Source organism: Myotis nattereri (assembly GCF_964212035.1).
Source record: "Myotis nattereri genome assembly, chromosome: 16".
Taxonomy (NCBI): Eukaryota; Metazoa; Chordata; class Mammalia; order Chiroptera; family Vespertilionidae; genus Myotis; species Myotis nattereri.
Genome location: NC_138091.1, coordinates 41,905,292 through 42,127,377, shown reverse-complemented (window position 1 = coordinate 42,127,377; position 222,086 = coordinate 41,905,292). Strand labels below are relative to the sequence as shown.

Sequence of the window (222,086 nt, the reverse complement as noted above, 5' to 3'; positions counted from 1 at the left end):
TTTAAGTAAGAAACTTGAAATCATCAGTTCGTACCACGTAAACTTCAGGGGTTTAACACCATGAAGTACCTTACAGGTGAAAAAGGGGTGCTATTGGGCTGCCATCCACTGGTGATGGGCTGCTGCTGGGTTATAAAGTTTCAAAACAAGTTCATTTGTGTTCTTATATGGCTCATTACAGGAAAATTAGAAAGTAAGGCAAAATTTTTTCATCTACCACCTAAGACATTGTTAACATATTCTCGGTTCTAAGACAGTGGTTCTCAACCTTGGCTGCACATTAGAATCACCTGGGAATCTTTTTAAAATCCTGATTTCTGGGCCTCATCCTCCAGAAATTCTGTTTCTTTGTTATGGGGTGGGGCCACAACATTAGTAACAAAGAAACAGAATTTCCGGAGGATGAGGCCCAGAAATCAGGATTTTAAAAAGATTCCCAGGTGATTCTAATGTGCAGCCAAGGTTGAGAACCACTGTTCTAAGATGATACTTCCTATCTCTTTTGTTATGTTTTATTGTTTAAGGTATTACAAATAGTAGTATATATGTCTCCCCCCCCCCATTGGCTTCCCCCCAGCTTCCTTTCTCTTGCATTGCTGAAAATGCAGTGCACTTCACAATGTCAGAAGAAACTTATCAACTCATTCCTTCATATCTAGCCCACAAGGTGCACTCTATAATCTGTTAGATGGTATATATAAAAGGTATGAGGCTGGGTGATCTCTGAGATTACTTCCAACCTCAATAATTAGTTCTGTCTTCTCTGTCTTATTCTGCAATGCCTTGCTTCAGAGTCACCTCTGAAGTCATCCTTAACAATTAAAATGGAAAGTAGTTCCCGTAATTTTATATCATACTAGAGGCCCAATGCATGAAATTAGGGCAAGAATAGGCCTGCCTTCCCCTGGCTGGCAGCACTGGCTTCCCTCGCAGCCATGGCTTCATCCGGAATGATGTCCAGTCTAATTAGCATATTATAGTTGTGGCATGTATGACTTGTAATATAGTTACTTGTTTAGGTTTATCTTTAGTGGCCTAATGGGGATTTTGAGACTCTAAGGCAAGGATTATGGCTTACACATTTTTGTATTATTCCCTATGACCCAGCCATTGAGATAAGACTGAAGGTAGAAGTTTGAAAGTCATCAGTTTAATAACTTGAGTTGCCTGAGCCACAGTAAAAAGTGATCCAGGACTGACTGGGTTTTGAAGAAAGCTTGAAGTCAGGTTTGGAGAGAGAACAGGAGACCAGTAAGAGACATGGGAGGGGAGGGGAAGGGAAGGGAACCTCATTCCAGCTTGAGAAGCAGCGGGCTCTCCCCCAGGTTTCTCCAGAGCAGATTTGGGCAACTGGGGCCACGGCTGGTCAGATCGTGGCCTCTCTGTCCCATTTTCCTTTATTTTTTTTCTTTCTTTTTTTTTTTTAAAAAAATATTTTTATTGATTTCAGAGAGGAAGAGAGAGGGAGAGATAGAAACATCAATGATGAGAGAGAATCATTGATGGGCTGCCTCCTGCTTGTCCCCTACTGGGGATCAAGCCCGCAACCTGGGCATGTGTCCTTGACCAGAATCGAACCTGGGACCCTTGAGTCCGCAGGCTGATGCTCTATCCACTGAGCAAACTGGTGAGGGCTCTCTCTTTTTATTTTTATAAATATTATTGAAAGTATTACATATGTCCCTCCCCCCTTTTTCCCCCATTGACCCCCTCCAGTCCACTCTTGACCCCCTTCCTTTAATTTTCAATTTTGTTGAAAAGTCTGAAGTGGAACAAAGTTTATTTCTGAACTGGTGAGGTGAAGGTAAGGCATATTTCTAGTGACTTAAGTAACCTCTTCTCCCTTTCCCCCCCGACTAATCATTCTGATGCTAATTCCAGCAGGTAGTCTGCAGTGGAGGGACTAACAAATGGTTTCTTTTTCTAATCTGGTCCCTTTTATTCTGGTCTCTGGCTTGAAGTAGTTGCTTATGCTTTAAGAAGGTGTGTGTACTGCTTTAAAGAGAATATTCTGAGATGGCCTCTGAGGTGTGATTTAAGCTGAAATTTGAAGAACAAGGTGCCTGCAGAGAGTGCTCAGATAGAAGGAACAATAAGTGCTAAAGTTGAGGTTGACAAGAGCTTCGGATGTTTAGGAACTGCTAGAAGAAAGGTGGCTGAAGCGAAGTCAGGATGGAGCAGTGGGCAGGAGCCACTTCATGCAGGGCCTTGTAGCCATTGTAGGGACTGGAATCTGCTCTTGGCACAATGGGGAAGCTGTTGGAGGATGTTAAGCTGTCAGGGATTTAAGCTGATGTTAGGTGGCAACAGTGGAAGCATGAAGACAGTTGTATTAAGAGATGGTTGCAATATGTAGGCAGGAGATGGTAGTGACTGAAGTGATTTCAGGACTGATAGGTCTTGCTGACGTATTGGATGTGAGGGAAAGAGAAACGTAAGAATGACTTCTAGGTGGATGATAAACAATGGGAAAGGAAAAACCAAGAGTTCTGTTTTGCCATTTTGTCTTGCTAATGCAACACCGAAGAGCAGAAGGCAGTTGGATAATGAGCCTGGAATTCAGAGGAGAGGACTGGGCTAGAGCTAGACATTTAGTTATTACCTTGTCATGAACTCCATGGAGATGGGGGATGAGATCTATGGCCACAGTAGATATTTTGGCCTCTGATAGGAAGGAAGAAGACAGTAGTACAATTGAAGGTGAGTTTGCACATTTAGCAGGGAGGTGAGGGTGAGGGAAGATGTGTCCTAAACACATAAGGAAGTACGACATAAGGAAGTACGTAAAATAGCTGAGTTCCCTTTAGAGGTGTGTGCTTGTGCATTTAGGGTGCAGCCAGCCAGGTGTCCATTGTGTGACTTGTGTTGAGTGACTTGGCTGAAGACATAGAAGGTGGATAGTTGGGTACAACCAGGGTGTTAATCAGGTCTGTATAGAGCAGTGGTTCTCAACCTTCCGGCCCTTTAAATACAGTTCCTCATGTTGTGACCCAACCATAAAATTATTTTCGTTGCTACTTCATAACTGTAATGTTGCTACTGTTATGAATCGTCATGTAAATATCTGATATGCAGGATGGTCTTAGGCGACCCCTGTGAAAGGGTCATTCGACCGCCAAAGGCGTCATGACCCACAGGTTGAGAACCACTGGTATAGAGGGAGAAGGGATTTCAGCTGATGGTATTTGCAAGGGAGTAGTCACAGTGATAGATCCTTTATCCCTACAGATGGATGCTGTCATCAAACACTTCCGTTTTTGTTCAGATTAGCCATTCTGAAAGTGTCTTGCTGTCATCCCCCCTGTACTGGCTACAGGAAAGATAGGCAGCCATGTAAATCTAGGAGTCAGTATGTGAAAGTGTGCAAAAATATAGGATCCTTACTAGTGCCGGAGCCGGCGCAGGTGTGGTATGGGAAGCTCAGCACAAATGTCCCAGCGCTTAGAGATGCCCGGGATCTTGGAGCTCATGTGAAACAGTCCAGCCTCCCAGTTGAATTATCTCTAGCTTCAGCCACAGACGGCCCCTGCTTGAGCACTTTGGTTGATGAGGAGCTTACTGTTTTGAGAAACAACATGTGATAGCTGTATTGTGCCCATTTGTCCTCCAAGCAGCTGCTCATTTCTAGAACCGCATGCAAGTACTTGCCCTTTAGGATGTTTCCTTTGTCTCGCAGCTCTTGGGTGAGGGCCAGAGGAGTTGCTACACTGTCTTCAGTTAAATGGCTTATTTTTCGCCAACTATTCCAGCCTATTAAGAGCTTTTTACAAATCTTGATTCTAAAATATACTAGTTATCCTTCCCAATGCTGTGTTAGTTCCAATTTTTATAAACTGTCTTCCAAAGGGATATCATGAAAGACTTTAATAAGCTCCAGATGTTTGTCTATGACAACCATCCAGTAACCCTGTTAAAAAAGGAAATCAAGTTGTTTGAGAATCACTTATTTTTAATGAAGTCATGTGGGCACCTGGTGGTCATCATGTTTAGCTGACTAGTCAACATGTTCAATGAGCCCTTCTTGAATTTTGTTGTTAACACTTACTTGTCTGACTTGAAAATTGGAACTTGGGCTGAGCTCAAGTCTGGCAATCTGTAATGTTTTCTCAAAGAATATTGGCAGTGATTCCTCAAGTTTTTCCAGTATAATTTGCTGAACCAGATTACTTGAATTAATTCAGAGCAGCTCAGTTTGATCAACCAGAGGCTCAGATTCATATCCTAGGTTGGTGGTGGCTCAGGTGCTCTTGCCATTCAGGGGACAATCTGTGGAAACTAGAGGCCCGATGCACGAAACTCATGCAAGGGCCTTGGCCCTGGCCCCACCCACTGCGGCTGGGGGGCCTCTGCTGCCTCTGCCTCGGCCCCTGCCCGCTACAGCTTTGTCGAGAAGGAAGGCCATCTGGTCTAATTAGCATATGATGCTTTTCTTATTATAGATGATTTCTTAGAGGAGTGTTTGGCTGGCATGAGGGACAGTGGCCCTGTCTGGGGCATTGTAGCTTAGTGGTTAGGAGCATGGCTGGATTCAGACAGGTGTGAGTTATGTCAGATTTCATCTCTGCCACTAATTAGCCATATGACTTTGCAACTTAGCTAACTTTGCCTAGCATCAGTTTCCTCATCTGTAAAATGAGTGTCTCATTTGAGTACAGTGGGGCCTTGACTTACGAGTTTTTTGAGACACGAGCCATCTCTCGGCCGATTTTTTGCTTTGAGTTGTGAGCTAAAATTCGGGTTATGAGCCAGCTTCAGATACCCCACCGCTAGTTGGCGCAGCAAACGTCACAGTAAATGCCACAACATCAGCCCAGCATCACGTGTCTCACTTGTTCACTTTTTGAGTTACGAGATCCATCACGGAACGAATTAAACTCGTAAGTCAAGGCCCCACTGTCTTAAATGAAGCCTTTAATGAGATGCTTGGCCTTGAGTAACCATCTCCTCCAAATGTCATTATTCTTTGAAGAATTTGCTGGGTGGAGCTAATGAGCACACTGGGGAACATAGAAAGTAATTTGTTTGGCCTCCTGAGCCCAGGTAGAAGCACTGGGTACAGACACCTGGCCCCAGAGCCCTCTTTGTTTCAGAAGGAGATGCTGGGCTCTCTTTGAAAACCAGAGTTGAGTATTTCGATCTTTGAACTAGTGAGAACAAGAGAGCATGCCCTTCCTTTGCGTCTAGACAAGACTTAGGTGAATTATATAGAAGATGGCAGATTTATGAGGCAGGCAGTATAGAATGAGACACCTGGCTCCTTCCTGACTGAGAGTGGGCTCCAAGGAGCCTCAAGCTGCTATTCTGATATGAAATAGAGCGGGGTGTGGGGTTCTAGGAGGGAGAAAGGGGAGGGGGTGGACCTGTTCTTAGAACAACAGGGCAAGATATAAGACCACAAGGCCTTGGCGATTTCCTCAGCCTGTATCTCATCCCCACTCTCGGGGCTATGGCTTCCCTGAAAGCTGACCTCTCTACAGCTTTTGGGGGTGGGGCTCCGGCCTGAGGCCAAGAGGGCAGGTAACCAGAGCTGAGATTCTTTCCATTGCCATTCTTGGGCTGGGACTGCATTCAGCAGATGGTGGCAGGAATACAGGTGAGTGCCCTGGGTTTCTGAGGCCTGAGGCCTTGACAAGTTCAGTGGCTAGATTAGGCCAGGATCTAGCCAGGGCTCTACTCTGCAGGCAGGAGAAGGCATTTCTACTGGGACTGTATGGGAAATAAGGGAGGTGAAGTGTGAAATTGGAGTGAAAAAGGGACCCAAAGGATTAAAAAGTCCATCTTCCCTGATAGCTTTTCATTCTGGTAGGAATAAGGGAATGATAGTGGCTGGGGGTAGGGGATCAGGATGCTGGGGTTTCCAGCTGAGATGACTTGCCAGAACCTAGGTAGGAGGTAAAATCAGAGGGGATGGAGGGGAGATTCCTGGAGACCACATTGGGGCCCGGAAAGTGAAAAGACCCCTGATGGTGTCTGCTTTTATTTTTCCCTCCTAGCTCCCATGCTTGCCCAGGGTTCTGGGTGGAGGAGTGAAGCATAAAGGTCTCAGCATCCATGAGCACCTGAGGCCATCCTCACCCCAGCCGCTCGTGGGGCAAGGACAGGGCAGGTGTGGCCATTCCTCCCATGGCTACAATAGCAGCATCAGCCTTGCTTGGGAATCTGGTGGCAGCATACCCAGTACCATGCACCTGGCTAGCCACGGAGTGGTGGACTGTGGAGGCCTCCACCTGCTCAGTCTCCCTCCCAGGCTTCCTGACAGCCTGGCTCTTGGAATTGAGCCACAATAATCCAGCCACCTGCCAGGCGGCTCCTTCCAGGGCCTGTGGGGACTGCAAGTGCTGCTGCTTTCTCACAATGTCCTATGGGATCTGGCTGGTAGAGCACTGGGTGGCCTGGGTTTTTCTGGAGCAGCTGGATGTCAGCTACAACCAGCTGGCCCACCTGTCCATGGACTTCTCAGCCACCCTGGGCTCTGCTCCGCCTACACCTCTCACAACCTGCTCCCCAACGTGGACCCCTGCAGCCTGTGGGGCCTGGGAAACCTGGAACAGCTTGACCTGAGCCACAGCCTGGCCACAGTTTGGGGGCCACTTCTGCTTACACTGGCTCTTGCTCACTGGGAACCAGCTACAGCAAGTTGGGGATGTGGCCCTGGCCACCATGCCAGGCCTGGAGGTCCTCTGGCTGGGAATGACATCAGCAAGCTAGAGGCTGAGGCCTTTGCAGCTCTGTGCATGCTGGGCCTCCTTTCTCTAGCAGGTGACTCAGCACTTCGAATTTAAGGTGATGGCAGGCATCCGGACAGCATGCACACAGCTGCTGCTGGCCAATAATCTCTGCAGCAGGCTTTCCAGAAGCTGGACCATCTGTGGCACTTGTATGTGGCCAACCTGGGCAACGTGACTTGTGCTGGACCTGGGAGGCTGGTAGGGGGCATAGCTGAGTAGTGTGGAGGCCTGGCTTTGCTTATCTGAGACAGTTACTGTGCTGGGTATCATAGGCACCATGCTAGTCACCATGGTGCTGTGGGCATGGCCGAGGGCAAGTGCAGGAGGGGGTGCCCCAGAGGAACAGGGAAGCCCTCTGGAGAGGAAGGGTGTGCTCTAGAGGGAAGCGGAGGCAGCTGTATTGGGGAGGGCAGATGGACTGAGGAGAAGGAATGTTCCTCAGGAGTCTTATGAGCTGTTGTCTGTCCAGGCAGGGGTGGAGAGAGGAAGGACAAATGGCTATGTTCATCTCAGGTCTTAGAACCCCACTACTCACTTATTTACCACTTCTGACCTAGCACAAATGCCAGCATCTTTCCTAGCCCTATAAAGAGGGACTTGGCCTCTAGCCTTCAGTACCCCTCTGGGGAGAAAGCAATAAAAGATAGAGACTGAACACCAGAGGGGATTGGGATGGGATGGGATGGGATGGGATGGGGTGGGAATGGGATGGGATGGGGTGGGTACCAGGGAAAACCTTCATTAATCCTATTCTCCTTCATACATGTCCCTGCCGTCTGTTTTGGGGGACTTAATTGGAAGGTGTGGTCTGGGGTAGGGGATTGTTCCAGGTGCAGGCTCCTAAAACTATTCATGGACATGTATGATCCCATTTCCAGTCCTCAATACCTTAGCTCCTTCCCAAGGTTGTATATCTTGTCCCATTTGAATCAGGGATGGGTGAGGAGATTAGGAAATAAAGTCAATTGGAAAGATTATTCTGTACTATGTGCTTGTGTTATGGTGATGAAAACTTTCTCATGTAGTTGCCACTGGTGGGCAGGGAAGGTAGGCAAAATGACTTTTTTGTTGTTAATCCTCACCCGAGGATATTTTATTCATTGATTTTTAGATAGAGTGGAAGGGGGGTGGAGGAGACAGAGACACCCATTGGTTGCCTCCCGCTCTTGCCCCAACTAAAGTCTGCAACTGAGGTACATGCCCTTGACCGGAATCTAACCTGCTACCACTCCAACCACTGAGCAACCCAGCTAGAGCCAAAATGACCTTTAATCCAGGCTTTTTCTCATTCCTCTTACCTGGAGACCCTACCTCCCCACCCTCTGCCCCACCATACACCTACATAATTCCATTCCCTAGGATTTTTTTGTTTCTGTTTTTTTGTTTTGTTTTGTTTTTGCATGGATATATCACTCTCTCACATTCTAACATACCCAGACTTTATCCTAGTGACTATGTAAAAAGTTAAATATGAAAAAGTGTTTGTAGTCTAGCTTTTACTGGCTGAGCAGAAGTTTTTATTTTTTTAATAGAATTTTATTGATTTCAGAGTGGAAGGGAGAAGGAGAGAGAGAGAGAAACATCAATGATGAGAGAGAATAATTGATCGGCAACCTCCTGCACGCCCTGCACTGGGGACTGAGCCCACAACCCAGGCATGTGCCCTGATCAGACTTGAACTGTGACCTCCTGGTTCATAGGGCGACCCTCAGCCACTGAGCCACGCCTGCTGGGCTGATGGGAAATTTTTAATTCACATGGTCAGAATGCTGTTTGGACGTGAGACCCCTTTTCCCCCAAGGGAACTAGAAACAGACCTGAATTAAATGGCCTAGTGGGAGTGCTTATAGAACCTTAACTTCATTATTGGAAGATAAATTTATATTGTAGGGTGGTGGGTGGGGTGCAGGAAGCTATGTGGGGGCAGCTTTGTGGGGGCAATCCCAGAATGCCCAGAACTTTTGCCCATTTATTTATCCAACACATAATTACTAAGTACCTACGATGAATAGGATAGTGGCAACATCTTTAGTTCACTTTATTCAGCACATACGTCCTGAATGAATCTTGTATACTAGGGCCTGCGAATATAGTAGTAAACAGACACCAGACACTGTCCTTGGCCTGGAGCTCACAAACTAGTGTTACTCTAATCATTAACAGAAGAATGACAGATACATAATTGCCTGTGTGCCAAGTGATTCAAAGGAAGGGTGCCTGATGGTTATGAAAATAAAATAGGAAGCTGAGAACAAATGAGACCAAAGGAGAAGTGGGGGAGACCAGTTGGAAACCTGCTGCAGTTAAACCTACAAAAGATGGTAGTTTGGGCTAGATTGGGAGTGTGGCAATTGAAGAATATGGACTGATAGTGAGATGTCCCATATATACACCTCAGATCTCTTCTCTTAGGGGATGTAAGAAGGGCAGACCAAGACCATCCTTCTCTACAGGTAACTTTGGAGAACCCGTTTGAATTTAAACAAAAGCAGGATTTCCTCAGGCTTGCGTATGCACAGCATTTACTGAACCCCTATTATGTGCTAGCACCAACACGGTCACATTTAAACCTCACAGCAACCCTAAAGTAGAAGTCATTTCTATCTCAGAGCAATCTTGGGAAGTACAGCCAGTATCCCCTAAGTAACAGGGTTGGAGTTAGGATCTTCTAGCTGCATTCCAAGACTAGTTCGCTTCATTAAGTTTATGACTCAAGGCTTCCCACTGTTCCTTCCTTTAGTCTAGTTTTCAATTTTGCATCTACAGAGAGGGGGCCGTAAGCCTCCATGGGCAGAGGGAAAGGCTGAACTCTGTTGCTAGAAATCTCCTTCGGTCCAGAACTACAGGACGCGAGCCTTGTTTCCCAACGGAAGAGGTAAAAACAAACCCCGCGAGACCGGAAGTTGCGTGTCACACCCCCGCGCCGGCCTCCCAGACCCGGTTGAGGCCGCGGCGGACTGCCCTTCCCCAAGATGGCGTCGAAGGTGGGTTCGCGACGGTGGCTACTGCAGCTGCTCATGCAGTTGGGCTCGGTGTTGCTCACACGCTGCCCCTTCTGGGGCTGCTTCAGCCAGCTCATGCTGTACGCCGAGAGGGCCGAGGCGCGCCGGTGAGCGGGCCCCCGCGGTGGGAGGCTGCGGTGAGGTGGGGAAGGAGTTGGGCCTGGGGCTGGGAGGACCTGGGATCTCAGACTGTTAGGGGCTCTGGTCCGGAGCACGGTGGACATCGAGCGTAGTGCGGGGGTCACGGCCATGAGCGGGGTCTCCGGTTTGGAGGAGCAGTGGAGCTGGCGGGAAGTCAGGGGGGCTCCAGGCTCTTCTCCCCTCTTCATTCTGACCTCTTTGCCCCTCCCGGCTTGCAGGAAGCCCGACATACCAGTGCCCTACCTGTACTTCGACATGGGGGCGGCCGTGCTGTGCGCCAGCTTCATGTCCTTCGGGGTGAAGCGGCGCTGGTTCGCGCTGGGGGCCGCCCTGCAGCTGGCCGTCAGCACCTACGCCGCCTACGTCGGGGGCTACGTCCACTACGGGGACTGGCTGAAGGTGAGCGGCCGGCCTGCGGAGTACTTGGCTGGGGTGATGGCGAGCCTTGGGCGTGCGGGGGTTTTACAGACTGCAATGGACGGAGCTGAGAGACCCCACACACCTTCCTTCCAGAGTGTGGGAGCTGAGGTCCACGGATGGGAAACAGACTTACCCCAAGTCACACCACAGTTACCAGCGCAGGCGGAGCCAGGACCTAGGTCACCTGGTTTCCGGGACCCTAAACCGTTAGTTTAGAAATCCCGGACTCAGAGGGCTAAAGGAACCTTGGAGGTGTCGGATCCAAAGATGTAATTTTGTGAAATTTAAGTAATCCTAGTGCAGCACATAAGCCTGTAAATGCCAGAACCCCTCCAGGCATTGTGGGCTTGGAGAGAGGCCTGGACAGAGGCACTGCCCTTAAGGAAGGCTGTCTGTCCAGGCGGAGAGGCAGCTGTGTGAGCGGCTACAGGAAAGTGAGATCAATGGGTTTTTTATGGAACAGACTATGCTAAATAGCAGAAAGAACATGGGGATTCCGGGCTGCAGGCCTGGGGGTGGGAAGGGGACAACACTTGGTAACTGGGTTCTGCCACTTCCTGTAGGATCTTGAACAATTTAATTAACCCCTTTGGGCACTCTGATAAAAAGAATTATGTTTCTGCCGTACCTGCTCACCACACTTGGAAATGGTAAGAGGGCTCATCACATGGAAGGGAAGGTATAGAGAGGAAGTTCTGTGCTCTGTGCAGTCAGGAAATATGTGGCAGTTGCAGTTCCTGACGGGTCCCCTTGCCTTGGCCTAGGTCCGTATGTACTCACGCACAGTTGCCATCATTGGCGGATTCCTTGTGCTGGCTAGCGGTGCTGGGGAGCTCTACCGTCGGAAACCCCGCAGCCGTTCCCTCCAGTCCACGGGCCAGGTCTTCCTGGGCATCTACCTCATCTGTGTGGTAGGTTTTGGGACTGTTGGCTGGAGGTGCTTGACTGGGAGTAAAATGTGAGCCCATGCTTGGCAGAACTCAGGGAGTTGGGCCTGTAGATCCTGATGGCCATGCCTCAGAGGCCCTCCAAGGGCCTGAGACCTGGCCAGTATTCTTCCAATATTATAGCCACCAGGGGGAGAAAAGGTTGAATTGGCCATTCACTCCCAAGCCTGAGAGGCAGGAGAACAAGATGGATTGTTCCTCTCATAGAGGACTGGGAGAGGAGGCAAAGGAGAGGTTTGGTGGGTTCAGGCAGCAGCTGGGACTGTGCCACTTAGAACTGATGGGGATTGAATTAAAAGAAAAAAGCCTGGGTCAGCTGGCTGGGTTGGAGTGCTGTCCTGTACACCAAAAAGGTGCAGGTTCAATTCCCAGTCAGGCACTTACCTAGGTTGTGGGTTTGATCCCTGTCGAGGCATGTATGGGAGGCAACCAATTGATGTTTTCTCTCAGATCGATGTTTCTCTCCCTTCCTCTCTCTCTCAAATCAGTAAATAAATCCTCAGCTGAGGATTTAAAACAAAAGAACTGATGGGGGATGCCTAGTTAGCCAATTATGGTTATCCCTAGGGGAGGCCAGTGTGGATGGGGACATGAACAGGCCCCAGGCTCCTTGCTCTCATCTTAGTTACTGGGCACCATATTCCGGTGCAGAGCTCTGGATTCAGAGGTAAGAGCCCCGGCTATCTTCTACGCTCCCCGAGAGAGGAAAGACATAGACCTTCATTTCATGTAGCTCCCTAGTCTGATGGGGAGATGTAGGTCCCACTTTCAGAGAGCCCCAAGTCTGAGAGAGGAGTCAGAAGCCCACCTTGCAGAGGCTGACTTGCAGGTGCCATCTCGGGTGGGCTTCCGGCAGGCTCCTCAGCTTGTTACAGTCTTAAAAGATGGTCTGTCTCTAGGCCTACTCACTGCAGCACAGCAAGGAGGACCGGCTGGCGTATCTGAACCATCTACCAGGAGGGGAGCTCATGATCCAGCTGTTCTTCCTGCTGTACGGCATCCTGGCCCTCGCCTTCCTGTCTGGCTACTACGTGACCCTGGCTGCCCAGATCCTGGCTGTCCTGCTGCCCCCGGTCATGCTGCTCATTGACGGCAATGTTGCCTACTGGCACAACACACGGCGTGTGGAGTTCTGGAACCAGATGAAGCTCCTTGGAGAGAGTGTGGGCATCTTTGGGGCCGCTGTCATCCTAGCCACTGATGGCTGAGTTGCACTGGGAGAAGCTGAAATGGGTGCAGGGAACCACTGAGGGTCACCCTACCTTTCTTGCTGGCCCGGTTATGTTTATTTATGCTTTTTGGTCTGTTTGTTTGGTTCTTTGCTCTGTGTGTATGTGGTTGTGTTGGTAAGAGACAGGTCTGTTCCCCAATTCCTGGGCTCAGCCCTTGATGGGGGAGCCCTGATGATGATGCCTTACAGGGTTTTTCTCCCTTTGTTAGGAGGAGAGCTGAGGCCAGAGAAGAGAGTAAGGCAGCACTAGGGTAGGGGTTCTGGGTGTGGGAGACAGGAAGGAAGAACTAAGAAGAGAGCAAAAGTGAAAAATTCCTTTTGAACTGGCAGATGCAGCGAGGCTGTGCAAACGAGCATGCACGCTGACAAGTGGATCAGGCCCTGGAGGAGCAGAGGGGCTGGTCGCCACAGAAGTCACATGGGTTCTCAGGATGTGCCAGGGGCAGAAATAACACTAGTTTGAGAGCAGAGCAGGCCACAGTCTACTCCGGTGTGAAGGGGTGGGGTGTGAAGGGGTGGGGTGTGAAGGGGTGGGGTGTGAAGGGGTGGGGTGTGAAGGGGTGGGGCAGGCAGCGGCCAACTTCCCGCCTCCTGCCTTCTGTTTCCAGCTCCATGGATGGCCTGGTGGGGGTGAGTGCCCTCCCAAACACCAGACCACACAGTCCTCCAAAAATAAACATTTTATACAGACATTTGGCTTTGCTTCTCTGTTCTCCCCATGGGACACTTTGCCATTGGCTGGGATTGATCTTGGGTTTCTTGAAAGAACATATCTGGTTAAGCTCCATCAAGGTCCTGCTGTAATCTTGCTCCTATTCTGAGAGTTCCCACAGTCCTTTGGCTCTCTTCAAGGATCTCCTCATCCTCCCTGTAGTATGTTCTTTTGACCTATCACCTCAATCCTTATTGTAGCTTATTTTTCCTCCCCATTTGATGTCAGCTGTTTTTGAATAAATCCTTAGAGCAACCTTGAGGGGGAGAACTAACATTAAGTGTCCACTATGAGGCCAAGGGGAATGGAGACTCCAGAAGGTAAGCAGCTTGCCTCAAGCCACAGGGCAAACCCAGCCACGGAGCCGGATTGCAGGTCAGGCCGTGTAATGCCGTCGCCCAGATTATACTGAACATCACCCTTCTGAGGGAGACGGGCTGCTCTTGGGGTTTGGTTCTCACAGTCCCTGCTGTGCTATGGTGGCCTCTTAATGGGCCCTCTCCCTACTCATCCATGCACCTCCTGGCACAAGATAGTCCCAGCAACCAGTGTGGTACCTGGAACATCATGGGGGTCAAAAATATTCAATGAAACCTCCAGCTTTGGGCTACTGCCTGTCTGCTCCCACAAAGATGGGGACACAGCCTCTAGGGGGCTGCAGGGGTTCTGTGTCCTGCCTGAAAGGGAGCTGGGACTGCTGTCGGTCTGGTCTGTGGAATGGAGGATGTTCCCCAACTTAGGAATAGGGGAGCCCCTTGGGGTTGCATTGAGGGACATGGTGGCAGCATTCATCGTGGGGGCCCTCCATCTCATTTAGCTACTCTCTCTACAAGTCCCCTGGTTCCCCAGCCCACAAGATCTTGCTCCCAGAGAGTCACTGCTCCTTTCAAGTGTGAGCTAACTCTCAGACAAGTATTTTCATTTTAATCAAGGCCTCCTGAAAAGTTGCAACCCCCAAAGGAATGAAAATGAGTGGTAGAAGATCGACGAGGGAGCCTCAAAACAGCACAGAAGCCACAGAAACTAACCTGCTCTAAAGTTTAGCCCTGAGTAGAGCCCGGGAAGGCAACCCCTCCTCTCCCCCCCAGACCCCTGGACGGAAAATCGAAGGCCATCTGCTGGTGGCTGTGGAGCGAGTGGAGGCCTTGGATGGACTTCCTGTGCTTGTCCCCTTTCGCCTCCCGCCTCGGGCAGAGTCCAGGAGGGGCTGCTTCCTCCTCCAGATCACCCGCCAACAAACCTGGTCCCGCCTGTGGCTGCCGGGAGTCACCTCCAGCAGACAGGGCTTTCGGTCCACCCTGGCTGTCCCAGGGCCTGCAGGGCTGGTGGTGAGGGTCAGCTGCCTGGGTCAGACGCTGGCTTGCAAAAGGAGTCCGGCAGCCCCTTGGCGTGGTTGACCAGCTCATAGGAGTCTCGGATATCAGCCAGGCCAAACCAGAAGAAGATCCACTGCTTGTTGGAAAAGCTGCCGTCGCTGTGCTTGAAGTACCTGGTGGTGGTGGTGGTGGGAGCTTTTAGCGCCAGGCCAGTGCTCATTTCTCACTGGTTCATTCACTGAGGACCTCCTACATACCAGACACCCTGCTGGGACCTGCGGTCTGTCACCTGATTTTATCCTCAGCAGCTAAGAGCCTGGAGGTGGTGTGCTTTCACAGGGAAGCAGCCAAGGCTCAGAGGAGCGGGGTAGCTTGCCAGTCTCACAGCAGGGGCGAGCATGAGGACACCCCTTGCTCTCTCCACACTGCCTTGGCTGTGCAGCCAGGGAAGAGGTTCTGTTCACCACTTGGTGCCCACAGAGCAGAGTAATGGGGAGTGAGGGGAGAGTTGCTGAAGGAAAGAGAGGAGTGGGGTTCTGCTGGGCCTGAGGTCCGAGCGGGCAATTGGGCCTGGAGTAGAGCCTGAATGATCAGAATTTCTCAGGACCCTGGGAGAGATGGGGGTGGGGGAGGGGCTGTCGCTTGCTTCCAGGATCCACTGTTGCAGCGCGGGGGGATGGGGGGATGGGGTGGGGGTGGGAAGGGGGGTTGTTCTGTGTCGACTGCCTGGGAGGAAATCTCAGGCTCCCTGTGTGGTCCTGGAGAGCGGGCCACAGTGGGCGGGGCCTTTCCCTGGGGAAGGACAGCTAGTGAAAGAAGGGGGCGCCTCGCCTTCCTGCCTGGTGGACCGGGTGTGGCTGGCGAGGGCTGGTGAGGGAGGGGGATGGTGCCCAGCTCCGGGCTGGGAGGGGCAGAACCTACCAGGGATTGATGGGGTTCGTCACTCTGGAGCGCCAGAAAAGCGTCTGCAGGTCCCGCCGCAGACACTCCCACAGCATCTGGCCGGAGCCTTGGCCCTGGCGGCTGGAGTTCACCACGAACTTGTCCAGATACGGGGTGCCCCCCAGTACGGGCTCCGTGGTCAGGATGGCGGCAGCGTTGTACCTGGCGCGGCGGGGAAAGTCAGGCTGGGACTTCTCCTTGGTCCGAAGGGCCGGGCTGTGTCCCGGGGCCTCTGCCCTCTGCGCCCCCAGGCTCACCCCTCGGAGAAGTAGACAGAGTGCAGCCGCGGGCGCAGCGAGGCCAGGTAGTCCTCGCGGAGCTTCTTGCCGAAGCTGGTGTTGACCAGGTTCACCAGGCGGCCCTGGTCCAGGCTGTCCAGGCTGCGCACTCGCAGCAACCGCTCCACGTTCTTGAAGAGGGTCCCGGACCCTGGGGTGGGACGAAGGAGGCGGGGTTAGTTCAGCCCGAGAGCGAGGTCTCCTCCGCTCCGTTGGGGCAGCCTGGGGGGCTCCAGATAGGACGGGGGCTGATGGGACAATCACCCGCTTCGGGAGATCGCCCCGGCGAAATGGGTTCAGTGGTCTGCATAGATTTGAAGGCGATTTTCTCCCAGGGAAATGCATTCCCCAGGCAGATTGTCCCTGCAGTCCAGCCCACGGCCTGGAGTCCCACCTACTTCACCTAGTCCCGCCCCCTCCCCGCCCACCCTCCTAGTCCGGTCCATTCCCCTTCGTGTTGCCCTCCAAGCTCCGCCCTCTACGGAGTTGCCACACTCTCCCAAGCCACGCCCACCTCTCTAGTTCCACTCAACCTCCCGCTCCCGCCAAGTTCCGCCAGAGCTGAGAGCCTTTGAGGAGTCCCCCTGCGGCCTGCTCCCCACCCCGGGGGCATGCACTCACTCCCTGGGCCCCGCCCTCTCTTGCTCGTCCCCGCCCCCTTGCTGCTGCCTTTACCCTTGTTGCTGAAGAGCTCGGTGAGCAGCGTGCTGGCAGCAGTGATGGCGGCCGAGGAGTGGTGGGGCAGGCGGCTGAGCACCTCCACGATGAGCCGAATCTGCTGCCGCTCCTTGGTGCTCACCCACTCCGCATTGGTCACCAGGTCCAGGTCAGCGGGCAGATTCACGTTACTCAGGACCTGCGTCGGGGCTAGGAATTGAGCCTCTGACCGCAGCCGGCCATGGACCACCCCGCCCCAGGGACCTCTTCTTGCTGACCCCCTTACCCTCACCACCTCCCAGAATCCTTGGCCAGAGAGGGCTCAAATCTGAAGGAAAGAGAGGAGTGGGGGGTTCTGTTGGGCCTGAGGTCCGAATGGGCAAGGCCTGGGCGCCAGACTCTGGGAAGAGCTCAAGCCGAGCTGAGCCCCTCCCGGACCCTCCATTCTCGGCTTGAGGGGGCTCAGCGAGGCCAGCAGCCGTGGGTGAAGCCTGAAGGAAGGGGACGCACCTTGTGGCTGCTGTCCCGCAGGCCGCCCGTGTTGTTGAGGAAGATGATTTTGGTGGGCTGCAGCGCCTTGGCCAGGGCGGCCGTCACCTCCAGCGAGTCCAGGAGCACGGAGCGGCGCGCGGCTGTCTCCCCAATGGGGCACAGGATGGGGATGCTGCCCGACTCCAGGCACCACTGCAGCAGGTCGGTCTCCACCGAGATGGTGCCCCCATAGCTGTGGGCCAGACGTGGTGTTCAAGAAGGCCTCCTCCAGGCCCGCTGGGCTGGGGCCGAGCAGACGGGCCATGTGATCTGAGCGCTAAGGGGCAGGCGGGGCTGGCACTGACCTAGCGTGAGGGGCTGGCTCAGCCGCGCTCAGCACCGACCCGCCACCAAAAAAAGGCACAGCTGTAGCCGCGTTTTGCCGGAGCGCGTCCACCAGCACCTTGCAACTCTGAGCAAGCTGTGCCTTGGCCTCCCAGAAGGAAAGGCAGCCAGAGGGCGCTGTGGGAGCCGGCAGCCCCAGCACCACCAGCGGCTTCATGTCCATGCGCTGCAGGAAGGCCAGTGCGAAGGCCAGGCTGGATACGCCCTGCTGGCACCTGAGCACCTCCTCGTCCACCTGCGGGGGAGCGGGCGGTCAGAGAGCCGCACTGGCCGGACTCCTGCCGCACCCGCTGGGCCCCGCGGCCTGGCCTTCAGGGCCCCCGAGGAGTCCCCCCCGCCCCCGCCCCTGCCCAGGCCATTTCTGGCTACCGGGGCCCACCTGCTCCGCCCTTTGCCCCGCCGGGTCTTGCCATCCCCTTATCTCACTCTAGTGCTCCTCCCTGCGACCTTGGACTCTAGGACACCGGGGGGAGGGGTGACGGAAGTGACTCCCGCCCAGGTTCCCCACTTGCCATGGAACCCCTAACTGTGCCCATGGTGGGGGGCCTTCTCCAGCGCATCACCCTTGGCGGTTCCGCTCTCGGACTGGGCGCCAGACTCTGGGAAGAGCTCAAAGCCTCGCCCGGTCCTGGGGCCCCCTTCCCGGTTCCGCCGTGCAGAGCCTGCCGCCGGTCCTGCCCGCCCGCCGACGCGTCGCCGCTCAGCCCAGGTCCCGCCGTGACTCGGCCCGCGGCGGCTCCTCTCACCTCGATCACAGCGAAGGGCTTGTCGGCGGAGGAGGGGCGGCCGGTCTGGAACTGGGAGAGCCAGTGACGCGCCTCGCCGGGGCTGGCCCCGCACTGGTTCAGGAAGGCGTGGATGTCCCGCTGCACCTGGGAGCGGCCGCCGGGGGGCCCGGGAGGCTCCGGGGGTTCCGGGGGTGCCGGAGGCGGCCTCCCCGACGGCTCCTCGGCCGCAGGTGAGGGCGCCTCGTCCTCGGCACCCGCCGTCTCCTCCAGGGCGGTGCTGAGCAGGCGCCCCGGGCTGGCGGCCCTCGCTGCCCGCCGCCGCGTGCTGCTCAGCCTGCGGGCGCCCCCCGGGCCTCGGGGACCGCGCAGCCGCCCGGCCGCCGCCGTGGCCCGCGCCGCCCAAGCCCACCGCATCATCGCCGCGGCACCCGCTCCGGCTCGCCCCCCACGAGCGGCCGTCTGTCCCGAGCTTCGTGCTCGGGGGGACTCTTAACCGGCCGCGGGGCGGGCGGGGCTGGCAGTGGGCTCGGAGTCGCCTCTGGGTCAGACCTCGGGTCGGTGGGCGGGCCCACAGGCTCCCCCGCCCCGGGGGGGGGGGGGTCGGACGGAACCCTTTCGCCAGGGTCACGTGACCGAGATAAGGGTGGCGGCGGCTTTGATCTGCGGCCAAGGCGGGTTTCAGGAAGGGCTCCGCGGACCCGGGGTGACTTCGGGGGTCCTGCGGGGTCTTGGACGATTTCAGGGGAGTCTGACTAAGGCCAGAGGGGAGAGCAGGTGGCAGGGACTCCTCCCCCGACAGAAGGAGGGCACCGAGGTGGGGGAGCCAGTCCTGCTGGGGGTCGGGAGGGCGCTGTCCTGTTGTCCCGGCTCAAAGCCGTTTGGAATCATGAAGTTACCAGGGTTATTCGCACACCAGCCACTGAGTACGACCTTGAATATTTTTGTCATATCCTCAAATCACTCCTTTTTTTAAAAAAATATATTTTATTGATTTTTTACAGAGAGGAAGGGAGAGGGATAGAGAGTTAGAAACATCGATGAGAGAGAAACATCGATCAGCTGCCTCCTGCACACCCCCTACTGGGGATGTGCCCGCAACCCAGGTACATGCCCTTGACCCAAATTGAACCTGGGACCCTTCAGTCCACAGGCCGACGCTCTATCCACTGAGCCAAACCAGTTAGGGCCAGAATAAAGTTTTGTTTTTTTTTTAATATTTTTTATTGACTTTAGAGAGGAGAGAGATAGAAACATCTTGAACCCTGACCTCCTGGTTCATAGGTCAACACTCAACCACTGAGCCACACTGGCCAGGCCAGAAGAAAGTCTTAAGAATAAAGTAAGAACAAAACAATGTTATTAAATTCCAGCTAGAAAGTGTTACCTACTCTCCTGGTAACCCAGCATGGGTATTATTATTATCATCCCCATTTTACAGATGGGGAATCCGAGGCACAGAAGTATGTGAGGGCCAAGGTCACGCCGCTCATAGCGGTGGAGCTGGTCTTTGAAGCAAAGCAGTTCTGCTCCCCGTCCATGCTCTGAAGCAGGAATCAGAAAGGGTTTGCAGACTTCCACAGGATGTGATTCACTGTTCCTATGGCTGCACCCTTGTGCTGCTCAAAGCACCTGGTGTACTTCCTGTTGTCCACATCCCACACCGGGGACACGCTGGTCCATGGAGTCCCCCCTCTGTTGTTGTAGAGGAGGAAAGGCACCTGTAGAGGGGTGGTGTCTCGGCCAGGGTCACACAGCGTCAGCGTCATGGCCAGGTCCTAGGCATCCTACGTCCTCCCCGTCCCCCCCCTGGCCCCCTCCCGCCTGCTCGTTCCTTCTCGGTGCTGGGAGACCGGCCTCCCGGGCTCCGCCTGAATGGGGATCAATGGCCTGGGCTGTGGTCTCTCCTGAGTGTCCCAGAGGATGCTGGGAGAGTACACCGACCCCTTCTGGGGATTCCCCACCAACACACACGGGCATGCGTGCGCGCACATGCACTCACAGGCAGGCCTTTGGCGGGGGGCTGACCTTTGTGGCCTCCTCCATTAACGTTTCCATTTTCCTACTTAGAAATCCTTGGCCCCTTAAGGAAGTGAGGCAGTGGTATGGAGGGTCTGTACCCCTACCCTGTAGGGCCACCTCCAGGGCCTTCTTTTTCTTCCTGCTTCACTGCTGCTCCTCCCTCCACCCCAACACACACACACACACACACACACACACACACACACATTCCCTGAATCCACCAGATGAGGGGGTCCTAGCCCCGGGAGCACAATCATTTTCCTCCTCTTTGCCCTCTGAGCCCCCAACCTCAGATGTGCCCCCTCCTGGGCTTTCTGTGGGAGCCCCTAAACAGAATGTCCATCCACATTCCCCGCCCCCCACCCCCCAGGATTCCTCCTCAGTCCCTCCCCTTTGCTTCTCTGGGTCTCTTTCCCTGCACTGGCTTTTCTCTGCTCTTTCCCACCTAAATGTACGCCCCTTCCAGTCCTTCTCCCCAGCTGTGGCTGAGTCCTGCCTCCTGCCAACTCGGGGGTCCCAGTGAGGGCTAGGATGGTCTCTTCCTTCAAACTGGGGCTCCCTGAGGGCAGGGTTGATGTCGCCCTTGCGGGGGGGGCGGGCTTCTCGAGGGCCACCCATTTCACTAGCCAATAACATCAGCCCATTTCCCCAGGACATGGGGCAGACACTGACTGGAGAGCTACTTCCCACTCTGGGCTTCAGCCCAGAGGGCTGTGGCCCTAGGCAGCCAATGGGTCACAGGGATACCCCAAGTAGATGATTAACTGCAGGCCCAGCAGGTGACCCTGGGTCCACTGTGTCCCCACTGCCTCTCCCTGGAGAAGGCCAGGAGCCTGGTTGGGGTACCGGCCCTGCTTTCTGGAGGAGATGAGCATCGATAGGTGTATGAGGTCGACACCCAACCCTGACCACACCCCTCTGACCTGAAGGCCTATAGGGTCATTGTTGGGCTGTAGTTCCACTCTATTTTTCTTTTTTCCTCTCTGACGCTGGCTGTTGTTTTGTTTTTCAGAGCAAAGCCTGTTGTCAATGTGCCCAAAATCGGGTTTCTGGCTTTTCACCAGGTTGCCTCCAGGCCTTGGGCGTTGGAGATGCTGGGAGCAGACACAGCCTTCCAACACCTCCAGACACCTGCCCTCAGTAGGGACCTCGGCTCTGGGCACAGGAGCTGGCGGGAAGGGCCCAGGTTTCCCTTTTATCAGAGCCTTCTTGGCTGCCACTCAGTCTGGGTGCGCATGGGGGTGACAGGAATCTGGGCAGGTGAGGGGCCAGGTTGACAACTGAGAGTCCCAATCACAGCATCTGAGGGGAGACACAGCCACAGGTACAGAGAACACAAATGTAGAGACCCACACCATCTACCGAGAGGCACACAGAGACACAGGTGTGTGGACACACAGGTGTACAGAGATACACAGACTGCATGCCACCTATAGTCACACAGACTCGGGCACATAGAGATGTGTGTGTAGATACACCGCTGTGCAGGCACAGGTTCTCTCAGACACAAGCTTGCATGCAGAGTTGTGCATGTCTACACAGGCTTTCTCAGCCACTGTGTCATACGTAGGAACACTCGCACATACATGGAAAGATACTGAGAACACACACATGTACACCCAGCTGTAGTCATTGACAACTACAGGAACACTTAGATCTGGGGACGTGACTGTATACTTGTGTAAACACACACACATACACACACACACACACACCATACAGCGTTAGAAGCAGACACATCCCCCCTGAGACCATACCCATCTGTCCACGTACAGAGGCACCGGCCACATGCATGCACATGCCAGACACCTCTCTGGCACATGAGCTGTGCTCAGTAAGTACGTATTGAGTGAATGAATGAGGAGAGGACACACCAGTAGGAAGAAGTGGAGCCTGCGGGAAGGGGAGCTTGGCTCTGGTTTGCAGGGTCTGTAGACTCTGTGTTTGCGGGGTTGGCCCTGGGACTGGCCAGGCGGCCCTTCCATCGGAGAGGAGGTGGAGGCTGGTGGGCACTGTCTCAGAGCGGCACCTGGAAGGTGCGAAAGGGGCGTGTACGGAGGTCTTCTCACTCAACCGCAGTTTGAGCCAGGTGCTCCGAGGATCCGTCCTATTTTCCTGGCGGAAGTCAACAGCGCTGCCACTTCCCAGGCTGCCACGGTTTGGGCGAGGCACTCGGCTTCTCTGAGCATTTAACTCCCCAGTTTTCTCACCTGTGAAATGGGGGAAAGAATAAAACTTCATCTCACTGCCTTGTGGTGAGAAGGAGAAGTTCTCTGTGGGCATGCAGTCAGCACGTTCAGACTGTGGGGAACTTTATAGGACAAATGACCTGGTTTCTTCAACAAACATATTGCAAAGAAAAAAAATAACAGGAGTGGGAAAGATGAATATGTATCTATTTAAGAATGTGCTTTTAGTGTGGCTCAGTGGTTGAGCATTGACCTGTGAACCAGGAGGTCAGGGTTTGATTCCTGGTCAGGGCACATGCCTGGGTTGAGGGCTCAATCCCCAGTATGGGGCTTGCATGAGGCAGCCAATCAATGATTCTCTCTCATCATTGATGTTTCTCTCTCTCTCCCCCTCTCCCTTCCTCTCTAAAAATCAATAATAAAAATAGATTTAAAAAAATCCTCACTTGAGGATATTTTTTCCATTGATTTTTACAGAGAGTGGAAGAGAGAGGGAAAGTCAGAGAAACACATTGATTGGTTGCCTCCGACACGAACCCTGACCAGGGCCTGGCCAGGGAGGAGCCTGCAACCAAGGTCTGTACCCTTAACTGAAATCGAACCTGGAACCCTTCAGTCCCCAGGTCTATGCTCTATCCACTGAGCCAAACTGTTTAGGGCCCTCTCCACTTTTATATATGCTTCAACATCTTCAAAATAAAAACGATTCAAAGAATTGCCGTATGTGAAAGTTCCCAGTCTGGCATCATGCAAAGTTAGCTTGCTTCTTCGAGGTATAGTTTTCCTCCAAGTCATAAGCCTGTGAAATACTAGATATTGCACAGATACATAGTACAAGGTAGAGGAGGGAGCCCTCTGACTCACCGATTTAAGATGTTCAGTTCCAAGCGTGCTATGAGCCTCTTGTCCAGCAGGGGGCTCCCTACACTCTGCTTCTCTATCTGGCTACTGGCCTGGGGGTTGTTAAAAGGAAGAGATTTTCAGAAGTGTAAGAGAGCCCTAGCCAATTTGGCTCAGTGGATAAAGTCAATGGGTCATGGGTTCAATTCCCATCAAGGGCACATGCCTGGGTTGCGAGCTTGGTCCCCAATAGGGGGGTGTGCATGAGGCAGCCGATCAATGATTCTCTCATATTGATGTTTCTATCTATCTCTCCCTCTCTCTTCCTCTCTGAAATAAATAAAAATATATTTTAAAAAAAGAAGTGTAAGAGAGATATTGCTGAGAGATTAGCATCTCAATAGAGACCTCTCAGAGATATTTAGGAGAAAAGAGACATAAATAGGTAGGTACGTAGGTCGATAAAAGAATTTGTCCAGCCCTGGCCCAGTGGTTGGAGCCTCATCCCATACACCAAAAGGTTGTGGGTTTGATCCCCGGTCAGAGTGCATACCTAAATTTTGAGATCAACCTCCAGGTGGGGCAGGTCTGGGAGGCGACCAACCAATGTACCTCTATCACATCGATATTTCTCTCTCCCTTCCTCTCTCTTTAAAAATCAGTAAACATATCTTCGGGTGAGGATTAAAAAAAAAAAAAGAATTAGTCCACAATCCTATGGTAGGAAGGTCTTCCTTCAGGTCACAATCTCTGGAGATTTGGGGTTCTTAGCAAAGGCTACTATCTTGAAGGTAATAATAGCAAACTCTTCCTCGAGTACTGTTCCAAGCACGTGATATATATTAACTTATTTAATTCTCACAATCATACCATGAAATAGGCATTGCCATTATCACAGCTATCCGAGGAGTCTGGTCTTAGCCAAGTGGCGATAAGGAGCTGTTAGGGCATAGGCAGAGCTTCCTCGCGGCCCCTGAGTGTGGGCATGAGCTGCCACAGAGCCCACAAGGGGTGTCAGAGGGATGCAGAAAAGGAGGCCCACCAGGCATCACCCAGAATCTACAGGTGGAGATGTTTCAGGCAGGAAGGGGCAGCCCAAATGTAGACACCTCAAAGCCTGAGGCAAGGCCATTGGCTTCACTCATCAGTGACTCTTTTGAGTCAGTGGGCTGGTGGGGTGCTGGGGTGGGGAAGCCAGGCGGCAGAGGGTCGGGGAGGGGCCTGGGATGAGACCATCGCATGGAACTCCTGGGGAAATTGTGGCCAGAGAAAGAAGCAAAGCCTGTGACTCAACGTGTGGCCCATGGCACCACCTAAGACCTGGTTAGATATTCAGAATCTGGGGCCCACCTTCGGCCTACTGAATGGGAACCTGCATTTTAACTAGACCCCAGGGTGTATTAAGTACAAAAAATAGTGGAGCAGAGATGTGGGCTGGTCCCTAGAGATGAAAGAGGTGGTATTCAACATGGGATGTCCCTGGTGAGTTTGAGGGCAAGGAGGAGGTGGGAAGGGAGAGGTGACGATACCGCAGTGGAGCTGACGAAGGGGTGTTGTGTGTGAATTAGATAGTGGTGAGGTCGTGTAGAGCTCGGTGGTAGTTCCTGTCCCATGGCTGTCAGCTCTCTGAGGGCTATCCGTCTGTGTGCGCCCCAGAGGAGAGGAGCGTGTGGAGGTGTTGCACGTGTGTGTGTGTGTGTGTGTGTGTGTGTGTGTGTGAGGGTGAGGTCTGGGGCAATGTTCGTGTGTGTGTCTTGTGTGTTTCTGTGTGTTTTTACATGTTAAACGCGAACGGTCAGCTACCGGAAAGTTCATATGGTTAATCCTATGATGTGCATATCCCAAGGTAAGATTACTGTGTAGGTAGGGGATTGGGAGTATCAGGGCTCAGGAAGCTGTCACAGTTTGATGAATAGTCAGCCTCTTGGACGAAGGGAACTCAGGTCTAGATCCTAAACTACCTGTTCTGTCTTCAGTGGGTAGAAGACGGAGATTCCATCCGGCATCCGGCAGGTTGTAGTTTCACACTATTGCCACAAGGGGGCAATGTCGGCCTGGCCACGCGGTACCAGGCCCGGGCGAGTCCTCAAGGCAGGAGTGGTCAGCCAGCAGCGCTGAGATCCACACCAGCCAGGCTCTTTATTTTTTTATCTTTACAATCTTACCAGGTAAAACATGGTATCATGTTTTGTCCTTTTTGGTTACATGTGATGCTGACTATTTGTTCTTACGCTGTCTTTCCTCTTTTGGAGTTGTCCATGTCCATTTATCTTTTGGGGATCCTAATAATATTTTACTTAAAGATTTGTATAATCATTTTACATCTAAAAGATCATTGCTGTCATATGGATTTTTTCTTTTAGCCTGCTGACTCTTTCATTAAAAAAAACAACCAACAACAAACATACTATTGGGCCCGGCTGGTGTGGCTCAGTGGTTGAGCGCCGACCTATAAACCGAGGTCACAGTTTGATTCCCCGTCAGGGCACATGCCCAGGTTGTGGGCTCCATCCCCAGTGTGGGGTGTGCAGGAGGCAGCCAATCAATGATTCTCTCTCACCATTGATGTTTCTCTCTCCCTCTCCCTTCCTCTCTGAAATGAATAAAAATATATTTAAAAATACTTATTGGGAAATGCAAATCAAAACAACAGTGAAATGCCAGCTCCCACTCATTAGGATGGCTACTATCAAAACCCCCAGAAAATAACAAGTGTGGGTGCGGATGAGGAGAAATTGGAACCATGTGCACTGTTGGTGGGGAGGTAAACTGGTAGGGCTATGAGAATAACATGGCAGTTCCTCAAAAAATGAAGATGGTAAATTTTATGTGATGTGTATTTTAACTACAATTTTTACCAAAAGCTATGTAATTGGAAAACATAGCAGATACCCACCAAAAAAAAAGTTACTGAGTTCCACTCGGTATAAAGTATCTCTGCGCTGGGCATGGAGATCATAAAAATGCTAAGATGTCAAGGGGCCCATGGACCATGAAGGTGGAAATAGAAACCAACATTCACGGCACAATTTCATCTTTGCTTTGTTAGGGATTCGAGCAGCGGTGCAGGGAGCCCTCAGGGGCAGCAGGCAGCTCAGAGTCTTGAGGCAGGCGTGGGGGCAGTCACGGAGAATTCCTCGTGGATCTGCGTCTCGGACAAATTAGGAGAGGCGGGTCAGCTCCTATTTTCAGTTTTGTGCTTGTGACCAGCACACACATTTAACGCTTACGCAGGAAGACTGTTGACGTTTCTCTTTGTGGTTGATTGCCTCCAGTGTTTGCACATTCATAAAGGTGCCTGACCATTTTATTCCTTCTTGGTTTTCTATGAGTCCATTTATTTTTACATTTAAGTCTTTAATCTGCCCAGAAATTATTTTGGTGATTGGTAGGGAGATGAGGGACCCTGGTGGGAGGGTGGAGAAGCATAAAGGGAGGGCTGGGCCCAACTGGCGTGGCTCAGTGGTGAGTGTCAACCTATGAACCAGGAGGCCACGGTTTGATTCCCGGTCAGGGCATATACCTGGGTTGTGGGCTCGGTCCCCAGGGTGGGGCGTGTAGGAGGCAGCTGATCAATGATTCTCTCTCATCATTGATGCTTATATCGTTCTCTCCCTTTCTCTCTGAAATCAATAATAATAATAAAAAAGAATCCCTCTTTAAAAGAAAGAAAGGCTGCCGAACCGGTTTGGCTCAGTGGATAGAGCGTCGGCCTGCGGACTCAAGGGTCCCGGGTTCGATTCCGGTCAAGGGCATGTACCTTGGTTGCAGGCACGTCCCCACTGGGGGGCATGCAGGAGGCAGCTGATCGATCTCTCTCATCGATGTTTCTGACTTTCTATCCCTCTCCCTTCTTCTCTGTAAAAAATCAATAAAATATATTTAAAAAATAATAAAAGAAAGAAAGGAAGGAAGGAAGAAGGAAAGAAAGGAAGGAAGAAAGGGAGGATTGGGCAGCTGCCCTCTTTCTCGACTTGATGGCTCTGGGCTCCCGTGTTCGCCCTCTGTCCTCCCTGTGGTTGTTGTGGTGACGGGTGAGCTGGGTATGTGGCTGAGACCTGGGTGATTGGAGGTGATGATCCAGTAAGACCATGTTGGCCTTGAAGAATGGGGGATGCAGACCGTAGTAAGGACTTTCAACATGGAATTAAACAGGGTGGGATGGAGGTATATGTGCCATCTTTCCCTGCTCACCCCCTGCTACCCAAGCTTGCTCTCTCTCTCTCTCTCTCTCTCTCTCGCTCGCTCTCGCTCTCTCCTCTTGCTTTCCCCTCCGTGTGAAACATTTTATTTATTGTTTGTTCACTTGTTTTGGGCTGTGTCCTTGCTAGACAATAAGCTCCTGGCGTGCAAACACCTGTCCGTCTGTCTCCCTGTCCTATTCCCAGTGCCTGAAGCAGGGGCTGGCACAGAGCAGGTGCTCAAGGAATACTGGGCTGATTGAATAAGAGGAGAGCGGCCTCTTTGCGCTGGCCCCATGGGGTGTGCGCACTTGGGAAGCTAGGAGGAGCTGCTGCTCCCATGCCTGTGGGTGGATTGCTGGGTGAGGGGCTGGGGGTCTGGACCCCCAGTCTAGAGCGGACCCTTCATGGTCTGATCTTAGGGTCTGCATTCCACCCGGGGCAGGGAGGTCGAGGGGCTGGGAGTCTCACACACAGATGCCCTCGGTGGCTGAAGCTGGGGCTGGGCCTGTGTCTGGGTTCAAAGCACAGGGCTGGGGGCGGTGGGCACGCTGAGTCATGGAGGCACTGCTCCTGCTGAAGTTTCCTGTCTCAGGGGCTCAGAGACATTCATTACAGCCAGGAGGAGAAGTAATTAATCCAGAGAGCAGCGAGGGGTGGGGAGGGCTGATTTTCTCAGGAGGCTCCTGTGCAATGAATAAGGGCAGGGAGGGGCGAGCTCTGCCCCGTCTGGGGTATCGGTAATAGAGACGTGGCTCAGGGCCGCAGTCACCCACCTCTGTGCTGGCCGCAGAGGAGGAGTGGACACGGGCCGGAGCAATGTGCTGGCAACGGGCTCCACGAGGCAGCCTGAGCTAGAGGAAGGCGCTCCGGCCGGAGCCAGACGCCCCAGCTGGAGCCCTGGCGTTGCCATTCACCTGCTGTGGAACCTGGGGCAGGCTGCTCTCTGAGCCGCAGTTTCCTTATCAGCAGGATGGAGCTAAGGACTCGGACCTCGTAGGATGGCTCTGGAGAGGACATGTGAAATGCTTAGCAATGGGCCTGCCACGAAGCACACACATGCAGAGCTGGGATTGAAAAAGAAGCTGGTGCCGCTGGGCACGAGACCCACATGGGAGTGGGCGACTGGGCAGAGGGGCAGAAACAGGGGGCCCCTGACAACGGCCCAGGGTGCCGAGTCCAGGGACAGGCCTGGAGCCTCAGGGACGGGGCGATGGACACCTACTCTGGCCGGCTCTCCGTGATCTGTGGTCCGTACAGCGACTCTGCAGGGGTAAAGTTCCCCATGCACAGGTGAGGAGACCGAGGCCGGGAGAGCAAGGTGTCTTGTTGAGAGCCAGTCGGCTGTAGAGCTGGGATTCCAGTTTCGGCTCGTCTCCTGTCACAGTCCTCACATGATCCTTGCCTTCCGGCTGCAAGACTGTGGAAACCGGGGTGCACCAGACACAGAAATCCCGTGACCCAGTCCTGGGGTGAATGATGGGGGACGATGGGCAAAATGCCATCCCTCCTGAACATACACTTGGGCAGGTGTCTTCAGGAGAGAAAGACCCAGACACTCACCTCTCTTTATGGGCCAAGGGGGTGTCCCCACTCTGGTGCCTAATCCTGGAGAATCTTAAATCTGCTCCTCCCAGCCACTGGGCCTGGCCGCTGCCTTTTCCCTGCTGAGGCCCCAGCCCCTCAGGCCCTCATCCCTGGCCAGAAGCTGGAACCGGGCCTTGGAGCTGGGGCAGGGGGTGGTGGCAGTGGTGACTGTAGTCCTGGGGCCTTATGACAAGATGGGGGAGAGGAGGCAGGGAGCTGGCGAACTGAACAACCCTGCCTCACAGAGAGAAGGCAGGAGAGATGGGCATGGCAGCAGGTGGAGATTGGGCGAGACACCCATGGCCTCTGGGGTGAAGGTTCCTGGGGGCCGGCCAACCGGAGGGCAGCTTTCAGGAAGTCTGGGGGCCCCCTGAGGGAGCAAGTGGGGTGTCCTATCCCTGAGCAAATTTTAAAAACATGGTTCCCTGGCCTGGGCTAGATTGCCAAAAAGGTGGAGGGAACACTGCTTTACAGATGATACTTTTTTAAAATTCTCATTTCTTGTTTGTTTTTAATTTTCTCAATGAAAACTTTTCTGAGTATAGAAAGTAATAAATACTCATTGTAAACTATAAAAGTTACAGAGAAGTAGCCCCAGCTGGTATGGCTCGGTGGATAGAGCGTCGGCCTGAGGACTGATGAATCCTGGCTTCAATTCCGGGCAAGGGCACATGTCTGGGTTGCAGGCTCCATCCCCAGTAGGGGGCGTGCAGGAGGCAGCCCATCAATGAATCTCTCTCATTATGGATATTTCTATCTCTCTCTCCCTCTCCCTTCTCTGAAAGCAATAAAAATATATTGTAAAAAATTAAAAATAAAAATTGCAGAGAAGTATAAAGAAAAAAACCACCTGTAAAGCCATTCCAAGAGATATTCATAAATATTTCGTGTCATTTAACATTTTTCTAAAACATGATTTTGAATGCCCACGAAAATAGTCCACCTTCATCTATACTATCATTTGCCTGTAGTTGGGCATTTTGAATATCTGTGTCGTGTCCCTCTTTGTGTGGTGCCGTTGTTGATCGCTGCTCAGATGGGTATCCTTGCGTTTACCTCTGGGTATGTTCACTGGCTTCACTCGCAGAAATGGAACCCCGGGACAGGAGGGAAGCCAGCGTCCGGCCTGTCCGATGGGGACTAACAGTGCCCTCCCTGAGCTGTGGGGAAATGGTTGGGAAAATGAAATCAAATGACAGCCCTGCTTCTCAGGCTGCCCTGAGCCCCAGTGACGCCTGGGCCAGGTTGGGTGTTAGCAGCAGTAGCAGGGGTGGTGGTCCGTTCAGGAACTCCGGGGGCCGCCTGCTCCCACCTGCTGGGAGTCCGGGTCCAGGCTGTGCCCCTGGTCTGGCCGGGGTGGCTCAGGGGTTGAGCATCCACCTGTGAACCAGGAGGCCACGGTTCGATTCCGGTCAGGGCACATGCCCCGGTTCGGGCTCCATCCCCAGTGTGGGGTGTGCAGGAGGCAGCCCATCAGGGATTCTCATCATTGATGTTTCTCTCTCCCCCTCCCTTCCTCTCTGAAATCAATACAAATATATTAAACCCCCAAGAGACGTGGGTCCCTGACTGTGTAGCTGATCCCAGGGTCGGGGTGGGGGTGGGGGCAGGACAGACAGGGGGGGCCCTGGGCTGTACGGCCCTGGGGGCGCCCGGCGGAGGGGCCCACTGAGCAGCTGGCAGCAGAGGGAGGCGCTGGCGAGGGTCCCGGTCTCCCCTGGGTGGGGCCCCTATCAGCGACCCCGTCCTCTCTCCGGATCCGCAGGGCGACGGGAGGCGGGGGCGGGGGGGGGGGTCCCCGCTGCTCCCTCGGGGCCTTATCAGCGGCCGGATCCGGCGGCGGCGCTAATGGAGCTGCGGCCGCGGGCGCCCTGTTTGCGGAGAGAGCGCCCGCCCCGCGCCCGCTGCTCGGTACACAGACGGCGCTTCGCTGCGCAAACACCGCCGCCGCCCGCCGCGGCCCCGGCCCCCTGGGGTGGGGGGTTGGGGGGGGGGCGGGCGACAGTGACGGTCGCCGGACAGAGCGGAGCGTGCGGGCTGAGGGGTGCGGGGGGCGCGGGGGTGAACGAGCCCGTGGGTGTGGTCAGGCCGGGGGTGCGGGGTGTGGAGTGGGTGCGGGGGGCGCGGGGGGCCCGCGGGTGTGGTCAGGCCGGGAGCTGTGGCCATGCCCGCGCGGGGGTCAGGGTGGAGGCTGGGGTCACGGGCAGCCTCTAGGTGCCTGGGGGTGAGAGTTCGGTGCCCGAGCTGTGGAGGGAGGGGGCAGCGGGGGCACGAGTGGGGCCCGAGGGACCATCCCTGTGGGGTGGCCCCTGGCACAGCCCTCCCAGTGGCCCCGCGGTGCCCCCCGCAGCCAGGCCCTGCTCCTCACAGGGCCCTCCCGCTGCTCCCTAACAGACCGCACCCTGGTCCCCGGCAGGCAGCGAGGCCTCTGGGTCCGGGGGAGGGGTCAGCGGACAGGAGCAGGCCCCAGAGGGGGGCTCCCTCAGGCGGGGGCCCTGGCGGGAGAGCCGGGAAGGGAACCCCCTCACGGCCTCCTTCAACCAGGGCTGTCAGTTCTGCCCCCAAACTCCTCGTTGGCCCCCCCTTCTTTGCTGCCAGGTGCCTGCAGGCCTGCACCATGCTGCTGGAGGCGACGAACTTGGGGTCACCACCCTCATCAGAACAGGCTTCAGGCCCGGGTCCTCCAGTTGGGGACACCCCACTATGTGCTGTAAGAGGTGAAAAGTCCTGGTGCGAGGGGTGTCAGGTGAGGCCCCAAGACCCCAGTTTCTGTGCATCTGGCCAGGGCCTTGGTCTCCCCGGGAGGCACCAGGAGGGTAGGAGTTGGGGTGTTTTTTGACGTCTCCTCTCTCCGCAGTCACCCTCACCCCCTCGTGATGGCTGACACAGACTGTCACTACTAATGGCTTCTGTGGCGTCCTCAGAACTAATGAAGCTGCTGACAATTCAGTAAATGAGTCGGCACCACTTTATCCCTCTCCCCACGCCAGCCCCTCCACCAGGGGCACGGAGCAGGCCACAGGCTGCGGGGTGGCTCACGGGCTCTGGGGACATGGAATGGGGCAGGGGATGGAGCCTGTCACTGGAGCTGGGCAAGGGAGTGGGGGGAGAGACGGGGGAGGCACAGGGTGAAGGAGGAGAGGAAAATATGTAGAGAGGGAGTTGGTGAGAAAGGTGGAGAAAGGCGGGCAGAGATTGGGAGCGAGGGAAGGGATACCTGGGGGTAGGGGGCGAAGTTAGGGCCCCCCTCTGCACCAGACCCTGGGTAGGAAGCCCCAGGCTGAGGAGACTACAGTTTGGATGGAGAGGGAGACAGATCTATCCATTATTTTCATTGTCAAAAGCAGCCTATGACACAAGCTTTATTGTTCCCCTTTTACAGTCAGGCTCAGAGAGGTCAGGCAACTTTCCCAAGGTCACACAGCTGAGAAAGGCACGTGAAATGCAAACCCAGAGCAGCGTGACTCTGGAATCCAGGCTCTTTCCCACTATCCCTGGTCCACGAATACGTGGAAAGGGTTTATCTGATTTGCCCTGTTCATGGAATTACTTGGTTGGGGGTGGAGGTGCCACAGCCTCCTTGTGTCTGGACGATGGACTTCAAGAAGGCCTCTGGCAAAACCTCTCCTGATGTCCTGTGGACACAAGGTGATGTGTAGGGAAATGGCTCAACGGCTGGAAGGGTTCCTAATTAGATGGGGCAGATTCTAATGACGGTCGATGGCAGAGCCGAGTGAGCCCGTCAGTGCGAGGCAGTGACGTTGGACTGTGGGGCTGTCTGTCTTTGGTTCTGTTCTGTTAACATTTTTTTTAATTACCTGTCACATATGTCTGCTGTAGAAATATACAAACTATAGGTCAGCAAAAAGGAAGAAAAAACCAGCCTAAATCTCACAAACAACACTCACTGAACCGTCTTTTCCACTTGCTGTAACTTTGAAATTTTCATAATAAAATGTTGGGGATAGATATCCCACCACAAAAGGTAAATCCACTGTTCACATTTACCTGCCCATCTCTTTAAAACATTTTTATTGAGGTGACATTGGTTAATAAAATTATATACTAGTAGGTCTCAAGTGTGCAATTCTATCTGCCAATCTCTTTATTGCAAATAATAGCAATGAAAGGTAGCATTTTATTGGGCACTTACAATGAGCTGAGCACTTACAATGAGCTGGCAATGGTGCTGAGCATCTTACAGGCATCATATCATTAAATCCTCATAACCCTTTGCAAAGACTTTTATGGTCTACTTTTCACATGACAGAGCTGAGGCTCAGAGATGAAGTAACTGGCTCCGGCCACAGACGCTGGGTGAGCGGCTAACGCCGAGTTTGAACCAGGATTTGTCTGACTCCAGAGCTGAACTCTGAGCAGCTATGGGACCCTGTGCTCCCTAAAGTGAGCCTAGACACCCCCCCCCCAATCAGCCCCACCCACTCCACCCCTCCAGGGATGACCAGGACTCTTCACGCTGCTTCCCTGTTGCTTGGCTCACACCATCTGGGGCCATGACCTAGGATGTGACCTAGCAGAAGACATAGATCCCAGTAAAGTTTGAGATTCTCTGTGGGAATCAATGGAAAAAAATATCCTCAGGTGAGGATTAAATGAAAGAAGAAAAAGAAAAAAGCAAGCCAAACCACAGTATACAGTATATCCCATTTTATGTTATTTTTAAAAAATATATGTTTATTGATTTTAAAGAGAAAGGGAGAGGGAGAGAGAGATAGAAACATCAGTGATGAGAGAGAATCATTGATAGGCTGCCTCCTGCACACCCCCTACTGTGGACCGAGCCTGCAACCCGGGCATGTGCCCTTGGCCAGAATCGAACCTGGGACCTTTCATGTCTCTCACAGGCCGACACTCTATCCACTGAGCTAACTGGCTAGGGCTGTACACTTGTCTTTATCCTGTGACCCCAGGGGTCTTGGGTGTTCTTTTCCTAGTCTCCGCCCTCACTCCATCCTCAACACTGCCCATGGCCATCACCCTGTCCTGAAGGTGGGCAGGGGGAGAGGGGCCACTGTCACTTTCATTTCGCCCACCTGCAGTAAGCACTTGGTGCCTCCCGAAGCAGGGCTCCAGGACAAGTCCTGGGAACGTATGACGATGAGGGAGAACCAACCATCACTGTTCCGGACATGGCCACACTGTTTAGAAATCGCATCCGATTGTCACAACGTCCGGAGAGGACCCAGAAGATGAAATCTGTTGTTTGCAAAGGAGAGAGATGAAAGCTATAGGTTCAGTTGACATTGTGAAGTGCCTGTCATCTCTTAGGCAGTGACAAAGCTGTTTACAAAACTATAAATGGCCTCAGCACTTGAGTCAATCCCCAGATCCACCATCTGTCTGTGGGGGCTGGGGCCTGACCAGGACAGTGGCCAGAACAGGTCCCACCCGGCTATAGTCCTGTGGGAGCTCAGACCCTTCCAACTGCGGTTGGAGCTAGCGCCCCCTGGTGGTACGCTGCCGCCTCTGCTGAACCCAGGACCAGAGAAAGGCAGGAACTGGCGGAGACAGAACCATCTCCATATTTGCTTTGTGGAAAGTAAGTGCAGGTGAAACATATTGTTCTTGTTGCCGGAAATCAGAATCGAGAGGAACAAGCAGAACCGATGGTTCCTGGCTACCTTGAGGAAAATCAAAGCTCAGTTCCTGTGGCATCACCTCCACTCCTCACTCCTCCTACCCCAACCTCCTCTCCTAACGCACACTTTCCATGTCTTGATCTGGGAAGCAGACCTTCAGGGTGAGAGGTCCTTTGCTTCTTCTCAGACTCTGTCTGCCATTCAGGCAGGGCCAGCTGCTGCTCCTTGGCCTGGGGTGGAGAAGGGACACAGAGCAGGGGAGACTTGCAGGCCTTGGGGCTGGGAATCTAGGCCGGAACGTGAGTCCTAGACAGCTGTGTGATTTTGGACAAGTGTCTTCACGTCTGTGAGCCTCATGGTTCTCAGCCCAAAAGTGGGCAATTATAGCAAAACGTTGACAGCCCCACTTACAAAAAGAGAGTCCAGGTGTTGGAGTTAGACTTTACTTCAAACCCTGAATCTACCACTGAGCAGTTATGTCAGACTTAATGGCTCTGAGCCTTAGTTTCTGAATCTGTAAAATGGGTTGCTGTAGGGACTCAGTGAGGTGATTAAACTGGGAGCACTCTGGAAAATGCAAGGCTCTACAAATGATGTTGCTTTTTATCACTCAGCCCCCTGGAATGCAGCTCTGAGGTGGCTCCAGAAACTGACACCCCAGTTCTCCTGAACCCAGGCACATCAGTTCTAATTTGCATCCTACACTCCAGCCAGAGAGTGGTTTCTCCATACCTGGCCCCCACTCCTTGTCATATTCCTAGCTACCTGAGGCACCTCCCCCATTCCCACCTTGTTCTAAGAACAGACTGGGAAGGGAGTCCCGAGTCTCACCCCTCACCCCTGGTCTCAGAGCCCCAGCCTCAATCTTCTGCCCTGAAAGAATTCTATTGATGCTTGGGGCTAATCCTTGGGAAGGGGTGCTACCACCAGGACCTCATTCACCCTGAGGTCCCAGAACCCCGTCCTCCTTGGACCAAGCCTGCTCTTGGTGCCCAATGGCAGATGGGGGCCCACAGGAGACTCACTGTAGTTCCCTTCTACCCTTTACACTGCTAAGGCTGGCCCTCACGGCACTGCCCTGACCCGCCCTGTCCCTGGCCCCAGTGAGCTGGCTGGCGTTGCAGGTACCAGGGTGACCACGGGGAGGAGGTGAGAGGGCTGGAAAGGGAAAGGGGTTGACAGAAGGCGGGGACTTTGGGGGCTGAGGACTATAAAGGGGCCAGGAGGAGAGCAGGGGACGCATCCAGCCGAAGGCAGGCACCTGCTTGGTCCAGGACTCGCTTGCTCAGGACTCAGGGTAAGTGGGCTCAGCCTGCCCCAAGGTCTGGGGGACTCCCTGGGTCTAGGGCCTGGGATGGGGGGGAGAATTGATGGTTTGCAGGATGGGGGGCCTCTGGAGGCTGAGGTCCTGTGTGGGTCTGGTTCTGCATCTGGACAAACCTCGCACCCTGGAAGAGCAGTCCATGACTGGATGCAAATGTGTGTGGGAAGTGGTTGGTGGTGGCTGTGAACACAAATGTGTGAGTGCCTTTGAGCTTGTGAGTGATTGGGATCCGTGTGTGTGTGTGTGTGTGTGTGTGTGTGTGTATGACCGTGACCTTCTGTATCTGCATGTCTCTCCCTGGCGGATGGGTGGTGGGGGTTCGGGAGGTACTGAACCGCAGGAGCACACTCCCCCAACCCCTTCCCTCCAGCCCCTACCCCACATCTGCCAACTCAGAGCCATCAGGCCCTGGACTTCATGCGTCCTGTGCCTCCTGCCCCTTGTCCCACCTTCTCTGCTCCCTTTTTCTACTTTGCTGAGGTCCTGGCTGAGCTCTGGCTGCTGCACTGCTACGGGAGGAGCTGTCTACACTTGCTGAGGCAGTGCCTAGGCCCTAGGCCAGGGGTGGTCAGGTCCCAGGGGCTCTTTGCTTCGCCCTCTTGTCCCCAGGCTTGGAGAAGCAGGTGATGGGCGAGGGGCTGGGTGGGTTCTGCCTCCAATGCCCTCCCACTCCTTGCTCCTCAGATGGCTGCTGCACGCCGCTGCCTCTCCCTGCTGTTCCTGTCCACGTGTGTGGCTCTGTTGCTGCAGCCGCCGCTGGGTGCCTCAGGGGACACGCTGGAGCCAGTGTACCCAGGGGACAACGCCACACCGGAGCAGTTGGCCCAGTATGCAGCTGAGCTCCGCAGATACATCAACATGCTGACCAGGCCCAGGTGTGTACAGAGGGAGGGGGAGAGGTCCCGGCTCCTGCCCCTTCCACGTTCTTGGGAAAGCAGAACCACTCTACTGGCCAGGCCTCGGCCCGTGTGCCCCTGGAGGATGGTACCCAAGGGCGGGCAGGAGGCAGGTGGGCTGGCACCTGGGCACAGTGCTGGCTTGCCCCAGCTGCCTCTCCCCTCCCAGATACGGGAAAAGAGATCAAGAAGAAATGCCACGGAACTTCTTGGAGTGGGGAGCCCCCAACAAAGTTGCCCCCAGGTAGGTTTGATTCCCAGCCCTTTGTGCCAGCTCCCTGGGGCTGAAATGGGGGTGGAGGTGAGTTGGGGGTTTGGGGGGAGAACAGGGGCCCAGGGCTTGCCTGAGGCCTCCTGAGGTCTGAGGACTGCCCACTCCCCCTGCCTTGTGTGGCCCTCTCCCCACAGGGAGCGCAGCCAGATGGACGTGTAAGCCACCCCCGCCTCCTCCGCCTCCAAGGGCAGTGCCGGCCCTGGTCTCTCCTCCACACCCGTGGCTCTGGCCAAAGCTTGCTCCCCACTCCCACAGGCTGAATAAAGCAAATCTAAGACATTGCCTCTCTCTGTGTGTCTCTGTGGACCCTGGTGCATCAGGAGTAGCCAAAGGCAGGAGAGAAAGGGGGAGGGGATGGAGGGGAAGGGAAAGAAGGGTGTTAGGAATGGACAGACCATCTATGGGGCCATCAGAGCCATTGAGCTCAGCTCCACTTCACGGAGGGGCAAGTGTGGCCCAGAGGGAGGCAGCGACCCCCCAGGGTCACTCAGCGAGTCAGGGAAGTGGTGCTGGAGCCTGAATCTTCCATTTCAGCACCTATAGGCTCTCCTGATCATTGGCCCAATAACAGGCCTGTGCCCAAATGGATCGCCTCCCATTCTTCCCTATAGTTTAGTGTCCTTGGCATGGGGGCAGCGAGACAGCCCAGCCCAGAGGAATGACTGGAGCAAAGACAGCCACTGGCTGCAGGATGGCACCAGAGCTGCCCTCCTCTGGCTGGTCACTGTGCATGGTCCGCTGGAGCACGTAAGGGGTAGGAGGCTCAGCAGCAGCCTGGCCACGAGGGGGACTGTGAAGGGGAGGGGTCTGGAGATGGTTTCATGTGCAGATCGTGGGGAAAAGGAGCCTACTGTGTGCCAGGGCTACTGAACCTCACAGCACGTCTGCGAGGATGGTCACTGTTATCCTCACCCTACAGAGGGGAAAGCAAGGCCGAGAGAAGGGCCGCAGTTTGTCCGAGGTCCTGCCGCAGACGGCATTCTAACAGAGGGTCTAGCACCAGCGTGAGAGTCAGAGAGCCCGTGTTCAAACAGGAAATCTGCCACTTGCTGTCTGTGTGCTTTTGGGCAGGGATATAACCTCTCTGAGCCTCAGATTCTGCATCTGTAAAATGGACAGAATGACAGGGTTGTAGTGAGTATGCCATGAAATGATGCAGGTGAAACATTTAGCTGGGCCCTTGATCCGGGCCGGGAGGATGGACTGCGAGGCACACCCTGAGTTGGACAAACACACACACACACACACACACACACAGACACACACACACAGACACACACAGAGACACACACACAGACACACACACACACACTCAGGAGGGTTGCACAGAGCCGTTGGTCAGCGCCCTAACCTCACTGACCTCTCCCATAGCTCCTTGCTCACCCTACTTCAGCCTCTCCTGGCAGTTCCTTTAAAATGCCAGTTCCTTTAAACCAGAGGTCCTCAAACTACCGCCCGCGGTCCACACGCAAATACAAATAATGTATTTGTTCCCATTTTGTTTTTTTACTTCAAAATAAGATATGTGCAGTGTGCATAGGAATTTGTTCATAGTTTTTTTTAAACTATAGTCCGGCCCTACAGCGATCTGAGGGACAGCCCCCTGTTTAAAAAGTTTGAGGACCCCTGCTTTAAACTCTCCAGATTTCCTCATGGCCAACTGCCTTGCCTCCTTTGGACATCAGCTCAAAATTCAGCTTCCATGGAGTCCTATTCTGACAACCTTATTTTTTTAAAAAATATATATATTTTTTTATTTTTTACAGAGAAGAAGGGAGAGGGGGTAGGATAGAGAGTTAGAAACATTGACGTTTTCATCAATTCAGCTGGGGATGTGCCTGCAACCAAGGTGCATGCCCTTGACTGGAATCGAACCTGGGACCTTTCAATCCTTCGGCTGATGCTCTATCCACTGAGCCAAACCAGTCAGGGCTACAAGGACTTTTATGATCTACTTTTCACATGACAGAGCTGAGGCTCAGAGATGAAATAACTGGCTCTGGCCACAGAGGCTGGGTGAGCGGCTAACGCCGAGTTTGAACCAGGATTTGTCTGACTCCAGAGCTGAACTCTGAGCAGCTATGGGACCCTGTGCTCCCTAAAGTGAGCCTAGACCCTCCCCCCCAATTAGCTCCACCCACTTCACCCCTTCAGGGATGACCAGGACTCTTCACGCTGCTTCCCTGCTGCTTGGCTCACACCATCTGGGGTCCATGATCTAGGATGTTACCTAGCAGAAGACATACGTCCCAGTAAAGTTTGAGATTCTCTGTGGGAATCAATGGGAAAAAATATCCTCAGGTGAGGATTAAACGAAAGAAGAAAAAGAAAAAAGCAAGCCAAACCACAGTATATACAGTATATCCCATTTTATGTTATTTTATGTTTTGAATATATTTTTATTGATTTTAAAGAGAAAGGGAGAGGGAGAGAGAGATAGAAACATCAGTGATGAGAGAGAATCATTGATAGGCTGCCTCCTGCACGCCCCCTACTGTGGACCGAGCCTGCAACCCGGGCATGTGCCCTTGGCCAGAATCAAACCTGGGACCTTTCAGTCCACAGGCCGACACTCTACCCACTGAGCCAAATGGCTAGGGATGTACACTTGTCTTTATCCTGTGACCCCAGGGGTCTTGGGTGTTCCTTTCCTAGTCTCCGCCCTCACTCCATCCTCAACACTGCCCAATGGCCATCACCCTGTCCTGAAGGTGGGCAGGGGGAGAGGGACCACTGTCACTTTCATTTCGTCCACCTGCAGGTAAGCACGTGGTGTCTCTCTAAGCAGGGCTCCAGGACAAGTCCTGGGAACTTATGAAGATGAGGGAGAACCAACCATCACTGTTCCGGACATGGCCATACTGTTTAGAAATCGCATCCGGGAGATTCACAGATGGCAGAGTAAGGTACAGACCTGTGCATGCTGCCTCCCACAACAACATCGAAACTACCAACTATCCGACAAACAGCTGTCATTCAGAACCATGGGAAGGCTGGCCCAGTGAAAGCTCTACAACTGGAAGGAAAGAAAAAAGAGCATTGAGACTGAGTAGGAGCTGCAGAGGCGCTAAGAACAGGTGCAGAGTCGCGCGCCAGGTGGGCTGCAACTGGATGTGCGTTTTTTTTTTCAATCGGAAGGGGTTACAGACTCCCGAATCCACTGAGCTTATTTGGGGCGGGATTCTGAGGTCCCAGACCCCTATGGGGAGAGGGGGGACTGCCTTGCAGCAGGACTGAGAGCGAGGGTGGCTTTCTCACGGAGGTGCTCGCTGGCAATCGGGGACACTTGAGGACATGGAAATGCAGAGTTGCGGAGAGGCAAGGAGTCGCGGAGATGCCATTGCCCCTTTCTCCGCCCTGGGGACTCCCAGAGACCCCTCCCTACTCAATTTACATCCCCGCCCAAAGTGTACCGGTGGCACAAAAGGAACCACCTGCGCTTTTGCAGCCCAACCCAACAAATTGCAGATTTCAACTCCTCGCATGCATAAATGGACACACTCAAGAAGCAGAATCAGTTTCGGAAGAAGCTGGAGCCGCACCTGGCTGGGCCGGTAACGTGGAACCGCTGTACCAGCAGGTCCACCAGATCCAGTCTCACATTGGATGCTGGGAGACGGCAGACAAGCAGAACCAATATTTCCTGGCTACCTTGAGGAAAATCAAAGCTCAGTTCCTGTGGCATCACCTCCACTCCTCACTCCTCCCACCCCAACCTCCTCTCCTAACACACACTTTCCATGTCTTGATCTGGGAAGCAGACCTTCAGGGGTGAGAGGTCCTTTGCTTCTTCTCAGGCTCTGCCTGCCATTCAGGCAGGGCCAGCTGCTGCTCCTTGGCCTGGGGTGGGGAAGGCACACAGAGCAGGGGAGACTTGCAGGCCCCTGGGGCGGAGAATCTAGGCCAGAACTTGAGTCCTAGACAGCTGTGTGATTTTGGGCAAATGTTTTCACCTCTGTGAGCCACATGGTTCTCAGCCCCCAAAATGGGCAATTATCGCAAAACTAGTGGCCTGGTGCATGAAATTCATGCACATTGAAAAGGAATTAATGCCGAAACCGGTTTGGCTCAGTGGATAGAGCGTCGGCCTGCGGACTGAAGGGTCCCAGGTTCGATTCCGGTCAGGGGCATGTGCCTGGGTTGCGGGCGCATCCCCAGTGGGGAGTGTACAGGAGGCAGCTGGTCGATGTTTCTCTCTCATCGATGTTTCTGACACTCCATCTCTCTCCTTTCCTCTCTGTAAAAAAAACTCAATAAAATATATTAAAAAAAAAAAAAAAAAAAAAAAGAAAAGGAATTAATTAGCGGAAATATTTTAATATTGCTATTTGCCCTTTCTCTGTTATAAAAGTGTGAGAGATAAAAGGAAATGAATACAATGTATATAAAAATGATACATAATTTTATTAATAAAGAAGCAATAAAATGATATAACCACAACAAACTCATGATATAAAAACAACACTGATGCAAATAATGACTGATAAAGTGGTTAAACTTATTCTAATATCTCCCTGTATATCACATTAAGAGTAAAAACACTTTCAGAGTGCTTGACTAATTTCCCTTGGGATAAAGTATTTATAACTTTAACTTTAACATCACAGGCTCTTTGAACTTGAGAGAAAGCAAGAGCTGTGTGACAAATGGCTGATTCTGGATGATTCTGTGGGGGTGGGACTTCCTCCTCCCTGCTGTCAGTTTCCAAAACTGTCATGAGGAAGCTGGGATGACAGAGGAGCCACACTGTCCCAGCCGCCTGGGTCAAAGGCGGGAGGGCTGGTTGGGGGCGTGGCCAGTGGCCGATCACTGTGGTGGTGCCCGCCAGCCCCAGATTTCCCCTGGAAGGGTGGTTGGGGCCCTGGCTGGTGGCGGATCGCCGCGGTCCCGCCTGCCAGCCCTGGGTTGGGTCCCATACTGGACACCTGTCACCCGGGTCACAGATAGCAGGCCAAAATTGTGGCAGGGCAGGTGGGATGGCGCTGTCCTGCCCTGCCTGCAGTATGCGAATCAGCCAGCATCTTTGTTGGCGGTTAACCGCCATCTTAGTTGGCAGTTAATTTGCATATCGCCCTGTTTAGCCAATGGGAAGCGTAGTGGAGGTACGGTTAATTTCAATCTTTGTCTTTTATTAGACAGGACGTTGACAGCCACACTTAGAAAAAGAGAGTCCAGGTGTTGGAGTTAGACTTTACTTCAAACCCTGAATCTACCCTGAGCAGTTATGTCAGACTTAATGGCTCTGAGCCTTAGTTTCTGAATCTGTAAAATGGGTTGTTGTAGGTGTTATAATGTATCCCACGAATCCCACAAAGGACACCCCAAGTCAAGAATTTGCATTAAGGAGTCATTTATTCAAATGCCGGCCAATCTCGCAGCCCCGAGTGACTACTGTACCGAGCTTATAAAGGTAAAAACCACATCCTGCTAGACGTTGGAATGTGGAGCTAACTTGTGAAAGCAGTTTGGACGGAAGCAGAATTGAGCAAAGTTAATCATCTCTAAAGGTCATCTACAATCTCAGTTCCTGGAGCCACTGAACCAATGGGAAGCAATCTTTGGTGGTTCTGGTCCTCAGGCACAGAAGATAACCTTTGTGATTTGGGCTGGCAACATAATGGGGTGATTTATGTGAGTTTCTAGGTCTCAATCTGGAAACTGAGGTAGCTACCCTATTGTTAAGGCAAGCAGGTATGTACAGAAGCCAAGATAGCAGGGTTAAACATAAACAGCAGTTTTATACCAAAAAGACGGAGGTTACTGTTTCAGAGGGACTCAGTGAGGTGATTAAACTGGGAGCACTCTGGAAAATGCAAGGCTTTACAAATGATGGTGATTTTTATCACTCATCCCCCTGGAATGCAGCTCTGAGGTGGCTCCAGAAACTGACACCCCCAGTTCTCTTGAACCCAGGCACATCGTTCTAATTTGCATCCTACACTCCAGCCAGAGAGTGGTTTCTCCTTACCCGGGCCCCACTCCTTGTCATATTTCCTAGCTACCTGAGGCACCTCCCCCATTCCCACCTTGTTCTAAGAACAGACTGGGAAGGGAGTCCCGAGTCTCACCCCTCACCCCTGGTCTCAGAGACCCAGCCTCAATCTTCTGCCCTGAAAGAATTCTATTGATGCTTGGGGCTAATCCTTGGGTATGGGTGCTGCCACCAGGACCTTGCATTCACCCTGAGGTCCCAGAACCCCGTCCTCCTTGGACCAAGCCTGCTCTTGGTGCCCAATGGCAGATGGGGGCCCACAGGAGACTCACTGTAGTTCCCTTCTACCCGTTACACTGCTGAGGCTGGCCCTCACAGCACTGCCTGTCCCGCCCTGTCCCTGGCCCCAGTGAGCTGGCTGGCGTTGCAGGTACCAGGGTGACCACGGGGAGGAGGGTGTGAGGGCTGGGGAGGGAGAGGGGTTGACAGAAGGCGGGGACTCTGGGGGCTGAGGACTATAAAGGGGCCAGGAGGAGAGCAGGGGACGCATCCAGCCGGAGGCAGGCACCTGCTTGGTCCAGGACTCGCTTGCTCAGGACTCAGGGTAAGTGGGCTCAGCCTGCCCCAAGGTCTGGGGGACTCCCTGGGTCTAGGGCCTGGGATGGGGGGAAGAATTGATGGTTTGCAGGATGGGGGGCCTCGGGAGGCCTGAGGTCCTGTGTGAGTCTGCCTCTACATCTGGACGAACCTCGCACCCTGGAAGAGCAGTCCGTGACCTAATTGCAAATGTGTGTGGGGAGTGGTTGGTGGTGGCTGTGAACACAAATGTGTGAGTGCCTTTGAGCTTGTGAGTGATTGGGATCCGTGTGTGTATGTGTGTGTGTGTGTGTGTGTGTGTATGACCGTGACTTTCTGTATCTGCATGTCTCGCCCTGGTGGATGGGTGGTGGGGGTTCGGGAGGTACTGAACCGCAGGAGCACACTCCCCCAACCCCTTCCCTCCAGCCCCTACCCCACATCTGCCAACTCAGAGCCATCAGGCCCTGGACTTCATGCGTCCTGTGCCTCCTGCCCCTTGTCCCACCTTCTCTGCTCCCTTTTTCTACTTTGCTGAGGTCCTGGCTGAGCTCTGGCTGCTGCACTGCTACGGGAGGAGCTGTCTACACTTGCTGAGGCAGTGCCTAGGCCCTAGGCCAGGGGTGGTCAGGTCCCAGGGGCTCTTTGCTTCGCCCTCTTGTCCCCAGGCTTGGAGAAGCAGGTGATGGGCGAGGGGCTGGGTGGGTTCTGCCTCCAATGCCCTCCCACTCCTTGCTCCTCAGATGGCTGCTGCACGCCGCTGCCTCTCCCTGCTGTTCCTGTCCACGTGTGTGGCTCTGTTGCTGCAGCCGCCGCTGGGTGCCTCAGGGGACACGATGGAGCCAGTGTTCCCAGGGGAGGAAGCCACACCAGAGGAGGTGGCCCAGTATGCAGCTGAGCTCCGCAGACACATCAACAAGCTGACCAGGCCCAGGTGTGTACAGAGGGAGGGGGAGCGGTCCCGGCTCCTGCCCCTTCCACGTTCTTGGGAAAGCTGAACCACTCTACTGACCAGGCCTCGGCCCGTGTGCCCCTGGAGGATGGTACCCAAGGGCGGGCAGGAGGCAGGTGGGCTGGCACCTGGGCACAGTGCTGGCTAGCCCCAGCTGCCTCTCCCCTCCCAGAGAGGAGAAAAGAGACCAAGAAGAAACGCCGCGGAACTTCTTGGAGTGGGGAGCCCCCAACAAAGTTGCCCCCAGGTAGGTTTGATTCCCAGCCCTTTGTGCCAGCTCCCTGGGGCTGAAATGGGGGTGGAGGTGAGTTGGGGGTTTGGGGGGAGAACAGGGGCCCAGGGCTTGCCTGAGGCCTCCTGAGGTCTGAGGACTGCCCACTCCCCTGCCATGTGCGGGCCTCTCCCCACAGGGAGCGCAGCCAGATGGACGTGTAAGCCACCCCCGCCTCCTCCGCCTCCAAGGGCAGTGCCGGCCCAGGTCTCTCCTCCACACCCGTGGCTCTGGCCAAAGCTTGCTCCCCACTCCCACAGGCTGAATAAAGCAAATCAAAGACATTGCCTCTCTCTGCGTGTCTCTGTGGACCCTGGTGCATCAGGAGTAGCCAAAGGCAGGAGAGAAAGGGGGAGGGGACGGAGGGGAAGGGAAAGAAGGGTGTTAGGAATGGACAGACCATCTATGGGGCCATCAGAGCCATTGAGCTCAGCTCCACTTCACGGAGGGGCAAGTGTGGCCCAGAGGGAGGCAGCGACCCCCCAGGGTCACTCAGCGAGTCAGGGAAGTGGTGCTGGAGCCTGAATCTTCCATTTCAGCACCTACAGACTCTCCTGATCATTGGCCCAATAACAGGCCTGTGCCCAAATGGATCGCCTCCCATTCTTCCCTATAGTTTAGTGTCCTTGGCATGGGGGCAGCGAGACAGCCCAGCCCAGAGGAATGACTGGAGCAAAGACAGCCACTGGCTGCAGGATGGCTCCAGAGCTGCCCTCCTCTGGCCGGTTACTGTGCATGGTCCGCTGGAGCACGTAAGGGGTAGGAGGCTCAGCAGCAGCCTGGCCACGAGGGGGACTGTGAAGGGGAGGGGTCTGGAGATGGTGTCATGTGCAGATCGTGGGGAAAAGGAGCCTACTGTGTGCCAGGGCTACTGAACCTCACAGCACGTCTGCGAGGATGGTCACTGTTATCCTCACCCTACAGAGGGGAAAGCAAGCCGAGAGAAGTGCCGCAGGTTGTCCGAGGTCCTGCCGCAGACGGCATTCTAATAGAGGGTCTAGCACCAGCGTTAGAGTCAGAGAGTCCGTGTTCACACAGGAAATCTGCCACTTGCTGTCTGTGTGCTTTTGGGCAGGGATATAACCTCTCTGAGCCTCAGATTCTGCATCTGTAAAATGGACAGAATGACAGGCTTGTAGTGAGCATGCCATGAAATGATGCAGGTGAAACATTAACTGGGCCCTTGACCCAGGTAGACGGGAGCTTGCAAGGGGCAGACTTGTGATGTAGCCACTGGCCAACCGGCTGTTTCCATGAATAAGTGGAAAGACCACAGCGAGATAACAAGCTCTTCAGACGTGGAAGGAGTGAGGAGAGGCCCATTTCAGGGGCTCTGGGAGGCAGGCTCTGGGGGACTATAAGAAATATCCTTGAAGAAGCAGAAATTTGGAGAGAACTTGTCCTGAGAGGTTGTGAACTCCTGGGTGCACCATTCAGGAAGGGGGGGGGGAGGCTGGAGAGGAGGGAATGGGAGGGGGGCCATGGGGAATTGAGGTTCCAGGGAGTGGGCTAACCTGTGGATTCCACACTGCAGCTCTGGGAGGGCCCAGAAGGAATCCTGCACCTGTTGTGTGTGTGTGTGTGTGTGTGTGTGTGTGTGTGACTGGGCTTGTCTCTCCCCCTTTCCTGGGCTAGGAGCACCTGTCGATAAGGGAGAGTCATGGGGGTAGGGGTGGGAGGGAGAAACGAGAGAATTAGAACTTTCCTGGTTCCTGGAATGGCTTCTCCTGCTCCCCTCACATGCTCAGCCTGCAGGGATGGGGGCCTGTGGGCTTGGTGGATGAGGGGACGCACCTTCCTGGGCTCAGCTCCTCACACTGACCCACAGCCATGGCACCACATCATGTTTCCCCTCCAGTCTGGCTGTGTCTGGTGCGTGCAAAGGACCTGAAAGTAGAACCAGGCCCCAAGAGGCAAAGGGCTGGAGAGGAAGCAGCTGCCAGGCAAATGCATGTCTCAGGCTGATTCTTAAGTCCAAGGGCGTGTCTGGGAGTGGGGCTGGTCCCAGCAGATCAGAATTTGGATTTGGATGATGGAGCCTGAAGACCTGCCCCAGAATGTTCTTTGCAGCTGAGAGGATGGGTTCTGTGTAGGGAGAGGTGTAGACACTTCCCAGCATCAAGAATTAGGGCCCTGCCCAGGACACACCTGTGAGTTGGATCTGCCCCTGCCCAGGCCTCTCTGATGGCCACCAGCTTCTGGAGGAGAGCCCCACTCTCTCACCAGCTTCCCAGGAACAGGCCTGGCTGGGCTCCCAGCCCTTCCCCTGCTCTGCTTGCTGCCAGCGGGGCTGGCAGGGTTCAGGAGGCAAAGGCAGGACCTTATGCTCTACACCAGCGGTTCTCAACCTGTGGGTCGTGACCCCTTTGGGGGTCAAACAACCCTTTCACAGGGGTTGCCTAAGACCATCAGAAAATGCATATATAATTACATAGTTTTTGTGATTGATCACTTTGCTTTAATTATGTTCAATTTGTAACAATGAAATTGGGGGGCACCACCACATGAGGAACTGTATTAAAGGGTCGCGGCGTTAGGAGGGTTGAGAACCACTGCCGTACACACTAAGGGGCTGCAGCTTGTCCGTGTACCATCACTGAGGTCCAGGGCCCGTCATGGAGATGGCGCCGCCCTGCTGTGTAGAAACTTGGGGTGGGGGCCTGGCTGAAGCCCCCCTTTGAGCTTGCTGGAATGGGCTTCAGTCGCTCTGCTCTGCCTCTCCTGGCCGTGGGGTGTGTGTGTGCGGTGGATGGGCTGCAGGAGCCGGCAGGGAAGCCCCTAAAGCCGAGGCCTTTTCCCAGCAGGAGCTCCAGGCTCCCCTCCCCCTTGCAGGACAGGAGGGTCCCTTCCCGTCCCGGGCTCACATTCCTCACGAAGCAACAGACATTCCATTTCTCTTTATTGTTCTCACTGGGGGTGGGGTGGGAGGAGTTAGGGCCCCTCTCATAAAAAATGTGAAGGAGATCGGTGGGCCCCGCGAGGAGACTTGAGTCGGGCATCTGGAGGGGAAAGCCCAGCCTGGAGAAGGAGGTCCCTGTGGCCCTGGTACCCCTGCTCCCCAGGTCTTCCTCTCGCTCCCGCCCAACCTGCCCCCAGTTCCCAGGCCCCTGACTGGTTGGTGCCGGCTGTGCCCGGCTCTCCTACCTGCGACCCTGGGAGCAGCGCGGTGGTCAGGGTTTCGTGGCGCCGCGCGGTGCGGGGTTAGTGGGATTCCGCGGGTTGGCGGGGTTCGGTGGAGGGAGGCTCGTGGTGTTTGCTGGTGGGGGTTTCCTGGCGTTCACTGGGGGGGCTTTTGTGCTGTTGTCGGCTTTCTTAGGGTGTTTAATATCCTTAGATTTCACGCTGGAAAACACGTCTTTGCAGAAGTCGTGGGGCTGCGATGCGCGGGGGTGAGGGGTGGGGGCAGGTGGCGTCCGGCCCCTCCCCACTCCCTCCCTCCCTCGGGCTCTCAGCCCGCTCACCTGCTGTTGAAGAGCTTCTCTATGTACTTGCCCACGTGGCCGAAGGTGCTCAGCCAATAGGCGGCCCGGGGCCCGCGGGGCGGCTGCGCATGCGGCTGCGGCTCCTCCCCCAGCGCGCCCTCCGGCGGCTGCAGCAGCACCGCCAGGCACAGCAGGGCCAGGGCGCACGCGCAGCGCAGAGTCGGCGTCTGGAGGGGGCGGGGCAGACAGAGCCGCGGCGGTCACGTGAGCCCACCCCTCCGACACCGCGCGTGCGGGTGAGCTGGGCGCTCAGGTCCAGGGACGGGTCTGCGTGGGGTAAGGGGGGCGGTGGGGGGAGGGTACACACGTTCACGAGCGCCCTTAGGGGCATCCAGGTGCCCAGGCCCAATGGTGCCCCTAGACTTGAACAGTGACGCGCACAAAGTACCAGGGGAACCGGGGCGGGAGGATGGACTGCGAGGCACGCCCTGAGATGGACACACACGCACACACACACACGCACACATACAGGGGCACGCGCAGGCGCGCGCGCGCGCGCACACACACACACACACACACGCACACACACACGAGGTTGGCACAGAGCCGTTGGTCAGCGCCCTAACCTCACTGACCTCTCCCATAGCTCCTTGCTCACCCTACTTCAGCCTCTCCTGCCTTCTGGCAGTTCCTTTAAAATGCCTCTTCCTTTAAACTCTCCAGATTTCCTCATGGCCAATTGCCTTGCCTCCTTCGGGCATCAGCTCAAAATTCAGCTTCCAGAAGGTCCTACTCTGACACCCTTATTTTTAAAAAAATATATTTTATTGATTTTTTGACAGAGAGGAAGAGAGAGGGATAGAGAAATTAGAAACATTGATGAGAGAGAAACATCGATCAGGTGCCTCCTGCACACTCCCCACTGGGGATGTGCCTGCAACTAAGGTACATGCCCTTGACCAGAATCGATCCTGGGACCCTTCAGTCCGCAGGCCTACACTCCATCCACTGAGCCAAACTGGTTAGGGCTGATACCTTTATTTTTTTTAAGTGTTTTTTTTTAATTTTATTTAGAGAGAGCGAGGAAGGGAGAGGGATATATAGAGAGAAACATTGATGAGAGAGGAACATCATCCATGGGCTGCCTACTGCTCACCCCCTACTGGGGATGGAGCCTGCAACCCTGGCATGTGCCCTGACTGGGAATCAGCGACCTCTTGGTTCCTGGGTCGATGCTCAACCACTGAGCCACATCAGCCGGGTGAGCCTGAACCCCTATTTTAAAAATTGCAACCTACTCATTCATCTTGCTCTACTTTCCCCTACCCCGCTCCGTTCACCTTCTAACTTACTATATTCTGTGCTTTAAATTCTCTTTGTCCCTCCTAAATGCCCCCTAACCCCAACGCATGTAAGCACCATTATAGCTGGGCTCTTTGCCTGTTTTATTCACTGACGTATTACAAGAACCTAGAACAGTGCCTGACAGTAGTGCTAAATCATACACGTTAAATGAATAATTACTAATACAGTTACATATACCTCCACGCACACCCCCAGCCAAGCACAGAAAAGTTTGTGCCGGCACACACAGCAACTCACATATCATGATGCCCATAAACATGATACAACCTCCCCACCCCCTCCCTGGAGCCCCTGGGACAATTCTCTCTTGACCAGAAAATCCCCTCATCCCCACCACCCAGAGCAGGGACAGAAAACCTGGCAGCTGTCCTGGCCATGGGACTGGCAGAGGAGGCTGCCCTGGTCTCAATCCTTCATGCCCTGGGGAGGGGCATTTGGTGCCAGTGTCCATCCCCACAGTCATGGAGAAGACAGCTGACAGGGCCCACCAGACATTACCATGGTGCTGAGCAGGTGCAGAGCAGCACAGCAAAGGGTCTCTGGCCAGGACGTCCGAGGCCCTTTATATTTCTTCAGGTCTATGTCCCTTTCCCTGTAAGGTCCCACCCCCAGCTTGACCTCCTTATCCTGCCCCTATGTTATAACCTGGGAGTTGGGAACAGGGAGACGGTGGGGGTGGAAGCACATGGACTGCTAGCTGTCCTGACCTGCACAGTCCCTGCCAGGGGCTCAGAGGTGTGGGTGGCAGAGGTGGAGGCACTGGGGAGTAGGGTAACTTTTGGCTTCAAGTCTACGGATACTAAGGAGGAACCGACACAGGTTAAGAGGGGGCTGTGCTTCTCCCAGGGGCCTTCTCTCAGCATTGGGAGGGCGGCTATGCTGAGAGACCAGACCTTCCCATCCAGCTTGATCTAGGGTGCCTCCTTTCCCTGTTGAGCTGCTGTGAGGCCTCAGCACCCTCATTCCTGGCCTCTAGGCCCGCTAGTATGGGGAGGGGGGGTGAAGATTTTCTTGGCCTGCCTCACACTTTCAGAGCCCCTGATGGTTGACCTGCAGAGCCTTCTAAAGGGTGGGGGGTCTTGCTGCTTTTCTGGGACAAGGTTATGAAATGGGGACTGCTACTTTTTCTTGCCCATCCCACCCGCAGAAGGGGCACAGTAGGAAGAGTAGGGTCTTCTGGGAAGGAATCCTGACTTCACCATTTTCTGACTGTGTGACCTTGACTAAGGGCCATTATATCTCTGAGCCTCTGTGTCCTCATCTGTGAAATGGAGCCGATTGCGCCTGTAGCACGCGCTGCTGTGAGGACTGAGTCGATAATGTAGCTGAAGCCCTTGGGCAGTTCCTGGCGCCTCCTAGGTGATTAACATGTGTGAGCTTCTCCACTATTGGGTGCACTCTTTCCCCCCATCTCTAGGGAAAGGAGTGAGAAACTCAACGTCAATGCCATTGAAGTTAATGGGATGGCTCCGTAGCCAAGTGAGACCATTACTGCATTTCCATGGAGCCAAGAATCTCCAGAAAAAGAAATGAGATTCCTATGATAAAATTCCACAGTATAAGGTGGAAGGAGAGATCTAGGGGCCAGTGTACCCCAAATCCCAACAAACAGGCTGAAATTTATTCCAGTTAGGCACGAGTCCAAGGCTGATGCCTGCGTTCCCGGAAGAGTTCAAATGATGTGCTCCTCTTGCAGCGTTGGCCGTGAGAACCCAAACTTCGGAGCTTGGCATTTAAAGTCCTTAACAATTTGTCCTCAGCCACGGAAAACCACCCCAGAAACCTCTTAAGTCAACTTCATAGAAGTATAATTTACACACGATGAAAGCTGCCAATTTTAAGTATACAGTTGGATAAGTTTGACAAATAAGTACCCACCCCACAGTCAAGGTACGGAACAGCTCGCCCCAGCAAGTTCCCTCCTGCCCTTTTCCAGTTCAGCTGGCCCCAGGCAACTGCTGCTCTGATCTCTGTGGATTCCTTTAGAACGTCATATAAATAGCATCAAACAGTATGTTCTTTTTCTGCCTGACTTCTTTCACTCAGCACAATGCCTCTGACATTTCTCTGTGTTCTTAGGCGTATTGGCCACTTGTGCCCTTTCGTTGCTGAATTGTAGCGTTCCTTCGTGGGGACAGACACAATTTGTCACACCCCGGTTCTCCAGGTTTGTTCCCACCCATTCTCTTTAGCTGCATCTCCGGCTGTTGTTCCTCCCTCACTGGACCTGTCCGAGCCTCCACCCGTTTCACTCAGTGGTCTCCTGAGCAGCCCTGCACTTTCACAACCCCCAGCCTTTGCTCGTGCTGCCGCTTCTGTGTCGGATGGGCTGCTTCTGCGCCTCTGCCCGGCAAAATCCCACGGTTCTGGCAATTCCCCTTCTGTGAAGCCTCCCTGGTTCCCTCCCTGCCTGGCCCTGGGTTCCTGCGCCTCTTGTCAACTGCACCATATTTGATAACCAAGTCTCGGACAATGGAACCATCACCCGCAATGCTTCCTAGAGCCCATGCACTTGTGGCTTGCTCACTGATGTGAGCGTGGGGAGATGCCAAGAGAGAAAGGAATGCTGGGATAGCACCTCCATCTACTACTACAGCTTTGGTCTGTTCTCTTGCCCCAGAAGCAATGTTAGTGAGGGCCCAAGCAGATTCAAACTGGGTGGGACTGCAACCAATTCTGTCCATGAAGGACATGACTTTTGTAGTCAACCCAGCCCAGGTTATGCTGCCTGTGGGTGGCTGTTTTCCCCTAGAAAGCAGTTTCCTGGTGGTTTGAGTAGTTCGGAGCTGGCTTTCCAAACGGTTGCTGTGGATGCCTTTGACAGTGTCCTCGGCAGACCAATTTCCCGTGCCCCGCGTGTTGTGGTTTGTCTGCAGGGGAGAGGTAGCATCATCAGGAAAGGAGCTCACATTTCTCCTTTTCAGCATCTGGCCATCCTTCTTAGCTTTCCCAGCTCCACATTAACCTCTACGCGGTGATACCTCCTTCTGTGCTCTTTCTCCGGGTTCTTGAGTCTGTTCAGGCGGGCATCTGGTGAATGAGCATTGTTGTTGGTGGACATGGTTATGAGACTCAGGGAGAAAGCTACGCAGCCGGCTCCGGCATCCTCAGGGGACAGTGCAGGGCACACCAGCTGTAGTTAGGCTGCTCTGAAGACGTCCACCGTGGATTACCCTGAAGATGGTGTTAAGGCCACCCTCCATTTAAAAAAACATATATATTTTATTGGTTTTTTACAGAGAGGAAAGGAGAGGGATAGAGAGTTAGAAACATCGATGAGAGAGAAACATTGATCAGCTGCCTCCTGCACACCCCCTTCTGGGGATGTGACTGCAACCAAGGTACATGCCCTTGACCAGTATCGAACCTGGGACCCTTGAGTCTGCAGGCCGACGCTCTATCCACTAAGCCAAACCGGTTAGGGTGAGACCACCCTCAATTTTGACATAAATTGCAAGTTTGGGGGTTCCATAAGATTACCATTTGAGTTGATAATTTGCTAGAAGGACTCACAGAACAAACTGCAAGCTGTTAGGTTCATGATTATTGTTTGTTACAGCTAAATGATACGGCTTAAAGTCAGCCAGAGGGACGGGCACAGGTGGCAGAATCTGGGAAAGTTTCTAACATGAAGCTTCCAGTTGTCCTCTGCCATGGATTATGGATAGCACTGCTTTCCCAGCAACGATATGTAACAATATGCACGGTATTGCCACCCAGGGAAGCCCACCTGAACACTGGTGTTCGGAGTGTTTATGGGCTCCTCACGTGGGCATGGTTGACTGCCCGTATGGCTGATCTGTCTCCATCCAGCCCCTCCAGAGGTTGAGGTGATACCATGTGACCCTCCCACTCCACATCACACTGTTAAACTACCTGGGGTGACCCAAGGTCCCCTAGCAAACAGAAACACTCCTGGTAGGTATGACATTCCACAGGCTTAGCGATCCTCAGAAGACAAGGGACATCTCTCTGGACAAGGTTAAGTTCTTTACGCCACACATTCCTTTATAGCTGAATATTCCAGTGTCTGGATATACCACATTTTATTTATTCATTCTTTAGTTGTTAGATGTTTGCATTGTTTCCACTTTTTGGCTATTATGAATACTCCTGTGGTCATTTGTGTACTCGTTTTTGTGTGGACATAGGCTTTCATTTCTCTAGGAGTGGGATTGCTTGGGTCATATGATAGCTCTCTGTTTAACCTTCTGAGGACTGCCAGACTGTTTCCCACAGGGGCTACTCCATCTGCTCCCTGCACTCTTACGGAGCGAGGCCTCTCCTCAGCCAGACCAGAGCGAGAACCAGTTATCTGACCCTCACTTTCTCTGGACAACAAAATGCCAATAATTTCCAGACCATCATTTCTTTCCCCATCCTAAACTGAAGATGATATTTTTTGCATTCTTATTTTTTTATAAATACGTATTTATTGATTTCAGAGAGGAAGGGAGAGGGAGAGAGAGAGATAGAAACATCAATGTTGAGAGAGAATCATTGATTGGCTACCTCTTGCCCATACACACCCCCTACTGGGGATCAAGCCCACAACCCCGACTGGGAATCGAACCGTGATCTCCTAGTTCACAGGTGGACACTCAACCACTGAGCCACACCGGCCGGGCGGGGCCACCATGCTTGTAGGCCTCCTCTTTTCCCTTGTTCTGAGGGGCACATTCATCTCCCCCTGCCCTGGGTTCCCTCAGCTCTACCTGCTTCCCTGAGTGCCTTGCACGTCCACAGCTCCCTCAGGGGTCCTCTCAGCAGTCCTCACCTGTGCAGCACACCTGCCCAGTCTAATACCCGAGGGCCACGGGCCACATCTCCTGCTGGTGACCCCTTACACACACCTTTTCCCAGCCCTGGCTGTACATTGGCATCACTGGGAGCTTCCCAAACTACTGTCATGTGGCCCCGCCCCCAGAGTCTGCACCACGTGTTAACTGAGCACCCACTCGATGGCAGGCAGGCGCTGTGCCGGGTGCTGGAGTGACAGGGGTAGTGAGGTACAGCCACTGTCCTCAACCTCACAGTAGTGGGAATGGGTATTTATTGAGTGGGATAATCAATATTTTAAGAAATACCTACCAAGAGGCCACCTCTTGTAAATTCCTGTTGGGAAGAAGAGCTTTTTATCTCCTATATGAGCAGAGCGGGAAGTTGTTACCTTGATCGAGTTGGAAGGGAATTTAGTAACTGAGTCCCAATGGCCCAACCCCCCATGTTACGGATGAGAAAACCAAGGACAAATGACTAAGTTTTCTGTGCTGGAGGAGGAAGGTGGTGTCTGAGAGCCAGAGGCTCTTGTATTAGGGTATCCCTGCCAGCTGCTCTTGGGATGGCGGGAGAGGGCAAGTTGTGAGTTCGCCAGTTGTGTGCAGGGCTTCTGGCTGAGCGGTGCTCTCCTGCTATTGGGAGAGTTTTTCCGTCTTTATCCTCTAGATCAGCAGTCTGATGTGGTACAAGGCAGGCTGATGTGTGACTGGCTGGGGGTGATGATGGTGGTGGTGGTGGTTGTGGTAGGGAGGGTGGAGGGGTTTCAGGCTGTCAGGAGGCTGTGAAAAGAACAAGAGGCCAGGACACTTGATTCTCCAGGGAGGGTTTGATTTGGTCCTGGAGGGGAGGCAGAGCTACCTGTTGAGGCTGGGATTAAGGGGGGGGGGGGGAGGTGCGTCTTTTCCTTTAGAAAAGTGGTTTCCAAAGTGGGATACACCTAGAAAATCCTTTGGAGTGTAGTAAGAAAATATTGGAACTTCTATTTATAGTTTTAAATAATCAATTTAAAATTCTTTTTTGGTGTGTGAATTTTTAAAATACACATATTAGTTCAACAGCACAGATATAATACTAGAGGCCCAGTGCATGAAATTAGTGCACTCTGGGAGTGGGTGGGGGGGTGGTGGTCCCACAGCCCAGCCTGCACCCTCTATCGCAGTCTGGGAGCCTTTGGGGGATGTCCAACTGATGGCTTAGGCCCGCTTCCTGTGGGGAGCTGGCCTAAGCTGGCAGTCGGACATCCTTAGCTCTGCCATGGAGGCTCCGGCCACCTCCACTGAGCTTGCCAGTTGTGTGCAGGGCTTCTGGCTGAGCGGTGCTCCCTGTGGGAGCGCACTGATCACCAGGGGAGAGCTCCTGCATTGAACATCTTCCCCGGTGGTCAGTGTGTGTCATAGCAACCAGTTGTTCCACCATTGGGTTGATTTGCATGTAAGCCTTTTATTATATAGGACATAAACATAAAAACAAATATGCATTGAGGGTTTCAAACTTCAAAAAAAAATTTTTTTTAATTTTTTTACTGAGAAGTGCAGCCAATATAAAAGGTTACCGGAACAAGACTGCAGGTGTGGGGGAGAGGAGTCCTAGGGGGTGGGTGTAGAAAAGATAGACTCAAGATAGCTGTTGGCGGCCCCTGCTGGCCGTTACCAAAAGTGCAGCATTACTCAGTACAGCTCCAGATCTACTGAAATTCAGAATACCCACCCTGAGTTTTATTCCTCTCTGTGCCCTGACTCCCAAAGCTCTGAGGAAGCAGAGACACTGCCTTCATCCTTGTAACCTCTGGGATGAGGCAGGGAGGAAGGCAGAGCTAATTACAGACCCCAGAGGGGGTGGACTCATCCCTCCACTTCCTTATCCCCACCCCACCCCACCCCACCCCACCACCACCGGAGTGGCAGCCCCTAACTGCCATGCATTGTGGACCCCTCAAACCGGCTTCACTTCCCAGATACTCTATCCCCCACCAGTAGCACCCTCATTCCTTTGGGCCCAGCTTAGAACATTTACTGCACCTCTGTTATATCACTCAGTGATACCACCAGAAAGTGTTGGGTGTCTGACACACCCCTCTGGGTGGTGAGCTCTACCCAGGCTGTGAGCTCCAAGAAACCAGGAGTCACTGAAACGGGCACTGAAGCTGCTATCTGACTCAGTATCCCTGAAGCTGACGCTTGGTCTGGAACAGAATAGGAGTATCTGCATCCAGAAATGCGCCCCCCCCCCCCCCCGCCGGCCCCGCAACCTCACAGGACTCCAAAAGTGCAACATGACTCAATACAGCTTTGATTCCGTGAGAATCAAATAACTTATAAGGTCCTGAACAAATGGGAGGGGCCAGCCTTTTACACGAAGTCCTTAACAGAGAGATACTGTTGACTGGCTAATGGGGGAAGCAGCTAGTAAGAATAATGAGTTGGGCTCCCCCTTCCTAGTGGGCCAGAATCTGGGCTCTCACTTGGACTTAGGGACCCTGAATGGAATTGAAGCTGGGGGTTGCTGTGTAGCAACAGTTACTTGATTGAGAAGTAATTAATGTTTTGGGGGGATTCGGGATCCTTCCACTTCCCAACCAAATGCAAATGGCAGAGTGACTCCTTGCCCAGAGATTGTCAGGTGAGAGTGGAGGGTAGCCTTCGTAACGGGAAGGGAACTTCTTTTTGAGTTGAATTAGGAGGATCTTCTGGCTTGAAGACGGGGAGAGTTAGAAGCAGTGTCTCCAGGGAGCCTGTTTGGTTTGAGACAGAAGCCTGCAGTCACTGGCTCCTTTCTCCTCCCTCAGTGAAGGCAGAGAGGGCTTTGGGTAGCGTGTGGCCTGGTGCTACGGCTTTTGCCTGTACACCTGTACACCTGTGCCCTCGGAGTTTCCAGGGACCCAGGGACCAGTCAGTCTTCTGCTTCTGGGATGAATTCCCAAGTCAAACCCATTTCTGAGATTTCTAAGCAAGTTTTCAGGGTAAGTTCCTTAGCAGCGCAGTAAGTACGTAAGAGGGATAACTCCTGCATATTCCAGAGGGCAAGTGGAGGGGATGGGGAGACACCCAGGCCAGGCCAGTGCCGCGGCTGGTCCCAAAGGCTCGATGCACTGAGCAAAGGGTGGGCAATGGGAGCTTCTAGCATTCCTAGGCCTTACAGTGTCTTCCACTAGAAGGTCTGGGGTGGAGCCAGAGGCTGGCGAAGGCGGGCAAGTAGGTTTAACCCTTTATTTACTTCTTGAGATGGGTCTCTGAGGAAGGGTAGCGAGTTACTAATTTCTGTATTCCGTAGACAGGGGTATGGACCAGGTCTCTGATCCAGGCTTAATATAGGGTCCTGAATCCCTTCACGAAGACGCCCCCCCCCCCCGCTTCTTTTTTGCAAATTGTTCCAGAGAGTCGGGCATCCAGGTATCCATCATTCGAGTCTTTAAAAACTGCCCCTGAGCCCGAGGCCCTGGTGGTGGGGGGTGGATCTCCTGCTCTTTGGCGGCCTCCCTAAACTCCCCCTGTTCCCTTTCCCGATTGGAAAGGAGGATCACGAGGAAAAGCGAGGCGCGCTCGGAACTCGAACACGGATCTAAACTGCGGGAAACGGGCGGAGTGGTCGTTCATTCATCATCGCCCTTTTAAGGGATCTCTCGGCGACGGGGACCCTGGTGGCGCAAATCCCAGCTCGTGCTCCCCTGAGTGGGCAGGATGCGGGGCGTCGTGGGCTGTGCGACGTCTCTCCTACCGCCACCTCCCGGCCTGCCCACTAGCTGCTCAGAAAGACCGCTTTCCCCGGGGCTGCCCCGCGCCCCCTCCTTCCCCCTCCCGGCCCCGCCCCCTCCCGCAGAGGAGGCCCTGCCGCTTTAAGAGCCGGGGTAGCGACTGACAGCAATAAGCGCGTAGCGCCGGGCTGCGCTGGAGCCGCGGAGCTAGGGGCTCCCCCGCGCGCAGGTAGGCGACCCCCGACCCCGGGCCAGCACCCACCTCTGTGTCCTCCACATCCAGGCGCGGCACTTGGGGTCCTCTTCTCCGAGTCCAGTCTCCCCGGGGCCCGTCCCCCAGGCTCGCCTCCTCCCTCGCCACCTCCCGTCCCCCCTTCCTTCTCGGGTGCCCCCCAGAGACCAAACCCCACTGCCCATTGTCACTGGTCCCGGCCCCTGCGGCAAAGGCTCCAACGTGACCTCGGGCACAGAGCTGGCGAGCTGTGCGGGGGCCGGGGGCTGTGCGGGTTCGGGGGACCTCGGAGCCTGGCATTACGTAAGAACTGCGCTGCTAGCGCTTCCGGGGGTGCGGACGCGAGACAGAGGTTGCGGGGGTTTCCGCGGCTCCCCGGCCCCCCTTGGGAGGCTCACACCTCAATCTTCCCTGGGAGTAGGGTCTAGGGAAGGGGCGCGTTCCTGCTTCCTCCTCCCAGGTTGTGGGGGGCTTGGGTCGGGTCGGGGGCCAGGGTTAGAGCCTGGAGATTGGGGAGGCGATCGGTGTTCGGAACCAGGAGCCAGGGTCGGAGAGTTCGGTCACCTAAGGGGGGCGGAATGAGGACGGGGCTGGGGACAGCCATTCAATGACCTCATCCCTAGGTCTCCCGCGGGCGCGCGAGCAAAGAGCCTTCTTTGATGGCTCGAAACACGCCCCCCTGCCCCCAGGTCCTAGCGCCCCGCGGGTTAGGGCCGGCCCGGGGGGGGGGGGGCGGGGGCGCTCCGGCTGTGGCTGCGCGCAGTCCGCCGGCCTCCAGCACCCCATCCCTCAGGCTGTCCACCCCCACCCCCCGCGACCTGTGGGTCTTCAAAGCGCCTTTGTCAGACCTTCTCCCCCACGTCTCTTTGTACGTGTGTCGATGGAGGGGTGGGTGTGAGGTTGGAGAAAACCTCCCCTTTCACCGCGGGCCCGCACCCCCAGCCCACTCCGGGTCAGGTGGGTAGCCTGGAGGTGGGGGTGAGAGGGCACCCGGGCCCTGGCTTTTGGAAGCCGCGGTGCGAGTTCCCAGATGCCCGGGCCCCGGGCCTTGGCCCTGAGCCAGCCCGGCTCGCCTGGCACTGCCGTTCTCCGTGGGCACGGCCGGACCCCGCCCTCTCGGGGACCGGGGTGGGGGTGGGCAAGGCGAGCCGCTGCCGTGGGAACCGACTCCTCGGGGAGAAAACGCAGGCAGCCGGGCCAGGCTTCTGGAGCCAGAATCCCCCTGCCTCTTCCCACCCTCCCGCCTCTACCCAAGGCGGACCACCGGAGTCCTCCGTCCGCACCCCTGTCCGGAGAGCAGCGCCAGCCGCCAGAAGGTGCCAGGCTCCCGGTCGTTCGGAAGAGAGCCCTTCCCGCTGCTCTCTAGGAACAGGGACAGCGGGGCCTGGCGCTGGGGGCGCCGGCCGGCACCCTGGATCCTGAGCATTTCTCCCAGCCTGATGCCAGCCTGACAGGAGGTGCCCTTCCTCTCCCCGAAAGCTGCCTTCTTCCACATCTTCAGGGGCAGATCCGGGAGGAAGGGGAGTCGTCCTGCCATCTTTGTAATTTCTGTTATCTGCGCCCAGGCTTGGGAGGGGAAGGGGAGAGGATATTATTAAAATCAGGGCGTGGTGTCTCTGGGAAGAATCCTTTCTTTGGGAGGGAGGTGAAGTTGTGGCTCCCCTACTCCCGGGGCCCAGCACACATTCAGGCCTAAAGTGGGCACTGCCAGGAACTTCCTCCACGCCCCACCCCTGCTGTGAGCCACTGCCTTTTGTTGTCATGGCAACTGGGAATTAGCGTTTTCTTCAGCAGCACAGACCCAGGAAGGCAAAGGGAGGGAGGGTGATGGGTTGCCCCGCCTCAATCCTTCCCACCCCTTTCCCTGAAAAATGGGAGACCCAACGCCACCTTGGGGAGGTTCTGGAATGGGAACTAGGGCTGTAAACTCTACACCTGGTTCTGCCCAAAGCCCCCTGCTCTCCTAGTCCCAACTCTGGGCTAGGAAGGGGAGAAGGGGGGAAGGGGAACCCAGAGAGGCCTTAGGGAGGTATGACATCATTTCTATCAGACAGACTGACAACATCTGTGGAGCATCTATCTACACTGGGCTAGGCCTAAGATCCAGAGGCAAAATAAAACAGATGTGGTTTTTGACTTCATGGAGCTTACTGTCTGGGGACACCCATCTTTCCTGCATTTGACTCAAATTCTGTATTCTTACCCAACCCCTCTAAAAAAAATAAATAAATAAAGACATCCAGGACAGCCTCCTGACTTGTGTGGCTTCAGTTGGTTGGAGCATGGTCCTGTATACCTAAAGGTTGCAGGTTCAATTCCCAGTCAGGGCACATACTAGGTTTTGGATTCAGGGCTCTCTCTCTCTCCCTCCCCCTCTCTCTCCCCCTCTCTCTAAAATCAATAAACATGTCCTTGGGTGAGGATTTAAAAAAATAAAAAGGACAGATGGTGGGCATAAACGCTTAATTTTTTTGTTGAGTCATAAAGCCTGGATTTTCATTGTAGCTCTCTTTATTAGCTTTGTGACCTTGGGCAAATCAATTGATCTCTCTGATCCTCTGTCACCTCCTCCTCGAAGAACTGGGCACGAAATATCTGCTCTTCCTGCCTCCCAGGACTCTGGGACCATTCCGTTTACCTTGTTGGCTAATTGTGAGTGGGAGTTCCTTCCAGATTCCTTTCTCATCCTCCTTTTTCCATCCTCTAGGAGAGGCATTTCGGAACCTTTGCCGACCTCACCATGCCGGTTGCCGCCACCAACTCTGAGACTGGTAAGAAAGGGAGAGGAAGTCAGTTAATATTAATGGTTCAGAGGGTGCCAGGCAGGGTGGGGAGCAGCTACCAGGCACTCCCACAGGTCCCTGTAGGAACACCACTATCTACCCAGCCATCCATTCAGGCAACTCGGTGGCCCTCCCACACCTGCCCCAGGGTAGCGCTGGAGACAGAGCTTAACACACTTCCTCGGAGAGCAGGGGTATGAATGCTCCAAAGATAACGCACACTCACTGTTGCTGGAGGACTATGGCATGGGACCTGGCTGGTGAGAAAGTGACCCCTAGGAGCTGGGCCTTGGAGGATGGCTGAGGTAGAGGGACAACAGCAGCCCAGCCTGGGGATGAGAAGTCCATGATGCGGTGCCCACCAGATAGGTGGAGTAGACCAGCTAGAGATGTGTGTGTGTGTGTGTGTGTGTGTGCAGGGGCGTAGGAGGCTATGCAGGGAGGATGCCGGGTCAGGAAGCCTCAACTTGGTTCTGTAGGAGTTTTAAAGGGCAAGGGAATGGGCCACCCAGACGAGCTAGGAAGCCTCAGGAGCAAGCTGCTGCTTAACCTCCCAGAGCCCGGTTTCTGTTCCGTAAAGAGGTTGGTGGGAGCCTCCAAGGCCATGTCAGAGAATGAGAGTTACCGTTAGGAACAGTCACTCACGATGCTATGCTCCAAATTATTACCTCATTGACCTGTAACCTTGAGTCATCCCTCCCTTTTGGGACCTAGGTTTCCCCATCTGTAAGATGAGGTGATGGGATAAGGTCATTGATCCTGGATCCTTTTGAGAACCTGATGACAGCCATGGGCTTCATTATAGACAAACTAGAGGCCCAGTGCACGAATTCATGCATGGGTGGGGTCTGGCGGGCCACCCTAGTGGGGGCCCGTCGGGCCAGGCCGGTGGGGGGAGGGGCTGCAGGCAGTTGGTGGCCAGCTCCGCCCCCATTGGGGTGTTAGGGGCCGATTAGGCTGGGAGGGGGGGGGGGGCAATCAGGGCCTGAATCAGGCTGGTTGGCTGCCAAAGTGGGTTTCATAGCCACCGGTTGTTCTGGTTGTTCCGCCGTTCCGGTTGCTGGGCTTTATATATAGAGATCTTCTCTTCACAAAATCTGTATTCCACTCTGGGGTTCATGGCCGCTTTAGGGACCACCAGGCGAAGTTCCCTGTGCTAGAGGCTAAAGGCCCTACAACTCTAACCTGCTCTGAGTTGTCTGTCTTTCTCATGGCCTAGGTGCCTCCCTCCCAAGTAGCCCTTGCTGGAGGCCCTGCAGCTGCCTCTGCAAGATGTCCCAGGCTCCTAATGGTGTTAAAATGACTGTTGCTCTCCTCTGAGAAACTGAACCAGGAAAGTGAAGACTGTTGTGAGGGGCCAGAACCTAAACTGTGGCACCATTGTCCCCCAGGAAAGGCCTCTTCTTCCTGCTGTGGAGGGACTGCACCAATGTCCCCAGCTTCTGCAGCCTTGGAAGGCTCAGTGCCTCTACTTCCTGTCCAGCCTGCTGGGTCCCCTGGCCCCGCCCCTCCTGCTCTGGCATGCTTGGGCCCCACTGTAAGCTGCTTATGGGTTAATTAAGCCCATCCCTGAGCCTGTGATTAAAGGCCTCTCAATCTGGGGCTGCCCAGTAAACCCATTAATAGTGCCTGGCAGGGGTGTAGAGGGAGGAGAAGGTTCACCAATTTAGCTCCCTTGCTGCAGGCCAGGTGATGGGGGCATCGGTGGGGTGAGGGGGGGTCAGGGCAGGGAGGGGAGCCCAGGGGTGTGGCTATGGGGCTTATTTCCTCTGAGGACTCCTGGGGCCCCTGCTTCCCTGGGCTGCTCCTGCCTTCCCAAACCTAAAGGACAGGAGTCAGCTGCTGCACCTCCCGAAGCCTGTTTCATCTTCTGTGAAGAGGTGATGCAGGACTTAGAGGCTATGAGGCTCTTAGCCCTTCCTGCAGGCAGCCCTCTGTGCCCAGGAGTAGCTTCTGCCCTAAAAAATCTAACGGTGGGTTCTGCCCCTCCTCACTTGGTGGCCATTACACTTCCTCCAGGCCTGAGAGACAACTGTGCCCCAGCCTCTGAGGTCAGGTTTACCCTCCCACTTGCCTCTTCCTTGCGGGAGAGATCCCAGCCTTGGGCTCTGCAGAGAGTGAAGCTGGCAAGGTCCTCCTCCCACCCTTCCCCTTGGTCAAGATGGTCATTGTCATTGTGGAGGGGGCGTGGGATGGGTGTATTCCTCTCGCAGAGAGACCCCCAGCTGTACTCCCAGGAAGGTGGAGTGGCCCTTTTCCTGAGGATTAGGGGTGGGCTGAGAGATATGTAGGTGATAGCATGGGCTGAGAGTGGAGAGAACTTGCCCCTGGAGTCTCCAGACTGGCAGCCTGGGCCTGTCTTTTCCTTTTACCTGATTCCTTTCTTTCTTTGACTCCAGAGGGGATGTAGGCTGAATTCAGATGGAGCTGTCCCTTTAAATCTTTCTTGCATCCCAGGGTTAACGTCCTGGTGTGTAAGCCCTCCTGTTGCCATGGCAACCAGGGGTGCAATGCAAGCTGGTGCCACTCCTCCGGGAATGGAGAGCTGGTGGCAGGAGCAGCACCTGGTGGCCTCATGGGTACAGGGTTTGAGAGTAATGGAGGAGCTGGGCTGGGGTAAATGCCAACTCTCTCCCTTCTACCGCCCTTGTTTGTCCCTGCTGCAAGAATGCTCCCTCACTTCTCCGTTCCACAATTCCAAGACGCCCGACTTGCCCACCAGGTAGTCACCTCTTATCCAAGGGGAGGAATTAATGGGAGATGGGGGACCTGGAGAAGCTACAGCTGAGATGTGGGGTCAGAAGGGCTTAAGGTACCCTTCCCAGGCACAGTGGTGCCACCTCTCATTCCCCTCCTTTTTCTCCCTGCCACCCCTCACCCCCAGTGGCTGAGTTAGGCGGGGGACTGAGTCGCTCTGGGGGTGAGGGGGTGGGAGAGGGGCTTCCTTTGCTTCGAAGGGGTTATTGTAAAGGGAACTGGGCCTGGAGAGGGGACACAGAGTAGAGGTCGGAGGGCACGGGGAGGAGGCGGCGTGGGTGTGTATTAGAGGACAGACCTTCAGAAGCGAGGGCGGGAACAAGGTGGGGCCGAGTCCCCACCCGCCTTGAGTGTCCTGCAGCCGGGCAGCGAGGGGAAGGTCTCTGAGCGCCGCCCCAGATCTGAAGGGGCAGCACCCCCGGCCCCTCTCTCAGCCCCCTCCTCCCCCCTCCCACTGGCTGGTACTGAACCGAGGGGGCTCCAGCCAGCGGCCGGACTGGGACTCTCTTTCCCACCGCCCCCGCCTTTGACCAATCAGCAAGGCGGTCAGGGCGGCTGGACCTTTCTATTGGCTGATCCTGCAGAAGGCGCTCCCGGAGTCCCGCCTCCTCCAGCGCTGCCAGCCCCTGGCGGGGAAGGCGGCCCGAAGCCGGAGTGCAGGCTGCTCCTGGCGTCCGGGGCCGGCTGGGGGGCCGCTACGGCGGGCAGCCCAGGCAGCGGGGCCTCCTTGGGGGTTACATCCCGGGGATCCTCTGAGGAAGCCGACCTCCGAAGGAAAGGTAGGAAGGAGGGTGCGGAGGCCGCGGGGAAAGCTGGCCCCACAGGGTCTGTAGGCACCTGGAGAGGGTGTCCCAGGTACGGGCTTCCGGGAGCCTGAGGGTCGGGCGGCACAGCCCCTCGGAGAGCGGGCCTAGGCAGAGGGCGCCAGCTCCCTGACTCCGTCCTTCCTCGGGGTTGGCAGGCTGGGCAGTCTGTGTGTGAGGACAGCTAAGGCGGGTGGACCCCGAGGTACCCTGCAGAGTGGGAAGGGTCCATGCCCTGGCATCTTTCTGAGCCCCCGAGGGGTCTTACAGGTCTCTGACCAATGGCAAGCCCAGGCCTGGGCAGGAGGGGTCTGAAGGACAGACTAGGATGTTGTTTCTGGAAAAGGTGGGGTGAAGAGGGTGGGAGTCCAGGAGCCCCTGAACCATGTCTGCCAGCTCCAGTTTCAGTGCCTCCTCCTCCCCATTCCCATTCCTTCCTGGAGGAGGAGGCATTGGCAAGAGCAGTAAGGGGTGCCAGGGGCGGTCTCCACCCTTCCTCCTCCATGGCTTGGGGGCTGTTATGCAGATGTAAGTGTGGGTGGCAGGGTGGCAGGTTAATGATACCCCCTGCCCATCTCTGGCCCCCAGCTGGGCACACTCTGCTTCTCCTTTCCTCCCCCAGAACCTGCCACAGCTGGCAGCTCCCTCCTCTCCTGGGGTTGATGGCAACACCTACCTCAGGTCTCAGCGATACTGCTGGGGCCCAGCATCAGGGGCCTCATGTCCTTGGTTATGTCCCTTCCCCGGCTGAGGGTTTGCGGATCCCGGGGACGACTTAGTCTGACTTCTGGCCTTGGGCGCCCACAGCCATTCCAGGCCTGTTTTCCCAGCTCCTGCCAATGTCCTGGGCCTCAGCTTTGGCTTCCTAGGATCTATATTAATTTCTGAATGATTATAGATCATTATCAAAGCTGAGGGGCTTATAGACACCATCTAATCCAACCCACCTGTTATATAGGAGGGAAAGATGGAGACCAGTGAGAAACAGTGAGTTATGCAAAATCACACTGAATTCGTGGCACGGCTTGCACTAGCTAACGTGTGGGCCCTGGCTTCCTGCATGGCTGCCTGTTGTCAGGAACATGACCCAGCACTGTCTCTCTCTCTCATTCCTGAGCCCTTCAGGGGCAGGTGGCTGAGTCTGGGGGCTTCAGCCCATTCAGAGTTGGAGTGAGGAGCCTGTGATTCCCTGGTGCAGGGCAGAACCTAGAACCTGACACCTGCTGCCCTCTCCCCTCTCCTCCCACATTAGAGTCTACTTCCTCCTGCCTGGGGCCTCCCACCTGCCCAGGCTGGCATTACCTAGGGCCTGCAGAACAGGCCACGGCCACTCCCCGCTAGGGCCCTACCCCAGGCATTCCCGTGCCTGGCAGAGAGGGAGGTGCTGCTGGGGCGGGGCTGCCTTCTGTGGGGTGTGAGGTGGGGTGGTTGTGGTGTGTTTTGGTCTCTGGTGCCTAGCTGGTACCTGTGTGTCTCACTGCCTACCCCTTCCCCGCAGCCATGCAGCAAGTCCTGGACAACTTGGGATCCCTCCCCAATGCCACGGGGGCTGCAGAACTGGACCTGATCTTCCTGCGAGGCATTATGGAAAGTCCCATAGTAAGATCCCTGGCCAAGGTATAGTGCTCCAGGAGGCAGGTACCAGGGCACTGTGTCTGGGGAGGCACAGCGGGGGATGGGGTGTTGGACATACAGGGCCCTGGGAATGGGGCATGTGGCACAAGAGACCCCTGGAGGGGGGTACACATGACCATCCATGCCCAGATGGTAGCTGGGGGACTGTAGGTCGGGGAGCGGTGCCAGGCCTGGCTGCTGAGTGTGGGGCATGCCCATGTGGAAGCTTGTGTGGTGTCTGCCGGCTTGTGGACTGTGTTGGGAGGGGGAGAGCATGCCTGTGTGGGATCTCCAGAGTTCATCCTGCCTGTCCCTCTGTCATTGGGCATTCTGTGCAGACATTTTTACAAGGTCACCTGCCATGCATCAGGCGGGTAAAAGACTCACTAAACGGGGGAGTTATTAAACAGTTGGTAACAGCAGTGACAGGGCAGATGCAGTCGGCATTTGGGAGCATAAAGGACAGTTGCCTAACGCAGCCCGGGCTAGGCAGGGGAGGCTTCCTGGAGGAAGGGCCACTTGAGCTGAGTCTTGATGAATGAGGAGGGAGGGGAGGGCATCCTGGGCCATGGGAAGAGCTGAAGCTGAAGCAAAGGTGAGAAGAGTCAGGAGTGAGTGTACAGGGGACTGGCGTGAGGCTGGAGCTTCAGGTGTGAGACGGGGTGGGAGCTTCGGTGATGCTGGCAGGTGGTGGAGGGCACTGGGGGCTGGGCCCGGGTGCTTGGACATTGTCCTGTGATGTCCTGTGAGTCACATGGATGGAGTCTTCCATGGGCTTTAAGCAGGAGGGTGATGATGGAATATGGCCATTTTAGGAGCATCCCTCTGGCAGCCACATGGAGTTGGAGAGACTGAGGCGGGGGGTGGCTCTGAACCACACCTCTGGTAACAACAGGGCTTGAGGGACGGGAGGGTGAAGAAATATTTAGGAAGAAAATTGGCAGTGCTTGGTGTTGGGGATGGGAGGTGAGGGGGGGAGGGTAGCAAGGCACCCTGGATTCTGCAGAGGGAAAGTGTGGGGCCGGTGCTGCCTTCAGCTGAGAGAAGCAGCGTGGACGAGGGGAGGGGCAGGTGAAGAAGGAGCCCCTCTTCCGAGGAGGAGGAGGGAAGGCGAGAAAGGTGCCAATGCTGTGCTGGAGGCAAACTGGGCTTTGCATGGAATCATGTGTAATTGCTCAGATTTTCCAGTGGAGGTGGGGCAGTCATCTGCTGGGAATTCGGGATCGGGGGTTGAGCAGGAAAATAGGAGGAATTTGGAAGTAAAGGTTCAACTAATCACTAAAGGGGAGGAGAGCGGGAACTCAGCAAAGCCAGGGAGCAGGATTGACTTGAGGTTGATGATGTCATAATCCTGAATTGCATAGCTTGCCTATATATGTATTTAGATGTAAATGCCCCTTTATATGTGTTTTTATTTTATTTTTTAACGTTTTTGTGTGCTTTTTTTCTTAATCCTCACTCAAGGATATTTTTTTCTATTGCTTTTTAAAGAGAGTGGAAGGCAGGGAGAGAAGGGTAGGGGAAGAGAGAGAGTGAGAGAGAGAGAGACATCAATGTGAGAAAGACTCATCAAATGGTTGCCTCCTGCATGTGCCCTGACCAGTGTATATATTCATTGGTTTCCACACTGAAGGGCAGGGACGTTGTGGCCTATTTGCCTCTATTCAGGACAGTGCCGCATGAGGATGTGCACGTCCTCACACCCCTCTGCTTCTGCCTGTGAGAGTTCCTCTAGGGCGGGCCCTTGGCAATGGAATTGCTGGTATGCAATTGTGAACGTTCCAAAGCTGATTTCAGAATTGGATTTATTAGACCTCATCAGCTCTGGGTCACGTTAGCTATGGCTTTGACAGTGAGACTGCCAGTGACATAAGGAAAGTCACTCGGGTTGACAGAAGCTCAGGGTTAGAAGGTCCTCTAGCCAGTCCCCTCCAAAGCATGACCCCCTCAGTCGCCTTCTTCTCTGGGGCTTTGTCTAACCTATTTGATGGGCTCTCCAATGATGGGCTTGCTGGCTGGCTGGCCCTGTCATCCACTTAATCATTCAGTCACTCAGTCATCCATCATCTATTCAACAAATACTATTGTGTGCTCACCATGTACCAGGGCTATGGCAATGAACTGTCAGCTTGTTCTTCTCTGGATGGAGCCCGAGTCTGTCATCTCCTCCTGGGACCTCACAGTGCAGCCTGACAGAGAGGTTGCCAACGGACTGTGTCAGGCTGTAAATAAACGCCCTTCTCCTGCCGGAGCTCAGGAAAATCCTTCCCATCTCCTCCGGTGCGACCCTTTGCGATGTAACTTTCCCACTTCTCACATCAAAGGGCTGTCTCTACTCTCCAATCTGGGCTTGACCATGTGACTTGCTTTGGATAACGGGACCTACTTCTGACTCCTTGTTACCGATTTTAATGATTATGTATGTAGCAGTACATTTCTAATCTAATAGACAAAGTGCTTTTATCAAAGATCCAGCTGTAAAGGCTTGGTTCTCCCGGCAACGTGGCCCAGAAACCCATAGGAATGGAGTCGAGTGGAATTGCGTGTGGTAGCTATTAACCTTTTTATCTTACCCTCATGGAGCTGGGCTTGCCTCCTCTCTCTGGGGATCCAGACAGTGTGGGAGAGGCCAGGCTGGTTAGGTCTGGGACCAGGGAGGGGCAGGGCCTGAGGGACTAACCCAGAGAAGTAAAGGCGCTGGAGGGAAGTCAAATCTGGCAGGAAGGTGATAAACCTAGGGGTCTGGCTGCGGACAGCAGGTGGCTGGCAGGTGGTTGGCATCTGGGAGGCCTGACATGGGTCCAGCAGCAGGTGTTTCAACGGCGGCCAAGGCTAAGGTGAAGAGTCCAATGTAGGCGACGCTCAGAAGTCCAGGCAAACGGTTACCAGTAGGGGCATCTGCCAGCTGGGAGGCCGCCACATGAGGTGCAGGAAAAAGCACACAGAGTTTGGAGTCGGAAGAGTCACTGGTCGGCTGTGGCTTTAGGACACCTGACAGCCTGTCTGAGCTTCAGTTACTTGTTCTGAGAAGTGAGGATAATGATGCTGATCTGTCAGAGGCATGGTGTGGTTAGATGAGGGAGGTCATGGATGTGGAGATGCCTATTTAAAAATATATATATATATATTTTATTGATTTTTTATAGAGAGGAAGGGAGAGAGATAGGAGTTAGAAACATCAATGAGAGAGAAATATCGATCAGCTGCCTCCTGCACATCCCCCACTGGGTATGTGCCCACAACCAAGGTACATGCCCTTGACCGGAATCGAACCTGGGACCCTTGAGTCCCCAGGCCGACGCTCTATCCACTGAGCCAAACCGGTTAGGGCATGGAGGTGCTTTTTAAATCATAAAGAGTTGTTACAATGTAGTCTTAGCCAGAGTTCACAGGGAGGACCCTACTCCTGTGGTCAGGCCAGGGTGAGAGAGATGGCAAAGCAAGACACGGCCCCAGAAGAATGAGGGTCCACAGGGGTCACTGACCAGCAGACATGACAAGCAGAGGCTACAGTGGTGAGGAGCCTAGTGTATCAGTTAACCTCTGCTGTGTAACAAACAATCCCAATGCATAGTGCCCTAAAACGATCGTTATTTATTTCTCATGGTTTTGGGGGTCAGTGGGGTGGCTTTTCTGGTATGGGCTTGCTGACTTGGGGCTGGGTGCTCTGGGATGGCCTCACATGCCTGCTGAGTCAGCTGGAAGGCTGTGGCATCTGGGATGGCAAGGTCTCTCATCCTCTGGGAGGTGGCGCCGGGTTCTTCATATGGTAGTCTCAGCCGCAAATGGGGACAAGCTCCAAATCCCAAGCACTTTCCAAGCTTCTGCTTGTATCACACTTGCTAATGTCCCATTGGCCAAAGCCAATCACATGGTCACATCCAGATTGAAGAGCGAGTGATGTTTCTGTCTGGCACACCAGTCTCTGGGACTTTCAGTTTTTGAACTACTTAATTATGACCCTAGGCGTCTTCTGGCAACATCAGAGAGGTTGGAGTGGGACCGCGGACGGAATAACTTTCAAAGAACTGGCAGTGTGGTATTCGCAGTTGGCTTATGGTTCTGGAGCAAGAGCTGGCATATCTGGGTTCAAGCACAGGCACTCGGTGGTAATGCTTTGGAAAGTCTCTCATCCAGTGTCAGTGGGAGGGCAGAGCAGCCCAAGCCCCATAAAGGGGAGTTGTCAGACCACATATGTATTTACTGCTTGACCCAGCAAGGCTTCTAGGTGTTTACATGGAAGAGCTTCTCCACAGCATTAGAACAGCTATGCCAGCATTAGTCACTGCAGCTTTTTTTTGTTACTAGAGGCCCGGTGCATGACATTCGTGCACATGGATGGGGAGTTCCCTTGGCCTGGCCTGTGCCCTCTCACAGTCCAGGACCCCTTGGAGGATGTCTGACTGCTGGCTTAGGCCTGCTCCCCCTGTGGGAGCGCCGCTCAGCCAGAAGCCAGGCTCACTGCTCCTTAGTGCTGCCTCGGAGGCGGGAGAGGCTCCCACCACCACCGCTGTCCTTGCCACCCGTGAGTTCAACTTCTGGCTGAGCGGTGCTCCCCTTGTGGGAGAGTGTCTGCCCCCTGGTGGTCAGTGCGTGTCATAGCAACTGGTCATTCCATTCGGTCGATTTGCATATTAGCCTTTTATTATGTAGCAGTGATCGCCAACCTTTTGGACCTCACAGACCACCAGTGGTCCGTGGACCACCGGTTGGTGACCACTGTTATATAGAATAGTAAAACATTGGAACAACCTAAATACCCGGGGAGACTGATTGAATAAATTATGATACTCCAAACATACAATGAGTCAAGTGCAGTAATTAAAATAATAATAATAATAATAATAATAGTAATAATAATAATAAAGGAAAATCTCCATATTGTAGCATAGAGTGATTTCCAGGGCATATTAAGTTAAAAAACCAGCCGAGGCCGGTTTGGCTCGGTGGATAGAGCGTCGGCCTTGTGGACTGAGGGGTCCCGGGTTTGATTCCAGTCAAGGGCATGTGCCTGGGTTGCGGGCATATCCCCAGTGGGAGATGTGCAGGAGGCAGCTGATCGATGTTTCTCTCTCATCGATGTTTCTAACTCTCTATCTCTCTCCCTTTCTCTCTGTAAAAAAAATCAATAAAATATATTAAAAAAACAAAAAAAACAAAAACAAACAAACAAACAAAAAAACCAAAACACAAACCAAACCTACTAAACAAACAAAAAACCCAAGAGGTCAAAGAGTGTATATAGTGTTCTCCCTTTTATGTAAGGGTCTAAAATCAGGATTTGGGGATGGGGAGATACCTGAGGGAAAATGGGGGGCACTGTTTGGTACCAGGGCTCTTGGGGAAGCATCAGGTCTCACCTGTTCCACCTTCACCCCCAGGCCCATGAGAGGCTGGAGGAGACGAAGCTGGAGGCTGTTCGGGACAACAACCTGGAGCTGGTGCAGGAGATCCTACGGGACCTGGCGCAGCTGGCCGAACAGAGCAGCACAGCCGCTGAGCTGGCCCGCATTCTCCAGGAGCCTCACTTTCAGGTTTCCTCCAGGCTGGGGTGCAACTGGGGCAGGCCATTGGGGGAGGGGCTGGCAGGAAGTTGGAGGTGGAATGGAAAGGGACTGCAGGGCACTGGCCCATGGTCCCTTCTCTTCCCACCACCTCCCCAGTCCCTCCTGGAGACGCACGACTCTGTTGCCTCAAAGACCTATGAGACACCGCCCCCCAGTCCCGGCCTGGATCCCACGTTCAGCAACCAGCCGGTGCCTCCTGATGCTGTGCGCATGGTGGGCATCCGCAAGACCGCTGGAGAACATCTGGTGAGGGTGCTGGGCAGGGCCAGATGTGCAGTCTGGATCGGGAGATTGAGAGTAACTAGTAGTTAGGATCAGCTCTGCCCAGGGATCTGCCCATGCAGACCCAGGGGCTCGCAGACCTTGCATATGAGCTGCATACATACACGTGCCAGAACCCTCTTCGTTCTGCCCACTTTCCCGCCTTTAGTGCTCCCGTAAGTGAAGAATTTGGGCAGAGGATGGAAGAGGGGAAGTCTGTGAGGGCTATGTGGGGGGGTGGGATGGGAACAGGGGGTCCTGGAGATCCAAATGGGGGTACTGGAATCTTCCAATCTCCATTAGAGGATTCTGACGTGGAGCAGTGGGGCTCATCTTACCCTCTCTCCATCTCCCAGGGCGTGACATTCCGCGTGGAGGGTGGCGAGCTGGTGATCGCACGCATCCTGCACGGGGGGATGGTGGCTCAGCAAGGCCTGTTACATGTGGGTGACATCATCAAAGAGGTGAATGGGCAGCCCGTGGGCAGCGATCCCCGTGCGCTGCAGGAGCTCCTGCGCAGCGCCAGCGGCAGCGTCATCCTCAAGATCCTGCCCAGCTACCAGGAGCCCCATCTGCCCCGCCAGGTGAATCCCTCCACCCAGGTCCCCATCCAGCACCAGGCCTGAGGGGTAGCTGAACCTCCCTATCAGGGTCACAGGCCTGGGGTGGGAGCAACTCTTCAACCAGCGTTGAAAAGCAAGCTAGCGGCAGGATCTGCGGCTGGGGAGGCAAGTGGCCAGGACACCTGCAGGCATCTGCGTGTCGTGCACACACTCGCATTTGCCCTCGTCTTGGGCACCGCGTGCATGTGCAAGGGACGTGTGTGCACTCAAGGCCTGTGGTACCCAAGTGTACCAGCGAGTGCCTGGTGTGCGGCTGCATGCTTGCCTGTGTGTCTGTGTGGGTGCGCAGCGTCGGATTGCCAGGTGTCCTGTACAGCGGCCTCTCTGTTGGTGGATTGTGGAGGTCTGGCTGCTTTGCCCACTTCTATTGGCTCTCTAGCGTCTGCCAGAGCCCCTACCTCCAAGGGGAGGAGGTGAGCGGATGGAGGGATCCTGCATCAGGTGATAGAGTCTCTATCCTTTACCAGGTGACCCTGCCTCCTCAGTAGGTGGGGCCAGGGCCCCAGATCTGAGCACATTTCCCATCCTTCTGATTGAGACCTTTTGTTCTAGATGCAAAGGGAGGCTGGTACCAGAGAGGCGGGCCAGGCAGGCCTGGGGGCATCATGCCTTTATTAAAGGGGCAGTACCAGGGCCTCTCTCATCTTTGTGAGGGAAGGGGGGAAGAGGGTGGACTGTATGACACCCCCCCTCTCCACGAGGGGTTGGGGATGGTGGGGTGGGAGATGGGAGAGGGCCCATCCCCTCAGCCTTCCCTGTTTCTTCCCTTGACCCTTCCCTGATCCCTGGTCCAGGTATTTGTGAAATGCCACTTTGACTATGACCCGGCCCGAGACAGCCTCATCCCCTGCAAGGAAGCGGGCCTGCGCTTCAACGCCGGGGACTTACTCCAGATTGTAAACCAGGATGATGCTAACTGGTGGCAGGTGAGCCTTGGGTGCCCCTGTCGTCTCTCTGGGTATGGTGTGGGGTAGGTCAGGGCTCAGGAGGTGTCCTCTCACTCAGAGCTTTGCCCATGTCTATTCTAGGCATGCCACGTGGAAGGAGGCAGTGCTGGGCTCATCCCCAGCCAGCTGCTGGAGGAGAAGCGCAAAGCCTTCGTTAAACGGGATCTGGAGCTGACGCCCAACTCAGGTATGACCCCTGGTCCTCCTCTGGGATCTGACTGCATCCCAGCCTGGCCTCACTCACCCATCTCTCTATGGCCAGGGACCCTGTGCGGCAGCCTTTCGGGAAAAAAAAAGAAACGAATGATGTATTTGACTACCAAGAATGCAGGTGGGTGTTGTAGGCGCCCTCCCCCTGTCCTCCTCTGACATGGCACATCCCCTCTCTGCCCCCACCACTGACTTGTGCATATGCTCCCCTGGTTCTGATGCTGCCAGGCTTGTCCCTCGACCCTGCCCAGCTTCTTCCTGCTGCCCCTGACCCCTGAGAACCCTGCCCCACCCCTTTTCACCTGATGAACAGCCTGCTGAGCAGCACCATCTCCCTGTGTCCAGAGTTTGACCGCCATGAGCTGCTCATCTATGAGGAGGTGGCCCGCATGCCTCCTTTCCGCCGGAAAACCCTGGTGCTGATCGGGGCTCAGGGTGTGGGTCGGCGCAGCCTGAAGAACAAGCTCATCATGTGGGATCCAGACCGCTATGGCACCACGGTGCCCTGTGAGTGGGAGCTGGGCCTGCTGGGTGGGGGTCAGGAAGTGGGACTGCCCTGGAGGCCAGCACTGGGTCCACTGAATGGGCATATGCATGGGCACCACGTTAAGTAACACTTTGCGTGTGAGGTGTGGGGCGAGCGCCCTCTATGGGCTGGTGGGGGAACTGCAGGCTGGGATGTTTTGGGGAGCTGTCCCTTGAGCCTGTGGCCAGACGGGCTGACCTGGCCTTGCCTTTCCTTTTCTCACGTTTCACTTGCTAAAAGCCCAGCTGGGCACTGATGTGAAGCAGGGATCTGAGCTGAGTGTGGCCTTACGAAAGACAGGGCTTCTCGGTGACAGAACCCGTTGGGGTGAAAGCGCCTGCTTCCTGGGGGCAAGAACCAGGTCAGCTTGGCCTTGCTTATGGCTCCACATTGCCCTCTCTGGGCCGCAGCTCCCCCTCTGTGAGCACTGGGCCGGTTTCTCTCCATGTGGATGTCTAAAGCCTGTGTGTGCCAGTGGAGAGGGTGAGGGCACGGAGTGTGGGAAGGCAGCAGGACTGAGCATGTGAGGGCAGCATGCCCTCCCCCCCCCCCAGGGCTGTGGGATGCAAGTAGAACAGGGGCATGTGTGTCTGCAGCAGTGCCCATTCGGCCCCTCCTTCCTTGTAGACACATCCAGGCGGCCCAAAGACTCAGAGCGGGAAGGCCAGGGTTACAGCTTTGTGTCCCGAGCGGAGATGGAGGCTGACATCCGTGCTGGGCGCTACCTGGAACATGGCGAATACGAGGGCAACCTGTATGGCACACGTATCGACTCCATCCGGGGTGTGGTCGCTGCCGGCAAGGTGTGCGTGCTGGATGTCAACCCCCAGGTACTGCTGGCCTGCTTTTCCCAGTCTGCCCAGTATCCCCCCTGGGTCCTCTGATTCCCCCAGTGCTCCTCCCTATATTTCCAGGCACTTATCTCCCAAGCGCCCCCTCAGCTACTGCTGGGGACCAAGCCCCCTTAGACCCTCTCTCTCAGCCTCCAAGATCCCCAGCTCCTCTAGTCTCCTCCGGTTACCCCATCCCCAGCTACTTGCCAGCTGTTCACCTAGCATCCACCTCCAGGACGGATGTCCCATTCATTCCCATCTTCACCCCCATCACCCCACATGTACCTTTCTCTCCTGCAGGCAGTGAAGGTGCTGAGAACAGCGGAGTTTGTCCCTTACGTGGTGTTCATCGAGGCCCCTGATTATGAGACCCTTCGGGCCATGAACCGGGCTGCACTGGAAAGTGGGGTGTCTACTAAGCAGCTCACGGTGAGGGGCTCTGAGGTGCGGTGGGAGGGGGCAGATCAGCGTTGATGAGGAGAAGGGGTGTTGAGGGAGGGGAGAGGCACCCACCCCAGGTATCAGTGAAGGAGGACTCGAAGTTCCCACCTATAGGTGTGGAAACGGAAGCCTGAGCAAGGAGGTGAAGTGCCCAGATTCCCAAAGGCTCAGGGACACAGCCAGCCAGCGGGGCAGGAGCTTCTGCCAGGCTCACTGCTCGATCCACTCTGTGGGGACAGTGCTGCCCACTGGGAGCCCAGAGGGCCAGCGGGGTATCTGTGGGCAGAGGCAGGGGGACTCTGGGCTATTTACAACTTGGGAAAGGCTGAAGGGAGGGAGGAAAACAGGCTGGAGGGCTGGCTAGCGGGATGAGTTCGCCTTAGGGAGGCGGCGGTGCTGGGAGGAGAGGGTTCAAATCAGGTATTGCAGGACTCCAGGGCACCCCCCTCTTGGAGCAGCCTGTTCCTAGAGGTATAGGGTTTGCAGAGCTCCGTGCGCAGGTGTCCCTCTGCTGGCCATACCTGGTACTGCCGCTCTCAGGGCCCTCATGGCAGCATTGCCAAGGCCTTGGAGAGGCTGCTGGGGCGGGGCTGCCCTCCGCTGCATGCCACCCTGGCCACAAACACCGAGGACTGGTGCTGCTGGGACACGCTGGGCCAGCCCAGCGCTCCCATCTCCGCTTATTTAAGTCAGCGTTCAAGTCCCCTCTCACCCTGCCTGACCAGCTTGGACTGGGTCTGGGGTGGGGGTTGCCTCGGGCGGGCACTGATGGGTTTCACCAGTACCAGGTCTGACACGTGCCTCTCGGGCTGCCTGATCGGACTGGAGGGAGCACTGTCTTGGGAGTCAGGCAGGCTCTGTGTAGCTGGCTGACGGTGTGAACTCGTTGTACCTCCGTTCTCTCTGTTGTAAATGGGGAATAATGAGTCCTGCTTTGCAGAGCCGTAGTGAAAATTTGGCGAGTTGTTAAGATGTTAGTGCCAAGTTTGGCTCTTACTAAGGGCTATTTCCTTCCTTCCTTTTACCTGTGTGTCTGTCCATGGTTGCAGGCGAGCGCCTTGGGACATGTAGGGAGGGGCTCCAAGCCAGGCAGTCTGTGCCCACCATGGTTGGCCTTGGGGGAGGGGACTAGGCGGGGCAGGCTGTAGATCCCTCTGACGATGGGGGTGAGTGGGGGACACTGACCGGCGGGAGGTCCCTTGTGTTGGCAGGAGGCGGACCTGAGACGGACGGTGGAGGAGAGCAGCCGCATCCAGAGGGGCTATGGGCACTACTTTGACCTCAGCCTGGTCAACTGCAACCTGGAGAGGACCTTCCGCGAGCTCCAGGCCGCCATGGAGAAGCTGCGGACGGAGCCCCAGTGGGTGCCTGTCAGCTGGGTGTACTGAGCCTGCTCGACTGGACCTTGTCCCCTCTGGGCTGTGACCCAGAGACCTGAATCCATCCCTTTCCCAACCATGACCCTCAACCACAGTCCTGAGCTCCAGTCCCTGGGGCTCTGGCTCCCTGGGAAGCAGCTCCTCGCAGGTCCCGAGACTGGCTTCGGCGCAGAGGCACGCACTGCCAGGGAGGTGGGTGTTCGTGGGGTACCTCTGTGCCCAGGTGCTGCCCCCTCCTGATGCCCATTAGCCACCAGATGTTCCCCTGGAGGGCCACGCTGTGCCCAGGAGTGTGTCAGAGTCACCGCTCAAGGCTCAGACCAGAGAAGAGAAGATGCTTTGACCCACGTGGTCAGTAGGTGCACTGCCCCTGCCACCCCTCTCCAGTCACCCTCTCTCCTCTGGACTGGCCACCCCACCCTGTTCCCGAGCTCCTCCCACCTCTCACCCCTCTGTCCTAGGAGCAGGCCTTAGGCTTTTTCTATGTGGCCAGGGGAGTGCAAGGCCCCCTGGCAGCCAGGCAGGCCTGGCAGTGGGGCCAACCTGGTGCCATCCGGAAGGCTGCAGGAGCCAAAGCATGAGCCAGTTGTCACAGCCGGGAGCAGTGCAGCTCTCTGCTCCCGGGAACGAGGCAGAGTCCCGTGAATGGACCCTGCCCGGTATCTCCCTCACCCACAGCTTTTCACTGCCGAAGTCTCTCCACGGACTTCTCCAATGTGCCCGCAGGTCAGCTCTGCGCCCTGCAGGGCCAGGCCGGCAGGGGGCAGCAGGCACAGCCCAGGCCAGGGGGGTTGGAGGCTGAGCCCTGTCCCCAGGAGCCTGCTACTACTGACCGAAGAGCTCCAAGCTCTCCAGGGCCCATGGGGAGGACACGCCTGGGCTCCCTGTTCACAACCATTGTCCATGTGGTCTTTGCTCTGGCCAGGTCCACGTGGTCCACTAGTGTCAGGACTGATGGGGGGTGGGGGGGCTCAGGAAGGATGCGGAGGGAAGCTGTGAGCACTTTGCTCTGATAGGCTCCTCATTGCCCAGCGCCAGGGGGTGCCATCCATACTGTTTCTGTGCAGGTTACGTCCACATGCGACCCCCCTGGTCTGGGTTCTGCCACTGGCATGTGTGTGTCGGGCTTGGTTTTTGGAGAAGAGACACTTTGGAGGTCACTCTTTGGGTCCCCTTTTCAGGGTTTCCCAGCAGCTCCCCTGTCTTATGAGGCACTTATCCCAGATTCTAGAGCCTTGACCCGCCCAGATGTCTTCCTCCAGCTCTTATTGTCCCCTGACCCTAAATGCCACTCTCCTGTCCTTGGTGAGGGCAATTGTGTAAAATAGGAGACTCCCTTTTTTTTTTTTAGAGAAAGTGAGAGAGAGAGAGAGAGAGAGAGAGAGAGAGAGAGAGAGAGAGAGAGAGACATTGATTGGTTGTCTTCCCATGTGCCCCAACTGGTGAGTGAACCTGGAACCTGGGTGTGTGCCCTGACCGGGAATCGAACCCACAACCTTTTGGTGTACGGGTCGATGCTGCAACCACCTGAGTCATACTAGCCAGGGTGAGAATCCCTTTTGAGAAAAGAATGCTGTCCTCAACTTCCCCAGGCATCTCATCCCTCATCCTTCTCTGTGATCCTTCCTGGGGTGAGCCTGTCCTTGCTAGGGGGTCCCCTAGCCCAGTGATGGCGAACCTATGACACGCGTGTCAGAGGTGACACGCGAACTCATTTTTTTGGTTGATTTTTCTTTGTTAAATGGCATTTAAATATATAAAATAAATATCAAAAATATAAGTCTTTGTTTTACTATGGTTGCAAATATCAAAAAATTTCTGTATGTGACATGGCACCAGAGTTAAGTTAGGGTTTTTCAAAATGCTGACACGCCAAACTCAAAAGGTTCGCCATCACTGCCTCAGCCCCTGTGCCCCCCAGTCCTTCTGAATGTCAGTCATGTTCGCTGCAGCGTCAGCCCAAGCTGGCCCTGAACCACTGTGTGCCCATTTCCTAGGGAAGGGGAGGGAGAAGAAACAGAATATTTATTACAAAGTTAGAAATATATTTATTATATTAGGGATCTCATTGCATTTGCATAAGATATGCAAATGAGATGTCAGGGTCAAGTCTGCTCCCATCTCATTTGCATAGCTCCACATCCACTATGCAGTCATCTTTATACTCCTCTTTTCCCTTTATTCAGCCTTCTTTTTATCCTTAATTCAACTCTTACATCACCCTCACCCTCAGCCCAAGGGGACTGGGAGTGGGAGGAAAATGGGGTGTCCTTTGCCAGGTCCCACCTCACCTGGTTAACCTCTGACCAAAAGATGGGGTGGGGGGGGGAGCTGGGCACATTGCTGGGGGGTTGGCAGGTGGCCCTTTAGGGTGAATCTCCAGTGTTGATGCTCTCTGGCACCTTCACCTCTAGTGATCCCCAGGGGGCAGGGCTGGGCCCCTCTCCTGTCCCCATCCCTCTCTGAACAGCGTGCTACCTCCCCTGCATAAGCCCCACTCCATGGAACAGGTGTGTGCACCCACGAGTTAGCTCTGACTCTGTCCTCCCTCCTCCCACTGTGGACGCTTGTATTTGAGGGGCCTCAGGATAATGAGGCCCCTGCCCCCCACAGTCTGAACCCATTTCCCCTTCCCCCTCCCCTCCCTCAGCCATCCAGTTCCTGAGCTTTCTGTCTGACTGGTTTTCTTTCTTTTCCGTTGATTAAATGTGAAAGCAAAGGCATCTGGGCTGTTTGTCCTTTTTTAAATTTTTTTATTTAATTTTTTAATTGATTTCAGAGAGGGAGAGAGAGATAGAAACATCAATGATGAGAGAGAATCATGGATCGGCTGCCTCCTGCACCCCCCACACTGGGGATCGAGCCTGCAACCCGGGCATGTGCCCTTGGCCAGGATAGAACCTGAGACCCTTCAGTCCACAGGCCGATATTCTACCCACTGAGCCAAACTGGCTAGGGCAGCGGTTCTCAACCTGTGGGTCGCGACCCCTTTGGGGGTCGAACGACCCTTTCACAGGGGTCGCCTAAGACCATCGGAAAACACATATATAATTACATATTGTTTTTGTGATTAATCACGATGCTCTAATTATGTTCAATTTGTAACAATGGAATTGGGGGTCACCACAACATGAAGACCTGTATTAAAGGGTCGCGGCATTAGGAAGGTTGAGAACCACTGGGCTAGGGCATGGGCTGTTTGTCTTTGGTTGGGGTCGGCAGATGGCTTCTGGAGAGGGCGAAAGCAGGGACCATGGCACAGATGGTTCTGGAACGGATTCTGAGTGACATGTCTTGTGTTCTGTGCTGTCTTCTGAAATTTCCAGTCCCGCCATTCCACACTCCTCCTCCCCCAAGATGCTCTTTCTACCACCTCCCTCTCCCCCAAGATGCTCTTTCTACCACCTCCCCCTCCCCCAAGATGCTCTTTCTACCACCTCCCCCTCCCCCAAGATGCTCTTTCTACCACCTCCCCCTCCCCCAAGATGCTCTTTCTACCACCTCCCCCTCCCCCAAGATGCTCTTTCTACCACCTCCCCCTCCCCCAAGATGCTCTTTCTAAATGATTGCATCCAGTAGCCTGGGAGCGTTCTCAGGGCCAGGGAACTGGGACTCCATGGCTAATCCACTCAACATCACCTAGAACTGGCTCTGTGGTCTTCAGCAGGTCCCTCTACTTCTCTGGGCGTCAGCAAGCTTTTTTTGGGGGAGGGAGGGGTATAGATTGGTAAACCTATGTGGTCCCATCAAGATGGGCAGATCTGCTGCTTTTGCACCAGGCTTATAGGCCCCACTCAGGTCACTGTGGCACCCCTCCCAGCGGCCAGTGCTGGGTGCCTGCCATATTTTCAAAGTTTTGTAGGTGAAGAGCACCTCACTCTTACTTCACAGGTGCCCCAAAGCACCTCTGAGGGTATAAGGAGGGTACAATGCGGAAGTTCATGAGGAGGCCCCTAGAGGGTCCTGCCAGCTGCTTCAGCTGGTTCACGCCCTGGTCCTTCAGAACATCCTGGGCCTGGGCCTGACCAGCAGTCCTGGCTGTTAGATAGACATGCGCAGAGCAAGGACGACAGGCCAGGTACAGAAACTCAGGGCAGAAAGCTCTGGAGGCCTGGCAAGGGGCAAAACGGACAAACAAAAACCTTGTCCCCAGGGTACCCTCTCCTCCCCTAGCATATCGCTGTCTATGGTTTAGACCCCTGACCGTTTCCTCCCGAAAGATAACGTCTAGGCCTCAGTTATAGTTCAGCTCCAGGCCCAGAAAAGCAGCAAAACTAGACAAGTGACACCTTGGCTGCCTCAGGACCAGCTGCCCTGACACCGACCAATCAGTGGAGACCATGACCCTGAAGGAGCACAGCTGGCAAGCTGATGAATATTCTTTGGAGAACCTCCCCTGAGACCTCCCTAAGATTTCCAGGAGAGAGAGAGAGAGATAGAGATAGAGAGAGAGAGAGAGAGAGAGAGAGAGAAGAGAGAGAGAGAGAGATATGCTCAGGACAAAGGACCCAAGATGCATACCCGTGCCATTCCCTTCCCCCTCGCCTTCCCTAACAGGGACATATCTCCTAACCTCTAAGGCAGGGGTCACCAACCTTTCGGACCTCACAGACCACCAGAGGTCTGGCGACCCCTGCTGTAAGGGACCGCATGACACTTACAACCGGGAGAGCAATGGGCAGCGGCAGCTCCTCCCGGGCTCACCCCCTGAGCCTGTCTCCAAGGCCCCCTTGTCCCTGACTTCTCAGTGAGCCAGAGCAGCCCTGCCGAGGCTCTCCTGTGGCTTCTCCTATGCCCTTCCTGGTTTCACTGTCCTATGTGTATTTTTGCTGCCATCATGGACCCAGTACCCTTTGGCTCAGTGCTGTGTAGCCCTTCCCTTTGGATATCTCCATCACCCCCACCCCCCCGCGCCCCCCCGCCCCCCCCCCCCCCCCGTCCTCTTTTCCTTAAATAAATTCATTTTTTCTTTGTCCTCCATCTGAGAGGGCTTACTTAGCCTGCCCGGGCCTCACCAACTTTAACCTTTCACTAGCAATCATCAGCAGTTTTAGCTGAATACGGCTTGGTCTTTTTGTGAAACTTTTAGCAAATGACAAGCTACACATTACACAAACCTTATAAATTCCAGGGCTAGATCAAGGCAAAGTTATAAACGACATAAAAGATTACTCTAGGCTAGACTACCTGCTGGGCTCCATATGCCGGCTAGGTTAGGGGCAGCTCCTCCGGCCACACCCACAGGGACAGGGTTGGGGGGGGTGCGGGGGGAGGGGGCGGGGGTGCAGAGGCTGTGAGAAATGCTGATGGTGAGGCCCTGTGGGAGCGAAGTTGGTGCTGCCATTTCAGGAAGCTGTGTTAAACAGCCACAAAGAAAACCGAACTTCCGTGGCTGAATGCCTTTTTTTTTTTCCTGAACAGGTTTTATCACACGGGGATGGGGCTCAGTCCTTCTTGGCTGCTGTCTTCCTCGTGGCTGCGAGGACATTGCTCAGCTCCTCTCTCTTCCTCTTGGTGTGGATGTGTGTCCCCACCCTTTTCTTGACAAATTGCAGGGCCCCCTTGTCCTTAGAGACCTGGAGCCTTTTTGAAAAGAAAGGGGGTATTGGGCCATATTGCAGCCAGAGAAGGGCCAGGTCCTGGGCATGAGGCCTGAGCCGCCAACAACATGATTCGGGCGGGAAGGCAACGTGTCCCCCATCCTGGAGCCCACGAGCGTTTTTCTGTATTTTGTTTTGGGGAAGAAAGATGCAGTTTGTTTGGACAGAATTTGCATTGGCTACAGAAGGGGGCTGAGATAAGGGGAAGCAGGGACAGTTCTGTGATAGGAGCACCTTCCCGGGAAGGAAGAAATCTTCGCTTCTTTTGATTGGTTTCGGGCAGCAGTCCAGAACGTTCGTTCGTTCATACGCAGGATGCCGGGATGTCTGGGGTCAGCTGGTCGGTGCCCGGAGGTTGACCCAAAGCTCCAAAAACATTCAGGAATGTCAGCAGTCTTTTGTCAGTTGGCCCGCAGCTATTAACTGGTTAATTAATTCACCACTACTAGTATAATAATTCACTGGTTAGTTATTCCTGTCTCTCTTGCTCACTCTCCTGCCGGCTGTAATTTAATTTGGAACATCTCAGCTTTGTTCTTTTGTCAGCTGTTTAGCGATAGGTATTAGCAACTTCAAAAATATTTATGCCCTATGACCCGGCACTTTCACATACGCAAATCCTTCTTAAGGAAATCTCCAAGTGCAGATAAAGCCTTGCACAAAGCACAGTGGAAAATGGTTATCTAGTGGAAGAGAACAATGAAATTAAAGCGCCCTGACATGGCGAAATATGACACAGCTGATAAACTATTTATGGAGAAATGCTTATCTGCAATAATAGCGAAGTGGGAAAAGCAGGATATGAAGTTGTATAGGCAACATGATTTGTAAAAGAACACCAGCAAATGATGCGGAGAAGAAAGACTGAAAGGAAACACAACGAAATGCAGTGATGAGGGTCTCTGGGCAGCGGTGAGAAGATGAATGACTTATTTTCTTCTTTTTCCCTCCAAGTTCTGTATACGGGGCAAGACTTCCCCTCTCCACCCCCTAGCCCCCGCCCCCAATTTCACTGTAAAAAAAAGAAGAAAGAAAAATAATAGTAGCTCTGGGGCCAGACTCAGGGTCACCTTGAGGTTCCCCGTAGGTTCCTGCCCTAAACCCTTCCTCTTCCCTTTTAGAGACCCACCTGACCAGTGGTTTTCTGCCCCTCACCCCAGCCCCTCACCAGCACCCACAGGCAATTAACTCTTTCTCGACCAGGAAGGAGCCACACTTGTCTCCATCCTTCCTCCAAAGCCTGGAATGAATGCCTGGCTGGGTGGGGAGATCAGAGAGGCGACTCCCTGCCACCCACTGTGTACCTGCCCTGGGCTGACTCAGGCAGGAAAGCCTCCCGCTGGGTCATGGTTCGTGGGCAGAGCATCCCGATGGGGCGGGTGGAAGACCCCACATCCCAAACGTAAGTGCTGAGCGTTCAGGGTGCCCAGGGTTCTCCACCTGAGATCACCGGGTCCTTGTTAGAAATCCCGGGTCCTGGGCCCAGCCCCAGGGCTGGCTCGGAAGGATGGGATGGAGCCCAGGAATCACCTTTCGGCAGCTTCCTGAGGCCGGGGATGCCGTGGTTCACAGCTGCACGTGGAGAAATCAGAACTGGTCTAACGGGCAACAGGCCCGCTCCTCCCTCCAGCTTCTGCAGGAGCCAGTGGTGCTGAGTCTGAGGATGGAGGGAAGGGAGGAGCCGGCGGGGTCTGCAGGGGGCGGAGGGAAGCCTGCTGCTGGGTCCAGGCCCAGGGGATTGCCTGCTCCAGGTACACACAGACCAGGTCTTCTGAGCCCAGCCTGGCCCTGGCGAGGGCCAGGGGATGTGACCGTGCTGGGGAGGTCCCGTCCCCGCTGGAACTGCGGGGCCCCGCGGCAGGCTGGCACAGGCGTCCAGGGCCCGGCTGGGCAGGCAGGAGAGCCCGGGAGCCTGCAGAGGCCACGGCCCAAAGCTTATTGCCATTCGTGTAAATCCAGCCACTCCAGGTCACGGTTCGCGGCAGGCCTGGCCCGGAGGGCGTCCAGTGGCTAGACTGGGATGAATACGGAGGATCTGAGCTCCTCCTCGGACATGTGAAGGGGAGGCCCTGGGTTCGCCTCACCCGCCGGGTCCTGGAAGGAGGCCTCCTCTTTCTTCAAAGTCTGCAAAGACAGCGGTGGGGTTGGAAGCAGAGCGCAGTTAGGGCTGGGGGTGGGGGTAGGGGGTGGGGGAGGGATGGATCTGCGCCGCTTCTGGTCCACCCCAGAGCCTCTCCCACAGCTCCAGGCCTCTGTCCATCTGCGGGGTCACAGGAACTAGCAACTTCTCCCCAGAATCTCCAGGCTTTGACTCAGCCCTCCCAGCCCTCCCTCCCCAGCCCTCCCTCCACCCCCTGAGGGAGCCCAGGCCAGGCTCTGGCTTTAGATGCTGGAATCCTGCCAGCCCCCAGCTCTTTAAGCCAGTGGTCGCCAACCGGTGGTCCGTGAGGTCCGAAAGGTTGGTGGCCGCTGGTTTACGCTGTGATTCCCAACAAGTGAGTCCAGAATGTTCCATATGGGAAAAGGAAATAAGGTCCAGAGCTCTGGCTCTGAGTGGAACGGCCGAGGCCTGTGGTTATGGGGGGTAGGTGGGTGCATGGGGCTGGGGGGCAGGGTTTGGGGAGCAATGCTAAGGAAAGAGCCTCTCCCCACCTCCCCGCACTGTCAGAGCGGGGCCAGGCCGGGCGGCTTTAGACCCTGAGGGCCGTGTCCACACCTGGCTTTGGCGCCGGATCTCCGGGATCTCCGTGTAGGGGCTGGTGGAGGGCTTGGGGCCGGCTCGAGGCCCAGGGGGTGCTGCGAGGCTGACCACAGCGTACTCCGGGGCCTGGCGGTTCTGAAATAGAGACGTGGTCAGAACAGCCCGTTCTTGGCAGCAGGGGTGGTCTGTGGAGGGAAAGGCGGGAGGGGTGGGCAAGGGGAGAGCATGGGCTGTGAAGTCACAGTCCCTGCGTCCCGTTTCCTCTGTCGCAGTGGGACCTTGGGCGAGACACCTAACCTTCCCAAGACTCAGTTTCCCAAGCTGTAAAATGGGGATAAGAATTTTTCCCTCAGGGTCATAATGACGCTTCATGATAATGTTTTATCACTCAGCAACGGGGGACTCCTGCAACGATGAATTTGTTTTCATGATTGTTATTTCTAGCTTTGGCTGCAGGTTCTTTGCAATAGGCTCAGAGAGCGCAGAATCGGACATCTCAAAGATTCACCCAGTAACAAACAGCACGAGAAGAACTCTCCAGAGATCCTAAGTCTGAGCAGCCCCTCCTGGATCAGATGAGGAAACCCAGGCCCAGGGAAGAGAGGTGGGTGGTCCAGAGCAGACGGGGGCTCCCCAACACGTTCACATGGAGAGACGGGCGAGTCACATAACCTCGCTAAGCCCCAGCCTTCCCCTCTGACAGGGCTGGAGGTGGGAAAGTGTGAGATGAGACCATCCAGAAAGCGGGAGCTCCTCTCTTTGGCTTCAGGGCCCATCAGGCCATGAGACTCCTGGCCAGGCACCTCAGGACAGCTGTGCCCCGGAGAGACTTGGCCGGGGCCTCGGCCCACTCCAGCCTGTGCTCTGCCCAGCGGCTAGGACCCGGGAGCAGGAAGTGGAGGGGCCTGGCATCCCAACCTGAGGACCCAAGGATATTGTTTCCATCGATTCTCAGAGAGAGAGAGAGAGTGGACCAGAGGGGGAGAGACAGAGAACGAGAGAAACAGCAATGTGAGAGGCACGTTGACTGCAAAACTGAGACCTTCAGTCCTCGGGCTGATGCTCTGGGCACCGAGGAGGAAAACCGCCAGGCAAACCTCCAACCCGTCAGCTCCACCTCCAGACTCCGCTCAAAACGACAGAAGCCAGAGAAAAGCAGAAGTTTTCGGCTGATCCCATTCACAGGATCTGGCCTCCGACCCTCTTGGGAGACCTGTTCCATCCTCCTAACAAAGCCCCCCACCCCAGCTCCTCTGCTCATGGCCCAGCGCCCCTCCCACAGGTGCGGGGCAGGAGGCAGAGCGGGCAGCCCTCCCAGTGTGGGCTGGACAGCAGCAGAGCAGGGGACCGGCCTGGGGCAGGCTCTCCCCACAGCAGCGGGGGGTCCTCTCTCCTCCCCAGCTCCTCTCAGGCATTGGGTGGGAGTGAGCCCCAGGAGGAATAGCCTGGAGGCCGGGCTCCGAAAGTGGCCAGTGGCAGCCCTGTCCATCTCCTTGACCTTTCCCTCACTCCTGTCCACCACCTTTAGCCTTGTAGAGTTTCCTGAGACAACAACAGCTGCTTCCTAAGCCACGCCCAGTACCCCATTCCCGCCCCCACCCCGGCCCCTCCCAAGAAGTATCAGGCCTGAGGCTTTTGTCTTTGCTGGCGCCAGGAAAGAAGGCGGAGTAGCCCCTTTCCTGCCCCCAAGTTTAGGGAATCAGAGCGGAGGCATCTCAGTAAACAGCCCAGGGAGGAGGGGGTGGGTGAGGCAGGTGGGGCTTCGGTTTCCTGAACCCGTGATTCCGCAGCCCTCTCCTCCCGTGGAAAGGGACGTTCTCTTTGCAGGGGTCAGGGAAGGAAGGGCCAGGGCAGGTTCCCCTCTCCAGGAAGATGGGCAAGTTACCCCCATTCCTTCTTCCCCTTGGCTCCCAGAGCACCACCTTCAGGCTGTGTCTCAGAGCCAAGAAAATGCTCAGAGAGAACAGTAGGGTGTTCTGAAAAGAGGAGAGATGGGAGGTGAGCAATCTGGGTCCAGTTCTCTGTTTGGGCCGCCACTTGCTGTGTGACCTCGGGCAAGATGCTGCCCCTCTCTGTGCCTCGGTTTCCTCTTCTGCGAACGCAGACTGGAGCCTGCAGTTGTCATACTCTGGTGTGCCGTCAGAATCCACAGGGCCCCACCCCTCGGGGTTGCAGGTGGGAGAGGATATTTTTTCTGACACCACCTGCCCACCAACCCCAGGAGTTCTGAAAGGGGGTGTGCACCCAACTTAGAGGAAGGCTGGACTAGATGATCTCGAAGGCCCGCTCTGGATCCAACTCCGATCTTCTCTGATTAGAAAAGGGGGAGGAGAGGAGGGTGCTGGGCTTGGGGAAGAGCCCTGCCTGGCCCCGGGGGAGGAAGAAGGTTGTCAGCTCACAGCCTGAAGGGCTGTCTTGGGGCTCAGAGATTCCCTGGAGGTGGGAAGCCATCCCTGCCTCGAGGTCAGCCATGGAGGACCAGGTAGATGTGGAGTCGGAGCCCTGCAGAGTCTGAGGGTCCGAGCCTGGCCTCTGTCTGCCTCCTGACTTACCAAGTGTGAGAGGTGGACCTTCTCATTCTGTGTTTCCGTGTCCAGTTGAACTGAAAGAGATCAGAAGGAGTACCTTGAGGCCAGGAGTAGCCAGGAGTAGCCTGCAGCTGCTCCCACAGAGGTGGACTGGCCTCCCTGCATCTTCGGGCAGGGGCTTCCTAGAGGGAGTTGGCAGGCAGGTTGGGCAGAAATGCCCCTTCTAGCTCAGCCCCTTGGCAATGAGTGGGCCTTTGGAGATCAGTACATGGACGTCTCCTCATGTGGGCCAGAGCCAGGCTGGAGAAGGGAAATTCTGTGTGCTAAAGCCATTGCTTCTTTTTTGAATCCTCACCCAAAGAGTGAGAATACTTTTTCCATTGGTATTTAGAGAGAGTGGGAAGGATGGGGGAGGGGAAGAGAGAGACACATCAATGTGTTAGAGACCTCCTGCCAACACCACAACCGGGGGGGTGGGGCTTGAACTTGCAACCAAGGTATGTGCCCTTGACCAGGAATCGAATCAGAGACCCTTCGGTTCATGGGCCGACACTCGAACCACTGAGCAAACCAGCCAGGGCTAAAATCATTGCTTCTTAAACCTCAGCGTGCCTACAGGGCCCCAGGAAATGTTATCAAATGCAGATTCTAATTCAATAGACTGGCCTTGGGGCCTAAGAGTCTGCACTGCTACCAGGCGACCAGGAGAGGTCACGACTGCTGGCTGGGGACCACGATTGGAGAGGCAAAATGCTAAGAGGTTCTGAGGTTGTGACCAGGAATGCTCCCACCTGTATGCTCCTCCCCGACTCCTCTGTGGGGATTTGGGGACATGGGCAGAGCTGACATTTCTTCCTGGGGCCGCACAGGGAGGAGCTGGGAGGCAAGCCCAGGATGTCCCCTTGGCCCGTGGCCATCTGCACAGAGACAACACTGCCAATCTGCAAAGTGCGTTCCCAAACATCTTCCTGTCTCCACGGCTTCCTAGCTATGCACGCAAAGGGCCTCCGTCTCTTTCCCTGTATAATGGGAGTACTTGCAATAAGCAGTTCCTAACGCCACAGTACTGAGGAGATTAAAGGAGATGAAAGCAACATAAGCTACACACCCATGCCTGGCACCTGGCAGCTTCTATTCCTGCTATTTCAGTTATTATCTGTGCTGTCCAACCCAGGAGCCACGGGCCACACATGGCCCCTGAGCGCTGGAAATGTGACTCCGCATTACACTGGGTTTCAAAGACTCAGTATGAAAAAATGAATGTAGAATATATATCATTAACATTTTTATCTTGTTTCCATGCTGAAATGATCGTATTTTGGTTGTAGCGTGTTAAATAAAGTATATGATTAAAATTAACTTCACTAGTTTATTGTTTTCATGTGACTATTAGAAGAATTGCAAAGTAGATATGTGGCTTGTGTAATATTTCTTCTAGACATATACCTGTGATCTGAAGAAGCGAAGGCTCAGGAAAGTTAGATGAGTCCCCCCAGGTCTCACAGCTAAAAAGATGGAAGACCCTGGGTTTGAAGCCACGCCTCCACAGAAGCTGGACACTCCAGAGACCCAGCGGCCACAATGAATGTCACACTCAAGTTCAAGTGCTGGGTCCAGCCTTCCCCCCTATAGTCAGTCCTCACACAGGAGCCGGACCGGCAGACACTGAACATGGATTCTCGGGGAAGGCATGTTTGGCACCAGGGACCAAACATCTAGTCAGTCCCAAAGGACCCCAATCTCCACTGCCAGCCCCTGGAGACACGTTCAGCTGGGTCTGCACTTGCCAGCAGTTACCCGGATGTCAGTAACTGTGTGTAATTACGTAGGAACCCCCAAGAACAATAGGGAGGGAAGCGACTGATGACCTCGGATGGGCGTGAGCAAGCCGAGAGCCCCGCTCTCACTCTCACTCCCCCATTTGAATTACCTTTTTCCGAATGCCGGTGGCCCTGTGGCAGCCTCAGAAAGGACTCGTGATGCCCATATCTCAGACAGACACACTGCGCCACAGGGCTTCTCTGGGGTGATGGTGGGAACGGCTGGTCTCAGTGAGGTCCCCGGCTGAAAGCCTCCCGCCCACTCCCGTCTACCTGTGCTCACCTTCCTTCCTGCACCGGAGCACGCACCTGCCGACGACAGCCAGGCCTGCGGCCAGCAGGAGGACCAGCAGCACTAGGACCGGCGCCAGGATGTGGGCCTTTGAGTGGGACGCCCTGCAGAAGGCGCCCAGGGGCTGTCACCAGCCAGCAGCACGCGGTGCACCTGACATTCCTATTCTGGGTCCCAGCCATGTCCCTTGTCTTTCCCAAGGAGATCAGAGGGCACCAGGGACCAAACACTAGTCAGTCCCAAAGGACCCCAATCTCCACGGCCCATCCCCGGCGACACTTCAGCTGGGTCTGCACTTGCCAGCAGTTACCCGATGTCAGTAACTGCGTGCAACGATGCATGAACCCCCAAGAACAATCCTTCAGGCTTGGACTGCAGTTGGGTGGGAAAGATGTTTTTGTTCCCTATTTTCATGCTTGGCACAGGGCCCAATGCAAAGCGTACAGGCAAAAGCTACTGCACTGGGGTGGCTTCCCTGAGGCTGGGGCAGGGAGAGGGGTGGGCCCTTCACCTGGGGTGGGACTGCGTGTCCAGGGCAACAGGGCTGCTGGCCCCTGTAGGGCAGGTGGCTCACAGCTCAAGGGCCCTGCTGAGGGGGGGAGTGAGGGCTGAATCTGCCCTCACTGCCTCCAGCTGTGGCCGTGGCCAGAGGCTGTCTTCACCTGGAGGGAGGAATGTTAGGTTCTCCTTTGCTCACAGGCTCCTTCCGGGTTGGGGATGGCCTGCAAGGTGACCTTGGTCCCCTGGAGCTCACCTGGACTTGGGGTCTTCCGTAGAGGTGGAGTCCAGGTACGTGGAAGGCCGAGAGGTCCCTGCATGAGGAGAGGTGGCTCTGTGAAGGGGGGGCTCTTCGTTCGGAGAGGTCCCTGCGTACGGAGAGGTTCCTGTGTATAGAGAGGTTCCTGCGGGCTCGGGCGGGGACGTCCCTGCGAACGGAGAGGCCTCAGCCTCCGTCTTCCCCTGCTTGGTGACTGTCGGGTGGACACCAGGAGAAGCTACAAGTCCAAAAGCAACGCCTCAGCACCTTCCCTGGCCCCTGCATCCCATCCCCAGACCGCTGAGCCTTGACCCCCGACCCCTCCCGTCTCCTCCCCTCCCCTCCCCGGGACCAGTTTCTCAGAACACCCCCAGGTAAAGGGCACCCCAGGAAGCAAGCAGAGACCTAGCAAAGCCGCGCTGAGCAAGCCCCACACCTGTGCGCAGCCGCCAGCCTTTTCCTGCCCGCGGCCTGTTCTCTGTGGGGAGGCGCACACTCCACCCCCTCCTCCAAGACCCAGTCTAGTGACCGCTCGGTAGATGCCTTCCTGCCCTCCTGCTACAGTCCTGGACAATTGTCACCTCTGCTCTCACCTGAAAGTCCTCATGTCACCATCACTTGCCCACCCCCACCACCTAGGTCTCAATCGTCCTTGATCTCCTGCAGGGTGGCAGGGACAGGCCCAGAGGTCAGGCAAAAGGCCCAGCCTCTCCTGCTCACCCCTCAGCCACCCTAGAACACAGGGCAGCTCTGCCCGCAGGCTGTATCTGCTTCCTGGCTCTGCTGCTTCCTGTGTGACCTTGAGCCAATGGCCTAACCCTGCGGAGCCTCCCATTGCTCAGCTGACAATCCAGCTCCCAGGATGTGGGGCCGCATAGCGCAGTGTCCGACACCAGGCAGGCACCCACTGGTTGTTTCTCTACAAAGGGGCCGAAGAGGGGCAGAAACCCATGCACTCACTCAATGCTGGGGGCTGAGTTTGCCAAGCTTTGGCCTTGGGCTGGAGGCTTGTAGCAAGAGGCTGGAAGGAGGGGGTGGGGGAGGGAGGACAGCAGGGACCTAGAGGAGAGGAAAGGCTGGTCTCAGGGAGGCAGGGATCACTGCTCTGAGCCAGATTTCCTGCCTTGGGAGCAGCCGGCAGCTTTCCCACCACCCCCCGCCCCCACCATCTCTGCTCAGCCCATCGCCACCTTTCCCCCTCAGCCACTCAGGAGCCACGGATGGCCGATTCCAGCAGACTGCTGGCCTTCCGCTCCTGCAGGCCCTTGGCCTCCCACTCAGCGCAGACCTTGAGCTTCCCTTGTCCCCCACTGCCCACTGGCCTTTTCCAGGCTGCCCTTCACACCGATGCCAGCTTTGTCTCTAAAATATCTATGGGACCCCATCACTTTCTACTTTAGAGCAGTCAGGGACTCCCCATGGCCCATAAGCTGAAATTCAAATGTTTTCTCATGCCTTTCAAGGCCTTTTAAACTCAGGCTTCAACCCACTGTGCCAACCTCACCTCTTCCCCGTCCCGTGGGCCAACCAGACAGTTACCCTCTAGTCCAACGGTTCTCAACCTGTGGGTTGCGACCCCTTTGGCAGTCGAACGACCCTTTCACAGGGGTCGCCTAAGACCATCCTGCATATCAGATATGTACATGATGATGCATAACAGTAGCAACATTACAGTTATGAAGTAGCAACGAAAATAATTTTATGGTTGGGTCACAACATGAGGAACTGTATTTAAAGGGCCAGAAGGTTGAAAACCACTGCTCTAGTCCCTTCTAAGCTAGCCGCCTGCCTGCTTCCATACCTTGGACTTGCTTTCCTGTGTGCCCTGCCTTTCCTTCCCATCTCTACCTAACTCACCAAGCACCGGCTCAAAAGTCGGTGGGAGGAGCCAATCCTTTATTCTTCGTGTACCCACAGCACCCTGTGCATGGCGCCAGTGGAACTAATACTCCATTTGTGGCAATAACTCATTTATGGGGTCTCCCCACTAGCCTGGGACTCCCCAGTGGCCTGGGACTTCCCCAGGGCAAAATGCCCAGCACAGTAGGCAGAAACCTACCGGGGCCAAGCTCCCAGCAGCCACTGAGCTCCCTGCCTCCCCCACGTCCATCAGGCGCCTCCTTTCTGACTTGTATGCCATCCTGGACTCTTGTTTCCCACCATTTTCTATTCTTATCTAAGGCAGTTTTTCTCCACATTTTCTGAGTAAATGATCAAATCTGCAGATAAAGAATATTTTTCTTTTCCTTCCCACTATGTGTACTTGTTAATTGTGTCCCATTTCATTGCCTGGGGCCTCCAGGTAATGATGAATAGTAGTGATGGTAGTGGGCATCTTGCCTTGCTCTGACCTTCCTAGAAATTCTTCTAATGCTCTGCCATACTCTATGGTGTGCAGACACGCACGCTGGCTCGTGAGAGCTAAAACGTAGCTTTTCGGGAATTTTGTGAGCTGGTTGTTGAACTGCTGGTGGCTGGAAATTGGCATCGCAGGGGCGTTTACACCACAGAAATGGGCAAACACTACAAGCCGGAGTTTCCCCTGCCATTCGTTATGTACCTTCACCAGCCCACCACTGCCATTAGCTTTCCTTATTTTCAATACCCCAACCGCCGTCAGAGAGGCCTGCAGGGTCTGATACAGGAGGGTAGTACAATGAAAACAGTAGAACTCAAACGTAGGATTAGAATAAAGACCCATGGATGAGGGGGCTCTGGCAGTGGGGATGGGCCTGGGTGGGATGGGTCCCAGCTCTGGGGCCAGGAGAGGGAAAGAGCAGATTCCAAGGCCAGAAATGACCTGCTTTTGACTCCTGGCTCCACCACTTCCTGCCAGGAGACCCCAGGCAAATCGTTTGATCTCTCGGAGCCTCCGTCCCCTTATGTGACATGCGATACAAAGACCTACCTCCCCCTTACTGATCTGCAGCCTGGGCTGCCCACTCCCCTGGGCCCCCTCTGGCTGCTTCTCCTCCTCGGCTCAGCAGGTCCAGGTGGGGTTCTGGGCACTCAGAGTCATCCCCTGCCAGAGCCCCGTGGCTCCCGCCCCAGCCCCCTAATGTTTCTGAGCTCAACAAGCCCCTCTGAGGCTGGTTGCCAGGCACTCCGCACACCTGTCCATGGGGCTGCACGGTCTGGGAAGAGGAGGCGAGAAGGAAGAGCCGAGGGAGCTACACGAGCTGAGGCCCCTGTGGCCATGGCTTAGGTCAGCGGTTCTCAACCTGTGGGTCGCGACCCCTTTAGCGGTTGAACGACCCTTTCACAGGGGTCGCCTAAGACCATCCTGCATATCAGATATTTACATTACGATTCACAACAGCAGCAACATTACAGTGATGAAGTAGCAACAAAAATAATTTTATGGTTGGGTCACAACATGAGGAGCTGTATTAAAGGGCCAGAAGGTTGAGAACCACTGGCTTAGGCGATGTGTGGGGAGGGCCCAGGAGGCAGTGACGATGGATCCGGCCAGAGGAATCCTCTGGACGCTCTCTGACTCCAGGGAGGGAAAGAGGAAGGGAATCTTTTTGATTGTTCCAGCCGTGGCAATCTCTCCCACATCTGGGCAGAGAGGAAGGGCACTGAGCCTGGCGTTGGACAGACCTGGGTTTGATGCTGCTCTGCCACCTTCTAGTGGCGTGACCTTGGGCAGCAAGAGTGAGAGGACATCCGAGGCTCAGGCGGCAACCTCTGTGCCCCAAACGCTGATGCGCTTTTGACCTGTGTGGTTTCACCGAGTCCCTGAGACACACTCCCATGAGGCATTGCACCCTGTGCCGGGGAACTGGGTCCACTACCGGCCCACCCTCCCCTTGCCCTCGGCGTCTCCGGTCCTCCTGCCAGGGAAGGAGAGACGTGACTTACCTGGCAGGACGAGCAGAGAGACCAGGAAAGCCTCGTCAATGCCCAGGATGGTGATGCCGCACCAGTAGTCCCCCGAGTCCTCCTTCGTGAGCTCCCTCAGGGTCACGTTGAGCGTGAGCTTCTGGGGGTTGTCCTGGATGGACACCCTGCCCTCTGTCCTCTCCTGGCCATCTTCTCGCGCGTAGATGATGCCCGAGCAGCGGGAGACGAGGAGCCCGCCCTTCTTGCACCAGTATTTCTTGTGCTGCCGCAGCTTCTCCTCGTAGGTGCACTGCAGGGACACAGTGCCGCCTTCGAATCCTCTGATCGCCTTCGGCCCCATCAGAGCTTCATAACCTGAAACCACAGCAGGGACAGAGGTCAGAATTCCCCGCAGTCAAGCACCAGGGTCAAGACCAGAGGTTGTTCTCAATCACCCCCTTCTGGGGGCAGCCCTGTCGGAGCTGGTACTCCCCACCCACCAGGGGACCTTGGGACCGGGCTGTTGAAATATAGATATTGCTATATAATTGTTTCCCTAAACCTGACACATTAAAGGGTTATGGGGAAGGGGAGCTCTAGCCTCAGACAGTCTGGAGTTTGCATCCCAGCACTGCCACTGAGGAGCTGTGTGACCTTGGGGAAGTGGCTTGACCTCTCTGGGCCTCTGATTTTTCTCATCGATAGGTAATGACAATATCTTTCTGCTATTGACGTTGAAAAGAATTACTTTTATGGATAGACATAATAACCCAAGGGCAAACATTTATCTACAAAATCCCCTGTTTGTCGAGGTGCATGCAAAAGCAGCCTCCTGGCCTGTCACCATGAGCTGCTCCAGGTAGAGTCTGGAGAGGTGTGATCGCGGCCGAAACCCAGGGAATTCTGCAGCCTCTGGAGAGTCCCCCACAGCACAGGTCAGTGCCAAGTGAGGACTTGGTCATGGGGGTCCCTGACCTCCTGCTCAAATAGGATAAGGTATTTGGGTGGCTCCTCTCCTCATATGGACTTTTGGAGTCTGCCTGGGTGTCTAACAAGTGGTCATGTTAATAACTGGAGACTCAGATTTAAAGGCAGGGCTAAAACTAATAATCAATGAAAAGGCAGGATACAAAAGCATACATCCTGAATTATCTGTTTGTTTGTTTTTTAAGAAAAAATACTTTCAATACTCACACAGGCAGCCAATTAACATTGGTTAGCTCGGTTGGTGACATTTTCTTCTCCAAAATGTGCACTATGTAATTTGTTCTTTTAAAATATTATTATTTTGTTTTCTTTCCTTTTTAAAAATATCTTTTATTGCCAGAACTGGTTTGGCTCGGTGGATAGAGCGTCGGCCTGAGGACTCAAGGGTCCCGGGTTTGATTCCAGTCAAGGGCATGTACCTTGGTTGCGGGCACATCCCCAGTGGGGGGTGTGCAGGAGGCGGCTGATCAATGTTTCTCTCTCATTGATGTTTCTGGCTCTCTATCCCTCTTCCTTCCTCTCTGTAAAAAATCAATAAAATATATTTTAAAAAAATCTTTTATTGATTTTTTTACAGAGAGGAAGGGAGAGGGATAGAGAGTTAGAAACATTGATCAGCTGCCTCCTGCACACCCCCTACTGTGTATGTGCCCACAACCAAGGTACATGCCCCTGACCGGAATCGAACCTGGGACCCTTTAGTCTGCAGGCCGACGCTCTCTCCACTGAGCCAAACTGGTTACGGCTTATTTTATTTTTCCGCTGCAGTTTACATTGCATACTATTTTTATTAGCTTCATGGGTACCGCATGGTGGTGGGACAGCCATATACTTTACAAAGTGCTCCCCCTGCTAGTTCCAGTGCGCACCTGGCCCCAAGCACAGTTATTGCGATATCATTGACTGTATTCCCTGTGCTGTCCTTACATCCCAGTGACTGTTTTTAGCTGCCAATCTGTACGTCTGAATCCCTCCACCCTTTTCACCCAGTCCTCCCTCCCTCCTCCCTCTGGCAACCATCAGTCTGTTCTCTGCATCTATGAGTCTGTTTCAATTTTGTTTCTTTGTTTATTTTGTTCTTTAGATCCCACATATAAGTGAAATCAGAGGGTGTTTGTCTTCCTCTGACTGACTGACTTCACTTAGCATAAGACCCTCTAGGCCCATCCATGCTGCCCCAGATGGTAAGACTTCGTTCTCGTTTAGCGTAAGATGCAATCACATGTAAGGCACACTACCATTTTACGTGCTACTAAGGAAAACATTGTCATTCGAACAACTGGCCTCACTTACAAAATGCATCCTGATTGTTGATGTTAGAAGGTTAAAAATAAAGCAGGTCTGTGAGTTGATGAAACGTGAAAATTGCCTCTCAGGGTTGTTGTGAGTTTAGCAGCAGTTCAAGAAATATTTGCTGAGTTTAAGGTGGCAACGGTATGGGGGATGTCTGATCTGCCTCCAGGCTTGGCTCCGAGTGGGAGAGTGATGAGAGGCAAAGCTTCTCACAGCCACACAGACACGGAGAAGCTGGAACCCCAAGCTGGGGACAGCACCCGGCTCTGGGTTCCAGAACCAGCAAGGGCCGCCCTCTGAGGGCTGAGGAGGCTGAGGAGGACGGGGGTGGGGTGAAGCCTGGAAGGATCCGGCAGGGCTGGTCACAGCCACGCGCACAGCGGGGGGGAAAGGAAATGCCGGTTGGGGGGGGGGTCCTCTCTCTGCAGACTCACAGCCTCAGCCCCACATCCCTCTACGACGCCCTCTGCCCCATCTCACCTGGGAGCAGGAGGCAGCCCCACAGCAGGACCAGGGGCCCCATGGTGGGCACAGGACACGCAGGAGCACACGCGGGTGAACTGGGAGCGCCTCTTGGGAGCACATGAGCTTTAACTTCCTCCAGATGAGTGGGATCCAAATGAGGAAGGGAGGGGAGGGGCCGTGTGGGTCACCCCTGGGCACCCAGCCCAGGGATCCGCCTTCGCCATTCAATCTAATTACCTCCCTCCCCTCCTTCAGAGGAGTCTTAACCATGCCCACAGCCATACACCTAAGGGGGTCTGTGTGTAAAATTCAGGGAGTCCATGAATTGGGATGAGAAGAAAAATTACATATTGACCTTCAAGTGATATCTTTTCCTTCTGAGTGTTAGCAGGACCTGTGACTTTGCCACCAAGACAAATCACAGACACCAGCACAGCACGTTGTCACCGATGACTCAAAATATCGTGGATGCTCCTCATGGCATGGAAAAATCTTTAGTAATTAGGTTTGCCACTAGAGCTGGCTCTTGAAAGCGCTCATGGAGACGCACGTTTACTCCTAGATTACACACATACACATTTTGATAGCCACTTCAGTGTTGTTGGTTTTCTGCTAAGCATGTGTATTTTATATTTTTAAAAGACCATTATTCTGCCCGACCAGTGTGGCTAAATGGTTGAGCATTGACCTATGAACCAGGAGGTCACGGTTCAATTCCCAGTAAGGGCACATGCCCTGGTTGCGGGCTGGATCCCCAGTCTGGGGCGTGCAGGAGGCAGCCCTGTCAATGATTCTCTCTCATCATTGGTGTTTCTATCTCTCTCTCCCTCTCCTTTCCTCTCTGGAAAAAAAAAGACCATTATTCTGAGAGGGGGCCATAGAATAGGTCAATGGTAGAGGTTAGAGGACGCAGTACGGCTCTTGGCCACCAGGCGGCGGCGCAGGCAGGGGTCAGAAGCTGCAGGGCTGGGCTGAGAGGGAGCCATCTGCAGGCGGTGCTGCAAGGCTGGTCTTCCCACGGGCGCGCGCACGCAGAGCCGTCTTAGCATCCAAAAAAGTGAATTAGCGGTTTCCCACCGTAGATTTGAATCCTTCTGGAAAGGAACAAAATGCACACGGACACTAGAGGGAGCCCTGACACATCGTTTTCCAAAATCGGCCTGTCGGTGTGTTTTTTTGGATTGCAAAGTTCATGCAGCTTGTAAGCAAAATTTTACGCAGCACAGAAATGCTATAAAAAAACAACAGAACAATGGGAATGTTTCCTGTAATTCCCCTTCTCTGTCAGAAAACCGCTGTTTACATTTGGGCGTGTGTACATCCATCCATACAGACAGCCAGAATTTTATCCACTTGTTGGGCTAATATTTGAAGTAATAATTCACTGATTCTGGGAGGTGTGTGTGTGTGTGTGTGTGTGTGTGTGTGTGTGTGTGTGTGTGATATTCTGGTGATGTGGGAGACAGGTTTTAATTTCTCTGTGATTGTGGGCACTGCTGGGCAGGACAGAGGTTCGCATCAACGAAAACCCTGTAAGGATGAGCCCAGCCCAGGACCTCACTCCCATTACATGTATAGGCTGCAAAAGGTAACCGGTTTCTGCAGTTTTAAAAACACAGACGAAAATAATATTTATTCTAGCGTTTGATAGTGTATCTCTGTTCTTTCACTGTTGTCCGTCCTATACAGAATAGTTTCTGACCTTCCTGCTTATCTCAAACCCTAACTATTTGTTATAGGCAGGGATGAGCATCTGAGACGGTCACGTTTTCCAGAGTCTCAGGGCCTGTGCGTTGACACTTTGAAATGTTTTATTTGGTGACAAGTCGTTTTCCTTTTATTTGTTCCCTCTGTTACAGCTCAGGCATTGTATTGTGATTTTTTTAAAAGTAAGTGTGAGAAGACATATTATTTACGATTGCATTTCCGGAGAGTAAAAGAAGTGTTACCAAAATGTGAATTTTCATGTAGAGGGGGTTGGGTCTAATGTGCATCATCCTTGCTCCCTTCATGTGTATGGCGAGGTCCTTCCCTCCGCAGCCCCACACCTAACCAGGAGCCAGGTTTGCGGACTCCGTTAGAAACAGATCCTCCAGGCCTAAAAGTATTGCAAGAGCCGGGGAGAAGGGCCTAGTGAGGGGTTAGTATGGGCCCTGCACCGGGTCCTACCCCGTGGGATGGATGGAGGGAGAGCAATGGGGTGGGCAAGATGTGTCCCCTGGTGGGTTTGGGGATCTGAGAGGAGAGAACACATGTGTCCTGCTTCTTACCCAGAATACTGGGAGGATATTAGTGGAAAAACTAGTCAAATACTAATAAAGTCTGGAGTTTAGTTACTAGTAATGTACCAAAGTGAATTTCTTGGTTGTGACAAATGTATCACGGTTACATAAGATGTTAACGTTAGGCGGAACAGACAGAATGAAGGACCTTCGGGGGGGGGGGGGGTGGTTCTGTAAGTATAAAATTATTCCACAATGTAAAGTTTATTTTATGTATGTATGTATTTATTTATTTATATATTATTGATTTTTCACAGAGAGGAAGGGAGAGGGACAGAGAGTTAGAAACATCGATGAGAGAGAAACACCGACCAGCTGCCTCCTGCACATCTCCCATTGAGGATGTGCCTGCAAGCAAGGTACATGCCCTCAACCGGAATCGAACCTGGGACCCCCCAGTCTGCAGGCCGACGCTCTATCCACTGAGCCAAACCGGTTGGCATTATTTATTTTTAAAGATATATTTTTATTGATTTCAGAGAGGAAGGGAGAGGGAGAGAGAGAGAAGCATCAATGATGAGAGAATCATTGATCACCTGCCTCCTGCACGCCCCCTACTGGGGACCAAGCCTGCAACCCGGGCATTTGCCCTTGATCAGAATTGAACCTGGGGGACCCTTGAGTCCTCAGGCAGGCCAACGCTCTATCCACTGAGCCAAACTGACTAGGGCGTAAAGTTTTTGTTGTTGTTGTTGTTGTTTTAAAAAGCAGTGAACAGCCAACAAAAACATGAGTGATTGCCTGGCTGAGGCCTGCAAATAGAAACCCAGGAGGATGAGCTGAGCATGCAAGGTGCTTTGGGCCTGGGGAGCACCGGCTGGTTCAGGAGGAGCCACTAAGGGGATGTCGGAGTCTAGGGCTAGCCTTACATACATTTAATCACCTTAGACCAGGACGCCAAAGGGCTGCACTTTGGGAGAAGGGTGAACTGCAGGTAACCAGGCCACCGTGGGCGCTCGCTCAGCTCGGTCATTAGGTGTCCCAGGAAACTTCAAGCTTTGAACTTGAATTAAAAAAGTTGGTCCTGGTCTGGTAATACCCTCTCCCCCCCTGCCATCCCCAGGTACCGTAAAGAGACCAATGAAAATCCTTTCTGGAAGAAGATAGCATCAGCCTAAGCCTCAAATATTTGAAAACCTTTTTTCCCTCCAAATACAACCCAATCCTATGTATTAAAGGGCAAAATGCAAATCAACCAAACAGCAGAATGACTGGTCGCTATGATGTGCACTGACCACCAGGGGGCAGACGCTCAATGCAGGAACTGCCCCCTGGTGGTCAGTGCATTACCACAGGAGGAGCACTGCTCAGCCAGAAGCCAGGCTCATGGCTGGCGAGCGCAGCGGCGGTGGTGGGAGCCTCTCCCCCCTCCACGGCAGTGCTAAGGATGTCCAGGGAGTGGGCCTAAGCCATCAGTCGGACATCCCCTGCAGGCTCCCGGATTGCGAGAGGGTGCAGGCTGGGCTGAGGGACCCCACCGAGTGCACGAATTTCATGCACCGGGCCTCTAGTATACAATGAAAGAGAACCAGATATGGTCTGAGGAGACAAGACTCCTAAGCGAGAATGTACAAGAGAAGCAGACCTGTGGAGACTACAGAGATTGAAAGCAGCAAGAGTCGCCTTAACACAACCATCCTCACTGTGTTCAAGGAGGTAAAAGTCAAGCTTGAAATTGTTGACAGGGAACTGGAAAGTATAAAAAAATGAGCCAGCAATTTTTAAAAAGAACAACATAAAATTCTAGGACTGAAAAATACAATCATTAGACTTAATAATTCAACAAATGAGCTTCAGGTGAGACACAGTTGAAATGATAATAGTGAACCAAAGAAATCATCCAGAATGAAGCAGAGAGAAATAAATGGAAGGAAAATAAAGAAGAGAGGGTAAGAGAAATGGGGAATAACATTAGAATGCCCAACATACATTTTATTGGAGACGAAAATGAAAGAAGATAGAGGATGCGGCACAAGTAGTGATCAAAGAAATAATTGCGAGAATGTTCCAAATGTGAAGAAATGCACCATGGGCCCTGGCCGGGTTGTGAGGTTGATTAGAGTGTTGTCGGATATGCCAAGGTTGAGGGTTTGATCTCTGGTCAGGGCATATACAAGAAGCACCCAATGAATGCATAAGTAAGTGGAACAACAAATCAATGTTTCTCTCTCTCTCTCTCTCAAATCAATTTTTTTAAAAAGAAGCACACCATGTGTTTTTTAATATGCACATGATTATAATATTTGGGGTGCTAAAGCCTGTGCCCAGGGCATGGGCCTCTCTTGCCTGGGTACAGTGTGGACGCTTGATCTGTGACAAAGGTGGCACAGTAGAGTGGGGCGGGGAGAGGATGGGCTTTTCAGTAAGTATGTTGGAACACATGGAAAAAATGCGGGATGTGACCCCTGCCTCCCATCACCCACAAAAATCAATTCGAAGTGGATTCCAGAACTAAAGGAAAAAGGCAAAATGATAAAGCTTTTTGAAGGTAATGTAGCATATGTTCATGGTCTCTGGGGTGGGGAAAGAGTTCTTAAACAAGACACCGAAAGCACAGACCACAGAGGCAAAGACTGATAAATTAGACTGTGTTAAAGTTAAAAACAGCCGAAACCGGTTTGGCTCAGTGGATAGAGCGTCGGCCTGCGGACTGAGGGGTCCCAGGTTCGATTCCGGTCAAGGGCATGTACCTGGGCTGCGGGCACATCCCCTGTGGGAGATGTGCAGGAGGCGGCTGGTCGATGTTTCTCTCCCATCGATGTTTCTGACTCTCTATCTCTCTCCCTTCCTCTCTGTAAGAAATCAATAAAATATATTTTAAAAAAAAATAAAAAAAAATAAAAACAGTTCATCAAAAGATGCCATGAAGAATGAAAAGACATGCCCACAGAGTGGGAGGAAATATCAGTCACACAAATCACAGACAACATGAATCGATCATAAAAAAAAAAAAGATAATATTGAGTGAAAGAAGCCATGTGTACAAAAGACATCTTGTAAGATTCCATTTAGATGTCTGAAAGCAAACCAAAGGAAACAACGAAATGGTATTGGATTGTGACATGTAGATGGCAAAACCAGAAAGCAGAAGTGATTACTAGGAGAGTTGGGGTAGTGGTTATCTCTGTGGGGAGATGTGATCTGTGAGGGGCTTCTGGGGCTGGCAGAGTTTATCCTATATAATAAAAGGCTAATATGCAAACAACGGATCAACTGGTCAGTATGACGCACACTGACCACCAGGGGGCAGATGCTCTACACAGGAGCTGCCCCCTGGTGGTCAGTGGGCTCCCACAGGGGTAGTGCTGCTCAGCCAGAAGCCGGGCTCACAGCTGGCGAGTGCAGCAGTGGTGGTGGGAGCCTCTCCCACCTCTGTGGCAGCGCTAAGGATGTCCACAGAGGCTCCCAAGGGAAGTGGGCCTAAGCCGTCAGTCAGACATCCCCCAAGGACTCCCAGGCTGAGAGAGGGCACAGGCTGGGCTGAGGGACCCCCCCCCGCCCCCCCGAGTGCACGAATTTCATGCACCGGGCCTCTAGTTTCTTCATAGGCATGGTGGCTACACGGGTGTTCATTAATTTGTGAAGTTGTCTTGTTGGTGCACTCTCCTGTGTGTCTAGTATTCTAGTTCATAAATCTAAATGTTGGTTTTTGAGACAGAATAACAAAAACAACAAATAGGAAAAGTTACCAGAAATCCCCCCCCCCCCCGCCCCTCAACCCAGTTACAGCCTCCCTGATTCTCACTGAGATGTAAATAAATGGACTGAGCTGCCCTTTTTCCAGACCCTCCTGACTCACCCTCTTGAGGTGTGTCTGGGAGTGAGTCCATTTCTCACCTTGGAATTATTCCCTGCTCCCTCAGCGTCTGGGCTGAATGCCAAACCTGCAGATGCAGACCTGTAGCCTGAAGCAGATTCTTTCTGTCACCTCTTGGAGGATCATCAACTTCCTATCTTTTCCAGAGCGTGCCTCCTACACTCTCCTCTCCCTGTAGAGATGGACTCCAAGTTGTTCATTCGTCGGGTGTTGAGTTCATCTTCCTGTTCCATTGTGGCTGCCCTGGCCTGGCTGGGTGAGGGGACCCCTGCCTAGGCTTCTAGCCATCTTGGCAGCTCTGTCCTGAGCCACTTTTTCTGCCTTGGAGTGAAGCTTTCTCCCCAGCCCTCCAGTTCTAAACCCTCATTCACCCAAACACCTCTCTCTCTCTCTCTCTCTCTCTCTCTCTCTCTCTCTCCTTACTTTTCATTCTAACCTCCCTGCCCAAATGTTCCCTAGGCTAATGGATACATACACATGAACCTTTTAGTGAATAATGATAAATCATCTTCCAGCAAATTTAATACCAATTATCACTCTTTTCAACCGTGTAAACATGTTTATTGCCTTACATCCTTGATAGCACTCATCATTTCTATTTTTAGTCAATACTTTTGAATTGCTAGGTATACCATGTATCACCTGAGCCGCCTTCTTCTAGTATTTATGCCTGTTATTTCTTTTTCTTGTCTCATATCAGCCAACACACCCAGAGCCATGTTAAAGGACTCTGGTGATGGTAGGCACCTGGAGGTTTAATTATTGTATTCATAACATTTAGGCTTGAAATGTCTTCTTGATCAACTGATCCTTTATCACTGTGGAATAGCCCCCCTTATCCCTGGAAATATTTCTTGCGGGGTTTCCCCCCCTCCCCCCATTTCTTTAATAGATACATGACCATTCAGGTTATCTATTTCTTCTTGAATAGCTTTGATAATTCTTGTTTTGCAGATCTGACAAAAAAAAAAAAGTATAATTTTGATTCATTCACACTGGACAGCTATCGTTGTGTTGGCTGCTGTGATTTTTTAAAATTTGACAATCTAAGGGAAAAGTGGTCAGTGCCCCTGACTAAATAGTCAGGTATTGCATGTTGTAAAAATTCCTGTGGCACACCGGTGTGCTGTGGCACACTGGTTGAAAATCGCTGTTCTAGAAGAGTTAAAGATATCTGTTCTTTAAATGTTTGGTAGAACTCTCCTGCAGAACTACCTGATTTTTTTGAGGGAGCAATTATTTGACAATCTATTGAAATTGGCCTGTTACTATTTCTGTCTCTTCTGGGGTCCTTTTGCTAGTTTGTGTAAGGATAATAAGCTGGGTCCCTGGACCAGCCAAGTCAAGGTCTGTGAGTGCAGCGGCAGCATCAAGGTCACACCCCCCAGGCACCCGACAGTGGGTATTTTTCATGTCTGCCTTCTATCGTGCAGTTTAACACACCTGTCATTCGACCGTGTTGTAACATGGTAGAAATAATATTTAAATAGTAGCTTGGGTTTTTTCCCCCACTGATGAGTGAATATACATACCAGTGTACAGATATACTACAATCTATTTATCCATTCACTTGTTGATGGACATCTGAATTGTTTTCTGGTTTTGGCTATCCTATATAATAAAAGGCTCATATGCAAATGGTCCCCTCAGGAGTTCACCCGACTGGGAGTTAGACCGCTCGCTATGATGTTCGCTGACCACCAGGGGGCAGCATGGAACAAAGGAAGGCCCTGGCTGGCAGCTGGAAGGCCCCAATCGGCCCTGATCGCTGGCCAGGCCTAGGGACTCTACCCGTCTACCTGTGCACGAGTTTCATGCACTAGGCCTCTAGTTATGAATAAAGATGCATTGATATTCTTGTATAGGTATTGTGGACAGATGGTTTTATTTCTCTTAGATAACTACCTAGGAGTGGAATTGCTGGATCATAGGGTGGATGTATGGTGATACCTGCTCATGGTTTTAATGTGCATTTTCCTAATGACAAATTATATTGGGTAAGCATTTTCTCATATGCTTATTGGCTATTTATACATCATCTTTTGTGAGGTGTGTTCACATCTTTTGCCCATTATTTTGGTTATTATGATTATTGAGTTACAGAAGTTCTTTATCGAGTTACCAAGTCCTTTGTCAGGTATATCCGTTATGAATATTTCCCCTCAGTCTTTGGCTCACTTATTTATTTTCTTGATAGTGTTTTTTGATAAACAGCAGTTTAAAATTTTGATGAAGTTCATTTATCAACTTCTTTAGGGTCTATGCTTTTTATGTCCTTTCTAAGAAATCTCTGACTACTGAAAAATTGAGAAAATAATCATCTATGTTTTTCTGGAACGTTTATCAATTTAGTTTACGTTTAGTCCTTCTTAAATTGAATTTTGCATATGGTATGAAGCAGGGCTCCCACCCCCAACACCAGACACACCTGCATGTCTAGCTGTCCCAGCATCCTTTGCTGGTGCCCTTGTCAACACCCATTTGACCCTCTATCAGATGGCTCTTGATATGTAACACTAAGCACCACAGGTAAACTGTCTCCTAGCGTGTTTCTTTACTCAAAGCGAAGTCCTAAGACAGGGAGCATCACATCCCCTGGGAGCTTGTTAGAAATGCAGACTCCGGCCCTACACAACCCCTAGGCGCCTTCCATCCGGGAAACCCTGGTGTAGATGTTTGAGGGAGGAGGGAAAATGTCGTCATGACCCACCTGCTCTGCCACTGACAACACTGTCCACCGTCCCGGCCCCTGGTGGGTGGGGGTGGGGGTGGGGGTGGGGAATGTGGACCCATTTCCTCTCCTTCTCTGTCTTTGCTGCTGGGGGAGAGGCGAGGGTGCGCACCCACTCCCTACCCTCTAATACCCCCAACCACCTGCTCACTCACCGGGCAGCTCCTGCCCTCTCCTCATGCACAGCCGTCCGCCCCGGAGCCTCAGGTTCCGCAGTTACAGAGCTGAGATGATGATGTTCTCGGCCTCAGGGGTCAGTGTGATGCGAGGGGATCTGAGGAGTGCGGGGGGCAGAGGGACAGCACAACAGAAGTCAGTGATCGTCACGCCATTCCTGAGCCTGTCCCCACAAACGCGCCTGCACACAGGCCACCCCTCCGCCTGCACCGGAGCGGAGCGGAGCCTTGCGGTCTCCCAGCCCAACTTCTCCCCCCATGACTTCCCCGCGCCCGGGGCCGCGCGCGCCGACGGCTTTCCCAGCGCCTTGCATTGTTACAGGGTCGTCCTCGCGTCTGACCCGCCCCCGCCCCCGCCCGGGAGCCCCTCAAGTCCGGGATCTGTGTCCCTGTCGTCTCCGGACCCCCAGCCCCTGCACAGCGCCGGGCCCTCGGACGGGGCGCCATCGGTGTTTGCAGAGTCCAACGATGCGCTAAGCCAGCGTCCACCCGCAATACGCCGCGTGTGTGTGGCGGTGGGGGCAGAGGGACGCTGGCTGTGCGCCCGGGTTGTGGGGGGACACAGGCGGGGGGCGGGGGGGCCTCGGCAGAGGGCTCCTCGGGGCTCGGGTGGGAGGACCGTGGGGAGGGGGTAGGACGCAGGAGGCGAAGCCTGGGCCAGCAGAGGGCCGGCAGCGCCAGACGCGGCCGGCAGCCTGGCTCCTCCCCCTGCTCCTCCGGCGCCCTCTTCTCCTTCCTCCTCCTCCTCCTCCTCCCCCTCCCCCTCCCCCTCCTCCCCCTCCTCCCCCTCCTCCCCCTCCTCCCCCTCCCCGCGCCTCGCCGGTCCTGGCAGGGAGGGGCCGGGAGGCGGAGCCAGCGGCGGCCCAGGCTCCCGGCCCGGCCCGCGTGGCTCCAGGGCTGGAGCGGAGATTTCGGCGGCGCCCAGGTAGGAACCCGCCGGGAACAGGCAGGGGACCGGGCCGCGGGGAGGGCCCGGGCGGGGCGCGGAGGATGGGCCGAGACCGCCTCTGTGCCCACCGCAGCCTCGCGGCCCACAGAGCCCCCCGCTGGGGGCAGGGGGAGCGCAGTCCGCGCCCCACGGCTGCCGGTCCCCCCTCCCGCACCCCCCCTCCCCTGGCGCCCGGCTCCTTCCCAGCCGCCGGCATCCTGCGAGACCGCCCCCAGCGCCCCCAGGTTCCGCTCTCCTCCGCTCAGCCTCGCTCCTTGTTTGTCCCACAGGTTCCTTCTGAGGGCGAGCTGGAGTCTGTGCCTGCCGCCGGGGGAGAGGCGGGGTGCTGGGCTAGAAGGAGCCAGAGGGCAAGTCCGGCTGGGGCGGGGCGGGGGGGGGGGGGCGGTGGCTGGAGGGCCGGGTACCATTCTTATGCATCTTAGTGTCCCCCGTGCAGTCGCGGAGGGGCTGGCCCCGTGTTTCCGGAATGAATGAATCATTCCTCTCCTCGTCCCCTCCTGAAGGAGGACTTTTTGAGGTCCACGTGCTGCAGAGCAGTTGGGGGGCCTTCTGAGGCAGGGCCCCCCTGCGCTCTCATTGCTCCTCCTCTGTATGCTCTGTTCTGGGGGTGGGGTGGGGGGGGGGGGGAGGCTTCCTTCCGGTTGGGGCTGGGGGGATGGAGGGAAAGGAGGGAGCTTGTAGGCCCAGCCAGATAACTTGTTGAAGGTGTGACAGGCAAGGGACTTGGTTGAGCCTCACAGAAGGTCACGGGAGAAGGGGGTGTTGTAGAGGAGAGCGCCCACGGTCAGCCAGGGGCCACGCGTTACCGAATTCCTCTGTGCCTCTGTTTCTCCATCAGCAGAGTAATAGTATTAGTATTCGTTCCTCGGGGCCTGGTGCAGATTAAGACAAATGTCAGAGGCGATCACCCGGCACCGCGCTGGGCACACTGCAGGCGCTCAGCAGACCGCAGTGTGCTCCCCGCTCTGCAAAAAGTGAGCGGGGTTGTTGGTTCCCGCCCCCTCTGTCCCCACATTGGCCACAGACAGACACAGTAGATGTGTCATCACTGTTTGTTGAATGAATATGCTTGATGGAGCTTCCCCCTCCTCCCCCTCTTCCTCCAGGATCCAGGCAGGCGGGGAGCTGGCCAGCACAGACATGCCGGTGCTGTCCGAGGACTCCGGTGAGTGCAGGGCTTGGTCTCCACGCCCCAAGATAAGAAGGAGGGAAAGCAGGCTGCTGTCAGCTGGCTCTCAGGAATGTGAGCCTGGGAGGGAATGTTCACAGGACAGGCTGATGTGTGGTTTGAGGGCCCACTGGGGGTCTCCCTGGGGGTCTCCCTGGGGGTCTCCCTGGGGGCCTCCCTGGGGGGTCTCCGTGGACCGTTGTGTTTGCTGTACTGTTTTCCTTCACTCTGGCAGGCTTGCATGAAACCCTGGCGCTGCTGACCTCTCAACTCAGACCTGACTCCAACCACAAGGAAGAGATGGGCTTCCTGAAGGATGTGTTCAGTGAAAAGAGCCTCAGTTACTTAATGAAGGTAAAGCCCCCTTTCATCCCGTCTTGTGAGGGTTTCTGGAGGTCACCCTGGCCACCCCGCTGCCCCAGGGAGGCCCTCAGGAGCCCCTATGCAGGGCCTTCTCTTAGCTGCCCTGTGGATGACCCAGTTTGCAGCCCGACAGCCGGGCGGCCGGGTGGTGTCCAGGGTAAAGCTAGGCAGCTGGCTTGGGAGGCCCCAGCCGGAAATCGCTGTCTTCGCAGATTCACGAGAAGCTTCGCTATTACGAGAGGCAAAGTCCAACCCCTGTTCTGCACGGCGCCGTGGCCCTCGCCGAAGATGTAAGCCCCAAGTTTCCCCTTCTGGTGTCAGCCTCTCCCCACCTGTAGTGCTGTGTTCTTGCCTCATCACCATTGCTTAGCCATGCGCCTGGGGAGCCCCAAGGTGAAGTGTCTCCTCCCCCCCCTCCTCCTCCTCCCTCTCCTCCTCCTTCTCCTCCCCCTCCCCCCTCCTTGTCCTCCTCCTCCCTCTCCTCCTCCTCCCTCTCCTCCTCCCCCTCCTCCTCCTCCTCCTCCTCCTCCTCCTCCTCCTCCTCCTCCTCCTCCTCTTCCCTGGGCCTCCTAACAGGCGGGGAGGAACTCGTGAGCCTTGGACTGGGCTTGGGAACATGGTGACATGATGACGCCCACTTACTGTGTGTTCCCGAGAAAGCCTGCTTCCCCAGCTGTGAAATGAGAGCATTTGCATCAGATCGGCAGCTCCAAGCTGTTGAGGACGGGCAGTAGGAACAGGTCAAACAAGACTGGTGTCTGGAGAGGCCCAATGTGAAGTCCTGGGGGCAGGGACTCGCCGTCCGTCCCCGCTTCCTGGCTCAGGCTTCTCGTTGTTTAAAGGAAGGCGTCCTGATTTCCTGTGGGCCTGTTCTCTGTGTTGCATGATTTGGGAAAGCTGTCCCTGTTGCTGACTAAGTCCAGCTCCTGGATAAACTCACGTAACCCCCGGAGATGGCCTGCTGGGGGGAGGCCGCAGCCTGTGGGCGCACCTCCCTCTCCTTTCTCCTCCGTGGGATGTGGTGATGAGCAGCATGGCAGGTTGCTAGGCTCCCAGGCACAGCCCTGCCTTCCCTACTAGCTCTGCAACCTTAACCAAGTCACTCAACCTCTCTGAGCCCCAGTTTCCTCAATTATAAAAGAATGTAGTGATGAGGGCACAGATAATGGAGCCAGGCAAGCCCAGGTTCAAGTCCTGGCTGTGCCACTTCCGAGCTTTCTGACCTTGGGCAAGATATTTAATCCTTCATTTAATTCTCATCTGTAAAATGGCAAAACAATAGTGCCCGCTACATCTAGTTCATCGTGAGCGCTGAGTGAGAAGGCCCACGTAGAGCAACTGACACCCGGGAAGGGCTTCATAAGTTAGTGCCCGTTAGGTTTACCCTGCGAAGCTGCTCAAGCTCTTCTGATCCCCGGTGTGAGTTCCCTGGGAGTATCGGTCCTGGGTGGCTGAGGGTCCCATGTGCCCCTGGGTGCTGTAGCAGCGGCTGGGAGGGCTCTTGGGTCTGGGTCCAGGGAGCAGGGTTTTCCCTGGGGACTCCCAGCAGGCGTGAAGCTCCCACAGCCACCGTCTCATTGCCCTACAGGTGATGGAGGAGCTGCAGGCCACCTCCGTGCACAGCGACGAGAGGGAGCTGCTCCAGCTGCTGTCCACCCCCCACCTCAGGGTAGTCATGTTGCGGTCCCTGTGTCTCCTAAGCATTCAGTCGTGAAACTGAGGAAGGGGGCTCCTCAGTGAGAGATCCTAAGTACCAGTGTCCGGGGTGGTTGTCTGGCATGAAATCCGAGACCCCACCCCCCACCCCACCCCTGCCCACTGCCCGGCCAAGGCCCCCTGCCTGACCCCTGGGAGCTCTGGGCCAGCCTTTCATTTCTCATGCTTTCCTGACAGGCCATGCTCATGGTGCATGATACGGTTGCTCAGAAGAATTTCGACCCTGTTCTCCCCCCTCTGCCTGACAATATTGATGAGGACTTTGATGAAGAATCAGTGAAGATTGTCCGCCTGGTAAAGAACAAGGAACCCCTGGTATGTGGCCACCCAGCCCCGCCCCCTTTCCCTGTTCCACCCAGAAAACTGGGAAGGGAGCCTCCTGAAGTCTTTGGAGTGAGTGACGGCAGTGTTGTCCAGGCCGTCACTAGTCCCTGCAACGCTTCTGTGCGCAGGGAACCCCTTTCTTTGGGTGGATACAGCCTCCCTCCACTGTGGCCAAGCTCCTTTGTGCAGTAAATAACCTGCACGACTGTACAGAGCAGCTCTGATCATCGTGCTCTGAACTGGCAAACCACGGTCCAAGGGCCAAAGCCAGATTTTGTCAATAAAGTTTTATTGGCACACGGCCATCCTGTTCCTTTCCGTATTGTCTACAGCTGCCTTTACATTGAAACGGCAGAGTTAAGTAGCTGCACAGGAGGCTATGCGGCCCCCGTGGCCTAAAACAGTTACATTTGGCTCTTTACAAACCGGTTGCCAGGCCCTGCTCTGAATCCCAAGGAAGCCCAGGCAGCAGCTATTCTTCTCCCCAGCTGACAGACGGTTATCATGCTGGTCCTGGTTCAGCACTGATTACTGGGCAAAGGGACAGGGTTGTTTATTAGAAGGAGGGAAGTAGGGGAAGTCCAGAGAATTGAGTGCTTGCCCGGAAGAACACCGCTGCCGGCACCCTCTATAGCCAACTTTCACCAGATGACCTCAGATGAACCCCTGCTGCAAACAGAGCGAGATCTCCCCTCTGCCTCTGTTTCCCCTCTTTCCAAACGGGGCAGTCACCCACCAACTGGGCAGACACCTCGTGCACCCTTCTGTGTGCCAGGCACCCTGTTGGATGCAGGCAGTTCAGAGATGATTAAGACCTGGGAGTTCACAGGAGGTGGTGACTGGGGGCTTCCTGGAAGGGGTGATGCCTGTGCTGAATTCCAAAAAAAGTGAGCAGGAATTTTCTAGGAGGAAAAGGGAGAGGGCATTCCACAAAGTAGACTGCACGAGCAAAGCCCCGGGAAGGTAAATGGCCTGGAATATCCAGGCCATCGGAGCTGCCTGGTGTGGACATAGAATGCCAAGTTTGAGGTACGGAGCGACAGGGGTGAGGCCAGATCAGTGGCAGATCATAAAAGAACCTGCTTGTCCACGCAGGGTTACTTAGCTTGACCTTGAAGGGGGGGTTGGGGGGGGGGGCCATGGAAAGGTTTTAAGGAAGAAATAGCATGGCCAGAGTGCAGTGCAGAAAGATCACACTGGCTACCCAGTGGAAAGCAATCCAGAGAGTGAGGCCTGAAGCAGAAAACCAATTTGAAGGTGGGGGCCAGACCCACAAGGTTCAGAAATGGGGCTTGACCTAGACCCGTGGGAATAGGGAAGAGAAATCCAAGAAATAGTTCAGAAACAAAATGGTTGTCACGTTGTGCCTGCCACCGTTTGGGCAGGAGTCTGGGGAGGCACCTGGGGCAATGCCCAGGTGTCCTGCTTGGACGACTGTGTGGTGTTGGGGCCGTAATTCTGGGGAGGAAATAAGAAGGAGCTTAGGCCCCACTGAATTCAAGAGGCCTGTGCGACTGGAATGGGGGGTGTCCAGGAGGTGGAAGGATTATGTATCCAGAGATTACAGACTTGGCAGCCCCCAGCCTGCTGCAGGAGGGGTTAAAATCACACCTCAGAGGTCGACACCTCCTGGGTGAAGAGTTTACAAAGTGAGACATGAAGAGGGCCGGGCCAGGCCCCAGCCCCGTAGTCAGCATTTCAAAGGCAGATAGAGGAGGGTTCAGCAAAGGAGATGACTTGTCCTTGAGAAGAACTGGGAGAGAGGTGTCGCCAGGGCCCAGGCTGAGATAGAATTCCAGAGGGAGGGTGAGCACCAGAGTCAGGCAGGAGGCTGATCGGAGGAGAGCAGGCTGAGGGCTGCAGCTGGCGGGCCATCAGGTGCTTTTGCTGTTGCATCTGTGTTGGGGTCCAGCCCCAGCAGGTCCAGGGGTTCCCAAAGGTGTGGATGGAGTTGGTGAAGAAGGAATGACACGGAGACAGTGTTCAATTGAATTGAATTGATCAGCAGCCTAGCCAGGATCTCTAGCCAGGAACTCCAGCCAAGTTCTGGTTCGGTTCTCTCACTAGGTTCTCCAGGTTCTCCAGCCAGGTTTGGTTGCTAGGTTCTGTCCAGGATCTTTTGCCATGTTCTCTCACTAGGTTCTGTGTCTAGGTTCTGTGTCCTGTTGTCTTGTTACATCTGTATTTATACCAGTTGATTCCAATCCTTTCAATCTCTATTCCAAAGGTTAGGGCGTTTCTTATCTCCATTCCAGGGAGTAAAGATTATGTAGCTTAAGCGTGATTGTTCGCAGTTAAAGTGATTAACTACCCGCCTGGCACTTAGTTAAGGGGTTTTATTCCCTCCCTAACTTCAGGGGAAAATCCCCACCTGGGGAAACAACCTTTCTCAGAGAGGTGACCTTGGTTAAAACACATAGCGCCAAGAAGGTGAGCAAACATATTAAGAACAGTATGCCATATACGCCAGGTCCCTTGACACATATGCTGTGCAGATGTTTCTTCCCTGCAGCGACTGTGTCAAGCAGCAAGGATGGACCGGCTCCCAGCACATCTGAGGTTGCAGGGCTGCGTGACTCTGAGGGCAGGAAGCAGAGAGAGCAGATGCACCCTGTTTCTTTAAGAAACTTGTTCCAAAGGAATGGAGACTGGCTCCTGCTGGACGGGGCTGCAGGCTTTTTATGATGGGAGAGACGTGATAATATTTTCAGGTCCAGGAGAGAAGGGGCATTGAGGATGTAGGAGAGGGAGGGAGGGCAGCGGGACCAGCCTAGACAGGAGGAGCCCCTCCGCTAAGACAGGGAAGGAGGGAGGGGTGGACACATGCTGGGAAGCAAGAAGGTCTAGGGGGCAAGAAGCCACAGGGTTCTCAGCTAATGGCCTCTCTTTCCAGCAGCATTTATCTTGTGTACTTCAAATAGATGACACAAACAAAGTTAATAAGTGCACAAAGTGTCTGCAGTTTCAGCCAATGGTAAATGGCTAGCATTTATTGAGCACTTACTGTGTGCTAAGTGCCCTGGATGTTTTACCTAATGTAATCCTCGCCCAACCCCGTGAGTTAAATGTTCCCCCACACCCAAGAGGAAATAGAATCAGAGAGGATAAGGGGCTTCCTTGCTAAGGCCGCATGCTTTTAGTAAATGCCAGCGTGGATTCAAACCCAGGGCTGTCCAACTCCGGAGCTCAGCTCTTGGCCTGACTGCCACCCTGCCCTGCCGCTCACTGTCCAGCCTGTGTGACGCAGGAAATTGAGGGCTTTTTAGACTTTTCTCATCCTAGATCACCTCTCTTCTGTGCTTCATGGACCAAGTCCTGGTCCCGAAGCCCTGGCTGGGGCATAATTGATTCCCTTCGGCAGCAGAAGGCCCTGTGATTGGTTAGACGAGGCAGGATGAGAATTTGCTGGCACATACTCTCCTCATTATTAAATGTCTTTGCAAGAGGCAGTGGCTGTGTTACGATAGAGAAAGCTCTGGATTCAGCATCACAAAAAGCTTTCCTCCGTCTTGGCTGGGTGACCATGCGGATGCGTCCCTTCCCTGAGCCCCAGTTCCTCGTGTCCAAAATGAGATGGGCGCTGTGTTACGTACGGTGCTTTGTTTAAACTGTGAAGTGCTGTGCTACACTAATGGGAGATGTCAGTTTAATTGCATCCTCAGCATTGGAAAGGTCCCTTCTGACCTGCCTTCTGAGATGACAGAGGGAGGGGTGGGGAGGCTCTGGGGGGTCCAGAGTGTTGGAATCGGAGGTTTGTGGGTGCTTCTGAGGAGCCTGCCTGCTCTGTCTCCGATGCAGGGCGCCACCATCCGACGGGATGAGCACTCAGGGGCTGTCGTGGTGGCCAGGATCATGCGAGGGGGCGCAGCAGACCGGAGTGGTGAGTGGCATCAATGCCCACCTGGCCAGGGCGATGGCCTTCATCCCCCGGCCTTCCCCCTTTGGCCACGGGTCTCATCTTCCCCTCCTCTGTGGTCACCTGTTTGGGAGGTACTGGGAGTGGGGGAGTGGGGCTGGAATTCTCTTTCACCAGCCTGGTAGAAATTTGAATTGCTTGAAAAATCTCTCAGACATGGAGAGATGAGGGGATCAGGACTCATGCATGCAGCATGGGCTTGGTGGGTAATTTCTAACTGGGGGGCAGGGACACCCCCCCCCACCACCACCACCGAGTTGCACTATTGCGGAAGGGAGGGTGCTCATGTCCCAGATTTGTTTGGGTGGGAAAGAAGTTGCAAATCACTGTGTGGGGAAGAACTCCTGAGCCGGAGGCAAACCTCCGGGTGTGGGGAGCATTATCCCCACATCTGGGGATCATGGTGTGGAGACTCCGAGACCAGAGCTTCTCAAACGTGAGCAAGCACACGACCCCTCTCTCCCCCTGGCCCCAGCATCTTGTTAAAAGGCGATTCTGATTCAGCAGGTCTTAGGTGGGCCCCAGATTCTGCACCCTGACCGCCTCCTGGGTGCTGCTAACACTGCTGGGCCAGCGTCCGCTTTCAGTAGCAAATAGGGCCCAGTACCCGGAGAGGCTTGTCATGACAGCGGAGGCCAGGATGGTGAAGAGTTAATGCAATTTTTAAAGAAGCAGAGGTTACAGCAGAAAGAACACAGTCTTTCTACATCAAAATGACTGTGTTTGAACACTGGCTCCATTGCTGAGCAGTGTGGCCTGAGGCAAGCTGCATACTTTTTCTGGATCTCAGCTGCCAACTTGTAAACTGGAGGTTTCACCGGGTGGTTGTGAGGCTGTGACGCCGAGTGAGGCAGCCAGCACGCAGTTGGGACTCCGTTCATCCCGGTCCCAGCGGTGCCCAGAGCTTCGAGCTCCTTTCCTGTGCTAACGGCCGCCCCTGTGTCTCCTAGGCCTGGTCCACGTTGGGGACGAGCTCCGGGAAGTGAACGGGATCACAGTCCTGCACAAGCGGCCTGACGAGATCAGCCAGATTCTGGTCCGTGCTGCACGTGTGCTGGGGTTTGGTGGTGCTTCGGGGACCAAAGCCGGGTGCTTCCAGAGCCAGGGCGGATCTGGCTCGGTCTCCCTGTTTTCATGGGAGGGCCGCAGGCAAAGTGGCCTTACAGTGCTCCTGGGTGCGGGTGGGGGACAGGAGGAGTTGAGCTTCCAGTCCAGCGGTTCTCAACCTGTGGGTCGCGACCCTTTGGGGGTCGAACGACCCTTTCACAGGGGTTGCCTAAGACCATCGGAAAACACATATATAATTGCATATTGTTTTTGTGATTAATCACTATGTTTTAATTATGTTCAATTTGCAACAATGAAAATATATCCTGCACATCAGATATTTACATGACGATTCATAACAGTAGCAACATTACAGTTATGAAGTAGCAACGAAAATAACTTTATGGTTGGGGGTCACCGCAACATGAGGAACTGTACTAAAGGGTCGCGGCGTTAGGAAGGTTGAGAACCACTGCTCTAGTCCATCTGCCTCTCGCAGACCGTCTCTTCAGTCATTCCCCTGACCTCTAGCTCCCTTTCCTGAGGACCCTACGGGGAGACCCCCTTCAAAAGGGTCCCCTCTTCTAAAGGACCAAGGAATATGGACTAAGAGGTTGAAGCACAGGGAGGACCCAAGCAAGGGATTTGGGATCAGACAGTCCTGGGTTTGAATCCTGCCTCCGCCACTTCCTAGTGGTGCAACCTTGGGCAAGTCACCCAGTCATTCTGAGTTTTGATTTCCTCTCCTGGAAAGCAAGGACAGGGATGGTTTCTCATCCCATGTGTGGTGACCATTCGGATGTAAACATCTGGAAAAGGATACAGCATTTCACATCTGTGCTGGGATGTAAACAGCCTCCAGAGTCCATTCTGGGAGTTCAAGTCAAAACTGAAATTGTAAAGAGCCCCAGTCATAGTTCTGTCCTCTGTATCCTGAGCATCGCCCACCCCCCCCCCCCCCCCCGCATGACACTTCTTGCTAACTTTTAAAAAAATAATTGATGTTTTTTTAAAATGTATTTTTATTGATTTCAGAGAGGCGGGGAGAGGGAAAGAGAGATAGAAACATCAATGATGGGAGAGAAGCATTGATCGGCTGCCTCCTGCCCACCCCACACTGGAGATTGAGCCTGCAACCCAGGCACGTTCCCTGACCGGGAATTGAACCCTGACCTCCTGGTTCATAGGTTGACGCTCAACCACTGTGTCACCCTGGGTGGGCAGCTAACTTCTTATGGTTTGGGGGCAGAAGCAGGCTGAGATGTGAAGAGAGAAGGCTGGCTCTTTAAGGCTGCAGGCAGCCCCTTCAGTCTTCCTGTCTTACAGCCCTTTCCCTGGTTCTGGGCACCGACCTGCTTGTGTTCCAGGGCGATGCAGGGCCAGGGAGACCAGTGAGAGGCGCTCTCATGGGCTGACAGCTTCTTCCTTCTGGGCCCCCCACATGGGAAGAGGAACCCCTGGGAAGACAGGAGTGGCCTGGGATTGGAGACCCCACTGGGGAAGATGGAAGCAAAGAGGAAAGTACTGATTGGGAACCAGCCCCTAATCAGGCAGGAAGGAGGAAAAGGAAACTGGGCCAGGTTATTAAAAATAACCCAAGAGGAAGGAGAGAGGGCAGCCCTGGGGGGCACGAGAGGTCAGGAGGGATGCAGAGCTGGATTCAGTGTATGCATTGTCCTCGGGGTCTCATTTAAAATCTTATGCCCCTTTGTCTGAAATGCAGGTATTGGCTTTTGAGTTTTGCTTTGTTAGTTCAACCGGTGCCACCATAGACGGGTGGGTCCCAGGGAAGGCAGTGAGTCTGACTTGCCTCTGAACGTGAGTTTTCAGACCTGGGAAGTGAGATGTGAACTCATGAAGGGCTAGACCTGGGGGATGATGAGCCTGTGCTCTCTCTCCTTTCAGGCTCAGTCCCAGGGATCCATCACCCTGAAAATCATCCCAGCCACCCAGGAGGAGGACCGCTTAAAGGAGAGCAAGGTATGGGGGCAGCTGGAGGGCCAGGGAGGGCTCCAGCCCAGCCTTTGAGACGGGCATTTGGGAAGAGATTGTACATCTGGTCCTCGGAACATGTGCTCAGTAGATTGCCATCCTGTCACAAAGTGATTCATTTGTTTGTGCCCTGCCTGTCGGTAGACCAGATTCGACCTAGCTTACTAATACATTTTAATTAAAATAGAAAAATTGGGGCCATAAAGAGGAGGAGAAGGTACCCAATGTGCTGGCTTTGGGACCAATTAAGTAACTGCCATTTATTTCGCCGTGTAGCCTACCTTTGTGGGGCACCTCCGCTGTGCCAGGTGCTCTGCCAGATGCTGGCGACAGGGTTGATTAGGAGCTTTGAGGCTTCCTAGTTCAGGGGGAGGCCGGGGAGCAAGCCTTTTATTGCCACGTGACAAATGCTATGGAAAGATTCTCTACGGGGTTACAGGCGCCGTGGAAGGTGTCGCATGGGAGGCACGAGGGAGTGAGGCTTAAAGAGGGTGAGATGAGTGGGTCCCTGGTGAAGAAGAGGTGGAAGGAAGTTCAGGCAGACGGGTCTGCATAGACAGAAGCTCAAAGTAATGGAGAGGAGTATATATTGGGGTGGTGTCTGGGAGTCGGGGAGGTGGGTTAGGGCTGTCTTCTGAATTACCTTAAGGCTTGTGTTTTAGTTTTGTGGCTTCTAAAAAATATTTTTATTGATTTCAGAGAGGAAGGGAAAGGGAGAGAGAAACATCAATGTTGAGAGAGAATCATTGATCAGCTACCTCCTGCACACACCCTACTGGGGATCGAGCCCGCAACCCAGGCATGTGCCCTGACCCGGAATTGAACCGTGAACTCCTGGTTCATAGGTTGGCGCTCAACCGTCTGAACTATACTGGCCAGGCTGTGTGTTTTGTGTGTGTGTGTGTGTGTGTGTGTGTGTGTGTGTGTGTGTGTGTTTTAAGGGGAGTGATGCAACCATGTTTGTGTTTTAGAAAGCTCCCCGAGGTAGGCACATGGAGGAGGGTGGAGCAGGTGGAGACTGGAGGCAGGGAGACCTGGTTGCAGGCTGTTGTCAAAGCCCAGTGGAGAGGGGGTTGAGACCTGAGCTTAGGGTGGTGGTAGAGAGGACAGATGAGGGCATTAATTAATTTCAAAAACATTTGGATCTGAACTACCCTCGCAGCCAAGGCAGAAATAACATAATGAATTGCATGCTTTTCTTTTAAATACATTTTTATTGATATCAGATAGGACGGGAGAGGGAAAGAGAGAAATATCAATGAGAGAGAATCATTGATTGGCTGCCTCCTGCACACCCCCTACTGGAGATCGAGCCCACAACCCAGGCATGTGCCCTTGACCAGAATCGAACCTGGGACCCTTCAGTCCAGAGGCCGACGCTCTATCCACTGACACACCAGCTAGGGCAATTGCATGCTTTTCATCAGTGGAAGGAAGGGAGCATGCCAATGTTTCAAGAAAGCTGATTCCCAGCCCCACCTCCCAGTACTAAGTGCAAGAAAGAGAGTCATTCCAGCACCTGGCACAGAATAGATGTCAATAAATATCTTGATGAATAGGATTAACAATGGACATTGTGTTTGATGTCAGGTTTTTTTTGTTGGTTTTTTTTTTAACAAACGAAGAAATAAGGTGTTTGTGGCTAGTTTCTTATTTGCACTCTTCCATTGCATCCCAGGGCAGCCATATATGGGCTCTCACCTGATGGAAGGTGGTTCTTTCTGGAATCAGTTAATGTGGTCTCCAGATGCAGCTGCTGAAGGTTTTCACTTGATACAGGGGGAGAACCTGGTTTTCCAGTCCCTTAGCTCATCCTTCCTAAGTATTTCTTCTTGAGCCAGAAGCTTGATCTGAGGATTATACTCTTCTGAGTGTTTGGGACCCTGGTGACACCGGTGGCTTGATGAGGGTATCTGTCCTCGCAATACCTGGCCAGAAGGTTCTTACTGTGGGCTACTAGCCGAATCCTTTCTGGAGGGCATAAAAGAATATGATTCGAATCTGTCTAAGGCAGTGATTTTCAACCAGTGTGCTGCCAGAATTTATTTATTTATTTCATTTTTTGCAGACAGAATTTTTACAACATGCAATACCTGACTATTTAGTCAGGGGCACTGACCTCTTTTCCCTTAGATTGTCAAATAAAAATATGACAACAGCCAACACAACAATAGCCATCCAGTGTGAATGAATCAAAATTATACCTATTTTGTTTTTCAGATTGGCCAAAAATAAAATATTTTTTGTGTGTGCTACAGAATTTTAGTACTTAGTTTATGTGTGCCCTGAGATGAAAAAGGTTGAGAATCACTGCCCTAAGGAAGCCCTCTGGCCTTTTTTGGGGGGCCTATTTGCTGTTAAGTAATTGGGCCCAAATAGAAATAAATAAACCCATGCCACTGAATTATAGAAGAGAACCAGGAAGTGTGACAAAATGCTGTGTCTCCCCACCATCCTCTCTGGAGGGGTGACTTCAAGGTAAAGGGGAGAGTTGGGGGTTAGCCAAACGTGTGACAGATGAGTCAGGATTGAACTGTAAAAAATGTGGGCGTCAAGTACCCACTGAGAAATGATGGTGAGGAGTCAGTAGCAGTAGTTTTATTGGGATTTGTGTTCTTACCAAACATCTAGATCACTTATTTAACAGATGGCTGCTGCCTTCATTAGGGGCAGTTAGCATATCAGAAATAACATTTGAATGAGGGATTGTGCTTGCCTTTACTTTTTGTCCCCAGGACTAATTGTTCATTGTGTATGCTGAGCACAGCAGATCAGGTAATTAAGGAAACGTTTAGGCTGGAGAAAGATATTCAGACATGGGGCCCATCTGTTAATTTTCTGATTCTTGAGGGATTTCCTGACTCTAATATCCAAAATGGTTGAAGAACAATAAGAAAATATGTGCAGTATGTTTCTGGTTAGCTAGCTATTCTCAAGGCTGCTTATGCCTCCTAACGGTGAACGGTAGTTGTCATTTGACTTTCAACGTGGCATAGGCATGTCCATGTCTCCACGATGAAGGGTCGCCTCACCCAGCCCGTCCCCTGCAGGTGTTCATGCGGGCCCTCTTCCACTACAACCCGCGGGAGGACCGGGCCATTCCCTGCCAGGAGGCAGGCCTGCCCTTCCAGCGCAGGCAGGTCCTGGAGGTGGTGAGCCAGGATGACCCTACGTGGTGGCAGGCCAAGCGAGTGGGGGACACCAACCTTCGAGCTGGCCTTATTCCCTCCAAGCAGTTCCAGGAAAGGTGGGTCTGGGGGGGTTGCAAGGGGGTGGTTCTGGAGTGGCAGAGGAATGGGTACATGGCAAACCCACGAATCTCTGCACCACAGCCAGACGGACACAATGTGTGTTGTTCCCTGAGGTAAGTACCAATTGTACTTGTGTTTGTCCTTCTTGACCCATAACCAGTGGCAATGACTGTTTGAGATTTAAAGAAATACGTTGGAGATATATTCTTATGGTGTGACATAACGCGATTTTCGCCTTAAGTCAGAACCCACCTACATAAGCACCTACGTCACTCACAGGGAGCACATACACAGCAGTAATGAAGTGAAACAGTAAAAAAAAATTTGGAAGAAAGATAACAATTCCTGACCTTTACTTGTGGTAAATAAATAATAAAAAACATAAAGCACTCATGTACATACGTCGAAATGACGGAACTTTGTTTTTAATAAATAAATGGGAGATGGCGATGTAACCACGGAACGACGTTATGTCGAATTCGAAGTAACCCAAGGGCTGTCTGTATATGGAAATCTCTGTTATTAATGTATATTGCATAAGACATTCTTAGAGAAAGTTGACAAATAAACTATAAAAATATGGAAGAAGAGGACAAGGAAAAGAAAACTACCCAAAGTCTCACCACCATCTAAACTACATAATTATTTCCTTTTGTGCTTTTTACATGAGTGTTTTGAGATCTTGCTTTTTTTTTTTTTTAACTATACATTTTGACGCCAGCATTTTCCACATATTGCCTATTAGTTATTGTGTCATTGTAGTGGCTACGTACTAGTTCATCAGGAGCGACACCATTCATTCATAGGCAGCATGAATGGATTTGTTGTGAATGGACCTGGCCTGTGCTGGGCATCCTGTGGGCTGCTGTGAACCCCTGTTTTCTGCCCTGGAGGAGCTTACAGTTTAGCTGGAAAGCTTCCCCTTCTCCACCTTTCAGTCTTCTCCCGTGTTTCACAGCTACAAGCCTGCAATTGTTATCTTGCACATAGAATATCCCTCACATTTCAAATTATTTTCCTAGGATAGATTTCTAGAAGTGCAAGTTCTGGGTCAGAGGGGCTGGCAGTTAAGACGGCATCGGCCTCGCCTGAGGTTTGAAGTCCTACAGACCTCGCTCAAGCGTTTCAGTGGTCCCCCGGGGTGGGCTCTGCGCTCTTTGTTCTCACCGAGGTTCCAGGCGATTCTGAGGTGTTGCAGCTTGAGAACCTGCTCTCTTTCCTCGGGGGAGCCTCAGACCCATCTGCATCTTTGGCTTCACAGGTCTTGGGGGCGGGGGGCGGGGAGGCTCTTTAGCTGCATTCAGATGTGGAAATCGAAACACCTCCGAGAGCCCTGGCGTTTTCTCAGTCAGAGGTGAGACCTTGGCAGCTGCCTCTCCACTGACAACCCGGCTAGATGATGTGTCTGGCTGAGGTCTCCGGTGGGAGAAGGGCGTTAAGTCAGGGTCACGTTCACCCTCAGCCTCTCCTGAGAGTCCTGCTATTTTCCAGCTTCCTCGGGAATGGAGGCCAGGAGAGAGGAGAGGGGGCCTCCCTTTCTTGAGAATCGGTCGTAGGACAGTAACAGCCAACTGCTGACCCGGGCACTGGGCTGGATCCCTGTGTGACCTTAGGGCTGGGCAGGCGTCTTCCAGAGCAGGAGACTCCGTGTCTTTCCCGTGAACCAGTGCGTGTCCCTCTTCCCTGGAACTCGGTGTGATGCCGGAGGCCCTCAGGCTGCCAGGCTGTGCCCACCTGTAGGATCCAGCATCAGTTTCTCCAGCTTTTCTGTAAGACCCCCCGGACTGGTTCCGTGGCCCAGCTCATGGGCCTGTCCATCTCCTTGTCCACAGGCGCCTAAGCTACCGGAGAGCCACGGGCACCCTGCCGAGCCCCCAGAGCCTCAAGAAGCCCCCCTGTGAGTAGATTGGCAGGGATGGTACTTAAGGGAGGGGCCGGGGTTAGGACTTGGGGGCTTTGTGCCAAGAAGAAGCAGGCGCTGGGCAGGAGGCAGCACCAAGGGCCTTCTCTGACCTCCCAGCCTCCAGAGGAAGGAGGGGGTGGGGAGAGGGGTGAGGAGAGGAAATGGGGGTTAAGTTGGGGGGAGCTATTCCCTGGAGAGGAGCTCATGGATGACATTAGGGGGCAAATTAGCACCTCTCCCAAAATTGTGTGCAAATGTGTGTGGTGTGTGTGTGTGTGTGTGTGTGTTTGTGTGTCTGGCTGTTGGTCTGTGTCTGAGAGAAGGTCCACAGCTTTCATTAGATGCCCAAAGGGCACACTGGTCCTGTCCATTTAGGAACCTCGGATTTGGGGAGACAGCTCTGGATATCTTGTGCTTCTGTGTTAGGGATCAGATTTGGCAAATAAAAACCAAGATGTTCAATTAATTTTGAATTTCATATAAACAACAAGTCATTTCTTTGCATAAAGACACTTGTCCCAAATACTGCATGGGCTATACGTCTACTAAATGCCGATTCCTTGTTTTTCTGAAATTCAAACTTAGCCCAGTGTTTTGTATTTTTTTTTGCCAACTCCACTCCGTGTAGCACTTTACCTTTTAGGAAGCACATCCACCGACCTTCTTCCTTGTAATCGTCACAACAGCCTGTGAAGCAGGGGGCTCAGAGCACCTCCTTTTCCAAGAGGGGAAAACAGGCTCCTGAGGCCAAGGGAGTGGGACGAGGGGGGCCTGTGATCAGGGGCCCAGGGAGGGCCTGGAGAGGACGCTTGCCCGCTGCGGGCTCCTAGACTAGAGCAAGCTGCTCTCCTGGCTTGGCGGCTGCTGCCCACGCCCACTCCTCTACACGTGCTCTCCATCAAAGGGCTGCTGAATAAATTGGCCTTGAGGCTGCTTACGCCAGCGATGAGCTGGCTTTCTTTGAGCTGCTAATGAGACACACACAGGAAGACTAATTAGAGAAGTCCTGGTTTAATAATGCAGCCCAGCTCGGATCACAGGTTTGCCGGAGGAGAGAGAGGGGGGACAGATGGAGGGCTCCTCAGGCACACGAGGCCATGGCTGTCTCGCGGCCTCAGGGCCTCCTGTTCCCCTCCGCTAACGCTGTTCCATCTGTCTTTTGTGCAAACCGCAGATGATCAGCCTTGTGACAAAGGTAGGCCTGGCATTTGTCCCCTGTGTGCATGGACAAGGCCCCTTTTCTGTGGAACGTCTGGGGCCGGAGGGGCTTGTTCCTCTCCCCCCTGCCCCCCCTAACTTTGGGGTGGCTGTGCCCTCCTGCTCTTTGCCTACCTCTCCCTACTCTGCCAGCTGGTCCAGCCTGCTCCTTGAGGCTGCAGAGCTGGTGGGGACAGAGCTCAGCCTTCCCAGGACTCTGGCTGGGCTGATTGTAACTGGCTGGGTAGGAGGCATGAGACAGGAGCGGGGCAGGGCTAGTGAATCTTCCCTCCTTATTCACAGGGATCCTGACTCAGAGGGACTGGGATGGGGTCTGCTGGCCCAGAACCTGCTAGGGCCTGGAAAAGTTACTTGAGGAATAAGCATGGAGAACTGAGCTAAACAGAAGAACTTGTGTTTTTTTGGGGGGGCGGGGCCAGGACATGGGATTTTTCCTGAGCCCCCTGAAACATGATCCCAGGGGGCTCTTCCTGACCATCCAGGGGCCGGCACCTCTGGGCTTGGGTCTGTGCCCAGAATGGCTCACTGGACTCCTTCTCTGTTTGATTCGCAGAGACCTGTGACTGTGAGGGGTACCTCAAAGGGCATTATGTGGGTAAGTAGCAGAGAGATCCTGGGACAAATGTCTTCCCCCAACATCCTCTTCCGCGCCATGCACAGCCCACCACAGGCTCCCGGGGCAGGGAGAGGCAGAAGCAAAGCCATCTGAGTGCCCAGCTGGGGCCTGTGGGACCCACATTCCCCTCCATCTGTCAGCAGAGGAGGGACTGGCCTGCCCAGGCCTTGCCCGCCACCTCAACATTCACCAGCTGCTGACAGCCGAGCCCTGACACGGACCCTCCATTAATACTGATTGTACTAGTCTTGTGATCTCAACTGCAGTTTATTCAGTGGTTACGCCACCACCGTACCATAAAGGAGCCTTTTCCTAGTTTCCCAAGTACCTTCGCTTCTTGCATTTTGGTCAGTCTTTTCAGAGACCCGAGAGGCAGGCAAAGAGTTTTTTTAACTTTTGATTGGGAAGTAATTTCAAACTTACTGACAGGTTGTAAGAATTGTATAAAGAACTTCTGCACCCAGATTCACCAGTTGGTTTCTGCCACGTTTGCTGTGTCATTTCCGTTTTCTACATATATGCATCTTGTCCTGAGTCGTGGGAGCGTTCGCCACAGACAGCTTGTCCCTTCACCCTTAAATACCTCGGCATGTGGTCCCTAAGGACAAGGACATTCTCTTATATAACCCAGGGCAATCATCACACTCTGGGAATTTAACATGCACACAATTCTGTTATATGCGTGTTTATATATAATACCGTTTATATTAAAATGTTGCCAACTGTCCCAATAACATCCTTTGCAGCGGTTCTCAACCTGTGGGACGCGACCCCTTTGGCGGTCGAACGACCCTTTCACAGGGGTCGCCTAAGACCATCCTGCATATCAGATATTTACATGACGATTCATAACAGTAGCAACATTACAGTTATGAAGGAGCAACGAAAATAATTTTCTGGTTGGGCCACAACATGAGGAACTGTATTTAAAGGGCCAGAAGGTTGAGAGCCACTGCTTTAGAGCATTTTCCCCTGACCCGGGACCCAATCCACACATTGCATTTGTAAATTTATATTTCCGTTTCACAAACAAGGAAACTGAGGCTCAGAGAGGTGATGACCTACTCAAGGTCAGTCACATGCCAAGTAAAACAGGGACCTGGGACCCTATTTTTGGATGCTGGGTGGTCACCCTTTCACCCTGTTACTGTGAGTCTTGATCAACCCCTTCTGTATCTGGAGGCGGTTGGGAGAGGCCAGTGGGCCTCAGACCCACTCCAGGTTAGGCCAGGTGGGAAGAGTCTTTAGTGGGAGGTCCTGGGACAAATGTCAGGTGTCCCCTGCCCTTCCCCGAAAGCTGGTCTTCGAAGGAGCTTCCGGCTGGGCCGCAGGGGGAGACTGGGAAGCCCGCAGGAAGGAAAGACGTCTGCAGGAACGGAGCCTCTGGAGCTGCTGACCTATGAGGAGGTGACCAGGTACCAGCACCAACCCAGTAAGCGGCCCCGCCTGGTGGTTCTGATCGGTAGGTGATGCTGCCTCCCCAGGGCGTGGGCTGGTTTCCTCCCTGGACGAGCGGGGAGGGAGCTCCGCAGGGTCTCTGGTCAGCCTTCCCTTCATTTCCCAGGGTCCCTGGGAGCCCGGCTGCACGAGCTGAAGCAGAAGGTGGTGGCAGAGAGCCCACAGCACTTCGGTGTTGCTGTTCCACGTAAGAGGGCTGATGGGGGGGGGGGGCCCTACACGTGAATATTTCATGGGGCCTGACTCCCTGTATCCATCCTCATCCTTATTTGGGGTCTGAGGGACTGCCAAGCACCGCCTGCTATGAGCAGATCATGGGACCTGGGCCTGATGGGAATGGCCCACTCTGAGTGGTCCACTAGGACCCGCTGAGGCAGAAGCTGGAGGACAATAGAATTGTGTGCATGTTAAACTCCCAGAATCAAATTGGCTTGGTTCCTGCCTGGGATGGGAGGTAAGTCTAGAGCACATTGCAGGCAAAGTAGCCACCTCAAGCAAACACCAAGGGGGCTCCCGCCTCCTTTTCCAAATGGCTCTGACTGCTGTGGCCCCTGCTGTCTGCTGGCTAAGAGAGCAGGGCAGGGAAGCCAGCAAGCCAGCGAGCAGCATTGCCTGGGCTCCCCCTTGTAGCTGGATCTGGCCCATCAGGATGGCTCCTGAGTCTAGAGGCAGACAGGGATGCCGAAATCCAATAGGCAGATTGGATGTGATGAGGAAGAGGAGAATGAAGAGTGCTAGGACCTACACCAGGAGCTCTTCTGTGACTAACTTGGTCAGCCTTCCTAGTGCCCCTGAGACGAGGGATTATTATCATCCCATACTACAGAGGAAGACGCGGAGGTCAGAGGGGTTAAGTAACTTGCCCAACATCACACTGTTGGTAAATAGTGGAGCCAAGATTCAAACCCAGGCGGCCTGCTCCAGTCGCATTCTTAACCAGGCCGCATGACAGCCTGCCGCTCCCTGCCCTTTCCGTCCTGTGGGACTCTGTCCATCCCTTGGCCTCCGCAGGATACAGTGTTGGCACCTGGTGGCCGCCAAGGGGGGATGCTGTGGTGGTGGTGATGGGACTTTTTCAGAATGTTCTGAGGAAGGGCCGCTACAAAGCCCCTGGGCCTTGGGGCCCGTAGCCCCGTCTGTGGGTTGTCAGAATTGCCTCACAGAGCCCAACCTGAAATGGCAGGGGTGGGGATGGGGATGGGGTGTGGGGTTGGTAGGCCATTCTGGCAACACATCGGTAATGGACCTGGTAGGTTTCAGGGAGCCACGGATGGACTGAAACAGGACATGTGGAACTTGCTCACACATAGGTCCTTTGAAATCCTCAGACCCACCCCTTGGGGGAAGGGTACCTGGATGGTCAGGCCTACCTGCTTCCAGATACCACACAGAAAGGTGACTTTCCCCCTGGCGTTTAGGAGCTGGGGAGTTAGTGAAGGCTTCCTAGAGGCAGTGACCTTTATGCTGGGTTTTGAAGAGTAAATAGGAGTTTTCCAGGCAGAGAAGAAAGGAAGAATTCTCTCTGCAGAGGGAACACGTGCAGTGCAAGGGGTGAAGGTGTGACAGGCGGAGCCGTGTAGGGGCTAGGGAAGCTGGTGTGGATGATGTCGGGGAGATGAAGCTAAGTTGGAGGCTGGGCAGATCACGAGGGTCCCTTATGCTCATCTAAGGTCTTTAGATGTAATCAGTGGGTGAATAAACATTTAGAGCAAGGGAATGACATGGTCAGGAAAGCGACCCCAGCGTCTCTGCCAGAGGTTGGCCAAAGGCACCACATCTAGAATGCAGAGCATCTCCCTGGTGCCTCCCCGCTTTTCTCTTGGGATGCGCAGGAAACGCTGTGTGTTGCCTCATGTGTGCTCTTGTGCTGGGGCGGACCCGTTTCCCCCCAGGAGTGTGCATCTCAATCCTGTTACGGAAATCCAGCGGAAACTCTATGTGCTATGACATTGTGTGAGAAGCGACATCTCCTCCATAAAGGGACGGTCTGCATGTCCCCTTTCTCTCAAAATGAGGAATACTTGAATCAAGGATTGAAAGCAGACAGTAAGGTTACCTATGTTTGTGCCTCCTCTGCTCTCAAGAAGCAATTAGGACGAGGGGCTCATGAAAGGTTAGGCCTGGGGATCTTCCCCGTGGTTCCTTGGAAGCCACAGCATCAAGGAGGCAGTTTGGCCGTGTGCTCAGGGCCCACACTTGGCACGAGACAGAGTTCAGACCTTGGCTCTGCTACCTGCCGCCTCTGGGCCGGTGACATGGTGCTTCACCTCTCTGCGTGTCTCCGTGTCCTTTCCTGCAAGATGGGAGGCCTCTTGCCTCCATCAGAGAGTGGGTGAACCAGCGGTCCGCCTGGAAAGGGCCCTGTGCCTGACCCGGAGACGCTGGCTGCCTGGAAGACGTTGCTTTATGTACAAAGCATCAGTGAACTCCGAATGATCAGGGAACAGCTCCCTGCTGCTCGCACTCACTGTCATGTGACATCTCCTTGCGCAGCTTGCCTTGTTCTTACTTTAAAAGATACCACCAGACCCCGGAAGAGCCATGAGAAGGAGGGGGTGGAGTATCACTTTGTCTCTAAGCAAGCATTCGAGGCCGGCATACATCACAACAGGTACGTCTGCTGGGTGGGCCAGCTGGCCCTGGGTGCGGGTGCGGGTCTTTGCATCTGCCTCATGTTCCACTTGACCCCCAGGAGGGCTTCCAGGGAAGGCGGAGGAGGGGAGAGGATCGTGGTGGAAGTCCGTTCATGTTTCTGTGCCAATTTGGGCGAGCTCGGGAACTGCAGGCCTTTTCCCCTTTGGTGTTTTAGGTTCCTGGAGCATGGGGAATATAAGGAAAATCTCTACGGGACCAGCCTGGATGCCATTCACGCTGTGATGGCCAAAAACAAAGTTTGTTTGGTGGACGTAGAGCCGGACGTGAGTTCCTGGGCCAGTGGGGCATGTTTTATTCGTGGAATTTATAAACTAGAGGGTTGTACATTTTACAGCATATCTGACCTCAGTTTAAGGAAGTTTTATTAGTCTAGAGCAGGGGTCCTCAAACTACGGCCCGCGGGCCACATACAAATACAAATATTGTATCTGTTCCCGTTTTGTTTTTTTACTTCAAAATAAGATATGTGCAGTGTGCATAGGAATTTGTTCATAGTTTTTTTTTAAACTATAGTCCGGCCCTCCAACGGTCTGAGGGACAGTGAACTGGCCCCCTGTTTAAAAAAAGTTTGAGGACCCCTGGTCTAGAGCACTAGATATTAAAATTTCTTGGGGTCACCCTTTGAGAAGCTAATGAAAGCTTTGCATCCCAAAATATGCACCTCTATACACCAAAACCGCATTAACATTGTAGGGAGTCATGAACCCCCTTGGCAGCCAGAGACCCGGGATAGGACTCTGCATGGAGTAAGTCATGCAGTCGAGGGCGGTGCCGACTGGCCCGTTGCGATGGGACAGGAGATTAGATGTCAGTGCCCAGCTGGAGGCTGGGGCTCAGCTCTTTGCATCAGCGTACCTCCTCCTTGAACAGGACAAGTGAAGTCAGTGGCGTGGGAACCACCGAGGGAGCTGGTCGGGAGAACAGTTTGAAAGGGAAAAGGGGGAGACACATCCCTGTGAAGCGCTTCAAAAACCCTTTCAGTCTTGCACACCCTGCCTGCTGTGTACTCCACAGGGCCTGACCCATCTTTTTCACCTTGTCTTTGAGAAACACTTCTAAGCTTTGACCTCAACCGGGAGATTTTTTTATTCCTCTATAGACATAGCACTCTGGTTTGGATAGAAGCGATAGGCTTTATTTTGTAGAAGTTTGCTTGAAACAAATTCCAAAAAGCACATTATATATAAGGAAAACCCTCCCTCATTTGGAGTTACTGGGAGTTGGCAGTCAAAATTTCAGGATTTTATTTGGAAAGTGATTTTTATTGTTTTGGCTGCAAATTGTACATATAGCAGTTTAATGCCAGTGTCTCCAGACAGAGGCCCTTAAGATACAATGCACTAATAGGACGTTTGCATATTGAAAACCTCCTAGAGTCTTCACAATTTGTTTCAGGTTCTTCGTCTCTTCATTTGCTTAGCAAACCTTTGCTTTGACTATCAGGAGGCGGTTTGGGCGATAGCACACATTCCGAATTGGCGTAGTCCAAGTTGATGACTAAATAGATACACAGTGAGTCCTGCTGGCTCCCCCGTCAGGCCTGGGCAGGTAGAGACGGGCATAAGGAGGTTAGTTCGAGCTCGTGGGGTCGGCGCCAAGAGCGATGACAACCCCGGGAGCAGAGGCTTCGGAACCTCCCATCTCAGCAAGTGGGCCTCCAGGCCGCCAGCTGAGCCCACGGTCAACGTGGAGAGTGAGGACGTGAGCAGAAGAGGAGAATGCCCAGCTGCAGTTCATTGTCACATGACCATGTCGCCGGAACCTTTCCCATTGAGGTCCTGTGGTGAAGCACACCATTCTGGAGCATTCGAAAATTACGTTTCCAGAAAATATTTTCAAAGTATATAATATTCCTGAACTTGTCTTCACAGGCACTGAGACAGCTGAGGACCTCAGAGTTCAAGCCCTATATTATATTTGTGAAGCCTGCAATTCAGGAAACAAGGAAGATGCCACCCATGTCCCCGGCTTGTGAGGACATAGCAGCCCCACTTGTAAGTTTAAAATTGGTCATTTCTTTCATGCTTTTTTAAAAATATGTTTTTATTGATTTTAGAGAGGAAGGGGGAGAGAGAGAGCTAAAACATCAATGATGAGGGAATCATTGATTGGCTGCCTCCTGCACGCCCCCTGCTGGGGACCCATGCATGTGCCCTTGACCGTAATCAAACCCGGGACCCTTCAGTCCACAGGCCAACACTCTATCCACTGAGCCAAACCAGCAAAGGCTAAAATCGGTCATTTCTTTTCTAAAGGCCCAACAGGGCCTGTTACCATTATATATAAGGGTGCTTGTACCTCCTGCCAAAGGCCATCTTTCTATTTTGCCTATTGGTCAGAGTTCCTTGATCAGTGACCAGACGGCCCAGGTGGGGCAGCCGGAGCTGCCTCCCGGTTTAGATAGGGGCGGCTTTGTCTGGGTTCCCCACCCGCCCTCCCTGAGAATAGGTACCTGAATGTCACAAACCACACAAATCTGTTGAACTAAGCCAGACCCAAGTAGTTTTAATTGACACTTTCATTGAAACCCAGTGCAGACCCAGTAAGCTAATCCAACATGGGGCAACAGGCAGCATGAGCGGAGCCTTGCCCACCTGCTGGCTGTTCAGGTCTGTGACTCTTGCTGAAGCTGCAGGTGGTTGGACGGTCCACCTTTGCAGGCCAGGAAGAGGATGCAGGGGATTTGTGGCTGCAAAACAAATGTCACACATTTCACTCCATTAGAGATTTGAGTTCTTTCAAGATGCGAATATTCCTTAGGAAGATGGAGGTACTTATGGCAAAAATGTTGCTTCTGCCATTTCTCAAATAGCTAAATGCTTCCAGGGTGAGCAGCGAGGGGCCTGGAGGAGGGGAAACTCCGGCAGCAACAGACAGACAGGCTACAGGCTGTGTGTATAGAGGGAGGGAGGGGTGGGGCTGAAGATCCAGGGGCCCCGGCACTGGGTTACTGTGGTGCGCCTTTGAGTACCAGAGGGGCCCTGCAAGATCCAGTGTAGAACTGGGAAGCTTCTCCACATTTCATCTAGCTTTTTCCCTCCTGGGGGACAGGAGGAGGAGGAATGATCTGAGTCTTCTCTTAGGTCTCAGCCGTCTTAGCAGGTAAACTGTTCCCTCGCCCTTTAGAACATAACTTCCGAAACTGCAGGCGCCCTCCCTGAAGCAGGAATCAGGTTTTGATTGGTGACAGAGAGAAGAGGAGGAGGGACTTTTTTGGAAGGTGGGTCTCTTTGGGGGAGGACAGCTCCCCCGCTCCATGGCAGCATCCAAACACTGAGCCCCTAAAAGCAGAGGAGAGAAGGCAACCCGGGACTGGAAAGAGATAGGAGGTGGGCGAATGCCAAAGACAGATTTTGTTTTGCAATTTGACTTAGAGTGGATCTGCCCCTTTCTCCCCCAACCCAAACTCAAGGTAGTCAACTCTCTGCTTTAAATTCTATTTGTTAGAGGTTTCTTGAATGCAGAAGCAAACATTGTGTGAGTTTGGTAAGGCAGGATCATTGGCTATCTATACCTTAGTGTGAGGTGTCAGGAAAATAATCTGATTAAAGGAGGCAGGTACCCTAAGGAAATGGGGAATTTGGCCAGTGTTGTCCCAGCACTTTCTTAACTCTACTTTGTGTCTTGTGTTTGGCCCTGGTATAAGGAAATGAAAAGAAAAAATGAGTTCTACAGCATGAACTTAGGAGTCTTCAGAGGGCATTAGAGTTCCTTATTCGACTTCTTTCCCCTCCCTCCCCCACTGGTTTCAGAATTGCTTTTATATATATATATATATTTCAAAGAGGGAGGGAGAGATGGAAACATCAATGATGAGAGGGAATCATTGATTGGCTGCCTCCTGCATGCCCCACACTGGGGATCGAGCCCACAACCCCAAGCATATGCCCTGACTGGGAATCAAACCACAACCCCCTGGTTCATAGGTTGATGCTCAACCACGGAGCCATGCTGGCAGGGCCAGAAATGCTTCTTTATTGTTATTATTTATAGGTCTTTCCTGTAATTATTTAACCAAATTGCCATGCAACACAATAGTAGCACTTCTTTGGAAAAACCTTGGGACAGGAAATGTGATATTGACACAGATACAGAATCAGCATCCGCCCCCCCGGCCCCCCGCCAAGAACTTCATATCATGGCTTGCAGTTAACAGGTCCTGAGTAGATATTTTGTGAATGACTGATTGAACAGTGAATGATTTTGTCAACTGCCCATTCACTTTCTTGGAAGTTTGCTAGGATATTTTCACTCCACTCTGTTCTTTGTGTACACAGTTGGTTATTCATGGACCATCGTCGTCAGTCATCACTTCACTTGGGACATTGCCCAAGACACAAGGTGTAGGTTTCCTGTTTGAGGGGAGAACCACCCTGTTGCTCCATAACTGCCCCTTTCCTTTGCAGGATGAGGAGCAGCGAGAGATGTCCACCTCCGCCGCCTTCATAGACCAGCATTACGGGCACCTGGTGGACGCTGTGCTGGTGCCGGAGGATCTCCAGAGCGCGTACAGCCAGCTCAGAGCTCTCTTAGAGAACCTGAGCAAGGACACTCACTGGGTCCCCATTAGTTGGGTCAGGTAACTATATCCTAGAACAGCCCCATTGGAGGGACCTGGAAGACCACCTAGTCCAGCCATGTTACCATCAAGGAATCCCAGGTGTGGAGAGGGGCAGAATTTTCCATGAACGCCATCAACCAGCAGAGCATATGTGGGCAGTCCCGTTCATTGGGTTTTATCTGTTGTTTTCCACTATAACTCCCTGGAGCAGAAACCGTGAGTTGAAAGGGAGCATAGCACACAAGAACACATTTCCTTCATTAAAGTGTCACAGGCAAGTTGACCCTGATTCTTTGTACCAGAGTTAAGTAGCCCCTGTCTCTTGGGGGTGGGGGTGGCGGGTTTATACAGTGCCGATCTGCAGGGATGTAGGCTTTCGAAGTAGGGTGACGCCTCATGGATCCCGCTCTGTTGGAAGTTGAGTTGCTTTACCCAAGGGGATTTTTCCATGGAACTGAAGTCCCCCTGTCTCCAAGCATCACAATGTGAATTTTCACCTTGTTGAAGGCAAGTGCTTGCCGGGCACTGGAGAACTTGCTCCTCTGCCTTCTTAAGCAGTGGGCATACATGCACTTCTACGGAAGACGGAGGCACTGTGCTGACACAGGGAGGTGTTTTCAGGGACTACTGAGGAAGGCAAGGCTGCTTGTCCCCTTCCTAAATACCCCAAGACTCCTACAACGGAGCCCTTGCTTTGTCTGATTGGTTCTGATCCATCCCTTGTCCCTCTAATTACTGACAGCGGTGCTGGTTCTTGCCTGTCCCTACCTTCAGATGATAGGGCTTCCTGTCGTGTGAGATCATGGGAAACCAGATGATCCCTCTTGTCGAAACTGTGTCGGAGTCAGGATACATCAGTCCTGACTGTGAACATCAAATTATATAGACTCTGAGTGAGTGGCTAATGGTCTCTCTCTGAGCAAAACTGCCATACAGGATTTGTGACATATCTTAGCTGCTCGGAGAATTTTATTTCTTATTAATAGCCAACGTATGTCTTTATTCTGTGCTGGGAGCTATGCTGTGGCCTTTAAGTACATTACTTTGACAAATACTCTAAGCCTATAACATAAGATTCTATCATCGCTGTCAAACAATAAGAATAATAAGGCTTAGGAAGTTTAAATAACACGTTCAAGCTCACACAGCTTTAAATAAATGGCAGCGCTGTAGTATTTGAGCCCAAGTCTCCCTAATACCAGAGATGGCCATTTGTCACTCTGCTATACTTCCATTGTTTTTGTGGATCCATAATTGAGGCTACCTGTTAAATAATTGGTTTATAAGTGAGGAATGTGTTCACAGCTAGGATTTACAGCAACATGCAGTGTGGCTGTAGCTTCTCCTACTAAAGAGAGGCTCTTACACTTGTACATTTTCAAGCTCTTTTCCTCATGAGAAGAAAAGCTGGCCAGGTTAAGGGCTAAGCGCCATGGAGAAGGTTTGGAAATTTCCATTTTGCCTTGTTACCCAAGGACACATTTGCAACTTTCTATCTAGCTCACTAACCTGGTGGGTTCACCTGACAGGATCACATTCTTTATTTTATTTTTTTAAATATATTTTTATTGATTTCAGAGAGGAAAGGAGAGGGAGAGATAGAAACATCAATGATGAGAGAATCATTGGTCGGCTGCCTCTTGCACGCCCCACGCTGGGGATTGAGCCTGCATGTGCCCTGACCGGGAATCGAACCATGTTCTCCTGGTGACTAGGTCGACACTCAACCACTGAGGCACGCCAGCCAGGCAGGATCACATCCTTTAGACCTTTCTCGCAAAAGGATGAGGACCGCTTTGCACTTACAGAATTCAGTGGGGCCTTGACTTACGAGTTTAATTCGTTCGGAGACCGAGCTCTTTAAGGAGCTCGTTAAGGACCTCATTAACTCAAATTACTCTATCAACTCAATGCAAAAAAATCCACCGAGAGACAGCTGGTATCTCAAAAAACTCGTTAGTCGGAACACTCGTAAGTCAAGGGCCACTGTATTGGATTCTTATCAAGTGAAATTAGTCTGGAGCTGTCTCACATAGAACCAGGGCAGGAGGGGCAGCTGCCCCATTGTGAGAATGACACATGCAAGGTTGTGTGTATTTCGCAGGAGAGCCGTGACCTAAAGTCAGCTCCCAGGCAGAAAACAGGTCAAAATTACTCTGGAAAAGTCCCCTTGGGAGGCACCTTGGTGGAGATCCTCACCATCTCTTAGAAGGTGCCACCCAGATGCTTTTCCTCTGGAGGAGGGACATGGGGGTTGAGCACCAGATGACTTTTTGTTGTAATCTCATACTATTCCGCAGCCATTTTCTTCTTCTTAATATTTTTATATAATAATCAGAGGAAATGGTAATAATTCTCTTTATGTACACGATGAAGCAAAGCATTGAAACATGATGCCTGCTTTATTTCCCTATCAAAGTAGCTTTCCAGCTTTCTCCCCCACCCCTAAGACAAGCTGTGCCTACAGCTGTTGGCTGTCTGTGAGAATAGAATGAATAGAGCCCCGGAGGCAGAGGTCCATTTATAAAGTGTTTCTCCTGTTTGTGAAAAGCAGAAGAGTGGTGTTGAAAAAATGCATCTGTTTACACATATATATTGGTGGAACGTGTGTGAATGCGACTCCAACTCCCATTCGAGCTATTAATTTATACATTCTGAGCTCCTGGGCAAAAACTTCACACAAGTCCATCAGTCTGGGCCTCCACACCAATAAATCTCTTTATTACATACTCCTCAAGATGTATCCTTTTCCCCCCACCTTGGGCTTTCAACCTCAGATAAACTCTCTGCCTGTGTCTACAGCCAGAGAACTTGTGAGCTCTAGAGGATTATTCTAGGTCAGGGATGTTAAATGGGTGGGGCATACGTGCTGCAATCACCCATTCTTGCACTCATGGCAGACATTACTAATTGATCACAGCACTCTCCTGCTGAATCTAGGCACTGCTTTCCTATCTTTCCGGACACAATATCCAGTATCAATTGAGCAGAATTAGCCAGTGAGTCAATCCTGTTTGCCATCCATGATCCAGTGATTTGTAACCTCCTCTGCCACCCACTCCACTCCCTGCAGGAGATGGGTTTAGACTGTTACAACCACTTGTCCGTCACAGGCCGTGCTCAGCTATGTTAAACATTAGTTGATCATGTTTGTATGTACCATTGTAGTTTCAAATAATTATACATGTTTTAAGACATGTGGCCCATCAAAATTTTGCACCCACTTATCACATCATTTATGCCACCAAACACAGGATCACGAATCCAAAAAATGATAGCACTTGTCAATGTGTTTATTAACTAAAAACCAGCATATGTACAAAAGCCCATTCTCGAATCATACAGTTCGGAACCAAGAGGCATGCTCTATCCGGTAGAGTTATTATGGATCCATTTCTTACTCTGTCCTGCCTTTTGAGCCTCATTCTAATTTGGGGAAATTTCCTCTCTTATGAATTCTGGTGAGAAACAGAACCTGTGTCCAGAAGTGGGAAAGGTCAGTTACTCATTTTCTCAGCCTCCCTTGCAGCTAAGGAATGGACATATGATCTGAGTTACACCCATCAGAAATACCTTTACTGACTTGGAATTGGGAGCTCGTGACACAACATGGCAGAGACAGTGGAGACTTTTCAGACACAGCAGTTGCCGGTCAGCAAGATTGAGTTCTAGTGGAGCAGGGCTGTAGCACCCACAGACCAGTTCTACAGCAAGATTTGGGGTGTTGTTCCTTGATGTGCAGCTTGAAGCTTGGTTCTGCAGTTTTTTTTAAGCAAGTATTGTTAATTCATATTCTTTTAATAAATTATTTCACTACTTAAATCAGACCAAGTCAGTCTCTGTTGCTTGAAACTAAGAATTTTAATTGATGGAGGCTGCAGAGACAGAAGGGACAGAATCACAGGTTGGGGGGCATATTAACATACTTTGCATGCCATGTTTAAAAGTATGGCTCATTCTGCAAGGAATGGCAAGTGACAGAAGGTATCAAATTAGAAAGTGCTAGGGACATATTTTTGCATCACTAATACAGTTGTAAATCACAAGCTCCTGAATATGAGCAGTAACACACACAGACTGAGAAGTAGGACTGGTAGCTTGAAAATATGTAGTGAGGGGGAAGGGATGAAAGGAGGAGTGAAGTGAAGGATGGCCACCAGGCTTCTCACCTGAATGTCTAGACTGGTGGTGGTTCCTCCAACAGAGATGAACTGGAACCAGTTCAATAAGGGATTTATATTTGGACATATGTCTTCTTTAAACTTGTCATGCTGAGATAACTGTAGATTTCCATGTATGTGATAAGCAATACAGATAGATCCCGTGTACCCCTTACCCACTTTCCCACATGCAAAAACTATAACACAAACAGGATATTGACAGTGATACGGTCACGATACAGAATACTTTCACCCTTGATATACTGGACATCATCAAAATTAAAATACTTTGCTCTGTGAAAGACTCCATGAAGATGACAGACGGGGAGAAAATATTTTGCAAATCACATATCCAAATAAGGGCTTGTATCTAGAATATACAAAGAACTTTTAAAATTCAATATTTCAAAAAAGAACAATCCAATTAGAAAATTGGCAAAAGATACGCACAGACATTTCACCAAAGAGGACAGACAGATGGCGAATAAGCACATGAAAGATGTTTAACTTAATTAATTAGAGTTATGCAAGTTAAAACCACATGAGACGTCACTACACACACATTAGAATGACTAAAATAAAAATGGTGATAATATCAAATGCTGGTGAGGATGTGGAAAACTGGATCACTCATCCATTGCTGGTGGAAATGTAAAATGGTATACTACTCTGGAAATTGTTTTGTAGTTCCTTTCTATTTATTTATTTATTTACTTACTTATTTTATTATTTTTTAACTCTCACCTGAGGATATTTTTTCCATTGCTTTTTTCAGAGAGAGTGGAAGGGAGGGAAGAGAGAGAGAGATAGAAATTTTGATGTGAGAGACACACATCAACTGGTTGCCTCCTGCACGCCCATGCCCTGACCAGGTGGTGGGGTGTGAACCTACAACCCAGGTACATGTCCTTGACTGGGAATCGCACCTGCAACTCTTCGGTGCGTGGGACAACATTCTAACCACTTAGCAACACTGGCCAGGGCTGTAGTTCCTTTTTAAATGGACTAACATGCAACCCAGCACTCTCGGATATTTATCCCAGAGATACCAAACTTATTTTCTTGCAGAAACATTGTGTACAAATGTCCATAATAGTTTTATTCATAACAGTAAAAAAACTAAAAACTACCCAATGTCCTTCAGTGGGTACATCCATATCATGGAATATTCATCAGCGATAAAAAGGAATGAACTAATGGTACACACAACTTGGATGAACCTCAAGGAAATTATGTGGAGTGGAAAAAGCCAATCTCAAAAGAATGGATACACACTGCATGATCCCACTGATGTAACCAACAGTCATCAGATAACATAATGATAGAGATGAAAAACAAATGAGTGATTGCCAGGGGTTAAGAATGGGAGGAAGAGGGTGGCTCAAAGACAGTAGAGTCTTTTGATAATGGGACAGTTAACTACCTTGAATGTGGTTGTAGTTACACAAAGGCACACATTCGATAACATTGCATAGAGCTGTACACACATAAATGAGTGCATGTATGACTGGAGAACTGTGTATATGCTCTACAGATTGTACCAATGCCCATTTCCTGATTTGGTTGTACTATTATTACACAAGAAGCTAACATTGGAGGGAGCTGAGTGACGAGTGCAGGAGGAGTCCTCCCGCCCCCTCCACTCCTACCTCTGTACATTTATCTGCAACTTCCTGTGAATCTAATTATTTTAAAATAAAGAAGTTTATTTATGATAAGAATATTATAGATTTACTGTCTCTCAAAGCAAGCCAGGCTCAGCACCAACATGACCAGTCATAGAAGCCACTCAATGTGGTCTTGCCATATGGTTTAATATATTTTTGATATTTTCACGGTTGCTGCTTCTTATAAATGAACACGGTACGTGGGAAGTCGACGAGCATTTTTTCCCAATTCTGCATATTCACAGGGAACTAACGGCATACGTTCTCTGTGTTGTCTGGACCCTAATTTCCTGGTGTACTTCTGTTTTCCATTTTTAAAAATATATATATTTTATTGATTTTTTTACAGAGAAGAAGGGAGAGGGATAGAGAGTTAGAAACATCGATGAGAGAGAAACATCGATCAGCTGCCTCCTGCACGCCCCCCACTGGGGATGTGCCCGCAACCAAGGTACATGCCCTTGACCGGAATTGAACCCGGGACCCTTCAGTCTGCAGGCCGACGCTCTATCCACTGAGCCAAACCAGTTTGGCACTGTTTTCCATTTTGATGGAGCTGAACTTGTGGCTGGATCATCTCACCCCACCTTTTCTTCCCCCAGAATGGTGATGACGGTTTATGTCTTAAAAAGTTCTCTCTCATTAAAACTTCTTTCCATAGCCCCAAGTAAAAAATGCTTCTTGCCTCTTTTCTTCCGCCTGCCCCATTCTGTCTCCATTTTGGGATGGGACTTAAAGCCATTGGGTACCTTAAATGTAACTTACTCATTTTGTGTTTCAAGCTTTATTGTAGCATCCCTAAGATTGAGCATGCAGCCATTTAGGAGTGTCTTGAGATTCCAAGCAGCTAAGAAATCCTAGGGCCTTCTCTTGTGTCTGTTCTGTGCGGAGTAACCTTGTATTCGGGGAGAAGCGAGGGAGAGAAGTAGAGAAGCATCAATTATACAGAATTATTCTTTGGAAAGCCCGAGTGTCCATTTATCCCTCTCCCCGGGGTAGGGGTGGGGAGTGGGGGACCAAACTGAGTCGTTACTAACAATGTTCAATCATACAAAATGCCAACACAACAATACTTTTGAGTCGTGACAGCGACCTGTAATGTAACTTTGGCACAACATTAAAGCCATGAGACCTCCTGTTTATATCTGCTTGGAACAAATCACTTCCCCTTAGACATGTAAAGCCTCCAAGCTGATGACAAAACACAGTCATTTCCTACTTAAATGGAGAGAAAGCAGAGACAGCTCGCAGGTCTCTGAATGGGTAACCAGCAGAGACGACCGAAGAGTAAATCCACCCTTTCACTGGGCCCCTCGACAGTTCTCGAGGCTTTGGTATCAAGTGTTCGGTATCACCATGTTCGACAGTAAAGAGCAGCCGGGTAAGACATACCTATCCAGCTTGGTAGAAAAGATACTTTGTTGTATTTTTGATATAACGTCTTGACTTCTTGAAGGAAAAAAAAAAAAAAATCAGAACGGTTATGTCAACGCCAGGGCGCGGGTGCGAAAGTTGGAGTTTCCAAATTCAATATTTCAGAATTGCTTACAGAAAAAGCTTCCGGATTAAAGCCAGGGAGCGGAGGTTTTAAAAATACTGCCAATGCCGCCCCCTCCCCCTCCTTGAAGGGTTACGCCTAATAAAGCCTGTTAACCCCGTGTTGGACTGTATACCCTCCATTCTCTTCGCTTGGACATTCAGCCTTTCTGAATGAATTGGGGGATGAAGGAAGATGCTACCGGATATCTTTCTGGAACATGCATGCTGGCTTTGCTGCCAGGGAGAGATCCTGGGCTCCTGGGTGGTTTGTTCTAGGTGGTTTTTCTTTTACCGATTATTTTCTTTTACCGATCATTTCTCATGATCTTGCCCTCGGTGGTTAATGGGCCCTCCTGAGACTGACGCTGCTCTGAACACAGACAAACTCTGTGCACCCCCGGGAACCTCCCAGAGCCCCCACGTGCCTGCCAGTCCATCTCCGACGACCTGCGGTCATAGTTTGGTTTGCGATCATCCAGCCTCTTCAGAATGCCCTGGTTTTCAATGGTGATTCTCACCAGGTTCCGGTTCCTCGTTTCTCTGTTTAAGCTGAAAAAACACAGAACCTTGGTGAAAAATGAAATTGTCCTCCTGGATGGGAATGGGGGCCATGAAGCAAGCTGTCCCCGCTGAGCCCGGAGGCCCGTGTGCCTCCCGAACCAGGCTGCACCCTGGGAACTGGGCATAGCCTTGGCCGGCTTAGATCAGCGGTTCTCAGCCCCACGGCTCACGAAGATGCCAGGTGGTTGGTCTTGGGTGCAGCTTGTAAAAAGTGGCATTTTGTAAAAGCCCTTAAGGAATCATGTGAAACAAGGATTGAGAATGTCTGATTTCTAGGATGAGGGAAGGTCTTGCCTATAGATAAATCTCAGATGGCCGGTGACAAGTTTTGTTTCATCTCACTTTCCTCAGCTTTCAAGTCAATTTCAGATACACAATGACCCAGAAAGGCGTGCGCGCACGCACACGCGTACACACACACACACACACACACACACACACACTTCCTCTTACATACACTTTTGTAGCCCTGACCCCATTGCATTGTTATTTACATGACTGTATCCCCTATCAGACCTGCGTTCTTTGAGATTAGGAAATATATATATCTTATCTGGTCTCTGGATCCCAGTGCTGAGCACACAGTAGCTCAGGAAATATTTGTGGAACTGATTCTTAAGAATGCTGTGTCGCCAGAACCGGTTTGGCTCAGTGGATAGAGCGTCGGCCTGCAGACTCAAGGGTCCCGGGTTCGATTCCGGTCAAGGGCATGTACCTTTGTTGCAGGCACATCCCCAGTGGGGGCGTGCAGGAGGCAGCTGATCAATGTTTCTCTCTCATTGATGTTTCTGGCTCTCTATCCCTCTCCTTTCCTCTCTGTAAAAAATCAATAAAATATATTAAAAAAAAAAAAAAGAATGCTGTGTCGTAGTCCCAGCGATGGTCACCACTTCACACAAGGATGCAGTGCTTTCCCGTGACAAACTCTGAATGAGACTCTGAAATCAGTCTCTCAGCTGATACAAACGCTCTTTAATGCTGGGAACGTTCCCCATCTGGGGGAGTTTTCGTTCTCCTTCACGCCATCTCCTTGGTTATTCCTCAAGATAACGTCCCCCCAGTATTCCCCCCCCTCGGGAGAAGCCGGCACCGACACTGAACAACGACACGAAGAGAAACAACACTACCTCTTGGAGAAGTACTCATTCCAGCAATCCACCTTGGCAGGGCCGCGATGGGCATTCGCAATTTTCTGACACAGTTGCTTGTTTTCATGCTCGATTTTGTTGATTCTCTTTTGTTCACCCTGGTGAGAAAGCCCACCCCTGCATGAGGACGTCATCGCGACATTGTGCCGCAGCACACAGGCTTGGCATCGCTCTCCTCTGGGATTGTGGGAAAGCTGAGGACCCCCGGGGGGACTGGGAGCAGAGCTGGAGAGACTGGGGGTGACGTGTGTGGGGAGCAGGAGCATTCGCGAGTCTTGGTTGGGTGGGTATTTAGAAGATTCTGGGGAACTGGACCTCTTTAGGACACAGATAAAACTCAGAAAGGCACATGTGCAGATGGCAAGAACACATACCTGTAGTTTGCCCAGCTTTAAAATGTGATGTGTGCGTGTCACTGGAGGTTTGGTATCGACAGCAGGTTTCACTGGAGGATAAAAGAGAGCAATTTTATATCATAGGCGACCTCGTCGCAGCCTCAGAAAAGCTCACATTCTAGCCCAGTGATGGCGAACCTATGACACCCGTGTCAGAGGTGACACGCGAACTCAGTTTTTTGGTTGATTTTTCTTTGTTAAATGGCATTTAAGTATATAAAATAAATATCAAAAATATAAGTCTTTGTTTTACGATGGTGGCAAATATCAAAAAATGTCTATATGTGACACGGCACCAGAGTTAAGTTAGGGTTTTTCAAAATGCTGACACGCCGAGCTCAAAAGGTTTGCCATCACTGTTCTAGACAATGACCCTGATTAATAAACATTACGATTTTGAATTCTGACCTTAATCCAGTTCAGGAGTTTTAGTTTAATTTCCCAAACTGACATCTTTGAAGAGTTTTGAGCAGGTCAGGATGGCAAGGGCTAGAATAAGTAACATTTATGGAGACATATGTCCTTTGAATTCCATGAAAGTGCTTCTTTCCCATCCTTTCCCAGTAGGACTAGCTTGTCTATCAAGGGCTGAAGTCCTATTCTCTTCCTATCCTACTTTGGCTTTAAAGTATTTAAATGAGCCTGGCCAGTGTGGCTCAGTGGGTTGGGTGTCGTCCCATGCACCAAGAGGTCACCCGTTTGATTCCTGGTTAGAGCACATGCCCAGCTTGTGAGCTCCATCCCCAGTGGGGGGTGTGCAGGAGGCAGCCAATCGATGTTTCTCTCTCTCTCTCTCTCCCTTTCCCTTCCTCTCTCTCTAGAAAAATCAATAAAAACATTTTTCAAAAAAAGAATTTAACCCTAACTGATTTGGCTCAGTGGATAGAGGCTTGGCCTACGGACTGAAGGGTCCCAGGTTGAATTCCGGTCAAGGGCACATGCCTGGGTTGTGTGCAGGAGGCAACCAATCAATGATTATCTCTTATCATTGATATATCTATCTCCCTCTCCCTTCCTCTCTGAAATCAAAAAAGAAAGAAAAAAGAATGAATTTTTAAAAAAGAATTTAAATGAACATATCTATCAAATGAACCCTGGTGGAAGATAAATTTTGTCACTGATGCTAATGTCCTTTTGGCCCAATTCAGCAGATAAGGCCACATCACCTCAAAGCCATGTGCCGGTCTGATATGCTGTCAGCATCTCTAAGGCAGACCCTTCCTGAACCCCTAATGGCAGTGTCCAACCCAAACTGCCCACATACCTATCTCTATCCTATTCTTGTGAGATATGTAATGGCCGAAGTCCAGTTTCTTCCTGAAGTCTGTGCTCTGCCTGTGATTGGAGACAATTACAGGGTAGGCTAGATACTGCAGGGAATTATTCATCTTCTCCTCCTAGTCTCACTTCAGAAATGAGGCAGCCAGGCTTCTCTGTGAGGTACTTTGCTGTCCCTATGGTGGGTTGTCATAGTTACCCAGTTGTGACATCAGGGACAGGGCCAAGGGAAGGAGGAGCAGTGGCAGAGCATGCCTAGTTGTCCCCGGGCTTCTCCTGTGAAAGCTGACCTAGGCCCAAGTCAAGATGAGGAGTGAGGACCTCAGAAGCATTTTCACCTGCCTTGAGTGCAGATGCTACCAGGTACGCTGTGGGGGGCAGGGGGTGCTGGCGGCGGGTGGAAGTGGAGAAAGCCACCCTTGGTTACATTCCTTAGGCTATAAGCTAAGTAGTCTCCACAGCAATGGTTCCCCTAAAAGTGTGAGACCACAAGCTTTTGGGGGAGATGATGATTCTCTGAAGGATAATCGGATCCAATTTCTTCACTTTGCTCAGTTTCAGAGGAAAGTGAAATCCAGAGCAGCAGCCAAGTTGCTCAAGATCCAAGTTAGAGGCAGGGCTGGGCTCAGACCTGGGTGTCCCGAATCCCGGGGGCCACATTTGCTTTGTGGAGGGTGGGTGGGTGGGTGGGTGGGTCGGTGAATCTACCATTTTCATGGCAGTTGGGAGGACAGAGGTTCTGTCTTTTGCTCCTATGAGATCTCAGTAAAGGATTATCTGACATTCCCTGGCTACAGCGGGCTGGCAGCTGCTCCACTGTGGGTTCCCCTCCACTGAGGGTTCATCTCCACACCAGCACAGGGTGCGGCACCCAGGGGTGCTCCACACATTTGCTGATGGAGAGGGAGGACCAACCCCTATGCAGTGCTCAGTGTTAGTGCCGGGCTCTTTCCATAAGTGTCTTTACTCTTCCAATCAGCGCTAGGAGTTAGGAACTAGTATTATTATCCCTGTTTTTCTTTTTCTCAGCAAACAGGCTCCGGGAGATTAAATGATTCCCCAGAAGCAGAACGCCAAGGCTGGCTGCACAGAGCCCACGCCTTGATGTATGCACCAGGCTGAGGCTCAATGAATGTTGACAGAAATGCGCCCCAGAATCGGGCTTCTGGAACTTGAAGCTTCGTAGGGCCTGTAAAGTGCACATTGTCACTCAGAGGGCCTGAGCTGGGCAGGGAGGCTCTCCCACAGGCTCCCGGGGGTGCCGACGCTGCTGGTGCGCAGTAGGAAGTCAGAGCGCACAAGCGGAACCCCGATAATCATAAAAAAATAAGCGACACTCGGGTGTACCCCGGTCCATAGGAACGTTAATTGTGCCTCGCATTTGGTCTGATGGCGTTACTGCGCTTCCCAGTTGATGGTGATACCGGTGGGATAGGACCGCCTCCCCCGCCCCGCTCCGCCCAAACGCGGGAGTGGTGGCGCTGCCGCCCCCGGGGACGGGCCAGAGGGCTTCCTGAGGTTCGCGGGGTGCCGGGCGGCGCGCGTCCTTCCCGGCGGCGGATCGCGTGTGGCCGCCGGTGATCCGCGGCTTCCAGGGCCCGGCGGACCCGCCTCCGGGGCGGGGAGGGGCGGGCCCGGGCGCGGGAGCTCCCGCCCAGCTGACCAGGCCGCTCTCCCCTTGCTGGCTGCCGCCCGGCGTGCAGGGCCCGGACGCCGCCATGTCGGGCCCGTTCGAGCTCTCGGTGCAAGATCTCAACGACCTGCTCTCGGACGGCAGCGGCTGCTACAGCCTCCCGAGCCAGCCCTGCAACGAGGTCACTCCCAGGGTCTACGTGGGCAACGCGTGAGTCGCCGCTCCGAGTCCCAGCCCCGCTGGGCCCTCCCCGGAGCGCATCGCCCACCCGGGAGCTGGGGAGGGGGCGTGGGCGACTGCGGGTTGGGGGAGACGGGGCGGGGTCGCCCCTTCCGAGCTGCAGCCGGGACTGAGCCGGGGCTGGGCATGGGCTGGGCGTGGGCTGGAGTCGCCGCCCACCCCCACGCGGGGGGCGGAGGGGCTGGTCCCCGCCCCGGCCCCGCGGGGTCCTTCCCTTCCGGGGACGCGTAGAGCCCCGGGGGCCGCTCGGCCAGCGCCACGTGCGGCCCGCAGCCGCCACCCGCTGGGCACTCGGCCTTGGGTGGGGTCGGGCTACCATGTTCACTAACAGGTGGCCTCGGTCGCCCGGCCGGACTCAGGCCGGCGAGTCATGTGACAGCTGCCTGGTTCTGCAGTGAGGTCACCGCGGATGTCTGCCTTCGCTGCCATGGCAACGGGCTGACGTCACAATCCGGGCGTGGAACATTTCCCGGTTGGGCAAGTCCAGATCTAGGAATCGAAATACCCCAAATGAGGGGGCATCCAGAGAGCTGGACCAGGGTTTCCTCGCTCCTTCTCCCACCTTCCAGCTAGGGTGTGATTTACATGGATTCTAGAATGATCCAGCGATAAACCCCATAAGGACCTGAGCCATCCCTTAGAAAAGGCTCTCCAGCTTCTCACCACCAGGAAATGCATTATTTATCACTTGTGAGTTCTTAAATTGATTTTCTCATTCTCTGCTAGACAAGTTCCTAGTAAGAAATTCTCAGCAGCAGGAGAGAACCAGTGTTAACCATTGTGAGAGGGGCTGAAATAGCAGCCCAAGGTAACGGCCAGATTGCCCAGCCTGTACAGCGTTCGGAGGCTCCGGCTGGGCTTTCAGAAGACCCTGAGGTTACCAGTGCCCTGAGAACCATGGGCCCGGGGGGCTGCATTTTAGAAACCCAGAAATACTCCCCTTCTCTTGTTTTACACACACACACACACACACACACACACACAGAGTGGCAACCAAGCAAGTGGCTGAGGGAGTGTGAGGACAGGGTCAGTGTCTTTCTCCTGTTAGTATCTTCTGGGACCCGGACTAGGGCTTGATGCCAAACTGCCGCAGAAATGGGGGTCATCTTGGAGCTTGAAGGGGTCCATAAGGCAGGTCCCAGCCTCATTCATTGCATCAGTCACTCACTATATGAGTACCTGTGTGTCAGGCAGTGTACAGTGTTCGTTCATAGTAGTGATAGGAATGATAATGGTAAATTTATTGAATGTTGAATTAGTATTAGGGAAAGGAGATGGATGGTAGTGACTCTTCACAGTTATTTTAGTGTTTGTATTGAGCCACTGCTTTACCATCGCATAAAGTGCCAGGAGTAGGGATAGATCAAACAGAGCCCTAGGGTCCCAGCCAAAGGCTTCAGTAATGGCCAAGTTCTGAGGAGGACCGCCTCTCAGCCACCCAAGCAGCAGGCGGCCTGGGCACCCTCGGAAACCTTGATCTCTCGGGCAGTTTGACACGTTCAGTTGTCACCACTTCCCAACTGGAAACGGAGATTGTGAACGTCTCGTGGCAGCCAGAGTGGCTAGTGCTGCCGGCCACTGTAGAGAACACACCCCTTGCCCTCTGAGCAGATCTGACCTTGACTTAGCCAGGGGTGTGCCGGGCGCCTGGCAGAGAGGATTGACTGAGTCCCTAGTATCCCCCACCCATCGGGAGCCCCTTAACAAAACCAGGGCTCCTGATCCGGGCTCAGAGGGCAGAGAGGAGCTGGGTGAGCCACGTTTTCCGGGTGACGGGATTTGCAATGATGTGGGCATGAGAGGCAGAGTGAGGGGGAAGCAGAGCAGCTCAGCTGGTGTCAGGAGAAAGGAGGTCTCCCCCCAGCTCCGCTGCTCAGCAGCCCACGTGAGCACATGCGCACCGTCTGCTGTCCTGTCCGGCCGGAGTTTAAGCGCCCTCCTTCCTTCCTCACAGGGCTGACGCTGTGACAGGCAAACCAGACCCTGTTGAACAAGGCGTTTGGTAACATATGAAAGGCTGTTTGAATTGGGATGTTGTTGTGGGATGAAATAAAGGAGCCCTTTGACTATTCAGGTCACATGTGTTGTAACCCCTGTCAGTCCTGTTGGGGCCATTGCTCTCAAAGTGTTTACTCACCCAAGAATATATCAGCAAGGTGGCTAGTGGCCTGTGGCGGGAAGGACCCCTCTGGGGGTGGGAGGAGGCTGCCATCCAAGGAAAGAGGCAGCCCGGGACATGCTGAGTTCAATCTTTTTCACGGATGTGCCACATATTCATTCAGCGGCTACTGGGTGCCAGGTACCATAGCAGGTGCTGGGCATACAGACCTGAAGCAGAGATGGTTCTTATGTCACAGAGCTCACTGCCTGGACATTAAACAAATGAGCACAGTCAAGTGTTAGAATAGGAGCACTGATTCAGTGTCTGGCTCTGTCTATAGAATAGAATAGACCTCATTTAGCATTCACAAATCCCAGGGGTCATCCCCATTTTACAGACAGGGAAACCGAGTCACAAAAAGGTTAAGTGACTTGCTCACTGTTGCCTGGCTGGTAAGTGGCAGGGCTGGCTGGATTCGGAGCCCATTCTTAGCCACTTGGCTATACCAGCACCACAGTATAGGGAGCATGAGGCCAAATGGAAGGGAGGAAATCAAGAAATACTGGTACTGCAGAGAGTGGTGAAAACGAGAGGGTGCATGTCCGTGGAGAAGGGCATTCTAGGCAGAACAGCTCAGGCATGAACCCAGGCTATTTGGGGCAGCAACTGGTAATGAGATATCACTGGGGTGAAGGACAAGGGGCATCAGATGAGGAGAAGCTCTGGCAGGACCAGAGCACGGAGGGTTTCTTGCTTTGCCAAGAGGCTTAGCATCTTCTCCATCTTCCTCCCCCTGGGATTGCCAGTTGGTCCGTTAAGCATGCCCTGTCGATGTCCCCTGTCTAGGTCTGTGGCTCAAGACATCCCAAAGCTGCAGAAACTGGGCATCACTCATGTCCTGAATGCTGCCGAGGGCAGGTCCTTCATGCACGTCAACACCAATGCCAACTTCTACAAGGACTCTGGCATCACCTACCTGGGCATCAAAGCCAACGACACTCAGGAGTTCAACCTTAGCGTCTACTTTGAAAGGGCTGCAGACTTCATTGACCAGGCCTTGGCTCAAAACAATGGTAAGGAAGCCGCCCCCCAGGAAACGATGGGAGGCAGCTTTTTCAATTTTTAATTTATCTGCATTGTTTGAAAGTATTACAGATGTCCCTTATTGTCCCCCCAAAGGGGGGCAGCTTTGGCTGGACTTTTTCTTGGCAAACCTGTTGTTTCCTGTCTCCTGTGTTGAATGACTGAAAGCTTTAAGTCTGTTAAGTGGCCCCACGTGACACGAGATGTACAAACCTTTCACACAGTGGCAGCCTCAGGGTCCTCATGTTTGATTTGACTTTGATGGAGGGTTCATTTCCAGCACCGACCCTCCCTCCCGCCCCAGTTCAAAGAGCTTCTGTAATGAAGTTTCAGTTCCCAGGATAAGAAGTGCTGAGGTGCCGGAGCTCCAGGCTGGTTGATTCGGAAGCTCAATGGTGGCATCAGACTAGGTGCTTTCCCGCTCTCTCTCCTGCCACCCTCAGTGTTGGGGACTCCCTAAGGGTCCCAAGATGCTGCAGCATTCTGGCTGCCACTTCCCAACAGGACAAAACACAGCAAAGGATGCAGCAGCCATCACTTCCTCATGTTTCTCTCATTTTAAAAAAATGTTTTTTAAATTGATTTCAGAGAGGAAGGGAAAGGGAGAGGGAGAGATGGAAACATCAATGATGAGAGAGAATTATTGATCGGCTGCCTCCTGCACGCCCCTCACTGGGGATCGAGCCCACAACCTGGCCAGGTGCCCTGACCAGGAATTGAACCATGACCTCCTGGTTCACAGGTCGATGCTCAGCCACTGAGCCACACCAGCCGGGCTCCTCTCATTTTTTAAGAGCAAATAAAACATTCCCCAGAAATCCTCCAGTGCGATTTCCCGCACATCTCACTGGCTAGAGTTGGGTGATACGAGCACCTGCCAAGGGGAAGGGGCAGCCATGAATGGCTGAGGCTGGGGATCCGCACACTGCAGCCCACACGCCAAATCTTCAAGTCAGATTTTAAATGCCTCCTGCAGCTCCGAAACGTAAGGTAAGACGGAAGCAGACCTGCTGGGGCGCTGGCAGCCGGGCGAGGCACGCCCGGGAGAAACCCTAGAAGGCCAGGGCAGGTATCTGCTGAGTGGGCTGGGCCCCTTGCCCTTCGTGCTGTCAGCTGTTTCTCTCAGCAGCTGTCTTTGCCTTCCTGCTGCCTCCAGCCTCGTCCTTCCTCCCCGCCCCAAAACCACCCAGGGGAAGTGAGCCCCGTTGAGGTGTGACCGACCCTGTCCCCCTGATGCTAGCCTGCCTCTGCTACACGGATGCTTCTTGGGCCAGCAGCTTCCCCACTGAAATGATAGCCAGTGAACGGAGTCCTCTAGACGCTGGTTGTCTCATGGTCGGGGCCCAGGAGGGAAGTTTGCACGCCCGGGGAATCTGCCGACTTTACCATCAGGCCTTTCATGGTCGTCATGGTCCCGCGTGTGTCACCCCCTCCACTCCAGCTGTTCCGAGCTCCTGTGTGGGTGAGAAGGAGGGTCCCAGTGAAGGGGATGGATGTTGCTCTTGTGTGTTGGTTAGGCACCCACTCGGGGAACTCCGACTTTATTTCCTCTTTTCATACAACTAGGAACATACCCCGCCTTTTTGTGATCACCGGCCTTAGCTCACAGGGCCTAGCTCAGTGGTCGGCAAACTGCGGCTCATGAGCCACATGCGGCTCTTTGGCCCCTTGAGTGTGGCTCTTCCACAAAATACTACATGCGGGAGCGCATGTACAGTGCGATTGAAACTTCGTGGCCCAGGCGCAGAAGTCGGTATTTTGTGGAAGAGCCACACTCAAGGAGCCAAAGAGCCGCATGTGGCTCGCGAGCCACAGTTTGCCGAGCCGCAGTTTGCCGCCCACTGGCCTAGGTCATCAGTCTGGAAAGTTCTCCCTGTCTCTCCTGACGCTGTCCCCTGGCAAACCCTACTGCGAGCGGTAGCGCTGGCCTATGTCCTCTCCTCCGTGACACCTGCCCTCAGGCTGGGTCCACTGTGTGGCTTCTCTGTCTCCGCGGCGCCTGATGCAGCGTTGGGCACATAGCAGGGAGACTGAGTGATGACTGAATAAGTGACTGGAATGAATCCCGTGGGCTCTAATGCCAGCTGTCAATGCTTCTGAGATTGGCCAAGTGGGTCAACAGAAACTCGCTGTCCTCCCACAGTGTGCAGGGCTCAGGGGAGTCAGGACCCCATCACTTTGGAGAGTTAGGGAGACGGCCAGGGGTGCTCAGGAGGGAACAGTCACTTGCAGCCCCAATGATCAAGGGAGGCTTCCCTGAGGAGGCGGCGTCTGGGGGGCCTGGAAGGATGGGCTTTGAACCCTCCTTGGCCCTGTGAGCCCTGGCTGTGCTGAGTGTTCCAGGTGGCGAGGCAGCTGTTCTGCAGCTGGTCCCGTGACCAGGGCTGGGGCAGGGAAAGCCCCACTCTGAGGACTTAGGGTCCGCTGGCCGGAGAGAGAATGGGCAGGAAAGTGGAGGACTCCCCCTCCTGCTTTGGGAGGCAGTGGGAAAATGCCTGTGTTTTGGGGACAGGGTGCCAGGAATAGAAGAGGGAGAGGAGGAGATAACGATGCCAGGTGGGGGCCAGATGCTGCAAGGCCGTGTGGGCCATTTGGGGCGCCATGAAATGGTGTGTTTGATTTTTTTGTCTTGGTTTGTTTTTGCATTTGCGGGTTGGGTTCCTTTTATTTTTAAACTGCTTTGTTGAGGTATAACTGACATTGAATAAACTACGCGTAGGGTAATTTGGCAAGTTTTGACACGTGTATACACTTGTGAAACCGTCACCACAACCAAGCTAGTGAGCATATCCATCACCCCCCAGATTTTCCTCTGTCTCTTTGTGACCTCTCCCTTCCGCCCTCTGTTCCCTCCATTCCTGAGCAACCACTGATCTGCTTTCTATCACCAGACACCGGTACATTCAGTAGATTTTTATATAAATGGAATCACACAGCATGCATGCCTTTTTGGTCTGGTCTCCTTCCCTCAGCATAAGTACTTCATGTTTCATCCATGTTGTTGCACGGTCAATAGCCCATCCTTTTTAATGCTGAGGACTATTTGGTCATACAGATGTAGCACAATTTGTTTATCCATTCACCTGTTGATGGACATTTGGGTTGTTTCCATGTTTTGCTTTGGACTGAAATACAAGATTCATATGGAGAAGTGGTCATGCCACAAGTATGTAAATCAGGGCACTGCACACACCCATGTACCAACCCCCGGATCAAGAGGTAATAACACAACCAGCACCCCAGAAAGTCTATAACGTGTCCCGTCTTAAATCCCTCTGCTCCTAACTCTTTACCACTGTCTAGTCTTCTAACAGCACACACCAGTCAGGCTGCTCTCCTAACCTGTGGCATCGTACACATCCTATTGGTGTGTTTCATCCACGTGGTTTCTGATAACTTAAGCATGTCAAACATGTGGCCCGCCGGCCGCGAGTTTGACATGCTTGGGAGATTGTACATTCTTGTTCTTTTTTTTTTTTTTAATATATATATATTTTATTGATTTTTCACAGAGAGGAAGGGAGAGAGATAGAGAGTTAGAAACATCGATCAGCTGCCTCCTGCACATCTCCCACTGGGGATATGCCCACAACCCAGGCACATGCCCTTGGCCGGAATCGAACCCGGGACCCTTTAGTCCGCAGGCCGGTGCTCCATCTACTGAGCCAAACCGGCTTTGGCACATTCTTGTTCTTTATCCATTCTGCCATTGATGAGCCTTTGGGAGTCCCCACACTGGGACTGTTGTGAATGAGCGTTCTGGTGCATGTCTTTCGGTGAATGTGGGTGTGCGCATTCCTGCTGGGCATGGATCTGGGGCGGAATTGCTGGGCCATAGGGGCTGCATGGGTTCCGCTGGAGTAGATACGGCTTCTCAGTTTCCCACAGTGATGTGCCAACTTGCACCCCCTCCCCAGCCACATGTCAGAGTCCTGGCTGCTCCGCATCCTCACGGACACTTCGTGTTTTCTGTCTTCCTCATTTTAGCTATTCTGGTGGGCACAGAATGGCCTCGCCTTGTACTTGTCATGTGCATCTGCTGGGAGAATTTTGAGTCATGGTGTGATTGGATGGCCCCAGCTCACCGTGTCCCCCCCTTTCTTACAGGCCGTGTGCTGGTCCACTGCCGTGAAGGTTATAGCCGCTCCCCAACTCTAGTGATCGCATACCTCATGATGCGTCAGAAGATGGATGTCAAGTCTGCCCTGAGCATCGTGAGACAGAACCGTGAGATCGGCCCCAATGACGGTTTCCTGGCCCAACTCTGCCAGCTCAATGACAGACTAGTCAAGGAGGGGAAGTTGAAACTCTAGGGCACCCCCACTGCCTCCTCTCCAGAGGTTGGACAGGAGGAGCCCTGGCTGAGGTGTCCGTAGCTGCCACGTTTAGGAAACACAATGTACCCTGCTCCCAGCATCACCAGGCACTCGCCCACAAATCTGTCCCAACTCCGCCCTGGGCCTCTTTCCCCCTGGGGAACATATAATGAAGCTTGCTGAGGGACAGTCTTGCTCCCCGGTGTGTCCTGTGCCTGCAATTTATGGTGTCCTCTCCCTGACGTGGGGTCGCGGAGGGGGAAGACCTGCGACATGCATGCTTCTGGAGGAGCCAGGGCAGGTCTGTGGAAGTGTGAGGCCTGCGACGCTCCCAGGGGCCCTCCTGGCCTCCCCGACTCCTTACGCCTGGGTCCTGTCCTGAGTGGGGACTGTAGCACCTCGAGCCTTGTAAAGGAACTATGCAAACTCGGGCCCCCCTCGCCCCCGTGTCTGTCTCCCCCAGGCTCCTTGCAGCCGTCCATCCCCTGCTTGCAGGCAGAGGCACTCCGTGAAGTCTGAAGCTGGCGTGGGTGAAATTCCCGCGAAGAGACCACATTTGAATTGCTCCCTTCGGATTAAAGATGCCTAGACAGACAAAGAGGCCCTCAGGCGGGCAAACGATTCCCCCCGGAGGTCGCTCCCGAATCAGCAGTTTCTAAAATGCGAACCCTTGGGAGGCTTGAGGCCCAAATCCACGGGGATATTTCCCTGGGCCTGCTCTCAGTCACTTGGTTTGTTAGAAGAGCGATGCCTTGGGCATGGCTTATTTTTCTTTTTTAGAAAACAGGGTGTTGAAGTCCAGCCTATTTAAAAACCCCACCATTTGGAGAATTACAAGGATTTTGTCCTGAATTATAGTGTTGGCCAGCCCAAGCCACTCGTGCTAGCTGCTTTTTGTCTCGGTTGCTATTCTAAGAACAGGAGGAGGAAGTTGGCCAATTACAGTTTGTGTGTGTGTGTATGGGTGTGTGTGTGTGCGGGGGGGGGGGGTGTCTCAGAAACACAGCCAAAGGACAGACGAGCACGGAGATGAGCGGTCCCAGGCTCACACCCTGCCCACATACAGGTCGTTCTTATGGCTCTCTGGTGCCAGAAAAGACACTGGCCCTTCGGAGCAAAAATGACTCAGCCAGGCAGAAATGAAGCATGGCGGGGCGTCCAAATGGAGCCTTTATCGGTGGTAGAGCAAGCAAGCAAACAAACAAACAAGAAACAACTTTTTTTTAGGAATGCACTAGCTTACACATGTGTGCGCACGTTTGTCAGAATATAGGATTTTATTTTCAACAGTCTTGTTAGAACTTTGCATGATTGTCGTCATGGAAAGTGATACAGTGCTGTATACAGGTTCCCTAACAGCCATGCCCCCAACACCTAGCACATAGGTGTCTGTTAGAAGTCTGTGGAATTAAACGTGTTTTTTTTTTTTGAGCACCAAATATATGTGGGGCATTGTTCTGGTGGGTGTACCAAGCTCCCAGAATCCTGAATTTGTGGTAGGATCACTTGCAAAGATTTGCAAAGGAGTCTTGCCTGAAGTGAAATATCAGGGACTTTTGTTGAATATTTCAAGTTGTTTTAAGTTTAAATCCAGGCGGTGTTACCACGTGGAGGTGTGGAATGTGCCTTTCTCAGTCGACCAGGAGCTTTCCGCCAGGACAAGGAGAAGCAGGCGTGCCTTTGGAACTCACTGGCAGGTGGCAAGGCCTCTATCTCAGCAGGGGCAGCGCTGCACAGCCTGGGCTGCACTTTTCTCTGTGGCCACAGCAGCCCTGATATGCTGGCTGCCCAGAGAGAGCCACCCAAGTGAAATGGCCATCCTCTAAACTCTGTACCTCAGCTTTCAGATAACCCTCCCCCTTAATCCAACTTGATCCTCACAATAACCCAAGCTGGTGGATCGTCATGTATTGTTACCTTAAAAGAAAAAGGAGCTGGGGTTCTGGGGTTCAGGGTGATTAAGGACATGACCCCCTACATCGCCCAGTTTAAGGCAGAATGGATGCAATATTTCAGGTTTGCTGCTTCCTGAAGCTGAATTCTTTCTCTCCGACGACACTCCTCAAGAAATGAGCTCCCCTACCCCCCTCCCCCCACCATGCCCAGGTGTGCTGCACCTGCCCTTGACCCAGCCCATGTGTGCAAGGGCCAGTTAGCTTTGTGGACAGAGAACGGTTCAAGCTGTGGGGCCAAGGGAGGTCTAGTGAAGGTTGAGACAAAGTTGGCACAAAGCCATCCGTAGTCCAGGAACAGGAAGTGAAAGACTGGGTTCGAATGTGTGACTCTTCTAGGAAACACGTAGCATCCCTAAGCCAGAGCTTTCTGCCCCACTTCTGGAAGAGGCTCTGGATATGGGGCCCAGGCAGTGGTCACCCCACAGGACAGCCACAGCGACTTAGGAGCTCTTGAAGGCCTGTTCATGGGGGCCTGAGGGAAAAAAGTCAGTGGGAGAATTATTGCCTTTACTTTGGGACTACTTTTATGCTGATAACTGGGATTTCTTGACAGTCTGTAGGCTCAGAATCCCCATATTTACTTCACAAGATTTAGCTCCTAGTTCTTTGAGTAAAGTAACATCAAATTCTATCGTGTAAGAGTCAACACGCGCCCAGCGCTGAGGGGAAGCTGTTCCTGGGCAGCTTTACCCCTGGGAAGTGATGGACTAGGAGTCAGGGTGCCCTCCCTCCCTCCCTGACATGATCCCTTTCTTTGACTAGCAGACCCCAAATTAGAGCACCAGGCGTCTCCTCTGTCCTAAAGCAGTACACGTGCCACAGGCTGGTCTGTTTCCCTGCCGCTCTGGATTACCTGGAGAGAATAAATCAGCATCTACAAACAAGGGGACTCTGACCCGAGGGTTCTCTAATAATCCCCACTTGGAATTGACCACCACCTGAAAGTTAGAGGGTGTGTCAATATGGTGACCTCCAGGTGGCGCTGCGTTCCACCCGTGGTGAGGGATGATTTGAAAATGAATGTTGGTGCCTTCTGTGTCACAAGTTAATGTTAAGATGCTAATGTTTTAATCAGAATAAGCACTGATCTTATAATAAAGATATAAGCTTTTCTCGCAGGAGATTTCCTGTTATAAAACCGGTGTCAAGTATCACTGAAGAGCCAGCGATGATGGTCCTTCCAAGTCAAGATTTTATTCTGATTGGGTTAGAGGCCGAGGCCGTCTCCGGCGCAGAGAGCAGATTGGCTAGAAGCTTACCTTCCCTCCTGTCAGCTTTCAGGGTAACCTGATTGTGAAAGTAACAAATTTCCTGGACAGAAAAGGGGGAAGGTATTCAATGGTTTGTTTTTTAAAATAAGTTTAATGTCTGTTATATCACAAATCAGTGTTAAAATACTAATACTGTAAGCAAAATAAATGTCTTCTATTACCAAGAAATGGTCTCTTTTCGGTCCTTATCACAGTTGGTTGCTTTTATGCTTACCTTTTATGTTTGCTATTTCTAACTTTTAAAAAGAATCATCTAAAAATTGGCCTTCCTGAGCTAGTGATAGGTTCCATGCTGATTATATTTAGACAAGTAGATATTTGCTGAACACCCTTCCAGTACCAGAAATGTCCTGTGTTAGCAAGTCTTTTTATTTATTTCATTTTAAAAATTCAGATTTATTGGGGTATAATAGACTGGAATATTCCTGAGTGCAAAGGCCCACCCCCTAATGAGGGAGGTAAGATTTATGGTTCTAAGAAGTAGGGGTGGGGGTGACAGTCTCAAGGTGGCCTCACGTGAAGATGACTGGGTGGCATTTTGGGATTTGTTATCCTGCAAATGGACAGTCCCAAAACATATCCCCGACCCCAGATGCTTTAAATCCCACCATTAGCACGGTCTCCCCTACCATGAGCACTGCCTTTTTCCCTCTGAATAAACAACTCAGAGTTGGGTGCCTTTAGGCCCAAAGTCTGGACAGCAAAAGAGCCTCTCTAGTCTTTGCTTAGAGGCACTTAGGCGAACTCATTATTTCTCAGACCGCTGTGGCAACATAACCTTCATATTTTTACACAAACTCTTAAGGCAGAGCACTAATATGTAAAACTGGCAAAAGTGTTTTTTTAAGTATAATTTTTAAAACATTTTAAGTAATACATAGTAATCAATTCAAACAATACAAAAGGCTTATAATGAAAAGTGAACCTCCTACCCCAAACCTTCAATCCCTCTCCTCGGAGGAAGCCACTATTAGGTATATCCTAGAAAAATTATTCTTTACAATTATCTCAAAATTAAAAGATTAACTTGAAAAATTACGTTGTATAGGATGTTTATAGCACCTGTACTGAGAATAGGGGAACATGGGATGTCACCTAAACTACCCACAACAGAAGTCAGCTAAAGCCCTAGGGGTTTGCCGCCCGCAGCATTGTCTAGCTCTGAACGACAAGCTTGTGGCCTGCGTAAATATAAAGTTGAATTGATGTTAAGCAAAAAGGCAGATGGTGCCCTGGCCAGTGTGGCTCAGTTGGTTGGAGCATTGTCCCATATGTTGAAAAGTTGCAGGTTCGATCCCCAGCAGGGCACACATGGAAGGCAACCAATCGATGTTCTCTCTCACATTGATGTTCCTCTCTCTCTCTCTCCCTCCTGCCCTCCCTCCCAATCTCTATAAAAATAAATGGAAAGAATATCCTCGGTGAGGATTTAAAACAAACAGCAGATGGCATCATAGCCAGGTTGTCTCTGAGCCAATCTGTGGAAATCATGGCTCTACATTGGCAGAGAATACGTCAAAAGTTTGGGGATAATTTAGAGATTCAAGTCCACTGGATTCTTTCTTTCTTTCTCTTTCTCTCCCTCTCTCTCTCTCTCTCTCTCTCTCTCTCTCTCTCTCTCTCCTTTCTCTCTCTCTCTCTCTCTCTCTCTCTCTCTCTCTCTCTCTCTCTCTCAAACATTAGTTTCAAATAAAATAATGAAATAAATAAAATTCTGACCGTCGCCATCCTCCAGTAGCTGGCTTCTCCTTCCACCTCCGGCAGGTGGCAGACGTGTTCCAAGGACAGTCCCCACGTCTCCGTTTCATGTGATGGGCCTGCCGCCTCCAACAGCGGGTGGGGCTCCAGCATCAATCCCGCCAGCTCAGGGTCTCCGGGCACCAGAATGGCCCTCTCCCAAGTCCAGGACAAGAAGGCAGTGTCCGGCCACAGTAGGGTTAACGGCTCACATTCCAGAGCAAGGGAAGCTGGAGGGTCAGAGACAGGGGAGGGGGCACGGAGGACCAGCTTCTCACAACACACGGGCTCTGTTGGGAGAGATAGATCACCCCCAACAATGGCCACAGCTGTTTTCGTCTGCCCCGAAGGAAAGACGAAGGAAGCAGGTATCAGAGAGGGCCCTTCCTGCAGGGGCTTCTGTCTGGCTTGTAAAACTGTCAGAGCAGCTGCATTCATGTGTTGAGTGATGGATGATGGAAAGGAGGAGGGACCGGTGGCCGCAGATGGACACGGCGCCTTACAAGTCGAGGCAGGTGGCAGAGGCCGTGCAGATGCTCTGCAGGTGGGGCAGGCTGATTCACGGCCCAGTAAAATAGCAAGGGGACCGGAGCCACAGCCCTCTTCCCGGCCTCCTCCGGGGCCAGGAGCGGCTGCCGCCTCAATCCATCTGCAATGAAAGCTTCCGCTGGCTCCTTTCTCTTCCTGCACCTCAGGTGTGAACCTCCTTCCCTGCCTCTGCCCCTCCCAGGCCCTCATTCTGCTCCAGGGCTGCGGTAGCCATTCCTTTTGGTTTCTCGGCCTGGGAGAGCTTCATGGAATGCGCCCCGTGGTAGGCACCCGTAAGATCTCCCAGAGAGGACTCAAAGCTGGTTTTGAAACATGTAATGGGCTGGGAGACAAGGAAGGAAAAATGTCAACACTAAAAATGTTGGCCTTGGCTTTTGCTAAGAAAAGGGATTTTGTGTTCTCCACTCCTGCCCACAGCCTGACTGGGGAAATGACTGCCTTCGGGATGTCAGCCTGCAAGCCACAGGGAGTGTCCGGGCCCAGAAGTGCCTGTCACCATGTGAAGCATGGTAGCAACCATGCTTGGGTAAAAATGGCTGTTTAGTATTTTAACCCTGGTGACTTGGCTTCTGTCATTACTTGCTTGCTAAAGTAATAAAAAAGTTATTTTTATTTTCTGAACTTATATAAGTTATCTCATTCGATTGAATATGCCATTGACTGTGGCATGAAAACCCCCATTGATAGTGATCTTACTGGTCTTTCGAAACACATTCCTCTGCACCTGGAGACAGGGACAGCACAATGACTCTCAATGGCCTCAGTGGCTCCAGATAATGTGTTTCCGTTGACTCAGGGGTCCCAGGACACTCACTGTGGCCTGAGAAATGGCATTGTCTGGGCTCAGCCCTCTGGAGGACTCAGAACTGCAGTTTCCTTTGTTAAGCTGGTGCCAAGTTTGTTTTGAGAAAGCCCGGGGGGCCCAGGGAAGTCGAGGTGAAGAGCTGGGGCTCAAGTTGATAAGTGAAAACCACCCCCGCCTGCACAGACGAGGTGCCCCCCTCTCTCTGAGTCACCGGGAGCACCAGCAGCAATTTGGGAGTTTGCTGCCCTTGAGGAGAAGTCTTTGGAGAGGGCTTGCTCTGAGCACACCCTGTTCCCTCCCCCTGGGCTGAAGGAAGCATGGGGCCAGCCCTGCCCCAGCCTGTCATTGGCTGGCACGAGGCAGAGGGGGCTTTAAAAAGGCAAACGTGCCTGGGCTGGGGACTGGAGCCCGTGCTACTGGAAGGCCAGGTGCCCTCCTCCAGCTGGCACCATGCAGCTCTCTCTTGCCCTGTGTCTCGTCTGCCTGCTGGTGCACACAGCCTTCCGTGTGGTGGAGGCCCAGGGGTGGCCGGCCTTCAAGAACGATGCCACGGAAATCATCCCAGAGCTGGGCGAGTACCCCGAGCCCCCGCCAGAGCTGGAGAACAACAAGACCATGAACCGGGCCGAGAACGGAGGGAGGCCTCCCCACCACCCCTTTGAGACCAAAGGTATGGGGTGGCAGAGAGCGCTTGTGGCACAGGGCTCCTCTGAGGGGAGGGTTCTCTTTGGGATGTTTGAAGGCTGGGGTGGGGTGGACCCTCAGGTGCTGCTGGCAATGGGTGGAGGGACAGTCTTGCCTAGAGGCAGGGAAGGATAGCATGCCAAAGGAGCCCTGGAATCCAGTGCAGGGACTTGAGGCTGGCAGGGGGCTGGCAGAAAGCCTGGGGCAGGATGGAGGTGGGCAGGCTGGGAAAGGAGAAGGTTTAAGGAACCCCTTCCTGAAGTTCAGGAGTCAGTCCAGCTGCCAGCATCACTGGGGACAGGACAAGGCAAGGGAGCCTCACACCTATAAGCTCTTGCTGGAGGCCAGATGCTCTCTGTGGGCTGTGCATGTGCTATAGCCCAGGATCGTCCACATGGGAGCCCCATGAGGTGAACTCCCAGCTTGAAGGTGAAGAAATAGAGGTTCCAGAAGTTAAGTCTGGTAGTGAGTAGAAGGACTGAGATTTGGACCCAGTTTGATCCAATTCCAAAACAGCCCTGGTGGGGGATGATGGGTGGGGTCGTGGGGATCAAAAGCCAGAGCAAATCCCCCCAGAGCAGTGGGAAAGGGATGACAGAGAGGCACCTCATCAGCTCCCCCTGCGCATGGTCGGCCTCGTGAGCTGGCCCTTGAACGGGAGTGTAGGCACCGTTTCAGCCTCTAGTGTGGGTAGCTGCTGGGCCCAGGCCCTGGAGGGGAGGCAGCAGCAGCATCCTCCGTGCAGGGAGCAGACACAGGTGTTTACTGAGCCCAGCATCCGTCCTGTGTCCCCACCTCAGACCCAGCCTTGCCCATTCCTGGGGAGGGAGCCTGACCCTAGCGAAAAGTCCGTGGCCCCGGTGGAGGGTACACCTGGGCTCCTGGTCAGGTCTGCACAGAGAAGCCGGGGGGGTGGGGCCACTGTGCACAGCTGGCAGGACCGGCTGGGGGCGGGGCTGGCTGATCCTTCAGAGTGAGGGCCTCACTGCCCTCAGGCCATTGCCCAGGTGGGAGAGAAGCCCACTTCCCAGGCTCCTGCATCCCACCCGTCCCTGCCTCATAACCACTGGGCTGCAAGGGGACCCAGGAATGAGGTGTCCACTTCCCTGGGCTCCCGCGAGAGGCCACAAGCCCCCAAGGGAGCCACTTGTCCAAAACAAAGTCACCCTCTGCAGAGGAAGGACCTGGGGCACTATTCTTGGAAAGCCCCAAAGCCTCCTTCCCTGGGCAAATAAGCCACCCCCCCCCCACACACACACACACACACCCCTGCAGCCTGGGAGCAGGATGAGGGAGTCAAGCCAACCCCGAAACCAGGAGGCCGGCCACAGGAGGAAGGCAAGCCCACATCCCCTGCTGCGCGTGCTGTCCGTGCCTGGGGGTGGCTGCCTGGCCTTCTCTGCCCCCATCTCTGGTTGTGGTCTTAGGACTATTTTTCATCCCTTGGTGTCACATGGAATGGTCCCCATGAGACCCTTGGGGTAGACAGGTGCTCACAGGAGGACCAGCTATTTAAAAAGCTCCCACCAGTTAAGTCCACGGTAGGAGACATCATCAAGGTGACTTCAGGGGACCAAGTCAGGCCTCAGAGGACAATCTCCGCCCCACCCAGAAAGCAAGCCTGTGCTGCTGTCAGGTGTCCATTCAAATGGCACAAACGAGAGGTGTGCCCAGCAGGGTACCTGGTACCCAACAGGTACTTCAGTGTTTGTGGCAGCTGAACCTGTAGGTTTTCCGTCAGATCTGGGTCCCTCTCTGGTAGGGAAGTAACTATAGTAAAAAGCACCCCCTTGCCCCCCCCCCCCCCCCCCCCCCGCCCAGCCCAGCTTGGGCACACGGCTTCCACCCACGTGGGAGCCAAGCGGTGCTGGGCCCCAGGGAAGTGGAGCCAGGAGATCGAGCTCTGCCTTTTGGGCCAGCGCTTTTCCCTCTCTGGGCTTCAGTGCTGTCCGTGAAAAGGAGGGGGCTGGACATGCTGCCTTTGGCTCCTTTCAAGTCTAATGACTTCTCCTCCTCTCCACCTCCCTTCCATCCCTCTCCTCCTCCTCCGCAGCTGCCCTGATTTATTACCTTCAATTAACCCCTACTCCTCGCCATCACCTCAGGCCCCTCCCAAGTGTCTGGAAAAGGAATTTGGGAGAAGCCAGAGGCATGCAAATTGTGCGGCTAGTATCAGCCTTGCCAGGGTCAGGGGCCCTGTGGCATAGGTGTGACTTAATATAACAAAGAGGCCCCCCTCGGAGAGAAATAATAACACATCACAGCCAGCCAACACTTCCAGCTCTTACTGTGCGCTTGGTGGTGTCCCCTGCATTATATATGTAACGGATTAACTCACTGAATCCTCAGAGAGCAAGCACAGAGAGGTGAAGTCCTTTCCCCAAGATCACACAGGGATGGAGCTGGTATTTGCACTGCAGCAAAGAAAGAAAGAAAGAAATTGGCTCCAAAGTTTTAGGGGAAATCTTTCCACCAGCCGGGCCCTTCCCATAATAGATGTCCAGGGGCAAAAGCGTCTGGAGAGAGGCAGGATTGGGGAAGGCGAGGTGGTGTGGAGGGAGCTGGCCAGACGGGGAGGCGTGGTCGGGCCCGGCCTCCGCCCTCACTCGCGCCTCTCTCCGCAGACGCGTCCGAATACAGCTGCCACGAGCTGCACTTCACCCGCTACGTGACCGACGGGCCCTGCCGCAGCGCCAAGCCGGTCACCGAGCTGGTGTGCTCCGGCCAGTGCGGCCCGGCGCGCCTGCTGCCCAACGCGATCAGCCGGGGCAAGTGGTGGCGCCCCAACGGGCCCGACTTCCGCTGCATCCCCGACCGCTACCGCGCGCAGCGGGTGCAGCTGCTGTGTCCCGGCGGCGCGGCGCCCCGCGCGCGCAAGGTGCGCCTGGTGGCCTCGTGCAAGTGCAAGCGCCTCACCCGCTCCCACAACCAGTCGGAGCTCAAGGACTTCGGGCCGGAGGCCGCGCGGCCGCAGAAGGGCCGGAAGCTGCGGCCCCGCGCCCGGGGCGCCAAAGCCAACCAGGCGGAGCTGGAGAACGCCTATTAGAGCCAGCCGCCCGCCGCGCCTCCCCAGCGGGCGCCCCGGAACCAGGCGCCCCAGGCGCCCCAGGCTTCTGCCCTCTGCGCGCGGTCTGATTGTTTGTATTTCATTTTAAATGCCTGCAACCCAGGGCAGGGGGCTCAGACCTGTCTGGCTGCGCAGGCGGTAGCTAGGCCCGGTGGATTCCGGCTGCCAGCAAAGCCCCACACTCCCCGCCCTCCGAGGGGGTCCCTCAGGGCAGGCGAGGGAGCTGAGAGTCACGGACACTGAGCCATGCAACCCGCCCACCGGGGCCACCTACCTTGGCATGTCCCCCTTCCGAGCAGGCAGAAGAGGAAGCCCTGGGGTTTAGGGAGCGGTGGGGAGTGAGCGAAGTCTGGGGACTGGTTACGAAAGCTCAATAAGATCCCCCGCGTCTGCCCATCAGACAACACAGCGCCATGCCGTGCCAAGAGCACAGGACTTGGGTTCTTAGATAGGGTTCTAGTCCTGGTTCTGCCACTCCCTTTCTGGGTGACCTTGGGCTACACTCTTCTTTTCCTGAACCTTGACTTCCTCTTTGTAAAATGCAGGTGCGGTTGGGATTAGGATCTCAAGGAATCTACTGCCGTATGATTCCAGGGACTTGGGTGGCTTTCAGATGAGCAGGAAGAGAGAGGTTGGCTTGAATCCCTGCCTGGTCATGTCCAGAACCCCGAGTTGTAATTTTCTGACCTGACAGCCAAAGATGAAAAGCTAGCAGGGAAAAGAAGGGCCCGTTTCTGGCTGCCAAACTCCTGAAAGATGCTGAGCTGTCTCCCAGCCCTGCCTCCCAGGTGGTTGGCTGCCTCCGCGCTCCATCGCAAAGGGTGCAGAAACGCCATCCACTGGGGTAGAGGAGGAGGTCCCCAGGGTGCCGGGAGGGACAGAAATCACCCTCCTATTCCCAGAGAGCAGCACCCTCCCCCCATGGCCATCTTTTAAAGTCACCTTCTGTAAAGAAGCTCAAGGTCCCAGGACACTGGGCTTGCAGGCCCAAAGGAGTAGCCCCTGCCCTTTCAACGACCAGCAAATCCCTTCTGAGTCCCCTCTTCCTGCCTACCACTCACAGACACATTTTTGTCTAGAAAATTGCTTTTTTACTGCTGTTTCATGGGATGGCATATCTTACATTAAAATAATATTATTGGGGGGGAAATGACAAGTGCTGTACATATGCTGAGAAATCACTAAGCCAATAGCTGCCATTCAAAAATCTTTTTGAAAATCATTTTCAGACACCTCTTACTTTCTGTGTAGTTTGTAATTGTTAATTTTTTTTTTTTTAAACAGAAGCACATGCCATGTGAAAGCCTGCTGGGTTGGTCATTTTTTGCTATCTTTCATGTGGGATTTGTCCACAGGAATGAAAGTTGTGGTTTTTAAAAAGAGTTAAGTTACATATTTATTTTCTCACTTAAGTTATTTATGCAAAAGTTTTTCTTGTAGAGGATGACAATGTTAATATTGCTTTATGAAATACCAGTCTGTTCTTTCAGAGTCCAGAGGCATTGTTAATAAAGACAATGAGTCGTTATGGAGAGGATGTGTGGTCTCAATTTGTCAACCACACACAGTCATTTCTGTCAAAGTTAACATCCCTCTCTCGGGCGCTGGGACACCTTTGGCTGCGCTATGGTGGCCCTGGTGGCAATTACCTTCCTTGGAAAAGTCATGTTCCGCCCTTCCTTTCCAAACCTAGGCCTCATTCCTTCACTCCGCCATTGTAATAACCTCAGTCCCGTCTCCCTCAAGCAGCCTGCCCTTCACACTGTTCCAGAAACACTGCTCTCATCCTGTCACGGCCTTGCTCAAAATTCCTTAACAGCTCCTCCTTCCCAGGGACAAGTTCAGGCTTCTCAGTCTGGCATATAAGGCTTGGCCTGCTTGAGTCCCATCCCCCACTCCCCCAAGCTTCCTCAACGACTCCAAGTGCCACATGCTGTATTGATGATCCCTACCGCCTTAGCTTGCCACCTGCCCACACCCCCAACAACTCCTGCTTTTTCTGTTGGGTTCATGTTCCTTGTCGTCTCTTCCCTGAACCTCCCAGAGATGTTTCAGTCCCCACTGACCCTTCTCTCCTCAGATGGCCGGCCCCTTTTGTCCACGCCTCTGATTCTATGCCTTTCATTTGACCTTCATTCATGGACCACCTGCCTCATCTGGCCACGCCCTGCTTAGTCCTGGGATGGACACAAAGCCCTGTTCCGTTCAGGGCCAGCTCACTGGGAGCTCAGCCAAGCTTTTCCCCAAACAGGAATTTCATGCCTCTCTAGTCAATATGTCAGCAGGGACAACGTCTTGCACTTCTCTCATAGTGCTGATGCTAGCTGAGACTCCGAAAGTACTGTTCAGTTGCCATTAGGAAGGTCAATCAATTGCAAATCCAATTGCAAATCAATCAAGTCCAGCCCATCTTGGGGTAACCCCACCCTAAGAGCCCACCTTACCCCCCAAAGTAAGCTGAGGTCTGCCCTGATGACCTACCATTTTAACTCCCAATGAACCCTCCCAAATCCATTATCATCATCAACAAGTCTATGGTAAGCGTCATTGTGTGCTTCTGCCTCCAGGCTCCAGGAGGCCTCAGTGACACCCTGCAGAGGATCTATACTCTGTGAGGGGTGCCCCAGAGCCCGGAACACAAGAGCAGGTAGGAAATGGGTACATTATCCAGCTCCCAGAGGCAATGTGATCCAATGGCTGAAACACGGGCTCTGGAGTCACGCTTGTGTTTGAATCTGAGGAAACTGAGGCACCAAAGGGTTAAATGTTTTGCTGGATATGAACTCAGTTCCCTGCCCTGACACTCATTCAAGCTGCTCAGAGCCTGGTGGGCACGTGGGCAAATGATCAGGTCACACTGTTGTGTACAAAGTGTTATGGTACCAAAGACGGGAGTACTTGGCTCTGTGGTGGGGACAAGGGATAACGTTTAGGGAAAGGTTCCCAGAGGTGGGTGCTGCTTAGAAGCTCACCGGGTGGAGAAGGGAGCACAGACATTCTAGGCGGAGACACAGCCCAAGCAAAGGCCCTGGGGCTGAAGATGTGTGGCTGCTTCTGGTGGACAAGACTCAATCCACCATTTCTCAACACGGACCGAGTCCTCCCTGCGCTCCAGGCAGTGTGGGGGACCAGGAATGCCAAGCAATGCCTCACACCAGATACACCTAGGGTCTGCTTTCTGGGACCTGCAGATCCAGGAGGGATCAGCCCAGGCTACAATCCCACTACCACGAGGGGGGAAAAAACCTCAAAGGCTAAATTGTAGGTCAGGCTAGGAGTTATTTATGGAAAGTTATATTCTACCTACATGGGGTCTATGAGCCTGGCGCCTTTCAGAAACGGAGCAGACTTTGACAGGCTCAGCTGGGAGGGCGGGGTTCTGGAGAGCAGGGACTCTGGTCTGTCGCTGCCCACCAATACCCAGTCTACAGCAGGCGCCTCACATGCATTGTGGTTGCATAGCTGTTGTTCAGTCCATTTAGGATCTCTTCTCTCTCGAGATTAGGCAGATGGAATGGAATAGGATGTATGGATGAAGGTGGAAGGCGGGGGGGAGGGGTGCAGGGGGGGTGTCTGACCTCTATGAAAGAAGGCTGTTTGCCTGGATCAGCTTCTACTGGGTCTCTGAGGATAAGATGCAGCTCCCACCCTCAAGCAATTTATGATGTTGCTGGGAGACAAGTGGAAAAGGAGGGCACCAGGTGCCGCTGTGGACTGTATGGTCATTTGCCACAGGCGTGCTGAAGATCGAGGGGGTGAGAGAAGGGGCAGCGAAGAAAAGGAGTAAGGGGATCCCACGCCAGGGTGGGGCAGTGCCAGCAGGGGACCTGGCACGCCGCGCGCTCGCTCTCTATTCGGCTTTATTACACAAGGAAGCAGCAGAAGCCAGAAAGGAGAGGAGGTGGGTTGGGGGCAGAGTTGGAGACTGTCAGTCAGGGCTGGAGAGAGGAAGCATAGAGTGAAAGGGAGGGAGGGGCTGAGTCCCATCATGGTGGCATCGACTCCCATGGGAAAGAGGAGAAGCTGGGCCGTGGGAGCTGAAAGGGGCCTCGAATGACGGGCTGCTTTGGAGACGGAACCCTGCTTTTCTTACAACCTTTCTCCCCTGAGATTCCCCATTTCCCTACCATCATCTGGGGTGCACCCAGAGGGCCAGGGCTGGCAGAGGGCAGCTGCAGGTGGGAGAGAGGTGCCCGTGAGGGAGAGCAGGAACGAGATGGAGGAGAGAGGGCCAGCGACAACCCTCATTTTCCTGACAACTTCCTGCTTCAGCTGGAGGCAGGAAGGATGGGGGCAGGAGAGGAAGTAGGAGGAAAGAGAGGAAGGACATGGGAGGAAGAGAAGGGTCAGCATTCATCATTCCACTAACACTGAGTGAGTGCCAGCTGCATGCCAGGCTCCACCCGAGGCTCCAGGAGTGTGGGTGTGGTTGTGGAGCCGCATGCAGCTCATGGTCTGTGCCAGAGGGAGATGCATGTCAGACAGATAAAGAAATGCAGAGCCCAGGAATGCAAAGTTGTGTAAAGCAAAATAAAGCTGGTGAGCAGATAGCGAGCCAGGCCAGGCCTCTCTGAGGAGGTGGCATTTAAGCTGAGACCTGCATGCAGTGAGGAGAGAGCCGCTCAGGACCGGGGGGATGCACATGCCAGGAGGTGGAACAGCAAGTGCAAAGGCCCTGAAAGTATGTGGGGGGCGGGGGAGGGGAGGGACACCACTAATTGCCTTGGGTGTCTTTCAGGCATCTTCATGCCAAGGCTGCTAACCCCTAATCTGGAAGCCAGCATGGTAATTATAATTATAGTGGGGAGGTGTGTGTGGGGTGTGTGTGGGGTATGTGTGTGTGGGGGGTGTGTATGTGTGTGTAAGAGACAGAGTGTCTTTTTATTCTCCTGGCTCTATATGTTAAAGACCATGTGGTTCCCAGAGAATAATAATTTACATATTAATAATAAGTAGCTATGCACAGCTTGATTCTTTTTTTTTTTAAGTTTCTTATTGATTTTTAGAGAGAGAGAGAAACATCATCACATCGGCTGCCTCCTGCACACCCCCTGCTCGGGATGGAGCCCGCAACCTGGGTTCCTGGGTCGATGCTCAACTGCTGAGCCACACTGGCCGGGCCTCACCTTCATTCTTAAAGTGCATGATAGGTTTGCTTGAGTAAGGCTGTGTGCATTGGACAGATGCATTTCTCCCAGGACACACATACATTATGAAATTTGTATATAATTGCAGAAAAGTCCACAGCTCTCCTTTGCTGGATGCCCACAGTATCTACTGCAAACTGTCTTCTAGAAGACTTGCTTTCACTCTGTTCTTTGGCTTTGCACATGCAGTCACACGTGTGTGCATGCGTGTGTGTGCTCACACACCATCTTTACTCTGAATATACGATGCCAAGCATCCCCCAGCACTCTACAAGCCTCCTCTTTCTGCCCCTTGGTTAGCAGGTGTCTAAGAATGGTACTGGCATCCGGGGCCCGTGAACGATGCTGAGACCTAGAAGTCAAGCCAGATGGAAGCGGTGGCCAGTTCTGGACAAGACAGAGCTGCAAGTCCTCCAGGGACACGAGACAAGAGGTCAGACTGCAGCTCAGGTGGGGCGTTCTCTGTCTGTTTTACCCTCTGGGCCGCCCACGCTCTGCGTCCCGCTCTGCTCCATCCAGGAGGAGCTGCGCAGGTTCCTTCTCGCAGTCTCTCCCTCCCGTCCTCTAAAGCACTGCCATTTGGGCCTTTCTCTGTTTAAAAAAGTTTTTAATGCAGGAAATGGAATGTTCTAGCATGTTTGCTTAATTATTTCTTTTCTATATAAAACATTATAGATAAAATCCTTTTTGCATTTCTTCCCTTCCCCATGCCTTTCCCTCCCTATTCAGAGGCAGCCACCCATGTTTCTATGCTTTTCTACATATGTATTGTTTATAATTAGTATACAAATATGTGTGATGTTAAATTTACATGCACTCTCTCATACTATACATATTCTGATACTTCTCTTTTCTTACTCAAAAGTATGCCTCTAAGAGCTAGCGAAGTTGGGTTCTTTTTAACTATTGGACCCTATTGTGTTTTATCTCCTTACTTATATAACCGTTTTTCTACTGGTAGATATTTAGTTCGTTTCCAATGTGTTCACTATCACAAGCAGTGCTATCAGGAAGATGCCTGCATTGCCTCTTAATATGACATATGGTAGAGTCTCTTCAAGACAGAAAGGAGTGAAGGTTCTAGTACAGAAATCTGATCATGCCACTTCCCTGCTCAAAATTCCTCCATGGCTCCCTATGACCTAAAGAATAAACTCTAAACTCTTTTGTTTATAAGGATATAATCTGGTTTCTGCCAACCTGTTCAAGCATACATTGACCAGTGGCCTCTTTAGCATTTTATTCTTTATAATATTGTATTTCTTTTAATTTCCAAAGAGTCTGGGTAGTTCCACGTCTCTGTGCTTTTGTGCATTCCATTTCATCTGCCTGGGACGCCCTCCTCCTGCTTCTCTGCTCTGGAAATTCCTCTTCACGTTCAAGTCTCACTTCAAACCTTGCGCCTTCCGTGGAAGCAGACCTCTGTGCCCTGTGCGTACTGTACTACAGGAGCTGCCAATTTGCCTCCGTTCCCTCTGGACTGTGAGTCTATTGAGGGCAAGGCCCCAGCATTTGCACATCTGTAACCCCAGTGCTTTTGCACAGCCTCAGCCAGAGCCAGTGCTTAATAACTATCTGCTCAGTTAATGGATGCTTGGCCAGTGGGAAGTGATTTGAGCTGCAGGAATGAGAAGTCCAGCTTCTTTCTAGCTGGGCAGCAGGTGTTTTCAGCGGAGACATTTTCAAAAGCATTTCTTTCATTCAGGTCCCTCCGTAGCTTTGCAACGGTATTGCAGGGGGAAAGGGCCCCTCCCAAGAAAGCAAGTCCAAGGTTGTTTACCCAGAACATTGTCAAGCGCCCAAATTACAGATACCTCTATCACTTGGCCACCAATTTGGTGTTGCGGTGTTAGGTTATTTCTATGTCTGAAGAAAACAGCTCGGCTCTGACTAAAGAAATAAATGATATCATTTTTCATTCAGGCAACCAGATTCCTTGGTACAAAGGGCTCCCTGGGGAGGAGCGCGGGACAGCGTGGCTCCTCTGAGGCTATTTACATCTGTCAGCTCCTCTAATCTCGTGCCTTCCTTCCTCTGCCCGTTTCCTTCCCCTGCTCAGAGGCCCTCTGGAGCCCCATTCTCGCAGGGAGGGTGGTGGGGCCACCGGCAGCCTCACGTATGCGCTGGAGGTATGTGGGGGTGAGGTTTTGGCCCAGCGCATGGTTTTTTTTCTCTTCTCTTTTTTCTTAGAAACCAGCCTCAATTTAAGATAATGACTCTCCTCGTTCGCCAATGATCCCTATTTGTAGGGCCTTATTTTCCCCTGGATAATTTGCCCAAGAGAAGTTGAATCTAAAAGGGAACATTTTCTAAAAATGTTGCTGGACAGTTTGCAGGGCACCGAGAGGCACCTTCTGGGTCACCTGCTCCATGAGAGCCTGGGTGCCCTCTTCTCAAAGCAGAGCTGGAGATGGCAACAGACGCCGGCCAGCCTTTTATGCACAGACGCAGTCAGGACGGCTCTTCACAACGTCATAGACACCTGGGGTAACAGGGACCCCGAGGAATCATTTGGTCTGGACTTGGCCAAAATATCTCAGTTTCTGCATGGTCAGCCCTTACCTCCTCTCCAGCCTGGTCTCCCATCCGCATCCCCCACCCCCACCCTGGCTCTGGCTCCCCCGTCACCCACGCTGCCTCCCTTTTAGTTCCTCGAAAGCACGGGCTCCTCACTCATAGCAATGCTGTTCCCGCTGCCTGGCATGCTCTTCCAATCTCAGCTCCAATGTCACTTCTTCAGAGGCTCCCCACAACCACCCCATCTGAGATAGGATCCTGCTATTCTCTTCCCCAACCCTTGTCAGGATTTGTCCCTTTGCATTGGTGTCATGTCATGAGTTCTATTAGTCAGGGACTGAGCTAGCCCCCCCTGCCCCCCCCCCATGTGCCCAATGGGGAGACCATGGAGTGTGGCTCACGGCAGGTGCTCGGCAAATGTTTGCCCAGTGAGTGCCCCCACAAGAGCACCGACCACGCCCTCTACTACCGCTGTCAACGCACCCATTGTAGGTGTCCCTCAAATACCAGATGCCAAACACTTTAGAGTTTTGGTCGCCCCACAGCCCTCCTCCTGGAGAGAGAGAAAGAGACCCCGGACCTGGAAAAAGAGTGTGAGCTCTAATTCCTTGTTTCTTTATGCACAAGCTGCGTTCCTGCCCTCCGTCACTTTATGCGCCTGTTTTCCAGCAGCCACGCCTTCATTCGAGACTTCGTTTTATAAGCAGCACTGTTCACAGAATCCACTGCATGTCCTCCTGCTCTTTTTGGCTGCCTGTGGAGACCAACCAGACACTCTGAAGTCAGTAGGGGGCCCATTCACACCGCTGCTTCTGCTCAATTGGCTGTGGGGTGCCTCCAACTCCCACAGGGGCTCCAGCCAGAAACCTGGAACCCCCCCACGATTTGTCCTGCTCCCCATCCCCTGCATCCAACCTACCAAACATCACCTAAGTGGTTTCTACCTTCTTTAATCTGCCTGACGTCTCTTGAGTCCATTCATTTCTCCCCAGTGCTAGCCCCAGGTCCAACCACTCTCTCCCCGTCCTGGCCTTTAAGGTTCTTCTGGCCTCTGGACTCACCTCCAACATTTGAGTTTATCCTGCTCTTCAAAATGGACTCAGCTAAAGACCAGATTGATCAGGGTTTGGCCAGGGAAGCAGTGTATATGGGAATAAGGGTATATTATAGGCATTACATGTAGCCAGATGTGGGAGGAGCTGGGGAAATGACATTCTAAAAGGGGATTTGATGGTCAGAGGAAGTGTCATTAACCAATCTTGCCAAGGGCGACAAGTTGGAACGTGTAGAGACATTTGAGATGCCAAGTGTGTCCAGCTGCCCAAAGGGCCACGAGGGGGCTCATGGAGAGGTCTGTGGGGAACCACTGCTCAGCAAGGACAGCAGTGACAAACCCAGATGGAAAAGGGGGTCTGGAAAGCTGTTATTCCCAGATTAATCAAGCTGACATACACAAACCAGCATAGGGACCTGGCCCACTCATTTCTCCAGCCTCCTCTCCTCCCTGCTACCTTAGGTCCATAAAGTTATATCTTCTGTATGATAACATAGTATTTTCCAGGCTGCTGCAGAGCCTTCATAATCATTATTCCTCACTAGAGGCCCCGTGCACAGATTCGTGCACTTGTAGGGTCCCTCTGCCTGGCTTGAGGGGATTAGGCCAAAACCGGCTCTCCAACATCCCCCGAGGGGTCCTGGATTGCCAGAGGGTGCAGGCCAGGCTGAGGGACCCCTACCGGTGCATGATTGGGGCTGGGGAGGGACCACGGGAGGGCTCCAGGGCATGTCTGGCCCTTCTTGCCCAATCCCATTTGGCCAGAATCAAGCAGCAAGGTAACCTACCAGTAGAAGTGTCTGCCCCCTGGTGGTCAGTGTACATCATAGCGACTGGTCGGACAGTTGAATGGTCAATCAGACACTTAGCATATTAAGCTTTTATATATATAGATGGCTGCCTGGGCCATTGAGATGATGGGTCATGATTTCCTTAAGGGTTGCCTGTTGTCATCTGACATCCCCTTAGAGTGCTATAATGTTGTATTGTACCCCGCGAATCACACAAGGACGCCTCAAGAAGTCGAATTAAGGAGCCACATTTATTTCAAAGCCGGGACTATGAGGCAGCAATATGCTCTCCAAATCTTGTAGTGCCCTCTTGGCCGAAACATCAGACTTATATAGGCAAATATCACAAAGGTATTGATTACATTTCGAGGTTTGGAATGAGGAACCTGGTTTGCAAAAAGCAGTTTGTTACAGAAGCTTAGATTGAGCAAGTTAGTTACAAAGATTAATTATAGTTTCGGGTCTTGGGACCACTGAGTCAACGGGAACACATTATCTGGAGCCATTGGGTCTTGGGACCACTGAGTCAACGGAAACACATTATCTGGAGCCACTGAGGCCATTTATTTATTTATTTATTTATTTTTAAAAAATATATTTTATTGATTCTTTACAGAGAGGAAGGGAGAGAGATAGAAAGTTAGAAACATCGATCAGCTGCCTCCTGCACGCTCCCCACTGGGGAAGTGCTCGCAACCCAGGTACATGCCCTTGACCGGAATCGAACCTGGGACCTTTCAGTCCGCAGGCCGACGCTCCATCCACTGAGCCAAACCGGTTTCAGCCACACTGAGGCCATTTAGAGTCATTGTGCTGTCATGGTCTCCAGGTGCAGAGGAATGTGTTTCGAAAGACCAGTAAGATCACTATCAATGGGGGTTTTCAAACCACAATCAATGGAATATTCAATCGAATGAGATAACTTATATAAGTTCAGAAAATCAAAATAACTTCTCTATTATTTTAGCAAGCAAATAATGACAGAAGCCAAGTCAGCGGGGCTAAAATATTAAACAGCCTTTTTTACCCAAGCATGGCTGCTACCATGCTTCACTATGTCCTATGCTCCAGGAGCCCAGCCCTGTCAGCCCCTTTCTCCTGCCTTTCCTCATCCCCACTGGAGATGGAGTGTTTGACCATCATAAATCACTAGAATGATACCCTGAGGACCACCCTAACCAGAGAGGATTATGTCAGGGGTGCTGGGGGGAATGCAGGGAAGGTAGTCGTACCCACTTTGGGCACAAGGGTCACAAGGAACAACCCAGATTTGCTGGCTCCTGACCAAAGGGGATGAAGCTGGTTTTCTAAGACGAGACTGTTAGAAAAGGAAGAAGGAGAGGAGGGAGACCAAGGCACAGTGGTTAGGCATCATGAGACTGCTCCCTGGAAGGCAACCCAACTGAAAGCGTGGGCATCTCCTGCATCCTGACTGGTGCTTGCTGGTGGCGGACTGAGCCTGTACCCACTTTTGGACATTGAACTTCCTTGCCCAGATAGATTTAGGATTATTTATATTTTTAGGATTTTTTTTCCCCCCGCAGAAGGGGGCCGTTTCTGTATTTTGCTCAATTGCCTTTCAGAAGATAAGTACCACGTTACAATCCCATGGCCCACACAGGCTGAGAGAAGGTCCTGTTTCTGGTGCCTATTAATATGCAATAGATAAATGTTTAATAGCAAGCAGACCAGAACATCTGTGGGGCTCCGGTGCCGTTGCTGGAGAAACATCTAGATTTTTAATCCCTGGGGGCCACTTCAGATACATTTGCACAAGATTTAAGGGTCATTACTAGATGTTGCCAAACCGAATCAATAAATGGAAATGGCAAAGGCTGTCTTTGGATCTTAGAGCAGGGCAAATGGAGGTGATTCTTGAAAATCCCACAAGGCTGAGATAGACATCGCGGGGTTTAAATGCGCCCCCCCCCCGCCCCCCATCCGAAGGCTGCTGCAGCCACTGCTCTCTCCCACTGATGGCTCTGGGTGGGAGGAACTGAGAGTCCCATCAGGACGGGATGAAACAAGAGCGAAGTAATAGATCAAAGAAACTAAGGTCGAGGCAACAGCAACAGCTTGCTACTGGCCAAGCTGCTAGAACATTGGAGGTTGCCAGGTGCCTGGATGGGGTTGCCAGAGTTTGGCCTGGGGCAAATCCAGCCCTCAGCCTTTAAAAAAAAACACAAAGAAACAAACAAAACAGCCTGTGAGCTAAGAATGGTTTTACAGATGAACACTTGCAATCAATCTGATGAATCCAGTGAAGTGAAATGTGATCCAAAAATTCCATTCTCAGTAGCAAACCTGTACAACAAGAAATCACCCCAAATACTGTGATTATATTTAACGTTTTGTCAATAACCACTTTGTGAGAATTCGTTTACTCTTTTGCCACATAAGTACCTACATACCAATCTCCAATGTGCTTCTTGGCCCCTAAAGCCCCAAATATTTACCATGTGACTCAACCCTTTATTGATCTGACTCTTCACAGGAGCAGTTCACTGCCCCGGCTCTGGGGCAGTGCTTCTCAAATTTTGCTGATCGTAGATCATCCCCTGGATAGCTTTTAAAATGCAGATTCCTGGACCCCCACCCCAGAGAGTCTGATTCAGTAGGTCAAGGGTAAAGCCAAAGACTTTTTAACAAACTCCCTGGTGAGAAGAGTGCGGCCCATCTGGAAGCCACACTCTAAGCAACAAGGCTCTAGCAGAAATGCCTTGGGAAGCAGACAAGAATGCAACCCTGAAAGTGAAGTTCTAGCAAGTACTGTCACAGCTCTACAACTTCACTCAGAGAGGTGTTCTTGTGACTTGTTTTGAACCAAGGACAGCATATTCTTTGTGCATCTCAAAGAGTGTTTAAAATTAGTCTTTAAAAGCGTCTACAAACCCATACATGTCTGGTCAATCGGTTTAAATTTTTTTTTTTAAATTTTAGTAAAATACAAATAAAATAAAATGTACCATCTTAATAATGTTTAAATGTAGCGTTCAATGGCAATAAATACGTTCACATTGTTGTGCAGCCACAATTGCCATCCATCTCCAAAACTCCTTTTATCTTGTAAAACGGAAACTCTACACCTATTAAAAAAATAACTCCCCATTTCTCTAAGCCCCTGGCAACCACCATCCTAAAGCAAGAAAAAAGGCTGCTGTTTCCTTGAGTGCAAATAAATGTTTTCACTAGCATCTCTCAACTTTTTTTCTCACCAAAGTCAGCGAGACAAGAGTTCATGAGAAGAAACAGCTGCCGACAATTAAGACCTGACACTTCAGTAACTCACAGACAGCACAAGGGGCTCTAGGGACCCGTGACAGCCCTGGACAGTCTATTTAGACTGGTAGACTTATCAAGAAATAAATGATGCCAGAAATAATCAAATACCGCGTGGACAAAAATTTATAGCACCTCTTGTGTTTGTGGTCGGAATGACCGCGGATGTGGTGAAGTCAGAATGTGTATCGGCAGCCACAAAATAGATTTGGGTTTTTGTCTTGCAAAATCCATCTGAACTTCATGGCTCCACTCGCTGGACCCAGAGATTAAGTCATCACCCAGGGTAGGGTTTTGGTTAAGGCTGAATGAGACCCAGTGAGAGGGAGCACGCAGCTTACAGGGATGCTTAAGAAATGTTGAAATACCACTGGCCAGTGTTTAGCTGTTGCTGGGAAGAAGCAAGCTGGAGAGCTCAGGAAGGCTAAGAAAAGGGACTCCAGGCTCCCCAAGGGGCAGCCGTACCCTGACCTTGCTGCCACACCCCTTGCGCTTTGAAGAGGGGGCTTGGGCTAGGTGTGCATCCAAGCCTCTCACATGCATTTCAGGGTCTGCAGAGGGTGCACCGGGAAGAAACAATGGACCTTCTGCTCCCCGGAGTGAGCATTTTCTGCAGCTCCTTGGCTGGCCAACCCCATATACAGGGAATGGAATCGAATGGGCCATGTGGCACCAAGGGCCTGACCGCTCCTCCTGGGCCTCCTCTGGGACCAAAGCGCCCACCACGACCTTGGCCTCTATGGCCCCTCCTGGCGCCCTATATCCTGAACAATGGAAGCCACACCAAGGGCCCCTCTCTAATGGGGATTCTTTCATAAATGTTTACCAGTTAGTAATGTGGATTTTCAAATAAATATTGACTCTTTAATAATGCGGCTCCCTCTTCCTGGCTTGCAGATGGCCACCTGCTTGATGAGACAGGAATTTTGGGGATAAAATAGGACAGGTTTAGGACTTTAGAAATTTTGGGAATTAAGGGGACCATGGAGGAAGCACAGGGCTGCAGAGCAGCAGAAGGTATATTTCTATAGAATAGGGAAGCTGAAAAGCTGCAACAGGTACATTTTTATAGAAGGAGGGCACTGGGAGCAGCAAAAGGTCTATATTTACAAAATAAAGAGAAGGAAGCCCTTCATCCAGAAGGAGAAGGAGAAAGCCCAAAGGGAATAGGAAAACAATACCAAAGGAGGGTGGAGAACTTCACATGTCCCTTGTGAGCTTTGATTGACCTTTGACCATAAAAGTTACTGTAGAGCCGAAACCGGTTTGGCTCAGTGGATAGAGCGTTGGTCTGTGGACTGAAAGGTCCCAGGTTTGATTCCGGTCAAGGGCATGTACCTGGGTTGCGGGCACATCCCCAGTAGATGTGCAGGAGGCAGCTGATCGATGTTTCTAACTCTCTCTCTCCCTTCCTCTCTGTAAAAATCAATAAAATATATTTAAAAAAAAAGTTACTGTAGTAACCAATTTATTAGAATAGTGACCAATCAGAGGTGATATCAAGGCACCAGGATCATGGGAACCCCCCAAATGATAGCCCTTTGGTCAGAAGTTCAGGTGACCTGAGGATCCCTCAAAATTGTGGCTGGTAAACCTTATTTTAAATATTATTTAAAAAATTCGCACTAGTAACCGGTAAATATTTATGAAAAAATCCGCATTATTAGCCGGTATGACTATTAGCAGGTGCACCGTTTAATAATACGGATTTTTTCATAATATGTACCGGTTAATAATGTGGATATTTTCAATGAAATATACACTGGTATATATAAAAATATTCACTTTAATCCTTCCCTAACAAATATCTTACTTAAAGACACAGCCCAGAGACTGATTTATTTCTACTCTACGTTGAAAGACATCATGCACCAGGTCCTGGGAGCTGTGTGGAAGCCCCACTCTTTTCATCCTGGGAGAAGACTGCTTCTCCCCCTTTCCACTCTGAGGCATCTTCTCCCTGGTTCTTTGTCTATTTCCAGCCACTGTTCAAAGCCAAGTGCCAAATCTTTCTTAACAGTTCCTTCTCCTCCAGCCGGTTTGGCTTGGTGGTTGAGCATCGACCCATGAACCAGAAGTTCACGGTTAGATTCCGGGTCAGGGCACATGATTGGGTTGCAGGCTCATCCCAGTTTGAGGCAGCCAATCAATGATTTTCTGTCATCATTGATGTTTCTCTTTCTCTTCCTTCCTTCCTCTCCCTCAAATCAATAAAAAAAAATGTATTTTTAAAAAAAGTTCCTTCTCTTCCTTTTATTAGTTCCTGTAACCAATTGTGATAAATTTGGTGGCTTAAAAAAACACGAATCTATTCCCTTACAAGGATGGAGAACCCCAGCATGCTGCCCATTCCACCCTCCACTGCAAGGACAGCACTTGCCACGGGGCCGGGAGCGAAAGCGAGAGTGTCCCGCGAGGCTGAGGCCTTCTTCGGGGCCCGCCATGGATCGCCTCGTCCCAAGCACAGGGCTTAGGGCGGGAAACAGACGGGAGGCTGCGGACCATCTTCTATCTGGCCCATGGTGTTGGTCCTCCTGGAGGCCCGATTCTTCGGAGAACCGGATGAAAGCCCGCTGGTTGTTTCTCACAGGCGGGGCGCAGGTACAGGCAGCCGGGCCCTACGGCCATCTCCAGAAAGAAGGGAGGAAGCTGTAGCCCCCAGAGGGACTAGGGCCCAGCATGTCCTTCTCATTGGCAAAAGGAAAAACCAGAAAGAAGTCCAACTGTCCACGCTCCAGGCCATGAACAGGAGAGCTTGGTATGAGCACAGGCCCGGTGCTGGGGCCCCTCAGCTGGTGCCGGGGAGCTCCCGGGGCCCTAGGATGTGCAAAGACCCTGAGCCTGCTATTGAATGAATGGGAAGATTCTCCTCCCCTCCCTCGGAGCTATTCCAGCCTTTCCAGAGCCCACCCAGAACGTAAAGAAGCACCCCATGGGGACGGTGAGTCTCCAGAACCAAAATAAACGTAAATAATATCCCAGAAAATAGAAAGCTGTGTACTTAGGAATTGGAATGTGTGAGGGAGGGCTTTCCCTTCCTCTATTACAACTTTCACGGAAGGGAAACAAATACTAAAGCTCCCCCAGGCTAAAGTTAGAGTCGACATATAGTTTACACCAGAAAATATACAGTTAGGTGTCCATTTGGAATGCATGCACTTCCAGTGTGAAATCCTCTCAGAGACCACAGGCTCCTTAAAGCCAAAGCCAAGAGCAGGGGACATCTCTGGGTGGTCCGAGGGCTCGGGAAGGGAGGGAAGGAGAATTTATTGAATGTTTACCATCTACCTGGCACGAAGCCCGCCCCGGCTTACAACGACCTGACAACACTGTGACATGGATTTTATTAGCCTCATTTTAGGGGGTGGGGGTGGGGGAGGATGGACTGAGGTTTGAAATGGACAAGTAACTTATCCAATATCATGGATGGAGGGGACCCATTAGCTGGATGCCAACTTAAGCAACGGTGTCTTTGCCTAATCACATGTTTGCATCTCTTAGCGTACGATTTGTCCCTCTTCTTTTGAGACCTCTAAGGAGTTCATCCAAGTTCATTTTTTAAAATGGTTTCCTGATTATTAAAGTTGCTGGGTGTGGCTGCTAGTGAGTGGCAGAGCTGGCACTCACGGCCAGCCCATCTGAGTTCCCTGCCCATGACCTTGAGCTCAATGGGAGGAGGAAGACAGGCTTCCCCCTGGGGTCTGAAAAGGCTAGAGTTGGGGGTCTGAGGCGGAGGCTGGAGGGCCACACTGGACCCTTCCATCTGCCTGGGACAGCGGCTAGTTCAGGAGGAGGACTCCAGTGATGTATAAGTCTCAGGCTCCTGGCCTGATGCCGCCAGTCACACGTGCTCTGTGGAACTGAGTAGTCCTTTCTGCTCTCTTGACCCCCACTCCCATGTGACATTCAGAGCATAAACTGCTGCAAGATCAACAGGATTCCCTCCTCTGCGTTTCCTTGTTGCTGGTGACTGTCCGTGTGGTTTGGAGGATCCATGGCTCACAGCAGAGACAATGGTCAAAAGCGGGTGAGGGCACCTGCAGAGCCCACCCAACCAGTTTGGGAAATAACCAGAACTGTCCCTCAGGAACCCTGAGTGGGTGGTAGCCCTGCTCTGTCCTGGCATCGGGGGGCAGTGAGGGCCTCGCTGGGCCCTGGGGTAATGAGGATCAGCTGGTTTTCCCACAGCCCAAGGAGGCTCTGGAAGTGCTGGGCAAGGTGAGGGTAACGTCACCCTGGAGGCCCCGCGTTCAGGGTGAGGATCATGCGGAGTGTGCGGATCGACGGCCATAGGGAAAAGGGACAGGGGTTTAGCAGCCCCCAGTGAGGTGGGGTGACCATGCCAAAGGGCTGGGGAGACAATACCCATGGCTTAGTGCCCCTGTGCCCCGGCTCCCCCTCCCATGCCACGGAAGGCCGTGGAACTAAGGAGCTGCCCTGCGGAGGGAGATGAGGAAATCGAGAAGATTGAATTTAAATCTGAAATTTTTAGTTCATCTGAAACCGATTACGTTTTCTGTTGGTAGGCAGAATGGGGGGCCCAGAGAGAGACAGAGGGAGATTAAGTTGCATTTTGTTCAGAAACCCCACATTGTAACTAATCCATTTCTTCTTTCGGTCCAGTCAGGGGCTGGCTGCCATCCCAGCCCTTTCCAGCCGTGGCATCCCGCTGTGGGCTGTCCCTGGGCTTCTTGACCTCGTCGCTGCCACTGCTGCTGCTACAACTCAACAGACCGCCTGAACAGACACACAGATCCCAGTGGGGCTCCGCTGGGTCCGGCCACGGACTGTGGTTTGCCCCCGAACGATGTCAATAGATACTATTAAGAAACCGCTGTGTGCAGGCTCTGGGCTGGGCACTGTGCCGGGTTCCAGGGACAGCCAGTTGAATAAGACACTGGCCTCCTCCTCAGCACACGGACAGGCTGTGGCAACAAACAATTAGAAGCCACTGGTTCTAGCACTTCAGTTGGGAATCGCTCCTGATTGCTGCCTTTAAGAATTGGCATCAACACATCTCCTGCTGATCACTGAACGCCTACTGTGAGCCAGGCCCTGTTCAGGTGCTTGGGGTAAATCTGTGAACAAACACTGTGAGCACAAATAAAGGGGCCTTGAAGGTCTGTTTTGATCTCTCTGCCCATCTTGATCCCGGGGGAGTGGTTATTGGTGCTTCAAGCTGAACAAGCCAAAGGGTAAATTTAATTATAAGGCATTTCCCACCCCTGAGTTCCCATCCCCTTTTGATCCCCAGTCAAGGCCAACTTCAAAAATCCCTTGGTAACCAGCTGGGAGTTTGCAGGCCCCAGACAGCCCTTCAGCAGCCTGTGGGAATGTCCCAAGAGGAACTTTTTTTTTTGTCAAAAGAATGACAGGAGTTTAATTACTGTGTGGCCCATATTGGTGATTTCCATTTGACAGAGCGGAGCCCAGACAGTTCCTAGGAAGCCCCTGTTGTGTGAGGCTGTGGCCACTGGGCCCTGCCCCAGCCAGGGCAGGAGAGAGCCTGGGGCCTGCACCCTGGGTGGGAGCAGCAGAAATGCTTTGAATGTCTCGTCCGCATGTGGCCTTGGGTCTTACCACTGGCTACTGGGGGCAGTTTAATGAATAACGTCCACTGCTTGTCATTTATCATTAGCAAAACAGGAGGGGCCAGGGTAAGGGCAGCCAAGAGGGCAGGGGAGGCGCTCTCGAAACAAGGTACATTCGTAAATTAAAGTTTTCCCCTTCGGTCTCCCGGGGTGGCCGCTGTCGGGCAGTCCCACGAGTTTCCCTCTTGTTCGGAGGCCCGTCTCGACCTTCTGCCAGACTTTGCAGCAGCTCGTCAAAGGTTCATCAATGATTGCATTTTTCCTGTCAAATGGCAGTGAAGGGCTGGGTTGGGGGGTACGAACGGGAAGAAGGGAGAGTGGAATGTGTCCTGGGATTGGTTCCCGTTGGGGCTGAAGCTAGAACTCAAGGGTGGATCCTTCTGAGATTGGATAGTGCTTAGCCTCAACGTATGTGACAAATTGGAAATTTTTACATTAAAATCTGTGTTTCTGGCTTTTCTTCAAAAAGCAAGATGTGGCAAAAGCCAACTCCTCTTTTCCAGCTCGGCAACACGCAGCTGGTGGCAGGCTCAGGCAGGAGGGCAGCCACATGAGGCTGTGGCGGCTGTGCCCTGCACAAAGACACCTGGCAGAGGGGGCAAATGGAGGCTGAACCCAGACCCGGCAGTCGGCCCTGCAGATGCCCTGTGGGCAGGATGTGGGCCTTCTAGTTCGTCGTCGCCTCCAACAATCCCCGCTCCTTACTCCCGCCTGCCCCCTTCACTTATCCAGCATTACCTGCCTGAGTTTTGACTCCCAGCAGATTCAGGACACGGCTCCATGTCCTCTGTGTGAGAACTTCTCCTCATCCTTCAAGGCTGAGCTCAACTCAAGCACTCACTCAGCTCTAACGTCCTCCAGGCACCTTCCAGGCTTCCCATGGGAGCGGGGTTCCCTCCTCCGTGTTTTCTCAACAGCCCACGCACACACGGCTCTTGTGGCGCTCGGCACATCCCTGCGCTCCCTTTGTTAGCAGGTCCTTGTTCCCCATAGACACCGACCCCCTTAAAGACACCCGACTCATTTCTGCTTTCCCTGACACAGAGCACGTGATCACTCAAAGCTGAATGGGTGGCTTTATGGTCAACGTTACATCGGGAAAGGGAAGCTGCCTCAAGAAGCTGCCAAAATTCCCAAGCCACAAATGTCAAGAAGAGGTAAAAGATTTTAACTTTGGGGTTTTGAAATGACATTGGATGCCCAGTTCCCTCTCTTGGATGCTCTAAAGGGCATTTGAAATATATATAATCTCAAATCCTTTGCCCCAAGATTATTGAGGTATGATTGACATGTAACATGTCAGTTTAAGGTATACAATGTGATGATTCGATACCTCATATAATTACCATTCCTGTGTGTGTGGGAGAACACTTAAGATTATTCTCTCAGCAACTTTCAAGTCTACAATACAGTGTTGTTAACTACAGTCCCTATGCTGCACATTAAACCCCCAGAACTTACTTATCTTATAACTGAAAATTTGTAGCCTTTGACCAACATCTCCCCATTCTCCCCAACTCCCTGCCCCAGGAAACCACCATTCTACCCTCTATTTCTATGAGTTTGACTTTTTTTAGATTCCATATAGGAGAGATCATACAGTATTTGTCTTTGTCTGACTTATTTCCCTTGGCATAATGCTCTCGAGGTCCATCCATGCTGTTGCAAATGGCAGGATTTCTTTCCTCTTCGTTGCTGAGTAATATTCCACGGTGTATGCACACACCACGTTTTCTGTATCCATTCCTCTGGCAATGGACATTGGTTCCCATGAACTGGCTAGAGTGAGTAGTTCTGCAATGAAGAAAGGATATCTCTTAGATTGTGATTTCATTTCCTTCAGCTATATATCCAGAAGTGGGGTTGCTGAATTATATGGCAGTTCTATTTCTAATTTTTTTTTTGAGGAACCTCCATTCTGTTTTCCTTAGTAGCTGCACCAATTTACAATCCCCCCAACAGTGCACATGGCTTCCCTTCTCTCTGCCTCCTTGCCAGCACTTGTTCTCGCCTTTTTGAAAAGCAGTTGGAGCCACGTTGACCTGGCGGTTTCCTCTGACCAGACAGCTGAGTGTCTGGGATTTTTCACGTTTTGCTTCTAAGGAGGGGAAAGAGAGCGTGGCTTTGGAAGCTTCTGCTCTCCACGGACTCGTGTCCCACTTCATTGGCCAGAGCAAGACACATGGCCACGTCTGAGCGAGCAAGGACAGTGGGTGAGGAAAGTCGCATCCTTTTCCAGAGAGACCTGTGTAGCACTGGCATTCAAGCAAGTTAATTACAGGATGGGAGAGGTACCATAGACTTCTGCACAGTGCCAGGGAGGGAACGGGGCTGACCCTGCCTGGAAAGCAGGGAAAGCTTCACGGAGGAGGTGGCATGTGAGTTGGGTCTTGAAGAATGTGTAAGAGCTCCCCAGGCAGGGAAAACAGGACACGTTTAGGCGGAGTGAAAAGGTAAATGGCAAGGCATAAAAGGCGAGAGGAGGGAGGGGCTAACTCTGGGCCAGGAAGTGGGACGCTTTGGATATCAGGCTAGGAACTCGGGGCTTTTCTCTAAGAGCGAGGGAGAGGGTTAGAAGCACAGACGCTTCTGAGCAAGGAGATACAATTTTGAACCCTGGAGGTGGCTGGGTGTTGGTATGTTTTCATCCTAAGTGCAGAGTAGCAGCCAAATAAAAAGGGGTCCTAAATCAGGGTTCTCCCTGGAAGAGGCAAGGTTTTCTGCCCTGGAGCCCATATAGGAAAGATTTGGCGGGGGTAGGTGGGGGGGATTCCTGATGCCCGGAGCGGGCGCAGCTCGCAGGCACCTGCGCACAGCGGGGCAGCAGGGACAGCGGTCCTGGTCCTGGCGGGGCTCAGCCCCTCGGACCCGCCTGACCCTGCCACCCCCTTCGCAGGGAGCGAGGCCCCTCCCCAGCCTCCGGGCCTGGCGTGGCGGATATTTGTCTGTGATACGATTGTAATTTGGGCCCCTTTTGGCCGCAGTCAATTGTCCTGTTTGCACAGCGCCAGGCTGAAATAGCCCAGCGCGCGCGCTCCAGGAAATGAGCTCACGGCCGGCCTGGCGGCCGCGGGGAGCGCACGGCAGCCGCCCCGGCGCCCCCGCCGGCCCCGTGCGGGCGGAGCGGCTATTTTCTCATTTGACCGACTTAAACGGGTAATTTGAATTAGGATCGTGAAACAGGGCCCCAAAGGGCGCTGTCTGCCACCGAAAGCTCACAGCAAAGCGGCAGGCGCCGCAGTGGGGGACTTGGGAGGCCGTGGCATCTTCTTTTGGGGGCCGGGGCGGCGGAGAACCAAGGCTCGGTCTGAGGTGCGCCTCTTGGGCCACCTCCCAAGAGGCAATAAAGACCGCAGAACCCGCGGTGACAAATTAGGATTTCACAAAAAAACACACACCGATTTCTCAACAGGCCCCTCCAGCCAGGGGCGAGAACGTGCGAAGCGCGGATCCACCCACCTTCCCAGCCCCTGCGTGCGGCTCGGCGTCTATTTTAATTTCCCCGGCGCTGGCGGCTCCTCACCCCTCCGCAGACACAGACTTGTCCGCCTTGTCATAATCGTGGCCTGTGTACAACTCTGCGCTCCCTTTTCCACGGGCTTTTCATTTCTAAACACTGCCTCTTGTTACACAGTTTCCAGTTGGCCGTTGTACTCGCGGCGGAGGACTCCTTGGGATGCATGCGCGCCATCGGTCCGAGGACCATCCCCCTGTGTTGGCCCGAGGAGCGGTCTCCAGTTTTTCCCCATCATAAATAACAGCGCAGTAAATGTCTCTGTGGATATAGAATTGTTCTCTCTTCCGGATGAATTATTTCCTTGCGATTAATTCCCAGGAGGAAGATTATTGGGCCAAAGGCTATGAACATTTTTATGTCACTTGGTATTACTGCCAAATTGCTTTCCAAAAAGGTTGTGTCGGATAATTTACAGTTTTCAAAGGAAGAGCTAACCCAATGTGTACACTGCGCTCTCCTATCCACACACAAAGACCATGACCTTGGGGATCAGAACAGGGGGTGCCTATGGGCAGCTCCAGGTGGGGGTGGAGGTACCGGTGAAAAGTGACTGGGAGGGGTGGGTGCTGGGAGAGCCCCCCAGGGTCAGTACTTCCTGGAAGGACAGGCTTCCTGGGTTTTGGACTCCTTCTCCTGCCCTTTCTGTCCTCTGTCAGGTGTTCAGACCTGTCACTCCCAAGCCCCCACCGTACTGTCCACCCCTCAGAGTCCCTTCTGCCAGGGCCACCTTCTGTCCACGTCCCCATGGCACAGCCGTGGGAGGAAGACTTGGGAGCATACATGAGACTCTGGGAAGGACTCCTGAGTGCCCGGGACAGCGCCGATGTGGCCGATCTACCCAGGGCTTCATCTCATACAAAGCTGGGGCCCGCGTTCCCTGAGGGGCTGCAGAGGAGAAGTCAAGGCTGCCTTCCCTTAGCCCCGCTGTGCCCTTCCAGTGCTTTCTCCCTACGGTGCTGCCAGGAAAATAACACAACGGCCCGTGATGTCAGCCGGGCGACGCCAGAGCGAGGGTGGGGAAAAGACATCAGCTAATGGAATGGTTGGGGCGTGGGCAGCAGGCGTTTTGCCTTTAGTTGCATCTCCCCTGGATCCAACACGGAGAGCTAGGGACTGAGGTAGGTGAGACCTCTCGGAATGCCTGCCAGGGTGGCAGGTGTGAAAACAAGCTTCGGCCACGCACAGCATGGCCGGGGCAGTGAGAGCAAACCCCGTAAGGGCCAGAGGAAGGAGCCCTTTGCCCCGGCTGGGGAGCTGGGAAGCTTCTTTGATGAAGGGAATTTGGGTCCAGCTTTCAAGAACGGGTGGGATTGTAAAACCTGGATGGGGAGGCATCATTCCAGGCGAAGAAACAGCAGAAGCCAAGGGATGGAGGGAGGTAAGGGGTGGGGGAAGGGCTTCCACACATCAAAACAACCTCTGACCATCTGACAACCTCTAACACTCTTCAGTGTCATGACGACAAGCCTCCTCCACCCCCAGCTCAACCTGACAGCCAAGTGGAAGGTCAGAGAGAAGCTCTCCACGGCTGATCAGCTGGTCCTGTGAGTTGGGTGAGCGTAGCTGCTCCTCCATCCTGAGGCTTTCCCACTCCAGCTGGCCCCCCAGAGCCAGATATCTGCACAAGACCCACAGCAGAGCCATGGGTGCTGGTGTCTGGTCCTGCCCTGGGCAAGTCCAGCTTGGGGCTGGAGGGAGGGAGCTATTTTCTAGGAGAGGCGTGGATTTAAGTCCCAACTCTGCTCCCTCCTGGCTGTGCGCGCTTAGGCAAAGGGCTAGCAGCCCTGGCCCTTGGTTTCCTGGTCTATGTAATGGGAATAGTAATAACTGCCCAGTATCCATTCCCCCGACTGGCCCTCACCACTATTGGACTGTCCTGAGGGACAGGAAACCCAGGTGCCTGCCCTTTGGGAAGTCCCTCTTCCTCCCGCGCCCCATTGTAGAGCCAGGGGGGCTCGAGAACACAACCAGGGTCTCGAGGGGCAGAAATGGTGAGGCGATCAGAGTTTGTTTGTTTCACTGGGGCATCTGGGACAACGTGATGAGCAGTTCAATTTTCTGAGTTTCTGAGTTGTTCCAAGCCTCTTCCCCAGCCTTCCTCTCCATTCCAGAGTGCCCCTCGCCCTTCCAGTAGATTCCCAGCTTGCTTAATTAGCCGGAGTCGAAGTTTAAGGCTTGCCGCCAAACAATCCTCCCAATTCAGCTCCTCTCCGATTCACAGGGTGGTCGTAGGGGTGAAAGATGAGCGCACGGGATGGGCATGTTGCAAGGATGCCGGAGAGGGCTGTCGACACCATTATTATTCTCAGTTCATCTTCACAATAACCCGGGCGTGAGGCAGGTGGCATGCCCACTTGTAAAATGAGGCAGCAGAGGCCCAAAGAAATCAAGGGACCCTCCTGAGTTTCTTTTCTAAATGGCAGAGCAGGGACTCAATCCCAGATAGGTGTGCTCGCCATGTCCCCGAGCCATGCACTGCCCAGGGCTCCTTCTGTGCTGGGGCGCCTGGCCAAAGCATCGCCCCTCAGCTGGAACCACGCTGCCTTCCACACGGCCTTCTGCGCTCAGGTATTGGCCCGGCAAGGCGGGGCAGGATCCAAGAACAGTGTTCTGGAGTGTGTGTGCATGAGGGGGAGGGGCGCACCCAGGCTCTCCACGTGAGCACCCTGCAGCCAGGGCTTGTCCCTGCTGTCTCAGGTAAAACCTTGGAAACCTCAACCCCTAATTACCGCCTGGCACAGGGCACCCAGTGGTTTCCGGGTGGCTTGTATTGACTCGCGCAGTCTTCCTAGGACATGGGTCTGGGCTAAATTTAAGCGCCGTCACAGACAATTTCACAGTTTTCGGTGGGGGGGTAATTTAATGGTAAACCATAATTACCGATACAACTGATACCTTAATTCCCAAAACAATCTGTGGGGGTGTGTGGAATTCAAATCAGTCCAATTAGAATCCCATCTTCTCATAATAAAATACAGCGTAATTGCTAATTGCCCCCCTGGCTCACAATATTTTAAGGCAGAAAGTTGAGTTTGTTTTTTAATATGGCTTTTATTTTCAAGTGTTTGTTTTCCATTTCGGACCATTGCCCTCGAGGGGGAAAAGGTCCAGGTCTCTGCACTCAGGGCTCCCGGGGGTCCTCAGAGCTTCTCCCCTTGGCAAGAGCCAGAGGCCTAGGAGAGGCCGGCTGTGCACGGGACTCCACTCACGTCTGCAGCCCAGCTCTCAGCCAGACCGGGAGAAGTTCTGAGGATATAAGTCCCTTGAGTTTTAGGGGACTTTGGAGTTGACAAAGCATTCTTTTCGTTGTTGTTGTTCCTCACCCGAGGATATTTTTCCATTACGTTTTAGGGTGAGTGGAAGAGAGAGGGAAAGACAGAGAGAAACATCAATGTGAGAGAGACACATCCATCGGCTGCCTCCCGCATGTGCCCTGACCAGGGCCCAGCCAGGGAGGGGCCTGCAACCATGGTACGTGCCCCAGACTGGAATCGAACCCAGGACCCTTCGGCCCACAGTCTGAAGCTCTATCTGCTGAGCCAAACCGGCCAGGGCTTACCAAAGCATTCTGACGAGAACCAGAGTGAGACATGCAGAGGCTGAAAGCCAAACCATAGGATGTGGGGCAAGTTATTTAACTGCCATCTGGCTCAGTATTCTAATCTGTAAAATGGGTATGATAATTGACCATCCACATGGGGTTATGAAGTTTGGTGCAGTACCTGGCACATGTAAACACTCCATCAATGGTAGCTGTGTTACATCATAAATTTATTTCATTTGTACTTCACAACATACTGAGAAATACATATGAACACTGTATGTGCCAGGCATGGCTTTAGGGGCTGGTTCAAGGTGCTGGGGATAAAACAGTGAACATATCAGACCAAGACCCTGCCTTTGTGTAACTTCCATTCTAATGGGGAACAGATGATGCTACACAAGTGAAGACGTAAAATAATCTCACCCTTCGAGTGTGATGGGCTGTGGTTCACGTGGTGTGGTCAGGGAAGACCTCCCCGAGGAGGGGCACTAGGTGGTCAGGCAGCGAATGCCACGCAGGAGACACGAGGACCCGAGGGGCTGTGATCGCAGCTCTCCACCTGGAAGCTGCCCTCAGGATCACTGGAGGTTGCAGGGGAGGAGGAAGTGCTCAGGCAGTGGAGTCGGAGAGACCTGACTTCCGATCTGGCCCTGGACCGCCTTGCTGTGAGGCCTGGCCAACTGCTTCCCGTCTCTCAGGCAGCATCCCCTGTAAAATGAGAACAAGAGCGAGTGTTGCAGGGTCCTTGGCAAGGGTTGTACGGGATCGTGCATCTCAAGAACTGGGCCCTCAAGCAGTCCCAGGTCTGTCCCCTACTGAAACTGAGGCCCAGAGGAAGGATGGATGTGCCCAAGGTCACACGGCCAGTTGTGGCAGAGCGGAGGCAGGTTTGGGTCCAGTGTCCTCCTCACCCTTCCTGACAGCCAGGAGGCAGCTTCTCCAGGGGCCAGGCACAGGGTGCCTGCAGGACAGTCGCTGACAGGCAGCAGGCCGGAGAGGAAGTTGCAAAGAAGGGAGGATGAGTGTCAGACAAAGGCACTCCCGAGTTGGTGAGCCATCTTGATTGCGAATTCAGGCTTCTGGTTATTTTTAGCTGTTGGGCATGGTGGAGACGCGGGGAAGAGGAGAACCGTTCCAGGGACTGGGGGAGGCTGGAGGGATGGCCGGGACTGGCCTGGGATGGAGACCTATTGCCCCAGGACAACCCCCTTCGGCTGAGAAGCCCTCTGGCATTCCCAGACGGCTCTCCCCTCCCCGTTTGACAAATCCCACTTCCCAGCTGAGATCCAAGGGGCCTCCAAGATTAAAAACCTGGTCACCCACTGGTTATGGGGCAAATGGCTCCTATTACAAGAGGGCTCCAGGGGCCTGGGAACTCAGCAAGGGGTGGGCAGGCGCCTGCTGACACCATCTTATCCAAGTCCAGGGCCATTCACTGCCCACATGGAGGTGGGGGTCTGGGGGCCCACCTGCATGCCCTACACCTCACAGTAATTACCACTCCTTGGCTGGCCACCGTCCAGACCACCCCACGGATGGGAACCGGGGTCCCAGGCTGAACAGAGCTCGGCTTGCTGCTCAGGAGCACCCCTTCCCACGGCTGGGGCCTTGGGGAGGGGGCTTGGGGGATGGATTCAGACTTCTAGCAGCCTGCGGGAGAAGCAGCGAAATTCAAAGACAGAGTCCCTAGACATGGGGCAAGTCCCACGTCGCTAGACTGGCAGGGCTGTTGAGGTTTCATTCACATTTTTAGATATCGGACCCCTTCTGTTCCCGTGCCCTCAGAGGCCTTCTGGATATAATTTTTGACCCCTGGGTCCCCTAACTCATGACTTCTGTGATGGCAGAGGCAACTGGTACACCGAACAAGCACAAATCCTGGTATCACCCAAACGCAACTTTACTTTTGTCTCCCACCTGCCTTTAAATATTCTCCGGTGAAAGTCATCTCCCCCGTTTCTGAATGAAAACTCCCACAGGAGTTTCCCATGGCTTTCTGCGCACTCTTACGGACAAGAGAGTCCTGACGTCGCTTTAAGTCACAAACATCATCCGTTCAGACACTGGGATTTCTGGAGCCTGTGCAATACCGATGTGACAAGAACGGTCCCTTCGAGTAACAATAGGTAAAATAAGACAACCTCTACATTTGTATCCTGACACAATTCTCATTTACTCACTCATTCTGCAAACTCTGGCTGAGGGTCCGTCCGTGGCTGATGCCGGCCGGGAGAGCTCCACAGATGCAAACACAGTCCTGTCTGGAAGGGTGCAGGCCCACGCTCAGCCATGGATCTCACAAAGAACAGACCCTCAGTGAACCCTGGGTAAGAAGAAACCCATTTCTGTCTCTGTTTAGGTAACAATCAGCAAGCATGGTGCTCGACAGCCTAGAGAACACGTCTAAAGACCATATCTCATTTAACCTTCAGCCGTACCCATTCTACTGATGGGGAAACTGAGCCCAAGAGAGGTTAACTAACCTGCCGGACGACGCCCAGCGAATGGCAAAGGTTAGGATCTAATCAGCGTCTTCTAGCCCCAACTTTGGAGATCTCTCTGTTTCACCACCAGCCGCGGGTGCACTTAGGGCCATGAGGTGACCCTCTTTTGTGGTCTTCGTGTGAAGAGAGCGAGGCGGGGAGTTTGTACTCTGAGAAACAACCAGAGAGGAAGGGCAGACAGGCTAAATCCTTCACCACTGTCAGCTTTAGAAATCTGCCAGGCTCAGACCGGGGAAGCTGCAAAGCAAACGGCAGCTTTTAACGCCAAAAATTTGAGGAACGATGTAAGTCCTCAAGTGCTAGGATATTATTGGTGAGAGGAAGAACTTAAGGAAAAATTAAGATTTAGCATTACCAGGAGTCAAAACACTATTTGGAAGTTGTAATGAATAGCACAATGGCTGCCAGCAGCTCCTGGCTCACATTCATTCTCCCAACTACCCCAACATTAGAGATTCTCTTTTCCCAAGAATTCAGGAAGAAAATCCCAGAATAGAGCCTCATTGGCTCTGGTGGGTCCTGCTTGTCCTCCCTGAACCAATCACTGAATAGCTGGAGCGTTCAGTGACCTGAATGGCCAGTCCTAGGTCACATGATTGGTTTTATGTGAGGCAAACTGGAGTCAGCACCCCCTGAACTACATGTATTGCAGTTAGGGAAAGGGCTATTACCAGAAGGGGGAACGGGGAAATGGTAAATTGGAGAGGCACGAAGGCTTTGTACAGATTAAGGATTGCTACTTTACAAATTGGCAGCGGGAGCTAACGGATGCTTTTATCCAGGGAAAAATGGCCCAAATGGGGTTCAGGGAGGTGAATCAGGCAGCAGTGAAACTGTTGCTTTTTCTGATTTTTTATCATTAGATGTCAATTAAACATGCATTAAATGTATTAATATAAATTACTTAGCAATATGGCATAATGATTAAGAGAGTAAAACCTGATTTTGTCTTACTTACCAGTGATTTTGAGGAAGTTGCTTAACTTCTCTATGACTCTGTTTCCTCATCTGCAAAATGGGTATAATAATAATAATAATAATGATAACTGTTCCCCGTTTTTTATGTGCAGATTAAATGAATTTATACACACAAGGCACTTCAAGCAGGGGTAGCCCAAATATCTGCTTCAGTTCCCAGGACTCAGGACACCTCAGGTCCTGGGGGAGCCTCCAGCTCTGGCTGCACAGACCTGACCACCTGGCCGGGCAGCAGCCGCCAGCCTGAGCAGTGACCCAGTTGCCCGCTGTCCTCTGCAGCCTCTCTTGGCTGACAAACAGGAAAGTGGCAGGGCTGCCTGGGTGCCCATGCCACCCCCACAGCCCTGTGTCTGGCCCCAACCCTCGTCTCTACTCGAGGCTGCGGTGAACTTGGATGGTGCTACTCTCAGAGCAAGCCACAGCCCGTCACAAATTGCCCTGTGGTGAGTCGCGAGCACATTTATAATTGATGAAATCAGGGGTGAGAGCGCATGGCTGAGGTGTTTAGTAAACAAAACCCTGGCTCTTGAGAGGGGCAGGGATGCTTGAGAGAAAACACAGGGACAGGAAAGGGGTGGGGGAGGCGCAGCCGCCCCTCAGAGAGCTTAAAAGGCCCCACCTGTCAGCTTTTGCTTGCGTTAGTAACCTATTTTGAACATTTTCAGTCCTACAGAAATCTGCAAGATTACAAACTGCCATATAGCTATCACCTAGCCACCCATTCTTCACATTTGCTTTAGTTCTTCCTCACGATGCATATGGACATCTAATATAATAATATCCACATTATGATTTTTACTCTTTTCTTTTTGTCAAACCACTTGAGAGTAAGTGGCAAAGATCATGACCATCCCCCCAAATATTTCAAGGAAAAAATGTTTCAAGAACATCCTTTTATATTTCTTCAGGAGAATAATCAACATCAGGAAACTGAATATCAGCAGAGTACTATGATCTAATATATAGTACAGTTCATTTTCAGATCCCACCGGCTGTCTAATATTATTCGTTGTAACAATGTGTGTGTGTGTGTGTGTGTGTGTGTGTGTGTGTGTGTTTTCAATCCATCCTGACAAACTCTTCAATAGTCAGGGTCTCAGGGAGTTGGCTCCTGTGCCCTGCGCCCCCCTCACCGCCCCCTGCACTGCTGGCCAGTTCGCCACAGTCAGGTGAGAGGGATGAAGCTGTAGTCAGAGAACAAGGCCGAGTGGATGACAAGTGGGGCCAGACTTAAGAGCTTCCTAAGCTTGGGGAGCCCTAAATGGGGGACACACAGTTTTTCAAAGGTACTGGGAGCCCAAGGGAGACAGGAAGCCCACACCTCCTGTTACAGCATCCAGTCCCTGGGCCCAGATAGGTGGGGGCAGGAGAGCTGTGTTAGGGAAGATGGAGAAACAACCAGTCTTTTAGGCACAGACACTGGGAGGAGAAAGACAAACTTGTCAACTGAATGTTAAGTGGCTAATTTGTATATTCACTTAACAAGTGTTGATTGCACCCCTACTGGGAACAGAGAACTATTCTAGGTGCTGGAGATAAAGCTGGATACAGCCCAATACCAGTCTCATGGTGTTTACGTGCTACTGGGGGCTATGATAGTTTGGATTGTTGTTATGACAATAGTCACTCCTCTACCCACCCCAGCCGCTCCCACCCACACGTTCACACACCTGTTGTGGGGGTAGGTGTGTAAGTCCCCAGTCCCCACTCCGCTGACATTCGACTTGGTCATGATGCTTCATCGGCCAGTAGAATGTTCGAGGCGTGTCATGAGCACCCTTAAATGTGCTGTGATGGTCAGCTTGGCTTTTGAGTTCCTGCCATTCTCTCTGAGAAAGACATGCCCCGGAGCCACTGGTCCAAGGAGAAGGAAGAAAGACTTGGAGCAGACCTGCACCTGGGCCACAGCCTCCAGGCACAGTGCCCCTCCCCCACAGGCTCAGCAATGAGAAGAGTAAGTGCTCGTTGTTTTAAGCCCCTGAGTGTGATCTGTTACGCAGCACCATTTCAGCAATAGCTGACTAAGGCGGGCAGAGATGGAATAAAAACAAGCCAAGTAGCCCTCGCCGGTGTGGCTCAGTGGATGGAGCGTCGGCCTGCGGACTGAGGGGTCCCGGGTTCGATTCCGGCCAAGGGCACATGCCTGGGTTGTGGGCTCGATCCCCAGTGGGGGGCAGGCGGGAGGCAGCCGATCAATGATTCTCTCTCATCATTGATGTTTCTATCTCTCTCTCCTTCTCCCTTTCTCTCTGAAATCAATAAAGAAATATATTAAAAAAAAAAAATAAGCCAAGTAGTAGACGAATGATGTCAGGTGGTGATAAGGACAGGCAGACAAGAGGTGGAGAAGGGGAAGAGAGTGGCGAGTGCTATTGTGACAGAGCAGCCAGGAAAGGCTGTCTGATAAGGGAGCAGAGATCTGGAGGAAGTGGGGGAATGAGTCATGCGGTTATCTAGGGTAGGGAATTTGAGGCAGAGGACACAGGACGTGCAAAGGTCCCGGGGCAGGAATCAGCTTCGTGTAGGAGCAGGGCTGTGTGCCTGGAGCAGAAGGAGCCAGTGGGGGGCAGGGTGGGGGCGACGGGAGATGGCTTAGGAAGGGGGCTGGGGACAGGTCCTGCGGGAAGGGTGTAGAATTTTATTCACATCATCTAGTATAACTTGTTTCTAGCTGTCGGCTAGAAGAGCCAGAGAAATGTGAAAAAGCAGAGTTGGGGTGGGTGGTCACGGGTCAGGACCCGCTCCCCCAACCCTGGGTTTGGGATCTGTGAGGACAGTGTGAGCCACAGTCAAGCCCAGGTCCTCAGGCCTTTTGCCAGCCCTCATTCTCCTGCTTTTCCTGGAGGCTCCCCCTCCCTGATCTCTGGCTCTTCCTGCCCTTACTCCCCTCCTACTTCTCCATCACCCCCACTGCCTCCTCTGCCCCCCAAACTGGACCTCCCCCCACACTCAGCTCGTACCCTTCTGCTCCTCTCAGCCCCAGCCCGGCTCTCCAGGTGGGGCCGACTCCCGCCTCTCCCGTCCCACCCTGTCTCTGGGACCCTAGACATGAGCCCGGGAGGCCTGTGGTCCTCTCACACTGAGCTGGGTTTAAGCTGAGCCCATCATTAGGGGGCGGGCTCTCAGAGGACTGTCTGGAACCTAGGAGATTTGGAGAACCCTCCCAGAGTCCATTCAAGTTCAAAGGTCAGCATTGGCCGGGCTACTGGCTTCATCTTTCTAAAACTCTGACTTCAAATGTCACTCCTCAGCCCCTGCCTGAGGTGGCTGGTCTTCCCCACGGGATGAAGGAACCCTCCTGGGCTGGCCCTGAAGAGCTTCTCCAATTGGGTCTCAGTTTACCTTTGCTCCCAGATTCACCCTCCCCTGTAGCCTATTGGGACTCCCCACTCCCCTACCCTGCCCCCAAGCACACTTTCCATCCTTTGCCTTACCTTGTGGTCAACAGGTTTTTACTAGGACCTACTATGTGCAAGGCACTGTCTGTGGTGCTAAGGAGCAGGGGGCACCCAGCAGGCCATGTCTTCATGAAGCCTACAGTCCCTGGAGCCCCCTAGGGTGCCTCCCCTTCCCTCCCCCCCCCCCACTTCTCCTTCCTGCCCCTCCCTCCAGGCTGGGCCACTCAGGGCCTCAGCCACCAATGCCTCCCCTGCCACTGGGCTGTCAGGCACACAAGTATATCATGCCTTGTGTCTGATTGTTCTTTTAGATGTTTTCTTTTTTAAAAATTGTAAAACTAATGTTGCATCCTTTCCTTAAAAAAAAAAAAAAATAGTGTCTTCAGCTGCTGGCCTTCACGCCCCCTTCCTAGCAGAGGACAGCCTTGACTTCCCCGGCTGCCCTTCTCTGGCAGATGGGCCCGCTCCAGGGACCCACAGCAATCCGGGTGTGAGCTGTGCTGCAAACAACCGAATCAAAGCCTTTTCTGAGCGCGGGAAGAGCTTTCCAGGGGTGGGGAAGAGAGAAGCGGGAACGTAGAGAACTGAGTTCTTGCTGAAAATTGGGGGCCCCAAGGAGGGAGCCTCCAAGTCTGGGAAGCCCAAGAGAGCATGTTAACATGCAAGCCCTGAAAAGCCACCAGGAAACCATACTGACGGACTGCATAACCCCCAGCCTCTCGGAGCTGCTGTTTCCCCGCGAGAACAGATATCACCACACTTTGTAGGGGCAGCGAGTGCCACAAAAACCCCTTGTGGACGGTGACATTAGCACAGATGGAGGGCGCGCTGCTTTCCTGGGCGGGGGCCTGGTCTGCGTGCCACATCCCTTGAGGCCTGGAGCCCCTCGAGGACAAGGGTCACATTTATCCATATTGCTTCTCCGTGGGCAAGTAGGAACACAGCACATTTATTATGCACCTGCTGTGGGTCTCCCACGTATGACTAGAAGGAACCTCAGCGCTCAGACCCACCCCCTCCAGTGATGGCAAACCTATGACACGCGTGTCAGAGGTGACACGCGAACTCATTTTTTTTGTTGATTTTTCTTTGTTAAATGGCACTTACATATGTAAAATAAATATCAAAAATATAAGTCTTTGTTTTACTCTGGTTGCAAATATCAAAAAATGTCTATATGTGACACGGCACCAGAGTGAAGTTAGGGTTTTTCAAAATGCTGACACGCCGAGCTCAAAAGGTTCGCCATCACTGCAGGGTCTATACAGATGGGAAAGTCAAGGCTTGCAGAAGTGACTTGACTCCCTCAGGTCGTGACGGGGCCAGCACTCAGACCTGAGGAGTGAGTGAGCGAGGGAATGAACGAAGTGAAATGGGGCGGCGGTCAGCGTGAACAAGAGCTGATCTCTGATGAGACTTAACCTTGACTCTGCCCGTTGGCCTGGTCAGTACTGCTCTCTCTCTTGATGTGCAGGGCATGGAGGGCCCAGGTGTGGGCATGTGCCGGCAGCCTTTGCCTGTAGGCTGCCCGGCTTTGCCACCCTGCTCCAGGAGCGCCAGCTTCTCCCCAGAGCACAGGACGCCACTCCCGGCTACCCTGCCCAATTTCTTACTCTGCAGTGGCAGCGTCCCAGCACCGCTATAAATAGCGTCTCTCCTGGGCTCCAGACGGCCAGTTGGCAAACACTGTAATTTGCTGAAAAGTTTGGAATGTGTCTAAAAATGAAGAAGGCAAACGAGACCAGCCTTGAGGGGGTGCGACCAGCGTATCCATTTCAGAGGAGGCCCAAGCCGCTGCCCTGCTCCCCGCCAATGTCTTTACGAGGGCACTGCAGGCCAGGTCTCAGCGAGAGGGGACAAATGTGAGTCTAGGAAGTAAATATTATCATTTCCACCGACAGAGGCCACCTCCTGTATTGGCCTCACCCCTGACCTTCCTGACCCAGAGGAAGAGGGGCGGCCACTGCTTAACCCTTCCTTGGACTGTGCTAGCTGCATCGAAGAGGACCTGGTGAGCACATAAGGATTGCGAGAGCCAGAAGGAAGCCCCCCAAATAATTTCATCTGATCTCCTCTCCTCCCCCCCCCCCCCCAGTTTGCAAATGAGGAAGTGATTAGACAAAAGCCAAACAGGACATTGCTTCAGAACTAGATTTAGGTCAAGGTGCTTGGGCTCCCAGGTTAGTGCCACCCAAGTCTCGGGCTCCCAGCCTCCTGTGGGGGGTCACCTCTCAGAGGGAGGGGGGCAGGGTCCCGAGCTGACAGCGGAGAAGGCATCGAGTCTTTCTGACATTCTGGTCTGACAGGCACTGCACTCCCGGGAGGCACAGCCAGTGTTCTCCTCGTGGCCTCAGGGGGTAGATGCATCCTCACCCTTGAGCCAGGGAAAGGCTCCAGTGGAACTCACTGCTCTGCCCCACGCCAGGGCCAGAGCTCACCCATTAAAAAGCCACCTCGTTATTCTCTGTGCTAGCTTCAGGGGGTTGGTTTTTCTCTAAAGCAAGAACCAGAGCATTGAAAATAGTGGTGGACTGGGGATCAGGAATGTCGAGATGGACCCCCAGATCCAGCCCTGTCTCACCACATGACCTTGAGCAAGTCATTTCCCTGCAAAGAGCCTCAGTTCATCCGTATATAAAACTATTATGACAACGAAAGCTTCCATTTATAGAGGACACCACCATGGGCTGTCTATATTCGTTCTCTTTGTCCTCATAACAAGCATATGTGCAGATGTATTCTTACCCTGTTTTACAGGTGAAGAAATTGAGGCAGAGAGAATAGATAAGTCCAAGACCACATCGTATTTTTTTTAAAGCTTGAAAGCCATTGCATTTGATGTTCTGAAGTTTCTTTCAGCCTTAATGACTCTGCTCTGGGTGGCTCCAAACACAATAGGAACTAGTGATAGCTCAGTTGGTAGCTCCTGCTCTTGTCTGCCAAGCGGCGTTGTTTGAGGCAGAGGTCGGCAGGGAGCAGGGACAATGCACATCCATGGAAAGGCTGCACATCAGGAAGGAGCCAGGACGCCCTGGTCTTGGCCCGTCCGCTGTGGCCGTATTTCTCTCTGCGGAAGGCATCTGCCTCCCTGTGGGCTCACCGGCCGGGAATTGTGGCTGAAAAGCGACATCTGGTGGCCAATTGTAGAACTGAACCTCAGCAGAATTTTCGTTTTCTCCGCAGCTCTAGAGGCTCATGAAGACTGGGTAGAAACGTTATGTTGTAAATATTATAGATGTCGATGGCCATTAAATTATCTGCAGAGTTTTTAAAATGCACAGGCACAAGGGCCTCACCCCAAACCCAGTAATCCAGAACTCAAGGAGAAGGAGGGGAGAATCTGATTTTTTAGGCCCAGGCGATGCTGTTGCAGCCTGGCTGAGAACCCCAAGCAGACGGCTTTTAGGGGTACCTGTGCTGGTCAGAAGAACTCAGTTGTAGCACCTCCAACTGGTCTTTCACTTCTGTCTGAGCTACCAGAACTTTCTAGGCAGCCGACAAAACAAAACCCATTAGGCATTATTTAAAAAAAAAAAATCTAGCTGCATCTTAAATTATATTTGTGCTTTATTAGGAAATAAAATGGCAGCTGATAGAAAAAAAAGACTTTATATGGAAATGGAATCGGTCATTTTAGATCAGTGTCAATGAAACTGAGTCCATGGGTAGAGGATGCAGAAGTCTTTTTTCTCTCTCTCTTTCTCTCTCTTTAATGCAGTGGCTCTCAAGTGGGGTGATTTTGCCTCCCAGGGGGCACTTGGCAATGCCTGCCGACATTTTTGGCTGTCACACCAGGGGGTGCTGACAGTTAGTGAGCAGAGGATGTTCAACAGGGTTATTGTTCAACATCCTCCAATGCACAGGGCAGACCCCCGGAAAGAGAATGATTCATTCCAAAATGTCAGTATTGCTGCAGCTCAGAGCCCCGCTTTAATGCGCACAGGGGCTCCTACCTTTGGGCCCTGAGGACCGGGACTCTGCCTCCTTCAGCCTCCCCACCAGGCCCTGGCAGGGGCAGGTTCTCCGTCCACACTGAATGACGAGAGTGCAGGGAGAGGTACTCTGAGGGGAAATACTGAATGTGGACACATTTGAAAACCTCCTTAACCTGCACACAGTTCTGCGTGCACTTCTACACGACAGACTTCCTGCAGCTGAAAAATCTCATTCTCCAGCTGGGCGGGGCCCCTCTAGATCAAATACTAGCTGGGGGGGGGGGGGGGGAGGAGGGGAGAGCGGAGTGACAGGAGAGTTCGGACCTGGGACGTACAGATTAAATCTCAGGTCTTCCAAGCTGTGCAACCCTGGGCAAGTCACACAGCCTCTCTGGGTCTTAGTCCTCCTCTGTACAGTGAGGCTGACACACCTCCTCCCAGGTCGCTGTGAGGGTTACATGGCATCGAGCGCCTAAAACGCTTAGCCTGGAGCCCGGCCCCGTATGTGCTGGTGAAATGTTAGCTATTAGCGGTGTTCCTGCTCTTCATGCCTGGACGTGGTTGCGTGTGGCTGCTGCACTGCCAGCCAGGCTGCCGCCCACATTGTATGTGAACATGAGCCACAAGGAAGCATAGCTGACGAACACAGCAGACACAGGCAGAGGCTGCTAGGCGCCCTGACTCGAGCTCGGAGGGCGGGGCCTGGGAAGGTACAACGGTCGTGAACTCCCAGGTAAATTGGGGCCATCTGGCTTTAACAGGAAGGCTTTGGAGGCACGCTGCCTGGGTTCAACTCCAGGTTCTGCTACTTACTGACTGGGCGTTCTCGGGCAAGTTACTCAACCTCTCTGGGCCTCGGTTTCCCCACCTGTTCAGGACCTGCCCGGCACTGTTCTGGGATTCAGTGGGAGTCAGCAAATGGCAGCTCCTCCCTTCTTTTCTCTGGCGCTGTAATCGGTGATTGTTTACCTTCATCTTCCATACAAGGCCTGCCTCCTGGTCCCAGCATTTCCCTCTGATTCATCTTTTTTTCTCAGCCCCTGCTGTGCTGAGGTCACCCACTGGCCACCCCACAGACTTCCCCAACCCTCCTACCCCCGCCTCGGTGAGTCCTTCAAGCAGCAGCAGCAACAGAACCCACATGGTGGTTTACAGTTTTGAAAGCATTTTTCCTAATCGATTCTTCCCAATCATCCTGAATCATCCTCAGGATGTCCCTTACCCGAATCAGCCTCGAGGAATGTTCCAGGTTTCACTGTTGTTGCCATGGTTGTGGTCCACAGCCTTTGACTCCGAACTGCTCCTCCTCTGAGCTACTTGCACACCTAAGGCCACCAGGGGTCAAGCTCAGTGCTCCTTCCCATCGGAAACACGTCTCTGTGCCCCCTCCTCGGGCTTCCCCCTTCGGCCAGCTCCCCCCCCAGCCCCCCCTCCCGCCCCCCCCCCCCCCCACACACACACACACACACACACACGGTGCCCAGGCGCCAGCAGGGGGAAGCGGCAAAGTTTCAAGATTTCATTTGTAATTCTTTGCAGATGAAATGTCAGAAATATTGGAAAGACAGAGTCATAAATCTGATCCTAATATAGCACAGAGCTTATTAATGAAGAATAAATCACCGGGGCGAACCTCCCTGGAGTGCTCCGCTGGGGCCCGCGGAGAGCATGGCATATTTATGTGCAAGTGGATCGCGTCTTTTACTTTCTCAGATATATGGCCAAGGCGGATTTGTTAGGGCAGTAGCCTTAACATCAACCAATTATATTTTTTTCTAGTGAAAATTAATCTATTCTTTAGAAATCTCCTAAGCATTTATTGGATTAGGACTACATCCAAATGTAGAAAATTACACACACACACACACCCTGCCTAAAGTATTCAGCGTGAAGGGGCTGGAGGGGCCCACCCTCCCTGCACAGGTGGGGAAACCAAGGCCCAGAAAGGGGACAGCCTTACCGTCACCGGAATTGCTATGGTTGGGGTGAGACAAGAACACCCCCAAAGATGTCCATGCCCTCACCCCTGCTTGCCCTGTGTGAACACGGTACCTCCCACGGCCAAGGGGCTTTCCAGGTGGGATTAGTGAAGGAGATCGTCCTGGATGGGCCGGATGATCAAAAGCAGTGATTCTCAACCTTGGCTGCACATTAGAATCACCTGGGAATCTTTTTAAAATCCTGATTTCTGGGCCTCCTCCTCCGGAAATTCTGTTTCTTTGTTATGGGGTGGGGGCACAACATTACTAACAAAGAAACAGAATTTCCGGAGGAGGAGGCCCAGAAGTCAGGATTTTAAAAAGATTCCCAGGTGATTCTAATGTGCAGCCAAGGTTGAGAACCACTGATCAAAAGGGTCCTAAAAGGAGAGAGGGAGGGAGGCAGGAGGGCCGGGGAGGGAGAACTGAGGGCAGAGCAGAGGCCAGAATGATGAGGCCACGAGCCAAGGCCGAGTGAACTCCAGAAGCTGGGAAAAGCGAGGAGACACCTCTCCCTTCGAGCTCCAGCAGGAGGGCCGCCGGCTGACCCCTGGCCCGGGGGCTGCTTTCCTGCGGAACTGGAAGACGTTTGTGTCGCTTGAAGACACGAACCTTGTGGTCTGTTGCAGCAGCAGGAGGCAACTCACATGGCGCTGGCAGTGCCTGCAAACAGGGGTAGAGGGACCCTACCCCCCAAGGTTAGCCCAGGTCACCCCGGCATCTAGGGGTGTCTCCTGTCCAGAGGCTACAGGCCATCGCCTCTGCCTGCTCCTCCCTCGTTGGTGACTCACCCTTTCGTGCTGGCTGCAGGGGGTCCTCTCCCATGTTCTCGGTCCCTCCTCTGCAGCCTGACCCACCTCGGTCTTGGGAGAGACAGTGACTCCCCTGCCAGGGTCAGCACCACACTTCCCATCTCCCGCCCGCTCCTCTCAAGGGCTTGTCTGACCTCTGAGAAGCTCGGAGGGAGGGGCATTTTCCCTGCAGCCTCTCCTGCTCTCAGCCACCATCCCCAACAGCCTCTGGAGCCAAAGAGCAGGCCTTCCCTGCTCTGTGCCACTTGCCACCCCACTGGTTCCGCTGGGAGAGTCCTTTGACCTCTCCAGCCCCCAGTGTCTCCTCCATAAAGTGGGGGCTCTGACATACATGTGACGGGAAGTATGAGGACTGACATAAATACAGAGAGCACAGAGCAGAGGCTGTGGGTGCCCTGACCATGTCCCCTGGGGCCATCAGCCTCCATCAGCCTGGGGCCCGGACCTGAATGAATGCCCCCTCCCTCCCCGCAGCCCACCAGTGGCGGAGTGGGGTTGGTGTGTCAGTACCCAGCTCCCCCCTCCTGCAGGCAGGATCACTCGGAGGTGTGGCTCCCACACCGGACCCGAGTCCCCCAGGGAGATTAAGCCCCAGTCACCCACAGAGAAACTTGCCTAATAGCAGCGCCCTTTGCAAACCGCCTTCCTGCCTCACTTCCCCCGTCTCCTGGAGTTCACGGTGAGCACCTCTCAGAGGAGCAACTTGCCCTTGAACCCTTGAGGCAGGTCGGCTTCTGAGGACCCCGGGCTCAGATGAGCCCAGCACACGGTCTGGCAGCCAGGAAGTGAGTCCTCTTTGGCTCAAGTGAGGAGATGGGTTAGGCCAGTCCAGGCGAAGTCACCACCGGGCCCTGCGCAGTGCTATGGCCTGGAGGGGAGTGTGCAGTCGCTGCTGCCGGGTCCGGCAGGAGGGGCCCACCGGCTGGAAGAAGGCACGGTGGTGCCCGGGAGGCCAGCTCACCCTTTCCTTCCCTACATCCCCAACTCCAACAAACGCACCTCCTCCGGGGCCAAATCCCTCACATCTATCGTCTCTAACCCCATCTCCTTCCCTAGTCCCCCCAACAAAGCAAACACCCCTAGAGACACGGCTCACCTAAATCCTGAAGCTGCCTGGACTCCTGCCACGTGAATTCTAGCCCCCCAGGGGCACTGAAGTCACCTCCCGGAGAAACCCCTATGATTTCATCTTCTATTTAATCTTTATTTCCCTCATACTTTTTAGAACTTCAAATAATTCCTCATTTGTAGTAACTAGGAAGCCATAAATCGCCCCTTTATGTCTGAGGAAAATCAATTGTTATTTGACACTTTACCTTAATATTCCTGACTTCCTTCAACTGTAATAAAGCTTCCATCTGCCTTTTATTTTACAGGCAATTAGTCAGTCACCTTTTAAAAATTTCTCCACATTTTCTATCAGATGAATGCCAGGATCGAAGGGGGAGAGCTGTTTTATGGGATTGAACTCACTGAGCAGAAGGGGTTTATCTGTCGCCTTCACGGTGCCCATACTCATTACTGGGTTTTATTGATCCCAGGGCTGTTTAACCCTTAGCAATAATGCAGGTGTCACCTGCCCGCGCCACTCGGAGCGGAGCGGAGCTGGTGGGGGTGCTGGGAGGGGCCGGGGGTGGGGGTGCTGGGAGGGGCCGGGGGTGGGGGTGCTGGGAGGGGCCGGGGGTGGGGGTGCTGGGAGGGGCCGGACCGGCCTACTCAGTTCTGAGCTCTGGGCCCAAGCTGGGAAGGTGAGAAAGGAGTTCGAACCCTTTGAAATGTGATCGCTCCAGGCCCAGCCCCACTCTCAGGGCTAAAGCACAGCCCAGACTTTCCTAAAAAGAAAGTTTGGGTATTTTTTCCCCCTCGAATCACCTAGCCCAGTGGTCGGCAAACTCATTAGTCGACAGAGCCAAATACCAACAGGACAACGATTGAAATTTCTTTTGAGCCACATTTTTTAAACGTAAACTATATAGGTAGGTACACTGTTATTAACTTCATTAGGGTACTCCTAAGGCTTAGGAAGAGCCACCCTCAAGGGGCCAAAGAGCCGCATGTGGCTCGCGAGCCGCAGTTTGCCGACCACGGACCTAGGGGAATGGAACACCATGGCCCCTCCCACACGGGTCAAAAGAAAGAGGGCTGTCCCTGGGGGCCCTGACCCGGACCCGGACCCGGACCCGGCCCGGCTCTGCCTCTTTGAGCCCTGGGACCTGGGCAGGCAAGTGAAGGAGTCTCTGAGGCTCAGTTTCCCCAGCCGCAAAGCGGGGAGAAGAATCTCCTCCCTGCCCCCCTCACAGGGCTGCTGGGGCTGCCCCCCGGCCCCCCTTTGTGAGAAATGCTGGGAAGACCATCTTAAGAAAATCCTTGAGGAACTTACAGGAACTATGGGGCAGGAATCGTAGTCCACAAGCTCCAGAATGACACCTTCCTTGGCTTTCTAGAATGCATCCGCATCTGTCCTGCCCTCCATTCCACAGCTGGCGGAACTTGGGCCCCGGCCTGCCCCCAGCAGTTCTCCAGCAGCCTCCCCCCTCATCCCCAGCGCCCCCTCCTACAGGCCCCCGCTGACTCCAAAGCCCGGGGGCCTTTCTTGGTCCAGAGAGCAGGGCTGGAAGCTTCAGAGGCGTGAGCAAGAGAGGAGCGTCCAGTAGCCGAGGACAGAGCCCTAGGTGAGTGTAGATTCGGTGGCAAAAACCTCCCAGTAGAGCAGCGGTTCTCAACCTGTGGGTCGCCACCCCTTTGGCGGTTGAACGGCCCTTTCACGGGGGTCGCCTAAGACCATCCTGCCTATCAGATATTCACATTACAATTCATAACAGTAGAAAAATTACAGTTATGAGGTAGCAACGAAAATAATTTTATGGTTGGGTCACAACATGAGGAACTGTATTTAAAGGGCCAGAAGGTTGAGAACCACTGCAGTAGATACTCAAGGAAGCAAATACAACGAATGTTCTTGGCAGGATCTGGGTGGCAGGTGTACGGTGTTCACTCTAAAATTCTTTCAACATTACTATGTGTTTGTGCTTGAACTTTTTCATTAAAATGTTGCAGGGGGAGCCCAGCCAGTGTGGCTCAGTGGTTGAGGGTCGACCTATGAACCAGGAGGTCATGGTTCAATTCCAGGTCAGAGCACATGCCCAGGCTGTGAGCTCGATCCCCAACATGGGGCGTGCAGGAGGCAGCTGATCAATGATTCTCTCTCATCACTGATGTTTCTATCTCTCTCTCTCCCTCTCCTTCCCTCTCTGAAATCAATAAAAATATATTTTAAAAATAAATAAATAAAATAAAATGTTGGAGGGGGGAGGGGAAGCTCAGCCTGGGGCAAATCTCCCAGGTGTAGGGCCTGCCTGTGATGGGAGAAGGAAGGCAGGGGGCCTTCTGCATCCAGAGGGATCTTCGTGTAGGCACCGCTGTACTATGTGAGGGCTCAGTGCAAAATGGAAATGCAGGGTCCCTTCTTCATGCATTATTAAGACGGCAACAGCAGACAGCAGAGCATTAAACTAAGTGCAGGCCTTCTAAGGCGGAGCCCTTATGCCTACACAGGGTGCCCACTCACGAAGCCAGCTGGCTGCTTGGGTGAGAGGTCTGTTTTGACCAACCCCTTCCCATCCATCTCTTCATGTCTGCTCTTTAAAAAACAAACAAAAAACAAAAAAACAATACTCTGCCCTGGTTGGGTGCTCCATTGGTTGAAGCATCATCCCATACACCAAAAGGCTGCAGATTCGATTCCCAGTCAGGGCACATACCTAGGCTGCAGCAACCAATCAATGTTTCTATTGCACATTGATGTCTTTCTCTCTCTAAAAACCAGTGGGGCAAAAAACACGTATCCTCCAGTGAGGATTAAAAAAGAAAAGCCATCCTCTGAACCTGGCATCTGATACACGTGAACAATACTTGGTATGTGGGCGGATTGGGCCTTTTCTAATAATAATGAGCTAATTCATGCTCAGGCAGCCCTCGCCATGCGCGAGGGACTGATTCAGCACTTGACATTGCATTAACTCACTTAATCCTCCCAGCAATCCTATGAGGTAGGGCTATTATTACTCCCACTTCAGAGATGAGAAAACGAAGTCCAAGACCAGGTAAGTCTTGCCTAAGTTCTCAAGCGGATAAGTGGTAGAGACAGGCTTGGTCCCAGGCAGTCTGGGTCCAGAGTTGGGCTTTTAACACTGCTGCCTCTCTGCAAAGATGGCCAAGAAAAGCCTGCCACTGGCTGGAAGCTTTGCTTGTCCCAGGAGGGCAACCTTCTTGGCATTTCTAGCCCAGAGCTTTTCAACTACGGTGTCAACACACACCATCCTGAAGTATGTCATAGTTATCATGTTACTAGTTTTAAAGGAGCAGAAGCTGTGAACAATTGAACTTAAAAAAAAAAATAGGGCAGATTTAAGTCGTGTCGCTCCCACTCATTTGCCTTGCGATTGGCTTTCCTGGCTGCAGGAGAAAGGGCTGTAGGAACAGCCAGGGCCAGAGCCCTGCTCGGTCCCAAAGTAGATTCCTGGGGGAGTGGGACAGCAATGAACATCGTCACAAGGTGTGGCAGGGCAGGAGAAGCAAGAACCTGCAGCTCTAACTTCATTAATATTTTTAAAAAGCGATGCTTTGTGTGTCATGGGCTCCCTCTAGCAATACAGCTGCCCCAGGGACACCACTGACACCTGGTGGCCAGGAGTGGAATTGCAGGCCTAGTGTCTGAGGGACCAGACAGGGTCTCCCCCATTTCTGCTGGCCTGGGAGAGGAGCTACACTCCCAAGAGAATAATCCCATCTTCCCTAAGTCCAAATCCCTCAGTCCCCCAACCACTACCTCTTTAAACCCCATCTCCCTTTCCTAGGTCCTCAAACACAAAGCTGTTCCCACTCCTCAGGCACCTGGCCTCTAAATCTTGAAGCCACCTTGCCAAAGGGTCCTACGTCCAGTCATAGCAGGAAGCAGGAGATCAGCTGTGTTGGGGCGAGTCAGGAAGGTCCCCTGGGATGAGGAGGCCCTTGAGGATCGGTAGGAATTGTCCAAGGAGACAGTATAGGAAAGAGGGGACAGAACTCACACCACGCTTCATAAGCAAAGGACACACACAGGCATCTTGTACCAGGAGGCCCCCTGGACTCACTATCTCACTTCACCCTCACAAACAGCTTGCCAGGGAGCTGTTATTGCTCACGTTTTAAGATACGGAAATTATGATTCAGAAAAGTAAATGTATCCGCCCAAACTGGCCAGACAGGCCCGCGGCAGGGCCAGTTCGTCCGATGTGCAGGGTTTGAGCTGATACGGGTCAGGAAGAGCTCGAGATCACCCCGGAAAAGCAAGGACAGTGCAGGGTAGCTTTCAGGTGCCCTCACAGTGCCTGGCACTAGGGCCTGCCCCGTCCCCAGAGGCACTGCCAGGACGGATGAGGGTCCCACCAAGGCGGCTGGCACTGGCTGGACTCTGCCTCCATAGGCTACAGAGAGGGCCGCAGAGACAGATTTACGACGGCCGTGGCCTTCATGACTTAATGGTCAGGAGTTGAGCTATTTCAGCTCATCATCCAGTTTTGTCTAGAAATAGCTGCAGACCTTCACTCCAGGATGGCTTTCAGTCATGCGAGGCTGACCCGTGTATCTCCTAAATCATATTAATACGCAGGGCAGCGGGCCTGTGCTTCCTTCCTTCCTTCCTTCCCCCTGCGGCGCCTCTCGCCATCCGCCACCCGCTTTCTTCTCTAAGGCAGAGGGACGCAGGGGAGGGGCAGGACGGCCACTTGAGTGTGGCCCCATCTGCCCACCCAGACAGCTAGGCAGTGTCAAGGAGCAGCAACTTGGCTTGGCCTTGCCCCCCCCCCCCCAAGAATTAACGTAAGTACCTTCCCTCCCTCTCTCCCCCTCCTTTCATGCCTTCTTCCCTCTCCCCCTGCCCACTCTCTCAGCAGGCCCTCCCCACCCTCCAGGACTTCCCTGGGATGGGACTCCTTGCTGAGCCGTTCAGATGAAGGCATGACCCCTTCCTCCCAGGGGACTCAGTCCTTGAACAAGACCCTCCAGGACACCTGTGGTCCCTCAGCCCTCCTCCCCCTACAATGCGGGAACTCCTCTCACACCTGCCTCGGTGTCAGGGGCTTGCTTAGGGCTCGAGGAGTCCAGGTGACAGACGGAGACAGAGCAAGGGTCCCATTCTGGGTGCAGACGGGTATAGACTGGGTGGTCCAATGGCCGTGTTTGAGCACAGACCGTGGGATGGTCTCAGCGTGGACACTGGCTGGGGATGACTCCGGCAGTGCCCTCACTGGTTCTTCTCACCATCCACTTGCCATCTCCGCCTGACTCGCAGAGGGGCCCTGAGAACCACTTCCCCAGATCTGTCCTTAAACCCAGGACCCCACCAGCACCCCCTTTGCTGACTCCTCCCCTCATCTCCCCTGGGGTCCCACCCCACACCCTCTGGGCCCTCCACTAAAAGTTCCTTCCGTTTTCTTCCACAGCATAGCTTGCTGGTCTGTTAGAAGCTAAAGCCAGATTATTGGTGGCAACAGCTGCCCTTCTCTAAGCCCTGGGAGGCCGTCTTCAAACCCTCCCTTCTAGAGCCATGCCCTCCCCTCACTCTTACCCCCCAGAATGAGCAGCAAATAGAAGAGAGAAATGGAAAACAGGCCGGTGTCCACTCTAAAATAGAGGACTCCTGACAGCCCCCGAGGCCCACCACCTCGGATGTATTGTTAACACGCAGCCGCCTTGCGCCAACGTTTGGTTATCGTTGTACCTTCATCAGGAGCCGTCTCAGACCTTCTTTCCCTCACAGCCAGCATGTGCGATGGGCGTTATTGTTGGGTGCTTCCCATACGTTCTCCTATGTAATCCTCACACCGACCCTGAAAGGCGGGCACTATTCTTCTCACTCCACAGGGGGGGCTCTGAGATCATGCAGCTGAAAAGTACGGAGGTGGGTCGTCCCTCCGGCGGGTGGGTAGGTGCGTCCCCCTGACTTCTGGGGTGTCTGCGCAGAGGCACGACGGGGCTGCAGTGCGGGACTCTGCCAGCAGAGGGCGCTCCGAGGCCGCGGGGCCCGGGAGTCGATGGACTCCGCCTGATTCAGGAAAGGCTTTCAGGGCCCGTAGCCTGGACCATCCGAACCGAACCGCGGCTCCTTTCTCAGAGGCTGCCCTGGAGCCAAAATCTGTGGGCAGGTGGGGCCAAACAGTGCTGGGCCTCTGCAGATAACCGGAGGTGCTTTTCCGGTGCCTACGTTGTGGGTTCTGGTCCCAGCCGGTCGCTGACTGGCTGTTTCTCAGTGCCTCTGTTCCCCATCGGTGAAATTGCAGGGTTAGTATGCCCTGACCCCTGAACCCCTGAAGGCGGGGGGCGGGGGGGTGTCGAGGGGGGTCGTCCTCTGTCATTTCAGGGAACCCAACGGAAGGGGCATATCCACCCTCTAGAAAGCTGCCCAGAGTAACTGAGGTGCCGAGGGCTGGCCACCCTGCAGACACGGGGTCTCTGATCCAAAGCTAAGAAATGTCCCTGATGATCAATATGAGAGAAGAAATTAAACGCAAGAATACGAAGCTTCTCTGGTAAGTAAGAACATCAAATCACAGAGTTCAGGGTTGGGGTTGGTGGCCAGCAGAGGTGGGGGTCCCGTCCAGCTCTCCCAGCCCTGCCTGTCTTTCACCCCCTCTTCTTGTCTCTCCCCTAAGGAGAAATTGTCAGGAGTCTCCTCAGCCTGGCTGTTCCGTGTCCTCCCCACTGCCAACGCCATCAAACCGAATGACCGGAAACAGGGCTTTGCTCTAAGAGGAATTAAATGGAGCTGGAGGGTGGGGGTCCCAGAGGTGCCCTCTCCCATAGCCCGGACCCTGGCCCAGACTGTCCCCACTTCTGACTGCCCTGTCCCCTGTCCTCCGTGCAGCCACGCCAGGCTCACACCTTCCAGTCCTCTAAGATGACTTCTCCAACCACTCCAGCCCCAAATGACCGTCCAGGCTGCGAATGCCTGTGGGTGCCACACTGTTTAGCACTAACATCTTGTGCTGTCTTATCGGCTTTGCTGTTGTTTCATATGAATATGTCTCGTCCCTGAAATCAGACTGTGTGACAGACAGAGAGAGTTTATCCCTGTGTATTGCCAGGGGTTCGGGGCAGTGCTGAGCCCATGGCAGTTTCTCCATGGAGAATACCCAGAGCTGCCTTAATGTCCGCTTTGGAACAAGATGGGGTAACAATGTACAGTGGCCTGCCCTGTGTACCCCTCCTCGCACCCCGCTACATTTCTGACTACATTTCTGAGCACACTCCACCACCTCATTCACTCTGTCCCAGCTTCTTTGTATTCCTTGAGCTCTCCAGGTACTTCTGTGCCTCTGGGCATTTGCACATGCTGCTGTGCTCTTGGCCTGGACTGTACTCCTGGATTTCAACACCTTCACTCCCTCCCTCATTGTCCATTAGGTCCCTGCTCTTTCACCTTATCAGAGTGGCCATCCCTGCTAACCCTACATAAGACAACACAAGCCCCCACCCACACTGCCTCTGCTTGTTTCATCTCAGCACTTAGCACCCTGACGTATTCTTGTTTGTGCGTGTATTGCTCCTTTGCCCTCCTAAGAAGGTAAGTTCCATGAGGGCGGGAACTTGGTCTGTTTTGTTCATTCCAAAACTTAGGGCAGCAGGGACTCAATCAATATTGTTGGCTGTTGTTAACAGCAGATGGTGGGACAGTACCCAGTCTGCTGGCTTTCACATATCTTCCATTTAAAACCCAGGAAATGGAAGCTGAGGCAGACATAAGCCGGGAGCTGTGTTGGAGGGGAAGCGTTCAGTAACTTGAAGATAGCTCTCTTTCCAGCCTCCATGGCTGCACGCAGCTGTGGGGCCACAGGAGTCATGGGGTTTTGATACCCCACCCCTGCCCCTGCCCCTGCCCCTTCTAGGGTCAGAAGTGAATCCTCACATTCTAGAAAAGGGAGAAGCTTAGGCCTGGGCTCATTGCAGAATTGCTGCAGTTCTGGTATTAGCCACCAGATGGCGCCCCAGACGCCCGCCGTCTCCTTCCTCTGAGTGCTAAAAGGTTTCCGCTTTAAACCCTCGGACCAGGGTTTCTTACTCTTCCTCTCCGTGCAGGTGAAAGCTCCTCCAGAGACTATGAGGCAGGGCCCGTTGGTCCGGGTCTGACATGCGTGAAGGTCCAAGACCTGGGGCATCAACTGGGGGCCCAAACTGGGAGCTGTGGCGTGGGTAAAGCCGACAGAGATGAATGCAGCTGCTGTTTGAAAAGAGAACCCCACATTCAGCTCTCAAAACTAACAGGAGGCCCTGACCGGTGTGGCTCAGTGGATGGAGCGTCGGCCTGCGGACTGAAGGGTCCCAGGTTCGATTCCGGTCAAGGGCATGTGCCTTGGTTGCGGGCACATCCCCAGTAGGGGGCGGTGCAGGAGGCGGCTGGTCGATGTTTCTCTCTCATCGATGTTTCTAACTCTCTATCCTCTCCCTTCCTCTCAATAAAAATATATTTTAAAAAAAACTAACAGGAGGCTGAGGACATGCCTCAGTGTGTGTGTGTGTGTGTGAGAGAGAGAGAGAGAGAGAGAGAGAGAGAGAGAGAGAGAGAGAGAGCAGATAGCCCGTCCATCAGGGCCTCAGAGCTCATCTCTCTGTCCCACCGTCTGAGGGTTTGGACTGACAAAACTGCACTCACAACACCTGGTGAGGGCGAACATTCGCACCTGCAGAGGGAGAGGGATGTGGGGGCGCCTCTGTCCGGGTGCGCCTCCTGACGTGTCTAGGAAGAACCTGGAGTGACCATTGGTGGCTGTGCTGTGCGTGTGCCTGCCCCGCTCTGGTATTTCTGCCCAGACGACAGGGGCTCTGCCATGAGGGTGAGCAGGTCCGCACACCAGCACCTCTGAGAGCGTCTGTCATGGACGCACACGTGGTATCGGTGTGCTGAGCCTCTATTTGATTGTGTGTGATGTGTGGCCTGCATGTATGGGCTCTACATAGGGATGCTCAGGGCCCAGACAGGAGGCGTGCATATGTGTACGTGTGCTTGTGAGTGGTGTACCCCTTGTGATCTCCCTCTCCCGGGGCTCAGACAAGGCCAGCTTGCTCTCTGCCTCCCGGATATTTTACGTCTCTATCAACCAGCGTCCTTCCAGGCTGCTGCTCTCTCGTTTTACATTGCACCTGCCTTTCTCCCGGGCCTAGCATGCCTTAGGGGAGGTTGTTTATGTCTTCAATTAAAAGAAGAAAGGCCCTGGGAGCCTGAACACTTGAAATTACCATGTAGTAAAACGCTCCAGCATTCATGAAACCATAAACCTCACCATGATGCCCCCGCTACCCCCAGCCCCGATTCCTCAGGGGTCACCCGTCTCCTGAGGCTGGGGGAGGTCTGTGGCCAGAGAGACCCTGTGTATCTGTTTGCATGTGTGAGCTTGTATTAAACGTCACATCCCAGAGGTCTTTTCTGCCTCAGTGAGGTTACAGGAAAGTCTAGAAATCGGAAAGCCCAGATCCCAGCACCCTCTCCCTGGCTGCGTGACCTGGACAAGGCCCCTTGCCCTGCTGGGCCTCACACTTTCCTCCCTGGAAAAATGAAGCTGGTGCACTCAGTGACCGGAAGCGCCTCCCTGCTCCGGCCTGTGTGATCTGAGGCCCTGTGTGAAGCAGAACCTTCTACAGTGAGTCTAGGAGTCGGTGTCAGCCCCCCTCGGCAGGAGAAGGCAAAGGTTGGCAGGATCCCTCCTGGGACAGTGTTTCCTCCACAACGCCGCCCTGACACGGACAAAGGCCCAGAGAGCTGCTCTGAACACGGACACGTGCTCACCACCGAGTGCGGCGATCGGCTCCCAGAACACCCCAAACCGCCAGGAAGGAATTGATGAGCGCTTGTCTCGCAGCCCTGCACAGTAATTATTGGTGTTCATAACGATGCCCCGAGGCATTACACTCCCCTGACATGCCTTCGGAATCATCAAAGGAAGATTAAACCAGGCCTTGTATAATTGCTCTTTGAAATACCTTCTATTTTATTCTCTTGCTTGGAAAATTGATAACCTATGGATTTTCAATTAACTTTAAGTTACAAGGAACACTCCGTTTACCCAAGTATTCTCTGTTCTCTTTTAGGGGTTTATTACCCATCTCAGGCTGTCTCCCTGAGGATGACAGAATTCGGAGATGGAAAAATTATAGGTCTGCCATTGGAGGGCCAGGCTCCAGCCCTTCCTAAGACTGTTGCTCTGCAAGTCACCTAGCCGCTCCCAGCCTCCATGTCCTCACTTGTAAAAAAAAAAAAAAAAAAAAAAAAAATGGATTAATGCCAGCCTCACTCCCTCAGGGTCATTGCCAGGAGCAAGTAGGTTATGGGTGTGTTTGCAGATGTCCTGTCTGTGCAAATGAGACCTGTTTGGGAAACACTTGAGAACAGCTTGGTGAGACCCTGGGCTCAGCCAGCAAAGCTGCCGACTTGGGCAAGGAGCACAGGACAGGGATCCTGGACCCATGGTTTTCCCAGTAACAGCCTGTGCAGCCTGGGGCCAGTCGCTAGGCCACTGTGGGCCTCCATTTTGTCATCTGTAAAATGGGAGCATGCTGACTTGGAGGAGACCAGGGATTGCAAACTGCCAGTCTGAGAACGAATCGTGCCCATAGGCATCTTAATTGAGCAGCAGTGTTTTCAATTCCTTACCAACATTGAAAAATTGAGAGATCACCTATAAAAATCTGGAGTCATGGCTCTTTTTTAAAACGAGGAAGATCTGGTAAAACTAGGCCCATATTCTTGCAAGGTGAAATTGGCCAGTGCCAAGTAGCCGCTGGGGCCCCTCTCTCTTTTATTGCACTCCTGTGTCTCCCTCCCAGCTGGCTTCCCCAGCTTGTGTGTACTGGCCTGGCCCCATGTGGGGTCATGACCTCTAACGGAGTGATCTCGAAGGCTTCAGGCCTTGACACATCACAGCTCCCCCAGGGATGCTGGCCTACATCCTAAAGGAGAGAGAGCCACCTAAGGCCTGCCCAGGGCCACTCTTCCCACCTGGACCCTGGCTGGGGAAGGGCACATTCCTTCAGCAGCTTCCAAGCCGATGCAGAGCAAAGCAATGCGGAGGGGACCGCCTCCCCCAGACCTCGCAGCCAGAGCCAGTAACTCACAGCTGTGGTTACCCGCGCGCTGATTTCTGTTTTAAAAAATACTGCTGGGTAAACAGTGAGGGAAACCCGAGCTGTTCCCACACCACATAAATCCCCAGTTTGCTGTCCTATCTGGTTAGCTGGTTTCCCCCCAAAGAATGGCACTGCTGCCTGGCGAGCAAGGGCTGCAAACGTGCGCCCTGGAAAGCCAGGGCCGGGAGTCTCCCAGGCTGGCGCGCTGCCCCCGCCCCGCCCCGTGGCCTCCCTCCTTCTCTCTTTCAGCGCTTCCTGCCCAGCGGCACTCACCTTTGTTCTCACTTTTTCCACCTGGACGCCCTTCCTCCTTTCTTCCTCCTCCCTTCTGCTTTGTCTCACGCAAGGGGCTTCCACGGGAGACCTTTCTGGGGGGACCCTGGGCTCCTCCTGCAACCAGCAAGCCCACAGCCAGAGGCAAACCTACCCAACGACCACACCTGCCCCTGGATGCCTCCTTTGGAGTTTCCTGCCAGGGTCTTCCTCCAAGTGCAAATCTGGCTGGAAGGTGAGGCTGAGCCTTCTTCCCCTCGAAGATGACTTTTGCCTTACATCAGGGTTTCCAGATTTGGAGGGTGGGATGGGGGGTGGAAAAGACACCCGGTTAAATTTGAATGTCAGATCAACAACAAGTAGCTTGTTAGTGTAAAGATGTCCCCAATATTGCACGGAACATACCCTGGGCGCCCTGGATTTTGTCCGCTGCCCTAACTTAGAGCCTTTCCTTGAGCTCCACGTGCCTCTCACTGCGCAGGCGCAGGAGCCCTGGCGAGGGCCCACTCCCGGAGCACCTCCCGAGTGTCTGCAGCCGTCTGTACAGCAAGCCTCTACTTCTCAGGTTAGACAACCAAGGTCACGTGACTTCCACGGCCAAGGTTCCAACGCAGGACCCTCTGGGTTATTGTGTCCTCTGCCCACAATCAGATGGCCAGCACTGAAGTTTAAGATATATAGACATGAACGAGAGCATTCATTGAGGAAGCTGTCGCTATTAACTCTGTTTCCTGGGGCTTAGCGAAAGACCCCATCCTTGGAATGTCTGGCCCCCCTTTGGGGCATCTGGGACAGACGTGAGGACTGTAGCCTGTGGTTTGCTCCACTCTGCCCTGTCACCCTGTTATTTGAGCCTCACGAAGTCCCTTAGAGCAGTAGTGACCCCACTTCCTCAAAGCCTTCTGAGGAGCAAAGGGCGTACGACATTCCGGATCAATGCCAGGCCTGGTGGTAAACATCCCCGCCCAGTGTGATTTCTGCCATATTCAGAGCTTGTCCGTCTCCTGGCCGGTCCCCCAACGTGTTGCTCAGTAACAGGTGTCTTGTCCGGTTCACATGTTCAACCATGTGAGTGAACTCTAATGGCTTCATCTTGCCCCTCTTCGGTGGTATATACATTTTCACAGGGCCTTCTGGAGTTGTCCTTAAGATGAAACTCTCCGATATCAGCAGCAGCAGCAGCAGCTAGCTAGCTAGTGCCACCAAAAACTCTATAACAGTCTATGGCAAAGCTTTTCTAAGGCTCACCTCACTCACCTCTTTCAGCAACTGCATGGGGAAAGAAGAAAAAGCATACCCCCATTGTATAGATGAGAAAACTGAGTCTCGAGTGATAAAGTGACTTGCTGAAAGCCGTTAAGCTTATTAATGACAGAGCTGGGATTAGAACCTCTGCTCTCCTGGTCCCAAGGCCACGCTATTGACCTTCTGTTACGTTGCCGTAGGAGAAGGTATTTGGAGGCGAGGGTGAGCCCTCCTCATCCTTCGCTGAGACGTGGCATGCCCTGGGGTCCCGCGGAGTAAGGAAAGGAAAGGCATCATCATCCCCCGCGCGCCATCCTTTACAGCCAGCAGCTCTTCGCAGCAGCGGGCCATGTGGCCACAGAACAGCCGCCCGGCTGGTACTCTCGTCTCCATTTTGCCAGTGAGAAAGCTGAGGCTCAGAAAATGGGTGTGGTTTGCTGAGACCACGCAGCTGAGGAAAGGCCAGGCCACACCTTCAACCGAGTGTTCCGCCTGTGGCCCCGGGCTCTCCCTCAGCCACCCTGCGACTCCAGGCCCCGGCGGGTGGGGTGGCCGAGCGTGGAAGTGGGTCCGTGGTGCCAAGGACACGCCTGCTTGTGGCGCACAATGAGGGAAATTCCACAAGTTCTTTGGGATAGCTCAGGTGTGGCCACGTCAACTGCCCACTTCAGGGCTCCTGGGGGACCCTCCTCCTAGCACACGCTTTTCCTCTTCCTCCCCCTGCCCCCCACCCCCAACAACAACAACCAGAAACAGGGGCCCCTCCCTTCCTGAAGCCCTGCTCCCCTTGGCCGCCGGGCTCACAAACAGCCACGTCTATTCATCTCTGTCTCTGGGACCTGCAGGGCCGTGACGGGGAAATGCTGACTTTGAGGAGGTTAAAGGTGCTGGTGCCGGGCCTTCATCTAACAAATGGGTTGCCGAGAGGGAGGAACTGTTGTTGTTTTTTCCTGGCCTCAGAAGAGGGGCCTGTCAGGAAGATGTAGAGGCCAGTGGGCCCCCAGCTGTGCCCTGTGGGGTGTCTGACAGACGCCAGCAGCTGCTCAGGTCGCGGGGGTGCCAGGGTCCTGCACAGAGCACCCCTGCCGGGCCCCCTCCCCGCTGACCTCTCCGCCCACCCCACCGTGACCCAGGGCCCACCCCTTCCAGGGGCAAAGGGCCAGGCTGCGGGGCCTCCCTGGGCCAGATGAGGAGGCCAGAGCAGGAATCCAGTTACAGCCTGCGGGGCCAGGCCCCAGGGAGGTTTTCCTAGGGAAGCCACAGCCCGCTCTTCCTCCCAGCCTCCTGTGGATTCCTTGTAGAGCAGTGATTCTCAACCTTCCTAATGCCGCGACCCTTTAATACAGTTCCTCACGTTGTGGCGACCCCCAACCATAAAATTATTTTCGTTGCTACTTCATAACTGTAATTTTGCTACTGTTATGAATCGTCATGTAAATATCTGATGTGCAGGATATATTTTCATTGTTACAAATTGAACATAATGAAAGCGTAGTGATGAATCACAAAAACAATATGTAATTATACATGTGTTTTCCGAAGGTCGTAGGCGACCTCTGTGAAAGGGTTGTTCGACCCCCAAAAGGGTCGCGACCCACAGGTTGAGAACCGCTGTTCTAGAGCCTCACAGCCCAGGGCCCTCGAGGGACCTTACAAGGGTGTTTCTGTAGAATTTTCCCCCGTGCTCCCCAGTCCAACAGTCTCTGTTCAGATCATCAAGTTAAGGCAAATGAGATAGGCTGGGAAGGGAGCTGAGTTTACCTCTTACCTACTTCGCCATTCACAGAAGTGATGGATTTAAAATTTTCAAATGTCTGTGGGATAGGCATTCTGATGCAGTGGGGCCAGGCTGCCTGGGTTTGGATTCTAGGTCCTTCGCTACCCAGCTGTGTGACCTTGTGCAGGTTACACAGTCTCTCTGTGCTTTAGAGTCCTTTTCGGAAAAATGGAGCTGAGGAGGAAAGCACTTGCCTCAGAGGGCTTTGGTGGGGACCCAGTGGGGGGAATATGTGTGAGGTTCTAAGATCAGCGGGTGAATGTCAGCAATCAGTGGATGAATCAACTGTCATCCCAGATGAGGAAGCGGAAGGTCAGAGAGGTAAGGCGACTTGTCCCAGGGCACACAGCCAGAGAGTGTCCGACCCAGGATTTGAACTCATCCCTGTTTAAGCCCAAAGTCCACACACCTGAGGGCAGCTCTCGGTTCTGCCATGTCCCAGCTGTGTGATTCTGAGCAGCCCCCGTTATCTGTCTGAGCCTCATCTTCCTCATTTGTGAAATGCAGAACACAGTTCTTACTTTACCCTAATGGGAGAGTGGTGAGGTTCAGAGGAGAAATGTGAATGCAGCAGCTAAGTCCGGGACAAAGCGGAGAAATGAGCCTGGTTGTGGCTACCACCTCGTCTCCTCTGCTGGCCCCCAACCCCCTGGCCGCCCATTCCAGAAGTCGCAGTGCCTATTTCATGAAGAGCGTGTGTGCAGCCTCCAGGCCGCAGTGCTAAGACCCCTCCTCCTTCGGAACCAGCCAGCAGAGACGCCGCTATTGTGGCCCATGTCAGCCCGGACCCAGCGACTCTGGACCACGGGAGAGGAGCTCTGTCCTACGGTCCTGGAATTACATTAACCCTCCACAGAGACCAGCAGGCCACGGTGATGAAGTGGACTGACTGACCGGCTGAAATGGCAATTGGCCCTCCTGGGGTCGGCACCAGCCAGGAAGACCATGTGAGGTTGGCCAAAGAGAACTCCTTTGGGAACGAGACTACCCCCAATTCCTATTTCCATGCCCCAGAGTTCACAGCAGACTCGGCCTCTGGGGCTGGGGAGGGGGACGCAGGTGGGTGAAGGTCAGGGAGCCAAGAGCAGGTGCCAGAGGCCTGGAGAAACTTCAAGGACTTTATCTAAGAGCCTCTTTCTTTTTTTTTGCCGAGGAGAAAAATGACTTGAACCCCCTCTAGAGAAAAGTGTGTCTAATTGGCATTAAGTTGAGGGTTAACGAGAGGAAGGAAGAATCTGATTTTTTTTTTTTTAAGTTACTGAGAAAGTGAGAATGTCACTTTGGACAGAGAGAAATCAGTTTTTCCTGGAGTATGTCTTTCTTTATACCACAGACCCTAGTGGGCCGCTGAGACTTACAAAAAAAAGATTCCTCTTAATCCACCTTCCTTTTTGCAAGCAGCGGTGGAAGGGCCTTTAAATCAAATGCAATCAGCAAACTTGTCTCTTGTGCTTATTCCCTGCTTCACTCCCTGGAATTTGGCACTTGACGGATTCTGGATCTGACTTAAGGCTTTTTCCAAATCCAAGACTTGGGGAATTTTGTTAACAGTGTAATAAAATAACTTCATAGTGTTACAGGAGGCACATTAAAGAAGTGGTGTGGGTGAGCTGCTCTCTCTCCTTAAAAAAAAAAAAAATACAGACAATGTTTCTTTAAAAGTCTCCATCTGCAAATCCCATTAGATGTGCATATAAGGTTTCTGATGATTAATAGTTGCCTGCTCGGGTTTTGGTTGGAGGGGACTGTGTGGGTGCGGGTTAACCCCTCCCTCTCCTCTCTCACATTTCACTTCAGAAATTTGTCACTCTCTCCCCACCGCAGCATTTAAAAGTGTGTCTCCGCAGCCCGGTCCAGCCCTCTGCAGGCATTTGCCGAGGGCTCCGGGGCGAGCACTCCATCAGCGGGCGCGTCTGGGCTGGGACAGTGAAAATGTTTAGTGTCCTCGGCGACAAACACACGCACAGGGGATCCCGCTAGGCAGGCTGGTGCGTCCGGGGGCAGGAAGCCAGGAGTGAAGTCGGACATAAGTGTGTGCACACACATACGCACGTGTGTGGACTTGAGAGACTTTAGTTTTGGGTTTTGTTTTGGTTCCTGGGGTGAACTTTCTGTTGAACATTTTGCCCTGCTATTTAATTTTTAATTGTTTTTTTTTTTTTTTTGCATTTAAAAAAAATTGAATATAAAAAGGGTAAGAATCGAACCTTTGAAAGACTGAGGCGCGCTGCAGACAGCAGATGGATCCCGTGGCCAGCAGCTGCATGCGGAGCCCCCACCCCCCGGCCCCTGTCTGGGGCTGCCTTCGAAATCCCCACTCTGAAGGCAGTGGGGCCTCGGGGCTACCCCACTACCCGCCAACCCCGTTCTCCTTCCACCAGAAACCAGACTTCCCGGCGACAGCGACAGCAGCGTACCCCGACTTCTCGGCCTCCTGCCTGGCGGCCACCCCGCACAGCCTGCCCCAGGAGGAGCGGGTCTTCACTGAGCAGCACCCCGCCTTCCCACAGCCCCCCGACTGGCACTTCCCTGTCTCAGAGGCCCGGCGTAGGCTCAACCCGGGCCCAACGGGGGGCTCCAGGGAGATGGGGGCCAGCAGCCCAGGTCTGGTGGACGCCGCGGGAGGCCCAGGAGAGGACTATGAGGTCCTTGGGAGCACTGCCAATGAGACGGAGAAGAAGTCAACCAGACGGAAAAAGGAGACTTCAGGTAGGTGGCTGGAGAGCAGCTGGCCCTGCTCTTACTGTGTGACCTTGGGGAGGTTTCTTGCCTTTTCTGAGCCTAACTGCCGTGACGGTGAATTGCAAACAAGTCTATCTAACCTACTCAAAGGCAGGAAGGAGTTACCTTTGGGGTTTCTTCTACTCAGAGCTCTAGGGTTCTCTGGCGATGGGGATGTCTGTGACCCCAGTACTCGTGGGCCCCAAGAAGGATGTGCCAGCCAGAGAATGAAACAGGATCCACAAAGATCTGGAGGACATGTGGGAGGGAGCCTCCGTGTCAGCCGGCAAGGGCTAGAGGGGGGCTTTCCTGACCCCAGGCTGCCTCTGGGTCATGCTTCTTCTCCCTGCCAGGCCCCCAGCAGCTCCAAATGGCCCCAGAGCCACAGGGTGCTCACCATGGGAATCAGCTGAGACGGAAGCTGGGGTGGGGGGTTAGAACCAAGGCCAGAACCCTGACTGTCAAGCAGAGCCAGCCAGGACCCAGTGTCTCCAGGAGCCTAGAGACAGAGAAGCAGGACTAGGGCTGGGATGGGAGAGGCAAGGGGTGAGGGGAGATGGAGTGCTGAGAGCTGGAGCAGACAGCCCGCAAAGGATCACCCTGCCTAGGTGGGCCGTGCCCAGGCCAAGGGGGCAGTTCAGTATCCTAAGGTCTGGGTGACCCTCAACGAAGGCCCTCCGGAGGGATCGCCGGCCGTGGGAGAGGCAGGGAGGCAGGCAGCCAAGGGCAAGCACTGGACTTCAGAATGCAGGTGAAGCCCAGCTCGGCGCTGGAAGCCAGAGGCCAGAGCACGGAGCTGGTCCTCTTGTTAAGATCCCAGCTTAATCCCGTCTCCTCCCCGAGGTAGGGACCTGTTTCCTCATCTCCCCATGGGCCCTCCTAGCTTCCCTCACTGCCTGCTCCCCTTCTGTCTGGGTCCCTTACCCCACCTTGCCCAGAAGAAGGCAGTACCCATGCCTCCTGCCCCCGCTGCCCACTTACAGCCACCCTTAAGGCAACATCTATCTATCTGAGCCCATAGAGGACCTTCTCATGAGCTAACCAGGGTCAGGTAGGAAATGAGAGGGCCAACCAATCAATGACAACATTCTGTGCTTTGCTTTACAAAGCACTTTCGATATAGCACGGATTTCCTGAGCATTGCTTTTTGCCAAGCCCCTACCCCGGCCCTGGGGATGCAGAGATGAATAAGATGGTCTCAACCTGCGTCCCCCCCCCCGCCCCCCCCCCCCCACACACACACACAAAGCTCAAACTGAGAGGGAGGAGAGGCCTACAGTTGCCTGTCTGACAGCGATGTGCTGCAACCGGGAAGTTCAAGGTACAGCAGGCAACACACATTAGCTCTTTTGAGTCCCACCAGTTTCGAGGTAAGCCCAGCAGGTGTTATCAGTAGGGTCTACATGTGTGGAAAAG

At 53.1% G+C, this 222,086-nt stretch overlaps 11 protein-coding genes across 14 annotated transcripts in view; 8 read left to right on the top strand and 3 right to left on the bottom strand.

Annotated features, from left to right (window-relative positions):
- The first annotated feature begins 9,683 nt into the window (after positions 1 to 9,683).
- TMEM101 (transmembrane protein 101) lies at positions 9,684 to 14,470 on the top strand. The gene is made up of 4 exons (XM_081110019.1): positions 9,684 to 9,837; positions 10,090 to 10,270; positions 11,056 to 11,202; positions 12,138 to 14,470. Exons 1-4 carry the CDS (start codon positions 9,701 to 9,703, stop codon positions 12,444 to 12,446), a joined length of 774 nt encoding a protein of 257 aa, XP_080966145.1. The 5' UTR covers positions 9,684 to 9,700; the 3' UTR covers positions 12,447 to 14,470.
- Positions 14,470 to 18,395, bottom strand: NAGS (N-acetylglutamate synthase; the record flags this gene model as incomplete). Its single annotated transcript, XM_081110018.1, has 7 exons — positions 14,470 to 14,670; positions 15,419 to 15,601; positions 15,697 to 15,868; positions 16,393 to 16,573; positions 16,885 to 17,098; positions 17,211 to 17,485; positions 17,997 to 18,395. The coding sequence occupies 7 exons, from the start codon at positions 18,393 to 18,395 to the stop codon at positions 14,517 to 14,519; spliced, it is 1,578 nt and encodes a 525-aa protein (XP_080966144.1). The 3' UTR covers positions 14,470 to 14,516.
- Positions 18,396 to 36,402: 18,007 nt separating this feature from the next.
- Positions 36,403 to 37,047, top strand: LOC308531863 (pancreatic polypeptide prohormone-like; the record flags this gene model as incomplete). Its single annotated transcript, XM_081108957.1, has 3 exons — positions 36,403 to 36,593; positions 36,784 to 36,858; positions 37,023 to 37,047. The coding sequence occupies 3 exons, from the start codon at positions 36,403 to 36,405 to the stop codon at positions 37,045 to 37,047; spliced, it is 291 nt and encodes a 96-aa protein (XP_080965083.1).
- Positions 37,048 to 40,379: 3,332 nt separating this feature from the next.
- LOC308531862 (pancreatic polypeptide prohormone-like) lies at positions 40,380 to 44,896 on the top strand (the record flags this gene model as incomplete). The annotated part of the gene is made up of 5 exons (XM_081108956.1): positions 40,380 to 40,442; positions 43,344 to 43,424; positions 44,140 to 44,330; positions 44,521 to 44,595; positions 44,759 to 44,896. 5 exons carry the CDS (start codon positions 40,380 to 40,382, stop codon positions 44,781 to 44,783), a joined length of 435 nt encoding a protein of 144 aa, XP_080965082.1. The 3' UTR covers positions 44,784 to 44,896.
- A 3,414-nt stretch (positions 44,897 to 48,310) lies between these two features.
- MPP2 (MAGUK p55 scaffold protein 2) lies at positions 48,311 to 79,575 on the top strand. Of its 2 annotated transcripts, XM_081109257.1 has the most exons (13): positions 48,311 to 48,337; positions 60,816 to 60,879; positions 65,950 to 66,068; positions 71,447 to 71,599; positions 71,729 to 71,878; positions 72,250 to 72,477; positions 73,311 to 73,442; positions 73,545 to 73,650; positions 73,726 to 73,794; positions 74,019 to 74,180; positions 74,827 to 75,029; positions 75,333 to 75,461; positions 76,685 to 79,575. In XM_081109257.1, exons 2-13 carry the CDS (start codon positions 60,849 to 60,851, stop codon positions 76,859 to 76,861), a joined length of 1,659 nt encoding a protein of 552 aa, XP_080965383.1. In that variant the 5' UTR covers positions 48,311 to 48,337; positions 60,816 to 60,848; the 3' UTR covers positions 76,862 to 79,575. The 2 variants fall into 2 exon arrangements, with proteins under 2 accessions (XP_080965383.1, XP_080965382.1); XM_081109256.1 differs by lacking the exons at positions 48,311 to 48,337; positions 60,816 to 60,879 and adding an exon at positions 64,277 to 64,427.
- Positions 79,576 to 82,264: 2,689 nt separating this feature from the next.
- CD300LG (CD300 molecule like family member g) lies at positions 82,265 to 106,460 on the bottom strand. The gene is made up of 8 exons (XM_081109127.1): positions 106,106 to 106,460; positions 94,415 to 94,750; positions 91,511 to 91,609; positions 90,548 to 90,788; positions 89,785 to 89,897; positions 87,706 to 87,755; positions 85,169 to 85,288; positions 82,265 to 84,576 (listed from the first exon to the last, which is right to left on the bottom strand). Exons 1-8 carry the CDS (start codon positions 106,128 to 106,130, stop codon positions 84,463 to 84,465), a joined length of 1,098 nt encoding a protein of 365 aa, XP_080965253.1. The 5' UTR covers positions 106,131 to 106,460; the 3' UTR covers positions 82,265 to 84,462.
- A 293-nt stretch (positions 106,461 to 106,753) lies between these two features.
- MPP3 (MAGUK p55 scaffold protein 3) lies at positions 106,754 to 135,166 on the top strand. Of its 3 annotated transcripts, none has more exons than XM_081109123.1 (20): positions 106,754 to 107,051; positions 107,345 to 107,422; positions 108,182 to 108,240; positions 108,479 to 108,597; positions 108,819 to 108,896; positions 110,195 to 110,275; positions 110,500 to 110,637; positions 114,445 to 114,526; positions 115,513 to 115,598; positions 117,515 to 117,589; positions 120,652 to 120,848; positions 122,685 to 122,749; positions 123,930 to 123,950; positions 124,527 to 124,568; positions 125,887 to 126,051; positions 126,154 to 126,234; positions 128,565 to 128,658; positions 128,857 to 128,965; positions 130,574 to 130,696; positions 133,109 to 135,166. In XM_081109123.1, exons 3-20 carry the CDS (start codon positions 108,216 to 108,218, stop codon positions 133,283 to 133,285), a joined length of 1,758 nt encoding a protein of 585 aa, XP_080965249.1. In that variant the 5' UTR covers positions 106,754 to 107,051; positions 107,345 to 107,422; positions 108,182 to 108,215; the 3' UTR covers positions 133,286 to 135,166. The 3 variants fall into 3 exon arrangements, with proteins under 3 accessions (XP_080965249.1, XP_080965250.1, XP_080965248.1); XM_081109124.1 differs by lacking the exons at positions 106,754 to 107,051; positions 107,345 to 107,422 and adding exons at positions 107,905 to 108,049; positions 131,829 to 131,922 and having other exon boundaries at positions 133,109 to 133,551; XM_081109122.1 differs by lacking the exons at positions 106,754 to 107,051; positions 107,345 to 107,422 and adding an exon at positions 107,905 to 108,049.
- A 5,316-nt stretch (positions 135,167 to 140,482) lies between these two features.
- CFAP97D1 (CFAP97 domain containing 1) lies at positions 140,483 to 144,121 on the bottom strand (the record flags this gene model as incomplete). The annotated part of the gene is made up of 5 exons (XM_081109126.1): positions 140,483 to 140,539; positions 141,055 to 141,178; positions 142,318 to 142,436; positions 142,713 to 142,783; positions 143,998 to 144,121. 5 exons carry the CDS (start codon positions 144,119 to 144,121, stop codon positions 140,483 to 140,485), a joined length of 495 nt encoding a protein of 164 aa, XP_080965252.1.
- Positions 144,122 to 145,704: 1,583 nt separating this feature from the next.
- On the top strand, positions 145,705 to 156,778 carry DUSP3 (dual specificity phosphatase 3). Its single transcript, XM_081109121.1, has 3 exons — positions 145,705 to 145,854; positions 148,832 to 149,058; positions 153,176 to 156,778. Exons 1-3 carry the CDS (start codon positions 145,730 to 145,732, stop codon positions 153,379 to 153,381), a joined length of 558 nt encoding a protein of 185 aa, XP_080965247.1. The 5' UTR covers positions 145,705 to 145,729; the 3' UTR covers positions 153,382 to 156,778.
- A 3,240-nt stretch (positions 156,779 to 160,018) lies between these two features.
- Positions 160,019 to 163,431, top strand: SOST (sclerostin; the record flags this gene model as incomplete). Its single annotated transcript, XM_081110725.1, has 2 exons — positions 160,019 to 160,371; positions 163,010 to 163,431. The coding sequence occupies exons 1-2, from the start codon at positions 160,152 to 160,154 to the stop codon at positions 163,429 to 163,431; spliced, it is 642 nt and encodes a 213-aa protein (XP_080966851.1). The 5' UTR covers positions 160,019 to 160,151.
- Positions 163,432 to 219,974: 56,543 nt separating this feature from the next.
- Positions 219,975 to 222,086, top strand: part of MEOX1 (mesenchyme homeobox 1) — a gene marked incomplete at its 3' end in the record, with an annotated part of 16,400 nt that continues 14,288 nt past the window's right edge. Inside the window, exon 1 of the mRNA XM_081110549.1 lies at positions 219,975 to 220,658. Within this exon, the coding sequence (XP_080966675.1) occupies positions 220,190 to 220,658 (469 nt within the window). The 5' untranslated portion in view covers positions 219,975 to 220,189. The remainder of the gene's footprint in view (positions 220,659 to 222,086) is intronic.

Bases quoted from the DNA above. Each gene is read 5' to 3' on its own strand.
- TMEM101 (XM_081110019.1), top strand. From the start codon at position 9,701: ATGGCGTCGAAGGTGGGTTCGCGACGGTGGCTACTGCAGCTGCTCATG. The intron at 9,838-10,089 runs GTGAGCGGGCCC...CCCGGCTTGCAG, and splicing joins GAGAGGGCCGAGGCGCGCCG to GAAGCCCGACATACCAGTGC. The intron at 10,271-11,055 runs GTGAGCGGCCGG...GCCTTGGCCTAG, and splicing joins ACTACGGGGACTGGCTGAAG to GTCCGTATGTACTCACGCAC.
- MPP2 (XM_081109257.1), top strand. From the start codon at position 60,849: ATGCCGGTTGCCGCCACCAACTCTGAGACTG. The intron at 60,880-65,949 runs GTAAGAAAGGGA...CCTTCCCCGCAG, and splicing joins CGCCACCAACTCTGAGACTG to CCATGCAGCAAGTCCTGGAC. The intron at 73,651-73,725 runs GTATGACCCCTG...CTCTATGGCCAG, and splicing joins GGAGCTGACGCCCAACTCAG to GGACCCTGTGCGGCAGCCTT.
- CD300LG (XM_081109127.1), bottom strand. From the start codon at position 106,130: ATGAGGAGAGGGCAGGAGCTGCCCG. The intron at 87,756-89,784 runs GTGAGCACAGGT...GATCTCTTTCAG, and splicing joins GCTCCGGTGCAGGAAGGAAG to TTCAACTGGACACGGAAACA. The intron at 84,577-85,168 runs GTGTGGACACGG...CTGTCTTTGCAG, and splicing joins AGATCCGGCGCCAAAGCCAG to ACTTTGAAGAAAGAGGAGGC.
- MPP3 (XM_081109122.1), top strand. From the start codon at position 107,967: ATGTCAGAGGCGATCACCCGGCACCGCGCTGGGCACACTGCAGGCGCT. The intron at 108,241-108,478 runs GTGAGTGCAGGG...TCACTCTGGCAG, and splicing joins GGTGCTGTCCGAGGACTCCG to GCTTGCATGAAACCCTGGCG. The intron at 126,052-126,153 runs GTAGGTGATGCT...TTCATTTCCCAG, and splicing joins CCGCCTGGTGGTTCTGATCG to GGTCCCTGGGAGCCCGGCTG.
- DUSP3 (XM_081109121.1), top strand. From the start codon at position 145,730: ATGTCGGGCCCGTTCGAGCTCTCGGTGCAAGATCTCAACGACCTGCTC. The intron at 145,855-148,831 runs GTGAGTCGCCGC...TCCCCTGTCTAG, and splicing joins AGGGTCTACGTGGGCAACGC to GTCTGTGGCTCAAGACATCC. The intron at 149,059-153,175 runs GTAAGGAAGCCG...CCTTTCTTACAG, and splicing joins GGCCTTGGCTCAAAACAATG to GCCGTGTGCTGGTCCACTGC.